The sequence below is a fragment of the Carassius gibelio genome, chromosome A22, assembly GCF_023724105.1.
Source record: "Carassius gibelio isolate Cgi1373 ecotype wild population from Czech Republic chromosome A22, carGib1.2-hapl.c, whole genome shotgun sequence".
Lineage (NCBI taxonomy): Eukaryota > Metazoa > Chordata > Actinopteri > Cypriniformes > Cyprinidae > Carassius > Carassius gibelio.
This window is the reverse complement of record NC_068392.1, coordinates 3059832-3269443: the sequence shown is the minus strand read 5'-3', so window position 1 is coordinate 3269443 and position 209612 is coordinate 3059832. Positions and strand designations below refer to the sequence as shown.

The following is a 209612-nucleotide window of genomic DNA, read 5'->3' as shown; positions in this document are numbered from 1 at the left end:
GTGAAAGCTAACACCATGTTTCCTGATGATATCTCCCAAGGGTAACATATAAAGCGTGAAGAGTAGCGGCCCTAGTACTGAGCCTTGAGGTACTCCATACTGCACTTGTGATCGATATGATACATCTTTATTCACTGCTACGAACTGATGGCGGTCATATAAGTACGATTTAAACCATGCTAATGCACTTCCACTGATGCCAACAAAGTGTTCAAGTCTATGCAAAAGAATGTTGTGGTCAATTGTGTCAAACGCAGCACTAAGATCCAATAAAACTAATAGAGAGATACACCCACGATCAGATGATAAGAGCAGATCATTTGTAACTCTAAGGAGAGCAGTCTCAGTACTATAATACGGTCTAAATCCTGTCTGGAAATCCTCACATATACCATTTTTCTCTAAGAAGGAATATAATTGTGAGGATACCACCGAGGATACCACCTTTTCTAGTACCTTTTCTAGCACATATGCAGTCTATTTGCACACTAACAATATTCCAAAAAAACATTCCAAAAAAACATTGCTGCTTTGTAGTTTAAGAGTTACTTAAAGGCAGTAATAAGAAATGCATGATGTTAGAATTTGCTCAACAGTTAAAACTGTCAAGTATGCCTGCCTTTTGCTAGCTGAATTATGATTGTGCACGGAAGTGCATTTTGCAACTACCTTGCAGTATGGACTTTCTTTCTGAATGCTGTATTGTAATATGATTTATCTTTTCATAAGAGAAATGATGCTATGCAGTTTAGTTCAGAAATAGTTATTTGCTTTCCCTACACTTTTAAGATGTTGTAATGGGTTAAGATTAAAACTAGATATGGATTATTTTGCTTTAATGAAAGAAAAACAGCAGAAATTACTTCATATGAATGTGTTCTAATAGAGGTTGTTAAGGAAGTGAAATGTCATACTTCCTGTATCCATAGCAACAAGTATATGAGTGTGTGTATGCAGATGTGTGAGTGTGTTCACCGAAAAAAAATCATGAAAAAAGGACGTGTTGTTTTTGTGACTATATAATGTTATGGTTTGAACACAGTCATTGCTGCATCTCGGCTGAAGACTTTATGCTATTTTCTTTTAGTTATTATTTTCTTATGAGTTATTGTTTGAATAAAGCGAAACCATTTCATATTGTGATGCGTTTAACATCTTTTAAACAAGTCTCTGAGTAATTTATTAAGAGTAAAGTTATTATTTTATTTTGTTCCTGATCCTGTATTATGAACTGGACTCTGGTGGGAAGAAGTACAGAAGTCTCTCCTGCATCTGATTAATAACAGAGGTAAGAGCGATAGTTTATATTACATTAACGTGTGAGAAACAAAGATGTGAATAGAGGTTTAATGTATACTTCTTTAGCCAGAATAAAATAAGACAAATGGTTGGCTTTGTTATCCTCTCACACCTGAAATCAAGCCGATCAAACACTGCTTTAAACACTCGTATCTTCTCTAGTCTCTGATCATGTTCTGATTCTGTTTATTTCTGTGTAAACTAACACCATTGATCAACAGGAAGTGGAGGGAGACTAGAGCTAAACGCGACAAAGAAAGTGTGACTAAATAAGGAAGAATTGAGCTGGAGGACACGATTTAACACTTCCAGCCGACAGTAGAGTTTCTCGTGACTTTACTACAGATCAGTCTCTCATCAGCTCATCTGTCATTTTATTACTGAACCAGTTCGGAAGAGTTTGTCTTCATATTTGTGAACTGAAATCAATGAAGATGTTTCACAGATTCTGGTTCTGTTTGTGTTTCTGGCGTCTGGTTGGTGAGTTTAAATTATTTTTTTATGGCGTCAGTTGCTTCTGTCTGGTAGCATGTAATAAAATACTGGATAATTTGGTTAGAGAGGTTTAATATTCACTATTATTCTCATATAGAAATAAGTGAACTGTGGTGAGATCAAGTTTGAATTCAGATCTAAATTCAGGTCTATTATGAAATTATAAAATAAAATAAATATGAAGCTTAAATACCCGACAGTGTTAGTTTGACATTAAAGATTAAAGTAAAAGTGTGACCAAAAGTGATGTCTGGAGGAGATTGGTTTGAGGATTTGTTTTTAATGACTTTACAAGTTTGATTAAACCATCATAATGAGAGGAAAGTGTTATATATCTTTAAAAAAGCTCTGTTCTTCAGGTGTGTTTGGTGAAATGTACGTGAAAATCGGACATTCAGTCACTCTTAACTCTGGTCTTTCTGAAATTATGGATAATGATCTGATTCACTGGAAGTTTGAAAACAGATTAATAGCTGAAATCAATGTGACGGCCGACAGATTCTCTGTATATGAGGATGTTCCTGACGGGAGATTCAGAGACAGACTGAAGCTGGACAATCAAACTGGATCTCTGACCATCACAAACTTCACATTTGAACATGCTGGAGATTATATAGTATATAACAACACTATGAGCAAGAGATTCTGGCTCAGTGTCTATGGTGGGTTAAATAATTGTTTCAGCTGTTTTATATTTATATCTCACGACCATTTCGTAAGTATTTTACGAAGTGGCTAATTCGTACGAATTTGTAAAACCACACTTGTACGATTTGACATGATTTGTCTATAAACCCCAGTGTAACTGATTCGTACAAATTCAAACGAATTATGCAAGTCGTAAAATATGTATGAATTGCCGTGAGATGTTTCTGGATGTTTCTGATTCTGATGATCCTTACAGAATCAGCAAAAGATACAGTTATTAATCCAAACACCATTTCTGTTCTTTTATGATGTCATTCATTTCAGATTTAAACTTCAAACTATTTACTTTAGTAAACCATTAAATAACACTCTCAATCTGTGATGAACCCTGTTTCTGTTTGTTCTCTGTGTGTTTGGTGATACAGATGAAATATCAGTGAAGGAGGGAGATTCAGTCACTCTGAACTCTGATCGTACTGAAAGAGATTATGATCGGATTCTGTGGGTGTTTGAAAAGAGTTTAATAGCTAAAATCTATGAATGGGATGACAGACCCTCTGTATATGATGATGTTCTTGACGGGAGATTCAGAGACAGACTGAAGCTGGACAATCAAACTGGATCTCTGACCATCACAAACATCTCAACTGATCACACTGGACGTTATGAACTCGTGATCTACCGTAGGAGCAGAATGAGGAAAACGTTTTTTCTCAATGCTGTCAATGGTGAATTAAATATTTGTTAACCTTTTTTATTTTCTCATCAGATACAATATAATTTTTTTTTCTATTCTTTTGTTGTATATTATTATTTAAAAACATTCTAAACTAATTTCTTACATTAACAATTAAGTATTTTTACAGTACTAACTTGTGATGAACCCTGTTTCTGTTTGTTCTCTGTGTGTTTGTGATACAGAAGAAATATCAGTGAAGAAGGGAGATTCAGTCACTCTGAACTCTGATCTTACTGAAATAATGAATGCTGTTTCAATAGAGTGGAGGTTTGGAGATGAAATCACTTTATTAGCTGAGACCAGTAGATTGACCAATGGATTCTCTTTATATGATGATGTTCCTGACGGGAGATTCAGAGACAGACTGAAGCTGGACAATCAAACTGGATCTCTGACCATCACAAACATCTCAACTGAACATGCTGGACGTTATTTACTACATTTAGGACCAAAACATTTAAATCTAAACCAGTCATTAAAAGCTTTCAGTGTTTCTGTCTATGGTGAGTAGAGATCATGTGTCCTGTTCTTCAAATATTCTTGATATTAATGTTTATTGACTGATCTGATCTCAGTTTGGTGTTTTTATTCCTCAGATTCTGTCCAATGCTGTGGTTCTACTGAAGCTGTGATCCGATTGGTCCTCTCTGCTCTGGTGGGCGTGGCTACTGTCATTTTTCTGGTTTATGACATCAGATCCAGAAGAGCTGATCAAGATCAAACACAGGTTCACAAATCAGGTGCATGTTCTTGACAGGAATTGAAATCTGAAGGAGACGCTGAACTTTAAAACTTCTTCAAGTGTGTTTTGTGTGGTTTGTCATATTAATATAGATTATTCATTATATCAGGCTTTCATATTTGATTCAGGGTTTAAGGGCTTTTAAAATGTAATTCTATAATAATGTTTTTATTGTACAGATGCAGTTTAAAAGCTTGTTGATTATATTTCTCTCAGATAAGACTCTGATCTCACTGTACTATTCATTTGTCTTCTGTATTTGCTTGCCTTTATCAATAAAGTTTTCTCACTGAGCTTCAAGAGTCTGTTTATGTTTTGTAGCATTTATAATATCGAGCGCCGTCTGGAGGAATACAGAAGTTCAGAGCGCAGTGTGATGATATCAAGTGATTGTGAATGTTACTCTAGGAAGACACTAGATGACACTGTGTTCAGTGAATATATGTTGGATACATGGCAATTAAGAAAGAAGAAAAGACAAACTGATGTTGTGTTGATAAGATAAATAAAGACAGACATGTTAAGATTGCACTGAGATATTTAAGAACTGAACAAAACATGCAGCATGTACAGTTCTCCCTTATCAAACATTATTTTAAAATACTTAATATAGTATATTCATGAAAAGAGTTTGTTTTCCATTTTGTGTTTAGCAGAGGCAAGTTGGTCAAGTGAGCTCATTTCAGCTATAAATCACAACACTGCTGTCATCATCCAGATCAGTTCACTTCTCATCTGATGATACCAGCGCAGTCAAATCAGTAATATTGCTAAATATTGCAGTAATATTTCCTATTATATTAGATTTTTTAGATTAGATTCAACTTTATTGTCACTGCACATTAAGGTACAAGGCAACGAAATGCAGCTAGCATCTAAAATTAAGAATAAAGCAGTGCAAGGCACATGGCAGAGAGAGTGCAATCCAGTGAAGTGAACAAACAGTGCAGATAAACAGATTTTAGTGCCAAAAAAAGCTTATTCAGTCTGATTAAAGTGACAAAAGGCTCAAGAGCAGTTATTTTATTTAAGCTGACTGATGAGATTGAAGAATGACGTCAGTTCCATGCTGAATGAGGTAGTGAGCAGACCAATGCTTTAATATGTTGAATATTAATGAGCCAGCAACATACAGGAGAGACATTAAACAGGAAACTGAAAGAAAGAAGATGGATGTACTTTTTTGAGAAATCCAAATAGAAAAGAAACACTATTTGTACACAAGCACATAGAAAACTTATTTTCTCAGTTTTGTAAACAGTGTAATTTCGTAGCCTGTGTTTGTTTCTCTTTGAGTGACCTCTGGCGGCAAGATGGAGATAAGAAACCAATTTTATTAGCCGTTATATTCCTGTTATTTTATGTATCAATAAAACTAATAATAATATTTCTAAATAAAACATTAAACAAAATAAGGAATATTACTTTTGTAATAACAATATATTTATTTACCTTCACATTTAGCAGACGCTTTTATCCAAAGCGACTAATACATTTCTTTTTAACAGTACCTTTGTTCCCTGGGAATCAAACCCACAACCTTTTGCACTGCTAACACAATGCTCTACCACTGAGCCACAGAAACACTGGAGAAGAACTTAAGGAAAGGTTTCGTGAGCAATAATGAGTACTAAATTAATTTATTTTTCATTCATACTCGTCTCCGGAGGGCGCACTCGAGCAAAATCTCTACAAGTGAGACTCTCTGATGAAGCTCCAGGAAATTCAGCTTTTGAGGTAGATGTAGCCTAGTAGCTGAATAATATGCAGACAGAAATGTGATAACTTCCCCCATCAGAGAAACGAGGAGACAGAGAAGGCTCAGTTTCAGGGATATAACTCCTGAGTCAAGATACCAGTCAGAGGAAGAAATAGAGTAACCAGTTGAGATAAATTGCACTTATTAATTACACTTGGGGACACCAGGCCAGAGAAGGCCAATAACTCCCATAAATCAGGTGCATACTCCAAGATGAACTTAAGATAATTCAATGGAATCCAAAGTAACTCTGGAAGAATTAATGAGAAAAGATCAGGAGATGAAACTCTTGAAAAAGGCCAAATTGAAAAATACTACAGTGAAAGGAAAAGTGAGTGAACTATCCAGATATGGTGAACAGATCAAGATATCTGGTGAGTAAGTGGACTCGCAGGCTGAATTTGGGCTGCACAGAGGCAGAAAATTAGCTAGGGTTTTTGAAGGGTTAATTCCTAATAATAAAGAAGAAACTGAACAGGAAAGCTTTGAAGAAAAGTGGCATACAGTAGCAGGAGCAAAAGTATTCCTTCTTTATGGCCCAGAGACCTCTCCTGAAGAATTAGAAAAAGCTCTAATTCGATATGACAGAAAGACAGAAATAATCCAGACAGACAGGGAAAAATCAGATAATAAAACACAAAGGTTTAAAAACCCAATGAGACGGTCAATCCATGAAAAGAAGCCCTATAATCACTATGAGATGGAGAGTAGATCCAAAAGCAGAGACAAACTGGAGAAAGATCTGGCCCTAAAGGTACATCCCGTGTAGGGAGAAAATATAGGGAGCATCCAAAATCTAGGGAAAATAGTGGAGAGTAGTGGAGAGAAAAGTAATACAGAAAAGTCCAGAATAATTGAATAAATTGAGCATATTATGGCAAAGAGACTAAAAGGCAGGCCCTAAACAAGAAAAGGCAGGGTGAAAAACAGCTGACAGAAAAAAAGAAGTCAGTGTAGAAAAAAAGGAAGTTAAAACAAAGAGAAGTAAAAGAAAAACAACAAAGAATATCCAGAAGTGATATAAGAATAGGATTCTTCAGCTCCCCTTAAAAAATCGTAATGAAAACAGATGACGTTAATCAAAGATGATACAAGCTTTATCCCAAATCAAAAGTGCAATTATTAAAGTTTTATCAGAAATCCCGATTATACAGTAGTTTACACTGATGATATTTTGATATCCACAAAGGATAAGTAAGAGCACTTGAATCTGCGTTGGCTCTTTGTTTTGGTGATCCGTTTTGGACTTTCTACTAGAGGTGAGTAGTTTTGCAACCACATGTCAACTAGCAGTTGGTAGAGTAACACTTTCAACTAACCCTAACCCTAAACCTACCCTAGTGGTCTGCTCTGAGAGTTTATATGTGTGGTGTGGAGTTGCTTGTAGTTGGTGGAGTGTCTGGAGTGGACTATCAAGAAATATTTAGAGAGGCAAAAATATTATATCAGGGAAACAAGGAAGGAAAATGGCAGTGGACCGAGCAAATGGAGCAGGCTAGATTAAAATTAATCAAAATATGTCTTAATAGTGGTGCATTAGAACGACGAGATGAGACACTTCCTCTTTGCGGTCACATCTCTGAAGAAGAAGAGGAAGTTACTTTAACACTGTGGAGTGCAGAAGGGCGATGCTCGATTGCATTTCTGACACACCAGCAAGAAGCAGCGATGACGCAATCTGATGAAAATAGTGCTGAGAAAATAGTAACTGCTGTGAGTAAAAGATTATTGCAGCTAAAAGCTGTAGCAAAAGAACAACCAAACGTTTTTTTCTATGACTGAAGAGCTGGCTAGGTTAAAAAGAAACCTAGTGATGAACCAGGCTCGTGAAAATAGTCATAGACGGGATCAATGGAGTTTAATTCTAGGAGACAATCAATTAGATTTGAGAAGAATTAAACAGAAAAGGAAAGATAAAGTAACTAGGTATCATAAGAACCATAAGCACTTACCCAAATATTTCACTGATGGAAGTGAAAGATAATGAGGATACTTGGTTAAATTTAATGGACAGCTGATCAGACAGAAAGAGGAAATTCAGGGGACCGCACAGTTACCGGAAGTGACAGCTGTTGAGCGAGCACTTCAGAGAGATGATGAATTAGGTCATAAAGAAATTGAAACCATGATATGGCCTTTAAGGGCAGCACTCGAAGAAAAGTTAGTAGAGTGATTAAAAGAATGGATAAAGTGTCAGGGACCGATGGAAAGTCTGAGAGCAGATGGTGCATATAATATAAGTGTTAAACTAGTAGAGAAATTCTGCAAAGAACATAAAATAATACCAGAGAAATCCAATCCAATTAGATCTGGTAAAGAATGGTTTGCTAAGAATAGAAACCTTGGTGACTGGGACACGGATATTGACCAGTGTTTATTGGACCTCAACATGTGCAATACAGTGAACCAGAAAGAAAGGGAAGTTATGAAAAATTTGAGGTTTGAAGTTGGTGACGAAGTCAATATAACAAGAAGGCATAAAGTAGGTAAGAAAATCTACAGTCAGAAATCTGGGTGTTATACTAGACAGCAATTTGTCTTTTGAAAATCATATTTCCAATGTTACAAAAACTGCATTCTTCCATCTTAGAAACATTGCCAAGCTACGAAACATGTTATCTGTTTCTGATGCAGAAAAGCTAGTTCATGCATTTATGACCTCTAGACTGGACTATTGTAATGCACTTCTAGGTGGTTGTCCTGCTTCGTCAATAAACAAGCTACAGGTAGTCCAAAATGCAGCAGCTAGAGTCCTTACAAGGTCAAGAAAATATGATCATATTACCCCAATTTTACAGTCTCTGCACTGGCTACCTATGAATTTCCGTATCAGTTACAAATTATCATTACTTACCTATAAGGCCCTAAATGGTTTAGCTCCTGTGTACCTAACTAGCCTTCTACCACGCTACAACCCATCACGCACCCTAAGGTCACAAAACGCTGGACTTTTGTTCGTTCCTAGGACAGCAAAGTCCACTAAAGGAGGTAGAGCTTTCTCACATTTGGCTCCCAAACTCTGGAATAGCCTTCCTGATAATGTTCGGGGTTCAGACACACTCTCTCTGTTTTAATCTAGATTAAAAACACATCTCTTTCGCCAAGCATTCGAATAATGTATCTTTTTAATTGTGAGTGTAGTTGCATCTGATCAAAGGTGCATTTTTATTCATTAGCTTGGGTTAAACTAATTTTACTTTGTTGGAACAGCAGCTATGCTAATGATGTCTCTATTTTGTTTCTATGTTTTGCCACGGGATTTACATCCTGTGGTAACTAGGATTTACACAAGCTCCAGTCTGGATCCAGAACACCTGAGAAGAGATGATGCTGACCCTCAGAGGACCTCACATGATGCTAACCCAGAATCAACAAACAGAACTAACAATTATTGCTAAATGTGTGACTGAATCATATAATAACTTAATTAATAATATTGATAGTTCATCGTCTAGTCGACTACGTCTTGTATTATTATTATTATTTTAATTTTTTCTAAAATCCTGTCAAATGTGCACAAACTACTAGCTACTACTAAATATTGTAGAAACATAATTTTCTGTAAAGTTGCTTTGTAACGATTTGTATCGTAAAAAGCGCTATACAAATAAACTTGAATTGAATTGAATTGAATTGAGAAGATAAAATCCATCATTGACCAAAATAGTTAGAATCAGAAATGAAAAGGTTTCTTGGCTTTGAGGGAACATATGCCAAAACCATAGAAGTAACGGTACGACCGTTCTGCTGTGTGTTATGCAATCAGCAATGTGCCCTGCAGAGTCTATCGTTTTGTGACGAGAAGAAAGACATGGACGCAGAATGAATGATGCATAAACAGACTCAAATGGAGATATCGGGAATACTAAATTGTGAGAATTGTCGGCCAGGACTCTCAAAATTACGGATTGACTCCTATAAAGTATCTGGGAATTTTGGAGAGGGGTGCAGTTGCACTTGGGATAGTATAGTTTTGTGGTCATGTATGGTCTGTAGGGCAAAGGACCAGACTTTGATATCTTCCAGGTTGATTTGGGAGAACCTGCAGGTTCTCAAACCATTAGGATTATTTCAGGATGGAATAATGACCAGGTTCTCCAGGCACCCTTATCTAGGGATGAGAGGACATGAGAAGGAGGATTTTCTTGGAACAAGAATGCCTTTATTCCCAAGGAATGGGAAAGGATCACATATTAAAAAGACAAATGAAAAATGAAAAAATGTTATTATGAAGAAAAGAAAAAAGGCTACCTTTAAAGGAACAGAAAAGATAATCATTAAGATAAAAAAGTAAAAAAGGGAAGTAGGTGGAGTAAGAAACGTATATATGGTAAAGGGAGTGAATATGACAGTTAAACTATCTGCAGTTTTACTTGTACCTGAACAAGACTAACTGGATATTTGGGGAATATCTATTGAAATTAAAAACTCATTGAAACCAATTGAATCCAATTACTATACGTAAGTCCAACAGAAGATACAAATTGATAATAAAAATGGCATCCAATGGGACAAACAATCGATCTGCAAAGAATAAGACTAAGACATAAGCTGGAGGATTTCTGAATACCAAAACCTCTTCTACTGCATTCCAGGCTGGAGAAATATTGATCTATATTCTGTGGATGCTATTACAAGCAATTAATAAAAATCTCAGCTGGCTGTATTTCTTATCTATTTTACAAATTGGAAGAATACTATTAATAGGAAAACTTAGCCAGATGATTTATGGGTATATAAAGAAAATTGAGAGTACAGAGAAGTTGATGTATTGGTGTTTTGATTGGCCCTGAGGGTGTACTCACACTACGCACAGTTGCCATGAACCGGACCCGAGTACGATTGTCCCCCCTCCCCACTCCCCCTCTGGCCTGCACTCACATATAGGGTTTCAGCATTCGTGCCGGAGCATGCTTACGTCATTATGGTGCGACGGTTTCGGGATAAACAGGAAGAGCGGCGCTCTATGAACACAATGGAGTGCATCGCTCTGTTTTCTTTGTGGATAATTTTGTGTTGTTTGGTCCACAGCCCTCTCACAGCCTGTTGTTAAACAGATGTGTCGCATTAGTGGCGCGAAAATTTTCACGTAATCGTGCTGCTCGTTTGAGGATGTTTGCAAGGTACCAGCTGAAGTGCAGCAAGGACTTTGCATTTTTTTAGTTTTTATGCGTTTTGCACCTCTGCCGTAGACCAAAGCAACCCTTTCCCTGCCATGTTGGTTTTGGAGCGTCGCAAAACCGTGACGCAACGCGTCCTTTTCCGTGCTCCGGCACGGTTAGCGCTCACACTGCATGCGAACCCCGCCCGAGTCCAACGGAACCGTGCCCTGGCCCACCTCTTCCAAGCGGGCCAGGGCCAGCCAATCGAGCCGCGCCCGGGCACGATTCGGAGCACTCACACTAGTCAAACAAACCCGCTTTGGTGGTCAAATGCACTCGGGCACGGTTCAAACTGGCTAGTGTGAGTACACCCTGAATCTCTTCCAGGACTCGGCAGTGATGATTCAGGAAATCAGAGGAGTTTCGGATGGTTTCTTGAGCTGGCAAAAAGCTGGCCGTAAACCGTTGAGAGACTTTGACTAAGCTGGAGAATCCTACGAGCTTTTGTGGAGAGAAATGGGATTGAGAAATGCCTAATGCATGAACTTCCTGGAAATCAAGATCCATTTTCTAAATGTGAAATGAGAGAATTGTTAAAAGTAACACTGATCAGAAATAGGAGGAATGTTTTTGATGTGTACTGTGACGAGTCCCTCGTTACTTCCACTAAGACCGGTCAGTGGGTGTGGTTGGAAGGCTCGTCAACGGAATTGTGTACACCTGTTCCTTCCCTATATAGTGTCAGCTCTGTTTGGTGTGGAGTGTGAACTCCCGGTTGTTTGGTTTTGCTTTGGCTATTTTGAGGTTATGATTAGTTTAACTCGGTTCTGTTGGATGCTTGGAGCATTCGTTTGTTTGAAGGAATCGTGTTTTGGTTTGTTGATTTCTTATTTTATGTTCTTTATTTATATTAATAAATATCTTTGTTGCAACATACCAACCTGACTATGTCCTCCTTCCCATTTGTCAAGGCTTTGAGCCGGTCGTGACAAATGTGGGGGCTCGTCCGGGATTTAAGTGATTTGTTTGGTAAAAATATTACTCAGTTTTATTGATTTGATGATTGATTTGTTAAATTAATATTTCTGTTTGCTCTTTTGGTAATGTTTAATATTTGGTTCTATAATTTCTGGAGGATATAGTGGTTGGTTGGTTTGTTTGTTTTTGTTGCTCTGCGGGAGTTCAGGTTTGGTAAGTATTGGCTACTCTTTGTATATATTTAGAGGGGAAGTTTATTATTGGATTTGCTGTTCCCTGGTTAGGCTTAGCGGGGTATCCTTAACGGGATACTCTGATTTTTTTTTATTTTAGTTTATTTTTTTTGTACGGTGAAAGCAGTCAGAGCAGTTGTCTCGGGAACACATCCGTGTTTTGTGGTAGTGACTCGTTAATTGGTTGCTATTGCAAACACTGGTTTATGGTGTATAAGAACCCACTGCAAGTAACTGTATGAAGATTAGGGATGAGTTTATGTAGTTTTGAAGTTTAGTTAGAGGGAATTGCTTATCCAAATTCTACCCCTCAAATATGTTTGGAAAAATTAAGTAGCCAATTTGTTGTTTGACCATGGCCTCAAAAATTGGGGAGTTTATTAGTGCTCCATCTGAAAGTTTGTTGAACGCGGTTTCTTGGAATGGTAGGGTTTTATTGTTGTTTTTGTAGGAATTTTTCTACATTGGTGGTCCCCCTGACAAACTTATTGCGAGGAGGAAAACTTGGGGTAATGGGAGGTGTAGACCGTGACTTGACTTTGTATGAATTTGATGTAGTGACTAATATGAGATTGATCCCTAGGTTTGACGAGAAAGATGTCGAACGCTTCCTTTTGTTGTTTGAGCGTGTGGCAGATGCAAGAAAGTGGCCTGATGAGGAACGTACACTTATGTTGCAGTCTGTTTTTACAGGCAAAGCTCAAGAAGCGTATGCATCTCTTGGTGTAGAAGATGCTAATGATTATTTGACCGTTAAGAATGCAGTGTTGAGGGCATATGAATTGGTTCCAGAGGCCTATAGGCAAAAATTTAGGTCCTGGAAAAAAGATAGCCAAACGCATGTTGAGTTTGTACATGATACTTCAGTTTACTTCAGTCGTTGGTGTACTGCTTCTGACGTGAAGACGTTAGATAATTTGAAGGACTTGATGTTGCTTGAACAGTTTAAAAACTCAGTTTCACAAAGAGTAGCAACATATATCAGTGAGGAAAAAACCCGCCACCGCATATGAGGCAGCCATTATGGCTGATGATTTTTTTTCTGATTCAAAAAACCTTTTTTGGTTACAAAAATGTAGGAGAAAGGGTTCAGAAAGAATCTTATGATCCTAGCAGGTCTTCTAAAATTGTGCGCGCTTCATCTGATCAACTACATAGTTTCTCTGTTGGAGAGAAAGACCGAGAAAACCGGTGTAATTATTGTCGTGCGTTTGGTCACTGGAAGAATTGGGCTTTGCAACACCTTGAAGTTATGTGGGTTCATCTGCGGGACCTCTGGTGGTTTTTACTTATCATAACCCATTAGTTTTTCTTCATTCATTACAGAACCCTAACCAAAGGTTAATGAAGTGGTGTTTGTTTTACAGGGATACCTGTTGGATATTCGCCATATTAAAGGCACAGAGAACACAACTGCTGATGCTTTATCGTGTATTCATATAGTCTAATATTATAGGATTTGTCCTATTTCCTTGTCTTATCTCTATTCTTTTCTTAAATTGCTTCCTAGGCGCCAGGTTGCTGGAAGGAGTTGGAGAGTTAAGACTGCTGGAGTTTTGTGATCTGGATCGAATCTTATTTATTTTTTTTGGACTGAAGCTTTGTGGAGTTATGATTTGTGTAAACTACTTTGTTCCTTTTTTTTAGGGGGGGTGTGTGACGAGTCCCTCGTTACTTCCACTAAGACCGGTCAGTGGGTGTGGTTGGAAGGCTCGTCAACGGAATTGTGTACACCTGTTCCTTCCCTATATAGTGTCAGCTCTGTTTGGTGTGGAGTGTGAACTCCCGGTTGTTTGGTTTTGCTTTGGCTATTTTGAGGTTATGATTAGTTTAACTCGGTTCTGTTGGATGCTTGGAGCATTCGTTTGTTTGAAGGAATCGTGTTTTGGTTTGTTGATTTCTTATTTTATGTTCTTTATTTATATTAATAAATATCTTTGTTGCAACATACCAACCTGACTATGTCCTCCTTCCCATTTGTCACGGCTTTGAGCCGGTCGTGACAGTACATTGAGAAAAGGTATAAAAGTGAGAAGATAGGGACTATCCTAGTGAAATGTATTGAGGATAGAATTCCGAAGGTAGGAACTAAAACGAGAGGAAATGTTGTAAATGAGGAAATCTCAAGATGGGATTTGTCTTATCTACTGAATCTGTAGATTATTTAGGAATGAGATTTCCCATTCACAATATTCACAATCATCTGTCACTCGATAACTGTGATAATGAGAAATTGTAATAAGAAAAAAGAAATGCATGATGTTAGAATTTGCTCAACAGTTAAACCTCTCACGTATGCCTGCCTCTTGCTAGCTGAATTATGATTGTTCAAGGAAGTGCATTTTACAACTACGTTACAGTATGGACTTTCTTTCTAAATGCTGTGTTGTAATTTTTATTTATTTTTATTTTTTATTTATCCTTATGTGACCCCTAGGGGCGTGCTCAGTCTCACAATTTGTATATCTAAAGTAGAAAACCCCAAACAGCACTCCCCTTCAAGCTATTTAGACAGGTTATCGCCAATGAAGGGATGAAAATGGGACTGATGTACTCAATTTTATTAAACACTAGACAATACACTGATTGGCAATCAGAGCAGACAGATGTTTCCTATAGGTAACAGTGAACAATTCTACAATAGATTAATCACAGTGAATAAAAGGTCTCATAATAAATGAGTTACAAGATAAAAATCTAACAATGCCTAGACTACAGTGAATAAAGTCAGATATATAGGTACTGTTCACATACACTCCAACACTGCAAGAAACACTTCAAACCAAATTGGCCATGCGTACATTAACACAGCATTTCACACTTCACACCAGTAAACATTGCAAGATAGACACGATTCCTAAAGGAAATATTGCACAATGCCAATGGGCCAAAGGTTGAATAATGACAATTGCCAAACAGACACAAAAAAAAAACAACAACATCTAAATTAACGAACTACCACTAGCCGGACTCCCTCCTAGGCCCACCTGGGTCCACGTCATCAAAAACAGTGGTAGCAGATCCCCAAGACACACATATGAAGAAATACAAAATTAAACAAAATTATTAAACCCAGGAAAAACAGTAGCTAGTGACCAACGAAGGCAATCCTCCTATGATCACAAAAAAAATATTTTGTGATCACATTGTAACATTAAAACATTAAGTCTAAGAAAGGATAAAAAAAAAGAAAACTTAATTTTTTTTCTTTTGACACCAGCCCAAATAAATAAGAGCTATATACCCTTTACCAAAGTTTAAACGGCATGAATGATTAATAGCTGGACACTCTCCTCGATGTTACTCGTTACCTCAAACCCATGTAGAATCACTACTCGCTATTTTGCGAACAAGTGTCTGTAGACTCGTGACTACGGGCACCATTTACTGGTTACCATACACGCAGAAACCAAGCCGAACTACAAGCAAACAAACGAGCCGTGTTAAGCGGTTCTCATTAAGTTCAATATTAAATCGACATAAACTTCCAAGAAAACTCACATTATCCTGTTTGCACAGACGATACACCAAGAGACTCACTCTTCAACTCACACCGCATTAATGTTTTTCTGTTGATGTCTTGCGACACATTTAAAGGGACGCGTCACTTACGCCACCTGCTCCAAATGATCAGCGCCAGTGATTAGGCCTTAAAAGGTACACTTCCAGTCTCAATCACCTACCCGCTAAACTCACCGCCCCCAAAATGTCACCGTCTCGGTGACAGGTGGTGAAGGTACTACTGCCAGGGCCTAAAAACAGCATTATGGGTGCTAACAGTTACCTGAGCTTCCCTGTGTTCGTCTCCAGGTGAGCGTACTGGTAATGTACACGGGAGATTATAAGGGTTTGAATGGTGGCCTGCTGTTGTTCTATTGGTCCGCCTTGGCACAAACTCTCGTTCAGGTATCGGCAATGATGCTTCAGCTGCTGGAGTATGTTCTATAGGCAAATCCTGCCGGGCCTGTTCCTTTTGCACAGAAGTTGCAAAGGCGGTCACCAGCCACAGTAGGAATGCAACGAAACTGCCCATCTATGCAAGGAGTGTCTACGGCTACCAATAGTGCCAAATCGCCACTTTCGTCCACACTACTGTTTGAGTCCTCTGATACCAGATCAAACTGGTCTAACTTGGGCTCTGCATTTGCAGATGTAGACAGGGGTTGACCAGGGTCGACAAGAAGGGGACACAACTCTTGCCTATGAATGTTCTTTTCTGGACCCTGCTGTTCCCTTGGTCTGATTTTATAAAGGGTACCAACCTCGTCCAGACAGCTCACCACCTCATACTCTACATGGTCCCAATGATCATGAATTTTATGACGACCAAGCGGGTGACTCCGGCGATACACTAATGTACCTGGCAGTAAAATGGGCAGAGGAACAGCTTGATGCTTTGCCCGCTGCTTGGCTGCTGCCTCAAGATTGGTCCGAGCCTGCCGATAAACTACAGAAAGATGCTCCTGATGTTCTCGAACCCACTCTTCCGTGGTCAGTTCCAATGGGGAGTCCACTGTACCCAAGAGCGAGTCAAGGGGAAGGATGGGCTTCCGCCCAAACATACAGTAAGTTCATAAGGTGAAAACCCCGTTGACTGATGGGCAGTAGTGTTATATGCGAACAACACTTGAGGCAAATGTTGTGGCCACCTTTTTTTCCTTTCTGCGGGCAGAGTACGGAGCAAATCGTGAAGCGTACGATTAAATCGTTCGCATTGTCCATTGCCCTCAGGGTGGTAAGGACTTGTACGGGACTTCTGAACACCGTATAATTGACACAGCCGCTGAAACAACTCTCCCTCGAACTGACGACCCTGATCTGTATGAATACGCTGTGGAACTCCATAGGTATAAAACCACTGTTCAGTAAGAACCCGTGCTACAGTCGTGGCCTTTTGGTCCATGGTGGGATAAGCTTGAGCAAATTTGGAAAACACATCCGTTACAACCAGAAGATTTTCTCTTCCATCACTAGACTTTTCCAATGTAGTGAAGTCAATGGCTAGAATTTCTAAAGGCCTAGTTGCAAGAAGACTACCCATGAATGTTCTTAATTTCGGCTGCACTGCTTTTGCCACTAAACATCGTTGACATTGTTGGCACCAGCGCTTGATGTCTTTGCACATAAAGGGCCAATAACAACGTTGACGAACAAGTATGGTGGTCCTCTCCACCCCCTGGTGTCCATGATTATTATGTAAAGCAGTCAAAACTTCCTCACGTAACAGCTGAGGTAGCACCAACTGCATTACTTTTACTCTACCACCGGGGGCATGACTTTGTCGGTAAAGAACACCACCATGTTCCTGTATGTTAGTCCACTGACGCACAAGTTCTACCACAGCAGGGGACTCTTTGGCCCTTTCCAATGCTGTGGGGGGACTACCTCTCTTCCAATAAGATAGAAAGGCCCTTAGCACTGGGTCTTCTGACTGAAGAAGCTGCAGATCAGCCCTAGTTCTTATTGGGGATGCATCTATAGCCTGAATATTAACTGGACTAGCAGAACGAGTTGCCACAACACTTTTAATATCCGTAGGAAGAGAGATTCCCGGTGCTACCACTTCGATAGAGTCTGGAGCTGGGGATGCAGCCAAGCGGGATAATGCATCTGCATTTTTATTACACACACCTGGGCGGTACTCAATTTTAAAATCAAAAAGAGCCAACTGTGACACCAAGCGTTGTTCTACTGCCCCCAACTTGGCCGTCTGCAAATAACAAAGGGGGTTGTTATCAGTCAGAACAGTGAACCTTCCGCCTAAAAGGTAATCTCGAAATTTGTCTGTCACGGCCCACTTAAGGGCCAACAACTCAAGCTTCATGGCTGAATAATTGTTCATATTTCGTTCAGTTGGTCGCAACCCCCTACTAGCATAAGCTACTGGCCGCCGCTGTCCCTCCCCCTGCTCTTGGGACAAAACGGCACCCAGCCCAAGCCCACTCGCATCTACCTCAAGAACAAAAGGTTTACTGAAGTCTGCATAGCCCAAAACAGGTGCACTTATCAGCTTTTCTTTTAGTACCTCAAAAGACTTTTGACAGCCCCAGTCCCAGTGGTCCCGCAAGGAGGCATTAACCCTCTGAAGTCCATTAACGCATATATGCGTTTTGAGTCATTTTCTCCGGATAACCCCGAAAAGAACTTAAATTACACTCTCAGTTTTAATCGTACAGATAAGAGCAATACATCAATCGAATCTGTAAAGGGTCTACTTTTTTTTGGATACAGACATAGTAACAAAACACCTTTGTGCACTTATAAAATAAAGATAACAACAAGGTATGCTGTCTGCAGTGTTTGTCTCCGCTGATCGTCATGTACAAACATGTCATTAAAATGAACTGTAACTCCATGAATACTCAACGAAGAGATATGAGAGAGATATCTATAGAAAGCCTGAAATGTCTACTTTTAAACTAAACAGGTGCTGCCGAAAACAAATATTCTGAGATAAAGTAATCCATATGAAAACAACGCGATGTCTATTTTTCATATCTCCGCTCATTATATCTAATGTGACCACGCCCCCGCGCTTAACGCGCTATTCAGATTCAAACTGAAGCGCGCGGCTTGAATACGCCACACAACAGAAGAAAAAGCAGCGAGACTGTTCTTCAAGTTTTTATTTTATTTTACTGTTTGCTTCGCGATGAGAGGAATAAGACATAAATCACTCCAAAAAGATGTGATGTGGTTGAGGATTTGAGAAATGGATTTCCTCAGAAAAAAGAATGAAGCACTTTATTCAGCAGAGATCATAAACATGAGTAAGTCTCTTTTTATTTATTTGTACTAGTTTTCACATAACGTGTAAACATTTTACTAGTTAGACTTTTTCCAAATACTTTTTCCAAACTATAATTCCTGACTAAATGTATAATCAAGTGAAAAATTATGAAGTTTCAATAACAGTATACAATACTATACCATTCAAAAGCTTGATGTAAATAATATAAATGTGACAAATAGAGATAACTCTAACAAATGTAAAAACAATGCAGTTCTTTCAATTTATTCCCCCTAAAAAAAAACGGAAAAATATTCTCAGCTCTATTCAACATTAATAATAATAATAATAATAATGATGATGATGATGATAAATGTTTTTTGTTTTGTTTTTTTTGGTAGAAAATAATATTGTTAAAAGGATTTCTGAAGGATTGTGTGACTGGAGTAAGGATGCCTAAAATTTGATTGTCCCTAATAAACTGTTTCACTGCTCCCCCAAGTGGATATTAAATTATGTTGTGGGATAATTAAATATATTCTTAATAAACTACAAACATAAAATTATATACTTTTATTTTGTTCTCACATTCTTTCTTGTAAGTCCTCCCTCACAGTGGCACAGTTGAATGAGAGGCTCATTATGCAGCTCATTATGCAGGCCTTTGTCTTCTCAGGTGTAAATCACAATGATATTCATGATAGTTGACGCCTACTCGCATATGACTTTTACCAACAAAAAGTGTCTTAGAAAATTTAAATCAATATATTGTTTTCTGTGAATGAGTAAACAAGATGATTTTCACATAATTTAGAAAGAAAAATTCTAGGCTACAAGCTCCAGTTCTCAACAATCCCGGGAACCAATGTTATGTATGTGTTTTATGGCCTTATTCAAGTGATTTAACATTTTTAGTTTTTCACTAACCATGCATAACATTTTTTTTCTCAAAAATACAATCATGTACATGCATGCATTTCACATATTATTATAGCCCAGTTTGTGCTGATTACACTGATATTAGACTTTACCCATTTAGATATTTATAAGAAACTGAAAAAAGCACAAATATCAGGGCATGACAAAACTTTTCCAGGCCCCAAAAATACCCTTAGACTCCAGAGGGTTAAACCCTGCTCGTTTCTTCTTTGGAGCTGGCTGTAATTTTGCTACCAACTTATGCAGAGGGGCTGCATATCTCGCAAACCCCTCTACAAAGCGCCTATAATATGATGCAAACCCAAGAATAGAGCGCAGTTCTGTGATGGTAGCTGGAACTTTCCAGTCCCTAACCGCACTGATTTTGTCTGGGTCGGTTGCGACTCCTGAAGCTAAAATAATGTGTCCCAAGAACTTCACCTCAGACTGAAAGAAATGGCACTTCCCCAAATTGAGCTTGAGGCCATGGGAGGTCAACCTACCCAACACGAGTTCCAGTCGTTCCAGATGTTGCTGGAACGTGGATGAAAATACCACCACATCATCAAGATACAAAAGAAGGGTAAGGAAATGCTGATCTCCAAAGATCCTTTCCATTAGCCTCTGGAACGTTCCCGGTGCATTGCACAAACCAAATGGCATCCTCTGGAACTCAAAGAGACCAAATGGAGTGCAGAATGCTGTTTTTGCCCTGTCCTTTTCTGCCACAGATACCTGATTATAACCACTTGCCAGATCGAGAGTGGAAAAAAAACAAGCACCTGAAAGGGCATCCAAGGATTCCTCAATCCGAGGCAATGGAAAGGCATCTTTTCTAGTTTTCGCATTCAATTGTCTATAATCAACGCATAAACGGATAGACCCATCCTTCTTTTGAACTACAACAATGGGTGAAGAATAGGGGCTACAGCTGGGTTTCACCACTCCCTGTTCCAACAACTCTTGAATGTGTGTCTTCACAACATCATACTGCGATGGTGGCAGTCTACGGTAGCGTTGCCGCACCGGCGTCTCATCCACTAATGGAATCTCGTGTTCAATAAGGTCCGTACAACCCAACTCCCCTTCCCCACAACTAAAAGCTGCACTATGCTTTTGAAGTAAGGACTTAGCCTCTTGCTGCTCTACGTCTGTCAGGTTAGGCCAGGTAGTGTCGGTGAGACCAGGAAGATAGGAGGCGCTGACCTCCATAGACTGAATAACAGTAACGGGGCCCTGACTACCATCTTCTTCCTGTAAAACTAATGGACTTAACCGAACATAACTCTATCATATGCAATTGACCCAAGATGGTACTTGGTCTTATCCACCGATCCTCGTTTCCCACATTGACTACCGGCACATCAACTGTGCCATCACCCATGGGGAGTAAAGAACTAGGAATGAGCAAATCTGGTGGCAACTGCCCCCCTACTTGTCCTGGTTCTATAAATGCAGAGGGAATCAAAGGGCACATCCCCTGCCTGCATAAATCTGGAATTAGCTTCATAGATCCAGCAGGCACAAGAATGGAAGAGCCTGGAGGGGTGGAGACCTTACCCAAGAAACCAGAATTTGACAGATCTTCAAAGCGTTGACACGCCAACAGAGCATGTTTCCAAATCGCAGGAACATCTGAGGAAGGAGAAGCAAACAAACCCCTGCTCCCTTGACAGAACATTTATCGCAGACAGCAACGAAGCACATTCATTCCGATAAGCCCTGGAACAACGGTTTTTTTTAATCTTGACCCAGAATCCGGTGGGTCATGAATGACCAAAATGCCCATGGAGGGAAGCACCCTACCCAGGACTTCTATGTCCAGTTCTAAATAGCCTCGGTAAGGGATATCCAACCCATTGGCTGCTCTTAACTGCAGCCATCCACAGGAGCATAGCTGGTCATGCCCCTGAACTTGGAAGTGCACTTTAAAAAAAAGACTCCGTGATGGAAGATACCATAGACCCGGTGTCAACAAGACACGCGATAGGCACTCCTCCTATCTTAATGTCGGCCACCGGGCACTGCCCTATAAGTACGGAATGAGAAGTTGTTATGGGGAGGAAAGAACCTGAGCCTGTTGAGGACCCATCTAGTGCTTGGCTCCATACACTAGAGGGTGCTAGTTTCCCTGCAACCCAGCGGATTGAACATCAACTACATTAACTGCCCTCTGTCCGGAGTCACCCCGTACCCGCCGTCCCTGCCAACTGACTGTCAAACAGTCCCTTGCCATATGACCAGCCTGGTCACACTTCAAGCAAATAGGCCGACCATCAGCTTCAAATCTATAACGCCGGGGTGGATTGCTTGGCCTGCTATTGGGATTGGAATTCACCGGTCCAGAGGACAAATGTTTTAGAATGGTGTCCAATTGAATTTGCTGCCTACGCAAACAATCTTTAAGTTCAACCAATTCGTTGTTTGGTGTGGCAGCTACAGCCTGGGTCTCTGCTCCCCATTCCCCTACTGCCCCGGGACTAGCATCACAAGAGAAAGCCCTAGCACGCACTGGGCGGGCCCCCTCCCCATCGTCAACCCAACGGAATGACTCTCTACGCACATCCAAAAAACGCGAGCCCGGACTGAGGCGAATAAACTGTTTTAATTCCCTGCGCAGCATCTTGTCTCGAACATTTTCCACAAACTGATCACGGAGAACAGAGTCAGGATTAGAAATCGCATTTGAATTTTTACGCTGACAAATTTCCATTAGGACCATTAATGAATGGGAAAATTCACGCAACGTTTCTCCCTCACGCTGGCGACATTGGAAAAACTTTTGTTGGGCCTCAATATAGGAGTGTACACAACCAAAAGTTTCTAATAATATTGAAAAAATTATCTCAGGGTCAGCCCTGTCAGTAGCTGAACGAAGTTTAATCTCTAATTTAGCCTCCCCCTCAAGAAGATCATATACAAAATATGCCTGCTCACTGGGGGACTTATGTCTAGCCTGTAAGCATTTACGAACCTCTTCAACCCATTCCTCCACAGGAGGACATTCTGGACCTGGACTACCAGAAAACTTGGGATATTTACGTTCTCTTGGCACATAGACATACCTCATACCAGATGAACCTGGCACTGACCGACTCTGTTCTCCCTGATCTGGATCTACTGGGGGCACTACATTTCCCTGCCGAAGTCTTTCATTATCTGCTTGAAGTCGTTGAATCTGCTCCGTTAAGAGTCTAACCTGGTCTTCCATGACCTATGATATTTGGGCAAAAAAAAAAAAAAAAAAAAAAAAAAAAAAAAAAGACAAAAAGACAGTTAAATTTGAAACAAACCACTTATTGCTTACAACATCACCATCCCGGACCTTTCCTCAGCTACTGTTTTTCCTGTAAATCGATAACTTTAGTTATCGCCACCAAAAAATAAATAAACATACACAAAAACAATTCACAGGTCTTACACCAGTCCCACTTTGACCCTGCCGACTACGCCAAATGTGACCCCTAGGGGCGTGCTCAGTCTCACAATTTGTATATCTAAAGTAGAAAACCCCAAACAACACTCCCCTTCAAGCTATTTAGACAGGTTATCGCCAATGAAGGGATGAAAATGGGACTGATGTACTCAATTTTATTAAACACTAGACAATACACTGATTGGCAATCAGAGCAGACAGATGTTTCCTATAGGTAACAGTGAACAATTCTACAATAGATTAATCACAGTGAATAAAAGGTCTCATAATAAATGAGTTACAAGATAAAAATCTAACAATGCCTAGACTACAGTGAATAAAGTCAGATATATAGGTACTGTTCACATACACTCCAACACTGCAAGAAACACTTCAAACCAAATTGGCCATGCGTACATTAACACAGCATTTCACACTTCACACCAGTAAACATTGCAAGATAGACACGATTCCTAAAGGAAATATTGCACAATGCCCATGGGCCAAAGGTTGAATAATGACAATTGCCAAACAGACACAAAAAAAAACAACAACATCTAAATTAACGAACTACCACTAGCCGGACTCCCTCCTAGGCCCACCTGGGTCCAGGTCATCAAAAACAGTGGTAGCAGATCCCCAAGGCACACATATGAAGAAATACAAAATTAAACAAAATTATTAAACCCAGGAAAAACAGTAGCTAGTGACCAACGAAGGCAATCCTCCTATAATCACAAAAAAAATATTTTGTGATCACATTGTAACATTAAAACATTAAGTCTAAGAAAGGATAAAAAAAAAAAAGAAAACTTACATTTTTTTCTTTTGACACCAGCCCAAATAAATAAGAGCTATATACCCTTTACCAAAGTTTAAACGGCATGAATGATTAATAGCTGGACACTCTCCTCGATGTTACTCGTTACCTCAAACCCATGTAGAATCACTACTCGCTATTTTGCGAACAAGTGTCTGTAGACTCGTGACTACGGGCACCATTTACTGGTTACCATACACGCAGACACCAAGCCGAACTACAAGCAAACAAACAAACGAGCCGTGTTAAGCGGTTCTCATTAAGTTCAATATTACATCGACATAAACTTCCAAGAAAACTCACATTATCCTGTTTGCACAGACGATACACCAAGAGACTCACTCTTCAACTCACACCGCATTAATGTTTTTCTGTTGATGTCTTGCGACACATTTAAAGGGACGCGTCACTTACGCCACCTGCTCCAAATGATCAGCGCCAGTGATTAGGCCTTAAAAGGTACACTTCCAGTCTCAATCACCTACCCGCTACACTTATTTAACCAGGAGAAGCCCATTGAGATTAAAAATCTCTTTTGCAAGAGATCTTGACCTGGCCAAGATAGGCAGCTGAATTACATCACATCATTACATACGTACAAAGACACACAAAAAAAACATGAAAATAAAATCAAATAAATTAATAGAAACAGTTTGAAAGCCAATTATGCTCTTACAATGAAATCTCAATTAAAAACATTGACATGTGAGGGAGTCCAACTCAAAACATCTCATTTTTAACTTAAAAACACTCAAAGGAATCAATTTACTAAGTTTTAAATTGTTCTGCAGCAAATTCCATGTAAAGGGAGCAGAATAAACAAAGGCCTTTTTACCCAGCTCAGTACTGACATGTGGGACAGAAAACAAGACAACAGCCTGAGAACGCAGAGAGTAATGACCAGCACAATATGTACCAATGACAAAGCCTCCGTGCTCCGCCAGAGCAGACCACCCAACACGAGAGTACAGCTCACAGTGGTGGCTGCGAGCTTTACAATTAGTAATAAATCTCAGCGATGCATGATAGGCTGCGTCAATCATTTGAAGGCATTGAGCAGATGAATGCATATATAATATATCACCATAGTCCAGCACAGATAAAAAAGTGGATGCCACTAACCGTTTTTTAACATAAAAAAAAAAACACAGCTTATTTCGAAAGTAAAAATCCAATTTTAGCCTCAACTTTCTCACTAGACAGTGAACATGAGGCTTAAATGACAGGCAATCATCAATAACAATTCCAAGATACTTATAAGTTATAACAGTCTGTATTTCACATCCGTCAAGAGTAATCACTGAAGGAACATTCGGTCGTCTTTTCCGAGTGCCTGTGAAGAGCATACATTTGTTTTTTTCTGCACAAGTTTCAACTGTAGCAACGTATTTTGGACCACAATGAAGGCATTCTGTAAATGTGCAATGGATTGTTTAAGAGAGGGTGCACAGCAGTAAATAACTTTGTCATCTGCATAAAAACGAAAGTTTGCATCAGACACATGCCGATTAAGGTTATTTATATAAATAGTAAATAAAAGAGGGCCTAACACAGAGCCTTGTGGAACCCCTTTAAGGATTGGTAAAATACCCTATTGAACACCATCATACTTAATGCACTGGGTTCTGTCACTAAGATAGTTTGAGAACCAAGAGACAGTATTCTCTGAAAACATCATGATCAACCGTGTCAAAAGCTTTTGACAAATCAATAAAAAGTGCTGCACAGTGCTGCTTCTTGTCACGAGCAACAGAGATGTAATTTATCACCAGCTGTGATGGTACTATGTTTTTTTCCTAAAACCTGACTGAACTGGGGATAAAATGTCCTGTACATGCAAGAAGTCTTTCATCTGATCACTCACCAGGGATTCAAGCATTTTGGCCAAAACAGACAAATTAGAAATTAGCCTGTAATTATTGAAATTTGAAGGGTCACCCCCTTTCAATAATGGACAAACAAATGCAGATTTCCATATTTTGGGAATAGTATTGCTCTCTAAAGTAAGATTAAAAAGGTACATTATAGGCTGTGCTACACAATCAGCAGCTATTTTTAAGAAGTAGGGCTCTATAAGATCAGGTCCTGGAGGTTTTTCAGGAGCCATCCCTTTTAGGGCTTTTGAACATCAGCCACTAAGAATGGAGTGAGATTGAAGACACTTGTAGAGACTGGTACATCTCTACAAGGTGTCACAGTATAAGGACAAGCAGTGTCAAACAAGAACCAGACTGAATAAAATACTCATTAAAATGGTTCAATATCTCCAGCTTGTCATGAACTAATACAGACTCTTTCATAATAAAAGAAGGAACATTAATTCTATCTTTGTTTAAAGAAAGTAATTTTATAGCCTTCCAAAATTTTCTGGGATCATTTAAGGTGTTAGTAGTGGCTGACAGATAAAAGTCAGATTTTGCTTTCTTAAAGGCAGGGTAGGTAAAAAATGTATAAACAACTTTCTTCCAAATTCGTTTAAACTTTCTATATATATCAATGCATAATTAAAATGTAAGTACTCTGATAAAAAGAGTATAAAAATCGAGTGACTCTAGACCGTTTAATCTGTATTAAACACAGCTCATTATTTCCATTCGGCACGAAACATAGGATTGGCTTAGGCAACTGTCACTCTCTCGCAACCATGGCAACCACACTTTTGCCACACATGACCTGCCCACTTGCGCGCGTACGTTTGATTTGAGGAATTCAAGAGGCACGGATCCTAGGAGTACCAAAACAATTGTAGAGAAACAGCAAGCAAAATTCACAGTACCGGCCTATGCAGTTAGTGAAGGCAAACCAGGCAAAAAAAAAGGAAGACAGTAACAGTACAAGAAAAGGCAATGAACAAAAAGTCTTTGGATAAACAAAGAAATAAAACGTGAGTTAATATCGGCGTGGCTTTCCAGCGATGCGAGAACTGAGGGAACTCAAGGGGCTGAAAAGTGACTCCTTGATGGCTTTATTTCTGCTGGACAGGTAAATCTTTATTTTTGTATTTTGATCATACATATTTTTTTGTTTATTTTTTCATGAAGCATATGTGTCATTAGCACACGTAGCTGCATAATATAGCTAACATAACATTACTTAGCGAGCCGTAGTAGAGACGATAAATAATCTATAGGCCTAGCTCAAGATGATAGCTATAGCGTGGCTTTGGAAGGAGCCCAGAAGGGAGGGGGTGGAGTGAATGGAAATAATGAGCTGTCTTTAAAACAGTCGTGAGAGGTCTACAGACACTTGATTTTTATACTTTCTTTTTCAGAGTACTTACATTTTAATTATGTATTGATATATAAATAAAGTTTAAACAAATTTGGAAAAAAAGTTTTTTTTATATATTTTTTACCTACCCTGCCTTTAATAAAAAAAGAACATTTATTTCTAAACTGCCTAAAAACAAGCCAATCAGACGAAGAGCCCATTTTTCTTGCTTTGGCCCAAGCTAAAGTGCGGTCATGAAGAATATCTCCAAGCTCAGAGGAAGCCCAGGGATTGTCCCACCCCTTAACTCTGAATCTCTTTAGTGGGGCGTGTCTATTTATTACTTGCAAAAAACTATCCCGGAAAAAGATCCAGGCTGACTCCACATCGGGAATCAGCTCTATTCTACTCCAATCACAATTAAACAAATCATGGCAAAAATTTTTGAGATTCCTCTCACATATTATGTGAGGTTTACATTTAGGCATCTTAGTATTTCTTACAGCAGCAACAACACAATGATCACTTAGGTCATTGCAAAAAACACCAACAGCAGAAAATTTGTGCGGGACATTAGTCAAAATTAAATCAATTAAGGTGTATTTCTCATGGCACTTAAGATTTAAACGAGTGGGAGAATTGATTAACTGTGTAAAATTGACAGAATCACAAAATGACTTAAATTCATCTGAACAAGGTTTCAGCCAGTCCCAGTTTAGATCACCTGCTAAAATAATTTCAGAGTAGTCCAATCTGGATAAGAGTTGAATAAGAGTCTGCAATGCAGTATTCATGGCATAAGGAGGCCTATAACACCCAACAACAGTAACATAAAGGCCCTTGGCCAACTCCACCTTCACTGGCAAAAATTCCAGCTGCTTACCGATTGATTCTGAATCAACTAACTTCACATTAAATTTAGATTTGACATAAATAGCAACCCCGCCACCCTTCCTTGGTCTCTCAGCACAAAACACGTTATAACCACTCATTCCAATATCCATATCAGTGGATGATTTTGTCAGCCAGGTTTCTGTTATTGTTTGTTTGCACAACAATATCTGCATCTGTTAAATTCACCCAAATTCTAAGCAGATCCATTTTGGGTAACAAACTGCGAACATTAATGTGAATTACACTCAAACCAGACATGGATTTCACATCAGATGGCAATGGAATACACTGCAACTCAGGATTTATCTTATCATAAGAGAGATGATGCTATGCAGTTTGGTTTAGAAATAGTTTTTTGCTTGGCCTACGCCTTTAAGATGTTTTTACGGGTTAATATTAAAACTACAGATGGATTCATTTGCTTTAATGAAATAAAAACTGCAGAAATTACTTCATATGAATGTGTTCTAATAGAGGTTGCTACGAAAGTAATATGTCATACTTATATGTCATACCTGTTTCCATAGCAACCTGTCTATGAGTGTGTATATGCAGATGTGTGAGTGTGTTCACCGGAAAAATCATGAAAAAAGGACGTGTTGTTTTTGTGAATATATAATGTCATGATTTGAACACATTCATTGCCGCAATTCAGGGTGAAGATTTTACGCTATTTACTTTTAGTTATTATTTTCTTTTGAGTTATTGTTTGAATAAAGCGAAACCATTTCATATGGTGATGCGTTTAACATCTTTTAAACAAGTCTCTGAGTAATTTATTAAGAGTAAAGTTATGATTTTATTTTGTTCCTGATCCTGTATTATGAACTGGACTCTGATGGGAAGAAGAACAGAAGTCTCTCCTGCATCTGATTAATAACAGAGGTAAGAGCGATAGTTTATATTACATTAACGTGTGAGAAACAAAGATGTGAATAGAGGTTTTATGTATATTTCTTTAGCCAGAATAAAATACGACAAAAGGTGGGCTTTGTTATCCTCTCACACCTGACATCAAGCCGATCAAACACTGCTTTAAACACTCGTATCTTCTCTAATCTCTGATCATGTTCTGATTCAGTTTATTTCTGTGTAACTAACCTCACTGATCAACAGGAAGTTGTGGGAGACAGGAGCTAAACGCGACAAAGATAGTGTGACTAAATAAGGAAGAATTGAGCTGGATGTTCACACGGTTTAACACTTCTAGTTGTGCAGTTATTTCAGCCGACAGTAGAGTTTCTCTTAATTTTACTACAGATCAGTCTCTCATCAGCTCATCTGTCATTTTATTACTGAACCAGTTCGGAAGAGTTTGTCTTCATATTTGTGGACTGAAATCAATGTTGTCAAGATGTTTCACAGATTCTGGTTCTGTTTGTGTTTCTGGCGTCTGGTTGGTGAGTTTAAATTATTTTTTTATGGCTTCAGTTGCTTCTGTTCTGGTAGCATGTAATAAAATACTTGATTATTTTGTTTGAGAGGTTTAAATATTCACTATTATTCTCAAATAGAAATAAGTGAACTGTGGTTTTACAGTGAGATCAAGTTTGAAATCAGATCTAAATTCAGGTCTATTATGGAATGATAAAATAAAATAAATATCCATCAGTGTTAGTTTGATATTAAAGATTGACTTAAAACTTAAAAGTGTGACCCAAAGTGATGTCTGGAGGGGATTGGTTTGAGGATTTGTTTTAAATGACTCTACAAGTTTGATTAAACCATATATATATATATATGGGTCGAAGACGAAAAAGTGTTTAAGCATTAAAAAAGTGTAATACTGCTTTAAACTGTTGTAGCCCCCCCCCCCCCCCCCCCAAAAAAAATGCAAAAAGTTTTCTGTTTTATTTAATTGCAATTTTGTTTTTGTTTTTCTGAGCAAAAAATAATATCATACATTTTACCCTGATTTACAGAAGACACCCAGTAAAATGTCATTCAGTGTAACAATCTTGTCAGGCATATTTACAACAAAAATCAATTTATGACATATTAAAGGAACACTCCGACTTTTTGGGACTTTAGTTTATTCACAGTATCCCCCAGAGTTAGATAAGTCCATACATACCTTTTTCATTTCTGTGCGTTCTGTAAGTGTTATTTGACCAGTGTTTGGAATAACGGCGTTTAAAAGAACGGCGTTAGGTAACGACGTTATTTTTTCAGTAATGCGGTAATCTAAATAATTACTTTTCCCGTCGTTACAACGCCGTTAACGTTACTGAACGTTAAATGCGGTGCGTTACTATGCATTGATTTAATAAACTATGCAATCCCAACGGACCCCTCGCTCACACACAGCAAGTGAGCAGGTGGGTTAATGACGAGATAAGAGGTTGTGATTGGCTAAGGCAGAGTCATGTGTTTCATGGTAGCCAATCAGAGCCAGTGTTTTTACACACATGCCGGCACACGCAGCTGCACCAACTGCGCCAAACACACACACACACGCAACGGCTATTTTCGCAGCAGAGATGGCGAGTCAGGAGCAATCCGATGAAAAGTTGGCATTTTCAAAGTGAAGATATAAGCACTGCTTCAAATTCATTGCGGTCAAAGGCAAGAACGTGCATGTAATGTGTACATGCAATGTGTGACACGCATCTACAAAGCTAGTGGCCAAAAACACTTTTCTAACATAGATAATACTTGAAGTGCAGGATAAAACTCAGTTGACGTGCAATAAATATTGAAAGTTATGTACCTGTCTGTTCTACTCATTTCAACTGACTTGAGAAAACTGCAAAAAAAAAAAAAAAAAAAAGTACAAATTCTCTGACATGTAGCAACTTTTTTTTTTTTTTTACAGTAACGCAAATAGTTACTTTCATTATAGAGTAATTCAGTTACTAACTCAGTTACTTTTTGGAACAAGTAGTGAGTAACTATAACTAATTACTTTTTTAAAGTAACGTTCCCAACACTGTATTTGACGCACCCACCGCTAGCTTAGCTTAGCACAAAGACTGGATGTAAATGGATAATGGTAGCATAGTAATCCCAATAAGTGACAAAATAATGCAAACATTTTCCTATTTACATGTTGTGATCTGTATAGTCACAGCGTGTACAAATAACAAGGCTATATGAGACAGAGACCATTTTTAATCATATAAATACTGGGAACTATATTCTCACTAGACAATATAGTCAGAGTGTTCCTTTAAAAGATTAATTACTTTCAACCCCAAATACTAATGAGTTGTAATTTTACATTTTTAACATTTGCCACTATCCTAGGTTTTGCCCATTTGTCAGTAAGAATTTTGTACTAATTTAAAACACAGTAAAATTTAGTATTCTCCATTATTCACTTAGATATTTTAATATGTACATGTCAGAATAAGCATGTTGTTTGAATTTTTGCATAAATATTGTGTTACACTGAATGACAATGTAACATTATTTCAACCAAATTTTGACATTTTATTCTCCAAAAACTTATTTAAAACCTTAAAAGTAGACATTTTATTTACATTTGATGTGCTTTCTATGGACACAAAATCACTTTTGTACATTTTTCTTGATGCGGAAAAAATCTTAATGTCTTTGATCCATATATAAACTGGTCTGTTTTCTATCTGTTTCATGGAGTCCTTGTTTTCCGTCACCCGGCTTTCTCGTGTTCCCTTTTGTTTTTCATGTTTCTTGTTTTTTGGACTGATTATGTTGATATTGACCTCTTGCCTGTTTATGGATTTGCTTTTGGATTACCCCATTAAATCACTGCTATTGGATCTCTCATTTCGTGTGTGCATTCGCCATAGAAGGACTCCATCATGCCCAGATCCAGCGGTGTGGGATTTCATATCTGTTCCCCAACCACCATAGAGGAGTGAATGGAGAGACTGTCGAACCTAACCACCCTCCGTCAGAAGGGAAGTGAGGTGGGTGGTTTGGCTCAAGTTTTTGAGGCAGTGGGGCTGGGGTATAATGATGAGGCCCTGAAGGACCTATTCAACAACTGCCTTGATGACCCTTTGCCTGGGTGGGAGATGAAGGGGCTGGAGATCCTGGACTTTTGGGGGTTCACCAGTTACCTTCAACATCGTAGTCAATGAGATACACAGACCACACCCGTCACTCCAGACATGATGGCCGCCAGCCCATCACCACTGCACAAGATGGCCGCCAGCCCAGAGCCACTGCACAAGATGGCTGCCCTCTGCACAAGATGGCCGCCGGCCCAGCGCCACTGCGCAAGATGGCCACCAGCCAAGCGCCACACACAAGATGACTGCCATAGGGTACCCTCCAGAGTCGAGTCAGGTCCCCGTTGACCCTCCAGAGTCGAGTTAGGTTCTCGTTGACCCTCGAGAGTTGAGTCAGGTCCCCGTTGACCCTCGAGAGTCGAGTCAGGTCCCCTTTGACCCCCCAGAGTCGAGTCAGGTCCCCGTTGACCCTCCAGAGTCGAGCCAGGTCCCCGTTGACCCTCCAGAATCGAGCCAGTTCCCCGTTGACCCTTTAGATTCTAGCCAGGTCCCCGTTGACCCTCCAGAGTCAGGTCAGGTCACTACCACAGTTAGACCTCAGGAGTCAAGTCAAGTCACCAATGATCTTCATGGGCAAGGTCAAGTCACCAATGATCTTCATGGGCAAGGTCTAGTCACCAATGATCTTCATGGGCAAAGACAAGTCACCAAGGATCTTCATGAGCAAGGGCAAGTCACCGTTGATCTTCCTAAGCAAAATCAAGTCACCGTTGATCTTCCTGAGCAAAGTCAAGTCACCATTGATCTTCCTAAGCAAAGTCAAGTCACTGTTGATCTTCCTGAGCAAAGTCAAGTCACTTCTGATCTTCCTGAGTCAAGTCAAGTCACCGTTGATCTTCCTGAACGAAGTCAAGTCACAGTTGATCTTCCTGAACCCAGTCAAATCACCACAGATCTTGGCCTATCCTGTCATGGCCATGGAGGCCATCCAGGAACTCACCGCCTGTCCTGTCATGGCCATGGAGACCATCTACCATCTTCTCAGGGCCACGGAGGCCACCCTTAACCTGTTCATGTTCTCTATTTCAGACTTACCTAACCAGACTTGCTCTCCTGTGCCATCGATCCCACTGTGGTGGTCTTCTGCACCGCCCTGGTGGGCTTCTGTCTCGACTGCACGGCTGTGGTGGTCTTCTGTGCCGCCCCGATGGGCTTCTGTCTCGACCGTACGGCTGTGGTGGTCCTCTGCGCCGCCCTGGTGGGCTTCTGTCTCAACCGCACGGCTGTGGTGGTCTTCTGCACCGCCCTGGTGGGCTTCTGTCTCAACCGCACGGCTGTGGTGGTTCTCTGCGCCACCCTGGTAGGATTCTGTCTCGACCGCATGGTTGTGGTGGTCTTCGGCACCGCCCTGGTTGCTTCTGCTCGGCTGTGGTGGGTTCCAGTTCCATCTGCGCCATCCCGGTGGGCCCCAGTTCCACCTGCTCCACCCTGGATTCCTGCCCTGTTGGCTCTGCCCTGGGTCCCTGAATTGTCCATTCCCTCCCGGCCTCTTTGTTTTGTTGTTGTTTTGTTTTGTTTTTTTTTTTTTTTTGTTTTTTTTACCTCCTGTCTCTGTGTTCCTCTATGGACCTGGCCCTTCGTCCTTCCCCCTTATCCTCCACCAATCCACCTCCCTTCTGGTCTCTGTATTCCTTGGTTTGTTCTTGTGTTTGTTGGAGCATCTGGTAGCTGCTCCTTAGAGGAGGGGGTAATGTCACAGTGTCTGGATCTGTGTTTCCCTGGGTGTCCACTAGTGGTCTCACTTCCCCCTAGGCACCCCACTGCAGGCATTTCCCACAAGCCTTGTCCCTTCATCACGGTTAATTGCACACCTGTCAATTGCACTCTCCAATTTCATTGTCTTCACCTATCTATATAAACCGGTCTGTTTTCTATCTGTTTCATGGAGTCCTTGTTTTCCGTCACCCGGCTTTCTCGTGTTCCCTTGTGTTGTTCATGTTTCTTGTTTTTTGGACTGATTCTCTTGTTATTGATCTCTTGCCTGTTTTTGGATTTGCTTTTGGATTGCCCCATTGAATCACTGCTATTGGATCTCTCGTTTCGTGTGTGCATTCATTACAATATATATATTAGGGCTGTCACTTTTGTGAAAAAATCATATTCGATTTTTAAGATAAGTGTTCATTGAATCGATTGTAAAATCTATTTTCCATGTAAAAAAAAAAAAGACGAATCCTTTTTCAACGTCAAATAACGAACAAACGTAAAGAGAGCGCTGGAAACGCACAAGTCAGCAATATTTCTTATGTATTGGCATGAAGTTTCGTGCAGAATAACAAACAGCAACAGGAGTACAACATTCTCAAAATATATATATATATGTAGAGAGGACGGCTGCCATAACAAAAGAAAAACACCACTGCAGTCTTCAACCCGGCTGCATTTATGATTTATGCAATTAAAAAATCTCCAAGAATATTTTAAATAATGATTCAAATCCATTTCAAGCAACTGTTCAAAAAATGAAACTTTAAATAGACTTGAGAACATGCCATGTGTGTTTTTTAATTGAACGTAACCGACACTTAGGCTAGGCGCTAGGCATGCATAATGAAATGCGCAAAAAGGCTAGGGCCATTACAAATTTATTGAACAGGAAAACAAGTCGATCAACATTTTTGGGGTCCAGAGCAGAGCATTTTCTGTGTCCAGCTGTTGAGAAGACGCACTCCGACCGCAGTAAACTTGCAATGCTCCTTTTCATAACTCAGAATCTCCTGTAACTAGATGCCAGAATGAGGCGAATTCGCGTCTACCGCGCTGCGAGACCTCCAGACGCGCGTAAACATGTCTTTACATTGACTTAACACTGAAATCATTAGCGCCAGACACTCTATTCGCGTTTGGTGTGAACGCAGCATAAGAGGTCGCTTTCGACTTCACTGGGCGCTTAAAATTGCTGGTATTTTCTGTCTAGCTTTCGCAACGCATACTGCACTTACGGAATTCTTTATTTTCGTTTTCTGCTTGTTTGAGAGTTTTTTTACATCTATATTTTTAATTGTTTAATTCTTTTAAAATTAATAGTGTGCATATATTTGGTTAAAGTCGATTCCCAATTTTCATTTTCGAAACTTTTTTTGGTTGGTCTGTTCTTCAGGTGTGTTTGGTGAAATTAAGTTCGTGAAAATTGGACATTCTGTCACTCTAAACTCTGGTCTATCTGAAACGAAGGATGATGATCTGATTCACTGGAGGTTTGAAGACAGTTTAATAGCTGAAATTAATGTGACGGCCGACAGATTCTCTGTAGTATATGAGGATGTTCATAAAGGGATATTCAGAGACAGACTGAAGCTGGACGATCAAACTGGATCTCTGACCATCACAAACATCAGAACTGAACATACTGGAGGATATAAACTAACGACAAACACTGTGAGAAAGAGTTTCAAGCTCCTTGTCTATGGTGGGTTAAATTATTGTTTCAGCTGTTTTATTTTTAAAATTTAAATTTTAAGAGCTTTCGCAAATTATGAAATATGAGCCTGTAAATGAGTGAATAACCAAATAGTCAGGGAATACTCCAATAATCAAATATATTTTAATTAATAACATCACTAAAAGTCTATTTAAAATTTTAGAGCCATTTGACATTGACATGAGATTAAATATGGAGCTACAGTGAAATTGAAACTAAATTATTACAAGTGAACTTGCTGAAACACAATACTGTTAGATTCTGATGTCTCAGATTCTGATGATCCTTACATAATCAGCAAAAAGATAGTTATTAATGCAAACACCATTTCTGTTCCTTTATGATGTCATTCATTTCAGATTAAAACTTCAAACTATTTACTTTAGGAAACCATTAAATAACACTCTCAATCTGTGATGAACCCTGTTTCTGTTTGTTCTCTGTGTGTTTGGTGATACAGATGAAATATCAGTGAAGGAGGGAGATTCAGTCACTCTGAACTCTGATCTTACTGAAATAGATTATGATCGGATTCAGTGGAACTTTGAAGACAGTTTAATAGCTGATATCAATGTGACGGCTAGTAGTATCTCTCTATTAATTGATGCTCTTGACGGGAGATTCATAGACAGACTGAAGCTGGATCATCGAACTGGATCTCTGACCATCACTAACATCACAACTGAACATTGTGGAGTTTATAGAGTACAGATCGACCGTATGAGCAAAACGTTCTTTCTGGCTGTCAATGGTGAATTCAATATTTGTTACAACTTTTTTATTTTTTCATCACCAGATACAATACTAATCCATATACTATTTTGCTTATTTTTTTCTGTTCTGTTGTTTTATATTATTATTTAAAAATTACATTCTAAACTAATTTCTTACATAAACAATTATAAAGTATTTTACCTTGTGACAGACCCTCTTTCTGTTTGCTCTGTGTGTGTTTGGTGATACAGAAGAAATATCAGTGAAGAAGGGAGATTCAGTCACTCTGAACTCTGATCTTACTGAAATAATGAATGGTGTTTCAATAGAGTGGAGGTTTGGAGCTGAAATCACTTTATTAGCTGAGATCAGTAGATGGACCAATGGATTCTCTGTATATGATGATGTTCTTGATGAGAGATTCAGAGACAGACTGGAGCTGAACAAACAAACTGGATCTCTGACCATCACAAACATCAGAACTGAACATGCTGGACGTTATTATCTACATATAGTACCAACACATTTAAATCTAAACCAGTCATTAAAAGCTTTCAGTGTTTCTGTCTCTGGTGAGTAGAGATCATGTGTCCTGTTCTTCAAATATTCTTGATATTAATGTTTATTGACTGATCTGATCTCAGTTTGGTGTTTTTATTCCTCAGACTCTGTCCAATGCTGTGGTTCTACTGAAGCTGTGATCCGATTGGTCCTCTCTGCTCTGGTGGGCGTGGCTACTGTCATTCTTCTGGCTTATGACATCAGATCCAGAAGAGCAGAACTAGATCAAACACAGATTCACACATCAGGTGCATGTTCTTGAGGGGAACTTGAAATCTAAAGGAGACGCTGAACTTTAAAACTTCTTCAAGTGTGTTTTGTGTGGTTTGTCATATTAATATAGATTATTAATTATATCAGGCTTTCATATTTGATTCAGGGTTTAATGGCTTTTAAAATGTAATTGTCTAATAATGTTTTTATTGTACAGATGCAGTTTAAAAGCTTGTTGATTATATTTCTCTCAGATAAGACTCTGATCTCACTGTACTATTCATTTGTCTTCTGTATTTGCTTGCCTTTATCAATAAAGTTTTCTCACTCTGAGCTTCAAGAGTCTGTTTATGTTTTGTAGCATTTATAATATCGAGCGCCGTCTGGAGGAAAACAGAAGTTCAGAGCGCAGTGTGATGATATCAAGTGATTGTGAATGTTACTCTAGGAAGACACTAGATGACACTGTGTTCAGTGAATATATGTTGGATACATGGCAATTAAGAAAGAAGAAAAGACAAACTGATGTTGTGTTGATAAGGTGAATAAAGACAGACATGAGATATTTTATTTAAGAACTGAACAAAACATGCAGCATGTACAGTTTTCCCTTATCAAACATTATTTTAAAATACTTAATATAGTATATTCATGAAAAGAGTTTGTTTTCCATTTTGTGTTTAGCAGAGGCAGAAGTCATCATAGATCGATAAACTGTGTGAAGTTGGTCAAATGAGCTCATTTCAGCTATAAAGCACAACACTGATGTCATCATCCAGATCAGTTCACTTCTCATCTGATAATACCAGCGCAGTCAAATCAGTAATATTGCTAAATATTGCTGTAATATTTCCTATTATATTAGATTAGATTCAGCTTTATTGTCACTGCACATTAAGGTACAAGGCAACGAAATGCAGCTAGCATCTAAAATAAAAATAAAGCAGTGCAAGGCACATGGCAGAGAGAGTGCAATCCAGTGAAGTGAACAAACAGTGCAGATAAAAAGATTTTAGTGCCAAAGAAGCTTATTCAGTCTGATTAAAGTGACAAAAGGCTCAAGAGCAGTTATTTTATTTAAGCTGACTGATGAGATTGAAGAATGACGTCAGTTCCATGCTGAATGAGGTAGTGATCAGACCAATGCTTTAATATGTTGAATATTAATGAGCCAGCAACATACAGGAGAGACATTAAACAGGAAACTGAAAGAAAGAAGATGGATGTACTTTTTTGAGAAATCCAAATAGAAAAGAAACAATTATTTGAACACAAGTACATAGAAAACTTATTTCGTCAGTTTTGTAAACAGTGTAATTTCGTAGCCTGTGTTTGTTTCTCTTTGAGTGACCTCTGGCGGCAGGATGGAGATAAGACACCAATTTTATTAGCCGTTATATTCCTGTTATTTTATATATCAATAAAACTAATAATAATATTTCTAAATAAAACATTAAACAAAATAAGGAATATTACTTTTGTAATAACAATATATTTATTTACCTTCACATTTGGCAGATGCTTTTATCCAAATCAACTTACAGTGCATTCAGGCTATACATTTCTTTTTAACATAACCTTTGTTCCCTGGGAATCAAACCCACAACCTTTTGCACTGCTAACACAATGCTCTACCACTGAGCCACAAAAACACTGGAGAAGAACGTAAGGAAAGGTTTCGTGAGCAATAATGAGTACTAAATTAATTTATTTTTCATTCATACTCGTCGCCGGAGGGCGCACTCGAGCAAAATCTCTACAAGTGAGACGCTCTGATGAAGTTCCAGGAAATTCAGCTTTTGAGGTAGATGTAGCCTAGTAGCTGAATAATATGCAGATATACGTTTTACTGATAAAACATGATGGAAATAAATTATTCAGAAACATACCAACGAGAAGTTGATCTGAATGAAATAGATCCTGGGGAAGGGTCGGTAGTCCCCAGTTTTATGTCCCGCCGAGAGGGGAATGGAGAAACTCTAGCTGTGTTGGAAGGAATAATTATGAGTAAAGTAGGGAATGATCAGCTTGAGGAATATTATTCTGATGTAGGCCCTGAAAGTGACAGTTAAAGAGGATTCAACAGAGGATGAAAGTGTAGATCCAAGAACAGACAGAGATGTGATAACTTCCCCATCAGAGAAACGAGGAGACAGAGAAGGCTCAGTTTCAGGGATATAACTCCTGAGTCAAGATACCTGTCAGAGGAAGAAATAGAGTAACCAGTTGAGATAAATTGCACTTATTAATTACACTTGGGTACACCAGGCCAGAGAAGGCCAATAACTCCCATAAATCAGGTGCATACTCCAAGATGAACTAAAGATAATTCAATGGAATTCAAAGTAACTCTGGAAGAATTAATGAGAAAAGATCAGGAGATGAAACTCTTGAAAAAGGCCAAACTGAAAAATACTACAGTGAAAGGAAAAGTGGGTGAACTATCCAGATATGGTGAACAGATGAAGATATCTGGTGACGCAGGCACGTGCCGGGGGGGGGGGGGGGGGGGGGGGGGCCTTTGGTGCCCAAAGTGCCCTTTTGTCAAAGCAAAATTTCCTCTAATTTTTTTTTGTCATAACGTTTCCTTTTGTGAATACCTGCTCATGCCCAATATAAATATTAGTAAAAATTTGAATAATAATTTAGCCGTCAATAAGACGACCAACAAGATGACCTTTGACCTGACGACGACGACCTCCTCATCCAACCGGGATGATTCGTCACGCCGCACGCGCATTTTTTAATTGTCAGAGGATATTTTCAACACCGCGGAAGCTGGTAAGTGGTGTTTCATACTCAGCGAAGTGATTTTATATTTATTTACTTATTATTATTTTACAAGAACGACGTGATGTGAGAACATGCAGATATGTTCTTTATATTGCGGTGTGTAGCCTGTAGTGTAGAGTAACGTTAGCGTGCTGTTTGAGGGAGAAACGTTTCACAGGCATCAGGGAAGAGGCGGCATGCCCATTCAAAGATTTCTGAGCCAATTTGATTTTAAATGCAGCTTCCAAACGACCAAAAAAAAAAAAAAACAGCAGAATGTTATTTTGTATATATTTGATATAATCACACTGTTGTGATTAGATTGTTCAGTGCACATTCAAATCTGTGTTCGCTGGCTGATGATAACCAATCAACGGTTCTGTTGCGCGAATGCAATGGCCAATCGGAGACGTGCAGAAGAGTCATCACGAAACGCGGTGTTTTTGTTCACTTGCTCAGACTGAATTATTTAGCGAATTCTTTCATCCGAGAGAGATAGAGAAAACCTAATGTGCATAATGTAATGTAAAGTGCTTCAGTGATTGTAATGGTAGTTTTTGAGAGTGCCTGAACTCTGGCTAGACTGAATGAAAATGTTATTTGATAATGTAAATGTTCTTTACTCTCTGTAAAATGGAAGTCTTAAAATAAGTAACTTACAATATTGTTATTAAAATTTACATTAAATACAAATTCAGTCGTATTAAAAATATTTTATGGCATGATATGGCACTTAAGTAAAAAGTCAGTGTTTTATGTGTAGTTAATAGATTACACTACCTTTCCATTTATTGATCAAATAACAATCTATTAAGGTGCAAAACGCGTTTACTTACACGTTTGAGAATCGATATATTTCCTGATATATTAAGCATGTTTGGAATTGTTTTGAATAAAAAGGAAAAATAAATAAAACATAAGCCTATATCAGTTATACAGTGCTTTCATAGCATGACTCAGTTGTCTGTTGTTTTGTATCAATATTTAAGGTGGACTTATTGATTAGGTGCAAGAATAGTAGTGATGGTTAAAATAATAGATTGATGATGAAATAGTAGATTGTGCCTTGTTCCTAGATGGACAGAGACTGGAAAGTAATAGATCAGATGAGGAGATGGAGATAGAGGAAGAAAAAGAGGCAAATGTAGACGCACAAGTGACAGAAAGAGCAGGTAACAGCAAGCCAGGAGACAGAGGCTGGTGAGAAAGAGGAAAATGTAGAGGCACAAGCGTTTTCTATAGTTTTTACTATAACAGCTGTTCTTAATTATTCTGTAGAACAGAGAAGAAAAAGCCTTCAGGCTGGGACAATTTAAGACATTTCGGTTTCTCATCCCAGAGCTATTATTAGGTGGATTTTTTTTTCCTTTATTTCCTTTTAAACTTAAAATTGTCTCTTCTAATCTTTTTCTTTTTAAAAACTGCATCACAGCATTTGCTGCCGTATCAATACATAATCATCCATATCGATACGCATATCTGCAAGGAATGCATCACAATATATTGCTGTATTGCTATTTTGAACCGCGCTATTTAAACCTTGTTCCATGTGCCCCTTTTATACTTTGAGCACCTGCCCCTCCAAAGGTCTCTGCACGGCTCTGCTGGTGAGTAAGTGGACTTGCATTTTTTTGGCTGAATTTGGGCTGCACAGAGGCAGATAATTACGTAGGGTTTTTGAAGGGTTAATTCCTAATAATAAAGAAGAAATTGAACAGGAACGCTAGAAGGAGCAAATGTATTCCTTCTTTATGGCCCAGAGACCTCTCCTGAAGAATTAGAAAAAGCTCTATTCGATATGACAGAAAGACAGAAATAATCCAGACAGACAGGGAAAAATCAGATAATAAAACACAAAGGTCTAAAAACCCAATGAGACGGTCAATCCATGAAAAGAAGCCCTATAATCACTATGAGATGGAGAGTAGATCCAAAAGCAGAGACAAACTGGAGAAAGATCTGGCCCTAAAGGTACATCCCGTAGAGGGAGAAAATATAGGGAGCATCCAAAATCTAGGGAAAATCAAACTGAGAATAGTGGAGAGAAAAGTAATCCAGAAAAGTCCAGAATAATTGAATAAATTGAGCATATTATGGCAAAGAGACTAAAAGGCAGGCCCTAAACAAGAAAAGGCAGAGTGAAAAACAGCTGACAGAAAAAAAGAAGTCAGTGTAGAAAAAAAGGAAGTTAAAACAAAGAGAAAGTACAAGAAAAACAACAAAGAACATCCCGAAGTGATATAAGAATAGGATTCTTCGGCTCCCCTTAAAAAATCTTAACAAAAACAGATGACGTTAATCAAAGATGATACAAGCTTTGTGCTAAATCAATTTTAAAGTGCAATTATGAAAGTTTTATCAGAAATCCCGCTTATACAGTAGTTTACATTGATGATATTTTGATATCCACAAAGGATAAGTAAGAGCACATGAATCTGCGTTGGCTCTTTGTTTTGGTGATCCGTTTTGGACTTTCTACTAGAGGTGAGTAGTTTTGCAAACACATGTCAACTGTTGGTAGAGTAACACTTTCAACTAACCCTAACCCTACACCTACCCTAATGATCTGCTCTGAGAGATTATATGTGTGGTGTGGAGTTGCTTGTAGTTGGTGGAGTGTCTGGAGTGGACTATCAAGAAATATTTAGAGAGGCAAAAATATTATATCAGGGATCCAAGGAAGGAAAATGGCAGTGGACCGAGCAAATGGAGCAGGCTAGATTAAAATTAATCAAAATATGTCTTAATAGTGGTGCATTAGAACGATGATATAAAACACTTCTTCTTTACGTTCACATCTCTGAAGAAGAAGAGGAAGTTACTTTAACACTGTGGAGTGCAGAAGGATGATGCTCGATTGCATTTCTGACACACCAGCAAGAAGCAGCGATGACGCAATCTGATGAAAATAGTGCTGAGAAAATAGTAACTGCTGTGAGTAAAAGATTATTGCAGCTAAAAGCTGAAGCAAAAGAACAACCAAACGTTTTTTTCTATGACTGGAGAACTGGCTAGGTTAAAAAGAAACCTAGTGATGAACCAGGCTCGTGAAAATAGTCATAGACGGGATCAATGGAGTTTAATTCTAGGAGACAATCAATTAGATTTGAGAAGAATTAAACAGAAAAGGAAAGATAAAGTTACTAGATATCATAAGAACCATAAGCACCTACCCAAATATTTCACTGATGGAAGTGAAAGATAATGAGGATACTTGGTTAAATTTAATGGACAGCTGATCAGACAGAAAGAGGAAATTCATTGGACCGCACAGTTACCGGAAGTGACAGCTGTTGAGAGAGCACTTCAGAGAGATGATGAATTAGGTCATAAAGAAATTGAAACCATGATATGGCCTTTAAGAGCAGCACTCGAAGAAAAGTTAGTAGAGTGATTAAAAGAATGGATAAAGTGTCAGGGACCGATGGAAAGTCTGAGAGCAGATGGTGCACATAATATAAGTGTTATATTATTTAGGAATGAGATTTCCCATTCACAATATTCACAATCATCTGTCACTCGATAACTGTGATAATGAACCAGGTAAATAAAAAAAAATAAAAAATATATGTGTGTGTGTGTGTGTGTGTGTGTGTGTGTGAGTGAGTGTGTGAGTGAGTGTGTGTTTGTGTGCGTGCGTGCGTGCGTGTGTGTGTGTGTGTGTGTGTGTGTGTGTGTGTGTGTGTACACATTGTTGGTGTCAGTGTAACCACTTTATGTTTGTGTTGGTTCTGCATTTTGGATGATTTTATTTGACAAATGATAAGAGAACAGTTTCTATAGTCTCAAAAATGTATTTCTCTATATGTGTGTGTGTGTGTGTACGTGTGTTGTGAGCAATATAATTTAGCATTGTGGATGTTTTTTGCATTGGAGGAAGTGTGCCACTTTATTTGTGCCATTTCTGTCGATTTGTTCTGCGTTGTTTCTGATTTTGATGATATTTTGATTGCGGGGTCTCCAGACACCCCGAAAACCCAGAGTGTCACAAATTTTGAGACAAAACAATTTAGCACACGCACACAAATCTGCTCCAACCCCATCAGAAGTCATGCGGTTTACCATGCTTACTGCCTGCAATGCATTGTGATGTAACATTATTGAAAAACAGGAAAAAAATGCTAACCTTTGACAAAAAATATTTTATTTTTGTTATAATTGTGATTTTATAATATTTAGATATGAATCCAACTGAATCCAACTTGTGAAAAGATTTCTTTCAGGTAGTCAAATAGCAACTAGCATATAGTGGAGCTCTATAGCCATCTAGTGGTTAAAGTGACTTTTTTTTTTTTTTTTTTTTTTTTTACTGCATTTTCCAAAAAATGGGTATAAATGTTACATTAAATCATTTAAAATGATCCATGTTATCCCCATGAATGAAAGTTAGAAATCTGGGTCTTTTATAAAATGATTTTTACATCAAATTCTATTTTTTTGTAAAAAGCCTACTTAAATAAATATTTATTTATTTATAGAAATTTTAAAGATATCATAAATCCTCCAAAAACTGCACAAATGTTGAGTAAAAACATTAACAAACAGAGTAAAATTACATTTGTAAAAAAAAAAAACTAATATCTTGTTACAAAATTAAATGTCATTGTCTGGGGTCTCTGGAGACCCCACAAAACACAAGGGTAAACATGAAACGAAGACCATCAGAGGGATAAGAAAAAAGAAATGCATGATGTTAGAATTTGCTCAACAGTTAAAACTGTCACGTATGCTGCCTCTTGCCATCTGAATTATGATTGTTCAAGGAAGTGCATTTTACAACTACGTTACAGTATGGACTTTCTTTCTAAATTATGTATTGCAATATGTTTTTATCTTATCATAAGAGAAATGATGCTATGCAGTTTGGTGTAGAAGAAGTTATTTGCTTGGCCTACACTTTTAAGATTTTGTAACGGATTAAGATTAAAACTGCAGATGGATTCATTTGTTTTAAAGAAAGAAAAACTGCAGCAAACTTCATATGAATGTGTTCTAATAGAGGTTGCTACGAAAGTAATATGTCATACTTCCTGTATCCATAGCAACCTGTTTATGAGTGTGTATATGCAGATGTGTGAGTGTGTTCACCGAAATAAATGAGAGAAAAGGACGTGTTGTTTTTGTGACTATATAATGTTATGTTTTGAACACAGTCATTGCTGCATCTCGGCTGAAGACTTTACGCTATTTACTTTTACTATTATTTTCTTATGAGTTATTGTTTGAATAAAGCAAAATCATTTCATATGGTGATGTGTTTAACGTCTTTTAAACAAGTCTCTGAGTAATTTATTAAGAGTAAAGTTATGATTTTATTTTGTTCCTGATCCTGTATTATGAACTGGACTCTGGTGGGAAGAAGAACAGAAGTCTCTCCTGCATCTGATTAATAACAGAGGTAAGAGCGATAGTTTATATTACATTAACGTGTGGGAAACAAAGATGTGAATAGAGGTTTAATGTATACTTCTTTAGCCAGAATAAAATAAGACAAAAGGTGGGCTTTGTTATCCTCTCACACCTGACATCAAGCCGATCAAACACTGCTTTAAACACTCGTATCTTCTCTAGTCTCTGATCATGTCATGATTCAGTTTATTTCTGTGTAAACTAACACCATTGACCAACAGGAAGTTGTGGGAGACTAGAGCTAAACGCGACAAAGATAGTGTGACTAAATAAGGAAGAATTGAGCTGGATGTTCACACGGTTTAACACTTCTAGTTGTGCAGTTATTTCAGCTGACAGTAGAGTTTCTCGTGACTTTACTACAGATCAGTCTCTCATCAGCTCATCTGTCATTTTATTACTGAACCAGTTCTGAGGAGTTTGTCTTCATATTTGTGAACTGAAATCAATGAAGATGTTTCACAGATTCTGGTTCTGTTTGTGTTTGTGGCGTCTGGTTGGTGAGTTTAAATTATTTTTTTATGGCGTCAGTTGCTTCTGTTCTGGTAGCATGTAATAAAACACTGGATAATTTAGTTTGAGAGGTTTAATATTCACTTATTCTCAAATAGAAATAAGTGAACTGTGGTGAGATCAAGTTTGAATTCAGATCTAAATTCAGGTCTATAATGAAATTATAAAATAAAATAAATATGAAGCTTAAATACCCGACAGTGTTAGTTTGACATTAAAGATTAAAGTAAAAGTGTGACCAAAAGTGATGTCTGGAGGAGATTGGTTTGAGAGTTTGTTTTTAATGACTCTACAAGTTTGATTAAACCATCATAATGAGAGGAAAGTGTTATATATCTTTAAAAAAGCTCTGTTCTTCAGGTGTGTTTGGTGAAATGTACGTGAAAATTGGACATTCAGTCACTCTTAACTCTGGTCTTTCTGAAACGATGGATAATGATCTGATTCAGTGGGAGTGTCAATATGGTCTAATCGCTGAAATCAATGTGACGGCCGACAGATTCTCTGTATATGATGATGTTCCTGACGGGAGATTCAGAGACAGACTGAAGCTGGACGATCAAACTGGATCTCTGACCATCACAAACATCACATTTGAACACACTGGATATTATAGAGTATATAACAACACTGTGAGCAAGAGTTTCTGGCTCAGTGTCTATGGTGGGTTAAATAATTGTTTCAGCTGTTTTATATTTATATCTCACGACCATTTCGTAAGTATTTTACGAAGTGGCTAATTCGTACGAATTTGTAAAACCTCACTTGTACGATTTGACACGATTTGTCTATAAACCCCAGTGTAAGTGATTCGTACAAATTCAAACGAATTATGCAAGTCGTAAAATATGTATGAATTGCCGTGAGATGTTTCTGGATGTTTCTGATTCTGATGATCCTTACAGAATCAGCAAAAGATACAGTTATTAATCCAAACACCATTTCTGTTCTTTTATGATGTCATTCATTTCAGATTAAAACTTCAAACTATTTACTTTAGTAAACCATTAAATAACACTCTCAATCTGTGATGAACCCTGTTTCTGTTTGTTCTCTGTGTGTTTGGTGATACAGAAGAAATATCAGTGAAGGAGGGAGATTCAGTCACTCTGAACTATGATCGTACTGAAAGAGATTACACTCTCAGAAAAAAAAGTACAAAACGGTACCTTTAAGGAACAAAAGCTTGTCACTGGGGTGGTACCCTCAAAGGTACATTATTGTACCTAGAGTCAGAGGAGCAAATTTGTACCTTACTTGTTTGTACCTTCTAAGGGCCAAAACTGTACCTTTGAGGATCGATAATGTACCTTAGACAAAGGTACAATAAAGTACCTCTGGAAAAAGGTACAATTTTGTCCCATTAAGGTACCACCCCAGTGACAAAGCCATTTTGTACCTTTAGGTGGCAAAAAAGTTCCTTTTTATTCCTTAAGGAGTGAAAGAAAATAAAGGCAAACAACAACTAACTGAATTTTAGACATTTATTTTAGTCCTTAAAATGGAAAACAGTTTAATTCACAGATTCAATAATAATTCATCTCACAACCATACAATGTAACATCCCAAAATAAAATGCCACAACGTTTAGGATGTCATGTCTGATATAAAAAACATTAAAAATAATGAATTACATTTTTTAAGAAGCATTTCACTGACCAACTGAAAACTTACTGCCACTTCAAAAACAAAATGAACAGCAATATCAGTGAATAGATGCGTAGCAGGGAATAAATACAATGGACCCATTTATATTTTGCTTCTTTCAATTTCATGAACATCACTAATAAGAACAGCAATATTATAAAAGACCAAGCAAAACACTTTAGCACACCACACCAAAGTAAAGTCACTTAACGGATAAACTACACGACACTTGATGTGTTCTGGATTTAAAAAACACAAGCGTTGAGCTCATCCACAACGCTCTACAACCCTCCCAACACAGCTTAACATAAATGCCGCATACTAACAAACAGTTTATCATCGACACAGTATGTATCCAAAGCATGAAAATCCATCACCTCAAAAGGGTCAAGGACAGTCCAGTCCTGTTCATACTTCACCAAGTAGGCGTAATAGTGATGACAGAAAGAAAGAGGAATTAATAGTTTTCCACATAACGCCCAATCTGTGTGTATGTTTAGAACATATTTGACTTGAAAAAACAAAGGTATTTTTTCACAGTGCAAATGACCCACAACAAAGACATCTCCCACACAGTATTTAACACCGTTAATCACAACCTCTGTTACTCGGTTGAGTGTAATGTCCTGAAAATTGACATGTTTGTAATGCTCACTAACAGTTATGGAATGCCTAAGAGCTGAAGGAAGAGACTGTAACAGTGTGTTAACACTGCGTCCCATAACCCTCTCATACTCCCCAAACATATTAGTTGAGGAAAATTCCCAACACTGTCTAAACTGATGGCGGCTGCTTAAAGTTGATGTAACATTGATAAAGTTCCTTGAGGAACTAGCTACCTGTTTGAAATACTGATGTTTCCCTTCAAATCTCATGCACCACAAAGACCGTAAAGGACCGTAGGACAACATTAGACGAGAATAATGGATCAAGTAATGACATTTTGGAGTTATCACATTTCCAAACTCTTTTTCCATGCCACACAAAAACTCAGAAACTAATTGGTCAAGAAGAAGAAGGGACTCTTTTTTTACAACTGGTGCCATTACAATGTCGGCAATTTCACGACACAATAAATAGATCTGCCAGTAACTGCAGCCTTCAGGTACCCTGTGTGCCATCAAGAAAGGAAGTAGGCGGAATAAACACCACTTCTGTGAAGCAGATCCAACAACACTGGATCCATGTAAAATATTTTCTGAGAAAGCCACAGGCTTATTTGTCTTATCATTTTGTCCAATGGACATCTTTCTTAGTTCATCATTTAGTTCTTGTATGGTTATATGTTTTTCTTGATGAGCTTTACATACAACAAGCCTCAATACCAACGGTGCTACACCCTCCAAGAAATCATGCATGACATCGGGAGGAAGAGATGTTGTGACGTCAAAGTAATCTAACTGGTCAAATATACATCCACCACGAACTCCATACATTCCTTTGTTTTCTGGATTTTGTTTTACACATTCTAAATGGTATCTGTGTACATCAACATTTCTTAAAACAAAATCAGATTCACTGAAGTTCTTTTTCATCTCAGAGTGAGTAGCCATGCAGTATCTGCAGATTCGACCAGCACCAAAAGACATGGCAAATCCACCTATCATGTGAGATGACAGATTGTCTCCCAATATTGCAGCTACAGCTCCAAAAACATGCTTCTCCATGCCATTAACACTGATATTAAGTCCCTCTGATGACAGTTTCTTAAGGTCATCAAGTAATGGCTTCAAAATTACATCTAAACCAAACTTTTTTACATGAACGTAACGGACAAGCAAAGCAAGATGGATATGTTTTAACTGTGAGCAGTTCTTTGAACCTACGTTTCCAACAGTGTAGTAGAATGCACAAAGTTTGTGCTTGTTGCGTTTAGAACCCAGCGGATCACACACCTCGAATTCATCCTCATATAGGTGTAACCTTAGAGCATCTGGATTATCTGCAAATACCTTATGATTCCTGAAATAAAATCCATCTCTATAATCAGTTAGAACATGTTCATCTCTTTCACAGTTTCGCTCTCTCTGCATAGAATCCCAAACATCTTCATGAGAGCAGTATTTCTGAAGTACATCACAAATGGGTACATAAGAGTAGCTTCCAACTTTACGACCACTTGGGTCTCTCAGTGCATAGTCTACAGGTTCAGTCATTTCAAGGTTGGATTTGCAGTAGTTTTTCAACATATGCGGAGACCTAACAAGTTTTGATGCCTCTGAAAAAAAGTCAGAAGACTGTAGAACTTCATGAAGTTCAGGACAAGATTCCACATTGAAGCCATTTTTTTCAAGATGATATTTTAGAAATGCATCATAGTTTGCTTTAAAGAAGTCAAACAAAAAATTTACGTCATCCAGTATTTCTTGTTGAACAGTCTGAGGAAGGTGGTTTTTTTCCCTCGATTTCAGAATAAAGCCAAAAAGATTCTCTCTAAACTGCACTAACAGTTCATTCATCTCAGGAGGTTCAGGAGGATTGAGAGAATCACTGGGCCCCTGCTCCTCCTCGCCCACTACTGTTTCCTGGATATCATGAGCAGTGGCTCGTCTGGAATGTCTTAAATAAATGTCTTTATGCTTCCTGTAAATATGTCGTCGGAAGGACTCATATTTAGAAAATGTTGATTGACAGTTGTTAAGGCCACACGTTATGGTAAAATGTGGCTCATGTGCATGAACAAGTCCGATGTGCTGGATTAACTTCATCAATGTGAAGGCTCTTCGAGAGCATTTAGGACAGCTGAATGGTGTAGGCATTGTGGTTGTTGATCAAGCTAAAATGTTGATTACCCTGGTCACACTAACAGGTAGAGGCTTATCATCAACCTCAGACATTTTTAGAACATATCGCTGAATGAAAATCAGGGTGTTCTTCAGGTGAGATGGATATACCACGTTGTAGATGAAGTAAGCACAAAAAGCAGCAATAACACCTTCCTCCAAACCAAGCGCCCTGCAGACTGACTGCCCATCCAGTTTGACCACTGCAGGGACCTTTTGAGTCAGCACACTCCTCCAGTCAGTGACAGCTTCGAGTTGTACAGTAGGATATGGCGATGGTGGCTGATCCTGCAAGAGATCATAAAGTAGTTACCTTAAATCTACCACAAACATTCATAAAAAAAAAAAAAAAAGAAAACACACAACAACAGTTCATATATATATATATATATATGAACCGTTGTATGTATGTATGTGTGTGTGTGTGTGTATATATATATATATATATATATATATATATATATATATATGCATACACTAAAAAAAACATCTACGATCTACTTCACCTTCTCCCAAGTATGAAGAGAATGTCATTTTTCTCCCTGAACAGGATCGGCAACAGCAGGATTGCAGCTCTGAAATCAATCCCTGAAAATTAAGTAAAAAAAAAAAAAAAAAAGAAAAAAAAAAAGTGTATTACGTAAATGTACATTGTATTTTGGTTAGTTAAACCTTATCTCGTCTGAAGACAAATAGAAAAGATATTAAGCTTAAATGGCTCCACAACACTAGGGGTGACCATGGCTGATCAGTCAGTCACTTACCAGGGACATCTTCGGTGAGGGCAGCCTCTCTTTCCTCCAAAGCCAGATCTGCAAGGGGAGATTTCCTTTGAGTCAAGCTAAGCACTTTGGGTACTAGAACCTTAAAGCCATCTTCGAACCTTCGGCAGATATTCATTTCATCATGAAGCCGGCCCATTTCCTGAAATAGCTACAACATGGAAACATGTCACAACATTGTCATAGGATTTTAAAATTTAAAAAAGACAGCCTTTAGTAATTTACTATGAACTCCCAACACAAATGTAAGGAAATAAATGTAGACAAACCCCGCATGGACTCTTAAGGAATGGATATTTGTTAATGGCTTCTTTGACAGTCATCCCATTGGCAATCTCTCGCCTTCTCCAAGCAAATGTCCTCATCATCCGTTCCTCCACAATTCGGGCATCTGGCTGTGTCTTCCGGTACTGGTCCTGCAGGACTTTCACATGGCTCGCTACTGAGGTATCATCCTCCCCAATAATATCCACCTTCTACGACAGAGAGGGATGACAAACATTTGCTTATTTGACAGTTGCTTTTCCCCTTTTTAAGGTTTATGAAAAATGAGCCCTTAATAATAATTTATTACATTTTATATAGCACTTTAACATAGCTACTTAAAGCACTTTACGGGGGGACTATTCTATTCCCTTCTGGGTTAAGGGGCTAACCATTGGGCCACACTGCTTGTGTGTAAAACATGTACACATAGATACACAGCAAACCAAAGAAGATGCTCTGACCTTTGATGCCTTGGCTCGTTTGCTTGTGTTTTCTTCCAGTTGTAAAGGCTTTGTGTGATGACCAAATTTCTGTTTCATTCTTCTCACCTCTTCATCATCTACCAGTGGCACCTGCTCATATTTGAACTTACGTTTGAGAGACATGTGCCAGGTATGCTATGTAAAAGAATATAAAATAGAACAATTAAATAAGCATACAAACCACTTGCAGAAAACTGAAAGCACAAGCATGAAAATACATGGTGGAAAACAATGTGTGCATCAAAATGCAGAGATATAGTTAATATCTTGACTGGATTAGTACTCTAGGTATAATAAATAAAGGTTGGCAATTAATATTCTGTCAACTCACATAACCATTGCCTTCTTTGTCTTTTAAGAAAGGGTATTTCAAAATCAGGGCCTTACACACTTTCACATAGTCATCATTGGTCGGAAACCTGTAACAGCGATGCAAAAGAAGGTGAGGAATGTAACATCAGACATAGTATTAATAACTCAAATGCCGTGATCCAGTTGGGTTGCAAAACTTACATTTTGATCAGGGCCATGGTTTCATACAATGTTCTTATGATTTTGTTGTGATCGGATCTCTCAATTTTACATGGCGGTTTTTGTTCCAACTTTGTCTGAACATCTCTGGGAAATTTTGGAATGATGAAAACTGCTGGGAAGGCTGATGATGGGATGGCATGACTATGATAAAATAAAACAATAGTCTTAAAATTTTGGCAAATGAACCACACTGTAACAATACAAGTTAAAGTCCTGTTACCTGTTACAGAGTAGATGTTACTTCAGTAAAAGTGTGCAAGTATCATCAGGAAAATGTAGTTAAAGTATTAAACCATTGAAGAAAGAGTAAAGGATCCAACCAGTTGTGTTGTGTTTAATGATCTCATCATCCCAGTTGGACTTGTAGCCGTTGTATTGTCGGCTAGTTTACTTTAGAATCAAACATCAGATTTTATAAACTACATGTAACTAGTAACTAAAGCTGTAACAGATGAATGTAGCGGAGTAACTAGTAATAAAGTAGTGGAGTAACTAAAGCAACTAGTAACTAAAGCTGGAACAGATGAATGTAGTGGAGTAAAAGTAGAAAGTGGCATGAAAAGAAAAGACTCAAGTAAAGTACCTCAACATTTGGTCTGAGGTACAGTACTGCAGTAAATGTACTTAGTTTCTACCCCTGCATTCAGACTACACAGACAGTGTAACATTATGCATAATGTTACACTAGATAAACTACCAGAGCCAGGTGAATTCAGATCCAGATAAAAAACTTCTTCAGTGGTAACCAGCTATATTATATTGATTTGAGATTATAGAGTTATTTTCCATGGTTCTACCGGTGCGACTTATAGTCCGAAAAATACGGTACTTAGGCCTAACATTATAATAATGACATAACATTACTGTTACCAGTACCTTGATTCCGCTGTAGCCTTCTCTGAATGTACCGGGACAGGCTCGAGGGTTAGTGTCACGGTTTCTTTCCACTGCTGAACAAATCGGTTGAATTTGGCTTGCTTCTTAAACGATCCTTCAAAGAGGCATGAAATCATCCTCTCTGTCAATCCATAGTCCACTGCTTCTCCGTCAACTTCATTATCTAGACAATAGAGAAAAGAAAAACAGCAATGTTAACCACCACTGTGGTAACAACATACAAAAATTTAAAAAGCCACATTATGTCAGACTGTAACGTTAGTGTAAGTCAATGGGGAAAAAATAGTTTTGATCCAGTTTTTTTCTCATATACAGAGGTAACTTATGGGCTTGCCGTTTGGTCCAGACTTTGAGAAGCTGTAATATCCATATAAAACACATTGAAAGTATTTAGGCATGGCTACCTCATTAGAGACGCTAGAAATACGTCTCTCTCACTCTCTCTCTCTCTCACACACACACATACAGCCCTGAATATTAATATAATGTAAAGTTAGGCCTATCTTATTTTTTTTTTAGGACAGCGGGGAATGTATTGAAAGAATGGAGGACAGTTACTATGCGTTCACACCGCCGGCGTCGAGAGCGTCAAAGCGGCCGGAATTCATTCATTTTCAATGTAATGCTGTGTTCACACCAAACGCGAATAGAGCGTCTGGCGCGAATGATTTCAATGTTAAGTCAATGCAAAGGCGCGTTTACGCGCGTTGCTCTCGGCGGATTCATGATGACGCAGCTCCCGCTGGTCGCATGGAGCTCATCTCCGAGATCGGCGAAACACATTTTTTTAAATAGACGCTGTCATTATACATAAACTGCATATTTGAGTTTAAAACAACTACATTCTCGCCTGAAATACTTTTAAAACTACATTTCATGACACAGTAACAGTAATATTTTGAAAATTATCCGACTAAAAATGGCGGTTGAAAATGCTGCGTGAACTCAGCTGGCAGAAGCCCCCCCATGACGCGAATTCGCGTCTGTTGTGAAGTTAATTCCACGCGCGAATGATCTCAAAATGGTCAAGCGGCAAACTAGACGCGAATTTGACGCTCTATTCGCGTTTGGTGTGAACACAACATAAGCCGGCGTCGAGCAGCGGCGAGGAGAGTTGAAATCAAGGTCACTTCATGGTAATGAGCTATGACGCGGTTGGGCAGCAACCAATCGGAACGTAGAAGTCCACCGCTTGAGAGGATTCCAGAGAACGCAGCTCCGACCACATTAGTTCCCAAGCAGAATAAAGGACAGGTTGATTATTGCTGTTTCGCGTTTGTATTAATCTATTATGTGTCCCTGTTTGCGTACAGGGACAAAAAAAAAAAAAAAGATACGTAGACCAAGGTGTCTGAGATTGTTAATTTTAAGTAAAGGATCCTAATATTTCGTCCACAACAATAGTTAATGATGTTAACTTATAACGTTACTCTCCTTGTGGTTAGTCTGAACGAGATCAACAAGCTTGTTTGCTTTGCGGCCGCTTTAAATACAAAATAAGCATTCTATCTACGTCAGAGCGTCTGAACGCTCACACATTTCTCTGCAGCGTCGTGAACAGAGCGGCAAGAGCGATTTTTGACGCTCTCGACGCCGGCGGTGTGAACGCACAGTTAGCGTTAACGTAACGTTAACGTTACATGGTTTTACGAAGATGTTCTAAGACCGTTTGACAACAAAATAACGACTAAATCATACTTTCACAACCCTCACTGGCTATCGATAGTCACATTCTGTCCAAATGGCTTTGCTTTAGCATTAAAATATTCCAGAACAAGAGACTGTTGGGCGGCAAAAAGTTTATTTTTTTTATCGTTCTCCTCTGACGCAGTCCAGCTAACGTTAGCTCACATAAGTCAGAACAAGACTTTTCGGCGGCAAAAACGCTTCTCATCCAACTCTGACGCAGTAGTTTTATAGCTAAGCTATAATGATGGGGAAATAAAACAAAACAAAAAAAAAAAGTATTTGTCGTCCATTAGTCTTTTGTTCTGAAATATTTTAATATTTCATTAATATTTCACATTACCGTTTACTTTTCGGCGGCAGAGTTGGATGAGAAGCGTTTTTGCCGCCGAAAAGTTAACGTTAGCTCGATGGTAAACTGTAGCCAAGATAGTACTGCTACTTATAATAATGATTTTTTAACTAACGTTAACTAGTTAACGTTAATAATGGAAATAGTCAATGTGAGTCTAGCTAGCTAATGTTGACAGAGTATGAACTTGGCTAGCGCATCAACAGTAAAAGTTAACTTCCAACTTTGAATTAACACCACAAACACTGATTAAAAATTCAAATACTTTACCTTTGAATTTATTTCTCTCCTCTTCAGTGACCTCTATCCCAAAATTAAATAGCTCCGTGATTAAATCCTCCGTGGATAAATGTCGAAGCGCCATCCTCCCACCTCTCATCGATGACAGAGACTGACGGTTGGATGGATCACTGTCGATTCACTCATGTATCCTTCCGCGCTGCAATATTTATGCTTCCGCCGAGTCAAACTCTGGTTAGCCAGAGATCCAGCTAGATCCTTTCAATAGAACACAACTTAAATCGTTAACAATTATTTGTTTGTTTTATTCTAATATAAATAGGGTAGAGGGTTTGAAAATCAAATTCTTCAATGCTGTTTTTGAATATAAATGATTACATAATCCTCATTAACATGATAAAAATTGATTCAAAGGGACACTTCACAAAAACAAAAAAAACATTCTGATTTGTTTTGCCCATATCTCAAAACTTTACAGTTAATTTAGTTTGACAATTATTGAGTTTGATGGTATAGGTTAACTTGTGTTTCTATATTGAGTGATGACATTTTAAGCATCCACTAATTCCTGCCATTTTATATTTAAACATTAAGGTACAAATATGTAAGGGACAAATATGTACCTTACACCTCGAAAAGCTCACAATGTACAATGGATGGTGCATAATTGTACCTTAAAGGTGCACAATTGTACCTTAAAGATACATTTTTGTACTTTTAAGGGTACATATGCAAAGTTTGTACCTTAGGGAACAAAAATGGACCTGTATTGTACCTCTTTTTCTAACAGTGTATGATGTGATACGGTGGAGGTTTGAAGACAGTTTAATAGCTAAAATATATGAATGGGCAAACAGATTCTCTGTATTTGATGATGTTCTTGACGGGAGATTCAGAGACAGACTGAAGCTGGACAATCAAACTGGATCTCTGACCATCACAAACATCACAACTGATCACACTGGACGTTATGAACTCGTGATCTACCGTAGGAGCAGAATGAGGAAAACGTTCTTTCTCAATGCTGTCAATGGTGAATTAAATATTTGTTACACCTTTTTTATTTTTTTCATCACCAGATACAATATTATTTTTTGTCTGTTCTTTTGTTTTACATTATTATTTAAAAATTACATTTCTTAACTAATTGCTTACATAAACAATTATAAAGTATTTTTACAGTACTAACTTGTGACAAACCCTCTTTCTGTTTGTTCTCTGTGTGTTTGGTGATACAGAAGAAATATCAGTGAAGAAGGGAGATTCAGTCACTCTGAACTCTGATCTTACTGAAATAATGAATGGTGTTTCAATAGAGTGGAGGTTTGGAGCTGAAATCACTTTATTAGCTCGGATCAGTAGAAGGACCAATGGATTCTCTGTATATGATGATGTTCCTGACGGGAGATTCAGAGACAGACTGAAGCTGGACAATCAAACTGGATCTCTGACCATCACAAACATCTCAACTGAACATGCTGGACGTTATTTACTACATTTAGGACCAAAACATTTGAATCTAAACCAGTCATTAAAAGCTTTCAGTGTTTCTGTCTCTGGTGAGTAGAGATCATGTGTCCTGTTCTTCAAATATTCTTGATATTAATGTTTATTGACTGATCTGATCTCAGTTTGGTGTTTTTATTCCTCAGACTCTGTCCAATGCTGTGGTTCTACTGAAGCTGTGATCCGATTGGTCCTCTCTGCTCTGGTGGGCGTGGCTACTGTCATTTTTCTGGTTTATGACATCAGATCCAGAAGAGCTGATCAAGATCAAACACAGATTCACACATCAGGTGCATGTTCTTGACAGGAATTGAAATCTGAAGGAGACGCTGAACTTTAAAACTTCTTCAAGTGTGTTTTGTGTGGTTTGTCATATTAATATAGATTATTCATTATATCAGGCTTTCATATTTGATTCAGGGTTTAAGGGCTTTTAAAATGTAATTGTGTAATAATGTTTTTATTGTACAGATGCAGTTTAAAAGCTTGTTGATTATATTTCTCTCAGATAAGACTCTGATCTCACTGTACTATTCATTTGTCTTCTGTATTTGCTTGCCTTTATCAATAAAGTTTTCTCACTCTGAGCTTCAAGAGTCTGTTTATGTTTTGTAGCATTTATAATATCGAGCGCCGTCTGGAGGAAAACAGAAGTTCAGAGCGCAGTGTGATGATATCAAGTGATTGTGAATGTTACTCTAGGAAGACACTAGATGACACTGTGTTCAGTGAATATATGTTGGATACATGGCAATTAAGAAAGAAGAAAAGACAAACTGATGTTGTGTTGATAAGATGAATAAAGACAGACATGTTAAGAACTGAACAAAACATGCAGCATGTACAGTTTTCCCTTATCAAACATTATTTTAGAATACTGAATATAGTATATTAATGAAAAGAGTTTGTTTTCCATTTTGTGTTTAGCAGAGGCAGAAGTCATCATAGATCGATAAACTGTGTGAAGTTGGTCAAATGAGCTCATTTCAGCTATAAATCACAACACTGATGTCATCATCCAGATCAGTTCACTTCTCATCTGATAATACCAGCGCAGTCAAATCAGTAATATTGCTAAATATTGCAGTAATATTTCCTATTATATTAGATTTTTTAGATTAGATTCCCCTTTATTGTCACTGCACATTAAGGTACAAGGCAACAAAATGCAGCTAGCATCTAAAAATAAAGCAGTGCAAGGCACATGGCAGAGAGAGTGCAATCCAGTGAAGTGAACAAACAGTGCAGATAAAAAGATTTTAGTGCCAAAAAAAGCTTATTCAGTCTGATTAAAGTGACAAAAGGCTCAAGAGCAGTTATTTTATTTAAGCTGACTGATGAGATTGTAGAATGACGTCAGTTCCATGCTGAATGAGGTAGTGATCAGGCCAATGCTTTAATATGTTGAATATTAATGAGCCAGCAACATACAGGAGAGAGATTAAACAGGAAACTGAAAGAAAGAAGATGGATGTACTTTTTTGAGAAATGCAAATAGAAAAGAAACAATTATTTGAGCACAAGCACATAGAAAACTTATTTTGTCAGTTTTTAAAACAGTGTAATTTCGTAGCCTGTGTTTGTTGCTCTTTGAGTGGCCTCTGGCGGCAGGATGGAGATAAGACACCAATTTTATTAGCCGTTATATTCCTGTTATTTTATATATCAATAAAACTAATAATGATTATTGTTATTATTTCTAAATAAAAACTTTAAACAAAATAAGGAATATTACTTTTGTAATAACAATATATTTTTTTTACCTTCAAATTTAGAAGACACTTTATCCAAATCAACTTACAGTGCATTCAGGCTATACATTTCTTTTTAACAGTAACTTTGTTCCCTGGGAATCAAACCCACAACCTTTTGCATTGCTAACACAATGCTCTACCACTGAGCCACAGAAACACTGGATAAGAACTTAAGGAAAGGTGTGGTGAGCAATAATGAGTACTAAATTAATTTGTTTTTCATTCATACTCGTCGCCGGAGGGCGCACTCGAGCAAAATCTCTACAAGTGAGACGCTCTGATGAAGTTCCAGGAAATTCAGCTTTTGAGGTAGATGTAGCCTAGTAGCTGAATAATATGCAGATATACGTTTTACTGATAAAACATGATGGAAGTAAATTATTCAGAAACATACCAACGAGAAGTTGGGATGATCTGAATGAAATAGATACTGGGGAAGGGTCGGTAGTCCCCAGTTTTATGTCCCGCCGAGAGGGGAATGGAGAAACTCTAGCTGCGTTGGAAGGAATAATTATGAGTAAAGTAGGGAATGATCAGCTTGAGGAATATTATTCTGATGTAGGCCCTGAAAGTGACAGTTAAAGAGGATTCAACAGAGGATGAATGTGTAGTTCCAAGAACAGACAGAGATGTGATAACTTCCCCCATCAGAGAAACGAGGAGACAGAGAAGGCTCAGTTTCAGGGATATAACTCCTGAGTCAAGATACCAGTCAGAGGAAGAAATAGAGTAACCAGTTGAGATAAATTGCACTTATTAATTACACTTGGGTACACCAGGCCAGAAAAGGCCAATAACTCCCATAAATCGGGTGCATACTCCAAGATGAACTAAAGATAATTCAATGGAATACAAAGTAACTCTGGAAGAATTAATGAGAAAAGATCAGGAGATGAAACTCTTGAAAAAGGCCAAACTGAAAAATACTACAGTGAAAGGAAAAGTGAGTGAACTAGTCAGATATGGTGAACAGATGAAGATCAGAATCAGAAAGAGCTTTATTGCCAAGTATGCTTACGCATACAAGGAATTTGTTTTAGTGACATAAGCTTCCAGTACACAGAGACAACAACACACAGAAAAAAAAGAAAAAAAGAGAGATTTACAAATTGGCAAATAAATAAGTGTATAAACAATTGTGCTATAAATGATAATGGAATAGGATTGAGTGAGATGCAGGAATGTTCTAGGTTGGAGGGTTAACAAATAAATATAAGGATATTGCACGTTTATAAGCATAAGTAGGGAACATTTAACTGTTCATGAGGTAGATTGCCTGGGGGAAGAAACTGTTCTTGTGCCTTGCTGTTCTGGTGTTTGCGGCTCTGAGGCCAGATGGCAAAATACAAAATGGCGAAGGAAATACAACCTTTGCTGGGCCTTTTTAACAATGGAGTCAATGTGATTGTCCCACTTCAGGTCCTGAGAGATGGTGGTTCCCAGGAATCTGAATGACTCCACTGCAGTCACAGGGCTGGTCATGATGGTGAGTGGGGAAAGTGCAGGTGGGTTTCTCCTAAAGTCCACGATCATCTCCACTGTTTTGAGCGTGTTCAGCTCCAGGTTGTTAAGACTGCACCAGACAGCCAGCTGCTCAACCTCTTGTCAGTAAGCATACTCATCACCGTCCTGGATGAGGCCGATGACTGTAGTGTCGTCTGCAAACTTTAGGAGCTTGACAGAGGGGTCTTTAGAGGTGCAGTCGTTGGTGTACAGGGAGAAAAGCAGAGGGGAGAGAACACATCCCTGAGGGGCACCAGTGTTGGTGGAGCAGCTGTTTGATGTGAATTTCCCCAGTCTCACTAACTGTTGCCTATCTGTCAGAAAGCTGGTGATCCACTGACAGATAGAGCTAGGAACAGAGAGCTGGGTCAGTTTGGTCTGAAGGGCTGTTGGGATGATGGTGTTGAATGCCGAACTAAAGTCCACAAATAGGATCCTCACATAAATCCCTGTTTTGTCCAGATGTTGCAGGATGAAGTGCAATCCCATGTTGATTGCATCATCCACGGACCTGTTTGCTCGGTAAGCAAACTGGAGGGGGTCCAGTAAGGGTCCAGTGATCTCCTTCAGATAAGCCAGAACCAGTTTTTCAAACGACTTCATGACGACAGACATTAGAGCCACAGGTCTGTAGTCGTTAAGTCCTGTTATCTTGGGTTTCTTTGGGATGGGGATGATGGTGGAGCGTTTGAAGCAGGAAGGCACTTTACACAACTCCAGGGATCTGTTGAAGATCTGTGAAAAGATGGGGGCTAGCTGGTCAGCACAGATTTTCAGACAGGCCGGTGTAACGCCATCTGGGCCTGGTGCTTGTCTTATTTTGTTCTTCTTGAAGACCTGGCGCACATCATCTTCACATATTTGAAGAGCAGGAGGTGTGGAGGGTGGGATTGCAGGATGTGTTAATGGTTGTGTAGGGAGATGGTCAGAATGGGTGTTGGGGGTTTCAAATCTGCAATAAAACTCATTCAGGTCGTTAGCAAGTCGTTGATTAGCCTCAGTGCAAGGGGATGGTGTCTTGTAGTTCGTGATGGCTCTTAGACCTCTCCACACTGAAGTTGAGTCGTTGGAAGTAAACTGGTCTTCCAACTTTTTAGCGTAGGTCTTTTTAGCCGCTCTGATCTCTTTGTTCAGTGTGTTCCTGGCCTGATTGTACAAGACCCTGTCCCCATTTCTGTAGGCATCCTCTTTGGCCTGACGAAGATGTCTGAATTTTACTGTAAACCATGGCTTATCATTGTTGAATGTTAGATAAGTCCTGGTAGGAATGCATATATTCTCACAGAAACTAATATAGGATGTTACGGTCTCTGTGAGTTCGTCCAGATCGGTGGCAGCAGCTTCAAAAACACTCCAATCAGTCAGGTCAAAACAAGATTGTAAATCCTGCTCTGTTTCACTGGTCCATCTCTTCACAGTCCTTACTACAGGTTTAGCAGATTTAAGTTTTTGCTTGTAGGACGGTATAAGATGAACCAGACAGTGATCAGAACGTCCCAAAGCTGCTCGTGGAACAGAGTGATATGCATCCTTTATTGTGGTGTAACAGTGATCCAATATATTACTGTCTCTGGTGGGACATTTAACATGCTGTCTGTATTTTGGCAGTTCACGGGAGAGATTGGCTTTGTTAAAGTCCCCAAGAATGATTAAAACAGAGACTGGGTGTTGTTGTTCTGTGTCTGTGATCTGATCAGCAAGTTTCTGTAAAGCTGAAAGGAGGGATGTAAAGGAGGGATGTAAACACTGACCAGAATGAACGAATGAAACTCCCGCGGCGAATAGAACGGCTTGCAGTTGACAAACTGCATTTCTAGATCAGGACAGCACATCTTCTTTAACACAGTTACATCTGTACACCACCGTTCATTGATGTAAAAGCATGTCCCGCCGCGCGATTTACCAGTTGATTCTGATTCGCGATCCGCTCTGAACAGCTGAAAGCCCGGCAGATGGAGCGCGCTGTCCAGTAAGGCGTCATTCAGCCAGGTTTCCGTGAAACACAGAGCAGCAGAGTGAGAGAAATCCTTATTTGTCCAAGAGAGCAGAAGGAGTTTGTCTGTTTTGTTGGGTAGAGAGCGGAGATTAAGATATCTGGTGAATAAGTAGACTTGCATTTTTTTGGCTGAATTTGGGCTGCACGGAGGCAGAAAAGGGTTTTTGAAGGGTTAAGTCCTAATAATAAAGAAGAAATTGAACAGGAACGCTAGAAGGAGCAAAATAATTCCTTCTTTATGGCCCAGAGACCCCTCCTGAAGAATCTGAAAAAGCTCTAATTCGATATGACAGAAAGACAGAAATAATCCAGACAGATGGGGAAAAATCTGATAATAAAACACAAAGTGAAGTGAAATTCAGCCAAGTATGGTGACCAGAATTTGTGCTCCTCATTTAACCCATCCGAAATGCACACACACAGAGCAGTGAACACACACACACACTGTGAGCACACACCCGGAGCAGTGGGCAGCCATTTATGCTGCGGCGCCCGGGGAGCAGTTGGGGGTTCGATGCCTTGCTCAAGGGCACCTAAGTCGTGGTATTGAAGGTGGAGAGAGAACTGTTCATGCACTCCCCCCACCCACAATTCCATCCGGCCCGAGACTAGAACTCACAACCCTTCGATTGGGAGTCCAACCCTCTAACCATTAGGCCACAACTTCTAAAGGTCTAAAAACCCAAAGAGACAGTCAAGCCTTGAAAAGAAGCCCTATAATCACTATGAGATGGAGAGTAGATCCAAAAGCAGAGACAAACTGGAGAAAGATCTGGCCCTAAAGGTACATCCCGTGGAGGGAGAACATATCCAGAATAATTGAATAAAGTGAGCATATTATAGCAAAGACACTAAAAAGCAGGCCCTAAACAAAAAAAAAGGCAGGGTGAAAAACAGCTGACAGAAAAAAAGAAGTCAGTGTAGAAAAAGAGGAAGTCAAACCAAAAAGAAAGTAAAAGAAAAACAACAAAGAATATCCAGAAGTGATATAAGAATAGGATTCTTCGGCTCCCCTTAAAAAATCTTAATGAAAACAGATGACGTTAATCAAAAATGATACAAGCTTTGTGCCAAATCAATTTGAAAGTGCACTTTTGAAAATGTTATCAGAATACCGCTTATACAGTAGTTTACGTTGATGATATTTTGAACTTATCCACAAAGGATAAGTAAGAGCACTTGAATCTGCGTTGGCACTTTGTTTTGGTGATCCGTTTTTGACATTCTACTGGTGCTGAGTAGCTTTGCAACCACATGTCAACTAGCAGTTGGTAGAGTAACACTTTCAACTAACCCTAACCCTACACCTACCCTAATGATCTGCTCTGAGAGTTTATATGTGTGGTGTGGAGTTGCTTGTAGTTGGTGGAGTGCCTGGAGTGGACTATCAAGAAATATTTAGAGAGGCAAAAATATTATATCAGGGATCCAAGGAAGGAAAATGGCAGTGGACCGAGCAAATGGAGCAGGCTAGATTAAAATTAATCAAAATATGTCTTAAAAGTGGTGCATTAGAACGATGAGATAAGACACTTCCTCTTTACGTTCACATCTCTGAAGAAGAAGAGGAAGTTACTTTAACACTGTGGAGTGCAGAAAGGCGATGCTCGATTGCATTTCTGACACACCAGCAAGAAGCAGTGATGACGAGATCCGATGAAAATAGTAGTGCTGAGAAAATAGTAACTGCTGTGAGTAAAAGATTATTGCAGCTAAAAGCTGTAGCAAAAGAACAACCAAAAGTTTTTTTTCTATGACTGGAGAACTGACTAGGTTAAAAAGAAACCTAGTGATGAACCAGGCTCATGAAAATAGTCGTAGACGGGATCAATGGAGTTTAATTCTAGGAGACAATCAATTAGATTTGAGAAGAATTAAACAGAAAAGGAAAGATAAAGTTACTAGGTATCATGATAACCATTAGCACCTGCCCAAATATTTCACTGATGGAAGTGAAAGATAAGTGAGGATACTTGGTTAAATATAATGGGCAGCTGATCACACAGAATGAGGAAATTCAGGGGACTGCACAGTTAGCGGAAGTGACAGCTGTTGAGTGAGCACTTTAGAGAGATGATGAATTAGGTCATAAAGAAATTGAAACCATGATATGGCCTTTAAGAGCAGCACTCGAAGAAAAGTTAGTAGAGTGTTTAAAATAATGGATAGAGTGTCAGGGACCGATGGAAAGACTGAGAGCAGATGGTGCACATAATATAAGTGTTAAACTAGTAGAGAAATTCTGCAAAGAACATAGAATAATACTAGAGAAATCCAATCCAATTAGATCTGGTAAAGAATGGTTTGCTAAGAATAGAAACCTAGGTGACTGGGACACGGATATTGACCTCAATATTGACCAGTGTTTATTGGACCTCAACATGTGCAATACAGTGAACCGGAAAGAAAGGGAAGTTATGAAAAATTTGAGGTTTGAAGTTGGTGACGAAGTCAATATAACAAGAAGGCAAAAAGTAGGTAAGTTCTCTGAAGGTTTGGGCATGGTGAAAGCCATAACAGGGTCCAATACAGTAGAACTAGAGAATGACCGAATCCAGAGTAATAAGGATTTTGTAAAGAAGTAATTAATGGAGAAGATCTTACTTGATCTTAGTGCTGCGTTCGACACAATAGATCATGACATACTCATAGATCGATTACAAAACTATACAGGTATTCAAGGGCAGGCTCTAAGATGGTTTAGATCCTACCTGTCCGATCGCTACCATTTTGTTTACTTAAATGGGGAGTCATCTCATTTATCATCAGTAAAATATGGAGTGCCACAAGGATCCGTCCTAGGTCCCCTTCTATTTTCAATATACATGTTGCCCCTTGGTAATATTATTAGAAAATACGGAATTAGCTTCCACTGTTATGCTGATGATACTTAGCTATATATCTCAACGAGACCAGATGAAACTTCCCAATTATCTAAGCTAACAGAGTGTGTTAAAAATGTAAAAGATTGGATGACAAATAATTTTCTCCAATTAAATTCGGATAAGACAGAGATATTAATTATTGGACCAAGAAACACTACACAGAATCTTGTAGATTACAATCTGCAACTAGACGGATGTACTGTTACTTCCTCTACAGTCAGAAATCTGGGTGTTATATTAGACAGCAATTTGTCTTTTGAAAATCATATTTCCAATGTTACAAAAACTGCATTCTTCCATCTTAGAAACATTTCCAAGCTACGAAACATGATATCTGTTTCTGATGCAGAAAGGCTAGTTCATGCATTCATGACCTCTAGACTGGACTATTGTAATGCTCTTCTAGGTGGTTGTCCTGCTTCTTTAATAAACAAGCTACAGGTAGTCCAAAATGCAGCAGCTAGAGTCCTTACCAGGTCAAGAAAATATGATCATATTACCCCAATTTTACAGTCTCTGCACTGGCTACCTATTAAGTTCCGTATCAGTTACAAATTATCATTACTTACCTATAAGGCCCTAAATGGTTTAGCTCCTGCGTACCTAACTAGCCTTCTACCACGTTACAACCCATCACGCACCCTAAGGTCACAAAACGCTGGACTTTTGGTAGTTCCTAGGATAGCAAATCCACTAAAGTAGGTAGAGCTTTCTCACATTTGGCTCCCCTCTTTCGCCAAGCATTCGAATAATGTATCTTTTTAATTGTGAGTGTAGTTGCATCTTATCAAAGGTGCATTTTTATTCATTAGCTTGGGTTAAACTAATTTTACTTTGTTGGATCAGCAGCTATGCTAATGATTTCTGTATTTTGTTTCTATGTTTCGCCACGGGTTTTACATCCCGTGGTAACTAGGATTTACACAAGCTCCAGTCTGGATCCAGAACACCTGAGAAGAGATGATGCTGACCCTCAGAGGACCTCAGATGATGCTAACCCTGAATCAACAAACAGAACTAACAAATATTGCTACATGTGTGACTGCATCATATAATAACTAATATTGATAGTTCATCGTCTAGCTGACTACGTCTTGTATTATTATTCTTTTTTTTTTTCTAAAATCCTGTCAAATGTGCACAAACTACTAGCTACTACTAAATATTGTAGAAACATAATTTTCTGTAAAGTTGCTTTGTAACGATTTGTTTTGTAAAAAAGCGCTATACAAATAAACTTGAATTGAATTGAATTGAATTGAGAAGATAAAATCCATCATTGACCAAAATAGTTAGAATCAGAAATTAAAAGGTTTCATGGCTTTGAGGGAACATATGCCAAAGCCATAGAAGTAACGGTACGACTGTTTTGCTGTGTGTTATGCAATCAGCCATGTGCCCTGCAGAGTCTATCGTTTTGTGACGAGAAGAAGGACATGGACGCAGAATAAATGATGCATAAACAGACTCAAACGGAGATATCGGGAATACTAAATTGTGAGAATTGTCGGCCAGGACTCTCAAAATTACGGATTGACTCCTATAAAGTATCTGGGAATTTTGGAGAGTGGTGCAGTTGCACTTGGGATGGTATAGTTTTGTGGTCATGTATGGTCTGTAGGACAAAGCAGGGCCGGCTCTAGGTTGTTTATTGCCCAAGGCGAGAGAGCCCCCCCGTCCCCGGAAAAAACAACTCCACAGGCGTATACCTGCGTATCACGTAGACTACTCCACTGCTGTAACACAGCATGTTGTTGCTGTTAGCTCACAGCCTACAGCAAAAAGTTCCTTTGGTAAATTGATATAATAATAATAATAATAATAAAAATGCATTTTATTTACTGTTAAGGTGTAAAAAGTTGTTGGTCATCCTCGTCTTTATCTCCTCTAGGTAGGCTGTGAGCTTGATGATATAATCTACATAAGTTACCTCTGCTTTGGACCCGTTTTTCTTCCTTCTCCTTCCTTCGTTTTCGGAAAGCCGATCCCGATGGCTTGGGTGTTCTTTTCATCATAAAAGATTATATATATATATATATATATATATATATATATATATATATATATATATATATATATATATATGATCATTTATAGCCTACAACTGCCAAGGGGGGTCTTTTACCCCATCATTTAAAGCGCTAAAACTGTTGTCAGATGTTTTCGCGCCACTCCCGGTTGCTGAGCAATGCGAGTGAGTTTGACAGCTGCCTGTCAGTGTTTTTTAGGATTTTAAATCTAGTAAAAGAAATGGACAAATACAAGCAGTGTATGGACAGTGCACAGTAAAAGTGTACTGCGTGTGCACAGCTTTCATAATACGATACATACATTTAATTAACTTTTTTTATATATATTTAATTCTGCAATTTTGCACCCCTTCCAGCAGATGGCGCCCCAGGTAGCCGCCAGTGTCGCCTGTCAGCAAAGCCAGCCCTGGGGCAAAGGACCAGACTTTGATGTCTTCCAGGTCAATTTGGGAGAACCTATATGTTCTTAAATCATTAGGATTATTTCAGGATGGAATAATGACCAGGTTCTCCAGGCACCCTTATCTAGGGATGAGAGGACATGAGAAGGAGGATTTTCTTGGAACAAGAATGCCTTTATTCCCAAGGAATGGGAAAGGATCACGTATTAAAAAGACAAATAAGTATGACTTAGAAAAAACTTTATTATAAAGAAAAGAAAAAGGCTACCTTAAAAGGAACAGAAAAAAATATTGGAAAATTAGGAATATGAGGAAATATTGTAAATAAGGAAATCTTAAAATGGGATGTCTCATCTACCAAATCTGTAGATTATTTAGGAATGAGATTTCCCATTCACAATATTCACAAGCATCTGTCACTCGATAACTGTGATAATGAACCAGGTAAATAAAAAATTGTAATAAGAAAAAAGAAATGCATGATGTTAGAATTTGCTCAACAGTTAAAACTGTCACGTATGCTGCCTCTTGCTAACTGAATTATGATTGTTCAAGGAATTGTATTTTACAACTACGTTACAGTATGGACTTTCTTTCTAAATGCTGTATTGTAATATGTTTTATCTTATCATAATAGAAATGATGCTATGCAGTTTAGTTCAGAAATAGTTATTTGCTTGGCCTACGTCTTTAAGATGTTGTAACGGGTTAAGATTAAAACTAGAGATGGATTAATTTGCTTTAATGAAAGTAAAACAGCAGAAATTACTTCATATGAATGTGTTCTAATAGAGGTTGCTACGGAAATGAAATGTCATACTTCCTGTTTCCATAGCAACCTGTCTATGAGTGTGTGCATGCGGATGTGTGAGTGTGTTCACCGAAATAAATCATGAAAAAAGGACGTGTTGTTTTTGTGACTATATAATGTTATGATTTGAACACAGTCATTTCTGCATCTCGGCTGAAGACTTTATGCTATTTTCTTTTAGTTATTATTTTCTTATGAGTTATTGTTTGAATAAAGCGAAACCATTTCATATGGTGATGCGTTTAACGTCTTTTAAACAAGTCTCTGAGTAATTTATTAAGAGTATAGTTATTATTTTATTTTGTTCCTGATCCTGTATTATGAACTGGACTCTGGTGGGAAGAAGAACAGAAGTCTCTCCTGCATCTGATTAATAACAGAGGTAAGAGCGATAGTTTATATTACATTAACGTGTGGGAAACAAACTGACTGTCACACCTGACATCAAGCCGATCAAACACTGCTTTAAACACTCGTATCTTCTCTAGTCTCTGATCATATCATGATTCAGTTTATTTCTGTGTAAACTAACACCATTGACCAACAGGAAGTAGAGGGAGACTAGAGCTAAACGCGACAAAGATATGTGACTAAATAAGGAAGAATTGAGCTGGAGGACACGGTTTAACACTTCCAGCCGACAGTAGAGTTTCATATCACTTTACTACAGATCAGTCTCTCATCAGCTCATCTTTCATTTTATTACTGAACCAGTTCTGAAGAGTTTGTCTTCATATTTGTGAACTGAAATCAATGAAGATGTTTGACAGATTCTGGTTCTGTTTGTGTTTCTGGCGTCTGGTTGGTGAGTTTAAATTATTTTTTTATGGCTTCAGTTGCTTCTGTTCTGGTAGCATGTAATAAAATACTGGATAATTTAGTTTGAGAGGTTTAATATTCACTTATTCTCAAATAGAAATAAGTGAACTGTGGTGAGATCAAGTTTGAATACAGATCTAAATTCAGGTCTATTATGAAATTATAAAATAAAAGAAATATGAAGCTTAAATACCCAACAGTGTTAGTTTGACATTAAAGATTAAAGTAAAAGTGTGACCAAAAGTGATGTCTGGAGGAGATTGGTTTGAGGATTTGTTTTTAATGACTCTACAAGTTTGATTAAACCATTATAATGAGAGGAAAGTGTTATATATCTTTAAAAAAAGCTCTGTTCTTCAGGTGTGTTTGGTGAAACGTACGTGAAAATCGGACATTCAGTCACTCTTAACTCTGGTCTTTCTAAAATGATGGATAATGATCTGATTCAGTGGGAGTGTGAATATGGTCTAATCGCTGAAATCAATGTGACGGCCGACAGATTCTCTGTATATGATGATGTTCCTGACGGGATATTCAGAGACAGACTGAAGCTGGACAAACAAACTGGATCTCTGACCATCACAAACATCACAACTGAACATGCTGGATATTATGAAGTAGAGACCAAAACTGTGAGCGAGAGTTTCTGGCTCCGTGTCTATGGTGGGTTAAATAATTGTTTCAGCTGTTTTATATTTATATCTCACGACCATTTCGTAAGTATTTTACGAAGTGGCTAATTCGTACGAATTTGTAAAACCTCACTTGTACGATTTGACACGATTTGTCTATAAACCCCAGTGTAAGTGATTCGTACAAATTCAAACGAATTATGCAACTCGTAAAATATGTATGAATTGCCGTGAGATGTTTCTGGATGTTTCTGATTCTGATGATCCTTACAGAATCAGCAAAAAGATTCAGTTATTAATCCAAACACCGTTTCTGTTCTTTAATGATGTCATTCATTTCAGATTAAAACTTCAAACTATTTACTTTAGGAAACCATTAAATAACACTCTCAATCTGTGATGAACCCTGTTTCTGTTTGTTCTCTGTGTGTTTGGTGATACAGATGAAATATCAGTGAAGGAGGGAGATTCAGTCACTCTGAACTCTGATCTTACTGAAATAGATTATGATCGGATTCGGTGGGAGTTTGAAGACAGTTTAATAGCTAAAATCTATGAATGGGATGACAGTGTCTCTGTAAATGATGATGTTCTTGACGGGAGATTCAGAGACAGACTGAAGCTGGACAATCAAACTGGATCTCTGACCATCACAAACATCTCAACTGAACATGCTGGACGTTATGAACTCGTGATCTACCGTAGGAGCAGAATGAGGAAAACGTTCTTTCTCAATGCTGTCAATGGTGAATTAAATATTTGTTACACCTTTTTTATTTTTTCTCATCACCAGATACAATATTATTTTTTGTCTGTTCTTTTGTTTTACATTATTATTTAAAAATTACATTTCTTAACTAATTGCTTACATAAACAATTATAAAGTATTTTTACAGTACTAACTTGTGACAAACCCTCTTTCTGTTTGTTCTCTGTGTGTTTGGTGATACAGATGAAATATCAGTGAAGAAGGGAGATTCAGTCACTCTGAACTCTGATCTTACTGAAATAATGAATGGTGTTTCAATAGAGTGGAGGTTTGGAGCTGAAATCACTTTATTAGCTCGGATCAGTAGAAGGGATGATGGACTCTCTGTATATGAGAATGTTCTTGATGAGAGATTCAGAGACAGACTGAAGCTGGACAATCAAACTGGATCTCTGACCATCACAAACATCTCAACTGAACATGCTGGACGTTATTTACTACATTTAGGACCAAAACATTTGAATCTAAACCAGTCATTAAAAGCTTTCACTGTTTCTGTCTATGGTGAGTAGAGATCATGTGTCCTGTTCTTCAAATATTCTTGATATTAATGTTTATTGACTGATCTGATTTCAGTTTGGTGTTTTTATTCCTCAGACTCTGTCCACTGCTGTGGTTCTACTGAAGCTGTGATCCGATTGGTCCTCTCTGCTCTGGTGGGCGTGGCTACTGTCATTCTTCTGGTTTATGACATCAGATCCAGAAGAGCTGATCAAGATCAAACACAGATTCACACATCAGGTGCATGATTGAGGATGTCATTTCTCAAAAAAAAAATGTTTTTGCATTTATAAATCTTTGTGCATTTATTAATTTATGGCTTTTTATGTTATCATTTTCAGGTATTGAAATCATAAGGAGACGCTGAACTCTAAAACCACTTTAAGTGTGTTTTGTGTGGTTTGTCACATTAATATAGATAACTAAAAGTTGCTTTGCTTGTATTATTCATTATATCAGGTTTTCATATTTGATTCAGGGTTTAAGGGCTTTTAAAATGTAATTCTATAATAATGTTTTTTATTGTACAGATGCAGTTTAAAAGCTTGTTGATTATATTTCTCTCAGATTAGACTCTGATCTCACTGTACTATTCATTTGTCTTCTGTATTTGCTTGCCTTTATCAATAAAGTTTTCTCACTCTGAGCTTCAAGAGTCAGTTTATGTTTTGTAGCATTTATAATATCGAGCGCCGTCTGGAGGAAAACAGAAGTTCAGAGCGCAGTGTGATGATATCAAGTGATTGTGAATATTACTCTAGGAAGACACTAGATGACACTGTGTTCAGTGAATATATGTTGGATACATGGACATTAAGAAAGAAGAAAAGACAAACTGACGTTGTGTTGATAAGATGAATAAAGACAGAGTTTTATTTCCTATTTGGGTTTATGCATATGCTTTAAGATCAACTGGTTTTTCCTCCCAAGGCATTGTTAGCTGTGACAAGATTAGGTTTTTAAAAACAGTATCATAGCTATTAAACTATTTGTTTTTATGATTTTAATCATCTATTTAACCATAATGATCAGAATTTAATCAGAATCAGATCTCAAAGTTAAAAAAAAGGTGCTAAAGTGTGATTTTGTGGTAGATGATAAATTATTATAATCTTAATTTAAGAGATCAATGCTTTTGAAAGTCTGCCAATAATCAGTGTTGAGTTCTACTGTAAGCTTAACCCTGCCTGCTTTACATTTTTGAACATGAATAAGTTGAAAAAATTTACAATTTAGAAATGTAATCAAATGTAATCTGTAACATTACTTTAATAAACCAATTAAAATAGTTACACTACTTCCCAGCACTGTCTAACAGTAACATCACAGAAAATCTTCTGCAAATCAATGGTGAAATAATAGTCAAAGATTCATGCATTGAATCAGTTTCCACTCCTCTTGTGTGTTGTTATTTTCACATTATGCTGTTGGATTTATAATTAGACATTAGAAAATCACTATTAAGACATTTTTTAAAATACTTTGTCAAAGTCCAGCACTGTTTTGTATTGAAGTATGAAGAGTATGAAGAGTTTAATTTTCTGCTAAACATGAGTTGAGCGGTCCTCATTTTAATGCATTTACTGTCTCTAACAATAATGATCTGATAAGACCAAATGAATGAATGAATGAATATTAATAATAATGAAGATGATGATAAAAAAAATGAATGTGTTACTTTCTTTTCTTTAAGTATTCATGAAAGGATTCAAAATTAAATTGGTCACTGCAGCTTTTTGAAGAGCGAATTTTGTTCGGAAGGATGAAATAATAGTAGGCTACATTTCAATCAGTTATTTTATGTGTTATTAAATCAGATAAAGAGAAGCATTACTTTGAATGCATTAGTGAGAGCGTGATTAGGAGTAAATCAGTCACACAGATGTCTGTCTGTGCAGCGTCTCTCTATAGTGAAGCTGTGGATTTTGACTACTTCAAAACATAAAGCAATTTTGCCTATAACTTTTCTGTTTCTAAGCATTTTTATTGACAAATCAGTGTGTGTGTGTGTGTGTGCGCGCAGTACAATCCTTGCAGGCAGAACTAGTTTAGAACGGCTGTAGTTACAGCATTAATTGTGCCAGTGATTGAGTGTTAATGGAGCACTCTGAGAATGAGGGAAATCCAGAATCCGATCTTCAGAAAATCCCTGCTTCAGTCAAAATCACGCTGTTCCGCTCTCAATGCACTTTGATCCCATACCCTGCTTTAGGGTGGCAAAGCTCATTTTTAGGGGCCAACCTTGTGGACACGCCACTGCATTTATCTCTGCAGCCGTATTACAATTCTTTGATGCAACAAAGAAAACCAAAGTGTCCACAGATGCCTCCAAGAATGGTCTTGGCCATGACTTATTCTGAGTGTCGATATGCACAAAATGAGAAAGAGTGCTTGGGATTAGTCTTCGGACTGGAGAAATTTCATAACTATGTATATGTTCTTCCTACCTTTACTGCAGAAACTGATCATCTTCCATTAATTGTAATAATAAAAAATAATCTGAATGAAATGACACCTAGGATTCAAAGGCTGATGATGAAATGTCAGAGGTACGACTTCAATTTGGTCTATACGCCTGGCAAATACTTAGTGCTGGCAGATACCCTCTCACGAGCACCCACAAGAAATAATGAGAGTACAACAGAAGGAGATGTTGAGATTCATGTGAGAATGATGCAAAGTCAAAGCAAATAGCTGAAGAAACCAAAAAAGATGCTGAGTTATCATTGACAACATGTATACTGGATGGCTGACGATTTAATCTCCAATATTTTAGGACATCAGAGGTGATCTATGTGTGGTGGATGGAATCCTTCTGAAACAAAACAGAATCATCATTCCTCAAAGCTTGAGACAAGACATGCTTCATACTGTAGTATTCACAAAGGTCATCTCGGTGTAGAAAATGTAAGAGGAGTGTGAGAGAAATGGTCTTTTGGTCTGGAATAAACAAAGACATCGAAAAGATGGTGAGACTGTGTGACATGTCAAAAAAAAAAAAAAAACTAAGGAGCCACTGATAATACCGGATTTGTCTACAAAGTGCGTAATGGCACATGCAAAATAAATTTTAGCAAGACATGGTATACCACAGACTGTCATCAGTGACTGGCCCATGCTTCAGCAGCAAGGAGTGGAAAGAGTTTTCAGTGCAATAAGATTTCAAGCATGTCACTTTGCAGTATAAAGAACATACATGTTGTTATTGTCCAAGTGTGTGAGTGCAGAGTGCAGCACTGTGCATACTGCATCCTCTGTGCTCCTATTTCTAAGGTAGGCAAATTGGTTTGGGTCCAATGTGGGTGGGAGGCAGTCTTTGAGGTGTGCTAGGACCAGTCGCTCAAAGTGCTTCAAAATGATGGGTGTGAGTGCTACGGGGCGATAGTCATTGAGGCACATTGGGGAGGAGTGTTTCGACACTGGCACAATGGATGTGGACTTAAAACATGTTGGCACAGTTGCTTGGGTGAGGGACAGGTTGAACATGTCTCTGAAGACCCCTGCAAGCTGCACATGCCCTAAACACACGTCCAGGAATGCCTTCCTGGCCAGCAGCCTTGCGTGTGTTGATCCGGCTCAATGCAGTGTGGACATCAGTGGAGGAGAGTTTGAGAGGTTGGTGGTCTGTTGAGTGTGTAATTTTGGTGGACGTCTCCTTGCTGTAGCTGTTGAAGTGAGCTAAAAAGTCATTTAGCTCGTTAAGGATGGAGCTCTCGGTGACCGTTGGAGTGGAGTTGCTTGACTTGTAGTCACTGATGATCTGGATGCCCTGCCACATGCGTCATGGGTCAGAGTTGGAAAAGTGTTCCTATACCTCCAGCTTGTAGCAATGGTTGGCCTTTTTGATGCCCCTTTTCAGGTTAGCCCTGGATTTACTGTAGGCCTGAGCATCATCTGACCTGAAGGCAGTGTTGCACGCTTTCAGCAGAAGTCGCACCTCTTTGTTCATCCATGGCTTCTGATTAGGGTATGTTGTTATCTGTTTTTCTGTTGTAACACTGTCAATGGTGGTGTTGATGAAATACAGAGGAAGTAAATATGTCAATGTCTGTGTGAGAGCCACAGGCAGCCTGAGAAGCAAACATATTGTTGAAATCTGTCCTGAAGTAAAGAGTCTGCTCTGGTTGGCCATACTTTGATGGTCCTCACTGATGGCTTCACATGGTTAATGAGGGGTGAATACTTAGGAGTGAGAAACAAAGAAAGATGATCAGATTGTCCGAGGGTGTCACAATGTAAGCTCCATCAATGTTTGTGTAAACATGATCCAAAGTTTTGTGAAGTGAGTTTTGGGTGAGCAGTCTGTTGTTTACTAATGGCTGCATGAAGTTCGTTCAAAGCAAGCTTGGCATTAGCATCCGGTGGAATATAGACTGCGGTTATTATGGTGGAAGTGAACTCCTGCGGCAGATAAAAAGGTCTACATTTAACCATGAGAAACTCTAGGTTAGCTGAGCAGTGTCTCCAAACAATGACAGTGTTCGTACACCACGCTTTGGGAAGGGAAGCAAGGGAAGTCGTGGCCTAATGGTTAGAGAGTCCGACTCGCAATTGAAGGGTTGTGAGTTCGAGTCTCGGGCCGGCAGGAATTGTGGGTGGGGGGAGTGCATGTACAGCGCTCTCTTCACCTACAATACCATGACCTAGGTGCCCTTGAGCAAGGCATCGAACCCCCAACTGCTCCCCGGGTGCCGCAGCATAAATGGCTGCCCACTGCTCCGGGTGTGTGTTCACAGTGTGTGTGTGTGTGTTCACTGCTCTGTGTGTGTGCACTTTGGATGGGTTAAATGCAGAGCACGAATTCTGAGTATGGGTCACCATACTTGGCTGAATGTCACTTCACTTTCTTTTTCTTTCTTTCTTTCTTCTTTGTTGACATAAATGCACAATCCTCCACCTCTTGTCTAGCCGGAGTCATCTGCCTGGAACATGTAGCGTCCAGCTATCTTAATAGCATTATTGGATACGTCGCTGTGTAGCCATGTTTCTGTGAAAACCATGCCATTGAAGTCCAAAAGTCTCTTACTGTGGGTGATGTGGAGTCATAACTCATCCATTTTGTTCACCGGTGACCGCACATAGGCGAGGAAAATACTGGGTAAAGAGAGACGGAGTGGTGTTAGCTTTAGCTTAGCTCTTAAACCTCCGCACTTCCCCCACCTTTGTTAAAAATCTTGATGCTGCTTACGAGCATTTCCGCCCACCAGGGTAGAGTGCGTAGCCTTGGGTGTTCTGGTGATCTCAGGGATGAGTCAAAGATTGGTGATAAAACTGTTGGAAAAGTCCTCACCGATATCCAAAAGCTCCTGTTGGGTGTAGGATGTTAAAGCAAAGCTGTTCAGTATGAACAGACCTGAGATGAGCAGGAATAATACTGCAAAATTGCAAAAACTGGAGAGATGCTGAGCCTCGTGATGTGATGTGATCTGGTCAACAAAAAAATAAATATATGAAAGAATCTAACTCTCTCGTTTGCCTGAGGCTCTGGATTATATGTAATAGTGTAAATAATATTCAGATTGTTGTCCGATCATTTTGATTAATTAAACCCCAATATATTGGTTATTGATTTTGTGACACCTCATATGCTTTTAACTTGCATTTTATTAAGCATAAAGAACCGGTTTCAGTTAAAAATGCTCTACTGAAGAACAAAAAGTCTGAGAGGCCTGAGAGTAAATTACCAGCAGATTTTTATTTTTGGGTGAACGCTCCATTCGAGATGGAAAAGAAGTGGTTTTACAAGTGCCAAAAATGTGGCTTTCTGAAGAAAAATCGCTATCAAAGAGCATCTCTGATAGCACTTCTAGCAAATCTACTCGTCTCAGTTTTTTTCAGAATAAAAAAACAACCTAAACTGTATGTTTTCTTTAATTTATACTGATTAATTTTGCTGTATCAACACAGACAAACATTATTAATGTAATTTCAGTGGACTTTGAGTCAAAATTGGTCCTGTGAGAATTTTTCTCTTTTGTTTTATCAGCGCAAACATCAGTGTGTCTGGTTTGATCTGTCGATTGAGAAAACAGCTTCTGCTGGATGTTTTTGTTGCTGTCTGTGTGTGTGTGTGTGTGTGTTCAGTTTGTGTGTGAAGTGTTTCTTAATTTTCTCTCCTGCTGATATGACCCTCATAATCTTCTCGACACAAAACATATTTACAAAGAAAAGAAATGAATTCATCAGTGGTCAATTACAATTCAGAGCATGCAATGCTAAATAACATGATACAGATATATAATACAATATTTCACTGTTTTAAAAGTTTTGCACACAATGACAGAATTAATTTGAAAATGTAAGATCAGCAGAAGCTTGTTGATTTTCATGATGATAAAGGAGACAGATGTGTGAGCGGAAACTATCTGACGTTTGGTGGAGGATTCAACCAGATAAGTATCACAGTTCAGTCGTTTCAGATCAATCTTGAGTGTTTTCAGATATTTTAAGGGTTGCTGTCATTAGCTTTTTATTTGAGAAGATGCCTCTGAAATTAGTTTGGTTCTGTTTGTGTTTCTGGCGTGTGGACGGTGAGTTTGAAATGTGTTTTATGATTTCAGTTGCTTCTGTTCTAGTAGCATGTAACAAAATACTAGTTAAATTAGTCAAAGAGGATAAACATCTACTGATATTCTCATACAGAAATAATTAAAGAGTGATTTAACTGTGATATCAAGATTGAAATCAGATCTGAACTGAATCTTAAATACTCAACAGCATTATTTTCAGTATGCCATTTCTCTTATCTGAGGTGCAAGTTTTTCTTTTTTATTTAGTTATTGATCTATATGAAATGTTTTAAGTACTTTTCCATTCATTCCAAATGTTTGTATTTTTGATTAATATTTTTCACTTCACATTCAAATTAATAAATGCTTGTGAAACTTCAATAAAACCAACATCACGTGACTTGAACTTTAATCTGTGGAAAAACTTTGTTCTTAAGGTGTGTTTGGTGATGAAGTGAAGTCAGTGAGCGAGGGAGATTCAGTCACTCTCAACTTTGATCTTAGTGAAATACATGATGAAGATCAGTTTCAGTGGGGGTTTGGAAATGAAACTCTACTAGTTGAAATCAATGAACAGACTGATAGATTCTCTGTAAATGATAATGTTCTTGATGGGAGATTTAGAGACAGACTGAAGCTGGACAATCAAACTGGATCTCTGACCATCACTAACATCACAACTGAACATGCTGGACGTTATTTACTACTGAAATGTGGAGCAAACCCATCGTCAAAAGCATTCAGAGTTTCTGTTTATGGTGAGTAGAGATCATTTTTGCCCCTTAACTATTCTTGTTAACAATGTACATATTCATTATTGAATCGTTTTATAGTTTCAGATGACAGACTAAAACATTCAACAAACTGAACCAAAATTAAGATATTTAATATATTTATCTTCATTCTCTCATGTTTTCAGCTTGTCTGCCTGTTCCTGTCATCAGCAGAAACTGTTCTTCATCATTATCATCATCCTCAGAGCAGAATGGTTCATTGGTGTGTTCAGTGGTGAATGTGAGTCATGCAGGGGCGTAGCAAGCTTTTCAAAAGTGCGGGGGATGGATGTGGTTTTCTTTATAAACAATAAAAACTGAATACAGTGAAAGAGGGGTACAATTAAATGCAGGGCCTTAAAGTTATCCGGCACTGTGAAAAAAAAATAATCCTACATTAAAAAAAAAAAAAAGGGGAGAAAACAAAATGCCCACACAAAGTTTTTTCTCTGGTGGTATAAATAATGTTACAATTTACTGTTTTTAAACATTAAAATAATATACACTTTTCTTTCATAGTTCTTCAACAGGTATGCAAACAATGTCATAATTTCTCACTTTTTTTCTCCTCAACAAGTAACGTTACAATCAAACACAACAGGTATCCACAATAGTATTCAGCTAATCAACAAACAATGCAAAAATTATACAAATCATTTGTACTGGCAATGAACCCATAAATACACTGCTTAAAAATGGCAGTTCCCCCCCCCCCCCCTGTCAATTCCCTGCCTTATTCATCACAGTTACGTTATACATTGCATGCCACATAACGTTACATAACCGAATTTAGCTAGCTGCTGAACAATATCCCAATAATAGCAATTAGCATTAGTCTAAAAAATGAAATATAATACCGAAAACACTCCACATGTCAGCAAAACGATAACAGAACCTTCCCAAACGTATATCAAGCTTATTTAAAAACCTCGAAAGCATAAACACTCATTCAAAGTACCTGGAAAAGGGAGATGTAAATAACCATAACCATAAGTCCCTGCCTCCTCAGCACGAGCTGACCGATATCACCCCAAGAGAGGCGGGACTTAAGGCAGAACAGCCAATCATCAGCCGGTCACACTCAAAGACGGTGTCATGAGAGGGAGGGGAGAGGAGGCAGCTGCAGCGAGCGCAGACACAGAGCGGCCAGAGGAACGGAGGAGTGACTGTAGTAAGGCGTTTGTGCCAGTGGTGTCAAAAGTACTGGCATTCATTACTCAAGTAGAAGTATAGATACTAGGGTTTAAAAAGACTTTTGTAGAAGTTGAAGTATCAACTCAAGCTTTTTACTCAAGTAAAAGTGTAAAAGTACTGGTTTAAAAAAATACTTAAAGTATAAAAGTAAAGGTAATGTAAGGGGAAAAAAAATGCCATTAAGAACAAAAGCTTAGGCCGCACCACAGGGGCCTATTGTACACTACCCCACCTCCTCAAAAAAACATTTTTCTAAAGGCCATAGGCCATAATGACTATAATGTTATATTAAAATGTTCATGTTGAAAAATTTGGGAAGCACTAGGCTTCCTGTTTCAGCCGCATATATGAAAATACAAAAATGGTGTGCACATCCCAAACATCCAATTAGGACGCAGGTGCAAGACAACTGACAGATATAGACAAATAAAGAAGTGAAGTCTGAACACTGAAAACTACTGCTCCAGAGGAATTTAATCAAGCAACGTTTCGACCTTCAGGTCTTCCTCAGCCGCATATATGCCCATTTAAAATGAACGCACTTTAGTACAATGCAAATACATTAAATGACTAGAGATATGATGAATGCCATTAAGTATTGTTATGGTGCAAAAAGTCAAACTTCAGAGGCTTGTCATCAATAACCTTTAATGGAATGTAAATGTACATCCAAGCTTAGCTGCAGGACTCTGTGAGGGCAATGGACAAGAACATTGGTGCAGGCTTAGTAACAATTACACTTGTATGGTTGTCTATTTACAGTAAACATTATAGTGCTGTCAAAATGAATGATTAATCCAAGTGATTAATCAAAAACGAAAACTGAAAAAGAAATCATAATCCTGATACTTTCTTGATTGATAGCTTCTTGTATTTGGTACAACAACGAGTTACAAAGTAACAAAGTTGGTATAGCCTACTTATCACAACATTGTCAATCGCATCATCAATAGAAAACGCTAATTTATTCAAACGTCTCGCTACCAAACTACCTACAGTAGTTTAATTTGTGGAGGACCAAGAAAAAGCACTCATTTGGTAAATGAGCCAGTGAGAAATAATAACTTTTAAGTAGGGTCCAGTGCCTTTTCGATACTTTTAAAACGGTACCGACTCCTAAACGGTGCCTGAACCGATACTTTAAAAAAAAAGAACCACAAAAAAACTATGGATAACTTTAAAGAACATTCAAAATATTTAAAATAAATCCATAGCTTTTCAGCTTGGATGCTCTCATTTCCCAAGTTGTGCTTCCCTTAATCTAAGGCTAATAAATGTATTTCACAATCTGGGTCATTATTTAATACAAAACCACACATAATATTTCTACTGTATCTCTGTCAATCACTCTGATATTTAGTTAAGATGAGTGCTGTCTGTCACTGTCTTTTATCAGTTCTGTGAATTACTGTATGGTCATTAATGAATTCTTTATAAAGTAGCAACAATGTCGTTTTTAAAATACAGTACTGTGAAAAAGTCTTATGGAAAAATTGTATTTTCACCCCAAAAAGGGTTTTAAGCCAGTTATTTATATCCTTTCTGTAGTGTGTCAGTAGGAAATATCAGTTTGCCATTAATTTTAATAATAATCTAGTGCTATTTTGAATGCACAAGCAGTTTGACAACAGCAAAATGAATGTTTGGAAATGTAAACTGATATTTTATACTGACACACTACAGCAAAATATATAAATAACTGGCCGAACACCATTCTTTTAAGTGAAAATACTAACGTGTCTAAGACTTTTGCACAGTAGTGTATGTATAAAGTACGTATGATTAAATTAAGTATATTTAAATAAGTGTAATTAAAGTATACGTTCGTTCATATGTGTTAAGGGCTAGATTTTCGCTGGAGGAAACGGCTGTGGTGTGATGAGCGAAAACTTTACAGACTTTACAGACTTTACTTTACAAAAACCGACTGCTACCTCGTGACCTTTTGTAAACTGTATTTATGACAAAGAACTGCACAGATATGGATATTCTAACAAACTATCGATAAACACATACCTTGTGTCCTCTGTTTGTTTAAGTGCGCAATGCGCTACTCCGTTCGCGGTCTGCGCCTCTGCGGATTGAAGAGCGCACTGAAAGACGGGAAGAGACCGGTCTGACGCTGGTTTCATGTGAAATTTAAGCGGACTGACTCTGAGGCGATCGGATACCGGTTCCATACCCAACCCTACTTTTAAAAAATATTTTTTGATGAACGAACCCAAAACTGTCTATGTCCTGGCTGGACTGTGATGTGATTTGTGTCACGTGCAGGTGCGATGGATCGCGTACAAGCCAATAGGGTGTCGGAATGGTATATGTTTATACTTCTCATCCAACCACAATCAAATTCACTCCATCCGGATGGCGCAATTTATCTGGATAGGTTTTTTTTTTTTTTGAATGATGACAAGCCGGAATGAAAACAAGCCGAAATGAAATAGACATAACGAAGCTATTTTTAAAATGTAAGGAGTAGAAAGTACAGATACTTGCCTGAAAATGTAAGGAGTAGAAGTAAAAAGTCGTCTGAAAAATAATTACTCAAGTAAAGTATAGATACCCCAAATTTCTACTTAAGTACAGTAACGAAGTATTTGTACTTCGTTACTTGACACCTCTGGTTTGTGCAAAACCGCGGAAAAACTGCAGAAAACGTGCGGGTGTTGAACCCTCTCATCATGAAAAGTGTGAGTGTTAAAACACCCACATCACTCACGGGTGCGACGCCCTTGTGTGAGGCAAAGGACCAGACTTTGATGTCTTCCAGGTCGATTTGGGAGAACCTACAGGTTCTCTAACCATTAGGATTATTTCAGGATGGAATAATGACCAGGTTCTCCAGGCACCCTTATCTAGGGATGCGAGGACACGAGAAGGAGGCTTTTCTTGAACAAGAATGCCTTTATTCCCAAGGGATGGGAAAGGATCACGTATTAAAAAGACAAATAAGTATGACTTAGAAAAAGTACAGTATAAATATCGCTGACTTACCTCTATCCACTGATGGTTAATCAGCATCCCTCCTCCACCCCATCTCCTCACTTTGAGTTCACTTTATAAATAGACGGGGAAAGAGGGGGGTACTCTAGGTTCTGGCCATTCCCGAGCTCGGAGCCCTTCCCCGGACAGCACGCCAAATACGCATACCATACCTCAGCTAATTATATGTAAGCATGAACTCGTGAAACGTATATATGGTATAGAGAGTGAATATGACAGTTCCCTATCTGTCGGTCACTACGAGTTATGTCGACCGACAAATGGGGTCTCACTTGGGAGGCCAATCATCTCTGATTTTAAGAGAAAACGCCAATGAAATTGGCAAGTGGATTAACACACCTGAGCCACTCCCCGTGCCAGCGGGTATAAATAGGGCGACAGGTGCATCCACTCATTAGATTTTTGCTTCGGAGCCGAGTGGTTGTATGAAAGCTGTTATACTCCACAAAGCCATTCATCTGCTGTGTCGGGAAGCTGTTCTGGTTGGCGGTACGGCGCAAACAGCGGTGTCCCTTTCAGCGATTCCCCTGGGCGCTTCAACTAAGAGAGCAGATTTCCTAAAAGAGCAAATCGCGGACGATTCGCGTCTTTTTCAAGACGCCGTTTCGTCCGCGTCCTTCTGGATGCGGTCGTTTCCTGTTCTCTGACAACGGCCACGTTCGCTCTCTTCCGTGTCTGGGACTTCAGCACGCTGAAGGCGCGTTCGTGGATGGTTCATGCACGCACTGCGTGTGTGACCATGGCAACGCTGTGATCGCGTCTCCCCTTTCTTAAAGGGAAGGGAGCAGACCCCTCTGTCACTACCCGTTCTGGTTTCTCTGTCTCGAGCAGAGGACCGCCGGCTAGTGCTCTGGGAGATTTGAAGGTGACAGTGAGAGCTTCTCCGCCGGGCCACGCCCCACGGACCTCTTACCCCTTCCGCAGTGTTTGTCCTGTGCAGCTGCTGGGTGATTTTGCTGGGCTGTCTTATGGCAGTCCCAACGGGTCATTCAGCCGGAGATCAGATGTCGATTGCAGCATCGGGGATGGGCTGTTGACCTCTGTGGATGAAGATTCGGCGGGGCTGCCCCCCTCGGGTGTTGTCGCCACTGCCGAATTGGACCCAGAGTTGACAGCCATGCTTGCCCGGGCAGCTGTGAGCATCAGGATGGAGGTGAATGCACCGCCCAGCCTGAGTGCTCATGGCTGTTTGATTGGTTCTCGGTGTGGAGCGCGACTCACAACCGCGTTTTACTCTGGTTCCTTTCTTCCCGGATGTGCATGGGGAAGTGATGTAGTCGTGGATGGCCCCTTTTACGGCCGGAAGCAGCTCATTTCGTTCCTCCGTCCTCACTACCCTCGATGGTGAGGCAGCTAGGGGTGTGTTGACATTCCCCAGCAGGAGAGTGCGATTGCGGTGCACTTGTGTCCGCAAAACGCCGCCACTGGGAGGGATAGTCCGCGCCCCTCACCCAAGGCCTGTAAGCTGTCGGCCGCGCTCGCTACCAAGGCTTACAGTGCTGCGGGCCAAGCTGTCTCTGCTTTGCATGCCATGGCTATCCTGCAAACCCAACAAGCCAAGGCTTTAACAATGCACGAGGGTAGGACCAACCCGAGGTTGATGCAGGAGCTGCGCATGGCGACTGACCTCCCCCTTCTGGGTGACGGAAGTCACAACGCAGTCCCTCGGGTAGGCGATGTCCACTCTGGTGGTCCAGTAGTGCCGTTTCAGGTTCAGCCTGGTCTGTATGAGAGACATCGACAAAGTGCATTTTCTCGATGCTCCCATGTCCCAGGCTGTCCTGTGTGGCGACGCTGTCAGGGGCTGTGCCCAGTAGTTCCTGACAGAACAACAGCAGACTGAGGCCATACAGAACATCTTGCCACGACGTGATCCTCCGGTTGCCACCATTCCGTCGCAGGCAGTGCCTCAGCCTGCTCGTCGCCGAGGGCGCCCCCCTGCGTCCTCCACACCAGCTCCGCCCCGTGCTGAGAGTTCTTCGAGGCCGGCGCGTCGAGCCCCGCGCAGGAGAGCGGCGCCCCCCGTGTCACTCCCGGCTGCAAAGTCCTCGAGGAAGTCGACTAAGCGGCCCTGACACGGGCAACTCGGAGATGCGGAGAACTGCTCTTTAGGAGATGGCGGAGAGAGCGCCACTCCCTTCCCCGGAGGAGGGCCGGGTGGAGAATCTTCTGGTTCTGTTCCGCCGCTGGTCGAACGGCCAGTGGCACCCACATTTTCATTGGAAGAGCAATTTCTCCTTCCTCCGAGTTGCAAGGCTCGTGGGCTGACAATGAGCGACGCACAGCTTCCTCATTCTCACCCACGACGCCCCCTTTCGCCAGCGGCCAAGAGGTCGCGGTTCGGAGACGCAACGCCTCTCCACGCGTCTCTGGCCAGTTCCTCCGGGAACACGGGGAGTGTGGTTGCGATGACCCAGGACGCAGTGCCTTCTGGGCCTTCCGGCACGACTCCCCATCGCTGCACCACTGCGGGTATGTCGACTGTCCCTTCGGTGCCACTTTTACGGTATCTGGGAGCGTGGCTTGCGCTGCCCAACCCGACCTTGCTTTTCTACGGGCCGGCGTGCCCTTAGAACAAGTGTCCCGGCACGTTGTTGTCACAACAGATGCCTCCAACTCGGGCTGGGGCGCGACATGCAACGGGCAGGCAGCTTCAGGGTCCTGGACAGGACCTCTACTGCTGTGGCACATCAACTGCCTGGAGTTGCTGGCAGTGCATCTAGCTTTGCGACGGTTTCGTCCGCTAGTGCTGGACAAGCACGTGTTGGTCCGCACGGACAACACTGCGGCTGTTTCGTACATCAACCGACAAGGCGGTTTACGATCACGTCGCATGTCTCAACTCGCCCGTCATCTCCTCCTCTGGAGTCAGACGTGGCTCAAGTCGCTGCGCGCTGTCCACATCCCGGGGGAGCTCAATCGTGCAGCCGACGTGCTCTCACGACAGCTCACTTTCCCCGGGGAATGGCGACTCCATCCCCAGACGGTCCAGCTGATCTGGAGTCGATTCGGGGAAGCCCAGGTAGACCTGTTTGCTTCCCACGAGTCCTCCCACTGCCAGCTGTACTATTCCCTGTCCCAGGCCCCCCTGGGCACAGATGCACTGGCACACAGCTGGCCTCGGGCTTTACGCAAGTATGCGTTTCCCCCAGTGAGCCTGCTCGCACAGACACTGTGCAAGGTCAGGGTGGACGAGGAACAGGTCCTGTTGGTTGCACCTTACTGGCCCACCCGGACCTGGTTTTCGGAACTCATGCTCCTCGTGACAGCCCCTCCCTGGCGCATCCCCCTGAGGAGAGACCTTCTCTCTCAGGGGCTTGGCACCATTTGGCACCCGCGCCCAGATCTCTGGAACCTCCATGTGTGGCTTCTAGACGGGACGCGGCAGACCTAAGTGATTTGCCCCCAGCGGTGGTAGACACTATCACTCAGGCTAGAGCCCCTTCTACGAGGCAGGCCTATGCTCTGAAGTGGAGTCTGTTCACGAATTGGTGTTCTTCTCACCGGGAAGACCCCCGGAGATGCCCGGTCAGAGTCGTGCTTTCTTTCCTGCAAGGTAGGCTGGAGCGTGGGCTGTCACCCTCCACCCTGAAGGTGATTGCAGCCCATCACGATGCAGTGGACGGCCGGTCCCTGGGGAGGCATGACCTGATCGTTAGGTTCCTGAGGGGTGCCAGAAGGTTACATCCTCCTAGGACACCCCTGATTCCCTCCTGGGACCTCTCTATTGCCCTGGCGGGACTTCAGAGGGGTCCCTTTGAGCCGCTGGATTCGGTTGAGCTGAAGTTCCTGTCTCTCAAGACCCCGCTCCTGATCGCGCTCACTTCCATCAAGAGGGTCGGGGACCTCCAAGCATTTTCGGTAAGTGAAGAGTGCCTTGTGTTCGGGCCGGCCTACTCTCACGTTGTCCTGAGACCCCGGCCTGGATACGTGCCCAAGGTTCCCACCACTCCCTTCCAAGACCAGGTGGTGAACCTGCAAGCGCTGCCCCTGGAGGAGGCAGATCCAGCCTTGTCGTTGCTGTGTCCCGTAAGAGCGCTTCGCATATACGTGGACCGCACCCAGAGCTTCAGAAGCTCTGAGCAGCTCCTGGTCTGCTTTGGAGGTCAGCAGAAGGGGAAGGCTGTCTCTAAGCAGAGGTTGGCCCACTGGATAGTGGACGCCATCGCCTTGGCTTACCTCCCAAGGCGAGCCGTGCCCCCTGGGGTGAGGGCCCACTCCACACGGAGTGTGGCCTCCTCCTATGCGTTGGCGCACGGCGCCTCTCTGGCAGACATTTGTCGAGCTGCGGGCTGGGCGACACCTAACACCTTTGCGAGGTTTTACAACCTCCGTGTAGAGCCAGTTTCCTCCCGTGTGTTGGGTAACAGGTAATTGGCGGGAAGGGCTGGCTGGGTGTCTCGCTTGCTGCGCCATTCCCCCTAACACGGGGATGTGAGCGCCTTCTTCTCCCAGTAGAGTTCCCCGGTTGGCGTACCCTGGTCGAGCATCCTCCAGCACCCTCGGCGTCAGACTTGGCGGAGCAGTCTGTCGCCAGGCCCAGTACTGGCGTTAGCATGCCCGGAACCGGTCAGCCCCTGTACTGGGCTAGGTGTCCATATGGCTGGGTTCCCTACGGGTAATCCCATATGTGTATTCTTCCACGGTAAGGTTTCCCTCTTGGCAAACCCGTGTCTTCCCTTGACAGATCGCTCTGTCAGTCTCTTCTGGCAGCCGTTCCATCCCTACTCCAAGGTAGGACCTGCCTCAGAGACCCTTTCCATATGTAGTACTGCCCCCTGGGTCAGTCCATATCGGTATATCCACATGTCACCTCCCTACGGGTAGGATGTGGTCTCCGTAGCGACCTTTCCTAAAGGCTCGCTTCCCCATTGTCTTGCCAGCTGAAAGAACAAATAGGGAAGATTTGAAGCAATCTTTCACTGAAGGTTGAAATCCCTTCCATTTACTTTATGTGGGCGGAACAGCAGCATGGCCTTCTCCAGCAGCGATGTACTCACCCTTTGGCCCCTTCGGTACCAAGGTCAGTGAATTTGCGCTGGGGCTTTGGGAAGGTTACGACCTTAAGCGTAGCTTTTGTGGCACGCCAAGGCTTGTCAACAATTGCAGCGCCTCAGGGTTGTGACGAGGTTCAGGTTATGGCGTTTTCCATAGGACCCCATTTGTCGGTCGACATAACTCGTAGTGACCGACAGATAGGGAACGTCTCGGTTACGTACGTAACCCTCGTTCCCTGATGGAGGGAACGGAGACGTTATGTCCCCATGCCACAACCTTGAACCATTCGCTGTTGCCGGGACACGTTCTCGGCTCCTCAGCGTAAAACCTAATGAGTGGATGCACCTGTCGCCCTATTTATACCCGCTGGCACGGGGAGTGGCTCAGGTGTGTTAATCCACTTGCCAATTTCATTGGCGTTTTCTCTTAAAATCAGAGATGATTGGCCTCCCAAGTGAGACCCCATTTGTCGGTCGACATAACGTCTCCGTTCCCTCCATCAGGGAACGAGGGTTACGTACGTAACCGAGACGTTAAACTATCTACAGTTGTACTTGTCTCTGAACAAGACTAACTGGATATTTGGGGAATATCTATTGAAATTAAAAACTCAATGAAACCAATTACTATACGTAAGTCCAACAGAAGATACAAATTGATAACGATAAAAATGGCATCCAAAGAATGTTACTAAGACAGAAGTTGGAGGATTTCTGAATACCGAAACCTCTTCTACTGTATTCAAGGTTGGAGAAATATTGATCTATATTCTTTGGATGCTATTACAAGAAATTATTAAAAATCTCTGGTGGCTGTATTTCTTATCTATTTTACAAATTGGAAGAATACTATTAATAGGAAAAACTTAGCCAGATGATTTATGGTGAACTTCCTGGAAATCAAGATCCATTTTCTAAATGTGAAATGAGAGAATTGTTAGAAGTAACACTGTTCAGAAATAGGAGGAATGTTTTTGATGTGTACATTGAGAAAAGGTATAAAAGTGAGAAGATAGGGACTATCCTAGTGAAATGTAATGAGGAGAGAATTCCGAAGAAAGGAACTAAAACGAGAGGAAATATTGTAAATGAGGAAATCTCAAGATGGGATTTGTCTTATCTACTGAATCTGTAGATTATTTAGGAATGAGATTTCCCATTCACAATATTCACAATCATCCGTCACTTGATAACTGTGATAATGAACCAGGTAAATAAAAAATTGTAATAAGAAAAAAGAAATGCATGATGTTAGAATTTGCTCAACAGTTAAAACTGTCACGTATGCCTGCCTCTTGCTAGCTGAATTATGATTGTTCAAGGAAGTGTATTTTACAACTACGTTACAGTATGGACTTTCTTTCTAAATGCTGTATTGTAATAAGTTTTATCTTATCATAATAGAAATGATGCTATGCAGTTTAGTTCAGAAATAGTTATTTGCTTGGCCTACGGCTTTAAGATGTTGTAACGGGTTAAGATTAAAACTAGAGATGGATTAATTTGCTTTAAAGAAAGAAAAACTGCAGAAATTACATCATATGAATGTGTTCTAATAGAGGTTGCTGTGAAAATAATATGTCATACTTCCTCTTATCTCTTATCTTCTCTAATCTCTGATCATATCATGATTCAGTTTATTTCTGTGTAAACTAACATCACTGATCAACAGGAAGTTGAGGGAGACTAGATCTAAACGCGACAAAGAAAGTGTGACTAAATAAGCAAGAAAAGAGCTGGAGGACACGGTTTAACACTTCCAGCCGACAGTAGAGTTTCTCTTAATTTTACTACAGATCAGTCTCTCATCGGCTCATCTGTCATTTTATTACTGAACCAGTTCTGAAGAGTTTGTCTTCATATTTGTGAACTGAAATCAATGAAGATGTTTCACAGATTCTGGTTCTGTTTGTGTTTGTGGCGTCTGGTTGGTGAGTTAAAATTATTTTTTTATGGCTTCAGTTGCTTCTGTTCTGGTAGCATGTAATAAATTACTGGATAATTTAGTTTGAGAGGTTTAATATTCACTTATTCTCATATAGAAATAAGTGAACTGTGGTGAGATCAAGTTTGAATTCAGATCTAAATTCAGGTCTATTATGAAATTATAAAATAAAAGAAATATGAAGCTTAAATACCCGACAGTGTTAGATTGACATTAAAGATTAAAATAAAAGCGTGACCAAAAGTGATGTCTGGAGGAGATTGGTTTGAGGATTTGTTTTTAATGACTCTACAAGTTTGATTAAACCATCATAATGAGAGGAAAGTGTTATATATCTTTAAAAAAGCTGTGTTCTTCAGGTGTGTTTGGTGAAACGTACGTGAAAATTGGACATTCAGTCACTCTAAACTCTGGTCTTTCTGAAATGATGGATAATGATCTGATTCGGTGGGAGTTTCAATACAGATTAATAGCTGAAATCAATGTGACGGCCGACAGATTCTCTGTATTTGATGATGTTCATGACGGGAGATTCAGAGACAGACTGAAGCTGGACAATCAAACTGGATCTCTGACCATCACTAACATCCCAACTGAACACACTGGATATTATAGTATATAACAACACTGTGAGAAAGAGTTTCTGGCTCTGTGTCTATGGTGGGTTAAATAATTGTTTCAGCTGTGTTATATTTATATCTCACGACCATTTCATGAGTATTTTACGAAGTGGCTAATTCTTTTTCTAGATTTTTCTAAACCCCAGTGTAAGTGATTCGTACAAATTCAAACGAATTATGCAACTCGTAAAATATGTATGAATTGCCGTGAGATGTTTCTGGATGTTTCTGATTCTGATGATCCTTACAGAATCAGCAAAAAGATACAGTTATTAATCCAAACACCATTTCTGTTCTTTTATGATGTCATTAATTTCAGATTAAAACTTCAAACTATTTACTTTAGTAAACCATTAAATAACAATCTCAATCTGTGATGAACCCTGTTTCTGTTTGTTCTCTGTGTGTTTGGTGATACAGAAGAAATATCAGTGAAGGAGGGAGATTCAGTCACTCTGAACTATGATCGTACTGAAAGAGATTATGATCCGATTCTTTGGGAGTTTGAAAACAGTTTAATAGCTAAAATCAATGTGACGGCCGACAGATTCTCTGTATTTGATGATGTTCTTGACGGGAGATTCAGAGACAGACTGAAGCTGGACAATCAAACTGGATCTCTGACCATCACAAACATTTCAACTGAACATGCTGGACGTTATGAACTCATGAACGACCGTAGAATGTGGAGCAGAATGAGGAAAACGTTCTTTCTCAATGCTGTCAATGGTAAATTAAATATTTGTTAACCTTTTTTATTATTTTTTTCATCACCAGATACAATATTATTTTTTGTCTGTTCTTTTGTTTTACATTATTATTTAAAAATTACATTTCTTAACTAATTGCTTACATAAACAATTATAAAGTATTTTTACAGTACTAACTTGTGACAAACCCTCTTTCTGTTTGTTCTCTGTGTGTTTGGTGATACAGAAGAAATATCAGTGAAGGAGGGAGATTCAGTCACTCTGAACTCTGATCTTACTGAAATAATGAATGGTGTTTCAGTAGAGTGGAGGTTTGGAGATGAAATAAATTTATTAGCTGAGATCAGTAGATGGACCAATGGATTCTCTGTATTTGATGATGTTCTTGACGGGAGATTCAGAGACAGACTGAAGCTGGACAATCAAACTGGATCTCTGACCATCACAGACATCACAAATGAACATGCTGGACGTTATTTACTACATTTAGGACCAAAACATTTAAATCTAAACCAGTCATTAAAAGCTTTCAGTGTTTCTGTCTATGGTGAGTAGAGATCATGTGTCCTGTTCTTCAAATATTCTTGATATTAATGTTTATTGACTGATCTGATCTCAGTTTGGTGTTTTTATTCCTCAGACTCTGTCCACTGCTGTGGGTCTACTGAAGCTGTGATCCGATTGGTCCTCTCTGCTCTGGTGGGTGTGGCTACTGTCATTCTTCTGGTTTATGACATCAGATCCAGAAGAGCTGATCAAGATCAAACACAGGTTCACAAATCAGGTGCATGTTCTTGACAGGAATTGAAATCTGAAGGAGACGCTGAACTTTAAAACTTCTTCAAGTGTGTTTTGTGTGGTTTGTCATATTAATATAGATTATTCATTATATCATGCTTTCATATTTGATTCAGGGTTTAAGGGCTTTTAAAATGTAATTGTCTAATAATGTTTTTATTGTACAGATGCAGTTTAAAAGCTTGTTGATTATATTTCTCTCAGATAAGACTCTGATCTCACTGTACTATTCATTTGTCTTCTGTATTTGCTTGTCTTTATCAATAAAGTTTTCTCACTGAGCTTCAAGAGTCTGTTTATGTTTTGTAGCATTTATAATATCGAGCGCCGTCTGGAGGAAAACAGAAGTTCAGAGCGCAGTGTGATGATATCAAGTGATTGTGAATGTTACTCTAGGAAGACACTAGATGACACTGTGTTCAGTGAATATATGTTGGATACATGGCAATTAAGAAAGAAGAAAAGACAAACTGATGTTGTGTTGATAAGATAAATAAAGACAGACATGTTAAGATTGCACTGAGAGATTTAAGAACTGAACAAAACATGCAGCATGTACAGTTCTCCCTTATCAAACATTATTTTAAAATACTTAATATAGTATATTAATGAAAAGAGTTTGTTTTCCATTTTGTGTTTAGCAGAGGCAGAAGTCATCATAAATCGATGAACTGTGTGAAGTTGGTCAAATGAGCTCATTTCAGCTATTAATCACAACACTGATGTCATCATCCAGATCAGTTCACTTCTCATCTGATAATACCAGCGCAGTCAAATCAGTAATATTGCTAAATATTGCTGTAATATTTCCTATTATATTAGATTAGATTCAACTTTATTGTCACTGCACATTAAGGTACAAGGCAACGAAATGCAGCTAGCATCTAAAATTAAGAATAAAGCAGTGCAAGGCACATGGCAGAGAGAGTGCAATCCAGTGAAGTGAACAAACAGTGCAGATAAACAGATTTTAGTGCCAAAGAAGCTTATTCAGTCTGATTAAAGTGACAAAAGGATCAAGAGCAGTTATTTTATTTAAGCTGACTGATGAGATTGTAGAAAGACGTCAGTTCCATGCTGAATGAGGTAGTGATCAGACCAATGCTTTAATATGTTGAATATTAATGAGCCAGCAACATACAGGAGAGAGATTAAACAGGAAACTGAAATAAAGAAGATGGATGTACTTTTTTGAGAAATCCAAATAGAAAAGAAACACTATTTGAACACAAGCACATAGAAAACTTATTTTGTCAGTTTTGTAAACAGGGTAATTTCGTAGCCTGTGTTTGTTGCTCTTTGAGTGACCTCTGGCGGCAGGATGGAGATAAGACACCAATTTTATTAGCTGTTATATTCCTTTTATTTTATATATCAATAAAACTAATAATAATATTTCTAAATAAAATATTAAACAAAATAAGGAATATTACTTTTGTAATAACAATATATTTATTTACCTTCACATTTAGCAGACGCTTTTATCCAAAGCGACTAATACATTTCTTTTTAACAGTACCTTTGTTCCCTGGGAATCAAACCCACAATCTTTCGCACTGCTAACAAAATGCTCTACCACAGAGCCACAGAAACACTGGAGAAGAACGTAAGGAAAGGTTTCGTGAGCAATAATGAGTACTAAATTAATTTGTTTTTCATTCATACTCGTCGCCGGAGGGCGCACTCGAGCAAAAACTCTACAAGTGAGACTCTCTGATGAAGCTCCAGGAAATTCAGCTTTTGAGGTAGATGTAGCCTAGTAGCTGAATAATATGCAGATATACGTTTTACTGATAAAACATGATGGGAATAAATTATTCAGAAACATACCAACGGGAAGTGGGGATGATCTGAATGAAATAGATCCTGGGGAAGGGTCCGAATGCGGATCGGTAGCCCCCAGTTTTATGCCCCGCCGAGAGGGGAATAGAGATGCTCTAGCTGCATTGGAAAGAATAATTAGGAGTAAAGTAAGGAATGATCAGATTGAGGAATATTATTCTGATGTAGGCCTGAAAGTGACAGTTAAAGAGGATTCAACAGAGGATGAAAGTGTAGTTCCAAGAACAGACAGAGATGTGATAACTTCCCCCATCAGAGAAACGAGGAGACAGAGAAGGCTCAGTTTCAGGGATATAACTCCTGAGTCAAGAGACCAGTCAGAGGAAGAAATAGAGTAACCAGTTGAGATAAATTGCACTTATTAATTACACTTGGGGACACCAGGCCAGAGAAGGCCAATAACTCCCATAAATCAGGTGCATACTCCAAGATGAACTTAAGATAATTCAATGGAATCCAAAGTAACTCTGGAAGAATTAATGAGAAAAGATCAGGAGATGAAACTCTTGAAAAAGGCCAAATTGAAAAATACTACAGTGAAAGGAAAAGTGAGTGAACTAGTCAGATATGGTGAACAGATGAAGATATCTGGTGAGTAAGTGGACTCGCAGGCTGAATTTGGGCTGCACAGAGGCAGAAAATTAGCTAGGGTTTTTGAAGGGTTAATTCCTAATAATAAAGAAGAAATTGAACAGGAACGCTTTGAAGAAAAGTGGCGTACGGTAGCAGGAGCAAAATAATTCCTTCTTTATGGCCCAGAGACCTCTCCTGAAGAATCTGAAAAAGCTCTATTCGATATGACAGAAAGACAGAAATAATCCAGACAGACAGGGAAAAATCAGATAATAAAACACAAAGGTCTAAAAACCCAACGAGACAGTCAAGCCTTGAAAAGAAGCCCTATAATCACTATGAGATGGAGGGTAGATCCAAAAGCAGAGACAAACTGAAGAAAGATGTGGCCCTAAAGGTACATCCCGTGTAGGGAGAAAATCTAGGGAAAATAGAACTGAGAATAGTGGAGAGAAAAGTAATCCAGGAAAGTCCAGAATAATTGAATAAATTGAGCATATTATGGCAAAGAGACTAAAAGGCAGGCCCTAAACAAGAAAAGGCAGGGTGAAAAACAGCTGACAGAAAAAAAGAAGTCAGTGTAGAAAAAGAGGAAGTTAAAACAAAGAGAAAGTAAAAGAAAAACAACAAAGAACATCCAGAAGTGATATAAGAGCAGGATTCTTCAGCTCCCCTTAAAAAATCGTAATGAAAACAGATGACGTTAATCAAAGATGATACAAGCTTTGTGCTAAATCAATTTTAAAGTGCAATTATGAAAGTTTTATCAGAAATCCCGCTTATACAGTAGTTTACACTGATGATATTTTGATATCCACAAAGGATAAGTAAGAGCACTTGAATCTGCGTTGGCACTTTGTTTTGGTGATCCGTTTTGGACTTTCTACTAGAGGTGAGTAGCTTTGCAACCACATGTCAACTGTTGGTAGAGTAACACTTTCAACTAACCCTAACCCTAAACCTACCCTAGTGGTCTATTATGTTTTGCCACGGGATTTACATCCTGTGGTAACTAGGATTTACACAAGCTCCAGTCTGGATCCAGAACACCTGAGAAGAGATGATGCTGACCCTCAGAGGACCTCACATGATGCTAACCCAGAATCAACAAACAGAACTAACAATTATTGCTAAATGTGTGACTGAATCATATAATAACTTAATTAATAATATTGATAGTTCATCGTCTAGCTGACTACGTCTTGTATTATTATTATTATTTTAATTTTTTCTAAAATCCTGTCAAATGTGCACAAACTACTAGCTACTACTAAATATTGTAGAAACATAATTTTCTGTAAAGTTGCTTTGTAACGATTTGTATCGTAAAAAGCGCTATACAAATAAACTTGAATTGAATTGAATTGAATTGAGAAGATAAAATCCATCATTGACCAAAATAGTTAGAATCAGAAATGAAAAGGTTTCTTGGCTTTGAGGGAACATATGCCAAAACCATAGAAGTAACGGTACGGCCGTTCTGCTGTGTGTTATGCAATCAGCAATGTGCCCTGCAGAGTCGTTTTGTTTTGTGACGAGAAGAAAGACATGGACGCAGAATGAATGATGCATAAACAGACTCAAACGGAGATATCGGGAATACTAAATTGTGAGAATTGTCGGCCAGGACTCTCAAAATTACGGATTGACTCCTATAAAGTATCTGGGAATTTTGGAGAGGGGTGCAGTTGCACTTGGGATAGTATAGTTTTGTGGTCATGTATGGTCTGTAGGGCAAAGGACCAGACTTTGATATCTTCCAGGTTGATTTGGGAGAACCTGCAGGTTCTCAAACCATTAGGATTATTTCAGGATGGAATAATGACCAGGTTCTCCAGGCACCCTTCTCTAGGGATGAGAGGACATGAGAAGGAGGATTTTCTTGGAACAAGAATGCCTTTATTCCCAAGGAATGGGAAAGGATCACATATTAAAAAGACAAATGAGCATGACTTAGAAAAAATGTTATTATGAAGAAAAGAAAAAAGGCTACCTTTAAAGGAACAGAAAAGATAATCATTAAGATAAAAAAGTAAAAAAGGGAAGTAGGTGGAGTAAGAAACGTATATATGGTAAAGAGAGTGAATATGACAGTTAAACTATCTGCAGTTTTACTTGTACCTGAACAAGACTAACTGGATATTTGGGGAATATCTATTGAAATTAAAAACTCATTGAAACCAATTGAATCCAATTACTATACGTAAGTCCAACAGAAGATACAAATTGATAATAAAAATGGCATCCAATGGGACAAACAATCGATCTGCAAAGAATAAGACTAAGACAGAAGCTGGAGGATTTCTGAATACCAAAACCTCTTCTACTGCATTCCAGGCTGGAGAAATATTGATCTATATTCTGTGGATGCTATTACAAGCAATTAATAAAAATCTCTGCTGGCTGTATTTCTTATCTATTTTACAAATTGGAAGAATACTATTAATAGGAAAACTTAGCCAGATGATTTATGGGTATATAAAGAAAATTGAGAGTACAAAGAAGTTGATGTATTGGTGTTTTGATTGACCCTGAGGGTGTACTCACACTAGGCACAGTTGCCATGAACCGGACCCGAGTACGATTGTCCCCCCTCCCCACTCCCCCTCTGGCCTGCACTCACATATAGGGTTTCAGCATTCGTGCCGGAGCATGCTTACGTCATTATGGTGCGACGGTTTTGGGATAAACAGGAAGAGCGGCGCTCTATGAACACAATGGAGTGCATCGCTCTGTTTTCTTTGTGGATAATTTTGTGTTGTTTGGTCCACAGCCCTCTCACAGCCTGTTGTTAAACAGATGTGTCGCATTAGTGGCGCGAAAATTTTCACGTAATCGTGCTGCTCGTTTGAGGATGTTTGCAAGGTACCAGCTGAAGTGCAGCAAGGACTTTGCAGTTTTTTAGTTTTTATGCGTTTTGCACCTCTGCCGTAGACCAAAGCGACCCTTTCCCTGCCATGTTGGTTTTGGAGCGTCGCAAAACCGTGACGCAACGCGTCCTTTTCCGTGCTCCGGCACGGTTAGCGCTCACACTGCATGCGAACCCTGCCTGAGTCCAACTGAACCGTGCCCTGGCCCACCTCTTCCAAGCGGGCCAGGGCCGGCCAATCGAGCCGCGCCCGGGCACGATTCGGAGCACTCACACTAGTCAAACAAACCCGCTTTGGTGGTCAAACGCACTCGGGCACGGTTCAAACTGGCTAGTGTGAGTACACCCTGAATCTCTTCCAGGACTCGGCAGTGATGATTCAGGAAATCAGAGGAGTTTCGGATGGTTTCTTGACCTGGCAAAAAGCTGGCCGCAAACCGTTGAGAGACTTTGACTAAGCTGGAGAATCCTACGAGCTTTTGTGGAGAGAAATGGGATTGAGAAATGCCTAATGCATGAACTTCCTGGAAATCAAGATCCATTTTCTAAATGTGAAATGAGAGAATTGTTAAAAGTAACACTGATCAGAAATAGGAGGAATGTTTTTGATGTGTACATTGAGAAAAGGTATAAAAGTGAGAAGATAGGGACTATTCTAGTGAAATGTATTGAGGATAGAATTCCGAAGGAAGGAACTAAAACGAGAGGAAATGTTGTAAATGAGGAAATCTCAAGATGGGATTTGTCTTATCTACTGAATCTGTAGATTATTTAGGAATGAGATTTCCCATTCACAATATTCACAATCATCTGTCACTCGATAACTGTGATAATGAGAAATTGTAATAAGAAAAAAGAAATGCATGATGTTAGAATTTGCTCAACAGTTAAACCTCTCACGTATGCCTGCCTCTTGCTAGCTGAATTATGATTGTTCAAGGAAGTGCATTTTACAACTACGTTACAGTATGGACTTTCTTTCTAAATGCTGTGTTGTAATTTTTATTTATTTTTATTTATCCTTATGTGACCCCTAGGGGCGTGCTCAGTCTCACAATTTGTATATCTAAAGTAGAAAACCCCAAACAGCACTCCCCTTCAAGCTATTTAGACAGGTTATCGCCAATGAAGGGATGAAAATGGGACTGATGTACTCAATTTTATTAAACACTAGACAATACACTGATTGGCAATCAGAGCAGACAGATGTTTCCTATAGGTAACAGTGAACAATTCTACAATAGATTAATCACAGTGAATAAAAGGTCTCATAATAAATGAGTTACAAGATAAAAATCTAACAATGCCTAGACTACAGTGAATAAAGTCAGATATATAGGTACTGTTCACATACACTCCAACACTGCAAGAAACACTTCAAACCAAATTGGCCATGCGTACATTAACACAGCATTTCACACTTCACACCAGTAAACATTGCAAGATAGACACGATTCCTAAAGGAAATATTGCACAATGCCCATGGGCCAAAGGTTGAATAATGACAATTGCCAAACAGACACAAAAAAAAAAAAAACAACATCTAAATTAACAAACTACCACTAGCCGGACTCCCTCCTAGGCCCACCTGGGTCCAGGTCATCAAAAACAGTGGTAGCAGATCCCCAAGGCACACATATGAAGAAATACAAAATGAAACAAAATTATTAAACCCAGGAAAAACAGTAGCTAGTGACCAACGAAGGCAATCCTCCTATAAATCACAAAAAAAATATTTTGTGATCACATTGTAACATTAAAACATTAAGTCTAAGAAAGGATAAAAAAAAAAATAAAACTTACATTTTTTTCTTTTGACACCAGCCCAAATAAATAAGAGCTATATACCCTTTACCAAAGTTTAAACGGCATGAATGATTAATAGCTGGACACTCTCCTCGATGTTACTCGTTACCTCAAACCCATGTAGAATCACTACTCGCTATTTTGCAAACAAGTGTCTGTAGACTCGTGACTACGGGCACCATTTACTGGTTACCATACACGCAGACACCAAGCCGAACTACAAGTAAACAAACAAACGAGCCGTGTTAAGCGGTTCTCATTAAGTTCAATATTACATCGACATAAACTTCCAAGAAAACTCACATTATCCTGTTTGCACAGACGATACACCAAGAGACTCACTCTTCAACTCACACCGCATTAATGTTTTTCTGTTGATGTCTTGCGACACATTTAAAGGGACGCGTCACTTACGCCACCTGCTCCAAATGATCAGCGCCAGTGATTAGGCCTTAAAAGGTACACTTCCAGTCTCAATCACCTACCCGCTACACTTATTTAACCAGGAGAAGCCCATTGAGATTAAAAATCTCTTTTGCAAGAGATCTTGACCTGGCCAAGATAGGCAGCTGAATTACATCACATCATTACATACGTACAAAGACACACAAAAAAAACATGAAAATAAAATCAAATAAATTAATAGAAACAGTTTGAAAGCCAATTAAGCTCTTACAATGAAATCTCAATTAAAAACATTGACATGTGAGGGAGTCCAACTCAAAACATCTCATTTTTAACTTAAAAACACTCAAAGGAATCAATTTACTAAGTTTTAAATTGTTCTGCAGCAAATTCCATGTAAAGGGAGCAGAATAAACAAAGGCCTTTTTACCCAGCTCAGTACTGACATGTGGGACAGAAAACAAGACAACAGCCTGAGAACGCAGAGAGTAATGACCAGCACAATATGTACCAATGACAAAGCCTCCGTGCTCCGCCAGAGCAGACCACCCAACACGAGAGTACAGCTCACAGTGGTGGCTGCGAGCTTTACAATTAGTAATAAATCTCAGCGATGCATGAAAGGCTGCGTCAATCATTTGAAGGCATTGAGCAGATGAATGCATATATAATATATCACCATAGTCCAGCACAGATAAAAAAGTGGATGCCACTAACCGTTTTTTAACATAAAAAATAAAAAACACAGCTTATTTCGAAAGTAAAAACCCAATTTTAGCCTCAACTTTCTCACTAGACAGTGAACATGAGGCTTAAATGACAGGCAATCATCAATAACAATTCCAAGATACTTATAAGTTATAACAGTCTGTATTTCACATCCGTCAAGAGTAATCACTGAAGGAACATTCGGTGGTCTATTCCGAGTGCCTGTGAAGAGCATACATTTGTTTTTTTCTGCACAAGTTTCAACTGTAGCAACGTATTTTGGACCACAATGAAGGCATTCTGTAAATGTGCAATGGATTGTTTAAGAGAGGGTGCACAGCAGTAAATAACTGTGTCATCTGCATAAAAACGAAAGTTTGCATCAGACACATGCCGATTAAGGTTATTTATATAAATAGTAAATAAAAGAGGGCCTAACACAGAGCCTTGTGGAACCCCTTTAAGGATTGGTAAAATACCCTATTGAACACCATCATACTTAATGCACTGGGTTCTGTCACTAAGATAGTTTGAGAACCAAGAGACAGTATTCTCTGAAAACCCCGAATTAAGAAACCTAATCTTTAAAACATCATGATCAACCGTGTCAAAAGCTTTTGACAAATCAATAAAAAGTGCTGCACAGTGCTGCTTCTTGTCACGAGCAACAGAGATGTAATTTATCACCAGCTGTGATGGTACTATGTTTTTTTCCTAAAACCTGACTGAACTGGGGATAAAATGTCCTGTACATGCAAGAAGTCTTTCATCTGATCACTCACCAGGGATTCAAGCATTTTGGCCAAAACAGACAAATTAGAATTTAGCCTGTAATTATTGAAATTTGAAGGGTCACCCCCTTTCAATAATGGACAAACAAATGCAGATTTCCATATTTTGGGAATAGTATTGCTCTCTAAAGTAAGATTAAAAAGGTACATTATAGGCTGTGCTACACAATCAGCAGCTATTTTTAAGAAGTAGGGCTCTATAAGATCAGGTCCTGGAGGTTTTTCAGGAGCCATCCCTTTTAGGGCTTTTTGAACATCAGCCACTAAGAATGGAGTGAGATTGAAGACACTTGTAGAGACTGGTACATCTCTACAAGGTGTCACAGTATAAGGACAAGCAGTGTCAAACAAGAACCAGACTGAATAAAATACTCATTAAAATGGTTCAATATCTCCAGCTTGTCATGAACTAATACAGACTCTTTCATAATAAAAGAAGGAACATTAATTCTATCTCTGTTTAAAGAAAGTAATTTTATAGCCTTCCAAAATTTTCTGGGATCATTTAAGGTGTTAGTAGTGGCTGACAGATAAAAGTCAGATTTTGCTTTCTTAAAGGCAGGGTAGGTAAAAAATGTATAAACAACTTTCTTCCAAATTCATTTAAACTTTCTATTTATATCAATGCATAATTAAAATGTAAGTACTCTGATAAAAAGAGTATAAAAATCGAGTGACTCTAGACCGTTTAATCTGTATTAAACACAGCTCATTATTTCCATTCGGCACGAAACATAGGATTGGCTTAGGCAACTGTCACTCTCTCGCAACCATGGCAACCACACTTTTGCCACACATGACCTGCCCACTTGCGCGCGTACGTTTGATTTGAGGAATTCAAGAGGCACGGATCCTAGGAATACCAAAACAATGGCAGAGAAACAGCAAGCAAAATTCACAGTACCGGCCTATGCAGTTAGTGAAGGCAAACCAGGCAAAAAAAAAGGAAGACAGTAACAGTACAAGAAAAGGCAATGAACAAAAAGTCTTTGGATAAACAAAGAAATAAAACGTGAGTTAATATCGGCGTGGCTTTCCAGCGATGCGAGAACTGAGGGAACTCAAGGGGCTGAAAAGTGACTCCTTGATGGCTTTATTTCTGCTGGACAGGTAAATCTTTATTTTTGTATTTTGATCATACATATTTGTTTGTTTATTTTTTCATGAAGCATATGTGTCATTAGCACACGTAGCTGCATAATATAGCTAACATAACATTACTTAGCGAGCCGTAGTAGAGACGATAAATAATCTATAGGCCTAGCTCAAGATGATAGCTATAGCGTGGCTTTGGAAGGAGCCCAGAAGGGAGGGGGTGGAGTGAATGGAAATAATGAGCTGTCTTTAAAACAGTCGTGAGAGGTCTACAGACACTCGATTTTTATACTTTCTTTTTCAGAGTACTTACATTTTAATTATGTATTGATATATAAATAAAGTTTAAACAAATTTGGAAAAAAAGTTTTTTATATATTTTTTACCTACCCTGCCTTTAATAAAAAAAGAACATTTATTTCTAAACTGCCTAAAAAAAAGCCAATCAGACGAAGAGCCCATTTTTCTTGCTTTGGCCCAAGCTAAAGTGCGGTCATGAAGAATATCTCCAAGCTCAGAGGAAGCCCAGGGATTGTCCCACCCCTTAACTCTGAATCTCTTTAGTGGGGCGTGTCTATTTATTACTTGCAAAAAACTATCCCGGAAAAAGATCCAGGCTGACTCCACATCGGGAATCAGCTCTATTCTACTCCAATCACAATTAAACAAATCATGGCAAAAAATTTTGAGATTCCTCTTACATATTACGTGAGGTTTACATTTAGGCATCTTAGTATTTCTTACAGCAGCAACAACACAATGATCACTTAGGTCATTGCAAAAAACACCAACAGCAGAAAATTTGTGTGGGACATTAGTCAAAATTAAATCAATTAAGGTGTATTTCTCATGGCACTTAAGATTTAAACGAGTGGGAGAATTGATTAACTGTGTAAAATTGACAGAATCACAAAATGACTTAAATTCATCTGAACAAGGTTTCAGCCAGTCCCAGTTTAGATCACCTGCTAAAATAATTTCAGAGTAGTCCAATCTGGATAAGAGTTGAATAAGAGTCTGCAATGCAGTATTCATGGCATAAGGAGGCCTATAACACCCAACAACAGTAACATAAAGGCCCTTGGCCAACTCCACCTTCACTGGCAAAAATTCCAGCTGCTTACCGATTGATTCTGAATCAACTAACTTCACATTAAATTTAGATTTGACATAAATAGCAACCCCGCCACCCTTCCTTGGTCTGTCAGCACAAAACACGTTATAACCACTCATTCCAATATCCATATCAGTGGATGATTTTGTCAGCCAGGTTTCAGATAGCACAACAATATCTGCATCTGTTAAATTCACCCAAATTCTAAGCAGATCCATTTTGGGTAACAAACTGCGAACATTAATGTGAATTACACTCAAACCAGACATGGATTTCACATCAGATGGCAATGGAATACACTGCAACTCAGGATTTATCTTATCATAAGAGATGATGCTATGCAGTTTGGTTTAGAAATAGTTTTTTGCTTGGCCTATGCCTTTAAGATGTTTTTACGGGTTAATATTAAAACTACAGATGGATTCATTTGCTTTAATGAAATAAAAACTGCAGAAATTACTTCATATGAATGTGTTCTAATAGAGGTTGCTACGAAAGTAATATGTCATACTTATATGTCATACCTGTTTCCATAGCAACCTGTCTATGAGTGTGTATATGCAGATGTGTGAGTGTGTTCACCGGAAAAATCATGAAAAAAGGACGTGTTGTTTTTGTGAATATATAATGTCATGATTTGAACACATTCATTGCCGCAATTCAGGGTGAAGATTTTACGCTATTTACTTTTAGTTATTATTTTCTTTTGAGTTATTGTTTGAATAAAGCGAAACCATTTCATATGGTGATGCGTTTAACATCTTTTAAACAAGTCTCTGAGTAATTTATTAAGAGTAAAGTTATGATTTTATTTTGTTCCTGATCCTGTATTATGAACTGGACTCTGGTGGGAAGAAGAACAGAAGTCTCTCCTGCATCTGATTAATAACAGAGGTAAGAGCGATAGTTTATATTACATTAACGTGTGAGACACAAAGATGTGAATAGAGGTTTAATGTATATTTCTTTAGATAGAATAAAATAAGACAAAAGGTGGGCTTTGTTATCCTCTCACACCTGACATCAAGCCGATCAAACACTGCTTTAAACACTCATATCTTCTCTAGTCTCTGATCATATCATGATTCTGTTTATTTCTGTGTAAACTAACACCACTGACCAACAGGAAGTTGTGGGAGACTAGAGCTAAACGCGACAAAGATAGTGTGACTAAATAAGCAAGAAAAGAGCTGGATGTTCACACGGTTTAACACTTCTAGTTGTGCAGTTATTTCAGCCGACAGTAGAGTTTCTCTTAATTTTACTACAGATCAGTCTCTCATCAGCTCATCTGTCATTTTATTACTGAACCAGTTCGGAAGAGTTTGTCTTCATATTTGTGGACTGAAATCAATGTTGTCAAGATGTTTCACAGATTCTGGTTCTGTTTGTGTTTCTGGCGTCTGGTTGGTGAGTTTAAATTATTTTTTTATGGCTTCAGTTGCTTCTGTTCTGGTAGCATGTAATAAAATACTTGATTATTTTGTTTGAGAGGTTTAAATATTCACTATTATTCTCAAATAGAAATAAGTGAACTGTGGTTTTACAGTGAGATCAAGTTTGAAATCAGATCTAAATTCAGGTCTATTATGGAATGATAAAATAAAATAAATATGAAGCTTAAATATCCATCAGTGTTAGTTTGACATTAAAGATTGACTTAAAACTTAAAAGTGTGACCCAAAGTGATGTCTGGAGGGGATTGGTTTGAGGATTTGTTTTAAATGACTCTACAAGTTTGATTAAACCATCATAATGTGAGGAAAGTATTATATATATATATATATATATATATATATATATATATATATATATATATATATATATATATATATATATATATATATATGGGTCGAAGACGAAAAAGTGTTTAAGCATTAAAAAAGTGTAATACTGCTTTAAACTGTTGTAGCCCCCCCCCCCCCCCCCCCAAAATTCAAAAAGTTTTCTGTTTTATTTAATTGCAATTTTGTTTTTGTTTTTCTGAGCAAAAAATAAATATCATACATTTTACCCTGATTTACAGAAGACACCCAGTAAAATGTCATTCAGTGTAACAATCTTGTCAGGCATATTTACAACAAAAATCAATTTATGACATATTAAAGGAACACTCCGACTTTTTGGGACTTTAGTTTATTCACAGTATCCCCCAGAGTTAGATAAGTCCATACATACCTTTTTCATCTCTGTGCGTTCTGTAAGTGTTATTTGACCAGTGTTTGGAATAACGGCGTTTAAAAGAACGGCGTTAGGTAACGACGTTATTTTTTCAGTAATGCGGTAATCTAAATAATTACTTTTCCCGTCGTTACAATGCCGTTAACGTTACTGAACGTTAAATGCGGTGCGTTACTATGCATTGATTTAATAAACTATGCAATCCCAACGGACCCCTCGCTCACACACAGCAAGTGAGCAGGTGGGTTAATGACGAGATAAGCGGTTGTGTGTTTCATGGGCAGAGTCATGTGTTTCATGGTAGCCAATCAGAGCCAGTGTTTTTACACACATGCCGGCACACGCAGCTGCACCAGCGGCGCCAAACACACACACACACACGCAACAGCTATATTCGCAGCAGAGATGGCGAGTCAGGAGCAATCCGATGAAAAGTTGGCATTTTCAAAGTGAAGATATAAGCACTGCTTCAAATTCATTGTGGTCAAAGGCAAGAACGTGCATGTAATGTGTACATGTAATGTGTGACACGCATCTACAAAGCTAGTGGCCAAAAACACTTTTCTAACATAGATAATACTTGAAGTGCAGGATAAAACTCAGTTGACGTGCAATAAATATTGAAAGTTATGTACCTGTCTGTTCTACTCATTTCAACTGACTTGAGAAAACTGCAAAAAAAAAAAAAAAAAAAGTACAAATTCTCTGACATGTAGCAACTTTTTTTTTTTTTTACAGTAACGCAAATAGTTACTTTCATTATAGAGTAATTCAGTTACTAACTCAGTTACTTTTTGGAACAAGTAGTGAGTAACTATAACTAATTACTTTTTTAAAGTAACGTTCCCAACACTGTATTTGACGCACCCACCGCTAGCTTAGCTTAGCACAAAGACTGGATGTAAATGGATAATGGTAGCATAGTAATCCCAATAAGTGACAAAATAATGCAAACATTTTCCTATTTACATGTTGTGATCTGTATAGTCACAGTGTGTACAAATAACAAGGCTATATGAGACAGAGACCATTTTTAATCATATAAATACTGGGAACTATATTCTCACTAGACAATATAGTCAGAGTGTTCCTTTAAAAGATTAATTACTTTCAACCCCAAATACTAATGAGTTGTAATTTTACATTTTTTACATTTGCCACTATCCTAGGTTTTGCCCATTTGTCAGTAAGAATTTTGTACTAATTTAAAACACAGTAAAATTTAGTATTCTCCATTATTCACTTAGATATTTTAATATGTACATGTCAGAATAAGCATGTTGTTTGAATTTTTGCATAAATATTGTGTTACACTGAATGACAATGTAACATTATTTCAACCAAATTTTGACATTTTATTCTCCAAAAACTTATTTAAAACCTTAAAAGTAGACATTTTATTTAAATTTGATGTGCTTTCTATGGACACAAAATCACTTTTGTACATTTTTCTTGATGCGGAAAAAATCTTAATGTCTTTGATCCATATATAAACTGGTCTGTTTTCTATCTGTTTCATGGAGTCCTTGTTTTCCGTCACCCGGCTTTCTCGTGTTCCCTTTTGTTTTTCATGTTTCTTGTTTTTTGGACTGATTATGTTGATATTGACCTCTTGCCTGTTTATGGATTTGCTTTTGGATTACCCCATTAAATCACTGCTATTGGATCTCTCGTTTCGTGTGTGCATTCGCCATAGAAGGACTCCATCATGCCCAGATCCAGCAGTGTGGGATTTCATATCTGTTCCTCAACCACCATAGAGGAGCGGATGGAGAGACTGTCGAACCTAACCACCCTCCGTCAGAAGGGAAGTGAGGTGGGTGGTTTGGCTCAAGTTTTTGAGGCAGTGGGGCTGGGGTATAATGATGAGGCCCTGAAGGACCTATTCAACAACTGCCTGGATGACCCTTTGCCTGGGTGGGAGATGAAGGGGCTGGAGATCCTGGACTTTTGGGGGTTCACCAGTTACCTTCAACATCGTAGTCAATGAGATACACAGACCACACCCGTCTCTCCAGACATGATGGCCGCCAGCCCATCACCACTGCACAAGATGGCCGCCAGCCCAGAGCCACTGCACAAGATGGCTGCCCTCTGCACAAGATGGCCGCCGGCCCAGCGCCACAGCACAAGATGACTGCCATAGGGTACCCTCCAGAGTCGAGTCAGGTCCCCGTTGACCCTCCAGAGTCGAGTTAGATTCCCGTTGACCCTCGAGAGTTGAGTCAGGTCCCCGTTGACCCTCGAGAGTCGAGTCAGGTCCCCTTTGACCCTCCAGAGTCGAGTCAGGTCCCCGTTGACCCTCCAGAGTCGAGCCAGGTCCCCGTTGACCCTCCAGAATCGAGCCAGTTCCCCGTTGACCCTTTAGATTCTAGCCAGGTCCCCGTTGACCCTCCAGAGTCAGGTCAGGTCACTACCACAGTTAGACCTCAGGAGTCAAGTCAAGTCACCAATGATCTTCATGGGCAAGGTCAAGTCACCAATGATCTTCATGGGCAAGGTCTAGTCACCAATGATCTTCATGGGCAAAGACAAGTCACCAAGGATCTTCATGAGCAAGGGCAAGTCACCGTTGATCTTCCTAAGCAAAATCAAGTCACCGTTGATCTTCCTAAGCAAAGTCAAGTCACCATTGATCTTCCTAAGCAAAGTCAAGTCACTGTTGATCTTCCTGAGCAAAGTCAAGTCATTTCTGATCTTCCTGAGTCAAGTCAAGTCACCGTTGATCTTCCTGAACGAAGTCAAGTCACAGTTGATCTTCCTGAACCCAGCCAAATCACCACAGATCTTGGCCTATCCTGTCATGGCCATGGAGGCCATCCAGGAACTCACCGCCTGTCCTGTCATGGCCATGAAGGCCATTCAGGAAGTCACCGCCTGCCCTGTCATGGCCATGGAGACCATCTACCATCTTCTCAGGGCCACGGAGGCCACCCTTAACCTGTTCATGTTCTCTATTTCAGACTTACCTAACCAGACTTGCTCTCCTGTGCCATCGATCCCACTGTGGTGGTCTTCTGCACCGCCCTGGTGGGCTTCTGTCTCGACTGCACGGCTGTGGTGGTCTTCTGTGCTGCCCTGATGGGCTTCTGTCTCGACCGTACGGCTGTGGTGGTCCTCTGCGCCGCCCTGGTGGGCTTCTGTCTCAACCGCACGGCTGTGGTGGTCTTCTGCACCGCCCTGGTGGGCTTCTGTCTCGACCGCACGGCAGTGGTGGTCTTCTTTGCCACCCTGGTGGGCTTCTGTCTCAACCGCACGGGTGTGGTGGTTCTCTGCGCCACCCTGGTAGGATTCTGTCTCGACCGCATGGTTGTGGTGGTCTTTGACGCCGCCCTGGTTGCTTCTGCTCGGCTGTGGTGGGTTCCAGTTCCATCTCTGCGCCATCCCGGTGGGCCCCAGTTCCACCTGCTCCACCCTGGATTCCTGCCCTGTTGGCTCTGCCCTGGGTCCCTGAATTGTCCATTCCCTCCCGGCCTCTTTGTTTTGTTGTTGTTTGTTTTGTTTTGTTTTTTTTTGTTTTTTTTTTACCTCCTGTCTCTGTTTTCCTCTATGGACCTGGCCCTTCGTCCTTCCCCCTTATCCTCCACCAATCCACCTCCCTTCTGGTCTCTGTGTTCCTTGGTTTGTTCTTGTGTTTGTTGGAGCATCTGGTAGCTGCTCCTTAGAGGAGGGGGTAATGTCACAGTGTCTGGATCTGTGTTTCCCTGGGTGTCCACTAGTGGTCTCACTTCCCCCTAGGCACCCCACTGCAGGCATTTCCCACAAGCCTTGTCCCTTCATCACGGTTAATTGCACACCTGTCAATTGCACTCTCCAATTTCATTGTCTTCACCTATCTATATAAATCGGTCTGTTTTCTATCTGTTTCATGGAGTCCTTGTTTTCCGTCACCCGGCTTTCTCGTGTTCCCTTGTGTTGTTCATGTTTCTTGTTTTTTGGACTGATTCTCTTGTTATTGATCTCTTGCCTGTTTTTGGATTTGCTTTTGGATTGCCCCATTGAATCACTGCTATTGGATCTCTCGTTTCGTGTGTGCATTCATTACAATATATATATTAGGGCTGTCACTTTTGTGAAAAAATCATTTTCGATTTTTAAGATAAGTGTTCATTGAATCGATTGTAAAATCTATTTTCCATGTAAAAAAAAAAGACGAATCCTTTTTCAACGTCAAATAACGAACAAACGTAAAGAGAGCGCTGGAAACGCACAAGTCAGCAATATTTCTTATGTATTGGCATGAAGTTTTGTGCAGAATAACAAACAGCAACAGGAGTACAACATTCTCAAAAAATATATATATATATGTAGAGAGGACGGCTGCCATAACAAAAGAAAAACACCACTGCAGTCTTCAACCCGGCTGCATTTATGATTTATGCAATTAAAAAATCTCCAAGAATATTTTAAATAATGATTCAAATCCATTTCAAGCAACTGTTCAAAAAATGAAACTTTAAATAGACTTGAGAACATGCCATGTGTGTTTTTTAATTGAACGTAACCGACACTTAGGCTAGGCGCTAGGCATGCATAATGAAATGCGCAAAAAGGCTAGGGCCATTACAAATTTATTGAACAGGAAGACAAGTCGATCAACATTTTTGGTTGATCTTCCTAAGCAAAATCAAGTCACCGTTGATCTTCCTAAGCAAAGTCAAGTCACCATTGATCTTCCTAAGCAAAGTCAAGTCACTGTTGATCTTCCTGAGCAAAGTCAAGTCATTTCTGATCTTCCTGAGTCAAGTCAAGTCACCGTTGATCTTCCTGAACGAAGTCAAGTCACAGTTGATCTTCCTGAACCCAGCCAAATCACCACAGATCTTGGCCTATCCTGTCATGGCCATGGAGGCCATCCAGGAACTCACCGCCTGTCCTGTCATGGCCATGAAGGCCATTCAGGAAGTCACCGCCTGCCCTGTCATGGCCATGGAGACCATCTACCATCTTCTCAGGGCCACGGAGGCCACCCTTAACCTGTTCATGTTCTCTATTTCAGACTTACCTAACCAGACTTGCTCTCCTGTGCCATCGATCCCACTGTGGTGGTCTTCTGCACCGCCCTGGTGGGCTTCTGTCTCGACTGCACGGCTGTGGTGGTCTTCTGTGCCGCCCTGATGGGCTTCTGTCTCGACCGTACGGCTGTGGTGGTCCTCTGCGCCGCCCTGGTGGGCTTCTGTCTCAACCGCACGGCTGTGGTGGTCTTCTGCACCGCCCTGGTGGGCTTCTGTCTCGACCGCACGGCAGTGGTGGTCTTCTTTGCCACCCTGGTGGGCTTCTGTCTCAACCGCACGGGTGTGGTGGTTCTCTGCGCCACCCTGGTAGGATTCTGTCTCGACCGCATGGTTGTGGTGGTCTTCGACGCCGCCCTGGTTGCTTCTGCTCGGCTGTGGTGGGTTCCAGTTCCATCTCTGCGCCATCCCGGTGGGCCCCAGTTCCACCTGCTCCACCCTGGATTCCTGCCCTGTTGGCTCTGCCCTGGGTCCCTGAATTGTCCATTCCCTCCCGGCCTCTTTGTTTTGTTGTTGTTTGTTTTGTTTTGTTTTTTTTTTTGTTTTTTTTTACCTCCTGTCTCTGTTTTCCTCTATGGACCTGGCCCTTCGTCCTTCCCCCTTATCCTCCACCAATCCACCTCCCTTCTGGTCTCTGTGTTCCTTGGTTTGTTCTTGTGTTTGTTGGAGCATCTGGTAGCTGCTCCTTAGAGGAGGGGGTAATGTCACAGTGTCTGGATCTGTGTTTCCCTGGGTGTCCACTAGTGGTCTCACTTCCCCCTAGGCACCCCACTGCAGGCATTTCCCACAAGCCTTGTCCCTTCATCACGGTTAATTGCACACCTGTCAATTGCACTCTCCAATTTCATTGTCTTCACCTATCTATATAAATCGGTCTGTTTTCTATCTGTTTCATGGAGTCCTTGTTTTCCGTCACCCGGCTTTCTCGTGTTCCCTTGTGTTGTTCATGTTTCTTGTTTTTTGGACTGATTCTCTTGTTATTGATCTCTTGCCTGTTTTTGGATTTGCTTTTGGATTGCCCCATTGAATCACTGCTATTGGATCTCTCGTTTCGTGTGTGCATTCATTACAATATATATATTAGGGCTGTCACTTTTGTGAAAAAATCATTTTCGATTTTTAAGATAAGTGTTCATTGAATCGATTGTAAAATCTATTTTCCATGTAAAAAAAAAAGACGAATCCTTTTTCAACGTCAAATAACGAACAAACGTAAAGAGAGCGCTGGAAACGCACAAGTCAGCAATATTTCTTATGTATTGGCATGAAGTTTTGTGCAGAATAACAAACAGCAACAGGAGTACAACATTCTCAAAAAATATATATATATATGTAGAGAGGACGGCTGCCATAACAAAAGAAAAACACCACTGCAGTCTTCAACCCGGCTGCATTTATGATTTATGCAATTAAAAAATCTCCAAGAATATTTTAAATAATGATTCAAATCCATTTCAAGCAACTGTTCAAAAAATGAAACTTTAAATAGACTTGAGAACATGCCATGTGTGTTTTTTAATTGAACGTAACCGACACTTAGGCTAGGCGCTAGGCATGCATAATGAAATGCGCAAAAAGGCTAGGGCCATTACAAATTTATTGAACAGGAAGACAAGTCGATCAACATTTTTGGGGTCCAGAGCAGAGCATTTTCTGTGTCCAGCTGTTGAGAAGACGCACTCCGACCGCAGTAAACTTGCAATGCTCCTTTTCATAACTCAGAATCTCCTGTAACTAGATGCCAGAATGAGGCGAATTCGCGTCTACCGCGCTGCGAGACCTCCAGACGCGCGTAAACATGTCTTTACATTGACTTAACACTGAAATCATTAGCGCCAGACACTCTATTCGCGTTTGGTGTGAACGCAGCATAAGAGGTCGCTTTCGACTTCACTGGGCGCTTAAAATTGCTGGTATTTTCTGTCTAGCTTTCGCAACGCATACTGCACTTACGGAATTCTTTATTTTCGTTTTCTGCTTGTTTGAAAGTTTTTTTACATCTATATTTTTAATTGTTTAATTCTTTTAAAATTAATAGTGTGCATATATTTGGTTAAAGTCGATTCCCAATTTTCATTTTCGAAACTTTTTTTGGTTGGTCTGTTCTTCAGGTGTGTTTGGTGAAATTAAGTTCGTGAAAATTGGACATTCTGTCACTCTAAACTCTGGTCTATCTGAAACGAAGGATGATGATCTGATTCACTGGAGGTTTGAAGACAGTTTAATAGCTGAAATTAATGTGACGGCCGACAGATTCTCTGTAGTATATGAGGATGTTCATAAAGGGACATTCAGAGACAGACTGAAGCTGGACGATCAAACTGGATCTCTGACCATCACAAACATCAGAACTGAACATACTGGAGGATATAAACTAACGACAAACACTGTGAGAAAGAGTTTCAAGCTCCTTGTCTATGGTGGGTTAAATTATTGTTTCAGCTGTTTTATTTTTAAAATTTAAATTTTAAGAGCTTTCGCAAATTATGAAATATGAGCCTGTAAATGAGTGAATAACCAAATAGACAGGGAATACTCCAATAATCAAATATATTTTAATTAATAACATCACTAAAAGCCTATTTAAAATTTTAGAGCCATTTGACATTGACATGAGATTAAATATGGAGCTACAGTGAAATTGAAACTAAATTATTACAAGTGAACTTGCTGAAACACAATACTGTTAGATTCTGATGTCTCAGATTCTGATGATCCTTACATAATCAGCAAAAAGATAGTTATTAATCCAAACACCATTTCTGTTCCTTTATGATGTCTTTCATTTCAGATTAAAACTTCAAACTATTTACTTTAGTAAACCATTAAATAACACTCTCAATCTGTGATGAACCCTGTTTCTGTTTGTTCTCTGTGTGTTTGGTGATACAGATGAAATATCAGTGAAGGAGGGAGATTCAGTCACTCTGAACTATGATCGTACTGAAATAAATTATGATCGGATTCAGTGGAACTTTGAAGACAGTTTAATAGCTGATATCAATGTGACGGCTAGTAGTATCTCTCTATTAATTGATGCTCTTGATGGGAGATTCATAGACAGACTGAAGCTGGATCATCGAACTGGATCTCTGACCATCACAAACATCTCAACTGAACATACTGGAGTTTATAGAGTACAGATCGACCGTATGAGCAAAACGTTCTTTCTGGCTGTCAATGGTGAATTAAATATTTGTTACAACTTTTTTATTTTTTCATCACCAGATACAATACTAATCTATATACTATTTTGCTTATTTTTTTCTGTTCTGTTGTTTTATATTATTATTTAAAAATTACATTCTAAACTAATTTCTTACATAAACAATTATAAAGTATTTTACCTTGTGACAAACCCTCTTTCTGTTTGTTCTCTGTGTGTTTGGTGATACAGAAGAAATATCAGTGAAGAAGGGAGATTCAGTCACTCTGAACTCTGATCGTACTGAAATAATGAATGGTGTTTCAATAGAGTGGAGGTTTGGAGATGAAATCACTTTATTAGCTGAGATCAGTAGAAGGACCAATGGATTCTCTGTATATGAGAATGTTCTTGACGGGAGATTCAGAGACAGACTGAAGCTGGACGATCAAACTGGATCTCTGACCATCACAAACATCACATTTGAACATGCTGGACGTTATTATCTACATATAGTACCAACACATTTAAATCTAAACCAGTCATTAAAAGCTTTCAGTGTTTCTGTCTCTGGTGAGTAGAGATCATGTGTCCTGTTCTTCAAATATTCTTGATATTAATGTTTATTGACTGATCTGATCTCAGTTTGGTGTTTTATTCCTCAGACTCTGTCCACTGCTGTGGTTCTACTGAAGCTGTGATCCGATTGGTCCTCTCTGCTCTGGTGGGTGTGGCTACTGTCATTCTTCTGGTTTATGACATCAGATCCAGAAGAGCTGATCAAGATCAAACACAGATTCACACATCAGGTGCATGTTCTTGACAGGAATTTAAATCTGAAGGAGACGCTGAACTTTAAAACTTCTTCAAGGGTGTTTTGTGTGGTTTGTCATATTAATATAGATTATTCATTATATTAGGCTTTCATATTTGATTCAGGGTTTAAGGGCTTTTAAAATGTAATTCTATAATAATATTTTTTATTGTACAGATGCAGTTTAAAAGCTTGTTGATTATATTTCTCTCAGATAAGACTCTGATCTCACTGTACTATTCATTTGTCTTCTGTATTTTCTTGCCTTTATCAATATAGTTTTCTCACTCTGAGCTTCAAGAGTCTGTTTATGTTTTGTAGCATTTATAATATCGAGCGCCGTCTGGAGGAAAACAGAAGTTCAGAGCGCAGTGTGATGATATCAAGTGATTGTGAATGTTACTCTAGGAAGACACTAGATGACACTGTGTTCAGTGAATACATGTTGGATACATGGCAATTAAGAAAGAAGAAAAGACAAACTGACGTTGTGTTGATAAGATGAATAAAGACAGACATGAGATATTTTATTTAAGAACTGAACAAAACATGCAGCATGTACAGTTCTCCCTTATCAAACATTATTTTAAAATACTGAATATAGTATATTAATGAAAAGAGTTTGTTTTCCATTTTGTGTTTAGCAGAGGCAGAAGTCATCATAGATCGATAAACTGTGTGAAGTTGGTCAAATGAGCTCATTTCAGCTATTAATCACAACACTGATGTCATCATCCAGATCAGTTCACTTCTCATCTGATAATACCAGCGCAGTCAAATCAGTAATATTGCTAAATATTGCTGTAATATTTCCTATTATATTAGATTAGATTCAACTTTATTGTCACTGCACATTAAGGTACAAGGCAACGAAATGCAGCTAGCATCTAAAATTAAGAATAAAGCAGTGCAAGGCACATGGCAGAGAGAGTGCAATCCAGTGAAGTGAACAAACAGTGCAGATAAAAAGATTTTAGTGCCAAAGAAGCTTATTCAGTCTGATTAAAGTGACAAAAGGCTCAAGAGCAGTTATTTTATTTAAGCTGACTGATGAGATTGTAGAATGACGTCAGTTCCATGCTGAATGAGGTAGTGATCAGACCAATGCTTTAATATGTTGAATATTAATGAGCCAGCAACATACAGGAGAGAGATTAAACAGGAAACTGAAAGAAGGAAGATGGATGTACTTTTTTGAGAAATCCAAATAGAAAAGAAACAATTATTTGAACACAAGCACATAGAAAACTTATTTTGTCAGTTTTGTAAACAGTGTAATTTCGTAGCCATAATGTGTTTGTTGCTCTTTGAGTGACCTCTGGCGGCAGGATGGAGATAAGACACCAATTTTATTAGCTGTTATATTCCTGTTATTTTATGTATCAATAAAACTAATAATGATTATTGTTATTATTTCTAAATAAAAACTTTAAACAAAATAAGAAATATTACTTTTGTAATAACTATATATTTTTTACCTTCACATTTAGCAGACACTTTTATCCAAAGCAACTTAGTGCATTCAGGCTATACATTTCTTTCTAACTTTGTTCCCTGGGAATCAAACCCACAACCTTTTGCACTGCTAATACAATGCTCTACCACTGAGCCACAGAAACACTGGAGAAGAACGTAAGGAAAGGTTTCGTGAGCAATAATGAGTACTAAATTAATTTATTTTTCATTCATACTCGTCGCCGGAGGGCGCACTCGAGCAAAATCTCTACCAGTGAGACTCTCTGATGAAGCTCCAGGAAATTCAGCTTTCGCTGTAGATGTAGCCTTGTAGCTGAATAATATGCAGATATACGTTTTACTGATAAAACATGATGGAAATAAATTATTCAGAAACATAAAAACGAGAAGAAATAGATCCTGGGGAAGGGTCCAAATGCGGATCGATAGCCCCCAGTTTTATGCCCCGCCGAGAGGACAATAGAGATGCTCTAGCTGCATTGGAAGGAATAATTAGGAGTAAAGCAGGGAATGATCAGCTTGAGGAATATTATATATATATACTTGAGGAATATGCTTGAGCACCTGCCCCTTTGCCCTTTGGTGCCCAAAGTGCCCTTTTGTCAAAGCAAAATTTCCTCTAATTTTTTTTGTCATAACGTTTCCTTTTGTGAATACCTGCTCATGCCCAATATAAATATTAGTACAAATTTGAATAATAATTTAGCCGTCAATAAGACGACCAACAAGATGACCTTTGACCTGACGACGACGACCTCCTCATCCAACCGGGACGATTCGTCACGCCGCACGCGCATTTTTTAATTGTCAGAGGATATTTTCAACACCGCGGAAGCTGGTAAGTGGTGTTTCATACTCAGCGAAGTGATTTTGATATTTATTTGCTTATTATTATTTTACAAGAACGACGTGATGTGAGAACATGCAAATATGTTGTTTATATTACGGTGTGACTGTGTAGCCTGTAGTGTAGAGTAACGTTAGGGTGCTGTTTGAGGGAGAAACGTTTCACAGGCATCAGGGAAGAGGTGGCATGCCCATTCAAAGATTTCTGAGCCAAGTTGATTTTAAATGCAGCTTCCAAACGACCAAAAAAAAAAAAACAGCAGAATATTATTTTGTATATATTTGATATAATCACACTGTTGTGATTAGATTGTTCAGTGCACATTCAAATCTGTGTTCGCTGGTTGGCGCTGAGCCAGAGACGTTCTAACAACGCTTCATGATGATAACCAATCAACGGTTCTGTTGCGCGAATGCAATGGCCAATTGGAGACGTGCAGAAGAGTCATCACGAAACGCGGTGTTTTTGTTCATTTGCTCAGACTGAAGTATTTAGCGAATTCTTTCATCCAAGAGAGATAGAGAAAACCTAATGTGCATAATGTAATGTAAAGTGCTTCAGTGATTGTAATGGTAGTTTGTGAGAGTGCCTGAAATCTGGCTAGACTGAATGAAAATGTTATTTGATAATGTAAATGTTCTTTACTCTCTGTAAAATGAAAGTCTTAAAATAAGTAACTTACAATATTGTTATTAAAATTTACATTAAATACAAATTCAGTCGTATTAAAAATATTTTATGGCATGATATGGCACTTAAGTAAAAAGTCAGTGATTTATGTGTAGTTAATAGATTACACTACCTTTCCATTTATTGATCAAATAACAATCTATTAAGGTGCAGAACGTGTTTACTTACACGTTTGAGAATCGAGATATTTCCTGATATATTAAGCATGTTTGAAATTGTTTTGAATAAAAAGGAAAAATAAATAAAACATAAGCCTATATAAGTTATACAGTGCTTTCATAGCATGACTCAGTTGTTTATTGTTTTGTATCAATATTTAAGGTGGACTTATTGATTAGGTGCAAGAATAGTAGTGATGGTTAAAATAATAGATTGATGATGAAATAGTAGATTGAGCCTTGTTCTTAGATGGACAGAGACTGGAAAGTAATAGATCAGATGAGGAGATGGAGATAGAGGAAGAAAAAGAGGCAAATGTAGACGCACAAGTGACAGAAAGAGCAGGTAACAGCAAGCCAGGAGACAGAGGCTGGTGAGAAAGAGGAAAATGTAGAGGCACAAGCGTTTTCTATAGTTTTTACTATAACAGCTGTTCTTAATTATTCTGTAGAACAGAGAAGAAAAAGCCTTCAGGCTGGGACAATTTAAGACATTTCGGTTTCTCATCCCAGAGCTATTATTAGGTGGATTTTTTTTCCCTTTCTTTCCTTTTAAACTTAAAATTGTCTCTTCTAATCTTTTTCTTTTTAAAAACTGCATCACAGCATTTGCTGCTGTATCAATACATAATCATCCATATCAATACGCAAATCGGCAAGGAATGCATGACAATATATTGCTGTATTGCTATTTTGAACCGCGCTATTTAAACCTTGTTCCATGTGCCCCTTTTATACTTTGAGCACCTGCCCCTCCAAAGGTCTCTGCACGGCTCTGCTGGTGAGTAAGTAGACTTGCATTTTTTTGGCTGAATTTGGGCTGCACAGAGGCAGATAATTACGTAGGGCTTTTGAAGGGTTAATTCCTAATAATAAAGAAGAAATTGAACAGGAACGCTAGAAGGAGCAAAAGTATTCCTTCTTTATGGCCCAGAGACCTCTCCTGAAGAATCTGAAAAAGCTCTAATTCGATATGACAGAAAGACAGAAATAATCCAGACAGACAGGGAAAAATCAGATAATAAAACACAAAGGTCTAAAATCCCAATGAGACGGTCAATCCGTGAAAAGAAGCCCTATAATCACCATGAGATGGAGAGTAGATCCAAAAGCAGAGACAAACTGAAGAAAGATCTGGACCTAAAGGTACATCCCGTAGAGGGAGAAAATATAGGGAGCATCCAAAATCTAGGGAAAATCAAACTGAGAATAGTGGAGAGAAAAGTAATACAGAAAAGTCCAGAATAATTGAATAAATTGAGCATATTATGGCAAAGAGACTAAAAGGCAGGCCCTAAACAAGAAAAGGCAGAGTGAAAAACAGCTGACAGAAAAAAAGAAGTCAGTGTAGAAAAAGAGGAAGTCAAAACAAAGAGAAAGTAAAAGAAAAACAACAAAGAATATCCAGAAGTGATATAAGAATAGGATTCTTCGGCTCCCCTTAAAAAATCTTAATGAAAACAGATGACGTTAATCAAAGATGATGCAAGCTTTATCCCAAATCAATTTTAAAGTGCAATTATGAAAGTTTTATCAGAAATCCCGCTTATACAGTAGTTTACATTGATGATATTTTGATATCCACAAAGGATAAGTAAGAGCACTTGAATCTGCGTTGGCTCTTTGTTTTGGTGATCCGTTTTGGACTTTCTACTAGAGGTGAGTAGTTTTGCAAACACATGTCAACTGTTGGTAGAGTAACACTTTCAACTAACCCTAACCCTAAACCTACCCCAATGATCTGCTCTGAGAGTTTATATGTGTGGTGTGGAGTTGCTTGTAGTTGGTGGAGTGTCTGGAGTGGACTATCAAGAAATATTTAGAGAGGCAAAAATATTATATCAGGGATCCAAGGAAGGAAAATGGCAGTGGACCGAGCAAATGGAGCAGGCTAGATTAAAATTAATCAAAATATGTCTTAATAGTGGTGCATTAGAACGATGAGATAAGACACTTCCTCTTTACGTTCACATCTCTGAAGAAGAAGAGGAAGTTACTTTAACACTGTGGAGTGCAGAAGGGCGATGCTCGATTGCATTTCTGACACACCAGCAAGAAGCAGCGATGACGCAATCTGATGAAAATAGTGCTGAGAAAATAGTAACTGCTGTGAGTAAAAGATTATTGCAGCTAAAAGCTGAAGCAAAAGAACAACCAAACGTTTTTTTCTATGACTGGAGAACTGGCTAGGTTAAAAAGAAACCTAGTGATGAACCAGGCTCATGAAAATAGTCATACACAGGATCAGTGGAGTGTAATTATAGGAGACAATCAATTAGATTTGAGAAGAATTAAACAGAAAAGGAAAGATAAAGTTACTAAATATCATAAGAACCATAAGCACCTACCCAAATATTTCACTGATGGAAGTGAAAGATAAGTGGGGATACTTGGTTAAATTTAATGGACAGCTGATCAGACAGAAAGAGGAAATTCATTGGACCGCACAGTTACCGGAAGTGACAGCTGTTGAGAGAGCACTTCAGAGAGATGATGAATTAGGTCATAAAGAAATTGAAACCATGATATGGCCTTTAAGGGTAGCACTCGAAGAAAAGTTAGTAGAGTGATTAAAAGAATGGATAAAGTGTCAGGGACCGATGGAAAGTCTGAGAGCAGATGGTGCACACAATATAAGTGTTAAACTAGTAGAGAAATTCTGCAAAGAACATAGAATAATACTAGAGAAATCTAATCCAATTATATCTGGTAAAGAATGGTTTGCTAAGAATAGAAACCTAGGTGACTGGGACACGGATATTGACCTCAATATTGACCAGTGTTTATTGGACCTCAACATGTGCAATACAGTGAACCGGAAAGAAAGGGAAGTTATGAAAAATTTGAGGTTTGAAGTTGGTGACGAAGTCAATATAACAAGAAGGCATTAAGTAGGTAAGTTCTCTGAAGGTTTGGGCATGGTGAAAGCCATAACAGGGTCCAATACAGTAGAACTAGAGAATGACCGAATCCAGAGTAATAAGGATTTGGTAAAGAAGTAATTAATGGAGAAGATCTTACTTGATCTTAGTGCTGCGTTCGACACCATAGATCATGACATACTCCTAGATCGATTACAAAACTATACAGGTATTCAAGGGCAGGCTCTAAGATGGTTTAGATCCTACCTGTCCGATCGCTACCATTTTGTTTACTTAAATGGGGAGTCATCTCATTTATCATCAGTAAAATATGGAGTGCCACAAGGATCCGTCCTAGGTCCCCTTCTATTTTCAATATACATGTTGCCCCTTGGTAATATTATTAGAAAATACGGAATTAGCTTCCACTGTTATGCTGATGATACTCAGCTATATATCTCAACAAAACCAGATGAAACTTCCCAATTATCTAAGCTAACAGAGTGTGTTAAAAATGTAAAAGATTGGATGACAAATAATTTTCTCCAATTAAATTCGGATAAGACAGAGATACTAATTATTGGACCAAAAAAAACACTACACAGAATCTTGTAGGATACAATCTGCAACTAGACGGATGTACTGTTACTTCCTCTACAGTCAGAAATCTGGGTGTGATACTAGACAGCAATTTGTCTTTTGAAAATCATATTTCCAATGTTACAAAAACTGCATTCTTCCATCTTAGAAACATTGCCAAGCTACGAAACATGTTATCTGTTTCTGATGCAGAAAAGCTAGTTCATGCATTCATGACCTCTAGACTGGACTATTGTAATGCACTTCTAGGTCGTTGTCCTGCTTTGTCAATAAACAAGCTACAGGTAGTCCAAAATGCAGCAGCGAGAGTCCTTACGAGGTCAAGAAAATATGATCATATTACCCCAATTTTACAGTCTCTGCACTGGCTACCTATTAAGTTCTGTATCAGTTACAAATTATCATTACTTACCTATAAGGCCCTAAATGGTTTAGCTCCTGTGTACCTAACTAGCCTTCTACCACGCTACAACCCATCACGCACCCTAAGGTCACAAAACGCTGGACTTTTGGTCGTTCCTAGGATAGCAAAGTCCACTAAAGGAGGTAGAGCTTTCTCACATTTGGCTCCCAAACTCTGGAATAGCCTTCCTGATAATGTTCGGGGTTCAGACACACTCTCTCTGTTTAAATCTAGATTAAAAACACATCTCTTTCGCCAAGCATTCGAATAATGTATCTTTTTAATTGTGAGTGTAGTTGCATCTGATCAAAGGTGCATTTTTATTCATTAGCTTGGGTTAAACTAATTTTACTTTGTTGGATCAGCAGCTATGCTAATGATGTCTCTATGTGTTTCTCTGTTTCTGCTGGGATCTTCATCCCGTGGTAACTAGGATTTACACAAGCTCCAGTCTGGATCCAGAACACCTGAGAAGAGATGATGCTGACCCTCAGAGGACCTCAGATGATGCTAACCTTGAATCAACAAACAGAACTAACAAATATTGCTACAAGTGTGACTGCATCATATAATAACTTAATTAATAATATTGATAGTTCATCGTCTAGCTGACTACGTCTTGTATTATTATTATTATTTTTATTTTTTCTAAAATCCTGTCAAATGTGCACAAACTACTAGCTACTACTAAATATTGTAGAAACATAATTTTATGTGAAGTTGCTTTGTAACGATTTGTATCGTAAAAAGCGCTATACAAATAAACTTGAATTGAATTGAATTGAATTGAGAAGATAAAATCCATCATTGACCAAAATAGTTAGAATCAAAAATGAAAAGGTTTCTTGGCTTTGAGGGAACATATGCCAAAGCCATAGACGTAACGGTACGACTGTTTTGCTGTGTGTTATGCAATCAGCAATGTGCCCTGCAGAGTCTATCGTTTTGTGATGAGAAGAAGGACATGGACGCAGAATGAATGATGCATAAACAGACTCAAACGGAGATATCGGGAGTACTAAATTGTGAGAATTGTCGGCCAGGACTCTCAAAATTATGGATTGACTCCTATAAAGTATCTGGGAATTTTGGAGAGTGGTGCAGTTGCACTTGGGATGGTATAGTTTTGTGGTCATGTATGGTCTGTAGGACAAAGCAGGGCCGGCTCTAGGTTGTTTGGTGCCCAAGGCGAGAGAGCCCCCCCGTCCCCGGAAAAAACAACTCCACAGGCGTATACCTGCGTATCACGTAGACTACTCCACTGCTGTAACACAGCATTTTGTTGCTGTTAGCTCATAGCCTACTGCAAAAAGTTCCTTTGGTAAATTGATATATTAATAATAATAATGCATTTTATTTACTGTTAAGGTGTAAAAAGTTGTTGGTCATCCTCGTCTTTATCTCCTCTAGGTAGGCTGTGAGCTTGATGATATAATCTACACAAGTTACCTCTGCTTTGGACCCGTTTTTCTTCCTCCTCCTTCCTTCGTTTTCGGAAAGCCGATCCTGATGGCTTGGGTGTTCTTCTCATCATAAAAGATTATATATATATATATATATATATATATATATATATATATATATATATATATATATATATATATCATCATTTATAGCCTACAACTGCCAAGGGGGGTCTTTTACCCCATCATTTAAAGCGCTAAAACTGTTGTCAGATGTTTTCGCGCCACTCCCGGTTGCTGAGCAATGCGAGTGAGTTTGACAGCTGCCTGTCAGTGTTTTTTAGGATTGTAAATCTAGTAAAAGAAATGGACAAATACAAGCAGTGTATGGACAGTGCACAGTAAAAGTGTACTGCGTGTGCACAGCTTTCATAATACGATACATACATTTAATTAACTTTTTTTAATATATATAATTCTGCAATTTTGCGCCCCTTCCAGCAGATGGCGCCCCAGGTAGCCGCCCAGGGGCAAAGGACCAGACTTTGATGTCTTCCAGGTCGATTTGGGAGAACCCACATGTTCTTAAACCATTAGGATTATTTCAGGATGGAATAATGACCAGGTTCTCCAGTCACCCTTCTCTAGGGATGAGAGGACATGAGAAGGAGGCTTTTCTTGGAACAAGAATGCCTTTATTCCCAAGGGATGGGAAAGGATCACGTATTAAAAAGACAAATAAGTATGACTTAGAAAAAACGTTATTATAAAGAAAAGAAAAAGGCTACCTTAAAAGGAACAGAAAAAAATATTGGAAAATATTGGAAAATATTGGAAAATTAGGAATATGAGGAAATATTGTAAATAAGGAAATCTTAAAATGGGATATCTCATCAACCAAATCTGTAGATTATTTAGGAATGAGATTTCCCATTCACAATATTCACAATCATCTGTCACTTGATAACTGTGATAATGAACCAGGTAAATAAAAAATTGTAATAAGAAAAAAGAAATGCATGTTAGAATTTGCTCAACAGTTAAAACTGTCACGTATGCCTGCCTTTGCTAGCCGAAGTATGATTGTTCAAAGAAGGTCATTTTACAACTACGTTACAGTATGGACTTTCTTTCTAAATGCAGTATTGTGATATGTTTTATCTTATCATAAGAGAGATGATGCTATGCCGTTTAGTTCAGAAATAGTTATTTGCTTGGCCTACACTTTTAAGATGCTGTAACAGGTTAAGATTAAAACTAGAGATGGATTAATTTGCTTTAAAGAAAGAAAAACAGCAGAAATTACTTCATATGAATGTGTTCTAATACACTGATAAAAACAACTTGTAGGATTTACTTGATAAAATCATTGTAACAATTTGGACTCAATTTTTCTAAGTAAATTTTACTGCTGTAATATCAAGTACAATTTACTTGCCAGTATCAAGTGAAATTTACTTAACTCTAAATGTAACATTTGTGAAGACATTAAGTAAATGTTACTTAATTATGTTTAACTTAGCAGGTTCTATTTATTAAAAGTAATTAAGTAAATTTAATTTTAAAATGTGAAAATATCAAGTAAATTTTATAAATCTGTTATATTTACTGTTATGAATTAAGTAGATTTTAGACTGTCCATTTAACATTTTGAATTACTTAGTTTAATGAATTTTTATTACTCACTATTATTATGTAAATGTTACATAATAATTTTTTCAGTGTTACCAAATAAATGTAGTAATTTTCTCTGCATCAAATACTTTTCTCACAAATAACAAATAAATTCAATAAAGTTTAACAGTTTATTATGTCAACATTCACATATTCACATCAACTGATAAGTAGTTAAGGTACATTCAGTAACCTCTCTGATCATTTACAATAAGAATTAACCAACAATTTCCCACTAAAGAAAAGGAAAATCCATTTTACTCCATCCAACACATATCTGGGATTATATTTTCTCAAATATACAATTAGAATCTTACAATTCACTTACTGTAAAGGGATAGTTCTCACAAAAATCTAAATTTATGTCATTAATAACTCCCCCTCATGTCGTTCCAAACCCATAAGACCTCCATTTATCTTCAGAACACAGTTTAAGATATTTTAGATTTAGTCTGAGAGCTTTCAGTCCCTCCATTGAAGCTGTGTGTACGGTCTACTGTCCATGTCCAGAAAGGTAAGAAAAACATCTTCAAAGTAGTCCATGTGACATCAGAGGGTCAGTTAGAATATTTTGAAGCATCGAAAATACATTTTGGTCCAAAAATAGCAAAGACTACGACTTTATTCAGCATTGTCTTCTCTTCTGTGTCTGTTGTGAGAGAGAGTTCAAAACACTGCAGTTTGTGATATCCGGTTCATGAACGAATCATTCGATGTAACCGGATCTTTTTGAACCAGTTCACCAAATCGAACTGAATCGTTTTAAACAGTTCGCGTCTCCAAAATGCATTAATCCACAAATGACTTAAGCTGTTAACTTTTTTAATGTGGCTGACACTCCCTCTGAGTTAAAACAAACCAATATCCCGGAGTAATTCATTTAAGCCCCTTTCACACTGCACGTCGGACCCGCAAGATTCCCGTAACATTGCCTGGTCACCTTCTGTGTGAAAGCAACCACGTCCCGGGATTGATTACCGAATTGAACCCGGGTCGGGGACCTAGTAACATTGCGGTAATCGATCCGGAACGAGCGCTGTGTGAACAAAAGCCAGATCTAATTCCGTATCGAAGTGATGACGCGCATTATCGCGCGACTCTTTTACCGGTTGTTTTGAAGGACAACATTCGCGACGAAAAAATATGTGCAAACTGTAATGAAGCAGAGATCAGTTAGTTCCTCACTTTCCGCGCTGACGCCGAGATCGTTCGCTTGCTTCAGTGAAAGTATAACGTGCCAAGCGTTGTCGACTCGTACATTACACGTCACGCGCTGATGTCACGTGTCGTTACAGGATCTTCAAGGGTTGTGTGTGAAAGCACGCACACATCCCAGGTCATCACTGGCAGTTTGAAAGTGCCAAATCTAGCGACCAGGGAACAATTACAGGAACACTTTACCCTGTATTTGCCGGAATGGCAGTGTGAAAGGGGCTTTACTCAAACAGTACATTGACTGAACTGCTGTGAAGAGAGAACTGAAGATGAACACCGAGCCAGATAACGAACAAAAGATAGACTCATCGGTTAACAGCTTAAGTCATTTGATTTCATTTGGATTAATGCGTATTGGAGATGCGAACCATTTCAAACGATTCAGTTCGATTCGGTGAACTGGTTCAAAAAGATCCAGTTACATCGAATGATTTGTTCGCGAACCAGATATCACAAACTGCTTTGTTTTGAACTCTCTCAAAACAGACACGGAACAGAAGACAATGCTGAATAAAGTCGTAGTCTGAGAGCGGACTAAATCTAAAATATCTTAAACTGTGTTCTGAAGATAAACGGAGGTCTTACAGGTTTGGAACAACATGAGGGTAAGTTATTAATTACATAATTTTGATTTTTGGGTGAACTAACCCTTTAATGCAATAACAACATTCAAACCAACACTAAGTGCTCTTTATGCTCTAAAAACCATAACACGTTAAAACATTTCAAGAAGTAAAAATTAGTCGAGATTTTGTAAAAATTATTTGAGCTGGAGATGTAATTTGGAGTCTACCAACAGCTTTGATTGTACAGCACGTACCATGTTGATAGCATTTAAGAGAGCAACTTCAACTATAAAGATTGCACTTTTGGGGACATCTTAACACCATCCAGGTCCAGGAAATGTTTCTGGAACACCTCAAAGGTGTAGCGCAGTGTTGGGGGGTATGCCAGATTGAGGGCATAAATAAGCCCCATCAGCAGTGTGCAAGCTTTAGCAGTAGTGCCGCATCCTGGAAACATCTCCCTGCCTTTCAAAATGATAGACACATCGACTGGATCCTCTTGATCAGCCCCATGGATGACCAGTATCTTAAGGGTATGTTCAGCGGCATCACTACAAGTGTCCTCCTGCATACAGTTTATAAAAAAGAAAGAACTCAATTCTATTGAGACACAAATACAAAAGAGATTCATTATCAATGCAGAACGAACGTGCTCGCTAAAAATTACTTAACATAACTCACATTGTTAAATTCAGTATAATGTGTTTTACCTTCAGTCAACATTAGTAAAAAAGTTAGTAGAACATTGCGCAAGACAGATGCAATTCACAGATTGTACCCATAAAATGAATGTTTTGCGAAACCATACATTGTGTGACTGCACCTTTACAGTGCCAGGAAACGCTTTGTAATATCCAGGCTACGTTTAAGTTGTGACTGCACATAATTTGGACCATTGCTGAGTGGAAAATCTTCATGTTTGTGTCTTACTTTTTCACTTGCACTTAAAAATGATTTTTATGACAAAAAAAATCATGCTTTACCAGGCAATCTTCAAAAAGCTCTTCTTCTTTCTCACTGAGGTACAGGATAAGGCTGCGGATGACAGTTTCAGGTCTGCTTTGGTACTGTGAACAGATTGATAATGTGTCAATACTGTGTGAATTACAAGCAGGAGGAGCTGTTCTGCATATATACCTGCATGCAGATTTTAACAAGTTAAATGTAAGTTTTTAAAAATAAAATTATATATATATATATATATATATATATATATATATATATATATATATATATATATATATATATATCCCAATCCATTACAGTTTATGATCTGTCAAAAACATGCATTTACTTATCTATTAGTCACATTTTTATATATTTGTTAGACATTTTTTGAAAAGATTCCCTGGTGTGTAAGTTTGAGAAATAAGAGCAGCAATATTATAGTATTATTACAAAGATTTCTACTTGCCTGTATGAGAATGTTGCCGTGTCAGACCAGATAGATATCGCAACGCACTCCTGTACTGTTCTTTTACCTGTTGAGAGAAACAAACTGTGTCATTGAGATCATTTACATTTTGTTTTAATCCTTTTAATACAGCATTGAACTTGTTACGAGTTTATGCCTGAAAATGAATTGGTATGGCAACGAGGCAGAGAGGCTTGCAGCCCATTGCGTTCAAAGATAACGGTTCTTGCTTCATCTCCTAGACTGAGATTCACATGGATGAAGCTACTGATGCTAACCTTCCTCACTTAAGCCGTGAAAGGCTGTGGTCTAACGTTAGGTTTTAAAAACATTACATTTTATTTTCATTAAAAAGATGACCGTACCTTCATACCGCTAGCTTATTAAAATAAAATGGCTGAATTCAAACAAGCACTTGCTGCTACACATCAATGTTTAACGTAATTAGTAGCCAAGTTCACCTGCCATCTGGTAACGTTACTGCATTTTTACAAACGTTCCTTCTTTGATGCAGACTTTGATAAGCTACTTGCTGCGAAATTTTCAGTGGATTTAAAACGACTAACGTTAACGTTAGACACTTTTAAATAAGGCTAACATTTGCTAGGACACACTAGGCAGTCAGCCATTAATGTTACGTTACATCGATTTCCTTACATAACGTAACATTACAGTTTGAATTTAATCACGGCCAGCTAACATTAAATCACTCTGAAGTTAACCAGACTGGGTGACTTTTTCTACAAGAACGCGGCTAACTACATTTAGTTTTGACTAACCATCCGTCTCAACTTTATACAAGTGGATAATGGCGGCGCTTTACCTAACGTTAACCTTACTGTGATAAAAACTTACGTTCAGATAATTTTGAACCGTAACATCTATGCAATAATCAAACCATGAAAATGAACACATAGTTGTTATCACAAATCTAAAATAGAAAAGTCAAAACTTACCGAAAATAAGTCAGCCAAAAGTGACCGCCCAAACCGACCGTCTCTGCCACTGCCAGAAGGATCTTGTTAAAAAAAAAAGAAAAAAAAGTGCGCGGATTCAAACGCACTTTGCTTTTCAGATTAAAATTTACTTTTTAAGTGTTTAGGTGAATGTGGTGTGACCATAAAACATTAAATAGTACTTGTAAATATATAATACAATTTACTCTTTCTTCTCAGTTATGTTATTACATGAATAAATAGTGTAATTTTTACTTAAGATATTATAGTTCCAACTTAATCTTGATTTTACAATGTATAAATTACATTAATTAATGTAATAGATTTTACCACACCACAAAGTCATTATTTTCAGTGTAGAGGTTGTTAAGGAAGTGAAATGTCATACTTCCTGTTTCCATAGCAACAAGTATATGAGTGTGTGTATGCGGATGTGTGAGTGTGTTCACCCAAAAAAAATCATGAAAAAAGGACGTGTTGTTTTTGTGACTATATAATGTTATGGTTTGAACACATTCATTGCCGAAATTCAAGGTGAAGACTTTACGCTATTTACTTTTAGTTATCATTTTCTTATGAGTTATTGTTTGAATAAAGCTAAATCATTTCATATGGTGATGCGTTTAACTTCTTTTAAACAAAGTCTCTGAGTAATTTATTAAGAGTAAAGTTATTATTTTATTTTGTTCCTGATCCTGTATTATGAACTGGACTCTGGTGGGAAGAAGAACAGAAGTCTCTCCTGCATCTGATTAATAACAGAGGTAAGAGCGATAGTTTATATTACATTAACGTGTGGGAAACAAAGATGTGAATAGAGGTTTTATGTATATTTCTTTAGCCAGAATAAAATAAGACAAAAGGTGGGCTTTGTTATCCTCTCACACCTGACATCAAGCCGATCAAACACTGCTTTAAACACTCGTATCTTCTCTAGTCTCTGATCATGTCATGATTCAGTTTATTTCTGTGTAAACTAACATCATTGACCAACAGGAAGTTGTGGGAGACAGGAGCTAAAAGTGACAAAGAAAGTGTGACTAAATAAGGAAGAATTGAGCTGGAGGACATGGTTTAACACTTCCAGCCGACAGTAGAGTTTCTCTTAATTTTACTACAGATCAGTCTCTCATCAGCTCATCTGTCATTTTATTACTGAACCAGTTCTGAGGAGTTTGTCTTCATATTTGTGAACTGAAATCAATGAAGATGTTTCACAGATTCTGGTTCTGTTTGTGTTTCTGGCGTCTGGTTGGTGAGTTTAAATAATTTTTTTATGGTTTCAGTTGCTTCTGTTCTGGTAGCATGTAATAAAACACTGGATAATTTGGTTAGAGAGGTTTAATATTCACTTATTCTCAAATAGAAATAAGTGAACTGTGGTGAGATCAAGTTTGAATTCAGATCTAAATTCAGGTCTATTATGGAATGATAAAATAAAATAAATATGAAGCTTAAATACCCAACAGTGTTAGTTTGACATTAAAGATTAAAGTAAAAGTGTGACCAAAAGTGATGTCTGGAGGAGATTGGTTTGAGAATTTGTATTTAATGACTACAAGTTTGAGTAAACCATCATAATTTCAGGAAAATATTTTTAAAAAAGCTCTGTTCTTCAGGTGTGTTTGGTGAAATTAAGTACGTGAAAATTGGACAGTCAGTCACTCTAAACTCTGGTCTTTCTGAAACGATGGATAATGATCTGATTCAGTGGAGGTTTGAAAACAGATTAATAGCTGAAATCAATGTGACGGCCGACAGATTCTCTCTATATGATGATGTTCATGACGGGAGATTCAGAGACAGACTGAAGCTGGACAAACAAACTGGATCTCTGACCATCACAAACTTCACATTTGAACATGCTGGAGATTATTCAGTATATAACAACACTGTGAGCAAGAGATTCTGGCTCAGTGTCTATGGTGGGTTAAATAATTGTTTCAGCTGTTTTATATTTATATCTCACGACCATTTCATAAGTATTTTACAAGTGGCTAATTCATACAAATTTGTAAAACCTCACTTGCACGAATTTATATGATTTGTCTATAAATCCCAGTATAAGTGAATAGTACAAATTCAAACGAATTATGCAACTCATAAAATATGTATGAATTGCCGTGAGATGTTTCTGGATGTTTCTGATTCTGATGATCCTTACAGAATCAGCAAAAGATACAGTTATTAATCCAAACACCATTTCTGTTCTTTTATGATGTCATTCATTTCAAACTTAAACTTCAAAGTATTTACTTTAGTAAACCATTAAATAACACTCTCAATCTGTGATGAACCCTGTTTCTGTTTGTTCTCTGTGTGTTTGGTGATACAGATGAAATATCAGTGAAGGAGGGAGATTCAGTCACTCTGAATTCTGATCGTACGGAAATAGATTATTATTGGATTCGGTGGAGCTTTGAAGACAGTTTAATAGCTAAAATCAATAAATGGGATGACGGATTCTCTCTATATGATGATGTTCTTGACGGGAGATTCAGAGACAGACTGAAGCTGGACAATCAAACTGGATCTCTGACCATCACAAACATCACAACTGAACATGCTGGACGTTATGAACTCGTGATCGACCATAGAATGCGGAGCAGAATGAGGAAAACGTTCTTTCTCAGTGCTGTCAATGGTGAATTAAATATGTTACACCTTTTTTATTTTTTCATCAGATACAATATTATTTTTTGTCTGTTCTTTTGTTTTACATTATTATTTAAAAATTACATTCAAAACAATTGTTTTTACATAATTATAAAGTATTTTTACAGTACTAACTTGTGACAAACCCTCTTTCTGTTTGTTCTCTGTGTGTTTGGTGATACAGAAGAAATATCAGTGAAGAAGGGAGATTCAGTCACTCTGAACTCTGATCTTACTGAAATAATGAATAATGTTTCAATAAAGTGGAGGTTTGGAGCTGAAATCACTTTATTAGCTGAGATCAGTAGATTGACCAATGGATTCTCTGTATATGATGATGTTCTTGACGGGAGATTCAGAGACAGACTGAAGCTGGACAATCAAACTGGATCTCTGACCATCACAGACATCACATTTGAACATGCTGGACGTTATTTACTACATTTAGGACCAACACATTTAAATCTAAACCAGTCATTAAAAGCTTTCAGTGTTTCTGTCTCTGGTGAGTAGAGATCATGTGTCCTGTTCTTCAAATATTCTTGATATTAATGTTTATTGACTGATCTGATCTCAGTTTGGTGTTTTTATTCCTCAGACTCTGTCCACTGCTGTGGTTCTACTGAAGCTGTGATCCGATTGGTCCTCTCTGCTCTGGTGGGTGTGGCTACTGTCATTCTTCTGGTTTATGACATCAGATCCAGAAGAGCTGAACAAGATCAAACACAGATTCACACATCAGGTGCATGTTCTTGACAGGAATTTAAATCTGAAGGAGATGCTGAACTTTAAAACTTCTTCAAGTGTGTTTTGTGTGGTTTGTCATATTAATATAGATTTCCAAAAGTTGCTTTGCTTGTATTATTCATTATATCAGGCTTTCATATTTGATTCAGGGTTTAAGGGCTTTTAAAATGTAATTGTGTAATAATGTTTTTATTGTACAGATGCAGTTTAAAAGCTTGTTGATTATATTTCTCTCAGATAAGACTCTGATCTCACTTTACTATTCATTTGTCTTCTGTATTTTCTTGCCTTTATCAATAAAGTTTTCTCACTCTGAGCTTCAAGAGTCAGTTTATGTTTTGTAGCATTTATAATATCGAGCGCCGTCTGGAGGAATACAGAAGTTCAGAGCGCAGTGTGATGATATCAAGTGATTGTGAACGTTACTAGACACTAGATGACACTGTGTTCAGTAAATATACATTAGATACATGGCAATTAAGAAAGAAGAAAAGACAAACTGATGTTGTGTGTATAAGATGAATAAAGACAGACATGTTAAGATTGCACCGAGACATTTTATTTAAGAACTGAACAAAACATTGTACCAGGAGTGAAATCACACTAAGAGCAGCCTGTTGTGAAAGTGACGTGATGCATATTCTAAAACCACCGGAGAACTTAAAGCTCACAGGAAATGTTGACAGCAACTTGTGCAGTTTCAAGCAGCAATTTGAGCCATACATGAGCACTATCTGGATGAACACAAAGCCAGAAGCTCGTAACATTGCTTTACTACTGACAATTGCTGGTCCACAGGCTACTGAAGTGTAAAATACATTGGTCTTTAATGAGAATGAAGATAGAAACAAGCTTGAAGATGTGCTGGCCAAATACTCTGCTCGTTGTTCCGGTGGCGTGTCCAGGATTTTATATTTGGGGTGGCAAAGAGGGGTCAAGATATAGATCGGTGTTAATACTCCCCATATATTCTATTCCCTAACACCAGATTTGGGGAGTAACTAGTTACATGTGACAGAATTACTTCATTTAATTACTAAATAAATATAAGTGCAATCTGTTACAGCTACTGAGAAAAAAGTATTAAATTACAGATACTTGTGAAATGTAAACAATTACAAAGGGGGTTGCATTTGATTTTTTTTTTTTTCACACAAACACACACATACAGATTTGATTGATTTATTTCTTAATTGCATTGACCGTTCTAAAATACAAGGCACCAGTTTTTCAGGAGTTTAGTACACAGAGTCCAAAGTAACCTTCCCAGCACTGTCTAACAGTAACATCACAGAAAATCTTCTGCAAATCAATGGTGAAATAATTGTCAAAGATTCATGTATTCACTTAAAGTTTCCACTCCTCTTGTGTGTTGTTATTTTCACCTTATGCTGTTGGATTTATAATTAGACATTAGAAAGTCACTTTAAAGACATTTTTTAAAATACTTTGTCAAAGTCCAGCACTGTTTTGTATTGAAGTATGAAGAGTATGAAGAGTTTAATTTCTGTAAAATGTGAGTTGAGCGGTCCTCATTTTAATGCATTAACTGTCTCTAACAGTAATGATCTGATAAGACCAAATGAATGAAGGAATGATATGAAAATCTAATTTTAATCATACACTAGATTTAATTATATCTCATGGAATAGATCTTACTGATATAGATATCGTACCTCAAAGTGATGTTCCAAAACATTTCCTTGTATCGTGCATGCTGCGTATAACTGATTGTAACGATAAAAACTTCCTATTCATCGGGAAGAAGGAGGCGGGAACCGGCGCACAATCAAAATACTTTAATAATTGAAAAATAAACAAAACAGCGCGTCAGCCCCTCACGGCGACTGACTCGCACAAATAAAAGCCAAAACATAAAATAATGTCCCAGGCCTGGTCCTCTCTCGTCCTTCATGGTCGTCACTCCAGTTTTATATCCTTCCATCTCCTACGTGGGACTCGATACTGGCGGTGGGGCGCAGGTGCAGCTCATCTTCAATCACTACACCTGGCCTCACTCCTCGTCCCCTCGCAGGCCGGGAGGTAGTCCTGAGACTTCGCTCTACTCCCCCCCCCCCTCCCTCCGGGGGGGACCGCTCACGGTGACCTGCGGAAACCTGGGGGTAGGACAGACGAGGCGAGAGAAAAGGAGATGGAAGGAGGAGCGACAGAGACGAGAGAGGGGAGAGAAAAAAAAAAAAAAAAATTTCGGTTCCCAGACGCACTGCTGCTCGGCCCTCCACCAGCTGGGTGATCTCCTCCGCAGTGCCTGGCGGTGGCACTGGACGGCCCTCGGCGGACGGCATGACACTCCTCCGCCGCCCGATGGACAGCGACGGCTCCTCCGATTTTGGGCAGCGGCAGGAGTCCCCCGTTCCCTGCCCATCCGGATTTCATCACGGAGGCGGCAGGCTCCGGCCCCCTGGCGAACAGCGCCGACTCCTCCGCTCCCTCACGGACGGCAGCCGCCCCTCCATATCGTGGGCGGCCGGCAGCGAGCTCGCCCGTCCCCGGCAACTCACTCCAGCCCACCGCCTCGAGCGTCCATGGCGGCACATACTTCGCCAGTTCGAGGGCACCGTGGATTCACCACAGCGGCGAGGGATCTTCAGCATCGCGTCCGTCCTTCTCCCGGGTTTCGGCACCACTGTAACGATAAAAACTTCCTATTCATCGGGAAGAAGGAGGCGGGAACCGGCGCACAATCAAAATACTTTAATAATTGAAAAATAAACAAAACAGAGCGTCAGCCCCTCACGGCGACTGACGCGCACAAATAAAAGCCAAAACATAAAATAATGTCCCAGGCCTGGTCCTCTCTCGTCCTTCACGGTCGTCGCTCCAGTTTTATATCCTTCCATCTCCTACGTGGGACTCAATACTGCCGGGGGGAGCGCAGGTGCAGCTCATCTTCAATCACTACACCTGGCCTCACTCCTCGTTCCCACGCCTCTCGGCCCCGCCCCACTCGCCACACTGATATTAACTATATGTCTCAGCGTTACCGTCTGGGCAGAACTATGTTCCAGCCACCAAAGACAGATTCGCAAATAACCTGCCTGATCTATCTCAACTGCTATTTGTACCCAAAAATATACATGAATTAGACGAAATTACTGACAACATGGGCACTACTTTCTATAATACCTTAGAAGCTGTTGCCCCCATCAAATTGAAAAAGGTTAGAGAAAAATGTACTGTACCATGGTATAACAGTAATACTCTCTTTCTCAAGAAAGAAACACTGCTAGGGCAGAGCATATACAGAATCAGAATCAGAATCAGAATCAGAATCAGAATGAGCTTTATTGCCAGGTATGTACACATACGAGGAATTTGTTTTCGTGACAGAAGCTCCGCAGTACAACAGAATGACAGCGACAGAACATAAAACACATAATAAAAGAATAAAAAATACAAATAAGTAGATAGTGAATAACAATATACAAATGACAATTGTAGGCAAGTATATTACAAAATGAAGTTATGTATGTACATATATATTGTGTGCAAAATTTAAGTGTATACTAAGTATGTGTGTTAGATAAATAAAGTGTGTGTGTATATAAATATAAAGTGTAGTGTGTCCGCCGTTATTATAAGCTGTTCATAAGATGGATTGCCTGAGGGAAGAAACTGGTCCTGTGTCTGGTCGTTCTAGTGCTCAGTGCTCTGTAGCGTCGACCAGATGGCAACAGTTCAAAGAGGGAGTGTGCTGGATGTGAGGGGTCCAGAGTGATTTTGACAGCCCTTTTTCTCACTCTGGATAAGTACAGTTCTTGAATAGATGGGAGGGTTGAACCGATGATTCGCTCAGCAGTCCGGACTACCCTCTGTAGTCTTCTGAGGTCAGATTTAGAAGCTGAGCTGAACCAGACAGTTACTGAAGTGCAGAGGATGGATTCAATGATGGTGGAGTAGAACTGTTTCAGCAGCTCCTGTGGCAGGTTTAACTTCCTCAGCTGGCGGAGAAAGTACAACCTCTGCTGGGCCTTTTTTACGATGGAGTCAATGTGAATGTCCCACTTCAGGTCCTGAGAGATAGTGGTGCCCAGGAACCTGAATGACTCCACTGCAGTCACAGTGCTGTTCATGATGGTGAGTGGGGAGAGTGCAGGGGGGTTTCTCCTGAAGTCCACGATCATCTCCACTGTTTTGAGCGTGTTAAGCTCCAGGTTGTTGAGACTGCACCAGACAGCCAGCTCTTTTACCTCCTGTCTGTAAGCAGACTCGTCACCGTCCTGAATGAGGCCGATGAGTGTGGTGTCATCTGCAAACTTCAGGAGCTTGACAGAGAGGTCCTTAGATGTGCAATCATTAGTGTACAGGGAGAAGAGCAGTGGGGAGAGAACGCACCCCTGGGGAGCTCCGGTGCTGATTGTACGGGTGCTGGATGTGTATTTTCCCAACCTCACTAGCTGCTGCCTGTCTGTCAGGAAGCTGTTGATCCACTGACAGACTGAGGTGGGCACGGAGAGCTGATTTAGTTTGGGCAGGAGGAGGTTTGGGATGATCGTGTTAAAGGCCGAGCTGAAGTCCACAAACAGGATCCTCACATAAGTCCCCGGTCTGTCTAGGTGTTGCAGAACATAATGCAGTCCAATGTTTACTGCATCGTCCACAGACCTGTTTGCTCTGTAGGCAAACTGAAGAGGATCCAGCAAGGGCCCAGTGATGTCCTTCAGGTGGCCCAGCACCAGTTTTTCAAATGACTTCATGACTACAGACATTAGAGCCACAGGCCTGTAGTCATTTAGTCCTGTAATTTTGGGTTTCTTAGGGATGGGGATGATGGTGGAACGTTTGAGGCATGAAGGGACTTCGCACAGCTCCAGCGATCTGTTGATGATCTGTGTGAAGATGGGGGCCAGCTGGTCAGCACAGGATTTCAGACAGGCTGGTGTAACACAATCTGGGCCTGGTGCTTTTTTCCTTTTCTGCTTCCGGAAGACCTGGCGCACCGCATCCTCACTGATCTGAATTGCAGGTGTGGGGGAGAGGGGGGATGCAGGAGGTGAGAATGGTAAGAGTGCTTGATTGGAGAGGTGTTCAGGATGGGTTGCAGGAGCTGTTAATGGTGTGAACGGTAGTTTGGAGAGGCATTCAGGGCTGGTTGCAGGAGTTGTGAAGGGTGTGAATGGTTGTGTGGGGAGGCGTTCAGGGCAGGTGATGGGTGTTCTTTCAAACCTGCAGTAAAACTCGTTCAGATCGTCTGCCAGTCGTTGATTCTCTACAGTGCTGGGGGGTGGTGTCTTGTAATTGGTGATCTTCTTTAGACTTTTCCACACTGATGCGGAGTCGTTGGAAGTGAACTGAGTCCTTATTTTTTCAGAATAATTCCTCTTTGCCACTTTGATCTCCTTTTCCAATGTGTATTTAGCCTGTTTATACAAGACATTGTCCCCCTTCACGTAAGCATCTTCTTTGGCCTGACGGAGCTGTCTGAGTTTTGCAGTGAACCACGGTTTGTCATTATTGTGAATTAGTTGAGTCTTTGTAGGAATACACATATCCTCACAGAAACTGATATATGATGTTACGGTCTCTGTGAGTTCATCCAGATCGGTGGTAGCAGCTTCAAAAACACTCCAATCAGTGAGGTCAAAACAAGATTGTAAATCCTGCTCTGCTTCATTAGTCCATCTTTTTACAGTCCTTGATACAGGTTTAGCTGATTTTAGTTTCTGCCTGTAGGACGGTATAAGATGAACCAGAAGGTGATCAGAACGTCCCAAAGCTGCTCGTGGAACAGAGTGAAATGCATCCTTTATTGTGGTGTAACAGTGATCCAATATATTACTGTCTCTTGTGGGACAAGTAACATGCTGTCTGTATTTTGGCAGTTCACGGGACAGATTGGCTTTATTAAAGTCCCCGAGAATGATTAAAACAGAGTCCAGGTGTTGTTGTTCTGTCTCTGTGATCTGATCAGCGAGTTTCTGTAAAGCTGAGCTCACGTTCGCTTGGGGATGGATGTAAACACTGACCAGAATGAACGAGTGAAACTCCCGCGGCGAATAGAATGGCTTGCAGTTAATGAAGAGTGTTTCGAGATTTGAGCAGCACGTCTTCTTTAACACAGTTACATCTGTACACCACCGTTCATTGATGTAAAAGCATGTCCCGCCACCACGCGATTTCCCCGTTGATTCTGTGTCACGATCCGCTCTAAACAGCTGAAATCCCGGCAGATGGAGCGCGCTGTCCGGTATGGTGTCATTCAGCCAGGTTTCCGTGAAACACAGAGCAGCAGAGTGTGTGAAATCCTTATTTGTCCGAGAAAGCAGAAGGAGTTCGTCCGTTTTGTTGGGTAGAGAGCGGAGATTTGCCAGATGGATGCTAGGCAACGGCGTTCGAAATCCGCGCTTCCTGAGTCTGACGAGCGCTCCCGCTCGCTTCCCCCGTCTGCGCGTCCTGAAGCCCTTGATCAGCGCCGCCGCTCCTCCGATAACAACGTTCACTAAAACATCTGAATAATTGAAATCCGGAAAAACATCTTGTGGTGCGTTCTGCCGAATGTTCAGCAGTTCTTCCCTGGTGAAACTGATGGCAGGAATATAACTAAAGACAGGACAAACTAACAAAAACACAAAAACATATGCGGAGCTCGTCACGGAGGCAGCCATCCTGTATCGGCGCCAACGTTGGAATACAGCAAATTCATAGAAAATAACCAAAACAATCCAAGGTTTTTATTTAGCACAGTGGCTAAATTAACAAATTACCAAATGACCTGCTTCTTGCGTCAGATCAAGGCCGCATCTCATTTCTAGTTTTACTTGATCTTAGTGCTGCGTTCCACACCATAGATCATGACATACTCATAGATCGATTACAAAACTATACAGGTATTCAAGGGCATGCTCTAAGATGGTTTAGATCCTACCTGTCTGATCGCTACCATTTTGTTTACTTAAATGAGGTGTCATCTCATTTATCATCAGTAAAATATGGAGTGCCACAAGGATCCGTCCTAGGTCCCCTTCTATTTTCAATATACATGTTGCCCCTTGGTAATATTATTAGAAAATACGGAGTTAGCTTCCACTGTTATGCTGATGATACTCAGCTATATATCTCAACGAGACCAGATGAAACTTCCCAATTATCTAAGCTAACAGAGTGTGTTAAAAATGTAAAAGATTGGATAAACAATCATTTTATCCAATTAAATTCGGATAAGACAGAGATATTAATTATTGGACCAAAAAACCACTACACAGAATCTTGTAGATTACAATCTGCAACTAGACGGATGTACTGTTACTTCCTCTAGAGTCAAAAATATGTGTGTTATATTAGACAGCAACTTGTCTTTTGAAAATCATTGTGACGAGTGGGGCGGGGCTGAGAGTCGTGGGAACGGGCGAGGTACCTCCTGCTGGAGAGAAGTTTGTGTTTAGTGCTGGAGATGCTCTGGTTCCTTTAGCCCAGTTTCTTCACTTTTAAGACTTTATCAGCACTGCTCACCTGCACCCATCTCAGATCTAGAAAATGAACAGACTCAGACACAAAAGACACAGCACATCGGTTTCCTCAATCAACTGGCTGGAGAACACCATTCTGGATACTGAGGAAGAGGAGGAAGAGACTGCTGCTCGATAAGGAGGTTTGAGGTGAGATCTGGCACCCTACACTATAAGTCCCTTAGTAATCTTAGTTTTTGTTTTATACATCCATAACTTTAAGTACATGATGTCCAGAAAAAATTGATGTACTCTATCATTACGAAACCTGGTGTCTTTTTCCTGTTTTTGACGGAAGTCTCTTATGCTCACAAAGGCTGTATTTATTGATCAATCCTGTTAAATACGGTAATAATTTTACAATATTAAAATTCAAAGTAGTTTTTATCTTTAATTGTTTCAGTGCAGTTGTGCTGAATGATAATTTTTGTGGAAACTGATGCTTTCTTTAAATGGAAAGTTGAAAAATACAGTATTTGAAAGGAAATCTTTTGTAACACTATAAGTGCATAAGTGTATGACTATATTTGTCATGATTCTGCCCTCGTGTCCTTGATTTTTCTCTAGTTTTGAGGCAGGATCATGACAGGCCGTATTTTGTGTGCAAGCACATGACCTTGTCTTTGGGCAATGTGCTTGTGTTGTCTCGTTTCCTTGCCCCGCCCCCTTGTTATCCTTGTTCTGTCGTTATTGTTTTACCTGTGTCAACCTGTTATGTTATCATTAGTCTCCCTATTTCAATCCCCTCGTGTTTGCTGTCTAGTGCGGTTCATAGTTACACTTTGGAAGAACATTGTGAGACCTGTGGATTGGTTTTCTGTAGTGTGAGTTCCTGAGTGAAGAGTCTTTTGTTTATTGTTTGTTTCTAGTCTAAGTCTTGTTAAGTAATTTGTCTATTCCCTAGTCGTTGTTTTCCCCCCTCATGGGTTTTGTTTTCCCCTTTGTGTCTGAGTTCATCCCCGCACCCCGACGTGACAATAATACCAAAACTTTGGAAAAATACTGAAACATACAGTATTTATATTTGTGCCTTCATGTAACTAAATCCACAGTTTTTGGCTACCTGTTTTTTTTTTTTTTTTTTTTTTACAGCTTGGCAAGAAAAAAAAAAAAAAAAAAAAAAAACTTTGGCTCTTTGTTATATGATATGAAGCAGATTTTGCTCATGAATTCCCTTTTTAAGGTCAATTATTAGGTTTATGATGCAGACTGAATCATTTAAAATGATAGAATAGAAAACCAACTGAGTATGAGTCTCTGAGTATGAGTCATCTGCTATTTCCACAATTTAATTGAGCCATCCTTTCAAACCCGATGAGGTTTTCTTTCACATGTCAGTACGTGTATGTTAGCTCTCGTGTTGAGCCGTTTCATCCACAACCATTAAAGTATTCGATTTCTACAGTAACTCATTTGGTGCACATCATTAGGTTTGTTCAAGAGGTTTTCTTATGAGAGGGTCTGGATTACTTACTATTGGAGAAAGCATAATGGCTAACTTGTATCACGTGTGCCTTATAAACCAATCACATTACATCCTTGACGTCATTTAACTGCAGTCAGATTTGTGCGTCACTAAATTGCTGTATATGGATACCATAGGAATGAATGAGAAATCCGTAAACTGAATCCCACCTGTTGCAAAAAGTCAGTGACTTCATGGTAAACTCTAAAGAACACTTTAATCCAAAAGTATTGTTTAGTGTAAAACATGTTGAAGATTAGTAGATAGGCTGTCAATTCATTAAATGATAAGCTGTTTTCTCTAAAAAGCTGTTTGTTCAGCATTGTGGGGCCTCTCCTCCAATGACAACGGCCTCTTGGTCTTCTTTCCCACGTACTGGCAAACCGGAAGCGTTAGCTTTAGCCGTTACACTTTTTCGGCTAATGGTTGCAGGCTTGCCTTCTAGTGGTTTTGGTTTGTTGGAGATATACTGGAACTGTGCAAACCAAGCACTATAAGATGCTTGACATTTGTATCAAAAAAGAAAGAGAGTAACTGAAAAATTATTATAAACCAAACCAATGGCAACAGCAGTGGATTGCAGCAGTTTGAAATTAGAAGTTGTGTCCAGTTATAGCAACATTACAGAACATTTAAAAGTGCATATCAAGAACTGGCCACTGTTAAATCTCAAATGGTTAAACAAGATCACGAACCGGGAGAAAGAGGCAAACACATCTTGACTCTTCAACAGGAAATTAAACTAATGAAACAGGAAGCACAAACCTCCAGAAACACACTGGCTGTTTCTCAATATGCATTCTTGTCTATACTTGTGTTCTTGTGAACTTGTGAAACATCATCATTGTCATCGTCGTTGCCCAAGTACTGTAACCACAATTTCCGTATTTCCTTTCTGAGATAAAGAACTAAAAATGAACGCAAAGTACATGGACCCTGATTTTCTAAAGTTGTGATCATATTTCAGCAATAAAAGAAAAAATAAAGCACAGTAGAAAAAAAAATGTAACAGCATTATTAACATGTAACTGCATTCCCATCCAGTAATAACAATCTCTGTCTTGTGAAGCTTAACAGATGGTAAATGAGATTTCGGCTCGATTTCTCATGTTTCGTTTGTGGTTTACAAACGGTATATAGTTTAGATTTTAGATTTGCACACGTGGGTGACGTTAAATTAGCTTCTTCATTCAAAGCCCCCAAGCGAATGTGTTTCCATCAGAAATGCTTCAACTTTGGAACTCTTTTCAAAAAGCTTGTTTAAGGTTTTTAATTAAATGTTTTGTTCTTGTCATTTTTGTTTTAATTGTTGCGCTTTGGTTTTAAAAAAGCACATTACAGATAAAATGCATTGTTATTATGACAGTCCTGCTGGCAGCTACAAGAACCAAATCAGCCCATTTCTGAAGACATGGTGCTGTATTTTTCCACACTCAGGAGAGTTCTAACAGTTCAGACATTGTGTGAATCAGAGGTAAAAAAAAAAATATATAAATACTGTTCAGTTTCTTGGACAGACCAAACGTTTTGTGTCTTTACACATCAATGTAGCCACAGGGTTTAATTTTTTTTTTGTTTGTTTGTTTGTTTGTGTATTTTATTTTTTTTATGTTTTATCTGTGATTCCCATCCACTTACTTTATAAGAGTGATAGACTGCAACAGTTTGAGTTCAAAATATCAGTTTGTGTTCTACTGAAGAAACAAAGTCACCTAGATCTTGGATGCCCCTGGGGTAAGCAGATAAACATCAACTTTAATTTATTTTTATTTTATTTTTTTTCAATTATCTTTTTATTGATTTCTAACATTTTAATGACATAACGCACAGAAGAGAAAAAAAATATAATAATAAAATAGAAAAAAAAAACAGCAAATTAAAAAAAAGTCAGTCCATGGTCACAGATCACAGTTTAACATTTGTAAATGTTATGTAAACATGCCAAACATTGTCGTGTCAGAGGTCCATAAGCGGTTCCCATATCTTTCTGAAGGCATCCCACTTATTTTTTAGGATGTATGTGCGTCGTTCCAGCCTTAAAGTTTAATTTAGGTTTTGTTTAAACAGATTGAATGATGGGGGTCTTTGTTGTTTCCAATTGAGCAAGATGCATTTCTTTGCTATATAAGACATTACGATAATCCTCTTCCTGCATGTGGTGTCCAGTGTCTTGTCCAATTCAGTACCAAAGAGGTACAGTGTTGGTGTAATGTCCAGCGTGGTTTTCACAATCTTAACAGTTAGATCATGTACTGCCTTCTGGAAATGTTTTAATTTCCTGCATTCCCAAAGAACATGCATAATTGACCCTTTACATGTTTTACAACGATGACATCTGGGGGATGAATTAGGAAACATTTTACTTAAGCGGAGAGGAGTAAGGTACATTCTGTGCATGAATTTATAATTTTGTTTGATTATTTTATTACAGGACAGTGAGGAAAAAACATTCTGTCATATCGTATCCCACTGATCGTCATCAAAAGCACATCCCATATCCTTCTGCCATATGTTCCTAAGTGGGGTTAAGGAAGAGCTGTGATGGTCCAAACAAAGTGCTATAAATTTCAGAGATTTTTTCCTTTTAATGATGTCGATTTTACCAAAATCTCCTCAAGATTTGTTAGCCCCAAAGATAGGCATTTTTCCCCTTTAAGGGTGTTTATTAGATGGCAAATTTGTAAGTATTTATAGAAGTCCGTTTCGGAATTTCATATTCTGACATTAAAACAGCAAAAGACTTGAGCGTATCACCATCGAACAATTGTTGGAATTGGTATATACCATTACTTCTCCACTCTGCAAACAAAAAACAACCAATAGATGGTGGCAGATCTGGATTTGAGGATAATGGGGAAAGCCTGGAGATTTTACCAAAATTCCCACAGAACTTGTTTGTGCCTTGCCAAGCCCGAAGAGTGTTGTAAACTACATCCGATTTTGTTATTTGATGTAGTGCATATATGTTGTTAATAAATGGTTGCAAGTTTGTAGAAATAGGAGTACAAAGTTCTTCTTCTATGTCTATCCAGACTGCACTATTACGTCTCTGCACCCAGCTGATAATGTTCTTTGTCTGGGCGGCCCAATAGTACATCTGTAAGTCTGGTATTGCCAGTCCCCCTTTCTCTCTGGATTTTGGTAGAGTTTTAAAAGCTATTCTTGGTGAGGAATTTTTCCAGATGAAAGAGGTTAACATTTTGTTTACAGATTTAAAGAAAGTTTTATCCAAGTAACAGGGCAGTGACTGGAATAAATAACTAAAACGGGGCAGAGCATTTATTTTAATTACATTAGTTCGTCCGAGAAATGAGATGGCAATTTCCAATGTTCTAATTCTTCTTTAATCTTTTTAAGCAGTGAAATGTAGTTTATGATGTAGAGGCCCTTAAGTTTTAGAGCCACATTCACCCCAAGATATTTAAAGCTGCTTTGACCCCAGGTGAATGGTGAGATTGCCTTGATGTCATGCTGTCTAGTCTCTGTTTCCCTGGATCTCCACTAGTGGGCTCACTTCCCCTTAGGCACTTCACCGTAGGCACTAGAATTCCTCTAGTCTGGTCCTGTCTTCACATTAATTGCACTCCTGTTAATTTCACCAGGTGCAGTCACTTTATTGTCATTAGCCTCCCTATATATACCTGTCTTTCCCTGTTGTTTGTATGGAGTCCTTACCCTTCGTGTATGCAACATTCTCGCCCCCCGAGATTCTTCCTGTCTGCTCGTCCTCCGAGTCCTCTCGTATTCCGAGTCCCTTTTCCTGTCCCTTTCCTTTGTTCGTTTTTTTTTTGGACTGATTGTTTGGCTTTGACCTTGGCTTGTTGACTACGATTTGGATTATCCCTCATTAAAGACATCTGCATTTGGATCTCTCTATCTCCCTGTGTCTCTCTGGTGCACGATCGTCACACTTGAGTCTATTCGAAACTGACGAGTTAATTAGGTATTTTACGAAGTGGCTAATTCGTATGAATTTGTAAAACCTCACTTGTACGATTTGACACGATTTGTCTATAAACCCCAGTGTAAGTGATTCGTACAAATTCAAACGAATTATGCAAGTCGGAAAATATGTATGAATTGCCGTGAGATCAGGCTGGATGTTTCTGATTCTGATGATCCTTACAGAATCAGCAAAAAAATACAGTTATTAATTTTTATGATGTCATTCATTTCAGATTTAAACTTCAAACTATTTACTTTAGTAAACCATTAAATAACACTCTCAATCTGTGATGAACCCTGTTTCTGTTTGTTCTCTGTGTGTTTGGTGATACAGATGAAATATCAGTGAAGGAGGGAGATTCAGTCACTCTGAACTCTGATCTTACTGAAATAGATTATGATTATGATCGGATTCTGTGGGTGTTTGAAAAGAGTTTAATAGCTCTAATCTATGAATGGGATGACAGACCCTCTGTAAATGAGGATGTTCATGACGGGAGATTCAGAGACAGACTGAAGCTGAACAATCAAACTGGATCTCTGACCATCACAAACATCACAACTGAACATGCTGGACGTTATGAACTCGTGATCGACCGTATGAGCAGAATGAGGAAAACGTTCTTTTTTCAATGCTGTCAATGGTGAATTAAATATTTGTTTCACCTTTTTTATTTTTTCTCATCACCAGATACAATATTATATTTTGTCTGTTCTTTTGTTTTACATTATTATTTTAAAATTACATTTCTAAACTAATTTCTTACATAAACAATTATAAAGTATTTTTACAGTACTAACTTGTGACAAACCCTGTTTCTGTTTGTTCTCTGTGTGTTTGGTGATACAGAAGAAATATCAGTGAAGAAGGGAGATTCAGTCACTCTGAACTCTGATCTTACTGAAATAATGAATGGTGTTTCAATAGAGTGGAGGTTCGGAGCTGAAATCACTTTATTAGCTGAGATCAGTAGAAGGACCAATGGATTCTCTGTATATGATGATGTTCTTGATGAGAGATTCAGAGACAGACTGAAGCTGGACAAACAAACTGGATCTCTGACCATCACAAACATCTCAACTGAACATGCTGGACGTTATTTACTACATTTAGGACCAAAACATTTAAATCTAAACCAGTCATTAAAAGCTTTCAGTGTTTCTGTCTCTGGTGAGAAGAGATCATGTGTCCTGTTCTTCAAATATTCTTGATATTAATGTTTATTGACTGATCTGATCTCAGTTTGGTGTTTTTATTCCTCAGACTCTGTCCAATGCTGTGGGTCTACTGAAGCTGTGATCCGATTGGTCCTCTCTGCTCTGGTGGGCGTGGCTACTGTCATTCTTCTGGTTTATGACATCAGATCCAGAAGAGCTGATCAAGATCAAACACAGATTCACACATCAGGTGCATGTTCTTGACAGGAATTTAAATCTAAAGGAGACGCTGAACTTTAAAACTTCTCCAAGTGTGTTTTGTGTGGTTTGTCATATTAATATAGATTATTCATTATATCAGGCTTTCATATTTGATTCAGGGTTTAAGGGCTTTTAAAATGTAATTGTCTAATAATGTTTTTATTGTACAGATGCAGTTTAAAAGCTTGTTGATTATATTTCTCTCAGATAAGACTCTGATCTCACTGTACTATTCATTTGTCTTCTGTATTTGCTTGCCTTTATCAATAAAGTTTTCTCACTCTGAGCTTCAAGAGTCTGTTTATGTTTTGTAGTATTTATAATATCGAGCGTCTGGAGGAAAACAGAAGTTCAGAGCGCAGTGTGATGATATCAAGTGATTGTGAATGTTACTCTAGGAAGACACTAGATGACACTGTGTTCAGTGAATATATGTTGGATACATGGCAATTAAGAAAGAAGAAAAGACAAACTGACGTTGTGTTGATAAGATGAATAAAGACAGACATGTTAAGATTGCACTGAGAGATTTTATTTAAGAACTGAACAAAACATGCAGCATGTACAGTTTTCCCTTATCAAACATTATTTTAAAATACTTAATATAGTATATTAATGAAAAGAGTTTGTTTTCCATTTTGTGTTTAGCAGAGGCAGAAGTCATCATAGATCGATAAACTGTGTGAAGTTGGTCAAATGAGCTAATTTCAGCTATAAAGCACAACACTGATGTCATCATCCAGATCAGTTCACTTCTCATCTGATAATACCAGCGCAGTCAAATCAGTAATATTGCTAAATATTGCTGTAATATTTACTATTATATAAGATTTTTTAGATTAGATTCAACTTTATTGTCACTGCACATTAAGGTACAAGGCAACGAAATGCAGCTAACATCTAAAATTAAGAATAAAGCAGTGCAAGGCACATGGCAGAGAGAGTGCAATCCAGTGAAGTGAACAAACAGTGCAGATAAAAAAGATTTTAGTGCCAAAGAAGCTTATTCAGTCTGATTAAAGTGACAAAAGGCTCAAGAGCAGTTATTTTATTTAAGCTGACTGATGAGATTGTAGAATGACGTCAGTTCCATGCTGAATGAGGTAGTGATCAGACCAATGCTTTAATATGTTGAATATTAATGAGCCAGCAACATACAGGAGAGAGATTAAACAGGAAACTGAAATAAAGAAGATGGATGTACTTTTTTGAGAAATGCAAATAGAAAAGAAACAATTATTTGTACACAAGCACATAGAAAACTTATTTCGTCAGTTTTGTAAACAGTGTAATTTCGTAGCCTGTGTTTGTTTCTCTTTGAGTGACCTCTGGCGGCAGGATGGAGATAAGATACCAATTTTATTAGCTGTTATATTCATGTTGTTTTTTATCAATAAAACTAATAATGATTATTGTTATTATTTCTAAATAAAAAACTTTAAACAAAATAAGAAATATTACTTTTGTAATAACAATATATTTTTTTACCTTCACATTTAGCAGCAACTTATACATTTCTTTTTAACAGTAGCTACCTTTGTTCCCTGGGAATCAAACCCACAACCTTTTGCACTGCTAACACAATGCTCTACCACTGAGCCACAGAAACACTGGAGAAGAACGTAAGAAAAGGTTTTGTGAGCAATAATGAGTACTAAATTAAGTTGTTTTTCATTCATACTCGTCACTGGAGGGCGCACTCGAGCAAAATCTCTACCAGTGAGACTCTCTGATGAAGTTCCAGGAAATTCAGCTTTCGCTGTAGATGTAGCCTAGTAGCTGAATAATATGCAGATATACGCTTTACTGATAAAACATGATGGAAATAAATTATTGAGAAACATACCAACGAGAAGTTGGGATGATCTGAATGAAATAGATCCTGGGGAAGGGTCCGAATGCGGATCGGTAGCCCCCAGATTTATGCCCCGCCGAGAGGGGAATAGAGATGCTCTAGCTGCGTTGGAAAGAATAATTATGAGTAAAGTAGGGAATGATCAGCTTGAGGAATATTATTCTGATGTAGGCCCTGAAAGTGACAGTTAAAGAGGATTCAACAGAGGATGAAAGTGTAGATCCAAGAACAGACAGAGATGTGATAACTTCCCCATCAGAGAAACGAGGAGACAGAGAAGGCTCAGTTTCAGGGATATAACTCCTTGAGCACCTGCCCCTTTGCCCTTTGGTGCCCAAAGTGCCCTTTTGTCAAAGCAAAATTTCCTCTATATATTTTTTTTTGTCATAACGTTTCCTTTTGTGAATACCTGCTCATGCCCAATATAAATATTAGTAAAATTTTGAATAATAATTTAGCCGTCAATAAGACGACCAACATGATGACCTTTGACCTGACGACGACGACCTCCTCATATGCCCGGGATGATTCTTCACGCCGCACGAGCATTTTTTAATTGTCAGAGGATATTTTCAACACCGCGGAAGCTGGTAAGTGGTGTTTCATACTCAGCGAAGTGATTTTGATATTTATTTACTTATTATTATTTTACAAGAACGACGCGATGTGAGAACATGCAGATATGTTCTTTATATTGCGGTGTGTATCCTGTAGTGTAGAGTAACGTTAGCGTGCTGTTTGAGGGAGAAACGTTTCACAGGCATCAGGGAAGAGGCGGCATGCCCATTCAAAAATTTCTGAGCCAAGTTGATTTTAAATGCAGCTTCCAAACGACCAAAAAAAAAAAAAAAAACAGCAGAATGATATTTTTATATATTTTATATAACCCCACTGTTGTGATTAGATCGTTCAGTGCAGCATCAGCTGCTAAACTCAAATCTGTGTTCGCTGGCTGGCGCTGAGCCAGAGACGTTCGTACAACGCTTCATGATGATAACCAATCAAGGGTTCTGTTGCGCAGATGCAATGGCCAATCGGAGACGTGCAGAAGAGTCATCATGAAGCCCGGTGTTTTTGTTCACTTGCTCAGACCGAATTATTTAGCGAATTATTTCTTCAGAGAGAGAGAGAGAGAAAACTACAAAAAATCCTGATGTGCATAATGTAATGTAAAGTGCTTCAGTGATTGTAATGGTAGTTCCCTGTCAAGGGAACTTCGAACTGCGTCCTCTGAAGGGACACTATGGGGAACACCTCGTCGTGACCCGTGTCTGAAGCATACTTTGAAAAACGCCAATGTGTTGGCCGGCGACAGCCTCTGACTTCTGCTTATGGGTGTTATGTTGCTGGTGGTTATGTCTTCTAACAGACTCTGTGAGTTTCTTTTACAGTGCTCAGTTCCAGCCTTGTGCTCTGGCCACGATCACACGCTTTCGGCAGGTGGCCGTGCCGCGTGGGTTCGCCCCCCCCAGGGCGCGACACCCACCGCGGAGCGAGTTCCACGTGAGGGAAGCAAGCGCTCTGCGGTTGCTCGTCCCACACCCCTCCCGAGGAGCCTGGCTGATCGTCAGAACTGGCACAGCACTGCAGGGAATTTCATGGATATCCGGCCAGGTCACCCTGAGGGGCCTCCTGGCCGTTTGGCGCATCCGGGGAGGTGGTAGTTACGGAGTCCTTCTGTATGTACTGCCTCAGGTGATGCTCCCCTCGCTTGAGGGTTGGAGCTCGCCTCTCCCGTGCGATCCAGCACCTCTGCGATGCTTAGGAACCTTTCTGTACACACGCTAAGCCTGTGTACTGTCTCAAAACCACATGGTGGTCAGTGTGCACGTGAACACTTTGCGCACTGTCTCAAATCCACGTAAGTGGTAAGTGTGCACGCAAGGCTCTGCGCACTTTCTAAAATCCTGTACGGTAAGGGTTACGTGCTCCGCTTCGTTCCCTTTCTTAAGATGATTAGCCCCGAGGTTTCTTGGGCTTCATTCAACCAGTGTGTATTTGTTATACACCTCAAGCACCGCCCCTTAACATGGGGGGCTGTGTGGGCAATTCTCGCGGTAGTTTAGCAGCGCTCCCCTTTTCTAAAAGGGTCGCCTATGAGCATGCTGCTCGGAGCTCGGAGTCCTCCTCTCATGGGAGACTGAATTCTCGGTTTTTTTCATCAGAGCGCTCCAGTACTACATACTGTTTTGAGACGCACTGTGAGAGCAGACATCCTGCTGAGGCAGGGGCTGAGGCTCGGGGAATGGCGCCTTCGCACCAAGGTGTTGAAGTAGAGTTAGAGAGGTTGGCCAGACCTGGGTGGATTGGTTTTGCGGCTCAAGAGAGCGTCGCACTATCCCCTCTGGCTTCCTCTGACTCATCCAGCTCCATTGGGGCTGGACGCCATGGTACAGGCGTGGCCAAGGCTTCATCTGTACGTTCCGTCCACCAATTGCTCTGCTCCCGGGCCATTCCATCTACGAGCTGCTCTATCAGAGTGCCACGAGAGCCCCTCCTTTGTGACAGGCAAGACTTGGTAATAAACAGTGCTAAGTTCTTAGCCGTATCCCTTTAAAGGAATCTTTCGTGATTCCAAGCCTTCAGCTCTACCCCGGGCCGAGGCCCTTCAGGTAAGTTGGGTATGTAGCTTAGGCCTTTGGCCATAAGGGATAATGTCATGGACAGCCGTCGAACCGTCCCAGGGGCGACTCCCGGTGAAATGGTAGAGTTGGTACTTAGTGTTTGCCATGATTCTGGCCTGCACTCCCCTCAGCATGGCGGCGTGGGTATACTGTTCCCCATAGTGTCCCTTCAGAGGACGCAGTTCGAAGTTCCCTTGACAGGGAACGTCTCAGGTTACGAATGTAACCATGGTTCCCTGAGAGGGAACGAGACACTGCGTCCTCTAGCTCCCTGCCATGCTTCGGACGCAAGCTTCACGAAGAAGATAAGTGACGGGTCCTACGGGGGCGTATTTATAGTCGCGCCGGTAGCGACGTCAGAGGCTGTCGCCGGCCAACACATTGGCGTTTTTCAAAGTATGCTTCAGACACGGGTCACGACGAGGTGTTCCCCATAGTGTCCCTTCAGAGGACGCAGTGTCTCGTTCCCTCTCAGGGAACCATGGTTACATTCGTAACCTGAGACGTTTTTGAGAGTGCCTGAACTCTGGCTAAACTGAATGAAAATGTTATTTGATAATGTAAATGTTCTTTACCCTCTGTAAAATGAAAGTCTTAAAATAAGTAACTTACAATATTGTTATTCAAATTTACATTAAATACAAATTCAGTCGTATTAAAAATATTTTATGGCATGATATGGCACTTAAGTAAAAAGTCTGTATTTTATGTGTAGTTAATAGATTACACTACCTTTCCATTTATTGATCAAATAACAATCTATAAAAGTTCAAAACGCGTTTACTTACACGTTTGAGAATCGAGATATTTCCTGATATATTAAGCATGTTTGGAATTGTTTTGAATAAAAAGGAAAAATAAATAAAACATAAGCCTATATCAGTTATACAGTGCTTTCATAGCATGACTCAGTTGTTTATTGTTTTGTTTCAATATTTAAGGTGGACTTATTGATTAGGTGCAAGAATAGTAGTGATGGTTAAAATAATAGATTGATGATGAAATAGTAGATTGTGCCTTGTTCTTAGATGGACAGAGACTAGAAAGTAATAGATCAGATGAGGAGATGGAGATAGAGGAAGAAAAAGAGGCAAATGTAGACGCACAAGTGACAGAAAGAGGAGGTAACAGCAAGCCAGGAGACAGAGGCTGGTGAGAAAGAGGAAAATGTAGAGCCACAAGCGTTTTCTATAGTTTTTACTATAACAGCTGTTCTTAATTATTCTGTAGAACAGAGAAGAAAAAGCCATCAGGCTGGGACAATTTAAGACATTTCAGTTTCTCATCCCAGAGCTATTATTAGGTGGATTTTTTTTTTCTTCTTTTCCTTTTAAACTTAAAATTGTCTCTTCTAATCTTTTTATTTTTAAAAACTGCATCACAGCATTTGCTGCCGTATCAATACATAATCATCCATATCGATACGCAAATCTGCAAGGAATGCATCACAATATATTGCTGTATTGCTATTTTGAACCGCGCTATTTAAAGCCTTGTTCCATGTGCCCCTTTTATATTTTGAGCACCTGCCCCACCAAAGGTCTCTGCACGGCCCTGCTGGTGAGTAAGTAGACTTGCATTTTTTTGGCTGAATTTGGGCTGCACAGAGGCAGATAATTACGTAGGGTTTTTGAAGGGTTAATTCCTAATAATAAAGAAGAAATTGAACAGGAACGCTTTGAAGAAAAGTGGCATACGATAGCAGGAGCAAAAGTATTCCTTCTTTATGGCCCAGAGACCTCTCCTGAAGAATCTGAAAAAGCTCTAATTCGATATGACAGAAAGACAGAAATAATCCAGACAGACAGGGAAAAATCAGATAATAAAACACAAAGGTCTAAAAACCCAAAGAGACGGTCAAACCATGAAAAGAAGCCCTATAATCACTATGAGATGGAGGGTAGATCCAAAAGCAGAGACAAACTGAAGAAAGATGTGGCCCTAAAGGTACATCCCGTGGAGGGAGAAAATCTAGGGAGCAACCAAAATCTAGGGAAAATCGAACTGAGAATAGTGGAGAGAAAAGTAATACAGAAAAGTCCAGAATAATTGAATAAATTGAGCATATTATGGCAAAGAGACTAAAAGGCAGGCCCTAAACAAGAATAGGCAGAGTGAAAAACAGCTGACAGAAAAAAAGAAGTCAGTGTAGAAAAAGAGTAAGTTAAAACAAAGAGAAAGTAAAAGAAAAACAACAAAGAACATCCAGAAGTGATATAAGAATAGGATTCTTCAGCTCCCCTTAAAAAATCTTAATGAAAACAGATGACGTTAATCAAAGATGACACAAGCTTTATCCCAAATCAATTTTAAAGTGCAATTATGAAAGTTTTATCAGAAATCCCGCTTATACAGTAGTTTACATTGATGATATTTTGATATCCACAAAGGATAAGTAAGAGCACTTGAATCTGCGTTGGCTCTTTGTTTTGGTGATCCGTTTTGGACTTTCTACTAGCGATGAGTAGCTTTGCAACCACATGTCAACTGTTGGTAGAGTAACACTTTCAACTAACCCTAACCCTAAACCTACCCCAATGATCTGCTCTGAGAGTTTATATGTGTGGTGTGGAGTTGCTTGTAGTTGGTGGAGTGTCTGGAGTGGACTATCAAGAAATATTTAGAGAGGCAAAAATATTATATCAGGGATCCAAGGAAGGAAAATGGCAGTGGACCGAGCAAATGGAGCAGGCTAGATTAAAATGAATCAAAATATGTCTTAATAGTGGTGCATTAGAACGATGAGATAAGACACTTCCTCTTTACGTTCACATCTCTGAAGAAGAAGAGGAAGTTACTTTAACACTGTGGAGTGTAGAAGGGCGATGCTCGATTGCATTTCTGACACACCAGCAAGAAGCAGCGATGACGCGTTTTGATGAAAATAGCTGCTGTGAGTAAAAGATTATTGCAGCTAAAAGCTGTAGCAAAAGAACAACCAAAAGTTTTTTTTTCTATGACTGGAGAACTGGCTAGGTTAAAAAGAAATCTAGTGATGAACCAGGCTCATGAAAATAGTCATAGACGGGATCAATGGAGTTTAATTCTAGGAGACAATCAATTAGATTTGAGAAGAATTAAACAGAAAAGGAAAGATAAAGTTACTAGATATCATAAGAACCATAAGCACCTTCCCAAATATTTCACTGATGGAAGTGAAAGATAATGAGGATACTTGGTTAAATTTAATGGAGAGCTGATCACACAGAATGAGGAAATTCAGGGGACCGCACAGTTACCGGAAGTGACAGCTGTTGAGCGAGCACTTCAGAGAGATGATGAATTAGGTCATAAAGAAATTGAAACCATGATATGGCCTTTAAGAGCAGCACTCGAAGAAAAGTTAGTAGAGTGATTAAAAGAATGGATAAAGTGTCAGGGACCGATGGAAAGTCTGAGAGCAGATGGTGCACATAATATAAGTGTTAAACTAGTAGAGAAATTCTGCAAAGAACATAGAATAATACTAGAGAAATCCAATCCAATTAGATCTGTTAAAGAATGGTTTGCTAAGCATAGAAACCTAGGTGACTGGGACACGGATATTGACCTCAATATTGACCAGTGTTTATTGGACCTCAACATGTGCAATACAGTGAACCGGAAAGAAAGGGAAGTTATGAAAAATTTGAGGTTTGAAGTTGGTGACGAAGTCAATATAACAAGAAAAGTAGGTTCTCTGAAGGTTTGGGAATGGTTGATAAAGTGAAAGCAATACAGTAGAACTAGAGAATGACCGAATACAGAGTAATAAGGATTTGGTAAAGAAGTAATTAATGGAGAAGATAAAATCCATCATTAACCAAAAAGGCCTAATCCGGGTACAGCACAGTAAACATGGGTCTAGAGCATTTCTATTGTTATAATCAGTTTTGTGATGAGAAGAAGGACATGGACGCAGAATGAATGATGCATAAACAGACTCAAACGGAGATATCGGGAGTACTAATTTGTGATAATTATCGGGCAGGACTCTCAAAATTACGGATTGACTCCTATAAAGTATCTGGGAATTTTGGAGAGGGGTGCAGTTGCACTTGGGATGTTATAGTTTTGTGGTCATGTATGGTCTGTAGGGCAAAGGACCAGACTTTGATGTCTTCCAGATCGATTTGGGAGAACCTACAGGTTCTCAAACCATTAGGATTATATCAGGATGGAATAATGACCAGGTTCTCCAGTCACCCTTATCTAGGGATGAGAGGACATGAGAAGGAGGATTTTCTTGGAACAAGAATGACTTTATTCCCAAGGGATGGGAAAGGATCACGTATTAAAAAGACAAATGAGCATGACTTAGAAAAAAACTTTAGTATAAAGAAAAGAAAAAGGCTACCTTAAAAGGAACAGAAAAGATAATCATTAAGATAAAAAAGTAAAAAAGGGAAGTAGGTGGAGTAGGAAACGAATATATGGTATAGAGAGTGAATATGACAGTTAAACTATCTGCAGTTTTACTTGTACCTGAACAAGACTAACTGGATATTTGGGGAATATCTATTGAAATTAAAAACTCATTGAAACCAATTGAATCCAATTACTATACGTAAGTCCAACAGAAGATACAAATTGATAATAAAAATGTCATCCAATGGGACAAACAATCGATCTGCAAAGAATAAGACTAAGACAGAAGCTGGAGGATTTCTGAATACCGAAACCTCTTCTACTGCATTCCAGGCTGGAGAAATATTGATCTATATTCTGTGGATGCTATTACAAGAAATTAATAAAAATCTCTGGTGGCTGTATTTCTTATCTATTTTACAAATTGGAAGAATACTATTAATAGGAAAACTTAGCCAGATGATTTATGGGTATATAAAGAGAATTGAGAGTACAGAAAAGTTTATGTAAAGGTGTTTTGATTGGCCCTGAATCTCTTCCAGGACTCGACTGTGATGATTCAGGAAATCAGAGGAGTTTCGGATGGTTTCTTGACCTTGCAAAAAGCTGGCCGCAAACCGTAGAGAGACTTTAGCTAAACTGGAGAATCCTACGAGCTTTTGTGGAGAGAGATGGGATTGAGAAATGCCTAATGCATGAACTTCCTGGAAATCAAGATCCAATTTCTAAATGGGAAATGAGACAATTGTTAAAAGTAACACTGATCAGAAATAGGAGGAATGTTTTTGATGTGTACATTGAGAAAAGGTCTAAAAGTGAGAAGATAGGGACTATCCTAGTGAAATGTATTGAGGAGAGAATTCCGAAAGAAGGAAATGGAAGCTTTAGCCTAAGTTCTGCCAGGAAGACTCAATCACTTCGTCACTAATAACCTTCATCATTATCCAATCACGTCTTTTATACTCCTGTATAAAAGATCGTACTTACACATGTTTGAGTTCGCAGATGCCGACGCGACAACAACCGCAGATTCCGACGCGATTGTACTTGCTCAAGCTGTCGTGTTTATTCATCTACTTGCTGTAATTAAGTTAGTGCCCCGCAAACTATCTAGAGTTTGACGTTCCTCTAAGATGCACACGGGATCGTTGGCTTAGCTCCGTGTCACGGTGATTATCTGCAGTCGTTTGTGTTGGATGATTTACAAGCTTTTCTCGGCAGAGGATGTGAACATTGGAGTTCCTTGTGCTTCCAGGCCAGGGTTGCCAGGTTCTCAAAACCGCCAGTTACTACTATATATATATAAAAAATAAAAAAATAGCCCAATCGCGTTCAAAAGGGATTTATCAGTAGAATTCACATTCTAGGGGCTATATATAACACTATTGGGGTCACCTCAAACCCAGGACAGAAAAGGCAACCCACAAAAAAAAAAAAAAATACGGTCTTGGCAACACTGGTGGACATCTTTCCGAGATGTCGCGTCAGTGCTGCTTGGGTCTCAACACCTGAAAAGACTTTGGTCTCAATCAACAAATATTCATCCGTACGCTCACATGAACCTGCACAAATGAAGTCTCTCCGGACCAGCAGACAGAATTAAGGCTGCCGGTCTCTTCGGCATCTCGCCTCCATCACTTCACAAGTCTTGAGCATTATAAGTATCATTTTGTTCTATGCACTTGGGGCGCCTGGGCATTAATTTATTCTCTGTGTAATGTATGTACTATTGGGTATCAGCATTCTGTGATAAGCCTGCCCTCTAGTGGTGACTCAAAGTGACGTATTGAAGTTAACAGTTCAGAGTAAAAACAATGTGAGTTAACCCGACTCGATTGTCTGCTGTGTGTATCATTCATTCTGCCAACATACACAACAAAATTGGCGACGAGGTCTGGATCAACAACTACAGATGCGTCAACAAGACTTTAATGGATATGTAACAGGAAGAGATTGTGAAAAGACAGCGTGAGTCACATGAAAGAAAGAGAAGCCAATTAAAGTGTAAAGCTAAACTGCAAACGAGCAAAAATGTCAATGATTGGAACAATCACCGCTTTTGATAGTAATGCTGAAGATTGGGGAACTTATGTGGAAAGAGTGGAATTATACTGTGAGGCTAATGATGTTGCAGATGATAAGAAGGTGGCTGTTTTGCTGAGCGTGATGGGAGCAAAGACGTATGGACTGCTCCGTAGTTTGTTAACCCCTGAAAAGCCAGCGGATAAAACGTTTCAGCAAATAGTGGACATTCTAAATGAACATTTAAACCCCAAACCCCTATTAATTGCGGAAAGATTCAGATTCCATAAGCGTAACCAAGCAAAAGGAGAAAGCATTCCTGAATATATAGCTGAGCTACGCCGATTGTCAGAACATTGTCAATTTGGAGCTGGACTGGCAGATGCATTAAGAGACAGGCTTGTGTGTGGAATGCACAATGAAAGCACACAAAAAAGACTGTTGACAGAAAAAGACTTGACACTCGATCGTGCACTGAACATAGCAATATCCATGGAGACTGCAGCAAAAGATGCATTGGAATTGCAACAAAAAACAATGGAATGTGCAACAAATAAGCTGTCACTGAAATTGGAAAGAAAACAGAAATGTTATCGCTGCGGAAAAATGTCTCATGATGCGAATGACTGCTGGTTCAAAGATAAAGAGTGCAGAAAATGCCATAAAAATGGGCACATCGAACGTGTATGCAAAATGGGCAGACAGAGGATACAAAAAGACAGAACACACAAAGTGAAACGTAAATCCGCCACTGTACATCAAGTTACTGAAAATGAAACAAACACAAGTTCAGGTACAGATGATCTTTCATGTTTAGAACTGTACAGTATTAAGGAGACTGATCGAAGAGTTATTTGGCTTACACCAGAAGTGTCAGGAGTCAAACTAAAAATGGAGTTAGACACTGGATCGGCCTTATCAGTCGTCTCAGCAGCTGATTACCAGCGACTGTTCTCAAAAATACCACTGCAAAGCACATCAGTGATATTAAAGACCTATACTGGTGAAAAAGTGTCTCCGAAAGGGAAATTACCAGTAATTGTGAAGTACAAAGAAAATCAGCAGCAACTGAACTTGTATGTGTTGGAAAATGGAGGGCCTGCATTGTTCGGACGTGAGTGGCTGAGGAAAATACCTGTGGACTGGCACACAATAAAAAACCTGGATGTGTCCCAGCAAGTCAATAACAAAGAGACACAAAAGACCCTAGTGCAAATTTTAGAAAATGCAGAACCTGTGTTTCAGAAAGGAATAGGAACACTTAAGGGAATAAAAGCAAATCTGGAGTTGGAAGAAAACACTTCTCCAAAATTCTTTAAAGCTCGCCCAGTCCCGTACGCAATTCGTCCCAAGGTGGAGGCAGAGCTGGAAAATTTGGAAAAAATGGGAATTCTGACAAGGGTTGAATGGAGCGAATGGGCTACACCCATAGTCCCAGTGATCAAAAAAGGGAAAGCAGGAGATGTGTGTATTTGCGGGGATTTTAAAGTGACCATTAATCCAGCGCTTCATGCAGTACAGTATCCCCTGCCACGCATTGAAGACATTTTTGCATCCTTGTCTGGTGGAGAACACTTCTCAAAAATTGACCTAGCCCAAGCTTACCTCCAAATGGAGATGGATGAGAAATCCAAGAAATTCTTGACCATCAACACACATAAAGGGCTCTATCAGTACAACCGTCTTGTTTTTGGAATTGCCTCAGCCCCTGCTTTGTGGCAGAGAGCGATGGACCAGGTGTTGCAGGGTATCCCGGGAACGCAGTGTTACCTGGATGATATCATTGTAACGGGGAAGGATGATTCAGATCACCTCCAAAACTTGCAACGGGTGCTGATGAGATTGTGTGAGTATGGACTAAGAGCCAACAAAGAAAAATGTGAGTTCTTTAAGTCTCAGATTTCTTACTGTGGTCATGTGATAGACAAAGATGGTCTACACAAGTCACAAGACAAAATTGAAGCTGTGCTAAAGGCGCCACACCCACAAAATGTGTCTCAACTGCGATCATATCTCGGACTTGTGAACTATTACCACAAATTTCTTCCAAACCTCTCCACTGTACTACATCCTTTGAATGCATTGTTGCAAACAAAGACACAGTGGAAATGGTCGGACAGCTGTGAACAAGCTTTCCAAGAGACCAAAAGGCTCATAACTTCTGATGTAGTGCTGACACACTTCAACCCATCTATGCCTATCAGACTGGCGTGCGATGCATCACCATATGGAATTGGCGCAGTGCTGTCACACAAGTTTCCAGATGGCACTGAAAAACCGATAGCCTTCGCATCTAGATCACTAACGACAGCAGAACGTAACTATGCACAAATAGACCGTGAAGCACTTAGTCTCGTGTGGGGTGTAAAAAAATTCCACCATTATCTGTATGGTCAAAGGTTTACCCTGATCACAGATCATCAGCCCTTGGTCTCGATCTTCAATGTTCGGAAGGGTGTCTCAGCGATGGCCTCAGCACGGCTGCAGCGTTGGTCACTCTTTTTGGGTGCTCACCAATATGATATCGAGTACAAAGGCACCAAACTACACGGTAATGCTGATGGCTTGTCACGTCTTCAACTAAAGTTGACAGAAGAGTCAAAGGCGATGGATCCAGCTGACGTGTTTCAAACCTCAATTGTGAGTCAGTTTCCTGTGACAAATGCCACTATTCAGAGAGAAACCCGCAATGACCCAACATTGTCTAAGGTCTATGATATCACTGTACATGGGTGGCCGACAAAAGGGAACTCCCTATATCCAGCATTCGCAGCGAGGAGAGAACAGCTTTCTGTGTGTCAAGGAACTCTAATGTGTGGCTTACGAGTCCTCATTCCCTCCAAATTGCGCAGTAAGATGCTGGACACACTGCATGAAGGACATTTGGGCACTGTAAAAATGAAAAACCTTGCCCGCAGTTACATGTGGTGGCCGGGAATCGACAAACAGATTGAGGATCTGGCAAAGGCTTGTCCAGGATGTCAAAAGACACAGAACTCTCCACCATTAGCTCCCTTGCATCCCTGGGAATGGCCGTCAACACCGTGGCAAAGAGTGCATGTCGACTTTGCTGGACCATTCAAGGACTCCATGTTCTTGATCGCCGTGGACGCGCATTCTAAGTGGCCTGAAGTTGTTCTAATGAAGACAACCACATCCGAAAAGACTGTTCCTTTGCTAAGAACAATATTCTCCAGAAATGGGCTGCCAGAACAGATATGCACAGATAATGGACGACAGTTTGTCTCAGACGAGTTTCAGAAATTCATGAAGCTGAACGGAGTCAAGCACATTACTTCCGCACCATACCATCCTGCCACTAATGGCTTGGCAGAAAGGTTTGTACAAACCTTCAAGAAAGCAATAAAAGCAATGGATAATGACACTATCTCGCTCCAACACAAAATAGACAACTTCCTTTTCATGTACAGAAATGCCACTCACTCCACGACTGGTCAAACACCAGCGATGATGTTCCTGAAGAGGAATTTAAGATCTCGTTTGGATCTCATCAAACCTGATGTTCGACGAGATGTAGAAAACAAACAATTTGTGCACATGAACAATAGACAAACAAGAAACTTCCAAGTAGGACAAGAAGTCTTAGCACGTGACTACAGACTGGAAAAGTGGCAGCCAGGTACCATCACCACCAGAACTGGACCCTTGATGTACACAGTAAAGGTTGGAGACAACACATGGAGACGGCATGCAGATCAGCTGGTGGATCGGCAGACAAAATCCTCGCTGTTACCTGTTTCTGATTCACCTGACAATGTCCCTGATGTAAATGACAAGGTCAATGATGCTGTTGAGACTGCCCCTCTTACCTCAGTTAACACGAACGATTCTGAACCACAAAATGATGAACCAGATGGGACGATTCCAGTTACACCTGAACAGCACCCAGGTTCACAGAGACGTTATCCTGAGAGATGTAGGAAACCTCCCCAAAGGCTTGATTTGTAGTTGTGTTTTAGTTGGCAACATTGTTCAGGTTAATTGTAAATGTTATGCAGTAAGTTTATAGTTATGTATTTCTTGTTTCTTAGGTTGATTAATCTAGGGAGGGAGGAAAGTGTAATGTATGTACTATTGGGTATCAGCATTCTGTGATAAGCCTGCCCTCTAGTGGTGACTCATAAAGTGACGTATTGAAGTTAACAGTTCAGAGTAAAAACAATGTGAGTTAACACGACTCGATTGTCTGCTGTGTGTATCATTCATTCTGCCAACATACACAACACTCTGCAAGGATTTATACTTACGCGTTCAAATAAAGCACTGGGCGTTTCGTGCTTGTTTATCTAGCAGACTTGCACAGCATAATTAAGATGTTGATCATAGTGCATGCAATTTTCTGAATAACTTCTTCGTAATGAGACACTTTAAGGCTCATCATAAATGCTACAGTCTTTATACTGATAAAGATTTTTCGCATTTCTTAAAAAAAAAAAAAAAAAAAGCTCTGTCTAGCACACTTGAGATTTTAATCCTATGCTTTAATAATTGTTTATTCAGTCTTTCATTTGCGTTATTCCTGAAAAGTTCATACTCTAATGGGATTCTATGGTTGCAGATGCAGGGAACCGCTGCTCTCACCTCATCTTTACATGGCTTACTCTTGGGCTAGCGAATTATGAACACTGGATCTACCAAGCTGATGCGTATGGACCCTTCTTTTGAGTCGTAGGTAAGATTCGGCTCAGTCAGCAGGCATATAACTCCACGTGACACGAGTTGCTGCTGACCTTATTTCAGAGTAGTGACCTATCTCCAGTTTAAACCGAATATTAATTAGCAGGCATGGTTTGTTTGCACTCCTGGTCTCCGTCTCAAGGCGCGGTCACACTAGACTTTAAACATGCGAAATTATTTCGAACGCCACTGCGAATATGGGCGGGAGCAAGATAAAACAGTCTCCCCTCAATTATCACAAGATGGATTAATATGTGCTTGCTAGCACTGTGTCTTTCACTCTTACTCGGCTGTTGCGACTTTCACTTTACTCTTTTAGACTTTCAGACAGCTGTGCCCTCAGCCAACCCGGATTCTTCAGTCTGCCCTCCGTTAGCAGACATAATACTAAACGAAGTGCTTACGTCAGCTGGAAATCACATTTCTAAGGCGTCGCTCCCTCTACAATCAAGCCTACACGTTTGCATGGTCCGCTTCTAATGTTTTTCCTTCCAATTTTTGCATTCCTATTCTAATTTCGACCGTTGCTCCTTTCTTGTCTTTAAAAAAAAAAAAAAAAATCGCAATCTTAATCTCTCTATTCGCAGACTCCTTGCCAGCATCTAATCCACGCTAAATTTTATAATCTATTTTTCAAGCCTTTTGGTTATTCAGTTCTATTACTACTTGAGGGGTTAGCTAAATCTTCCAACAAATTAAAGACAAATGTCTGCCTATTACCCTGCCCATATTGCAAAATTAATTACTTCCATCTGCTACGGCCTTCCTTCGAAGTACCTCAATATTCTTCTCGAGGCAGTGTTTATCTGCCTTCTACAGGTTATGCTTCCTGGGGAATTCACTTCAAACCAATCAATTTGATCCTGCTCGCGGCATTTCCTTCAGATCTATGATTCGGACCAAAAATTCTTCACACTCTCCTCAAGCACTCAAAAACCGATGTGCAAGGTTCTGGTGTCACCTTAACAATTCTAAAATCAATAAATCCTGTCCCTTCTCTGCATGGTGAAATTTCTTAAAATCCGACCTAGAATTTCTAAAACGCACCAGCTCTATTTTTCCTAACGGAGCACCCCTTTCCAAGGCTGTTTAGAACTCACTTAACCACTGTTCTCAAAGCTGCAGTCTATCTACTGGCCATTCATTCAGAATTGGGGCAGCTACTTCAGCAGCTGAATGAGGGATCTCTACATCAGCTGTTAAGATCATGGGCAGATGGTCTTCCTCAGCATTTGAATCATACATCAGACCTGATTCAAAACCATTATTGAAGCTCAGCAAGCTCTCCTGTAACTAATCAGGTAAATTCATGCAATTACTGGTGGTGGTGTTACTATATCTGTATGGTTTATCAAGGCCTGTACATGTCTGGCCTTTGTGGCTATTTCTGTATGGTCTTTCGAGGCCTGTCTGTGTCTGCCTATCGTGGCTATTTCTGTACGGTCTATCGAGACCTGTCCGTGTCCGGCTATCATGGCTATTTTTCTGTACGGTCTATCAAGGCCTGTCCCATGTCTGCCTATTGTGGCTATTTCTGTATGGTCTTTCGAGGCCTGTCTGTGTCTGGCCTATCGTGGCTATTTTTCTGTACGGTCTATCAAGGCCTGTCCCATGTCTGCCTATTGTGCCTGTGTGTGTTTGCCTATCGTGGCTATTTCTGTACGGTCTATCGAGACCTGTCCGTGTCCGGCTATCATGGCTATTTTTCTGTACGGTCTATCAAGGCCTGTCTGTGTCTGCCTATTGTGGCTGTCTGTGTCTGGCCTATAGTGGCTATTTCTGTACGGTCTATCGAGGCCTATCTGCGTCTGGCTATAATGGCTATTTCTGTACGGCCTATCGAGGCTGTCTGTGTCTGGCCTATCGTGGCTATTTATGTACGGTCTATCGAGGCCTGTCTTGCGTCTGCCTATTGTGGCTATTTCTGTACGGCCTATTGAGGCCTGTCTGCGTCTGCCATTGTGGCTGTCTGCGTCTGGCCTATCGTGGCTATTTATGTACGGTCTATCGAGGCCTGTCTGTGTTGGCTATAATGGCTATTTCTGTACGGTCTATCGAGGCTTGTCCGTGTCTGCCTATCGTGGCTGTCTGCGTCTGGCCTATAGTGGCTATTTCTGTACGGTCTATCGAGGCCTATCTGCGTCTGGCTATAATGGCTATTTCTGTACGGCCTATCGAGGCCTGTCCGTGTCTGCCTATCGTGGCTGTCTGTGTCTGGCCTATCGTGGCTATTTTTCTGTACGGTCTATCAAGGCCTGTCTTGCGTCTGCCTATCGTGGCTGTCTGCGTCTGGCCTATAGTGGCTATTTCTGTACGGTCTATCGAGGCCTATCTGCGTCTGGCTATAATGGCTATTTCTGTACGGCCTATCGAGGCCTGTCCGTGTCTGCCTATCGTGGCTGTCTGTGTCTGGCCTATCGTGGCTATTTTTCTGTACGGTCTATTGAGGCCTGTCCTGTGTCTGCCTATTGTGGCTATTTCTGTATGGCCTATTGAGGCCTGTCTGCGTCTGCCATTGTGGCTATCTGCGTCTGGCCTATCGTGGCTATTTATGTACGGTCTATCGAGGCCTGTCCGTGTCTGGCTATAATGGCTATTTCTGTACGGCCTATCGAGGCCTGTCTTGCGTCTGCCTATCGTGGCTGTCTGCGTCTGGCCTATTGTGGCTATTTATGTACGGTCTATCGAGGCCTGTCTGCGTCTGGCTATAATGGCTATTTCTGTACGGCCTATCGAGGCCTGTCTTGCGTCTGCCTATCGTGGCTGTCTGTGTCTGGCCTATTGTGGCTATTTCCGTTGGTCTATCGAGGCCTGTCCGTGTCTGGCTATCATGGCTATTTCTGTACGGTCTATCGAGGCCTGTCTGCGTCTGCCTATTGTGGCTGTCTGCGTCTGGCCTATCGTGGCTATTTATGTATGGTCTATCGAGGCCTGTCTGTGTCTGGCTATCATGGCTATTTTTCTGTACGGTCTATCGAGGCTGTCTGTGTTCTGCCTATCATGGCTATTCTGTATGGTCTATCGAGGCCTGTCTGTGTCTGCCTATCGTGGCTGTCTGCGTCTGGCCTCTCGTAGCTATTTATGTTTTCGGCCTATTGGGGCCTGTCCGTGTCTGCCTATCGTGGCTATTTCTGTTGGTCTATCGAGGCCTGTCTGTGCCTGCCTATCGTGGCTGTCTGTGTCTGCCTATCGTGGCTATTTCTGTTGGTCTATCGAGGCCTGTCCGTGTCTGCCTATCGTGGCTATTTCTGTTGGTCTATCGTGGCTGTCTGTGTCTGCCTATCGTGGCTGTCTGTGTCTGGCCTATTGCGGCTATTTCTGTTAAAAAACTTAAGAAGTTCAATCTAACGTCATTATACTGGTCATGCTAACTCTTTTTCTATTTCTTCCAGGAACCTTAGGATTCACAACTGGTGGGTATACTTCATCTATTTTTTTGGGGGGGGAAGGTTGGCCCGTCTGGAGGTCTCATAATCCACCTAATTTTGGGGGTCTGCTGCGCCCCTGCCTTCGTCTTCAGGCAGGAAATGCAGATTCGCTACCCTCGGATTACGAACCATGGACTTCCGCCAAAGAAATTTATAAATGTGCTTGCTGAGCTGTCAATAAATGTATGCTTCGTACATTCCTCTATCTCCCGAGTCTTTCTGGTAGAACTAAAACCTGAGGAAATATTGTAAATGAGGAAATCTCAAGATGGGATGTTTTATCTACCGAATCTGTAGATTATTTAAGAATGAGATTTCCCATTCACAATATTCACAATCATTTGTCACTCGATTAACTGTAATGAACCAGGTAAATAAAAAATTGTAATAAGAAAAAATAAAAGCATGAAGTTAGAATTTGCTCAACAGTTAAAACTGTCACTTATGCTGCCTCTTGCTAACTGAAGTATGATTGTTCAAGGAAGTGCATTGTGCAGCTACGTTGCAGTATGGACTTTCTTTCTAAATGCTGTATTGTAATATGATTTATCTTATCATAAGAGAAATGATGCTATGCAGTTTGGTCTAGAAATAGTTATTAGCTTGGCCTACACCTTTAAGATGTTTTTACGGGCTAATATTAAAACTAAAGATGGATTAATTTGCTTTAAGGAAATAAAAACTGCAGAAATTACTTCATATGAATGTGTTCTAATAGAGGTTGCTATGAAAGTGAAATGTCATACTTCCTGTATCCATAGCAACCTGTCTATGAGTGTGTGCATGCGGATGTGTGAGTGTGTTCACCGAAATAAATCATGAAAAAAGGACGCGTTGTTTTTGTGACTATATAATGTTATGATTTGAACACATTCATTTCTGCAGTTCAAGGTGAAGACTATACACTATTTACTTTTACTATTTTGTTATTGTTTGAATAAAGTGAAACCATTTCATATGGTGATGTGTTTAACATCTTTTAAACAAGTCTCTGAGTAATTTATTAAGAGTAAAGTTATTATTTTATTTTGTTCCTGATCCTGTATTATGAACTGGACTCTGGTGGGAAGAAGAACAGAAGTCTCTCCTGCATCTGATTAATAACAGAGGTAAGAGCGATAGTTTATATTACATTAACGTGTGAGAAACAAAGATGTGAATAGAGGTTTAATGTATACTTCTTTAGCCAGAATAAAATAAGACAAAAGGTGGGCTTTGTTATCCTCTCACACCTGAAATCAAGCCGATCAAACACTGCTTTAAACACTCGTATCTTCTCTAGTCTCTGATCATATCATGATTCAGTTTATTTCTGTGTAAACTAACACCATTGATCAACAGGAAGTGGAGGGAGACTAGAGCTACACGCGACAAAGAAAGTGTGACTAAATAAGAATTGAGCTGGAGGACATGGTTTAACACTTTCAGCCGACAGTTTCTCGTGACTTTACTACAGATCAGTCTCTCATCAGCTCATCTGTCATTTTATTACTGAACCAGTTCGGAAAAGTTTGTCTTCATATTTGTGAACTGAAATCAATGAAGATGTTTCACAGATTCTGGTTCTGTTTGTGTTTCTGGCGTCTGGTTGGTGAGTTTAAATAAAATTTTTATGGCTTCAGTTGCTTCTGTTCTGGTAGCATGTAATAAAATACTGGATAATTTAGTTTGAGAGGTTTAATATTCACTATTATTCTCATAGAAATAAGTGAACTGTGGTGAGATCAAGTTTGAATTCAGATCTAAATTCAGGTCTATTATGAAATTATAAAATAAAGAAATATGAAGCTTAAATACCCGACAGTGTTAGTTTGACATTAAAGATTAAAGTAAAAGTGTGACCAAAAGTGATGTCTGGAGGAGATTGGTTTGAGGATTTGTTTTTAATGACTCTACAAGTTTGATTAAACCATTATAATGAGAGGAAAGTGTTATATATCTTTAAAAAAGCTCTGTTCTTCAGGTGTGTTTGGTGAAACATTCGTGAAAATTGGACATTCAGTCACTCTAAACTCTGATCTTTCTGAAATGATGGATGATGATCTGATTCGGTGGAAGTTTGAAAACAGATTAATAGCTGAAATCAATGTGACAGCCGACAGATTCTCTGTATATGAGGATGTTCTTGACGGGATATTCAGAGACGGACTGAAGCTGGACAATCAAACTGGATCTCTGACCATCACAAACATCACAACTGAACATACTGGACTTTATACAGTATATAACAACACTGTGAGCAAGAGATTCTGGCTCAGTGTCTATGGTGGGTTAAATAATTGTTTCCGGTGTTTTATATTTATATCTCTTGACCATTTCGTAAGTATTTTACGAAGTGGCTAATTCGTACTAATTTGTAAAACCTCACTTGTACGATTTGACACGATTTGTCTATAAACCCCAGTGTAAGTGATTCGTACAAATTCAAATGAATTATGCAACTTGTAAAAAATTTATGAATTGCCGTGAGATCAGGCTGGATGTTTCTGATTCTGATGATCCTTACAGAATCAGCAAAAGATACAGTTATTAATCCAAACACCATTTCTGTTCTTTTATGATGTCATTCATTTCAGATTTAAACTTCGAACTATTTACTTTAGTAAACCATTAAATAACACTCTCAATCTGTGATGAACCCTGTTTCTGTTTGTTCTCTGTGTGTTTGGTGATACAGATGAAATATCAGTGAAGGAGGGAGATTCAGTCACTCTGAACTCTGATCGTACGGAAATAGATTATGATCGGATTCTGTGGAGGTTTGAATACAATATAATAGCTGTAATCTATAAACGGGCAAACAGTGTCTCTGTATTTGATGATGTTCTTGACGGGAGATTCAGAGACAAACTGAAGCTGAACAAACAAACTGGATCTCTGACCATCACAAACATCAGAACTGAACACGCTGGATGTTATGAACTCATGATCGATCCTATGAGCAGAATGAGGAAAACGTTCTTTCTCAGTGCTGTCAATGGTGAATTAAATATTTGTTACACCTTCTTTATTTTCTCATCAGATACAATATTATTTTTTGTCTGTTCTTTTGTTTAACATTATTATTTAAAAATTACATTCTAAACTAATTACTTACATAAACAATTATAAAGTATTTTTACTGTACTGTAACTTGTGACAAACCCTCTTTCTGTTTGTTCTGTGTGTGTTTGGTGATACAGAAGAAATATCAGTGAAGAAGGGAGATTCAGTCACTCTGAACTCTGATCTTACTGAAATAATGAATGGTGTTACGATAAAGTGGAGGTTTGGAGCTGAAATCACTTTATTAGCTGAGATCAGTAGAAGGGTTGATGGATTCTCTCTATTTGATGATGTTCTTGATGAGAGATTCAGAGACAGACTGAAGGTGGACAAACAAACTGGATCTCTGACCATCACAAACATCACAACTGAACATGCTGGACGTTATTTACTGCATTTAGGACCAAAACATTTAAATCTAAACCAGTCATTAAAAGCTTTCAGTGTTTCTGTCTCTGGTGAGAAGAGATCCTGTGTCCTGTTCTTCAAATATTCTTGATATTAATGTTTATTGACTGATCTGATCTCAGTTTGGTGTTTTTATTCCTCAGACTCTGTCCACTGCTGTGGTTCTACTGAAGCTGTGATCCGATTGGTCCTCTCTGCTCTGGTGGGTGTGGCTACTGCCATTCTTCTGGCTTATGACATCAGAAGAACTGAAAAAAATCAACCACAGATTCACACATCAGGTGCATGATTGATGATGTAATTTCTCAAAAAAAAATGTTTTTGCATTTCTAAATCTTCTTTTATTAATGTATGGCTTTATATGTTCATCATTTTTAGGTATTGAAATCTGAAGGAGACGCTGAACTTTAAAACTTCTCCATGTGTGTTTTGTGTGGTTTGATTAATAGTTGCTTTGCTTGTATGATTCATTATATCAGGCTTTCATATTTGATTCAGGGTTTAATGGCTTTTAAAATGTAATTGTCTAATAATGTTTTTTTATTGTACAGATGCAGTTTAAAAGCTTGTTGATTATATTTCTCTCAGATAAGACTCTGATCTCACTGTACTATTCATTTGTCTTCTGTATTTGCTTGCCTTTATCAATAAAGTTTTCTCACTCTGAGCTTCAAGAGTCTATTTATGTTTTGTAGCATTTATAATATCGAGCGCCGTCTGGAGGAATACAGAAGTTCAGAGCGCAGTGTGATGATATCAAGTGATTGTGAATGTTACTCTAGGAAGACACTAGATGACACTGTGTTCAGTGAATATATGTTGGATACCTGGCAATTAAGAAAGAAGAAAAGGCGAACTGATGTTGTGTTGATAAGATGAATAAAGACAGAGTTTTATTTCCTATTTGGGTTTATGCATATGCTTTAAGATCAACTGGTTTTTCCTCCCAAGGCATTGTTATATGCCAGTGTTTCCTTTCATAGCTGTGGAAATATTTGATTTTAAAAACAGTATCATAGCTATCAAACTATTTATTTTTATGATTTTAAACTTGTATTTAACCAGAATGCTCCGAATTTAATCAGAATCAGATCTCAAAGTAAAAAAAGATGCTAAAGTGTGATTTTGTTTTAGATGATAAATGATTATAATCTTAATTTAAGTGATGAAGGCTTTTGAAAGTCTTGTTGAAAATCAGTGTTGAGTTCTACTGTAAGCTTAATTCTGCCATTTTTGAAAACGAATTTTGAAAATATTTACAATTTAGAAATGTAATCAAATGTAATCTGTTACATTACTTTAATAAACCATTTGAAATAGTTACACTACTTATTACATTTGAAATAGAGTAACCTGTAACATTTCCAGAGTAACCTTCCCAGCACTGTCTAACAGTAACATCACAGAAAATCTTCTGCAAATCAATGGTGAAATAATTGTAAAAAAGATTCATGTATTCAATCAGTTTCCACTCCCTTTTGTGTAGTTATTTTCACCTTATGCTGTTGGATTTATAATTTTAAAAATCACTGTTAAGACATTTAATAAAAATACTTCCAAAAAGTCCAGCACAGATTTGTATTGAAGTATGAAGAGTATGAAGAGTTTAATTTTCTGAGCTGTCCTCGTTTTAATGCATTAACTGTCTATAACAATAATGATCTGATAAGACTAAATGAATGAAAAAAATGATTATTAATAATATTGAAGATGATGTTGATGATTATAAAAAAAATGAATGTGTTACTTTCTTTTCTTGAAGTATGAATGAAACGATTCAAAATTAAATTGATCACTGCAGCTTTTTAAAGAGCAAATTTTGTTTGGAAGTATGAAATAATAGTAGGCTACATTTCAATCAGTTATTTTATGGGTTATTAAATCAGATATAGAGAAGCAGAGTAAAATGACATTAATTTGAATGCATTAGTGAGAGCGTGATTAGGAGTAAATCAGTCACACAGATGTCTGTCTGTGCAGTGTCTCTCTATAATGATCCTTACAAAAAAGAACCATGGTTTTATTATAGTAAAACTGTAGTAACCTATGGTTTTTTGGCGTATTGACTACCATTTGTAGAACCACAGATTTACTACAAATACCATGGTTAAACTATGGTTAATATAGCAAAACCATGGTTAATTTGTGGTTACCATGGTTTAACTATAGGAACTATGGGTTTTTTTGTTTTATTTGTAGTAAAACCATGGTTAATTTTCATAAGGGGAAGCTGTGGATTTTGACTACTTCAAAACGACAAAGAAATTTCAGCTATAACTTTTCTGTTTCTAAGCATTTTTATTGACAAATGATGGGGCAGCGTTAACAATTTTTTTTTGTGTGTGAGTGATCCGTTATGTGTCTGTACATGTGTGTGTGTGTGTGTGTGTGTGTGCAGTACAATCCTTGTAGGCAGAACTAGTCTAGAACGTCTGTAGTTAAAGCATTAATTGTGCCAGTGATTGAGCATTAATGGAGCCCTCTGAGAGTGAGGGAAATCCAGAATCCGATCTTCAGAAAATCCCTGCTTCAGTCAAAATCACACTGTTCCGCTCTCAATGCTTGCTTTTTCCCGGGTGCGATCTCAGAAGTAAACTGACGCACCAAAGGAACAACACTCATTTTGTCTGTCTCTTTATTTATTCACAGGTAAAATAATATGCACTTTAAACATTCTTCTGATTGTTCACATGACTATAGGAAGGTTTAGGAACGTAATTGTGAAGTGTTTTGAGTAACTTTGTCATGCTCTAATGTGTTTTATACAAATTGAATTAAATGCTTAAATGCAAACGATTTATTGTTTAGTAAATGCATTAAAAAGTATTGTTATACAGCATTGTGTTGATGTCTGAGTGCATTGGCAGTGCAAGGGTGCGTGTTATTTTTGTGTTTTAATTGAGTAGTTGAGTATATCTGTTGCATTAACAATTCAATCGCCATTTTGAGTGCTTTGCACACACGCTTAATGACACGAGTCAATCTGGGTGAAGTGGTGTATGTAAAATGGTGTTGGATTTTAGTTTATACATTCTGTGTGTTTAAGGGACACATTTGTCATATTTCTAGTAATGAGAGTGACATTTATGTGAATCTTTATTGATTTATTTTGTACACACTCTTCTTTCCACATAATATGTAAATTATATATTGCCCTTATGTGAAACACACTGCCTGTGTGTCCTTTGCTGCCAGCCCACATAACCCCTAGGTCTGAGGCCGGTAACAATTGGGGGCTGCGCCCGGGATTAGCACATCTCGCCTGGGACGGCTGTCATAGTAACGTGGTAATCCTGCACCCAGTGTTTCAGGGAAGACTACTTCGCCAAGTGTCATCCAGAGAACAACTGCCAAAGGTGATGCTTTAGCATGACTACTTTAAGTCCATGGCGAGTGCTGCTCTTCAAGATCCAAAATAAGCTTTCAGATTTGAGTTTTAGTCAGCTACAGACTGTTGCAAGTTCGATAGATGAGGGTCGTAAAACTTACCATGTAGCAGATCTAAGTGAACCCGAACTTTATGACCTAATTGTTGACTACATCAGAAGTGATGAGTAAAAAGCTGCAGAAGATGAGGGCATGACTCAACTTCTCCTCCTTTCTGACCTACTTAATGACCTACTTAGTGGGAAGTCGTGGCCTAATGGTTAGAGAGTCGGACTCCCAATCGAAAGGTTGTGAGTTCGAGTCCCGGCCCGGCAGGAATTGTGGGTGGGGGGAGTGCATGTACAGTTCTCTCTCCACCTTCAATACCACGATTTAGGAGCCCTTGAGCAAGGCATCGAACCCCCAACTGCTCCCCTGGCGCCGCAGCATAAATGACTGCCCACTGCTCTGGGTGTGTGTTCACTGCTCTGTGTGTGTGCACTTCGGATGGGTTAAATGCAGAGCACAAATTCTGAGTATGGGTCACCATACTTGGCTGAATGTCACATCACTTTCACTTTCATGCTATCAGCTCCAGGAACCAGAGCCACTGAATGTGGCACCTGTCTTGATGGGAGATACAGCAACAGGGTCACACTCCAACTGATGACGATGGAGAAGTTTGCACACAACCGTTACACATGGACAGAGACACTCACACACAATCGTTACGCATGAACAGAGAGACTGACATGCACTTATCATTTCAGTAAGATGAGTACCGAGGATTTTGAATCTGCTCTTACTATTCGCAGGGCTTCAGTAACCGAGAGAAGAGCAGTCTCAGTTGAGTGGCCACTTTTGAATCCAGATTGGTTGCTGTCCAGGAGGTTGTTCTGTCCAAGGAACATAGAAAGCTGTTTGAACACAGCACGCTCAAGTGTCTTTGCAATGAATGGAAGAAGGGATACCGGTCTGTAGTTTTCAAGAAGCGCTGGATTTAAAGATGGTTTCTTGATCAGTGGGCTTACCCGAGCCTGCTTGAATGCTAAGGGAAATGTTCCAGATTGAAGAGAGGAGTTGATAATGTGAGTAAGTGAAGGTATGACTGAAGAAGATATCGCTTGAAGGAGGTGAGTGGGGATAGGATCAAGTGGACAAGTAGTAGGATGATTAGACAGGAGCATTTTGGAGACGTCCATCTCTGAGAGTGGGGAGAAGGAGGATAAAGAGTGTGCATCGGTCATTGTGAAGTTTTCCTCAGTCTGCGGTGTGGAGAATTGGTCACTGATGGATCTTGTCTTATTTGTGAAGAAAGCTGCAAAGTCGTCCGCTGTAAGAGTCGATGGAGGAGGTTGAGGCGGCAGATTAAGAAGAGAAGAGAAAGTCTTGAACAGTGTCCGAGCATCACAGCAGCTGTTAATTTTGTTGTGGTAGTAGGATGTTTTAGCTGTGAAGACATTTGCAGAGAAGGAAGAGAGGAGAGATTGATACACACTGAGGTCCGTAGAGTTTTTTGATTTCTGCCATTTCCTCTCTGCAGCCCTGGGTTTAGAGAGATGTTCACGGAGAACCTCGGACAGCCAGGGGGCAGATGGGGCAGTGCGTGCTGGTCTAGATAACAGTGGGCAAAAGTTGTCTAAGCAAGATGTTAAAGTGGAGCAAAGAGTGTCCGAAGCACTGTTCGTGTCCAGAGCAGAAAACTGAGAGAATGGTGGAAGAGAGGATGAAACCACAGCAGATAGGCGAGTGAGCGTAGGTTCCGTCAAAAGGTGACCTGCGTTGGAGTGTGTGCCACTTCAGGAGTAAGTGCTAGGTTAGCAGTAATTAGGAAGTGCTCAGAGGTGTGCAGTGGAGCAACTGAAGAGGTGTCCACAGAGCAACAGCGTGTGTAGATGAGGTCCAGTTGGTTGCCCGATTTGTGAGTCGCTGTAGTGGACACTAGCTTGAGATCAAATGAGGTGAGCAGAGTTTTGAAGTCAGCAGCCTGGGGTTTATCTAGGTGGATGTTGAAGTCACCAAGCAGTATCAGAGGAGTACCATCTTCAGGAAAGTTTGATAGCAGCACATCCAACTCCTCCAAGAAGTTTCCCAGTTGACCTGGAGGACGATAAATGACCACAAAGTGGATTTTAACAGGGTGGGTTACAGTAATGGCATGTGATTCAAATGAACCAGTACCTGTAGGTGATGGCTGAAGATCAAATTTCCATTCTTTGGATATAAGGAGACCCGTACCTCCACCCCTCCCAGTGGTACGAGGAGTGTGGGAACAAGTGAAATTAGTGGAGAGGGCTGCAGGGGTGGCAGTATCTTCAGGTTTGATCCAAGTCTCTGTCAGTGCCATGAGGTTGAGACCGGAATGAGTAGCAATAGAAGAAATGAAGTTTGTTAACTGCAGACTGGCAGTTCCAGAGACCAACTGGAATAGAGAGCATAGTAGTAGAGGTCAGAGGGACATGGCGTAGGTTTGTCAGACAGGCCTTCCTGCGACGTACATAGCGTGTCCTCCGAGTGTTAGTAGTGGCAGTGGGGCAGTGCATATCACCAGGGCTTTGTTGAGGAGAACTCCGGGCACCTGACAGCTTTCAGCACGCCTTGGGGATTGTATGAGTGGATCCGTCTTCCTTTTGGCCTTTCCAATGCGCTGGCGGCTTTCCAAAGATGTATGGAAGGTGTGTTGAGTGGTCTGAGGGATGAATGCTGTTTTCCCTACTTAGACGATGTTCTCTGCTTTTCCAAATCCTTTCAGGACCACGTCAAAGATTTGAAGAGAGTCTTTTGCCGCTTACAGGAGCATGGTGTAAAATTACGACCAAAGAAGTGTGAATTATTTAAACGCAAGTGCGGTATGTTGGGTGCTTAGTTACAAGTGAAGGCATTCAAGTCGATCCCAAGGACTTGGAAGCAGTGATGCAATGAAAGGAGCGGGAACCAAATAATGTTGGAGAAGTAAGAGCTCTTTTGGGATTTTTGGGCTACTATCGGTCCTTCATTCAGGATTTTTCCCAAATAGCCCGACCACTGTTTAAGCTTCAAGAGAGTCCCGAGGCGTCTGGAGAGAAATCTGTCGAAACTAGGACAACTAATCAAAGTATAAAAAAGGGTCAGCTGCCATCCAAGACACCAGTCCAGTGGACCCCTGAACACCGTGCTGTGGTTGCTTCCCTTGTCGACATGTTGACCACCTTCCCCATCTTGGCATACCCAGACTTTAATTTACCTTTTGTCCTTCACACCGATGCATCCAATGACGGTCTGGGGGCGGTACTCTATCAGGAACAAGGGGGTAAACTACACATTATCACCTATGGCTCGAGGACACTCACACATCTGAGAAGAATTATCATCTCCATTCTAACAAGCTTGAGTTCCTTGCCTTAAAGTGGGCCATTTTCGATAAATTCTGGGATTACCTTTACTACGCACCCACGTTCACCGTATTCAAAGATAATAATACCCTTACCTATATCCTGAGTACCGCCAAGTTGAGTGCTGTTGGGCATCGTTGGGTGGGTGAATTGGCCGACTTTCATTTTACCATAAAATATATACCAGGCAAGACAAACACTGATGCTGTCACCCTATCACGGTTCCCAGTGTAGCTCCAGGACCACATCAGAGAGTACTCTGAGGTTTTACCTCCAGATGTTGTGTCTGCCATATGGCAGGGAGATAAAACCCAGAGAGAAAGAGAAGTACAGTGGGTTGCGGCTCTTCAGCTGGGCTCCACTGATGATAACATTCTTCCAGCCAGTATACCCTTGTTTCCTCCAGAAGACATTCGAGCTGCCCAAAAAGGAGATGCTTCCATCGTTGACATGATTGCATTGAAAGAGAAAGGATGGAACCCCAATGACAAAGACAAGAGACAAATGGGACCCACCAAACGACGACTCATACACGAATGGAATAAACTTTGACTTGAACAGGGAATTTTATACAGACAAACCGGACAACACAGACAGCTGGTTCTCCCTGATTCTCTGAAGTCTCTTGTGCTCAAACACCTTCATGATGACATGGGGCATGTCAAAAGTTTTTTATTGGCCTTTCATGCAGCGTGACATAGAAGATTATGTCATCCACCAGTGCCCATGTATTAAACAAAAGCGGCCTGCTTTTCCTGAAAAGGCACCAATGGGCTCAATTACGAGTGTACCATTTGAACTACTGTCTGTTGATTATCTGCATCTTGAACCGAGTAAGGGTGGCTACGAGTATATCTTGGTTCTTGTAGATCACTTTACTCGTTTCACCCAGGCCTACCCAACGCGGAACAAATCTGGAAAAATTAACCATTCTTTCTCCTCTTTGGAAGGGCCCCACAGTTGCCCATTGATTTGCTTTTTAACCTGGATCCTGAGCCACAGACTGAAACCCGTCAGGAATTTGCACAGAAGTGGGCTTCCCGAATGCAGGAGGCATACAAGATCGCCTCTGAACATAGTAAAAAGAGCTCTGCAAAAGGGAAAAAATACTATGATCGTGATGTCAGAGGAAGTGTGCTTCAGCCAGGTGATCGTGTGCTTGTACGCAACTTATCAGAGAGGTGCGGGTTCGGCAAACTCCGTCCTTAATGGGAGAACAAGGTTCACCATGTTGTTGAGAGGATGGGAGTTGGTCCTGTGTATCAAATTCAAGCCAAAACTGGTGATCGCACTTTACGTGTCTTGCACCGTAATATTCTTTTGCCTGTGAATGATCTGTCCATTGAACATAATGGAGAGGACAATCGGACATGGAAACAACAAAGGCAGAGACAACACCACAAGAACAGCCGACATCACAGGTCTGATACCTTAGACACCAGAGTTTCATCCGGAACACCATAGAGCTGAGCCAGATAACCCTCAAACATATGAGCAACCACTCCGGTTTGTGACACCAGGATCAAAGCAAGTACTGGCTGACCTGTTGCCATCTACAGAGAGAATTCATCGAGGTCGTGGGAGAGGGCTACGGCCTAATCAAGAACTCTGTGTGGAGGTGCGTCCACACTGTCACCAATGCCCTTCTGCGCCATGCCGGGGATTACATCCTGGTGGATGGCACACTCATCCCTATCGCCAATTCATCAGTGATTGATCAGGCGTAGGCTAATTATCGCGAAAGGGAGACGCGGCCATAAACGTGCAGGTTATAGTTGACCACAGAGGTGTGATCTCCGACCTGGTGGCAATGTCCAGCAAAACTTCAAGTTCCTCTGATGAGAGGCTTGGTGCCCTTTTTTACGTTCTTCCCCAGCATATTCTGTATCTAACTCTCTCTCTCTCTCTCTCTCTCTGTTCATTGTAGATAGGTTGCTTTTTATTGAAAACATAAACCAATTGCAATCAATACCGCATTAAACAGAAGTAACTGTAGCTGCTTGCCAATCAATTCTGATTGTAAAGTACCTTACCATTAATATAAAAGTGTATTATATAATTTTTATAAGCCGTTAAACCCATGTCAAGAAGCGGCACAACGGGATAAGGAGGGTGGATGATTAGCAAGGGATACCCGGTTCGTCTAACCGTCACAACATATCGTGTGAAAATATTACTGACCATTTGATAATTTAACTTATAGTCTATATTCTACTGATAACTTAAACTATGTTAAAATAAATGTTACTGTAATAATTTGAGTAATGTTTCATTTGCATAGAACGTGTTGTCTTTCTTAACGCTTTATTGTACCTTCGCGTGAAGTGGAAAATCAATTAATGAGCAATCGATGCCAACTCGGGACGGCGCTCTTGTAAGGGCAGCGTACTAAGAAGCTTCCTAAGGGACACTTCGGGGAACACACTTAGGAACATAAACAACTTTGATAAGATATATCTTTCAAGGTCTTCTTAGCGCGCTAAGAGTGAGCGTTATTGGGGAACCGGGCCCAGATCAGTTCACTTCTCATCTGATAATACCAGCGCCGTCAAATCAGTAATATTGCTAAATATTGCAGTAATATTTCCTATTATATTATATTTTTTAGATTAGATTCAACTTTTTTGTCATTGCACATTAAGATACAAGGCAACGAAATGCAGCTAGCATCTAAAATTTTAAATAAAGCAGTGCAAGGCACATGGCAGATAGAGTGCAATCCAGTGAAGTGAACAAACAGTGCAGATAAAAAGATTTTAGTGCCAAAGAAGCTTATTCAGTCTGATTAAAGTGACAAAAGGCTCAAGAGCAGTTATTTTATTTAAGCTGACTGATGAGATTGTAGAATGACGTCAGTTCCATGCTGAATGAGGTAGTGATCAGACCAATGCTTTAATATGTTGAATATTAATGAGCCAGCAACATACAGGAGAGAGATTAAACAGGAAACTGAAAGAAAGAAGATGGATGTACTTTTTTGAGAAATCCAAATAGAAAAGAAACAATTATTTGAACACAAGCACATAGAAAACTTATTTTGTCAGTTTTGTAAACAGTGTAATTTCGTAGCCATAATGTGTTTGTTGCTCTTTGAGTGACCTCTGGCGGCAGGATGGAGATAAGACACCAATTTTATTAGCTGTTATATTCCTGTTATTTTATATATCAATAAAACTAATAATGATTATTGTTATTATTTCTAAATAAAAATTTTAAACAAAATAAGAAATATTACTTTTGTAATAACTATATATTTTTTACCTTCACATTTAGCAGACACTTTTATCCAAAGCAACTTAGTGCATTCAGGCTATACATTTCTTTCTAACTTTGTTCCCTGGGAATCAAACCCACAACCTTTTGCACTGCTAACACAATGCTCTACCACTGAGCCACAGAAACACTGGAGAAGAACGTAAGGAAAGGTTTCATGAGCAATAATGAGTACTAAATTAATTTATTTTTCATTCATACTCGTCGCCGGAGGGCGCACTCGAGCAATATCTCTACAAGAGAGACTCTCTGATGAAGCTCCAGGAAATTCAGCTTTCGCTGTAGATGTAGCCTTGTAGCTGAATAATATGCAGATATACGTTTTACTGATAAAACATGATGGAAATAAATTATTCAGAAACATACCAACGAGAAGAAATAGATCCTGGGGAAGGGTCCAAATGCGGATCGATAGCCCCCAGTTTTATGCCCCGCCGAGAGGGCAATAGAGATGCTCTAGCTGCATTGGAAGGAATAATTAGGAGTAAAGCAGGGAATGATCAGCTTGAGGAATATTATTCTGATGTAGGCCCTGAAAGTGACAGTTAAAGAGGATTCAACAGAGGATGAAAGTGTAGATCCAAGAACAGACAGAGATGTGATAACTTCCCCCATCAGAGAAACGAGGAGACAGAGAAGGGTCAGTTTCAGGGATATAACTCCTGAGTCAAGATACCAGTCAGAGGAGGAAATAGAGTAACCAGTTGAGATAAATTGCACTTATTAATTACACTTGGGGACACCAGGCCAGAGAAGGCCAATAACTCCCATAAATCAGGTGCATACTCCAAGATGAACTTAAGATAATTCAATGGAATCCAAAGATGAAACTCTTGAAAAAGGCCAAATTGAAAAATACTACAGTAAAGGAAAAGTGAGTGAACTAGTCAGATATGGTGAACAGATGGAGATATCTGGTGACGCAGGCATGTGCGGGGGGGGGGGGGGGGGGGGAGGGGTGGCGTTGGGTGCTTGAGCACCTGCCCCTTTGCCCTTTGGTGCCCAAAGTGCCCTTTTGTCAAAGCAAAATTTCCTCTAATTTTTTTTTTTTTTGTCATAACGTTTCCTTTTGTGAATACCTGCTCATGCCCAGTATAAATATTAGTAAAATTTTGAATAATAATTTAGCCGTCAATAAGATGACCAACATGATGACCTTTGACCTGACGACGACGACCTCCTCATCCGACCAGGACGATTCGTCACCGCACGCGCATTTTTTAATTGTCAGAGGATATTTTCAACACAGCGGAAGCTGGTAAGTGGTGTTTCATACTATTTCAAAATAGTGATTTTGATATTTATTTACTTATTATTATTTTACAAGAACGACGTGATGTGAGAATATGCAGATATGTTCTTTATATTGCGGTGTGTATCCTGTAGTGTAGAGTAATGTTAGTGTGCTGTTTGAGGGAGAAACGTTTCACAGGCATCAGGGCAGAGGCGTCATGCCCATTCAAAGATTTCTGAGCCAAGTTGATTTTAAATGCAGCTTCCAAACGACAAAAAAAAAAAAAAAACAGCAGAATAATATTTTTTTATATATTTGATATAATCACACTGTTGTGATTAGATCGTTCAGCATCAGCAGCTAAATTCAAATCTGTGTTCGCTGGCTGGCGCTGAGCCAGAGACGTTCGTACAACGCTTCATGATGATAACCAATCAACGGTTCTGTTGCGCGAATGCAATGGCCAATCGGAGACGTGCAGAAGAGTCATCATGAAGCGCGGTGTTTTTGATCACTTGCTCGCTGACTGAAGTATTTAGCGAATTCTTTCTTCACAGAGAGAGAGAGAAAAAACTACAAAAAATCCTGATGTGCATAATGTAATGTAAAGTGCTTCAGTGATTGTAATGGTAGTTTGTGAGAGTGCCTGAACTCTGGCTAGACTGAATGAAAATGTTATTTGATAATGTAAATGTTCTTTACTCTCTGTAAAATGAAAGTCTTAAAATAAGTGACTTACAATATTGTTATTAAAATTTACATTAAATACAAATTCAATCGTATTAAAAATATTTTATGGCATGATATGGCACTTAAGTAAAAAGTCAGTGTTTTATGTGTAGTTAATAGATTACACTACCTTTCATTTTATTGATCAAATAACAATCTATAAAGGTGCAAAACGCGTTTACTTACACGTTTGAGAATCGAGATATTTCCTGATATATTAAGCATGTTTGAAATTGTTTTGAATAAAAAGGAAAAATAAATAAAACATAAGCCTATATCAGTTATACAGTGCTTTCATAGCATGACTCAGTTGTTTATTGTTTTGTATCAATATTTAAGGTGGACTTATTGATTAGGTGCAAGAATAGTATTGATGGTTAAAATAATAGATTGATGATAAAATAGTAGATTGTGCCTTGTTCTTAGATGGACAGAGACTGGAAAGTAATAGATCAGATGAGGAGATGGAGTTAGAGGAAGAAAAAGAGGCAAATGTAGATGCACAAGTGACAGAAAGAGCTGGAAAACAAGCCAGGAGACAGAGGCTGGTGAGAAAGAGGAAAATGTAGAGGCACAAGCGTTTTCTATAGTTTTTACTATAACAGCTTTTCTTAATTATTCTGTTGAACAGAGAAGAAAAAGCCTTCAGGCTGGGACAATTTAAGACATTTCAGTTTCTCATCCCAGAGCTATTATTAGGTGGATTTTTTTTCCCTTTCTTTCCTTTTAAACTTAAAATTGTCTCTTCTAATCTTTTTCTTTTTAAAAACTGCATCACAGCATTTGCTGCTGTATCAATACATAATCATCCATATCGATACGCAAATCGGCAAGGAATGCATCACAATATATTGCTGTATTGCTATTTTGAACCGCGCTATTTAAACCTTGTTCCATGTGCCCCTTTTATACTTTGAGCACCTGCCCCTCCAAAGGTCTCTGCACGGCTCTGCTGGTGAGTAAGTAGACTTGCATTTTTTTGGCTGAATTTGGGCTGCACAGAGGCAGATAATTACGTAGGGTTTTTGAAGGGTTAATTCCTAATAATAAAGAAGAAATTGAACAGGAACGCTAGAAGGAGCAAAAGTATTCCTTCTTTATGCCCCAGAGACCTCTCCTGAAGAATCTGAAAAAGCTCTATTCAATATGACAGAAAGACAGAAATAATCCAGACAGACAGGGAAAAATCAGATAATAAAACACAAAGGTCTAAAAACCCAATGAGACGGTCAAACCATGAAAAGAAGCCCTATAATCACTATGAGATGGAGAGTAGATCCAAAAGCAGAGACAAACTGGAGAAAGATCTGGCCCTAAAGGTACATCCCGTGGAAGGAGAAAATCTAGGGAGCATCCAAAATCTAGGGAAAATCAAACTGAGAATAGTGGAGAGAAAAGTAATACAGAAAAGTCCAGAATAATTGAATAAATTGAGCATATTATGGCAAAGAGACTAAAAAGTAGACACTAAACAAGAAAAGGCAGAGTGAAAAACAGCTGACAGAAAAAAAGAAGTCAGTGTAGAAAAAGAGGAAGTCAAACCAAAGAGAAAGTAAAAGAAAAACAACAAAGAACATCCAGAAGTGATATAAGAATAGGATTCTTCGGATCCCCTTAAAAAATCGTAATGAAAACAGATGACGTTAATCAAAGATGATACAAGCTTTGTGCTAAACCAATTTCTAAAGTGCAATTATGAAAGTTTTATCAGAAATCCCGCTTATACAGTAGTTTACATTGATGATATTTTGATATCCACAAAGGATAAGTAAGAGCACATGAATCTGCGTTGGCTCTTTGTTTTGGTGATCCGTTTTGGACTTTCTACTAGAGGTGAGTAGCTTTGCAACCACATGTCAACTGTTGGTAGAGTAACACTTTCAACTAACCCTAACCCTACACCTACCCTAATGATCTGCTCTGAGAGTTTATATGTGTGGTGTGGAGTTGCTTGTAGTTGGTGGAGTGTCTGGAGTGGACTATCAAGAAATATTTAGAGAGGCAAAAATATTATATCAGGGATCCAAGGAAGGAAAATGGCAGTGGACCGAGCAAATGGAGCAGGCTAGATATGAGACACTTCCTCTTTACGTTCACATCTCTGAAGAAGAAGAGGAAGTTACTTTAACACTGTGGAGTGTAGAAGGGCGATGCTCGATTGCATTTCTGACACACCAGCAAGAAGCAGCGATGACGCGTTTTGATGAAAATAGCTGCTGTGAGTAAAAGATTATTGCAGCTAAAAGCTGTAGCAAAAGAACAACCAAAAGTTTTTTTTCTATGACTGGAGAACTGGCTAGGTTAAAAAGAAATCTAGTGATGAACCAGGCTCATGAAAATAGTCATAGACGGGATCAATGGAGTTTAATTCTAGGAGACAATCAATTAGATTGGAGAAGAATTAAACAGAAAAGGAAAGATAAAGTTACTAGATATCATAAGAACCATAAGCACCTACCCAAATATTTCACTGATGGAAGTGAAAGATAATGAGGATACTTGGTTAAATTTAATGGACAGCTGATCAGACAGAAAGAGGAAATTCAGGGGACCGCACAGTTAGCGGAAGTGACAGCTGTTGAGAGAGCACTTCAGAGAGATGATGAATTAGGTCATAAAGAAATTGAAACCATGATATGGCCTTTAAGAGCAGCACTCGAAGAAAAGTTAGTAGAGTGATTAAAAGAATGGATAAAGTGTCAGGGACCGATGGAAAGTCTGAGAGCAGATGGTGCACACAATATAAGTGTTATATTATTTAGGAATGAGATTTCCCATTCACAATATTCACAATCATCTGTCACTCGATAACTGTGATAATGAACCAGGTAAATAAAAAAAAATAAAAAAATATGTGTGTGTGTGTGTGTGTGTGTGTGCGTGAGTGTGTGTGTGTGTGTGTGTGTGTGTGTGTGTGTGTGTGAGTGTGTGTGTGTGTGAGTGTGTGTGTGTGTGTGTGAGTGAGTGTGTGTGTAATTTATTAAGAGTAAAGTTATGATTTTATTTTGTTCCTGATCCTGTATTATGAACTGGACTCTGGTGGGAAGAAGAACAGAAGTCTCTCCTGCATCTGATTAATAACAGAGGAAAGAGCGATAGTTTATATTACATTAACGTGTGAGTAACAAAGATGTGAATAGAGGTTTAATGTATATTTCTTTAGCCAGAATAAAATAAGACAAAAGGTTGGCTTTGTTATCCTCTCACACCTGACATCAAGCCGATCAAACACTGCTTTAAACACTCGTATCTTCTCTAGTCTCTGATCATGTCATGATTCAGTTTATTTCTGTGTAAACTAACACCATTGATCAACAGGAAGTTGTGGGAGACTAGAGCTAAACGCGACAAAGATAGTGTGAATAAATAAGGAAGAAAAGAGCTGGATGTTCACACGGTTTAACACTTCCAGCCGACAGCAGAGTTTCTCGTGACTTTACTACAGATCAGTCTCTCATCAGCTCATCTGTCATTTTATTACTGAACCAGATCTGAGGAGTTTGTCTTCATATTTGTGAACTGAAATCAATGAAGATGTTTCACAGATTCTGGTTCTGTTTTTGTTTCTGGCGTCTGGTTGGTGAGTTTAAATTATTTTTTATGGCTTCAGTTGCTTCTGTTCTGGTAGCATGTAATAAAATACTGGATAATTTGGTTAGAGAGGTTTAATATTCACTTATTCTCAAATAGAAATAAGTGAACTGTGGTGAGATCAAGTTTGAATTCAGATCTAAATTCAGGTCTATTATGAAATTATAAAATAAAATAAATATGAAGCTTAAATACCCAACAGTGTTAGTTTGACATTAAAGATTAAAGTAAAAGTGTGACCAAAAGTGATGTCTGGAGGAGATTGGTTTGAGGATTTGTTTTTAATGACTCTACAAGTTTGATTAAACCATCATAATGAGAGGAAAGTGTTATATATCTTTAAAAAAGCTCTGTTCTTCAGGTGTGTTTGGTGAAACGTACGTGAAAATTGGACATTCAGTCACTCTTAACTCTGGTCTTTCTGAAATGATGGATAATGATCTGATTCGGTGGGAGTTTCAATACAGATTAATAGCTGAAATCAATGTGACGGCCGACAGATTCTCTGTATATGAGGATGTTCTTGACGGGAGATTCAGAGACAGACTGAAGCTGGACAATCAAACTGGATCTCTGACCATCACAAACATCACAACTGAACACACTGGAGTTTATTCAGTATATAACAACACTGTGAGCAAGAGATTCTGGCTCAGTCTCTATGGTGGGTTAAATAATTGTTTCAGCTGTTTTATATTTATATCTCACGACCATTTCGTAAGTATTTTACGAAGTGGCTAATTCGTACGAATTTGTAAAACCTCACTTGTACGATTTGACACGATTTGTCTATAAACCCCAGTGTAAGTGATTCGTACAAATTTGAACGAATTATGCAACTCGTAAAATATGTATGAATTGCCGTGAGATGTTTCTGGATGTTTCTGATTCTGATGATCCTTACAGAATCAGCAAAAAGATTCCGTTATTAATCCAAACACCATTTCTGTTCTTTTATGATGTCATTCATTTCAGATGTAAACTTCAAAGTATTTACTTTAGTAAACCATTAAATAACACTCTCAAGCTGTGATGAACCCTGTTTCTGTTTGTTCTCTGTGTGTTTGGTGATACAGATGAAATATCAGTGAAGGAGGGAGATTCAGTCACTCTGAACTCTGATCTTACTGAAATAGATTATGATCTGATTCTATGGGAGTTTGAAAACAGTTTAATAGCTGAAATCTATGAATGGGATGACAGACCCTCTGTATATGATGATGTTCTTGACGGGAGATTCAGAGACAGACTGAAGCTGGACAAACAAACTGGATCTCTGACCATCACAAACATCTCAACTGAACATACTGGAGTCTATGAACTCGTGATCAACAGTATGAGCAGAATGAGGAAAACGTTCTTTCTCAATGCTGTCAATGGTGAATTAAATATTTGTTACACCTTTTTTATTTTTTCTCATCACCAGATACAATATTATTTTTTGTCTGTTCTTTTGTTTTACATTATTATTTAAAAATTACATTTCTTAACTAATTACTTACATAAACAATTATAAAGTATTTTTACTGTACTGTAACTTGTGACAAACCCTCTTTCTGTTTGTTCTCTGTGTGTTTGGTGAAACAGAAGAAATATCAGTGAAGAAGGGAGATTCAGTCACTCTGAACTCTGATCTTACTGAAATAATGAATGGTGTTTCAATAGAGTGGAGGTTTGGAGATGAAATCACTTTATTAGCTGAGATCAGTAGAAGGGATGATGGATTCTCTGTATATGATGATGTTCTTGATGAGAGATTCAGAGACAGACTGAAGCTGGACGATCAAACTGGTTCTCTGACCATCACAAACATCACAACTGAACATGCTGGACGTTATTTACTACATTTAGGACCAAAACATTTAAATCTAAACCAGTCATTAAAAGCTTTCAGTGTTTCTGTCTCTGGTGAGAAGAGATCATGTGTCCTGTTCTTCAAATATTCTTGATATTAATGTTTATTGACTGATCTGATCTCAGTTTGGTGTTTTTATTCCTCAGACTCTGTCCACTGCTGTGGTTCTACTGAAGCTGTGATCCGATTGGTCCTCTCTGCTCTGGTGGGCGTGGCTACTGTCATTCTTCTGGTTTATGACATCAGATCCAGAAGAGCTGAACAAGATCAAACACAGATTCACACATCAGGTGCATGTTCTTGAGGGGAACTTGAAATCTAAAGGAGACGCTGAACTTTAAAACTTCTTCAAGTGTGTTTTGTGTGGTTTGTCATATTAATATAGATTATTCATTATATCAGGCTTTCATATTTGATTCAGGGTTTAAGGGCTTTTAAAATGTAATTGTCTAATAATGTTTTTATTGTACAGATGCAGTTTAAAAGCTTGTTGATTATATTTCTCTCAGATAAGACTCTGATCTCACTGTACTATTCATTTGTCTTCTGTATTTTCTTGCCTTTATCAATAAAGTTTTCTCACTCTGAGCTTCAAGAGTCTGTTTATGTTTTGTAGCATTTATAATATCGAGCGCCGTCTGGAGGAAAACAGAAGTTCAGAGCGCAGTGTGATGATATCAAGTGATTGTGAATGTTACTCTAGGAAGACACTAGATGACACTGTGTTCAGTGAATATATGTTGGATACATGGCAATTAAGAAAGAAGAAAAGACAAACTGATGTTGTGTTGATAAGATAAATAAAGACAGACATGAGATATTTTATTTAAGAACTGAACAAAACATGCAGCATGTACAGTTCTCCCTTATCAAACATTATTTTAAAATACTTAATATAGTATATTCATGAAAAGAGTTTGTTTTCCATTTTGTGTTTAGCAGAGGCAGAAGTCATCATAGATCGATAAACTGTGTGAAGTTGGTCAAATGAGCTAATTTCAGCTATAAAGCACAACACTGATGTCATCATCCAGATCAGTTCACTTCTCATCTGATAATACCAGCGCAGTCAAATCAGTAATATTGCTAAATATTGCAGTAATATTTACTATTATATTAGATTAGATTCAACTTTATTGTCACTGCACATTAAGGTACAAGGCAACGAAATGCAGCTAGCATCTAAAATTAAAAATAAAGCAGTGCAAGGCACATGGCAGATAGAGTGCAATCCAGTGAAGTGAACAAACAGTGCAGATAAACAGATTTTAGTGCCAAAGAAGCTTATTCATTCTGTTTAAAGTGACAAAAGGATCAAGAGCAGTTATTTTATTTAAACTGACTGATGAGATTGTAGAATGACGTCAGTTCCATGCTGAATGAGGTAGTGATCAGACCAATGCTTTAATATGTTGAATATTAATGAGCCAGCAACATACAGGAGAGAGATTAAACAGGAAACTGAAAGAAAGAAGATGGATGTACTTTTCTGAAGAAATCCAAATAGAAAAGAAACAATTATTTGTACACAAGCACATAGAAAACTTATTTCGTCAGTTTTGTAAACAGTGTAATTTCGTAGCCATAATGTGTTTGTTTCTCTTTGAGTGACCTCTGGCGGCAGGATGGAGATAAGACACCTATTTTATTAGCTGTTATATTCCTGTTATTTTATATATTAATAAAACTAATAATAATATTTCTAAATAAAACATTAAACAAAATAAGGAATATTACTTTTGTAATAACAATATATTTATTTACCTTCACATTTAGCAGATGCTTTTATCCAAATCAACTTACAGTGCATTCAGGCTATACATTTCTTTTTAACAGTAACTTTGTTCAATGGGAATCAAACCCACAAACTTTTGCACTGCTAACACAATGCTCTACCACTGAGCAACAGAAACACTGGAGAAGAACATAAGGAAAGGTTTCGTGAGCAATAATGAGTACTAAATTAATTTGTTTTTCATTCATACTCGTCGCCGGAGGGCGCACTCGAGCAAAATCTCTACAAGTGAGACTCTCTGATGAAGCTCCAGGAAATTCAGCTTTCCCTGTAGATGTAGCCTTGTAGCTGAATAATATACAGACAGAAATGTGATAACTTCCCCCATCAGAGAAACGAGGAGACAGAGAAGGCTCAGTTTCAGGGATATAACTCCTGAGTCAAGATACCAGTCAGAGGAAGAAATAGAGTAACCAGTTGAGATAAATTGCACTTATTAATAACACTTGGGGACACCAGGCCAGAGAAGGCCAATAACTCCCATAAATCAGGTGCATACTCCAAGATGAACTTAAGATAATTCAATGGAATACAAAGTAACTCTGGAAGAATTAATGAGAAAAGATCAGGAGATGAAACTCTTGAAAAAGGCCAAACTGAAAAATACTACAGTGAAAGGAAAAGTGAGTGAACTATCCAGATATGGTGAACAGCTGGAGATATCTGGTGAGTAAGTGGACTCGCAGGCTGAATTTGGGCTGCACAGAGAGAGAAAATTAGCTAGGGTTTTTGAAGGGTTAATTCCTAATAATGAAGAAGAAATTGAACAGGAACGCTTTGAAGAAAAGTGGCGTACGGTAGCAGGAGCAAAATAATTCCTTCTTTATGGCCCAGAGACCTCTCCTGAAGAATTAGAAAAAGCTCTAATTCGATATGACAGAAAGACAGAAATAATCCAGACAGACAGGGAAAAATCAGATAATAAAACACAAAGGTCTAAAAACCCAAAGAGACGGTCAAGCCTTGAAAAGAAGCCCTATAATCACTATGAGATGGAGAGTAGATCCAAAAGCAGAGACAAACTGGAGAAAGATCTGGCCCTAAAGTTAATCCAGAAAAGTCCAGAATAATTGAATAAATTGAGGATATTATGGCAAAGAGACTAAAAAGTAGACCCTAAACAAGAATAGGCAGAGTGAAAAACAGCTGACAGTAAAAAAATAAGTCAGTGTAGAAAAAGAGGAAGTCAAACCAAGGAGAAAGTAAAAGAAAAACAACAAAGAACATCCAGAAGTGATATAAGAGCAGGATTCTTCAGCTCCCCTTAAAAAATCGTAATGAAAACAGATGACGTTAATCAAAGATGACACAAGCTTTGTGCCAAATCAATTTTATAGTGCAATTATGAAAGTTTTATCAGAAATCCCGCTTATACAGTAGTTTACATTGATGATATTTTGATATCCACAAAGGATAAGTAAGAGCACTTGAATCTGCGTTGGCTCTTTGTTTTAGTGATCCGTTTTGGACTTTCAACTAGCGGTGAGTAGCTTTGCAACCACATGTCAACTGTTGGTAGAGTAACACTTTCAACTAACCCTAACCCTACACCTACCCTAATGATCTGCTCTGAGAGTTTATATGTGTGGTGTGGAGTTGCTTGTAGTTGGTGGAGTGCCTGTAGTGGACTATCAAGAAATATTTAGAGAGGCAAAAATATTATATCAGGGATCCAAGGAAGGAAAATGGCAGTGGACCGAGCAAATGGAGCAGGCTAGATTAAAATGAATCAAAATATGTCTTAATAGTGGTGCATTAGAACGATGAGATAAGACACTTCCTCTTTACGTTCACATCTCTGAAGAAGAAGAGGAAGTTACTTTAACACTGTGGAGTGTAGAAGGGCGATGCTCGATTGCATTTCTGACACACCAGCAAGAAGCAGCGATGACGCGTTTTGATGAAAATAGCTGCTGTGAGTAAAAGATTATTGCAGCTAAAAGCTGTAGCAAAAGAACAACCAAAAGTTTTTTTTTCTATGACTGGAGAACTGGCTAGGTTAAAAAGAAATCTAGTGATGAACCAGGCTCATGAAAATAGTCATAGACGGGATCAATGGAGTTTAATTCTAGGAGACAATCAATTAGATTTGAGAAGAATTAAACAGAAAAGGAAAGATAAAGTTACTAGATATCATAAGAACCATAAGCACTTACCCAAATATTTCACTGATGGAAGTGAAAGATAATGAGGATACTTGGTTAAATTTAATGGACAGCTGATCACACAGAATGAGGAAATTCATTGGACCGCACAGTTACCGGAAGTGACAGCTGTTGAGAGAGCACTTCAGAGAGATGATGAATTAGGTCATAAAGAAATTGAAACCATGATATGGCCTTTAAGAGCAGCACTTGAAGAAAAGTTAGTAGAGTGTTTAAAAGAATGGATAAAGTGTCAGGGACCGATGGAAAGACTGAGAGCAGATGGTGCACATAATATAAGTGTTATATTATTTAGGAATGAGATTTCCCATTCACAATATTCACAATCATCTGTCACTCGATAACTGTGATAATGAACCAGGTAAATAAAAAAAAAAAAAAAAATATGTGTGTGTGTGTGTGTGTGTGCGTGAGTGTGTGTGTGTGTGTGTGTGAGTGTGTGTGTGTGTGAGTGTGTGAGTGTGTGTGTGTGTGTGTGAGTGAGTGTGTGTGTGTGTGTGCGTGCGTGCGTGCGTGCGTGCGTGAGTGTGTGTGTGTGTGTGTGTGTGCGTGCGTGCGTGCGTGCGTGCGCGTGCGTGCGTGCGTGTGTGTGTGTGTGTGTGTGTGTGTACACATTGTCGGTGTCAGTGTAACCACTTTATATTTGTGTTGGTTCTGCATTTTGGATGATTTTATTTGACAAATGATAAGAGAACAGTTTCTATAGTCTCAAAAATGTATTTCTCTATATGTGTGTGTGTGTGTGTATGTGTGTTGTGAGCAATATAATTTAGCATTGTGGATGTTTTTTGCATTGGAGGAAGTGTGCCACTTTATTTGTGCCATTTCTGTCGATTTGTTCTGCGTTGTTTCTGATTTTGATGATATTTTGATTGCGGGGTCTCCAGACACCCCGAAAACCCAGAGTGTCACAAATTTTGAGACAAAACAATTTAGCACACGCACACAAATCTGCTCCAACCCCATCAGAAGTCATGCGGTTTACCATGCTTACTGCCTGCAATGCATTGTGATGTAACATTATTGAAAAACAGGAAAAAAATGCTAACCTTTGACAAAAAATATTTTATTTTTGTTATAATTGTGATTTTATAATATTTAGAAATGAATCCAACTGAATCCAACTTGTGAAAAGATTTCTTTCAGGTAGTCAAATAGCAACTAGCATATAGTGGAGCTCTATAGCCATCTAGTGGTTAAAGTGACTTTTTTTTTTTTTTTTAACTGCATTTTCCAAAAAATGGGTATAAATGTTACATTAAATCATTTAAAATGATCCATGTTATCCCCATGAATGAAAGTTAGAAATCTGGGTCTTTTATAAAATGATTTTTACATCAAATGCAATTTTTTTGTAAAAAGCCTATTTAAATAAATATTTATATATTTATAGAAATTTTTAAGATATCATAAATCCTCCAAAAACTGCACAAATGTTGAGTAAAAACATTAACAAACAGAGTAAAATTACATTTGTAAAAAAAAAAACTAATATCTTGTTACAAAATTAAATGTCATTGTCTGGGGTCTCTGGAGACCCCACAAAACACAAGGGTAAACATGAAACGAAGACCATCAGAGGGATAAGAAAAAAGAAATGCATGATGTTAGAATTTGCTCAACAGTTAAAACTGTCACGTATGCTGCCTCTTGCTAGCTGAATTATGATTGTTCAAGGAAGTGCATTTTACAACTACGTTACAGTATGGACTTTCTTTCTAAATTATGTATTGCAATATGTTTTTATCTTATCATAAGAGAAATGATGCTATGCAGTTTGGTGTAGAAGTAGTTATTTGCTTGGCCTACACTTTTAAGATTTTGTAACGGATTAAGATTAAAACTAGAGATGGATTAATTTGCTTTAAAGAAAGAAAAACTGCAGAAATTACTTCATATGAATGTGTTCTAATAGAGGTTGCTACGAAAGTGATATGTCATACTTCCTGTTTCCATAGCAACCTGTCTATGAGTGTGTGCATGCGGATGTGTGTGTGTGTTCACCGAAATAAATCATGAAAAAAGGACGTGTTGTTTTTGTGACTATATAATGTTATGGTTTGAACACATTCATTGCTGCATCTCGGTTGAAGACTTTACGCTATTTACTTTTAGTTATTATTTTCTTATGAGTTATTGTTTGAATAAAGGGAAACCATTTCATATGGTGATGCGTTTAACATCTTTTAAACAAGTCTCTGAGTAATTTATTAAGAGTAAAGTTATTATTTTATTTTGTTCCTGATCCTGTATTATGAACTGGACTCTGGTGGGAAGAAGTACAGAAGTCTCTCCTGCATCTGATTAATAACAGAGGTAAGAGCGATAGTTTATATTACATTAACGTGTGGGAAACAAAGATGTGAATAGAGGTTTAATGTATATTTCTTTAGCCAGAATAAAATAAGACAAAAGGTGGGCTTTGTTATCCTCTCACACCTGACATCAAGCCGATCAAACACTGCTTTAAACACTCGTATCTTCTCTAGTCTCTGATCATGTTCTGATTCAGTTTATTTCTGTGTAAACTAACACCATTGATCAACAGGAAGTTGTGGGAGACTAGAGCTAAAAGTGACAAAGATAGTGTGAATAAATAAGGAAGAAAAGAGCTGGATGTTCACACGGTTTAACACTTTCAGCCGACAGTAGAGTTTCACTTCACTTTACTACAGATCAGTCTCTCATCAGCTCATCTGTCATTTTATTACTGAACCAGTTCGGAAGAGTTTGTCTTCATATTTGTGAACTGAAATCAATGAAGATGTTTCACAGATTCTGGTTCTGTTTGTGTTTCTGGCGTCTGGTTGGTGAGTTTAAATTATTTTTTATGGCTTCAGTTGCTTCTGTTCTGGTAGCATGTAATAAAATACTGGATAATTTGGTTAGAGAGGTTTAATATTCACTTATTCTCAAATAGAAATAAGTGAACTGTGGTGAGATCAAGTTTGAATTCAGATCTAAATTCAGGTCTATTATGAAATTATAAAATAAAATAAATATGAAGCTTAAATACCCGACAGTGTTAGTTTGACATTAAAGATTAAAGTAAAAGTGTGACCAAAAGTGATGTCTGGAGGAGATTGGTTTGAGGATTTGTTTTTAATGACTCTACAAGTTTGATTAAACCATCATAATGAGAGGAAAGTGTTATATATCTTTAAAAAAGCTCTGTTCTTCAGGTGTGTTTGGTGAAACGTACGTGAAAATCGGACATTCAGTCACTCTAAACTCTGGTCTTTCTGTAATGATGGATAATGATCTGATTCGGTGGGAGTGTGAATATGGTCTAATCGCTGAAATCAATGTGACGGCCGACAGATTCTCTGTATTTGATGATGTTCATGACGGGAGATTCAGAGACAGACTGAAGCTGGACGATCAAACCGGATCTCTGACCATCACAAACATCACAACTGAACATGCTGGATATTATGAAGTAGAGACCAAAACTGTGAGCAAGAGTTTCTGGCTCTGTGTCTATGGTGGGTTAAATAATTGTTTCCGGTGTTTTATATTTATATCTCACGACCATTTCGTAAGTATTTTACGAAGTGGCTAATTCGTATGAATTTGTAAAACCTCACTTGTACGATTTGACACGATTTGTCTATAAACCCCAGTGTAAGTGATTCGTACAAATTCAAACGAATTATGCAAGTCGTAAAATATGTATGAATTGCCGTGAGATGTTTCTGATGTTTCTGATTCTGATGATCCTTACAGAATCAGCAAAAAGATACAGTTATTAATCCAAACACCATTTCTGTTCTTTAATGATGTCATTCATTTCAGATTAAAACTTCAAACTATTTACTTTAGTAAACCATTAAATAACACTCGCAATCTGTGATGAACCCTGTTTCTGTTTGTTCTCTGTGTGTTTGGTGATACAGATGAAATATCAGTGAAGGAGGGAGATTCAGTCACTCTGAACTCTGATCTTACTGAAATAAATTATGATCGGATTCAGTGGGTGTTTGAAAACAGTTTAATAGCTAAAATCTATGAATGGGATGACAGACCCTCTGTATTTGATGATGTTCTTGACGGGAGATTCAGAGACAGACTGAAGCTGGACAAACAAACTGGATCTCTGACCATCACAAACATCACAACTGAACATGCTGGACGTTATGAACTCGTGATCGACCGTAGGAGCAGAATGAGGAAAACGTTCTTTCTCAATGCTGTCAATGGTGAATTAAATATTTGTTACACCTTTTTTATTTTTTCATCACCAGATACAATATTATTTTTTGTCTGTTCTTTTGTTTTACATTATTATTTAAAAATTACATTTCTTAACTAATTGCTTACATAAACAATTATAAAGTATTTTTACAGTACTAACTTGTGACAAACCCTGTTTCTGTTTGTTCTCTGTGTGTTTGGTGATACAGAAGAAATATCAGTGAAGGAGGGAGATTCAGTCACTCTGAACTCTGATCTTACTGAAATAATGAATGGTGTTTCAGTAGAGTGGAGGTTTGGAGATGAAATCACTTTATTAGCTGAGATCAATAAATGGGATGATGGATTCTCTGTAAATGATGATGTTCTTGATGAGAGATTCAGAGACAGACTGAAGCTGGACGATCAAACTGGATCTCTGACCATCACAGACATCACAACTGAACATGCTGGACGTTATTTACTACATTTAGGACCAAAACATTTAAATCTAAACCAGTCATTAAAAGCTTTCACTGTTTCTGTCTCTGGTGAGTAGAGATCATGTGTCCTGTTCTTCAAATATTCTTGATATTAATGTTTATTGACTGATCTGATCTCAGTTTGGTGTTTTTATTCCTCAGACTCTGTCCACTGCTGTGGTTCTACTGAAGCTGTGATCCGATTGGTCCTCTCTGCTCTGGTGGGCGTGGCTACTGTCATTCTTCTGGTTTATGACATCAGATCCAGAAGAGCTGATCAAGATCAAGCACAGATTCACACATCAGGTGCATGTTCTTGAGGGGAATTGAAATCTGAAGGAGACGCTGAACTTTAAAACTTCTTCAAGGGTGTTTTGTGTGGTTTGTCATATTAATATAGATAACTAAAAGTTGCGTTGCTTGTATTATTCATTATATTAGGCTTTCATATTTGATTCAGGGTTTAAGGGCTTTTAAAATGTAATTGTCTAATAATGTTTTTATTGTACAGATGCAGTTTAAAAGCTTGTTGATTATATTTCTCTCAGATAAGACTCTGATCTCACTGTACTATTCATTTGTCTTCTGTATTTGCTTGCCTTTATCAATAAAGTTTTCTCACTCTGAGCTTCAAGAGTCTGTTTATGTTTTGTAGCATTTATAATATCGAGCGCCGTCTGGAGGAAAACAGAAGTTCAGAGCGCAGTGTGATGATATCAAGTGATTGTGAATGTTACTCTAGGAAGACACTAGATGACACTGTGTTCAGTGAATATATGTTGGATACATGGACATTAAGAAAGAAGAAAAGACAAACTGATGTTGTGTTGATAAGATGAATAAAGACAGACATGAGATATTTTATTTAAGAACTGAACAAAACATGCAGCATGTACAGTTCTCCCTTATCAAACATTATTTTAAAATACTTAATATAGTATATTCATGAAAAGAGTTTGTTTTCCATTTTGTGTTTAGCAGAGGCAGAAGTCATCATAGATCGATAAACTGTGTGAAGTTGGTCAAATGAGCTCATTTCAGCTATAAATCACAACACTGCTGTCATCATCCAGATCAGTTCACTTCTCATCTGATAATACCAGCGCAGTCAAATCAGAAATATTGCTAAATATTGCTGTAATATTTCCTATTATATTAGATTAGATTCAACTTTATAGTCACTGCACATTAAGGTACAAGGCAACGAAATGCAGCTAGCATCTAAAATAAAAATAAAGCAGTGCAAGGCACATGGCAGAGAGAGTGCAATCCAGTGAAGTGAACAAACAGTGCAGATAAACAGATTTTAGTGCCAAAGAAGCTTATTCAGTCTGATTAAAGTGACAAAAGGCTCAAGAGCAGTTATTTTATTTAAGCTGACTGATGAGATTGAAGAATGACGTCAGTTCCATGCTGAATGAGGTAGTGATCAGACCAATGCTTTAATATGTTGAATATTAATGAGCCAGCAACATACAGGAGAGACATTAAACAGGAAACTGAAAGAAAGAAGATGGATGTACTTTTCTGAAGAAATCCAAATAGAAAAGAAACAATTATTTGTACACAAGCACATAGAAAACTTATTTTGTCAGTTTTGTAAACAGTGTAATTTCGTAGCCTGTGTTTGTTTCTCTTTGAGTGACCTCTGGCGGCAGGATGGAGATAAGACACCAATTTTATTAGCTGTTATATTCCTGTTATTTTATATATCAATAAAACTAATAATAATATTTCTAAATAAAACATTAAACAAAATAAGGAATATTACTTTTGTAATAACAATATATTTATTTACCTTCACATTTAGCAGATGCTTTTATCCAAATCAACTTACAGTGCATTCAGGCTATACATTTCTTTTTAACAGTAACTTTGTTCCCTGGGAATCAAACCCACAACCTTTTGCACTGCTAACACAATGCTCTACCACTGAGCCACAGAAACACTGGAGAAGAACTTAAGGAAAGGTGTGGTGAGCAATAATGAGTACTAAATGAATTTATTTTTCATTCATACTCGTCGCCGGAGGGCGCACTCGAGCAAAATCTCTACAAGAGAGACTCTCTGATGAAGTTCCAGGAAATTCAGCTTTCGAGGTAGATGTAGCCTAGTAGCTGAATAATATACAGACAGAAATGTGATAACTTCCCCCATCAGAGAAACGAGGAGACAGAGAAGGCTCAGTTTCAGGGACATAACTCCTGAGTCAAGATACCAGTCAGAGGAAGAAATAGAGTAACCAGTTGAGATAAATTGCACTTATTAATTACACTTGGGGACACCAGGCCAGAGAAGGCCAATAACTCCCATAAATCAGGTGCATACTCCAAGATGAACTTAAGATAATTCAATGGAATCCAAACTAACTCTGGAAGAATTAATGAGAAAAGATCAGGAGATGGAACTCTTGAAAAAGGCCAAATTGAAAAATACTACAGTGAAAGGAAAAGTGAGTGAACTAGTCAGATATGGTGAACAGATGAAGATATCTGGTGAGTAAGTGGACTCGCAAGGCTGAATTTGGGCTGCACAGAGGCAGAAAATTAGCTAGGGTTTTTGAAGGGTTAATTCCTAATAATAAAGAAGAAACTGAAAAGGAAAGCTTTGAAGAAAAGTGGCGTACGGTAGCAGGAGCAAAATAATTCCTTCTTTATGGCCCAGAGACCTCTCCTGAAGAATTAGAAAAAGCTCTAATTCGATATGACAGAAAGACAGAAATAATCCAGACAGACAGGGAAAAATCAGATAATAAAACACAAAGGTCTAAAAACCCAATGAGACGGTCAAGCCTTGAAAAGAAGCCCTATAATCACTATGAGATGGAGAGTAGATCCAAAAGCAGAGACAAACTGAAGAAAGATCTGGCCCTAAAGTTAATCCAGAAAAGTCCAGAATAATTGAATAAATTGAGCACATTATGGCAAAGAGACTAAAAAGTAGACCCTAAACAAGAATAGGCAGAGTGAAAAACAGCTGACAGTAAAAAAAGAAGTCAGTGTAGAAAAAGAGGAAGTCAAACCAAAGAGAAAGTAAAAGAAAAACAACAAAGAACATCCAGAAGTGATATAAGAATAGGATTCTTCGGATCCCCTTAAAAATTTTTAATGAAAACAGATGACGTTAATCAAAGATGATACAAGCTTTGTGCCAAATCAATTTTAAAGTGCAATTATGAAAGTTTTATCAGAAATCCCGCTTATACAGTAGTTTACATTGATGATATTTTGATATCCACAAAGGATAAGTAAGAGCACTTGAATCTGCGTTGGCACTTTGTTTTGGTGATCCGTTTTGGACTTTCTACTAGCGTTGAGTAGCTTTGCAACCACATGTCAACTGTTGGTAGAGTAACACTTTCAACTAACCCTAACCCTACACCTACCCTAATGATCTGCTCTGAGAGTTTATATGTGTGGTGTGGAGTTGCTTGTAGTTGGTGGAGTGTCTGGAGTGGACTATCAAGAAATATTTAGAGAGGCAAAAATATTATATCAGGGATCCAAGGAAGGAAAATGGCAGTGGACCGAGCAAATGGAGCAGGCTAGATTAAAATGAATCAAAACATGTCTTAATAGTGGTGCATTAGAACGATGAGATAAGACACTTCCTCTTTACGTTCACATCTCTGAAGAAGAAGAGGAAGTTACTTTAACACTGTGGAGTGTAGAAGGGCGATGCTCGATTGCATTTCTGACACACCAGCAAGAAGCAGCGATGACGCGTTTTGATGAAAATAGCTGCTGTGAGTAAAAGATTATTGCAGCTAAAAGCTGTAGCAAAAGAACAACCAAAAGTTTTTTTTTTCTATGACTGGAGAACTGGCTAGGTTAAAAAGAAATCTAGTGATGAACCAGGCTCATGAAAATAGTCATAGACGGGATCAATGGAGTTTAATTCTAGGAGACAATCAATTAGATTTGAGAAGAATTAAACAGAAAAGGAAAGATAAAGTTACTAGATATCATAAGAACCATAAGCACCTACCCAAATATTTCACTGATGGAAGTGAAAGATAATGAGGATACTTGGTTGAATTTAATGGACAGCTGATCAGACAGAAAGAGGAAATTCAGGGGACCGCACAGTTACCGGAAGTGACAGCTGTTGAGTGAGCACTTCAGAGAGATGATGAATTAGGTCATAAAGAAATTGAAACCATTATATGGCCTTTAAGAGCAGCACTCGAAGAAAAGTTAGTAGAGTGATTAAAAGAATGGATAAAGTGTCAGGGACCGATGGAAAGACTGAGAGCAGATGGTGCACATAATATAAGTGTTAAACTTGTAGAGAAATTCTGCAAAGAACATAGAATAATACTAGATAAATCCAATCCAATTAGATCTGTTAAAGAATGGTTTGCTAAGAATAGAAACCTAGGTGACTGGGACACGGATATTGACCTCAATATTGACCAGTGTTTATTGGACCTCAACATGTGCAATACAGTGAACCGGAAAGAAAGGGAAGTTATGAAAAATTTGAGGTTTGAAGTTGGTGACGAAGTCAATATAACAAGAAAAGTAGGTTCTCTGAAGGTTTGGGAATGGTTGATAAAGTGAAAGCAATACAGTAGAACTAGAGAATGACCGAATCCAGAGTAATAAGGATTTGGTAAAGAAGTAATTAATGGAGAAGATAAAATCCATCATTAACCAAAAAGGCCTAATCCGGGTACAGCACAGTAAACATGGGTCTAGAGCATTTCTATTGTTATAATCAGTTTTGTGATGAGAAGGACATGGACGCAGAATGAATGATGCATAAACAGACTCAAACGGAGATATCGGGAGTACTAATTTGTGATAATTATCGGGCAGGACTCTCAAAATTACGGATTGACTCCTATAAAGTATCTGGGAATTTTGGAGAGGGGTGCAGTTGCACTTGGGATGGTATAGTTTTGTGGTCATGTATGGTCTGTAGGGCAAAGGACCAGACTTTGATGTCTTCCAGGTCGATTTGGGAGAACCTACAGGTTCTCAAACCATTAGGATTATATCAGGATGGAATAATGACCAGGTTCTCCAGTCACCCTTATCTAGGGATGAGAGGACATGAGAAGGAGGATTTTCTTGGAACAAGAATGACTTTATTCCCAAGGGATGGGAAAGGATCACGTATTAAAAAGACAAATGAGCATGACTTAGAAAAAAACTTTATTATAAAGAAAAGAAAAAGGCTACCTTAAAAGGAACAGAAAAGATAATCATTAAGATAAAAAAGTAAAAAAGGGAAGTAGGTGGAGTAGGAAACGAATATATGGTATAGAGAGTGAATATGACAGTTAAACTATCTGCAGTTTTACTTGTACCTGAACAAGACTAACTGGATATTTGGGGAATATCTATTGAAATTAAAAACTCATTGAAACCAATTGAATCCAATTACTATACGTAAGTCCAACAGAAGATACAAATTGATAATAAAAATGTCATCCAATGGGACAAACAATCGATCTGCAAAGAATAAGACTAAGACAGAAGCTGGAGGATTTCTGAATACCAAAACCTCTTCTACTGCATTCCAGGCTGGAGAAATATTGATCTATATTCTGTGGATGCTATTGTCACACCCAGGGGCGGGCTATGCTTTGACTAAGCCACACCCCTTCTCAACTTCCACCTCGAGGAGGTCCCCAAAGCCAACCCAATGGCCAAACAACACGAGAACAAGTAAGTGATAAAACAAATCTTTATTTAAATATTTAAAAATAGCTTGGGGAATAGGGAAAGGGCAATTTAAAACTAAACTCTGACTCGGCCCTCCAGATGGGCTATGGCCGGGAAGAGGTCAGGGAGCAAGGGGGCCACGGGGATCCGGGGCGTGGGACTCGGGGCCCGGCCAGAGTCTTAGGTATCCGTAGCGCCCTCCTTCTTCCTCCTCTTCGCTGAATACAACTCACGGTAAGTACTGGTTCACACAGTTCGTTCTCGGGGTGCTCACTCTCTTTCTCTTCCTCCACAGGCAACGGCTGGGACGCAAAGGCACAGTTAATTCGGCTTGGTTTTGCTCTCACCTCTTCGCTGATTGCAGCTCACAGTAAGTACTGGTTCACACAGTTCGTTCCTTGGGTGCTCACTCGCTTTCTCTTTCTCCACAGGCAGCGGCGTAGGTACAGGTTTCCTCGGTCTCTCCTCGTGTTACCCACTCTCTCTCCTTTTCTCTCCACAGGTATCAACTTGGGCACAATAGCACAGTTAGTTTGCTTTGAATGGCTCTCACCTCTGGGCTGGACACAGCGTACTGTAAGTACAGGTTTTGCTCTATTTCTCCTCGCGTTATCCACTCTCTCTCCTCCTCTCTACAGGTATCAACTTGGACACAAAACACAGTTACTCTGCTTTGGATGGCTTTCACCTCTGGGCTGGACACAACGTACTGTAAGTACAGGGTTCGCTCTATTCCTCCTTGTGTTATTCACTCTCTCTCCTTTTCTCTCCATAGGTATCAACTTGGGCACAATAGCACAGTTAGTTTGCTTTGAATGACTCTCACCTCTGGGCTGAATACAGCGTACTGTAAGTACAGGTTTCCTCTGTTTCTCCTTGTGTTACTCACTCTCTCTTTCCTTCACTCTCCACAGGTATCAACTTGGGCACAATAGCACAGTTAGTTTGCTTTGAATGACTCTCACCTCTGGGCTGAATACAGCGTACTGTAAGTACAGGTTTCCTCTGTTTCTCCTTGTGTTACTCACTCTCTCTTTCCTTCACTCTCCACAGGTATCAACTTGGGCACAATAGCACAGTTAGTTTGCTTTGAATGGCTCTCACCTCTGGGCTGGACACAGCGTACTGTACGTACAGGTTTCCTCTGTTTTTCCTTGCGTTACTCACTCTCTCTTTCCTTTTTTTCTCCACAGGTATCAGATTGGACACAAAGCACAGTTAGTTTGCTTTGAATAGCTCTCACCTCTGGGCTGAACACAGCGTACCGTGCTATCTCCGGAGATCTGAAGCACGCTCACAACATATACTGTACTGAACTAGGCTAGAACCAGCAGTCTCCTTGTCCTCCCGCGACGAAGTGCGTGAAGGCGGGGGTTTATCTGACAGGACACACGGCAATACACAGCAACCCACAGCAATATACAGCACCACGTCAAAATTATAGGTTTTCACAGCACGAAGACTCACCCACCACACTCAGTGTACGAAAAGGACACCCGTCTTCCTTCACTTCGCTTGGTTCGGATCTGGCGATGGAATATGCGGCCTAGCTAGTGATGTCGTCGTTGTGACTACTTCAATAAGTATTCCTTCGGCTCTCCCACCACGCTATATTAGGGGTAGGGCCGCCCTCCTCCTCCTGGAGAGATCTACACAACGCCAGGTCAATATACAGGGCACTTTCGGCTTGCTCTTAGTACTCACATCAATGCCGCTTCCAATCCCCTTTTTCACGTCGTCTCAATTCGCCGTATAATCCGTTCACTTCTCAACCTTTAAGGTTCGCGATGTCTTCACAATCATACAATTCCAGCCTGAGGGAGAGAGAGAGTTAGACAGCCACCAGCAGCGCACCAAGACGGGCACGGCACAGTGCTTCACACACACCAGAAAGAGCTCCCAGACTGTGAAATAACTTGGCCTTAAGTACTGCCTTGTCCAGCGTATCCTCCAATCACCAACCGCTGTCCCTAACTAGGCACAGGTGCATCGAATTCCCTGATTTTCCCTCTTACGGCGCTACCGGAAGTTCCGGTGTTCTGTTTTTCCGGTCCGGGCGGAAACACTTCCGGGCGGAACCAAACTTCCCGAATTTTGGTTCCGCCCCTAAAGATCGTCACCTTGTGACATCCTCCCCCGCCAATCCGTTCTAGTCCCTAGAACGTCCTCGGGCTGTCCACTCACCATAGCGGGCAGGGGGTCGGCCTCGGTTCTCTCGCTGGGATCGTCTCACTGGTGAATCGGGCTCAGCTTGTTCAGGGGCTGCTTCTGGTTCTCTCGGGGCGATCAGGGGTGGTGCCACCACGGGTCTCCCTGGTACCACAGCCCAACCTTCAATACAGGGGGCCGCTGGTACAGGTTCCGTGGGGACTTCTTCCACGGCTTCAGGGTAGTTAGGGCATGGGCGAATCATGTTCCGGTGCACCACACGGTCAGGGCTCGACTTCCCTTCTGGCCGGATGGTATAGACCGGCTGTCCCGGCCTCTGCTGCCGGCAGACTACATAAGGGGTGGCCTCCCAACGGTCACTCAGTTTCCCCTTCCCCTGCCGCCGATTATCTCTCACCAACACCCTCTCTCCTGGCAGTAGAGGGGCTTCTCTAGCAGTCCGATCATACAACCGCTTACTTTTCTCTCCTGCCGTCTGTATCCTTTTCGACACCTGCTCGTAGGCGAAATGCAAGCGCTGGTGATGGCGCCCCACCCACTCCGTTACACTTGCTTCCTCTTGGTCGGCTGTCACTCCTAGGACCAGGTCAGTAGGCATTCGTATGTGTCTGCCAAACATCAGGTACGTGGGGGCGTAACCCGTAGTACTATGTATACTGTTGTTATAGGCCTGTAGGAGGTTTGGCAATGCACTCACCCAATCGTCCTGCCGTTGTTGGTCCAAGGTCCCCAGCAGCCCCAATAGGGTCTGATTGAATCTCTCACAGCCGCCGTTCCCCTGAGGATGATACGAAGTGGTGTGAGTTTTCGTGCAACCGTACAACTGGCATAGTTCTCTAATTACCCTGGACTCAAAGTTGGCTCCTTGATCGGAGTGCAGAAACTCCGGGCATCCGAACGTCTGGAAGACGGCCCGCCATAAAACTGTAGCGGTGGTGGTTGCAGTCTGGTCGAGGGTGGGGATAGCCCAAGCGTACTTTGTGAACAAATCCGTTATTACCAAGATGTTCTGGTAGCGATCTCGTGGTCGGCCCAGTGTCAAGAAGTCCATAGCCATGATATGAAGGGGGGCCTTCGCATGGATGGGTACCATTGGCGCTCGGACCTCCCGCCTGGACTTAAACAATATGCATCTCGGGCAAGCTTGAATTAGGGCGTGCACCGATGCCTCTAGCCCGGGCCAAAAGAAGAATCTCCTAAGCAGGGACACGGTCCTCTCCTGTCCCTGGTGCCCCAACTGGTTGTGGTACGCTGAAACTAACGCCGTTACCTCATCTGCGGGTACCACGATCTGGCGTACTTCTTCGCCCAACTTCGGGTCACTGACCCTTCTGCACAGAACGCCATCTCTCAGCTCCAGCCTGTCCCATTGCCCCAGCAGCCTCCTCCCAGTATCCGTCTGGGCTAACCTCTCCGCTGGCGTCAGCCCTGTTCCAGCCATTCTCTTACCAGCCGCACATCTTGATCCCTGGCCTGTCTCTCCCTCCACCGACGGGGATCCCATCCCCAGTTCTCAGGCACGGCCTCTTGTCTGCTGCCTGGTGCCTCTACTGCTCCTACCATATAGCCCTCCTCCGGGCCGGCCCCTCCGGGGCTTTCCGCTTCGGGCAGCCTTGAGAGGACGTCCGCGTTCGTGTGTTCACGCCCTGGTCGGTACTGTAGTTGATAGTCAAAGTTGGCCAGTTGGGCCACCCACCGCTGCTCCACGGCTCCCAGCTTCGCCGTCTGTAAGTGTACTAATGGGTTATTGTCTGTAATGATCGTCACCTTGGCACCCCAGAGGTAGTCTTTAAATTTCTCACTTAGGGCCCACTTCAATGCCAGCAGCTCCAATTTGAAAGAACTATAGTTCGCATCGTTCCTCTCGGCTGGGTGGAGGCTCCGGCTGGCGTACGCGATGACCCTCTCGACTCCGTCCTGCCGTTGAGCCAACACCGCTCCCAGCCCGAGATTGCTGGCATCTGTATACAAAAGGAATGGTTTTGTGAAATCTGCGTATGCCAAGATAGGGGCCTGTAGCAGCTCCTGCTTCAATGTCTGGAACGCCGACTCACAATTTGCATCCCAGTCTACGTTGGGCGACCCCCGGCCCCGGTTACGACCTGTGCCAACCAGCAACTGATTAAGGGGTTTAGCAATTTTTGAAAAGTCCTTTATGAAACGCCTATAGTATCCCACAAATCCTAAAAAGGATCGCACTTGCCTCACTGTCCTCGGGGCCTTCCAGTCTTTCACGGCCGATACCTTTCCAGGATCTACGGACACTCCAGCCGCACTGACCACGTGGCCCAGAAAGTTGACTTCTCTCCGTAGTAAGTGACACTTATTGGGCTGTAGTTTCAATCCGTACTTCTCCATGGCCCGAAAGACTTCCTCGAGGTGCCTCAGGTGTGAATCAAAATCTGGGGAGTAAACAATCACATCATCCAGGTAAACTAATACTGACTCCATTAACTGACCTCCCAAGCACCGCTGCATCAGCCGCTGGAAGGTGGCCGGAGCGTTACAGAGCCCGAAAGGCATCCGGTCCCATTCAAATAGTCCAAACGGGGTTGTAAAGGCAGTCTTCTCCCGGTCTGCTTCGGCCACCTGCACCTGCCAGTAGCCACTGGCCAAATCTAGGGTAGAGTACCATGCCGACTGCGTGAGGCTGGCAAGCAAATCTTCGATCCGCGGCAAAGGGAAAGCGTCTTTCTTAGTCACGAGGTTCAGCTAACGGTAGTCCACGCAGAATCTCCAAGCCCCCGTCTTCTTTTGCACCAGCACTATGGGGGCCGCCCACGGGCTGCTGCTTTCCCTGACAACTCCTTGCTTCAGCATGCCTTGCAGGAGTGTACGTACCTCGGTATACAAAGTGGGCGGAATTGGGCGGCGAACACATGCTGCCATCTCCGAAGGAGGGCCTGTAACTTCTGTGTCTGTGCTTGTTCTAAATCCTCCCCTTGTAATGACTCACCCGCCAGGTGGCTCGGCACACTCCTCTCCATACCACCCCATGGGGTGTCTACTTGTGTCAGGGCCACCTCGATGACAGTGGGGCACACCTGACGAAAACTAATATCCCTCTCTTCCCTTACTTGGTGGGGTGTAACCGTTGTCAGACGGGCTAATCGTTGGTGCCGATGTAGTTGCACCGCGTATGGGTGTACATTCCGTATCCTCACGGGGACTCTCCCCCGCCGGACCGTCGCTAGTCCTCGTGCCACTTCCACTTGTGGACAATCCACATGGGACTCCACCAGCACCCACTCTTCTGGGCCCGCTCTTCGGGGCGGTACTCGTGCCCACACAACAGCCTCACTTTTTGCGGGGACAGACAAAGCAAAATGACACATCACTCTTCCTACCTCTTCCTGTTCTCTGCAGACTTGGCTCATTTGCACCCTTCGACAGTCAGCTACCACACACTCCCACTTGGGCCTCTCTGCAGGTGGTATCTTCGATACGGGCCTAGCCCGAAATAGCTCTTCCCAGCAATCAGCGAGGACATTCATGCCCAACAGGGCTCGATGTGCACCCAGACAATGGTCTTGCACGATAATCACACCTTTCTGGGGGACCATCACTCCGTGAACCTCTAGGTCCGTCAATCGGTAGCCAATATATGCGATGTCGAGGCCGTTTGCGCCCTTTAGAGTAAGCCAGGGGGCCTCCGCCCCTGGTGCCCCTTGTTTCCCAAACACTTCTTCGGATAAACTCTCAGCAAATAACGTCACTTGGGAGCCTGTGTCTACCAGGCATTGAATCTCCTTGCCGCACACTCTCACCTTCGCCACGGGGCTACGCCCAATCATCTGGCTCCTAGAGCCATATCCTCTTCCAGGGTCTTCTCGAGGGGTCCCGGCCACACGACCCACAGTGGCCGGCCGACCTAAAAACCCCCTTCTGACGCCCTGCGGGGCCCACACTGGCGGCTATAGTGACCTGGTTTGCCACAGCGGTTGCAGATGGGTCGCCCTTGCTCGTCCCATTCAAAACGGGGCCGATTAAAGTGGTTCGGGCGCCTGAACGGCTCTCGGCCTCCCTCTGAGTACACTCGGTCTCGGGGCGCCGGCCGTGGTTCCTCCCGCGCCCGTCCTTGGCGCAATTCTCCTACGAGGGCTTTAGACAGTTCAGACATCTGATCGCGGACATCTTTCAAAAGTTCAGCCTTCAGTGCTTGCTTCCAATCAGGGCCTCCGGGTTGTGCTGGTGCTACTTCACTGACGGCCGCACTGGGGGACCACTCACCTCAGTCTCATCACCTTCCAGGGCCAGTGCCTCTTTCTTCAGATCTTCGAACGTAAGACCCGGGTCCCTTCGAAACTGGATACGTAGGCTCTGTCTCACCGGACCCTCCTTCAGCCCCAGAAGAAACTGGTCCCGCAATAGAGTCTCTTCATTTCCCAACCCGTGGTCCTGACGGGTCTGTAGTCGGGCGAATTGCTCTCGCAACCTCAGGGCGAAAGCTCTAATCGGTTGACGGGGGCCCTGCTTACAATTGAAGAACTGGGAGCGAAGGACAGCTACGGGGGTGTGGTCACCATACTGTTCAGTGAGGAACTGGAACACGGTTTGGGCGTTGGCTCTAACGGCTTCGGGGGCGGCATGCACCTCTCGCCGCGCTTCTCCATCCAGGGAGTTAGCAATCGCGTTCAAAAGGGATTTATCAGTAGAATTCACATTCTAGGGGCTATATATAACACTATTGGGGTCACCTCAAACCCAGGACAGAAAAGGCAACCCACAAAAAAAAAAAAAAAATACGGTCTTGGCAACACTGGTGGACATCTTTCCGAGATGTCGCGTCAGTGCTGCTTGGGTCTCAACACCTGAAAAGACTTTGGTCTCAATCAACAAATATTCATCCGTACGCTCACGTGAACCTGCACAAATGAAGTCTCTCCGGACCAGCAGACAGAATTAAGGCTGCCGGTCTCTTCGGCATCTCGCCTCCATCACTTCACAAGTCTTGAGCATTATAAGTATAATTTTGTTCTATGCACTTGGGGCGCCTGGGCATTAATTTATTATCTGCAAGGATTTATACTTACGCGTTCAAATAAAGCACTGGGCGTTTCGTGCTTGTTTATCTAGCAGACTTGCACAGCATAATTAAGATGTTGATCATAGTGCATGCAATTTTCTGAATAACTTCTTCGTAATGAGACACTTTAAGGCTCATCATAAACGCTACAGTCTTTATACTGATAAAGATTTTTCGCATTTCTTAAAAAAAAAAAAAAAAAAAGCTCTGTCTAGCACACTTGAGATTCGCTGTTTTAATCCTATGCTTTAATAATTGTTTATTCAGTCTTTCATTTGCGTTATTCCTGAAAAGTTCATACTCTAATGGGATTCTATGGTTGCAGATGCAGGGAACCGCTGCTCTCACCTCATCTTTACATGGCTTACTCTTGGGCTAGCGAATTATGAACACTGGATCTACCAAGCTGATGCGTATATGGACCCTTCTTTTGAGTCGTAGGTAAGATTCGGCTCAGTCAGCAGGCATATAACTCCACGTGACACGAGTTGCTGCTGACCTTATTTCAGAGTAGTGACCTATCTCCAGTTTAAACCGAATATTAATTAGCAGGCATGGTTTGTTTGCACTCCTGGTCTCCGTCTCAAGGCGCGGTCACACTAGACTTTAAACATGCGAAATTATTTCGAACGCCACTGCGAATATGGGCGGGAGCAAGATAAAACAGTCTCCCCTCAATTATCACAAGATGGATTAATATGTGCTTGCTAGCACTGTGTCTTTTGCAACGGCGTCGAAAGCGTTTTATTATATTGTAACGTTACTCTGTATCTCTCTATAAATATATACACCCTAAGGGGAGGAGGGGGAGAAGAAAGAAAAAAAAAATTATAAAACGTTGTCATTCCAATGTATCACCTGTTCCCGTCGACACTAAAAACCATGCAGCTTCTTTTCTTTTATAAATATTTTAATATATTATAAAATAGGACGCTGCGCAACAGCTAAAGTTATATAGCGCTTCCTTTTTTGAATTTTTGTACAGAGAGGTAATGCAGCAATGTATCGCTCTTCTACTGGTCCACATCCTCACGTTATGCAAATTCCCTGGTCAGAGTTCACCAAACTTGAACTTTGGAACGCAGCAAAATGCAAAATTTTTCGCATAAGCTTGCGTTTCCGGTCCGACGCATTCGCATGGGTATGACTGGAAGTCAATGGAGAGAAAAGTGCAGTGTGACCGCCCATCACTCATAGCTAACTAACGGCTGGAGGGGCGCGTTAAGTAGGTTCTGCTCATGCTGTCAAACTGACGTCATCAGAAAAATTATTCGTTACAGAGTGGAAATGTTCAGAATTTGATAAGATTACTAAGACAAACAATGTTTAATTGTTTACATCAAGATTAGCAATGTATGCTAGTAAGCTTAAGTCAATTCGATTTATGCCTATTTTAAACTTAACCTCTGATACCTCAACTTAATAAAAAAAAAAAAAAAAATTGGGGAGTGACAGTTAAGGGGTTAAGCTACAATCAAGGCTTGTTTATATTCGCGCATCTACTGGTGTTGGTTCATCACTCTTACTCGGCTGTTGCGGCTTTCACTTTACACTTTTAGACTTTCAGACAGCTGTGCCCTCAGCCAACCCGGATTCTTCAGTCTGCCCTCCGTTAGCAGACATAATACTAAACGAAGTGCTTACGTCAGCTGGAAATCACATTTCTAAGGCGTCGCTCCCTCTACAATCAAGCCTACACGTTTGCATGGTCCGCTTCTAATGTTTTTCCTTCCAATTTTTGCATTCCTATTCTAATTTCGACCGTTGCTCCTTTCTTGTCTTTAAAAAAAAAAAAAAAAATCGCAATCTTAATCTCTCTATTCGCAGACTCCTTGCCAGCATCTAATCCACGCTAAATTTTATAATCTATTTTTCAAGCCTTTTGGTTATTCAGTTCTATTACTACTTGAGGGGTTAGCTAAATCTTCCAACAAATTAAAGACAAATGTCTGCCTATTACCCTGCCCATATTGCAAAATTAATTACTTCCATCTGCTACGGCCTTCCTTCGAAGTACCTCAATATTCTTCTCGAGGCAGTGTTTATCTGCCTTCTACAGGTTATGCTTCCTGGGGAATTCACTTCAAACCAATCAATTTGATCCTGCTCGCGGCATTTCCTTCAGATCTATGATTCGGACCAAAAATTCTTCACACTCTCCTCAAGCACTCAAAAACCGATGTGCAAGGTTCTGGTGTCACCTTAACAATTCTAAAATCAATAAATCCTGTCCCTTCTCTGCATGGTGAAATTTCTTAAAATCCGACCTAGAATTTCTAAAACGCACCAGCTCTATTTTTCCTAACGGAGCACCCCTTTCCAAGGCTGTTTAGAACTCACTTAACCACTGTTCTCAAAGCTGCAGTCTATCTACTGGCCATTCATTCAGAATTGGGGCAGCTACTTCAGCAGCTGAATGAGGGATCTCTACATCAGCTGTTAAGATCATGGGCAGATGGTCTTCCTCATCATTTGAATCATACATCAGACCTGATTCAAAACCAGTATTGAAGCTCAGCAAGCTCTCCTGTAACTAATCAGGTAAATTCATGCAATTACT

The 209612-nt window shown here is 39.6% G+C and overlaps 4 protein-coding genes and 1 long non-coding RNA gene across 15 annotated transcripts in view; 2 read left to right on the top strand and 3 right to left on the bottom strand.

Annotated features, from left to right (window-relative positions):
• Positions 1 to 763: 763 nt before the first annotated feature.
• LOC127942806 (uncharacterized) lies at positions 764 to 186232 on the top strand. 9 transcript variants are annotated; one of them, XM_052538774.1, is made up of 8 exons: positions 128457 to 128791; positions 129024 to 129282; positions 129647 to 129952; positions 130363 to 130671; positions 130867 to 130951; positions 167966 to 168201; positions 168295 to 168432; positions 168530 to 168809. In XM_052538774.1, the coding sequence occupies exons 2-8, from the start codon at positions 129231 to 129233 to the stop codon at positions 168541 to 168543; spliced, it is 1140 nt and encodes a 379-aa protein (XP_052394734.1). In that variant the 5' UTR covers positions 128457 to 128791; positions 129024 to 129230; the 3' UTR covers positions 168544 to 168809. The 9 variants fall into 9 exon arrangements, with proteins under 9 accessions (XP_052394726.1, XP_052394734.1, XP_052394730.1 ...); XM_052538766.1 differs by lacking the exons at positions 128457 to 128791; positions 129024 to 129282; positions 129647 to 129952; ... (3 more) ...; positions 168295 to 168432; positions 168530 to 168809 and adding exons at positions 764 to 1288; positions 1521 to 1779; positions 69319 to 69621; ... (2 more) ...; positions 70957 to 71100; positions 71202 to 71500; XM_052538770.1 differs by lacking the exons at positions 168295 to 168432; positions 168530 to 168809 and adding an exon at positions 185717 to 186221.
• Positions 50165 to 55407, bottom strand: LOC127942804 (sterile alpha motif domain-containing protein 3-like). The gene is made up of 9 exons (XM_052538764.1): positions 55284 to 55407; positions 52955 to 53138; positions 52058 to 52219; positions 51876 to 51963; positions 51524 to 51679; positions 51065 to 51271; positions 50778 to 50946; positions 50520 to 50601; positions 50165 to 50301 (listed from the first exon to the last, which is right to left on the bottom strand). Exons 1-9 carry the CDS (start codon positions 55390 to 55392, stop codon positions 50235 to 50237), a joined length of 1224 nt encoding a protein of 407 aa, XP_052394724.1. The 5' UTR covers positions 55393 to 55407; the 3' UTR covers positions 50165 to 50234.
• Positions 97840 to 98907, bottom strand: LOC127942823 (uncharacterized). The gene is made up of 3 exons (XR_008149444.1): positions 98803 to 98907; positions 98497 to 98716; positions 97840 to 98407 (listed from the first exon to the last, which is right to left on the bottom strand). It is a non-coding gene; the product is annotated as an uncharacterized LOC127942823 (long non-coding RNA).
• A 5980-nt stretch (positions 186233 to 192212) lies between the features above and the next one.
• Positions 192213 to 209612, top strand: part of LOC127942807 (uncharacterized) — a 230112-nt gene continuing 212712 nt past the window's right edge. Inside the window, exons 1-3 of the mRNA XM_052538776.1 lie at positions 192213 to 192340; positions 192713 to 193015; positions 193427 to 193729. Coding sequence (XP_052394736.1) covers positions 192289 to 192340; positions 192713 to 193015; positions 193427 to 193729 — 658 coding nt within the window. The 5' untranslated portion in view covers positions 192213 to 192288. The remainder of the gene's footprint in view (positions 192341 to 192712; positions 193016 to 193426; positions 193730 to 209612) is intronic.
• On the bottom strand, positions 199758 to 203135 carry LOC127942808 (uncharacterized). Of its 3 annotated transcripts, none has more exons than XM_052538781.1 (3): positions 201745 to 203135; positions 201101 to 201671; positions 199758 to 200822 (listed from the first exon to the last, which is right to left on the bottom strand). In XM_052538781.1, the coding sequence occupies exon 1, from the start codon at positions 203117 to 203119 to the stop codon at positions 202007 to 202009; it is 1113 nt and encodes a 370-aa protein (XP_052394741.1). In that variant the 5' UTR covers positions 203120 to 203135; the 3' UTR covers positions 199758 to 200822; positions 201101 to 201671; positions 201745 to 202006. The 3 variants fall into 3 exon arrangements, with proteins under 3 accessions (XP_052394741.1, XP_052394742.1, XP_052394740.1); XM_052538782.1 differs by lacking the exon at positions 199758 to 200822 and adding an exon at positions 200844 to 200961; XM_052538780.1 differs by lacking the exon at positions 199758 to 200822 and having other exon boundaries at positions 201006 to 201671.

Bases quoted from the DNA above. Each gene is read 5' to 3' on its own strand.
- LOC127942806 (XM_052538766.1), top strand. From the start codon at position 1,728: ATGAAGATGTTTCACAGATTCTGGTTCTGTTTGTGTTTCTGGCGTCTG. The intron at 1,780-69,318 runs GTGAGTTTAAAT...TCTGTTCTTCAG, and splicing joins GTGTTTCTGGCGTCTGGTTG to GTGTGTTTGGTGAAACGTAC. The intron at 69,622-70,033 runs GTGGGTTAAATA...TTGGTGATACAG, and splicing joins TTTCTGGCTCCGTGTCTATG to ATGAAATATCAGTGAAGGAG.
- LOC127942804 (XM_052538764.1), bottom strand. From the start codon at position 55,392: ATGAGAGGTGGGAGGATGGCGCTTCGACATTTATCCACGGAGGATTTA. The intron at 51,680-51,875 runs GTGAGTTGACAG...TCTTTTACATAG, and splicing joins ACAAAGAAGGCAATGGTTAT to CATACCTGGCACATGTCTCT. The intron at 50,302-50,519 runs GTGAAGTAGATC...GATCTCTTGCAG, and splicing joins CTCTTCATACTTGGGAGAAG to GATCAGCCACCATCGCCATA.
- LOC127942808 (XM_052538781.1), bottom strand. From the start codon at position 203,119: ATGGTACCCATCCATGCGAAGGCCCCCCTTCATATCATGGCTATGGAC.